The 281,019-nt window shown below is 40.3% G+C and overlaps 3 protein-coding genes across 6 annotated transcripts; 1 reads left to right on the top strand and 2 right to left on the bottom strand.

Annotated features, from left to right (window-relative positions):
• The first annotated feature begins 18,238 nt into the window (after nt 1–18,238).
• Nucleotides 18,239–31,359, top strand: CMAS (cytidine monophosphate N-acetylneuraminic acid synthetase). 2 transcript variants are annotated; one of them, XM_061353622.1, is made up of 8 exons: nt 18,239–18,455; nt 21,221–21,363; nt 21,583–21,738; nt 24,717–24,850; nt 26,110–26,204; nt 26,971–27,142; nt 28,971–29,121; nt 30,455–31,359. In XM_061353622.1, exons 1-8 carry the CDS (start codon nt 18,283–18,285, stop codon nt 30,682–30,684), a joined length of 1,254 nt encoding a protein of 417 aa, XP_061209606.1. In that variant the 5' UTR covers nt 18,239–18,282; the 3' UTR covers nt 30,685–31,359. The 2 variants fall into 2 exon arrangements, with proteins under 2 accessions (XP_061209606.1, XP_061209609.1); XM_061353625.1 differs by lacking the exon at nt 21,583–21,738.
• Nucleotides 31,360–37,866: 6,507 nt separating this feature from the next.
• Nucleotides 37,867–48,036, bottom strand: LOC133212350 (sulfotransferase 6B1-like). Its single transcript, XM_061353621.1, has 6 exons — nt 47,263–48,036; nt 46,317–46,501; nt 45,400–45,526; nt 43,017–43,111; nt 41,782–41,968; nt 37,867–39,703 (listed from the first exon to the last, which is right to left on the bottom strand). The coding sequence occupies exons 1-6, from the start codon at nt 47,405–47,407 to the stop codon at nt 39,585–39,587; spliced, it is 858 nt and encodes a 285-aa protein (XP_061209605.1). The 5' UTR covers nt 47,408–48,036; the 3' UTR covers nt 37,867–39,584.
• Nucleotides 48,037–153,419: 105,383 nt separating this feature from the next.
• ST8SIA1 (ST8 alpha-N-acetyl-neuraminide alpha-2,8-sialyltransferase 1) lies at nt 153,420–279,857 on the bottom strand. Of its 3 annotated transcripts, none has more exons than XM_061353729.1 (5): nt 279,499–279,857; nt 246,475–246,619; nt 212,169–212,278; nt 207,314–207,406; nt 153,420–160,994 (listed from the first exon to the last, which is right to left on the bottom strand). In XM_061353729.1, the coding sequence occupies exons 1-5, from the start codon at nt 279,735–279,737 to the stop codon at nt 160,508–160,510; spliced, it is 1,074 nt and encodes a 357-aa protein (XP_061209713.1). In that variant the 5' UTR covers nt 279,738–279,857; the 3' UTR covers nt 153,420–160,507. The 3 variants fall into 3 exon arrangements, with proteins under 3 accessions (XP_061209713.1, XP_061209714.1, XP_061209715.1); XM_061353730.1 differs by lacking the exon at nt 279,499–279,857 and adding an exon at nt 271,893–271,933; XM_061353731.1 differs by lacking the exon at nt 279,499–279,857 and adding an exon at nt 259,878–260,003.
• Nucleotides 279,858–281,019: the final 1,162 nt, after the last annotated feature.

Here is a 281,019-nt window from a genome sequence, read left to right as displayed (position 1 = left end):
TATTTACATGGGATAACTTTTTTTGGCTGCAAAACCAGCAGAGCTGTTCAGTCCTTAGGTACCAGAGCCGGAGGCCCTTGGGACAGAATTTGCTTAGAGCTTGCAGAATCCAGAGGTTGCAACTAGATCACTAGAGAGCAAATGGTTTCCAGTGGATTGAGGTCAAAGATGTTTTCATGCCACAGAAGTGATTACAGTGAGCTCTGAGCTGAGAATATAGCTGGATGGCTGAGGCCAAACACTGGCAAGACTCACCAAAATCTTGGCAAACCCAACTTGTTCCTTCTTCTCTGATGTTTCTTGCCTGATGACTGTAGGGATAAGAAATCAGAAACCTCAGATCTAGAGAAAACTAGTGCCTTTTGTTATCTCTCACTGACTTGAAACAACAGAGCACTACAGTAAGGCAGTCCTCAGCAGCCCTCCACAGAACTTGAAATCTTTTATTGCATTCACTTTCTTTTTCTTGTTTTTTACTTCCCTTTCATGTATTAAAATACAGTGCTTTAGAAAAAAGATTGTGGATTGAAAGCTTCTGAGCTCTACTATATGCTTCATTAGAGAAGATACAAAATAAAATCTTTAATCCTTATAATCATCATCTAAAATACCATTGTCACGTGGTATTTCTGAGAAATCACATAATTTCAGACAGCAGTGAGGAGCATTTATGGTCACAATTTTCTTTACCAAAATTTGTTTCAGTGTCATTCTGCTCTGTCATTTCTACCAAATCATGTAAAGAGGATGGAAAAACAAAAACAAAACCCCAAAACCAACCCCCCCCCCCCCCCAAGAAGGTAAACTGAGCTTGGAAGCAACCAGCATGTTTCATTTTGCTGTTTCTCCATGACATGCTTTCATTCCTCTACATAAGCTAAACTGTTTTCAAATGCATTTTCAAAAGGATTAAGAAAAACAAAAAGCTCAGTGTCAGAACACGTTCTGCTCTGACCTGAAATATTTTATTATTTTTTTTTTTAATCTGGCCTTTTCCATCTGCCAGAGAAAAAAAAAAACCAAACAAGCCAAACCAACAGCAAAACCAACCAAACCCCACAACAACAAATCAATAACGGGAATCCAGACTGTTACAGGGTACATTTGGACCTGTGAATGCATGTCAAAACCCACAAGCAGGGTTCCAGGTATGTACGACATGCCACCGCTTTTCCCACCGCTGAGCCTGCCAGGACCAGCGTTCTGCTACCGAACCCTCCTGTGGCTGGAGCTACCCCGGCGTGACGCTGCGGTGACAGCGGCGCGGAACCAAACCGGGCCCCGGCAGCGGCGGGGAATGCACCACCCCCCGCCCGCGCAGCCACCCGGCCCTGGCCCCGGCACTCACCGGCGGCGGCGGGGCGGGGAGTCCGTCCACCCGGGGATGGGGGAGCCTGCGAACGTGACCATGGCAGATGGGCAGCTTCAAGGCAGCAGTTGCTTTACATGATGGATTGGGGGGCGGCAGGCGGGGGGACACGACCGAGACGGATATGCAGCAAAATCTAAGCAGATCTTAACGAAACCTCTGAGTTTTGGTTCCTCGCTCCGAGGCAGGGGAGCCCACGTCCCAGCTAGCAGTGATTTCCATGCTGTGGTGAGCTTCCATGAGTGTGACCTGCTCAAACCCAAAGGGACCTAAGTGGTTCAGGAATAGCAGGAGTGGGAAAACGTTTTAATAAATGAGGACTCACCGATGTGAGGAAAATGACCCGAGCCATTGCAGGTGTAGGCTAATTTGCCATCGCTCCCAGCTGAGCACTCTCCACTTGAATTGTCTTCATTTATGTAACTCACTGAAGAGAAAGGGAAGGGTATCTGCACTGTGGACAGTGTTCACATAGCAAGCTATTCTGGTTTCAGCTGACAACAGCTCACTCTTGCTATTTTACATATTGCGGGCCATTCCATATATCTCCGTCTCCATGCACATTACAGCACACCAACACTAAGCAGTCAACTCACTGGACCATAACAAGCTACCACTTATTAGCCAAACTCAGGTAGTTGTATGCCGGCTCCAAGTTGCTCCCATTTCTTAGGTGAAGAGCTGAAATGACCATTATTTCACTCATGCATGCAGGTTATTTTGTTTGAACTATTGACACTGAAGTAGTTGTTTTGGAGAAAAATTCTCATGCATATTGTGATAAGCAGGGATAAATTCCATGACTTACTTTAAACCCACATATACCATTTATACCAGGGATTTATGCTGATACAGCAATATAAACAAATGTTTGGAGTAAATCATGTAATTTATGGTCTATCAAGACTTTATTTTACTTCTGCATTTGTCACAGTGACAGAATTCCCACAGTAGAGTGTCAGAACTCATTCCATCACATAAAAATATCAGATTGACACAGCTTCAAGTTTAATCTTATGTATGTTTACAACCCTATTTAAATAAAAAGGTTTGTTGTGTTTGTTTTAATTGCACATTGCACATTTTATTTAAAAAAAAAAATTAAATGGATCTACCAAGAAAATGTTAAAGAAGAGATAATGACTCCATTTTATTTTATTTTTATTTTTTGATGTAATGGAAAATGTAGCCTGGTCTTTGAATAACTTCTCTGTCCTTTTTAAATATTTATTGTGATTAAGCTTGGAGGGGGGGAAGCAGTAGAAGCTTAGTATTATTTGAAATATTTTCCACAGCTTTTTTGAAAGTTATTATTTCTGGTTTCTATGGAGAAAACTGTTGTGGAAAATATATACAGCAAAATTTCAACAGAGCAACCTAGTGTAGAGAAGGACCCTATATGGGGAACTACAAGAAAATCCCAGACCTCAGAGTTCATCACTATAAAAGGTGTATAAAGCCACAGGACTTGAACAGGGATTTACAAACCTTCTGATGTTTGATGGACAACTGCTTTTAAGTGGTGCAATGGTGGAGTCAGAGGCACCGAAATGTAATGCTACAATTTGTCTTGGTAGCTCTTGATCTTGGCTGAATCTGTGTACAAAGTTGCAGCTTAGATACTATACACAATATAACTGTTCAGATCTCCAGTTTTCTCTGTTTGGTAAAAATTGTTTAAAAAAAAAATAAAAATCAGTCACATTGTCAATCAAATACATATGGTTTGGATTACACTTTTTTTTTTTTGCTTCAAAAACCACATGAAACCTAAGAGCTATACTTTTAATATTGGACGGCTTTCTGAGGCTCTCAAGAGCAAAGTAAGATTTCCACATCTAAGTGTAGGGGAGTTTCATCTTAAATATCATAAACTAGACTGTTTGTACTACTATTTAAATTCTACCAAGCACATAGACACACTTGTATTATAAATTACAATTATACTGTGGATGTTGCATGTATGTCTGTGTGTGTGGAGCTGGAAAAAAGGGTTTTCTTTGGTTTTATCTCTGGTGTATTGAATTTGCACCCCTTAGGATGACAATTCAGACTATTCTTGTGTGTTCTTCACTTATTTCTAAGCCAGCAAACCTACCAGTTGCATTTTATCCTCTCTGCAAACAAAGCAGGAGTAAACTAGGAACAAGGCATGTACAGTTTTAGTCCCATTTACAAATTTTAGCTTTTAGATACATATTAGTCCGAAAAAAAAATATGTTTAGGTGTCTAGTTTCAGTATGGATGCCTGAAAGGGGAGTTATATACTAAACACAGAACTTGCCTCACCCAGGATTAGAAGGCAGATTGCTTATGTCTTTGCCCATTGCCTACACTCCCTATATGGCATTTGGAGAAAAAAAATACATTTTCAGATGGTAATTCTTTTCATCCTAAAACAGGTATAGAAGATACTGGGAACTCATTGCTCTCTGGGTATGACTATCTCACCCCATGGAGAAGTAGAGAGTCTATACAGAATCATAGAATCATAGAATAGTTAGGGTTGGAAAGGACCTTAAGATCATCAAGTTCCAACCCCCCTGCCATGGGCAGGGACACCTCACTCTAAACCGTATTACCCAAGGACTCATCCAACCTGGCCTTGAACACTGCCAGGGATGAAGCATTCACAACCTCCCTGGACAACCTATTCCAGTGCCTCACCACCCTAACAGGAAAGAATTTCAAATAGTTAGGGTTGGAAAGGACCTTAAGACCATCAAGTTACAACCCCCCTGCCATGGGTAGGGACATCTTGCATTAAACAATGTCACCCAAGGCTTCATCCAACCTGGCCTTGAACACTGCCAGGGATGGAGCATTCACAACCTCCCTGGGCAACCCATGCCAGTGCCTCACCACCCTTATAGTAAAGAACTTCTTCCTTATATCCAATTGAAACTTCCCCTGTTTAAGTTTTAGCCCGTTACCCCTTGTCCTGTCACTACAGTACCTAATGAATAGTCCGTCCCCAGCATCCCTATAGCCTCCCTTCAGGTACTGGAAGGCTGCTACGAGGTCTCCACGCTGCCTTCTCTTCTCCAGGCTGAACAGCCCCAGCTTTCTCAGCCTGTCTTCATATAGGAGGTGCTCCAGTCCCCTGATCATCCTCGTGGCCCTCCTCTGGACTTGTTCCAACAGTTCCATGTCCTTTCTATGTTGAGGACACCAGAACTGTACACAATACTCCAAGTGAGGTCTCAAGAGAGGAGAGTTGAGGAGCAGAATCACCTCCTTCGACCTGCTGGTTACGCTGGTAATTCTCACACATAGAGTTAGGGAAGTGGACTTCTGATGCTACACATGCTATGCTACATTTGGAAATGATCCTAAATCACTGGATCGTTTGTGAAAATTTTACCTTATATCTTTTTATTTTCTTCTATTTTGGGGTATGGAAATAAATTTTTAGCCTTAGGTAGTTTTGCATGCATCTACTTATGTTATTGCATACAGCAAGAGAATATGTTAAAAAGCTAATATTCATGACAAGTATCTCATAGAAGTCATCCTCACCAATTTTACTAGACCTAGTAGAACACACAGAGTCCTCCCACACCCCTTACCATCTCTGATTGTAATTCCAGAAGCTGTCATACTTGAGCACTGCTACGTCCTATGCTGGGATTAATGTATAGCTCAAGGAAAGATGAATCATCAGAACTGCAAGAAATCTTTTTTACAGGAAAAGATGAAATTCATTTGCTGATACTAACCTTGAAATCTGACATACGATGTATACAAAATACAGTTTGGGTGTTTTTATTTGCACTATATATAATGCATTTTTCAGAAAACCACTACCATAAGAGGGTTCATTCAATCCCTAAGAAGATCCTTGTCTTCTTTTTCAGGCAAGATATATAATGCAGTTCTGCTTTCCAACAGAACATTCAAATGCAAAGGATCCCACATCTGCTTTTATCTAAATCCTCATACTCCAGTCTCTGAAGTTGCATGTCTTAAAGATGAAGCTTTTTAGCAAAGTGTTCAGATTTCTGGGAACAAAAAAAACTTCTATCAAAATTCACTTTCATAAAAAAGGCAAACCACAAATATATTTAAAATGACTGTGGTCACAATTTATGTTGCACTTCAGTTAAAGTTACATGTCATTTGGATAATTTAACTGCTGCAGTATAAGTGTAGTAATTGGGGCTTTAATATGCATTGCCCTGTTCTTTGCATTATTAGCTTCCCCTGTATGTGGTGGGTACTAAATACTGATGTTATTCTGGACCTCAGCTCTTTTCTTATCTTCTTGCTGATGTCACCTGTGACTCTTTCTGGAAATGAGGAAATGGTAAGGTAAGCCTAAAGTCCATCCTATAGCACACAGAACTACAGAACTTTATTAAATCCCATGCTTACATAGTTTAAAACCTGGAATAAAAGTTTGTCAGTAGGATGTATCAATGGCAAAATAGTGGAAGACAATGTCTTAGCAGAAGACTTGAAAGTCCATTAATGAAAACAAAGAAAATACTGAAATTATCCAGAAATCAACACACTGCAGAAACATACCACAAGGAATGGTGCCCCCACATACTATTCTACTTTCTGAAGCTCTTTGGTAGGACATTTCTAAAGTACTCTTGTAAGTACTTCATCACAAGCCTGTGACAGCAGTCTGCTAGCATGGTCAAAGGGTTCATAGCAGTACAGAAAAAGTGGGCTAAATTGTTACAACACAATTTGGTGCAGTTCCAAGACAGCAACAATACTGTATGGTAATAGAAAATAAGTCAGTCTTTGGGATGAAAACAGTTCCTGTAGAACAGAAGTAGTAACACACCACCCTGAAGAGTATAATGCTTCAACGCAAACTCTTGGCAGACCATATAAGATTTGTTAATATGACTTAAGAGACATTTACATCATATTTGCTATAATAAAGCAAATGCTCTGAGAAATGTAAAAGGGAATTAAACAGACTTTCAATAGTGTTTATTCTCTGCTTTACATCTTGTCCTTGTAGCAGTCACGGGCTTGAGAGGGAGCACTATCTCATTTCAAGTGGACCAATGGATTTTTCTGTAACTTAGTATATGAAATGCTGACATGCTGAGGCAATCTGGAGATCATTGAACAAACATGACCAGAATCATTCTATTCAGATTTGCAGTCTGTGAACTGGTATGTCAATTGACCGCATGTGATCCTGCATTCAGCTGTTCTGATGAATTGATTTATCCTTCCAACTATCACAGAGATAGGAAGATCAAACTGGTATATGTGCATGGGTGTGTGTTATGTGTAAAGTAATGCGTTGCTTATCACTCTATCTGCAATTAAGAATTAACTCCATCTGCACAACGGATCCAAATCTGGTGTGTAGATGCATCATCATACAGCAGATGTTTCAAACTAAAGGCTGGTTTTTTATCTACAATGAAAAAGATTCTGTGAGCCAACTAGCAGCAGCTAACTGCTGGCGAATGCATGTCTGAAGGCAGTTGGGTATAATTTGGTTTAGATTTGAAACATAAGGCAACAGCCACTACTGATGAGAATCATATGGTCATGACATGTTACATCTGAACAGATTAAATGATATCTTCAAGAGGTCAAACTCCCGTTTCCCTCTTCAGAAAATCCTAGATGGAAATGTTAGTTCATGAAACCAGAATGTCATATGCCCAATACGCATTTCATACGTTGTATTATGTCCTCAGCAGCTGATGTGTATGCACACTCTTTTATTTAGACTGAAAAAACCCAAACTCACTATATCTGTTGCTATGGCAATATTATGTTGTTGGAAAAAGTAGCTAATGATATTCTGATTCATGTTGTTCCACAGAACAGAGAAAGAAACTGTGAGAAAAAATGAGGGGAAGAGAAAGGACAGATGCTTCAGGGCATACCTACAGGAACATTTGTGACTTTGAGGAATAATACAGCTGCACATCCTTCTTACCTTTATTAAGCAGACCCTCTTGTAAGACAAAGTGGCTTTGACTAGAGTAATGTTTGACTAAAATACCCCAGTGAGATCCAAAGAAAAAAGAAAGGAATCTGGTCATTTTCAGGATTGATGAAGACAAGCAGGTCTGATGTGGAGCAGCTGTGTTCTGAAGTTTCTGAGGTTCATATGATGCCTAATCCTTAATGCTCAGCCCGAGTAACAAGTGTTTAATTAAGCTAGTTCAATACAAGCTGATATGAAAACCATGACTAGCAGAGTTGGTTGGAATTTTGCTTTGAGAACCTTTTGTCTTACTCATAAAAAAGAATTCAAAGTATTTTTGTAATATTTTTACATTTTACTTATGAAAAATGTAGGCTCATTTTCTTATTTCTAACTTTTTTCTTTCTCATTTGTATATTTTCTACTATTTATATTATTTTCTACTCTTTTTTAGTAGAAAACTACAGAGAAGAAGTTGGAAAACCTTTTTTCTCACATCTTGAGAGTCCTTAGTATCTCATATTTGTTGAGATGAAAATTATGATAACATTGTGCAAAGTCTGACGCAGGAAAAAAACATCTTTCAGATTCCTATGACATTTGCTCTAGCATTTTCAAAATGCAAAACAGTAACTTTAGGCCCCATATTTTGAAAATATTAACTTCTTAACAACCAGTGCTAATACTGTTAAGCACATTTCCACTGAAGGTGGGAGGAGATGCAGATTCCTGATACCCCTGAGAACCAATTTTCTGCGGAAATCTCCAGAGCTGAGAAAAAAAGAGATATATATGAATTTAAGTTAAAGAGCATGGGGAATGTATGTGAAGATGCAGTTACTGAATGTAATAACACATTTTATTATGCATGGGTGAACGCAGGAAAATGGGATCCTGATAAATAAACCAAACTGAAATACTATTTTATAATACATAATATTCCTACTACATTTACCACAGTTTATGGACACACTTTGAATAGTAAACAAGATTCTTCTTCAGAAACCTTTCTCTCCTGCAAATATGCATTTCAGCTTTCACCATAAAAATTTACAATGCTTTTAACAATGACAGAATAGTTCCCTTATAAAATATTGTATTTCATTATCAGGTTTCACCAATAAAAGTGTTCAATACAACATCCATCATATCATGTAGATATCTATAACAATATTCTTGAAGAAAATATTGAGGTTGCTGGAATCTCAGAAGCTAAAACATGATGTTCATTCAATAAATAAAATGCAAAGACATTAACAGTCTCAGATTTATAATCTTTTTCTTTCACAGACAGAAGCTGATGAAGTCTCCCAAGGAAGGTGAGTTTGCTTACTAGCAAACAAGGAGAGTGATACAGGGGAAAGTTTCTCCTCTCTGTCAACCATGCTTGCTATCAGACCAAAAGGTCTTTGAACAATAAGACATGCATCAATGAAGGCAAAAGGTTCATGGCCTGAGTTAAGAGCACTTTATTAGGGAAAATGGGAAGAAAGAAGGAAAATCACCCTGCAATGATATTTTCATGAGCAATTGAGCCTGAAGACAAAAATGACTAAGAGAACAGTTGGATGCCTGTGGTCAGCATGGCCATGGTCAGCATCAGGAGAAGCTCTGGCTCCGGAATGTCATCTCCTTGCAGCTATCTCTGCACTTTCTGCCTAAGCACACTTAAGCCAGCCTAGGAAAAGTATCTGTTGAACAGATACTTTTAGGTAGCTTTCACAGTTAGTGACAGCTAAAGGAAATTTAATGCATTTCAAATACTCCAACAGGGAAGAGATCTAATTGGCACCATTAAAGGGACAGGTCCTTGCAAGTGCTGTGTTGTCAATCATTACTAATGTTTTCCAGGAGTTCTTTCCTTAGAGATAAGGCACAGGAGTGATGTCTGATTTGCCCTAGTCTTCCCAGGAAAGCTTGTTTGTGCTCTTGACAATCTCTTAAATTGTTTTAAGACATGATATACAACACATGGCATATAATAAAACCAAGTTGTAGCCTAAATAATTGAAAGCAGAGCACTGTGTGGTACTGGATGGTAGAATATTTAAAAGACTAGATCTGTACCAGGCTTGGACTGTGGTCTGAAAAATGATTTGACATGGTAGGACAGATTTACGTTTTAGTCCCACATTTCCAAAACCTTCTGAACTGTTTTCAGAGATTTTATTGAAAAGTGACAACAAACTTGCAGAGGGTAAGCATATCATAAGATGGAAGACAATAAAATGACTAGATAAAGTCTGTTTCCATAAAGTAGAGGTTTCTGTGTCCAATTCTTTTCCAAGATGCAGCAAGGAAAAAGTCTACAGTAAATGAATCACCTAATATCCCTTTAGACACCTCCTGACCATAATGGTCACCTCAGCTACCTGTTTCCCCTTGGGAGGCACTTCAACCAAAATTGTATGTATTAAGCTGTTTTTTTTAATATAAATATATAAAATATTCTATATTATTTTGAATGTTCTATGTCTTCACTAACAAAATAAAATAATTCTTTACTCCATGATCAGCATAGTGCTACTTTTGGGTAGTGTTAATGAAGAATTAAAATTATCTCAAATATCTATGACTGTGTCTACAAATGCATATTATAGAATCATAAAATCATTAGAATGGCTTGGGTTAAAAAGGACCTTATGATCACCTAGTTCCAACCCCCCCGCATGGGCAGGGACACCTCACACTAGACCATGGTGCACAAGGCTCTGTGCAGGCTGGCCTTGAACACTGCCAGGGATGGGGCATTTGCTATTTATTTGGGCAACCTCTTCCAGTGCCTCACCACCCTCACATAACTTCTTCTGTGAAAGAACTTCTTCCTTACATCTAGCCTGAACTTCCCCTGTTTTGGCTTATTACCCCTTGTTCTGTCACTACAGTCCCTGATGAAGAGTCCCTCTCTGGTATCCTTGTAAGCCTCCTTCACATACTGGTGAGTGAGGTGTGGCTCATATGCTTGTATGGGTAGTCCAAAATGGCCATTTCCTAAGTGATTAGCTAGAGTGTGAGAACAATTTCCAAAAATTTACATTGTAGTGATACAGGAAGATTGTACGTGCAGACCTGAGCTCTGTAATACTCTCTCAGCAGCTGCATTGAGGCAAGTGACGCTATGGAAATGTGACACAAAATATCTCTGGGTCTGAGAAGACAGTTAGCTAAACACAGGGGCATGAGAGCAACATGGACTTTCTGACATTGTGCAAGCAATGGGGAGTGGGAAGCAGATTTCCTAATAGTGTGAATTACAAAGGTAGCATCAGAAGACACTGATCTCTGCCTGATCTTTTATAGTCTCCATGACTCACATGCTCATAGAGAAATTATTAAAAGGACTATTTATCTGACCCCACAAAATTATGTTCAAGCTGCGCATGAGCTTTCTGTCCAGGGCTTGCTCCATGGGTCATCGGCCAGTGATGAGACTGGAAACAGGAACCGGTCCAAACAATAACACTTTACTGTACTTGTTTCCCATCCAGCTTGAGGCCAAGACAGAGGGAGGGTGTTTACATTGAAAGGAAGAGGAGCTACATGCGTGCACAAGGGATTAAATTCACTTAAAGGGAAAGTACCATTTGCTCGATACCTGTAAATTGTGCTCTATGCAGAATAGGAATTCCAATTCAGCATAACTGCAAAAGAAGCAAAAAATACAGTAATTAGAAACTGCAAGCAGTAATAGCATAACAGCATCTGCAGAAGCTATTTCATGTGCAATAATCATAGGTAACTGTCTTGGAAATCTACCTGCAGTAAAAGCAGCTGGTGATTTTATGGAGTTCTCCATGGACACATCTTGACATAATCATTAGAATAAGAAGGATAATTTAAGCAGAGTCCTTATTGCACCTCTGATGATTTTCTCAGTTGATTATTACTTGCTTCTGTACCACATAATATCAATGCTGCTATAATAATGGCACTAGATGGCACTGTTCCCACCAGCTGCCGAAATGGCATGGAGCCACTACTATGGATTGCTAATTTTAATTTATGTTACAGGAGCAGTTTCAGAAGACATGTCAGACTATGAGCTGTTTGAATCTATAACTAAATCTACTGTTTTAGAGAAAGGAAAGTATAAACTGCTTTAGACTAGGTACAACTAAAGCAGGCTCTGTTCTGATTGTGTATTTCTCTCTTACTGAGAAGCAATGTGCCAAAGCCTTGTGCTTGCAAATCAAAACCATTAGTAGCAGTCAGGGATGTTCAGTGTCAGGCAAAAAAGGAGGCACTATATACACATTCTTGTGCATCAAGTGAAAGAATTTGTTAATGTGCAAAATAAGCATGCATTTCATAGTTTTGACATATACAGTGGACAAATGGCAGCAGCAGATTGAGGATGTTTATGGACTCAGACAGATAAACTGTTTAATGACCCAGTGCACAGATAAAATGAGCAAGCTGGCTGCTAAAGTTGTAGAGATTTGTAACAAAAAAATATCAAGAGTTATGAACACAATATGAATGGAAACATATGTGTGTGAAAGCACCAGATGAGACAGTAGAACAAGGGGTAAAAGAATACCCTGTACTGATAATGAAGAACATCATTCCCTTGACACTGTTCCCAGAACATTGTTCTGAGCAGTAAAATTGAGTAATGTGGCGTTCAGGTCAAGCCCCAAAAGCCTGCACACTAAAGACTTCCCAGCAAAAGGTGCTGCATCCTCAGAACAGAAAGATAGCAACAAGGCTGCAGCATATGACATAAAGCATTTCTTTTCCCATTGGCCTGTTGAAAAAGCAGATGTACATTTCAAACAAACATGAAAAAATGGGCAAATCCAGCAATTTTGACTAAGATTTGTGGAGGCTGAAGGAAACAAAAACCCAAAGCAAAGGACAGCCCTATAACAACCATTTATTCCTAAAGGTTATCAAAGATTTGTCAAAAAGCAAGTTCAGTCTTATCAATCAAGAAGAATTCCAGAGAAGTGATGAACATAACAGACAATGTCCTTTGCTATTTATGTTGCACACGAGCAATCCTTGCCAGGGAGGCAGATGTAGGTGCTTGTAACTGTGATGTGGGACTGTCAGCAAGTGAAATATTTGACGGAATATTAGTGCATAACAGTAACTTACATAGAGATTTGTAAATAGAGTAAAAGTTACCTTTCTCTAAGATCTAGCACTGGGTTTTGTTATGATGAATTTAAACTTATATTCCCATGTCCCCTGACTTCACCTCTTTTAACTCCTCTCTGTTACAATGCTCTCTCAGACTTGTATTAATGAATTTGAGTTCCCTCTCTGTTTTCTACTTGAGAATGTCTTCTTTGCAAATCATAATATTATGAAATTAAACAGAAAGGGAGATGGAAGGGAGTCAAAGAGATTGTCTAGGTCACCCAATGCTGCCTAAACCTAATACCATGTCAGTGTCAGCTGTCAATGAGGAAGATGTCACATTCTCCCTAAGCAATGTAGGGGTAATCACCCTTCCAATTACCGTTTCTAATATCTGTCCTGAATATCCTGTGATTGAACTCAAGCTTGTAAGTTCTTGTCCTAAGCACACTCACATGTCAGAGAACGTTTTTTCTTTTTTTTTTTCCTTGCAGCAATCTTTTACTTCTGTGATTATTACTGCCATGGCCCCTCTCAGTTTCTCCTTTTGATCTAAGAGCTCCATTTCCCTCAATGTTTCTTCACTTTCAGCCTGAGAAGGAAAACCTGGCAGGAATTTTGGTGCTTTACCAGCTGGCAACAACTATCACATAGTTTTGGGATTCAGCTAGCCTCTCGTAGGCTACTTGGTGGAGGGAAGATGTAAGAACAGGAGGCTAGAAAAAACGATCACAAAATGCCGAACCATGAGGTTTCCTGACATTGTAAAAACACATGCAAGTTGGAATAAAAAAGGGTGAAAAGCCACCAACCACAGGAAGAAAATACCATTCTTATACTAAGTCCCTTAAGTAGAAGAGAACTTCTGAAGAAGGTTTTAGGGAGGATCACAACTAAATCATACTACAGAAGAAAAAAGAACCAACCAAGGTAACAGATCCTTTCTGCTTGCAGATCTTGCTAAAAGCACAATCTTATCCGTATTATCAGGACACACTAAACTGGCATCTGTAATAGAGTATTGTAGGATAGCTACCGCTGCTAAAACTAATATTCCAGCTGGGGCAAGCTGCTGATGTACCCTTTCTGAGGGCAATCCAAAGTTTAGGTGCCTTCAACTGTTCTCTAAAGGTACCTTCTGAAGGCTGCTTGAACTATATACTTTTTCTATACAAAATACCTGAGGTATTTAGGCTCAGTTTATTGCCTCATACACCTAGAGGTAAGTAGAATGAATCTTAGTCACATCAAAAATTACATACAAGTGTAAATGTCCACAATGCTGACTTGATTTACAAAGTTGTTTGGATTATTTTGGGTAAAAATTCAATATAAATCAATGTTGTTATAACAAGATTTAGTAATTATTTTACAGCCAGATAGGCAATATCAACACCATTTGTCAAATAATGCTATAGTTTTGATAATAATAATAAAGACTTCACTTCAGCGTTTGAAATGACTCTGAAATATACTATTTCTGCTCTTTATGATTTCTTCTGTGTACCTGAGATTGCCAGCAATCCATCCAGCAGGCACTGAATGAAACACTGCATTTCAGTATGCTGCAGCAGTTTGTTCCATTTAATTTCTACAGAATTTCTACAGTAATACACTAGGTCAAGTGTAAGCTCCAAGTAATCATATTTCTATCTATCTGCTTTTATGAAACCTGAGACCCTTGAAGACTTCCTTGGCCTTTTTTATAAGCATATGTTATCCTTTATTCCAGCTCTCATGTATAGGTACACTGCATTAGCCCAAGACTTGCATGAAGCTTCCAGCAACAGGAACAGGTGATTTTCTAGACTTGCCCAGGCCCATTCCTTATTTCCTTTACACTGGTTTGGAGCTATCCATGGTTCAGTGCCAGGAAAGAAGATATGAATCTCTGAGATTTCCTGTTGCTGCAGGGAGGCCTAGAAAGAGTAACTCCCAGTTTACCCAAAGGTAGCATATCCCTGAGGTTTCCACTACATGCTTCCACTGAGTCTTTCTTACCTGTTTCTGTAGTACTCGTTAAGTTATTACATCCTAGAAAAAGATAAGACCTTGCAACTGGACTCACTATATACTTACTTACGGAGCTCTACTCATGTAAAAGAAATTAGACCCATGCACACAAAATTAAATCCTAGCCCCACCTAGGTTATCAGCAGTTTTACCACTGCTTTTTTTAAGGTGTATGGCTTTGACCAGCACACCATAAGGCTCTTCTCATGAAGCTCCAATGTAAGTTTCAGAGAATCACTATTACATATTTTCCCTAAAGCTTGTGAAGAGTGTTGTGACCAGGGTGAATGTCAGAAAAAGCAGAGCAGAGCAGATCTCAAGACTGGCCATTCAGAAAATGAAAGGGCAGGGTAGATTTTGTGACTGGCAAAGCAGATGCCAGCTGTTGTTACTAGTGACATTTCCTTCATTAAATTAATAGCTTAAGTTCCATGATGTGCTCCCTGTTGGTAGATTATAACCTTTGAACAGTGATCACAGTAACACTCAAGCACAGACCTATTGGATGTCTTCAGTTTTGTTCATTTGCTTTTGCATACATGAATGAATGGACTTCTTTCTTGAAATTACAATACAATATTTTATAGCAGCTGAATAGTGGCCAGAAAGGAAATTCACAGATTTTATTATCCCCAGCGGAATCATATGGCATGGAACAGACTTTAAAAATAGATTTATTCCCACTAATTTTACTAGTATACCAGTATTTCCTTGAAATGAGCCAGTTTGGCCGTACTTGTTTAGGGACAGTGGGCATGTGATGTAGGATGTGGTGATGAGAAAGCTGAAATCCCTTCCTCCATGCTGGAAAAGCTGTGCCTGCAGGCCGCTTCATGATTACATAAAGCAGGGTACATGTTCCAAAGAAGCGGAAAGCATTAAATTCTTTGCTTTGTTCTCTACTGCTCTATTATTAGACTAGCAAATGTTCTTATCTCACTGAATACTGTTACCCACACAGTCCCATCAGGAGCAAGACGTCAATACAAATACAGAAGAAGCGAGTCAGAATGTATCTAGGTGAGTAATATGTACTCAAACTAGCTCAGAGCTGAGTTTCATCCTTGGATACTGAAGCAGCTGGCTAATGAAATTTCAGAGCCAGGCACAGCTACCAAGACTAGAAAGCATAAAATACCCACTGTGTTAAAAATGGGGAGAAAGAAAGAGCCTGGTTAAAATGCTTACTAGATGAACTATGAACCCTATCTAGATCTATGATGTAGGCCAGATCTTCTGATGTCATTTCTTTTCTCTGTAAATGAAAGTTGAATCCAGACTCAGCTCCCTGCTTGGGATATTCCTGGACTATGAGAAAGTACTGAAGTGAATTATGTAGCTGAAATACTATTGTTGAGAAATCATCTGATTTTCACAATGTGATGAAGCAACATACACATTTTTTAACCCACTGCTACTTAACAAGTATTTTGAATATTGTTACAATTATCTAAGAAACTCTGAAAGACATTTAATACATCATGTGATTTCTCATTCTTCAGTTATTAAAGCTTTGTATATTTACATTATAAAAGTGTCATCTCTGGCTGCTTTAAAGGAATTTCTCAGAGAACTGCCCAAAATAATATGATTTAGTGTAAAAGTCAGTCCAGAAATCTGACCTCAGAAGGACTTCTATCTTCTCAAAAACCAAAAAAGGGCCCTTGTTTGCAGCAGAAGTGCACCATGTAGCTGTTGTGTTTGTTCAGAAGTTTGATATTCTTTTTTCTTATACCTATGTCTAAAAGGGTTGACAGGTAGGATCTAGCAAACTAGTTGTGCCAGGTTAAAAAGTTAGCACTGGCAGACTCTCCTTAGATTCTAGCCTGTGCACCAGAATTGGCAGCTCTCAGCAAGACCATCAGACTTCACACTGGAGTTGACCTTGCCCAGGCACATGTTCCATTGCACTCAGTCTGCTGTGAGCACACAGGCCTCTAACAGAAAAGTAGTGCTAAGTAGGTAGGAATTTACAATGTGAGAAAGGCTTGAAACTCTAGAATTAAAAAAAATTCCAGATTATGTGCATGGAAAGTGGCCTGCAGGAAACACTGTACTCAGCAGCTTACAGCTATGAGTTTCAATCTCATCTAAAAAAAGAAAAAAGAACCCTGAAAGCTGCTGTCTTGATCTGCACAGCAGAAGAGCAAGCTGTCTCTGCTGTCTCTTTCTTTGAACAGATGTCTACTTCAGAAAGAAACAACAGAACACCCAACAGTTATTTTTCTCAAATGACTGCTTACCGCTCCACAAAACTTTGTCAGTGGTAGATGAGGTCCTTCTGCTCTGCAGCACATCTCAAATTAACCTGAAGAGTATTTCAGTGAGGGGCATGTGATACGTTTTCACTACAAACTGACACCAGAGTGTCCAGGAGTGACTTTATGATGCTGTCCAACAGCCTCAACTTTCCATTTTTCAAATTACATTAAGAAACAAATTCCTGTGCAGCCTTATATTGACTGTGGTATTACTTTATCTGTCCGGTTTCTACATGCAAATTCGCATAACTTAACGTCGCGGTTTTATGTTGTTTCTTTACGGTCTTATGCTTTAACACACTTTCCACGAGGTGGCGCAGTGAGGGAAGGTTTCCCTTCCATGCCGGCGGGTTCCAGTGTGACCACGCTGCCCTCTGCCGGGATGCATTAGGCGGTAAGGGCACGACACAGGAGACATCCCTGAAATGTGCGGATTTTCGCCAGTGGATGATGAAAAACCCACTGGATCCGGCCGTATGCAGCTCTCCGGACGTTGCGGACCACACGGACCCTCCGTCCCGCCTTGACAGTGTTACCCAAGAAGACACGGAGTCTTGCTTCCTGTGCAGGACAGGGCTTTGCATAACCCTCTGTGACAAATAGGGTGCCTTGTCTTCAGAACCAAGGGGGAGGCTGCCACTCTTCCCCTAAGTGAGGTACCCCTTGGTGCCAGACCCCTCCACCCAAGTATCAACCCTGCCCTATAACACAGAAAGGCCCTGCAGAGGGATCTGGACAGGCTGTGGCCAGTGGTATGAGGTTCAACAAGACAGAGTGCCGGGTCATGCATTTAGGCCACAGCAAACCCATGCAATGCTACAGGCTTGGCGAAGAGTGGCTGGAAAGCTGCTCGGTAGAAAAGGACCTGGCAGTGCTGATTGATGGCCACTGAACATTAGCCAGCTTGTGCCCAGGCAGCCAGGAAGCCCAATGGCAGCCTGGCTTGTATAAGAAATAGCACTGCCAGTAGGGCCAGGGCAGTGATCATCCCCCTGTACTCAGCACTGGTGAGGCCACACCTGGAATACTGGTTCAGCTGTAAGCCCCTCACTGCAAGAGGGATGTTGAGGTTCTGGATCATGTCCAGATAAGGGCAACAAAGCTGGTGAAGGGTCTGGAGAATATGTCTTAAGAGAAACGGCTGAGGAAATTGGGGTTGTTTAGTCTGAAGAAGGCTCAGAGGAGACCTTACTGCTCTCTACCGCTACCTGAAAGGAGGTTGTAGAGAGGTGGGTGTCAGTCTCTTATTCCAAGTAACAAGTGACAGGGCAGGAAGAAATGGCCTCAATCTGCACCAAGGTTCAGCTTGGATATTAAGAAAAATTTCTTCACCAACAGGCTGCTCAGTGCAGCAATGGAATCATCATCCCTGGAGGTGTTCAAAACCCACTTAGATGAGGGCCTTAGTGACACAGTTTATCGGTGGCCTCAGCACACCTTGGGGTCACAGTAGGACTTGATGACCTTAAAGGCCTTTTTCAACCCGGCTGACCCCGTGACTCCCGGACACCCACCACAGCGCCTTCCCCCACCCCGCGCTCCCAGCACGCACGCGCGGACAGGCCGGGCTGGGCCGTCCGTCCCCGGCGCAGGACTACACTTCCCAGCGTGCACAGGGGGCAGCGGGGCCGTGCTGGGCAATGGATTGTGGCGCGGCGGCAGGCCAGGGGCGGTCGTGCTCCCACCTGGCCGCGCTGGTGCTAGCGCGCGGCGGCAGTAAGGGCATCCCGCTGAAGAATATCAAGCTGCTGGCGGGGGTGCCGCTCGTGGGCTGGGTGCTGCGGGCCGCCGCCGACTCAGGCGTTTTCCACAGGTGCGCAGGCGCCGTCCCGCTCCCCGCTGTCCCGGGCTCATCAGGGGGTGGGTAGGTTTTGCCGGTTGGCGGATTCCGAGGGATTGCGGTGCTCCGAGGGGTCGGGGGAGCGGTCTCTGTCCGCAGCGGGCTTCTAGGGCAGCCTTCCCTTCCGTGCTGTCTTCTCTCTGACAGGCTTTGGAGCGCCTGTCGTGGGGCGGGTGGTCCCACACCGGGACGTCTTTAGGCTCGGTGAATGAGGCGGGTGTGTAGTAGGAGTCCCTCACTGAAGGCAGAGGTGGGCGGCTAACGCGGCCTTGCGTTAAGGATCGGGTAGGGCAAGGCAAGCAGGCTGCACCCTGACGGGAACTCTGCCATCCCTTCCTGGTTAGGGCGAGCTGCGAAGGAAGGAAGGAAGGAATTAGTCGTGCAGTGCAGTACTTTGAAATTAACGTTGTTCTGATTCGTGGTTGGGAGCCACTGATTGAGGATGTTTGTCAGTAAGTGTTGAACGGGGCTTTGAGCAACCTGGTCTAGTGAAAGGTGTCCCAGCCTGTGGCAGGGGGATTGGAACTAGGTGATCTTTAAGGTCCTTTTCCAACCCTAACCAGTCTATGATTTTATTATGGTTTTATTTCTTAAAGATGGCTGCATTAAACAAAACTGCCAGGCTGTAGGTAACATGATTCACTGGATTGCAGGCTGACTCCAGTGGCCCACTGTGCAAAGCTAGGCTCATTAAGATTGCTTGGGGCCACATGCAGCTCAGGTTGAGTATCTCCAAGACTCCGCAGCCATTCTGGGCACTGGTTCCATTGAGGGACAACCCATAATGGAACCAGTTAAACTGGTCCTTCTGTTCTTGCAGTATGTGTCTGTGTCTATTACTGTGCTCATCCAGGAGAAGTGTCTCTGTTTTCTTTCCACGTGCTCACCAGGTACTTGAAGATGGCAATAAAGTCACTCCCTCACTTTCATAAGTCTGAATCAAGACAGGTCTTTCAGCATCTCCTGGTATGCATGTGCTCTGAGGTCCCAGTCATCATGCTGGCTCTCTGCTCGGCTTGCTCCAGTTTTTTCTTGTTGTATCAAGAAGCCCACAGCTGTACACAGCACATTAGAGGCAATCTTTTAAATGTCAAATGGAAGGAAATAACCATGTGTGCCCATGTGACACAGAACAGAAGCTTAGTTTGTGGCAAAGTGCAGGAAATTTTGGTAGCAATGATTAGAGCTAGATAGATACAGTATTAGTGGTAACAATATGGGCATTAGAGATTTCTTTTTTCTGCTGGAACAAAACTGGAAGTCTTCTACCCACATACTAATAATTATGTGTGTGGTTAGGATGCACTTGGTATGTAGCATGCAAACCTACTCCATTACATCAAAGCAGGGACTTGATGTAGTCAAGTAGCAGTGTAGCCCAGCAAGATTCAGAGCTAGAAGCAAGCATGAGCCTTCTGTGTCCCATAACTGCTGTACCATTATCTATTCTGGAAAACCTTTAAAATTGTATCTCAAAAGTTGAGGAAGTTGAGTTGGTTTATTTTTAATAAAGCAGTCAAAACCATTTCTGACCTGGAATTTTTTAATAATTGGTAATTATTTAATGCTTGTGAATCTGTATTGCTTAATGACCTATGGTGGTTTGAGCAACCTTCTCATTTTCTATCTAGCACTTCAGTTTTCCCAACAGAAAGCCACTTAGGGTTGTGCAGCCTAACTCTTGAGGCATAACAAGTGCATTAGATGGAATATTAGGTTTTGCTAGTCACCTTTGAAACAGCTGTGTTGATGGGATACGTGTTACACAGCAAAACTGTTAGTTGACTGGGGAGTGTGTGTTTAAGCTAACCAGCCTGAAGAAGTTTATGGAGAATACCTCTTCCGCATTTGCTCAGCTGGGTGTGACTTCACATTGCTGTTACTGTCATACATATTTTTATTCTGATGATCCCATGATGTCTTTGCGTGAAAAATACTTAACTAAAGCACTATTTGCCATGTAGAATGCATTGAGAATGCCAGTGTTGCTGAGAGAAGGGCTATTTTTCTTTTTTTTTGTTTTTGTTTTTATATCTCACACGCTTTTTTGTCACAGTGATGGCAGTAATGGCTTCACAGTGCTCAGCCAGTGTTTATCATCACATAATATTCAGACTTGGCCCTTCCTTTTGTAAATGTTTATTAACCCTGAACGATCACAGTCTTGTTTTACCAGTACTGAAGGTTTTCTGTGCCAAAACATGTGGTTGTAACTTGAACAGCTCTTTCTCTGGGATTGTATTGAGCCTAATTAACACATTTTAAAACACTTGCAGGTAAGTTCATCTTCTGTCTGTGTGGCAGCTCTTGTCAGCCTTGTTTCTGAACTCTTAGATGATTTTGAATGCCTCATTCAATCCATTCACAATTCATTGATCTGTTAGCATGCCTAACAACTTGTGGTGTGCTGACACTGGATTTTTCTGGTAACACTTCTGAATTTTATATTGCTTAAGATTCCTACATGGAAGCTAGATCAAGCACCCTATAGTATTAAATTGAAATGCAGCCCAATCTTGAGATTTTTACAGTCTGGTGAATGTGAATCTGTATGTTTTATAATTATTGTTAAAAGTTGCTTTATAGTCTTACTAATGCAAATAAAAGAGCTAGTTCCTTTCATTGCAAGGTGTAGTGCATACATAAGCCAGAGTGTCATTCAGGTTAGATTATGGTGGGCAAGTCAACAGTGCTGGGATTTATTCTTTATATTCATTTCTGTCACTGTCTGCCAACAGTATATGGGTTTCTACGGACCATGATGAAATTGAGAAGGTTGCAAAGCAGTTTGGTGCTCAAGTTCATCGAAGAAGCCCTGAAGTTTCTCAAGACTCCTCAACTTCTCTAGAAGCTATCAGAGAGTTTCTTAATCATCATCATGGTAAATCAGTAATGAAATATGCTGACCTTTTATGTTGTATCCCCAGAGTGAAGATGCACTTACTGTTCAGAAACATAAGTAAAACTACTTATTACTTAGAAAAATAAGTAAAGCCTTTAGTAAATAAAAGCTAAAGATTCTCCTTGTGTGTGTGTGTGTGTGATCTACTCATACCAATTAAGAATGTTGTTTCATAAGCATTTTTTTCTCTTTCTTTAGAGGTTGATATTGTAGGAAATATTCAAGCAACATCTCCCTGTTTACATCCAAGTGATCTTATAAAAGTGGCGGATATGATCCAGAAGGAGGGGTTTGATTCTGTCTTCTCCGTTGTGAGACGACATCAGTTCAGATGGAGCGAGGTAAAAAAAGGAGGTAATACTTAGGTGTTTCTGATTGCACTTAATTTTTTTTTTTTTTTCAATTTTTTTTTTCATGCCAGTAATATTTACATTAGGAAGTGATATCCTTCCTAATATAAAAGGTGGGAGATATAGAATGGCTTAGAAATTCCTTCTAAGTAGTGCTGTTTGATATTACTGATCGTTGCTCAGCCTTTCTGTAACTGTTCTGTAGAATTGCTAAGGTATTGAAAATTAAAATGTTATTATCTTGCCTAGGCTCAAAATAGCTCCCAAAAACTTTACATGTAAACTTCTGCTTAGTGGGTACTCATGTGCTTGTAGACATGACACTGAGTTCCTGTCTTCACTAGGAGAGTGTTCTTACTCTGCAGTAGCTAACAAATGACAAATAATGTGGGGTAAAGTCTTAGGGAAGATGGGATGGCAGCCTCTTAGCCTGGAGACTTAGGGTGTGTTTCAGGCTGCTAATTTGGCTGTTGACATATGTAAAATTGCAGACTGCCTTTGAGTCATGAGGACAGAGCTCGTGTTAATTAGCTCATACAGAAGGATGTGACTGTTTTTCCCAGTGAAAATATGCCTCTCAGCTACAGCTGCCTAGATGACTAAAGGCTGAACTCTACTTGCAAATAAAGATTGTACCTTGTAGCTATAAAAGTACCTTTTGTCCTTATACAAAGAACTATTCTGCACATTATCTGTATCAGTTTTGTTGCTGTGAGTGAAGTAGAAATGTTTGCTGCTTTTTCAAAAATAGTTGATTCAGATACTGTCACATCGTTATTTTTTAAAAATGAATGTGTTACTTGGACATTAGAATTATTCTGTTGCAATACAAATTGCTTCAGATGAAATTTTTTTTGAGCTTACAAAGCATCATACAGTTTAGTATTGTACTCTTTTTTTATATTTATTTTTTAGTCTTTGTTCAGATGGCTTTAAAATACTGATTATGTTAAAAGAATTTTTTATCTTTTCCTGTGTCTTTCTGTTGTTCCTTCTGCATGAAGGTTTAATATTGATGCATTCTGAAAGAGAAAGGTGTCTCTCTGGAAGTGTTTTACTTCATTGAGCACACAGCTCTAGTGTATTTATGAAGGACAAGGTATGTGTATATATACTAAAGCCTCAGGATGTTTTGGGTGTTTGAGAATGCCCTCTTAACTTTTTTATAGTTCCTAGATCATGAGACCTGGTGAATTTCAGCTGCTTTGTGTGTGTGTGTGTGTGTGTGTGTGTGTGTGTGTGTGTGTCGTGGTTTAATCCAACCAAACAGCTTGTTAACTCACTCCCCCCTCTTCTTGCCCTCCCCCTACTCTCGGAGGGATGGAGAGGAGAATCAGAAAGAATGCAACTCCCACGGGTTGAGATAAGAACAGTTTAGTAACTAAGGTATAACACAAATCACTACTGCTACCACCAATAATAGTAATGATAAAGGAAGTAACAAGGGAAGAGAATACAACACCCCATCACCAGGCGACCGATAACTCGCCCCCCCAGCCCGACCAAGCACCGACCGATACCTCCTCCAACCCTGCAGTCCACCTAGCCCTTCCGGCTAACTCCCAGTTACATCCTGGGCATGACGTGCTGTGGTATGGAATACCTCTTTGGTCAGTTTGGGTCAGGTGTCCTGTCTCTGCTTTCTCCCGGCTCCCCTCCTCCCTGGCAGAGCATGAGGCCCACAAAGTCCTTGGCCAAACCAAAACACCATTGTTTTTCAGCTCTGTTCCCAGCTGAAAGTCCAAACACAGCACTGCACCAGCTACCAAGAAAGAGAAAAATGACTGCCACTGCTAAACCCAGGACAGTGTGTGTGTGTGTGTGAATTTGAGTGGCATAAGGGCAGAAGTCTGGTTCCTGGTTCAGTTTCTGCTGCGTGCACTACTGGCTTTGATAACAATATGGGATCTTACGGGATCATGTTTGTTCAAAGTCACTTGTTTATTCGTTGTGGGCACTGATTAAACCAGTTATGAGAAGTTAACATAATGTGTGTCCTTAAACAGGAAATATTTTTGGGAAGTGCTAAGATGTTTTCATAGGCAAAATTTCTTCTTGTATGCTTTTCAGGGTTTCAGGTTAGTCCCCTCAGCTCTTGGAGTTCATTCAGGGCATTCCTGGTTTTAGGCATAGGTAGTTGAATTGGGGTTTTTGACTCTTTAGAAGAGTGTTTCTGACAGTGGCCAGTTTTGGAGCTGGTGACCTCTCAGGGTTTTTTTGTGGTTGTTTTTTTGTTATTGTTTTCCTTTGTTGTTTTTAAAAGTTGGAATGAAAGATTTTTCTTTCCCCTCCTAGAACCGCAGGGTAGTCCTCTGGTTTGTTATCCACAGCTCCAAGAAAGAGAGGCAACTCAATGACCCTTTATAAAGCTAAACAATGAGAGGCCATAATGAAAGAAGTTGGTGATTGCATTGTGTCCTTCATTTTTCAATAGAAAACTATTTAAAGAAAGTTCATTGACGCTTGTTTTGGTTTGGCCAAGGACTTTGTGGGCCTCATGCTCTGCCAGGGAGGAGGGGAGCCGGGAGGAAGCAGAGACAGGACACCTGACCCAAACTGACCAAAGAGGTATTCCATACCACAGCACGTCATGCCCAGGATGTAACTGGGAGTTAGCCGGAAGGACTAGGTGGACGGCAGGGTTGGAGGAGGTATCGGTCGGTGCTTGGTCAGGCTGGGGGGGGCGAGTTATCGGTCGGCTGGTGATGAGGTGTTGTATTCTCTTCCCTTGTTATTTCCTTTATCATTACTATTATTGGTGGTAGCAGTAGTGATTTGTGTTATACCTTAGTTACTAAACTGTTCTTATCTCAACCCGTGGGAGTTGCATTTCTTTTTGATTCTCCTCTCCGTTCCCCCAGGAGTAGGGGGAGGGCAAGTAGGGGGGGAGTGGGTAACAAGCTGTCTGTCTGTGGGTTAAACCACGACAACGCTGAACAGAGATGCTAGAAAATTTATTTTGTAATTTTTCTTTGTTAACAGAAAACAAAATGACAGAACCACAGAACCTGAATCCAGCAAAACGATACCGAAGGCAAGATTGGCCCGGGGAACTGTATGAAAATGGTTCATTTTATTTTGCCAGGAGACAGTTGATTGAGAAGGGCTACTTGCAGGTTAGTGCTTCTGGTTTTCATGCTCTTTAGAATAATACACCTTTTACTGTTGTTGTAGGGGGTTCTAAATTCATGAATGTACTTCTGTTTCTGATGCAGTCAGTATGAAGTAACAGCACGTTAAGTTAAGGACAGTTTACTTATTATTTGAAACTTAACAGGGCTAGCTGCAGTTCCAGTAACAGCATCCTCCACAGGAATCGGATTTATACAAATAATACTGAGCAGTATATAGCTATAAGCTTAAACAGTACAGTACTGAGTTTCGCATCAGTTCACCAGGATGCAAGCACACATCTTGCAATTCATTTTAGTGTTACTAAGGGTGCGAAACTTCATGCTTCTATAGGCTTCTCATTTAATCTATAAACCTGTATTCTTGGCCAGTTTAGTCTTAGGCCATTTAACGCTGTAACTTAAACAGTCTTTTTCCCTTTCCTGATGTTTACATCCCAATGTAGTAATGCAGAACAAATGCATTTACTTCAGCTTTCACTATTTGTTTATTTGTCTACAAGTATAATCTCTTCATTTTCTCATGCAAGACAAGTTCTCCATCTTACAGGTCATTTCCAGTATTTGTTAGCAGAACTGCAAAAAAAGTCCAGTGTAAATATTTCTGTATTTCTAACAGGAATACCTTACTAGGTGTGTCGAGAATACCAGGTTCTTGCTTCACCCTTTTCCAGATATGTCACTAATGCAGAGATGCTAGCTTTAGGTCTGTAGTTTGTAAAGACCCATGCAGTACCAGCTAGCGCTGTGTAGACTTGCAAGCATTGATCTGGGTAGTACAATTGTGTTGAATTCTACATTTTATGCAGATTGCGCCACTAACTCTCAGAGGATTAGGGCTTTTGGTTCTTTTCATGTACATTGGGATGTGGTGGATATTTTTCCAATTGGCATTGTTTGTGTAGACAGCAAAGAAAAATAAACATACTCTTAAGTCCTAAAGGCATTTCTGTTTTATTGTAGTAAAAGACCTGGTAAAATCGGTGTGATGTAATGACTACAATGCATAACAGCTTTCTTGCACACTTTCTGTAGTGGTAAAATAAAAATAACCTGAAGTTCCTTCACATGCTTGGTTCTGTGCCACTGGCAAAAACATAATTATTGATGGTTCACATATACAAGCTGTTGTGACCAATGTTTAGCCAGATACTTAGCTTTCATTATATGGTGCTAAATTGTACGAGTTTCTTAATCTTGTATTAAGCCAAGCAGAACATTTTAAAGGGTTCTGTTTTATTTAGGGTGGCAAAATGGCCTACTATGAAATGCGTGCAGAGCACAGTGTGGATATTGATATAGACATTGATTGGCCTATTGCAGAGCAGAGAGTATTGAGGTAAAACTACTTTTTATTCCTTTATTTCTTTGGTATCTCTGATAGTTTCAGAGTGTGCTCATGTGAATTCATAATGTATGTAATATAGGTAATCAGAGATAATTGGACAACTTGCTTTCTATGCATTTTTTCTTATATCTGTTTAAATCATCTAAATTACCTTTGCTATATGTTTGGGTTTGGGTTTTGTTTGTTTGTTTGTTGGTTGTTTTTTTGAAAGCCCAGCCTGGGGGAAATTGTAAGCCTCACTGTACTATAGCACTGTGTTAGCATCATCTCTGGCCTTTCCAGCTGAGTTGTCCTAGGCTTCCATGGTCTGGAGCAAGTTTACTGATGCACGTGACTGAAGAGTATTTGCGTCTAAGGCATGAGCTGACTACATCTTGTCAGTTGCCTTTTGTTTGCAGCTACTCTGCACTTCTCTAAGGAGATAATTGGTGGGAAAGGAGTGTTTCTGTGCCTTTTTCATCCTTTGCTCCATTTTGGTTTTGCCCCACATAAATGCTACACAATATAAGAGGTTATGCTAAGGAAATAAATCTCATCCTAATTTTTAAATAGACACCATAACTGAGCTGTCTTTGGATTATTCTGTTTTTTTCTTTGAAGAGGGAGAATATAGTTGGAGAGGGACGATGGTAAGAAAAGACATTAGAAAAACAATGAATTTCAAAGTTGATTATCTGAAGATCACATTTGTATTTTAAATATTTGAGGTTTGGAGTGCGCAGAAACTTCCCTCCTAAAAAGCAACTTCTTTATCTAGCTTTGGATATTTTGGCAAAGAGCCATTAAAAGAGGTGAAGCTATTGGTTTGCAGTATTGATGGATGCCTGACAAATGGTCGCATTTATGTGACAGAAGATCGGAAGGAAATGGTCTGCTACGATTATAGAGACATTATTGGTATCGACCTATTAAAGAAAAGAGGAATCCAGGTATGTGGTGTTCTGAAGCGTGAGGCTTTATGCCTGTTGTAAACTGAACATTGAAAGATTCTAAAACCCTGCAGCACGTAAGTTGAAGTTTCTTCAAAGTAGTTGTGATCAAGCAGCATAGTACATTGGTTCAGGGTTGGGACAAATGTTGTTCTTGGATTCCATATTGGAAAATTAAAATGTTTTGACAAAGTTTTCAATCTCATTCACAGTAGCTATAGCATCTTTTTGTCCTGGAAGAATGTGTGAAGAAGTCTTTATAGTGTTTTGCTAGCACTGATCTTGTTGTTCTGTATAGTCTAGACACTCACTAATGAGAAGTCAGCTTTACTAAGCAGGGATATGTTGTTACCTCTTACTATAGAGAGGAAGAAATACCCAGACAAATCAATTGGTTCATCCTAGATCACCACGATTGTTGCAGAGAGGGGAAATCAAACCCCGAACACTTTCATCTTCATAGTTGTTTTAACCATAACTTACATTCTTTGAAATTGTAAGAATTCAGTGTGAATGAAAAATGGAAACAACCCAGATCGTAACATGCCTACTTTCACTATTTTTATAACTACTATTCAGTTCTACTGATCTAAATCTTTGCTTGGATTTATGTAGCCTCCTGCCTATTTTCTGTCTGTGCTGCTGCCTTTGGTACAGCTGGAAGAATTTTTGGGGGGTAAGAACTAAGTAAAGATTTAGGTTACCTTCAAAGAGCCTTAACCCAGTTCTCTTGCAGGTAAAGATAGGCATGGGATAAGATAATAACTTTACCCCAAGTAGACTTCTCCAGATACATTTTTGGAGTCTCCATTGTAGGATTCTTTCAGAACAGGTTAGATGAGACATTCATGACATACTTTGCAGCTGTTGCTGTGTTGGGGCAGTAAAATGGAGTAGATGATTTTTCAAAACTCCCTCAGCTTCATTTTCTGTGAGGCAAAAGGGGAAGGAAGCTTGTAATCATTGATTTGTTGCATCTAGGACCCATTTCCATACTTGCTGTGACTTGGAGTCTTTCCTTAAAAATCTCCTGGGTTTTGTGCCACACTTTATGTGTTTCTGGTATATGTTGCTGATCTACTGCTTTGTGTACCACTTCTGTTCATTCTGTACTTAAAAAGTCCAAGTATTTCTTAGTATTTAAAAGCAGTTGGGGAATTTAAGCTTGTCCACAGCTTAAACAGAAAACTTGGAGGGGTGCTGTCTGAATTTTTTAAAAATCTTGCAGCAAAAGTCTTCTGGGTTTAGCTTACCTTGTACATCATTTCCAAAACGTCAGATTTGGAATGAACTGCAGGAGATTTTATCTGCTGTGCTGCATCAGTTTGTTTGGTGTTCTGTTGATGTTCTGAAGTCCTGCGGTAAATAAAATTATGTTATTAGGTAAAGGAGTCATAGAAAATACTTTGTAATATTCTACTTCTGCAAGTATTACAGAAATCTTCCTTGGTAATTCTCATATTCCACACTGTAGCTTAACTAGATGCTATTGCACTAAATAGTCAGCATGCCACTCTACTGTGATACCCAGTATTTTATTCAGTACGTGTTGCATTTAAAAAGACAAGCAAATTTATATTTTTGAACCTCAGGGAAGCCTGCAGAATGGTGTTTCACTTTCCCAAAGTAACTTCAGGACTCTAGTGTTGGTTTTGAATGCTAATCACATCTGATAGGAGTTTTGATTTAAGAAACCAGTTATTCAGTGCTTTTCTGGTATCTGAGAGAGCTTTTATGAGAAAAAAACTTCTGTTTTCTTAATAAATAATCTTATATGTTTTATTTCTTTTTATATAGAGTTTATTCTAACTTGACTTTATTTTAATAGGTTCGACTTATCTCTGACAGAGATTGTTCAAAGACACTGTCAGCCATGCAGTTGGGGTGTATAGCAAAAGTTAGTGCAACAAATAAATTCGAAGTCCTAGAGGAATGGCAAAAAGACATGGGTTTAAGCTGGAAAGAAGTCTCTTACTTAGGTCAGTTCCTTTTTTTTGATAGTAAAATTTTATATGGTATACGGAAATAAAAACTTCACAGTGCTGCTCAGCTTCAGATTGCTTTGCTCTTTGTTAATATGCTGAACTTAATATGATTGACATGTAAATTATAGCACCCGATCACCAAAGGCAGTTATGTATTTTTAGGCTTGTTAGGGTACAATCTGATTATTAAAGGCATTGATGAGTCAGTGTCTAATTTGTTAAGGAGGTATTGGCTGTTCTTGTAGAATCATAGAATAGTTAGGGTTGGAAAGCACCTTAAGATCATCTGATTCCAACCCCCCTGCAATGGGCAGGGACACCTCATGCCAAACCATGTCACCCGAGGCTCTGTCCAACATGGTCTTGAACACTGCCAGGGATGGAGCATTCGCAACTTCCCTGGGCAATAACCATTCCAGCGCCTCACTACGCTCACAGTAAAGAACTTCTCCCTTATATCCTATCTAAACTTCCCCTGTTTAAATTTTAACCCGTTACCCCTTGTCCTGTCACTACAGTCCCTAATGAAGAGTTGCTCCCCAGCATCCCTATAGGCCCCCTTCAGACACTGGAAGGCTGCTACGAGGTCTCCACACTGCCTTCTCTTCTCCAGGCTGAACAGCCCCAACTTTCTCAGCCTATCTTCATACGGGAGGTGCTCCAGTCCCCTGATCATCCTCGTGGCCTCCTCTGGACTTGTTCCAACAGTTCCATGTCCTTTTTGTGTTGAAGACACCAGAACTGTACACAATACTCCAAGTGAGGTCTCAGGAGAGCAGAGTAGATGGGCAGGATCACTAAAAGGAGATTTATAATGAGATACAGGAAAGAGATGTATTTATTTTACAATGAGATTTAGGAAAGTTTTTGGTATTATACAAGCTTGCAGCTACTGCCCACAATTTTGAGCTGTAGTTCATTTCAGGTGGACGTTGTATAGATTATATTCTGAAATGGAAACGAATAGAATTAAAATTGAGAGCCATATGATTCTGTACAAAACTATATTTCAGTAACAGCTTAAGTGTACCATTTGCAAATGCTTATTCAGCTTCTCAGATAATTTTACTGCTCTTAAAAGTACCATTCTCTTACCTGAAGATTGTGTGAAGTGTGATCAGCATTGACATATGTCACCAAGATTTTCCAAGAACTCACATGTGCAAACCGCTGTTGAGCTGCTCAGATGAAAATTGTGTCATGAATACAAAGTTTGTTGGTTTTGTTTTTTGTTTTTTTTTTTTTTATATGTACACAATGAGATAGTGAGTTTGCTCAGCTTTTCCTCTCTGTGATATTTTACCTTGTCTGTCATCTTTCTCCATAGGAAATGAAGAGTCTGATGTGGAATGCCTGAAGAAAGCTGGCATGAGTGGTGTGCCTGCTGATGCTTGTGTAGTCGCTCAGAAAGCTGCTGGTTATATTTGTAAAAGCAATGGTGGCTGTGGAGCTGTCCGGGAGTTTGCAGAACACATATTCCTGTTGTTAGAAAAGGTGAACTCATCAAGGAAGCAAATGGAAGAAATGAGTTCAGCAGGAGAGAAAATGGGGAAATGAGAACAGCAGGAGAGGAAATAAGGAATGAATGAAAAAGGACTAACACAGTTGGTCAGTCCTGCCTTTCTTCTCTTCCCCTCTCATTAAGTCTGTATCCCAAAGGATGGCTTATCTTCAAGTTTTACATTGCCATGAGTTATAGAGATGTTTCCTTCTGATGTCTGACTTCAGTTAAGTGCTGATATGGGTGATTGTATGCTGATAATAATTATAATATTCAGGATTATTTTAGAAAGCCATTAAAGAAATGCTACAAAAAGTAGTGTTCCATAAATCTAATCTTAATCTTTACACCTGTCTTACAGGAATGATGTGTCTTTAGTTCATAATCCAGACATTTTTCAGGGATCAATGATTTTATGTGACTTGAAGATCTGTAATTCAGACTTTCAAAAACAAAAATCTGATAGTTTTTCTCATTTGGATTACATTTCCTTTATCAAATGTCAACATGGTATTGTAGTTGTGTGCTTGCTTTTTTTGCAGGATTCATCTCCATAAGGAAGAGTTTTAACATGCTGGAGAGATGAGGAGAAAAATAACTATCAAACTTCTTCCTGTATTTTTAAAAGAAAGCTCAGTTACTGTAACCCCAGTTAATATTAGTTAAGGAAAACACTTAAGTGTGTGTTAAATTTCAAGCTCATAAATAACTAAATGGCATTTGGAATTGTGTCTCTTTGAATCTGTTTATATTGGGGTTTATGGAAGTGCTTAAATTAACATACCTGAATGCTTTGTAAAATTTGGGGTTAAATTCCACACTAACATTAAACTCGGTTTCTATCTATGAAGGCCTTTATAATTGCTGAGTTAAAAGCTCTCTAGCGTTTAACGTGTATTGTCTGGAAAACTAGATGCTGTTTAAAAACAAAAGACAAAAACCAGAAAACAACCAAAACATAGTTGTTGATTGTGGGTTTATAAAAACTATATATATATACAGACTTTTTAGCAGGTTAATTTAAAGCTGGTGTATATGTATGCTTGTATTTATGGAAAATAAAATTTTTACTGTGTCTTGCTTTAAAGAGCTTGGTATCTGTAAAAATTCATAGAACTGACTCTAAAAATAAGCATCAGTTTTCAACCCTAGTATTTATCAGTGAATCAAGTTCTGCTTTGGGTTATGCTAAAAAATAAAAAATAGCTGAGGTACACAGGTAATTACTACTGAGTTGAATAATAATGGATTGTCATTTTATTTTGTTTCTCTGCTAAATAGACACTCCCACTATAATATCACCTGACAGATGGCCCTCTGCTTAACTGTGTGTTTGCTTCCTTTTACAAAGGAAAATTTTAAACTGAATTTCTTTTACTGCCTATCTACAGTAGGAAGAGTAACAGGTGAATAGTTTACTAATCAGCTCTAACTTATCATTTAAGTATTTCTTGTCAGTGAAGTTTTAGGGTTCTGTGCTGGATAAATCCTATGAACTTTGATAACAGGAGAGACACATTTTAGACCGAACTGTGGACTTTGGTACAGGGAGATGGATTATTCAGCTTTATAGACTTATGTGGTAAAGTGTCGGAAGTCCAGACTCAATGAACAATTCAGGTTTGATAATGTCATAGAATTGGCCAAGTTTTTCATTACTTCACCTTGTGTCATTATCCGTAACTTGCTGACTTAAATTTCAACAAGAGTTTGCTGTGAATAGATTGCTTTAAACAAGATGACTGTGATTCCCATTCGTTTTATGTTAGAGAAAGCAAAAATGAGTAAGTGCGATTGTAATAAAAATATGAGCTGGCAGTATTGTTTTTAGCCTACTGTTTGAATCAATAACTCTTCTGATGTTTCAGCTGCTTGCTGAATGTGCTGCGTATACATTGTGTCTCTACCCAAAATTTCTGCATGAATCAAAAATAAATGGAGAGATGTTTTTATATGAGTGTTGGTAACACTTTGGCACAAGCAGTGGTTAGCCCTTCGCCTACTTCTGGATCCATGAATTTATTTTTATCTGATATTTGTCCTATTCAGTGTATGCTTCTCTCCAGTTCTGTGCTGTTTCCTGTAGGGTAATCCAGCGTGTTCTGACCTTAGTTCATTTCAAATCAATATGAATTATATATCACTCAACCTTTTGAGGTTAAAGAGATTTTATAATACTTGGTGATTTAAACTGCTTAATACTTTTAAACCATGAGCACATATTAGTTAATCTTTTCCAGAGCCTATGTAAGATGGTTGTTCTGTTGGTTTTTGTTTGTTTTTTTTTTTTTTTTAATTATATTTTCTATTAGTATTCTCTTAAAACACTATTTCCTTTTTCCAGAAATAACTCCAAATGAGTCTGGTTTATATCCAGCAGGATTAATTATCCTAAATGTCAGCATTATAAGAGCAATAGTAAAGTATGTCCAGTGGAAGAAAACTACCATTCACCATTATGGAGAAACCTTTTGCATAGATGAGTTAGTTAGAAAAATCTTGTCATTAATGCACTTGTCTTAAAAATCCTTGGTTGGTACGTTTGTTTCTCTCTTTTTCTCACATAGGTTTGTCTATCCCCATTGCTGATCCTAGATGCATTTGTGTATGTGGCTCTGTTTTAGTAGAGCTTTTCCTACTGCTAGATACTGGAGGAAAGAGAAACAGTTGAGAGCAGCCCCATTCTATAGCTGTCTCCCACACCTCCATAGCATTACAGACCACTTCCCTAAAAGGGGTGCCATTATTTCTTTTTGCAGATGGAAGGACTTTTTCAGTTGCTTATAAAAAAAAAGCATTATAGGGAATGAGCAGTGAGCAATGTGGAGGCAATAATACCAAATCATTTAGGTTAGTAAAGAACAGCTAACACTTAAAAAGCAAACTGAATTTTAGTAATTAAGAACACAAAGATACAAAAGAACAAAAAGGATAAAAGTAATTATTCCACTGTATAAGTCAGTGATTTGCATGTATCTTGAACACTGTGTTTTGTTTCTTGCACGTTAAAGAGGTTGTAGTACTTGAACGGTTTGGGGGAGGATAAAGTGGATGACGAAGGAATTGGGTTCAGTGTGAGCAACAACCAGGTAAGAATTCTTCAGTTTGGAAGAAGGAGGGCTGCAGGGAGTTGTGTTAGATATCTAACGGGGAAAGACTGCTGAACAAACTAGCAGAGACCAAAAGCATACGCCTGAGTATGAATTTATTGTGTTGTATTAGGCAGTGCTTTCCAGTTTTCCTGTGGCCTCAAAACATTTGCAGCTCAGGAATTTCCATAGCTGGACATGGCTTATAGACATTTCATAAATGTCTGTAAGCATACTTAAAATGGCCTTTGGCCATGTGTTCCATGAATCTGACACTTGATAGGATTCCTCTGGTTCTGAGCCTTGGTTTCTTCCTTGTACAGGAAATACCCAAGTGCATTTTTAGCCTTATTTCAGAATATACATTCTAAAATGCTCATTCTAAAATGTCAATGTGTAGCTCTGACACAGCACAGAGCAGGACATAGCATTGCTATTACTGATAGGAATTAATCCTTTAATCCTCAAAGCTCATTGAAAATAAGGCAGAATTACACACAACTGTGTAGAAGTGCATGACATAAGCTGACTCAATATCTGTCGTTCATAGACACTAATGGTAAATTGCGCATGAAGTTCTTGGACAAAATGTAATTGGAGGTTGGGAGAATTATTCAGGAAAATATCACGTTTATCCTGTTTGCTCACCTACTCTTGCAGACAAGTTTCTGGGCTAAATTGATGTATATCTGAGCTAACACTGCCATTTTTGTCTTAAATGTGGATATAGTCTCTTCAGGGGTGTAACTTCTACCTAAGGCTGTAGTTGTACAATGTTTTATTACCTGTACAGTCCACATTAAGAGTGTGGCTGGTTTTGTTCTCCCACCATGCTTCATACCCTGCTAGGTTTTTACTAAACGACTTTGAGCACCTTGCAGCTCATAAGAGTGAATCTCCTCAAGTTTCTTACTTGTTTAGAGAAAGCACACATTCGATTTATAATGAAAACCAAGAGATTTCAGGGGTTTTCAGGATAAGGCTGCAGGCAGTGCATGGCAATGTCGAGAACAAGCTAACAGGATCTGTGCTTTGCAGTGCATCTGTACTGATGCCCCTGCTGAGAAGCAGGGGAACTAACATCTGGGCTGCTTCAGTTAAGGTACTGTCATTGGTGTCTGAGTTTGGCTAGCACAGAGATACATGAACTAGCACCTGCTGCATTTCATTCACCTGCTAATGGAGTCGCGCTGTACCTTTTCTTTTTAATTATTATAATGTAGGTAAATCCTTAATTTAGCCAGTAGGCAATGCTGTAAACTAATTAATTCCTACTCCTTCTTAAGTAGCTAGGCAACTAACCAGTTTTTGCAGCACAGTGATACCTGTCTGACTGTTGGGTTAGGTCTAAGTAGTTTACCAAGGTCACAAATGACAGAGTACAACAATCCACTTTTATCCTTTGTTTTAGTGAAAGGTCCTGCAGGCAGAAAAGGAAAATCTGATTTTATTTCTCCTCAGCATTTATATTTGTTTATATGGGAGTGCCATCATCTGCCCCATTGTCCTGTCTCTACTGTGGCTGCTGGTAGATTCTCAGTGGTGCGGATTGGTCATTCCTGGGTAAAGTCTTGCAGACACAGGCAGTCAGAAATGAGAGTTCATAAGCAGGCTGTGCATCAGGCCTGTCCCTAAGTACCCAGACACAGACTTGCTCCCCCCAGACCTGTGTCTGATTCCCTTTAGAGTGCTGTTTTTGAGCATCCTGCAAAAATGAATGCCTAATTCTTGTGCAGAGCTTTGTGGTTAAAACAATGCAGTCAACAGATGTCAGTGAAGAGCAAGTATTTCGGTTCCTTTCAGAGGCAACTCTGCTACCCTTCTACTGGCAGAAAGCCTGAATGGCTGCGAAGCCCGCACCGGAGTGGACATGTCCCTGGTGCCTTGGGATTGCGGCTGTTTCCAAGGCAGCTGCTTCCAAGGCAGCTGCTTCTCTTCTCTCAAAAGACCAGTTTGGAAAAAGGACAGAAGGAGGCACAGCGATGCAAGTTCTGACTTCATGTATTTATGTTGCTGGGATTTCCACTCGAGCAGCTGTAGGGAGCACCTGCTGGTTCCCTGCTGGGGCCATGAGGTGCCGCCGCTCCTCACTGCTTGGCCAAGGAGAAGACTCTTCTGTGGGAGCTCAGGAAGGGCAATGTCTCACCACACACATGCTATCTCTGCCCGTCCTTTAGTATATATAGTCTCTGTGGTATGCACGACGGGCAAACAGATTCAGGAAAAGGGGAGGACTGTCTCCTATCCAAGTTAGTAGAGAAGTTGCTGCAGAATTGTGTCTTATGGTTGCGGGTCCCTTGAAAGATGGTGGGTTGTCATCACCTGTGAAGCTGGAACTGGTAGAAGAGTGACACAGCCACTCAGTTCTTTTCCCCTTTCTGAACACAGATTGTCTTCGTCACCGTGCTCAGCCCTTTCTGCCAGGCTTGATTCCTTCTGCCCCATCCCCACTGGTCTTTGCAGCAGGAGCATCCTTGGCTCTTTGTCTGTAATCTGTGACTGTCTTTCATCAGCTGGTCATGAAGCAATCCCCGTGGAAATTCCTTCTGTTCCTCCACATTTACTTTTCCAGCTGACAGATGGTTACATGTAAACCCTTGCCTTGATCACTTGAGCATCTCTGTTTTACTTAGACCCAGTGTAGAAACCCACCAATTGATCTGCCCTGAGTTTTCTCTATTTTCCTATGACTTATGGTTTCAAAGATCACCAGATCTGACTCAGATTCCTTCCCCCACCTTCTTTCCCCCCCTCATTTCTCCAGACTCACTTGCATATTCTACAAGGCGCAAGAAGGTATTCAGAGGGATATTTTTTTTTCTTTACCAGTCATTGTTTTCCTCCAAGGAACTGCTTTAGGTATCAAACTTATTGTATTAGAACTGGTGTAACTTTAAGTCGGGTCACTAGGATGTTTATCTGAGCACCTTTTCTTCTTTGAGAGCCACTTCAGAAGCTAGTTGTGTGCTGTTTTCAGGAAAAAGACCCTTGAAGCAAGGCCTGAAAGTCACATGTTCCTTTCACAAGAGTTCTGGCTCCCCAGACAGTCTTGCTTGCTTTTTGATCTGACCTGAAGGCCAGGTAAGCCCGGATAGCAAGCAAAGCAGGCTAACTTCAACAAGAGGTGGCAGAAGCCTCTTATCTCAGCTCTGATGGCATAAATATTTAATGCTGTCTTCTCTAATTAAACCAGTCTTTAGAAGAGCCCTTAACCAGGAAAAAGGAATATATTACCCAAATAGTAAAGCAGTATTGTAACCATTTACATGTAATAGAGATTGCATAGGGCTTTGTTTATTCCAAACCTACTGTTGCTGTGGTCTAGGTACATTTTGGACCAATATTTTTATATTTTGTAGGATTGAAATATCCCTCTCTCCAGAACTTTTAACTGCCATAGAAAAAAGAAAAATGGAGAGGGGAAAAGTCATTTTTACAACATCTTACTGTGGAAGTTTTGAAATTTTTCACATCTCTGTGACCTGTCAAAATGACCTGTGGAGCAGGACTGACAATTCTTTGCAAAGTTCAGTTTGAATCCCTCCACTACAGTCATAGGAAGGGGAGGGGGAGTAGCAGCGCGGTGGGGAGAGCAAGAGAAAAGAGAATGAAAGAAATGGTAAGCGTGGCAACTGCTGGGAGACCCTGGTTGCCAGTAGCTAGCACCACATCCCTCCATCCTTCAGTAACAGTACCCAGCCTAGCTTTCTGGACCTCTGACATAGGCACATTTTGGTATGCTGTCCTCAGCTGCACTGGGCTGTGCCAGTGCCTAGCATGAACCTGCGACCCTGTAGTTGTACTAGCAGAAGCTGCTTTCTTTCTGTTATGCACTGCAAACAGTTGCTGTGCTCTACCTCAGGTGTGGCTGCATTGTGTAAAGCTGGAGGAAAGCTGTATTTGGAGATTAAAAGTACTGTAAGAGTATGAAGTATTACTGAGAGGAACTTTATTTTGAAAGTACATTTAACTCTGCAGTGCAGTGCTAGAAGTCCCAGAGCTGCAAAGCACTTGCTACTTTATATTCTAATGCTATCTCTTCAGCCAGCTCAGGACTATATGCTTTAACCCTTGATCCACATGGAATGTCCTCACCCTGTCCCTTCACACACGGTTTCATATGGTGAATATATGCACTGCTGCTGGTTTTCTTAATGCAGTTAATAAACTTGCTTGCAAACTTTGTTTGCCCAAGGATCCTTGGGCTTTTTTCCATACTGAAAGAGCTAGAATAAAGTCTTTAAGTAAAAAGCCCAAGCATGGTCATTAGCTGATCTCTTGCCACTTACTAATAGTGTTAGAATGACATCTGAAATGAAGGTAACGGTGGTCCATGGCATTTTAGTGAGAGAAAATGTGATTTTAGTGTCAGAATTGCATAGCACACAAACAAACTTCCAGTTTCCAAATGGGCATTTGCATAAAACAGTGCTCAGGGCAGCATCTTGCTTGGATTGTGTTGAATTGGTAATTGTCAAGGGACTGCAGTTGAACAGGCTTTTCTCTCACTGATTTCTTCAGCATGTAACTTCTATCTGATTTGTGCAGATGACACAAAATCAGTAGGTCAGCTTGCACAAGCAAGGTGTGAAATAAGAGGGCTGTGTGGCAAGTGTGAAATGTGTGGCTAGAGAAGGCTTTAGTGTTTCGCTGTAAATAAGGCCATACCTTAGCTTCTCAGAAACAGAGGACAAAGCTTGCTTTACTGATGTATACCTTCAGAGCACACAAGAGTCAGAGTAATCATGCATGTCTGCATGAGTTTCTTTTTAAATAGCATTTGCTATGTTTTTTCTATCTAATGATGCCTTGGCATTGCATGGTTGGGGAGATCTAGTTTGGGGAGAAGAGTCTTTAAAGCCAGCCAGCAAAGCGAATTGAAGGTGAGGACAGAAAATGTATCATGGAATAAACCAGAAGAAAAATCCTTTCCAGGTTCCTATAGAAGTCCCTCAAATATGAACACAGAGAGATGATTCTTGGAAAATCTGTCTTATCAGAGCAGGATAAATAAATAAGTCTTGTTCTGATTAAACTGTCTCTGAGTGCAGTCTGTTTACCGCAGTGGAACTGTTGACTTCTGTTGCACAAGGACTGTGAAGTAAAATGCTTCTCATCAAAACACTGGAAACAAGCATTTTGCAGGAAGAAAGTCAAATGGAAAAAAAAAACCACGTTTGTAGTTCCTCAGCATATGGTGCTGAAGTTTACATGGAGTTATATTAGTTGCATTTAAAACACAAACACTATACAGTACTTAACCCAGAAATGTTACATCAAAGAACTTCATGCTATATATATATATATATATAAGACATTTAAAAGACATTTTATAAACAAACTTCACTTCAGATTATCAAATGTAAAGCTGCAATTTTCAACTTCGGTATCAATAACAGTCTGATAAAATAGACACTTTCCAAATCATGATAGATCAAGAAGGGAACAGGGCTGGGGTTAAATCTTTGGTCATTTTCTTATGATGTAGGTTTAGACTTTTCATATATTCACATTCTTATAGGTTTGGTTTTACGTTTTTTTTCTTAACATCTTACATAAAATTCCTTAATTATATCTAAGACATCCATTCATATCTCTCTAGAGGAAAAAATAAATAAATTATAAGGTAGTTTTGGTTGTAGAAAAACAAATCTGGCTCCTGACTTCGTAAAATCTTATACATCTGCCCACTGAAAACTGAGTTCAACTCTGGCATAGTGTCAGAATTTTCCTGTCCCCAAAAATCTCTTGTTTACTATCCCGTGTGTTGGGAGGCTTATAAACTTAGTGGGAGCCCCCATTCAGAATTTGCCACCAACTGCTCTATCTGTGTTTGTCAATAACTGGATATTGTTCTTCACATGCAGTCAAAATTCATAGGTGAGACTTTTTGCCATTTTGCTGAGCTTCATTTTCTCATTAAATATCTCCTCAAACCTTTGATTCTGTTTTGGAGTGAAATGGTTCTTCCAATCACCAACAGTGCCTAGGAGAGCAGGAGCAGAAAAAGAGCAGTAAGGTTAGCAATATATAGTGCAGAAAATGATTTAAATGCAACCCAGTTTGGTTAATGTTGCTGTTGGCACAAATTGTTAATATATTATTAACCGTGGTCTCTGTGGTAGATCATGATCATAAGTCATTGTTTTATTGGCCTGGTGGGACTCTGAAGGAAGCAGCTGGTTTGTCATTCATAAAGGCTGTTAACTCTCAGTCCCATACTTGGCTAGTGCCAACAGCTGAGTGGTACATGAAGAGCAGCAGGTTTCCTAGATGGATTAGAGCTCTTGGTCATCTCAGCAGAGAGGCATCTTCTGCACCTGAGATGTATACAGTTAAAGGTCTGCTTTAGCTCTTTCACAGGCAGTAGAGGAAATGATTACTTCCTTTCTAAGCCCATCTCATCCTACTCAATGTTTAAAACTCATCAAATGAATGGTGCCCCAGTAGCAGCCATATGTCTCCATTGGCTAAAGAAGACTCCTAAAAAAGGAGCCCAGAATGACTTGATAGATGAATCCCACCCTCACACCCACTTGTAGCCCCTAAGGCTTTCTACAGAAGAGGTGTCCCACTACGTAAGAGGGCAGTTAGGTGCTTCTGGGTGACCATGCACACTCATGTTCAGTGAAGTGTTTCGACTGTTATCCAGTTTCAGCAAACAAGAAATTGTTTATTAAACTGACATATTTGCATGAGACAATGTGTACAGTGCATCCTCTAAAGACCCTGCATCCTGGGGAGATTCTGACTGGGCACTAAAGGAGATTTTTTCACCATGAGAACAATCAGCTATAGGAATAATTTCCTCAGGGAAGAGGTGGATTCTCCAAAGTTGGACACTTTCAAGACTCGGCTGAACAGGGTGCTGGGACACCTAGCCTAGGTCATGCTTTGCCAAGAAAGGTTGGACCAGATGATCCCTGAGGTCCCTTTCAACCTGGGATTCTATGACTCCATGATTCAATCCCAAAACAGCTAACTAAAATAGCATACTGGACAGCAGAGACAAGAAAAGAGAGTCTGAAGAATAATGTATATGTATAAGTCTTCTGTAAACTGCAACTACCTAAACCCCTGGGATTTACATAGAAACTACTTGGAAGTGAAACTGTTGGTGTTTTTCAAAATTTTCAACATGCTTCTGTTAAAGTTCACTGACTTAGAAAAGTGTATCTGAAGATTTTGTTTGTTTTTTGCTGAGAGATTGTATTTTGGCATTTCCTTTAGCTCGTTGCTAAAAACAGTCTGAATTAGGGAAATGTAAAAAAGCATTTCCCTATTTATTAATTGAAACAACTTTTGGTTTTAAACTATCAATTATTGTTCAAAAATTAACTAAGTAAAATTAATCAAAACCCAACTAAACATGATGGTTTGATCTACTTATTCAAATCTGAGGAAATGTTAGGAGCAAGAAAACAGCTCCTGCAGGTATTTTAAAGTCCCATCTGAGCTAAGCACTGTTCAAGATTTTACCACAGATTCCAGCTTGGCCAGGGTCTGAAGGCTACCTGTGAGGCCATCAAGTGATTGAGTCATTCCTTCTTTTGTTGTTGTCATTGTCAGCGTATTCCTTTTTCAATATGCTTTTTCCTAGACTTCAATAAGATAAGAGATAGTATGGAGGATAAAGGCTACAAGCAGTCTCCTTTGGAAGGAATGTGTCTAGCTCTTTCTAAAACAAAGTGACCTTTGCAGGTTATATCAGACAAGACAAGTTGTAAAAGACTGAAGTGGTCAACTTTTAGATAAAAAAAAACCCAAAAAACCAACAAACCAGAATAATGTTTTGTGAAGCTTTCCTTTTAGCATGAAAGCTCCAACCAAGCACTATTAGACTGTTTTTCAGACTCCCCCAGGCTTCCTTAGCATAAGTTTGCATTTGCAACCAGAGAATTTAGAAAGAAAGTGGTTTTTAAGATGGCTTCCAATTGCAGGATTCTGTCACTGCTTCCTGGGGCTGATTCAAAACATCACTACCATTCAGGAAAGATCTGGACTGCGGCCTGTGCCTGGATTCCCACTCCTTCTTCTGTGTTAAGCCCATCCAAAGGAACTCACCTTTTCTGAAAATTAGCTTCCTGTTGGATGTCAGTGTGCAAACAGTGTGATTGGGATTGCTGTTCTCCTTTTCTGTGTCTCTTTTCATCTCTGAGAAGGAGGACTTCTTGCAGATGTCTTGGATATCATCATCACTGATGTCTAAACCCAAGAACAAAATCATGTCCTTTACAACCTTAGGAAGATCCTAAGACACAAGAAAGATGAAGCTTTTATATTTCTGAGCTGATTGTCAGGCTTCTGGTTGATACAAAAGTGATTCTTTTTATTACCTACCAAGTTTATCACACATTTATTTGCTTTCAAGCAAAGTTAAAGATGTTATTGGACTGTGTAGATGATGAGTGCAGTAAACTTGATTCCCCTCTTACCCATACTCACAGAAATGAGTAAATGCTAAGTATGTGATATCAAACACAGTTAGTTACATTGTCAATTTTACTCCCAGTGCAGGTAAAGTGTCCTTCTGTCTCTCAGAATTATTTCATTGTGAGTAGAGAAATCGTTTAAGCTCAGCTTCTGTGTAAATTGCTTGTTTAATTGGAGGTGCTATATCTACAGATCCAACTGGTTTATTCATATACCTTAGTGGATTCCCTCCTTCTCCCCCCCGCCTTCCCAAAAAAGGAACAAAACTATTTCAATGGAAACGCCAGAAAGTGTTTTCTATACACCCAAAAATTGATTTTATGAAAGCTAAAGTTTGCTGGTATTTGTCTTTTTTAAAGAATAACAAAGCAGTTTCTGCATAATAATCTCCTTTCATCAAAATCTTCCTACCTCTTAAGCCTCTACTTTTCTTGTATGTAGGGAGCACAAGTCCCACTGACCATGAGTAGTTCTGTTGTCTTACATTACTTTATGAAAATTTCACCCAAACTGTCAGGTATAGCAGGTTAATGTGTGGCCCTAAACAGATGTCCTTGGTTGATCTTTCCATAGGAGCAAGAACAAGGAATTCGAAATGTTTTCTGTAGCTTGGGGAAAACACTGCAATATATGTCCCACTCCTACATCTATGAAATGCAGCTCTCATAAGGTTTGATATTTATATAACTTCTGCAGTCAGAATTAGTTCACTAATATAAAGTTCTGTGCAAACAGGAGATATGCCCAAAGACATACATTCACATTTTCCTTCTTTCTCTTTCTTCATTATAATATGCTCTTTGATATTTTAATGATGTTAATTTACAAGTAATGCATCTTGAAATAAGAGCAGAGAGCATATTTACCTTCTTCATGTCTTCATAGAATAAAAACAGGATGTTTTTGTCATTTTCATGTTCTTCCCAACTTAGGAAATGATCAAACCAGGATCCACAGACAACTGAAAAGAAAACCCATGTAGAAGAGTTTCATACAAATTTTATTCATAAATAACTCTGATAGTATCTCACAGATTTAGGGGAATGACCCCTTCATAATATATACCCTGTATTCCTTTAAAACAGATTGCATTCTTTTTGTGAAGTGACTCAAGCTTACCATTCTTGTTTGAATACTTTTTCATATTAAAGATGCAGATACTATTTCAAGATATGATTCTGTAGTGGGAACAGGCTCCAAATCTGAGAAAAGCCTAGCAATGAGGGGAAACGTATTAGCCTAATCAGATCTGAGCACCTCAGCAAATGTCTGTATGACTGTGGCCACAGCTAGAAATATGATCCCTTCACTAGGCAATGAAATAAAGAGTCTGTAAAATGGAGCACGCTTTCGTTAGCTGTTTTGTGTCAGAAGGGGAGAATCTGCATTATTTTTAAACATGAAAGAATTGCATAAAGAAGTTATGCGAATACATCATTCAGCTAATGTCATAGATACCTTACAGTTTTACAGCTGACTCATGGTACTTGTTTTGTCTGAATATTCCTTTTGCTAAGCCATAGGAGGACAGCTAAATTTCAGCTTTCTTTTAAAAAACAAAGTTCTGACCCTTCTACTTGAAAGAGAAGATGGACTGCATTGAAAGCTAATTTGAAAGCCTCTTGTAGGGTGATGAGAAGAGGCCTGGACAGAGCAATCACAGCTAGCCTTCTCGAGAACTGTGATTCTGCTTTATAACTACCACTAGAAAAACATAAAACTGTAAGGGACATTGGTTTGTTTGCAGACTGTGAGTTACAATTAAGTATTTTGCTGAATACTCCAGTGCGTAGACCTCTCCTGCACATAAAGTACTGTTTAATTGCAAATCACATGTGCTCCACAGTATGCAATTAAACCCTGCTCTCCTGGTCAACCACACTGTGGTCAACAATAGTGTAGAATAGTGCTCTTGGCTTCAGGAGTACAGCACACAGCCTCGGAGACTCCAGGGACAGCATCACAGTTGTCACTGTTTGTCCTCACCCTTGTTCTGAACTGAGATTAACATTGCAAGAGTACTACAGGATCTGAATGACCTTAATATGTTTCTATTAGGAGCAAAACCAACATCTCTGTATCACCTCTTACGTAAATTTCTGTTGTAACCAGCATAGTTATCTTTTTATGCCATATGTAAGGACACAGAAAATAGAAGGTGGCTACTAATTTACAGATAAATTACAGATTAATATAATCCTCTTTTATGTTTTTCACTATCATATGTTGAGAGTTGATACTAAACAAGCCAAGATACTGCACATCACTGAAGGATGTGCATTAGGGCTGCCCTGAATGAGGAACACAAGTATGTGAGCCAAGGTGTATACAGGGCAGTAGGCAGATTGACCTCTGGAGCTCTAATGTTGGTGACTGCAATGGCACTTTTGTTTCAAAGTTTTCAAGCCAATCTATCATTGTTGCTGTTATCTTCACTATGGTTGTATAGGAGGAACATGTCCTCAAAGAAGTCATAAAGCACTAAAAATGGGAGTGGATAAGTGCAATATGGTCCTGTTGTCAGTTTCCATGCCAGAATGGCCACTCATAAAAATCTTACTCTAGTCCTTGGTCTTTGGACCCTGCTACTAAGACACCACATCAAGCAGAGCATGTTCAGCTGGGCTTTATGAAAGCATCTAGACTCCCTTTGAAGGTGCAATAAAGGCTGTCTTCGAGACTGGAGAAGGCACTAGACCTGCAAGCATAGCTCTGAGTGCAGCCTGGGGACGGTCTCCCCATGTGCCCCATTGCCCACACTCTGGCATGGCAGAGGAGCTGTATACACACACCTCCTCTTTCACAGTTTAAACATGAACTCTGGATGGGAAGCAGCCTGTTAGTGTGGTTCACAAGACAAGGTTGAAAATGTTTTACCACAGGCGAATCGACATTAGAATCAGCAAATTGTCAGGGATTTCAGAGTGTCTGTGGGAAGAAATAAAACCAGTATCTTGTCTCCGTTTTTAAGCAGGTATGTCAGAGGACAGCAAAACCCTGCAAAGGGCAGTTGTGCTGAAATAATGCAGCCACTTATCAAAATGTCTCCTTGCAGGGCTGAGGATAATACCTACTATTTGTTCTTGTTTATTTTGGCATTAGAATTCATCCTGAAAAAGACCCAACAGCTAAAGATGTATGAAGAAAGAGTTCAATAAGGAGTTTTCACATAGTACACATTTCTTGATTCTTCCTGTGCATAATATGCTAATGTAAACTTCAAGGAGAAAATGTAACTTTTACCCTTACCATCTCCTTTTAAGAACAAATCAAGGAAAGCAGCCCAAGTGTCTATAGTGGGAAGGTTTGGGTTATCTCTGTAGTAATGGTACATGGAAACTGCAGTATCTTTTGGATTTCTGCTGATGTAGATCATCTGTAAATGAAGATGATATAGGTATTAATGATAATACCTGTGTTCATTTTACCTCATGAGTCAGTATGGTAGCTAACACATGAAACCAATATCTAATTAACATTCACAGGACTGATGCAAAACATAAATTTTGACCTTTCATTCAAACTAGCAGTGTCCCAAAAGTATGGATCTGAGTAATCCTGAAATTATGAACTTCTAATATAAAATCTGAGACCCAGAGCTTATTTTTTAAAGATTTCCCACATTAGCATGGGAGAAGCTCAGAACTGTGATCTGAATCTGCTTCCCACATTTCAGTTCTCTGTTTGCCCCATAGATCTTTACAAAAAAGTCTTCACAAAGCTTCAAGAGGAGGGGCAGAGTACCTTCACCCACAGAATGGCCCATAATTACCCAAGATAACTATTTTCTAAGCCAGTCCTCCAGTGAAACAGGGCCATGAGAGCACCCCTATCACCTCCCCCCTACCCTTAATAATATATTTCTGATTGAAAGAGGTTGATGTTCTGTTATTTTCATGGTGCCTGGTATACAAATCACCCCATGGGAGCAGTGAGGCAGGAGCCCAGAACACAGTCCCTAGCCCAGATCTCTGCTCATGGTGCCTTTGGCAGTTGATCAGCCGTGTCTCCAAAATTCACAGCAAACGACTTCAGGAAACTGTAAATAATTCAAAAATTTATAAGGATTGTCCTTGTTTCAGCTGAGATAGACTTAATTTTCTTCCAAAATAGATTCCTAATAGCCACTTAACATATCTTACTGCTTTTATGTCTTTTTGCCTTACCTTGCATTTTTTTTTCTTAAAATTTGCAGGTAACATGTTGTAGTCTAAGTGAGTTGGAATGATTCTCTTTGATGAGAGTTTATTCAGCTCTTCTAGTTTGGAAATGTCTCCAAATTCAATGGGAGATGTTAGTGTAACTTGAGTATTGTAAAGCTTTGTTATAACTCCTGCAAGCCAGTGAGTGCCTACAGAAAAGTAATTTTAAGGAAAAAACAAAGGAAAGAATATTTGTTACTGAGAAAAAATGTGGAACACGCATTGTGAAAGAGCTTCCTAGTGCACAAGTAATACTTCTAATCCCCTAGCTTCAAGAAAATTTACATAGCTGAATCATCCCATTGACTCCAAATGTAGAAATACTGGAAAAATTAGGGCTGTAGCTGAAGTACAGAGTAACTGTATGAGAAGTGTTCATGCTGGTACCAAACCAGTCTCATTAGAGAAATGCTTGTCAACTGGGATGTGGTTATTTTTGTTATTTATTTTACAATTATCTGGGTTTTATTTCCTTATCACGGTTGGAAAGTACCACTTGAGCTTCCTCTTTGGTATGTGCTTCTGTGTGCAATGAGATGGAGAGAGAGGGAATAAGAAATGAATACATCTATAGCCAAGATCCATACAAATACCTTAATATGACTCCTGACTTGCTCATAATTGTATGTAGAAAGTCCTTCAGAAAATCCTTCAAGTACAGATTTTGCTTGCAAGAAAGAAATATTTATTTGCTTTCCAACATGAAAACACCTGAGATTATTTTCAATTAAAGAATCAAATTTAGATAAATATCACTTTTTTTTGTACTTGAACACTTACAAACAGAAAAATATATTCATATGCTCAAACAGCCTTTCCTGTTTCATGAACACAGACATTTTCCAACTAGTTTAAGCAGAGAACAAATAATTGAGACTTTTTGCAATTAACATCTAAAAATAGAACTTACCAGACTTGGGATAGGAAACCAAGAGGACATCATCTTCTCTGGCGTCAAAAGTATCCAAGGATTTTAAAAGTTCAGGAGAAGACATGGTGGTAAAGGGAATCCCCTTAAACATGTGAATGAGTTCTGCCTCACTAGGGTTGGACATGTTTGCTTAAGTCTTGGATTCCTGCAAATCGGATAACAGTGAAATGAAGAGGATTTAAGAGTCACTTCTCAGTCAGATGGTCTGAAGTGACAAATTGAGACCAAGCAATAGAAACTTCATGCTTATATACTTTGCTATGTGCCATGAAGTCATATCAGGTATTGATTTTTTCCAGGTAGTTGTTAAAGGCAACTGAAGTATTCAAGTTAATTTGATAAATAACTGAAATGTTGTCATGGAAAAGTACGTCATTTGTTACATCTCCAGATAAAGTAATGAGGTGATAGTTAAAATGTATTAATTATAGTAAATTACTAGAATGAACATTATATGTTGCCTTAAAATATGTTTAATATGATTATTCTATAAGTTATATCTTGCTGGAAGCTGTTTTAGCTTCTGAGGAAAAAGCTGCATCTTAAAATACTTTTTATGAGTACAAAACCAATGTCTTATTTTATGTGAATGAATTTTTTTTTGCTTCATTTTACCAAATACGCCACAGATTGAATTATCAAAAGTAAAAATCAATTCCAAATGCCTGAATTCTGTGATGTTAAGGTACCAGATTTTTTAACATTTTAGAATTTCAGCCTGAGGCATCTTAAAAACAGAGGCACTTAGAGGCACAATCATTTTTTAAGTTGTCATGTGTGCCCATAACAGTAGTATAGACAACAAAAATCCCCAATTTAAAATAGATATTTAACATTGTCTCGAGTTCTGCATGTTTCATGACTAGAAGTGGCTGAAGATTTTTTAATCTTTCAACGGAATATCATCAGATATCCAAAATATTCATCAAAATAAGAATTGCTTGCAGGAAAGAGGCACTTCTCAATTAATTATGTGTTTTGAAATGTATTTTGAAAAGAAAGATAATATTTGAATCTGTGGAAACATATCATTGTTGGTTTTTGAAAGCTCCACTTCTGTCTAAAGTGATTTTAATGCACCACAGGGAAATAAATAACTCAGTTTTCAACCAAACCTTTTTTTTTTTTTTTTTTAATCCTTAACATTTTCAGTTTTCCTTTCAATGGCCACAAATTGATTTACTAATTTTTACATAGTTTTCCTCAAACATCCACTGTCTTAGCTGTTTGTATTGAAAACCTCCTACAATATTTTCAGCTGGAGCCTTTCAATATCATCAGTGCAAATCTTGGTTTGAAATAGATCAAATTGCCTTCAAGAATTTCCCAAGTTCACCAAGGTCCAAGACCTTTTTTTTTATCATAAATAATAACTTAGGTTTATCTAAGTACCTCCCATTACCAAAGGTACCTCTTACGATCCCTGGTAAGAAGTTAATGATTAGAGAAGCCCTTCCAAGGAACACCTGAGCAGTCAAAATTACAAGGAGTAAGAACAGGTACCAGCTTCTGTACTTGTCTTTTTCTAATTCAAGCTCCATAAACAAAAGCAATATAGTATTGTTTCTCCCTCCCCTTTCTTTTATTTGCTGTATTGCCAGCCTACTAGTCAAAAATAAGTGAATTCAGCAAAACCAGATCTCTGCATTTGTTGCTTATAAAGTTGCTCTGAAGCAGTCATTACCTGCAAAATATGCCCTGTGCCATCAGTAAACTATGAGCTCCAGCTACACAGGTCCAAGTGGGGATGAAAATCATAGAAAATATGATATGTTCCTTATCATTAGAGATGAGAAGAGACTGGGGATTCTTTCCAGGAGGTGATCAAGTGAGTCAGTGAAGGTACAAAAAATACAATGGGTATTGATGCTCAGGTAGGAGTTAGGCAATCTCTCAGTGGTGAGGAGCTCAATGTTTTTCCCTTGCTCATAGTCTGAAGACCTAAGCCATCACTTTCTGTCTTAAGGTGTAAATCCTTAAAAAGTTGTGCTCTTTGAAGAGATACCACTTTGGTTACTACAGGTCTACAAAGTATGCTTGGAGAGAGACACCTGTATCTTGTGTTATTCTGAACATCTGTATTAGTCTGAATACAGGGATTTCTAAGGTTAATTTTGTAGTCATCAGTCCAGCCATATGCATTTAATGTAAGCTAATGAACCTGTATTACCGTGACATAGCAAAAATAATCTTATTGCAAAACGTGTTGCATATTTACTTTGTTTTTTTCCATTACTTTGCCTTTTCTCATTCATTTCCTCCTGCATTCTTATTATTTTTGACTCAGCACATTTGCCTAATCTAATCACTTGGACCTTAATTAATCATTCACAAATGAAATGGCTAATGTGTAAAACAGAAGCAATACAGTAGCAAGGAAAATTCCCATTCTCTTAACTCATCTCAATTGTTTTTATACTATCTTATCTTTTCAGCATGCATGTTAATCCAGGGGAATCAAACTGAAATTGGTCTTCCTGAAATGCTGCTTGAAAGTAGGGTGCATCCCTGCAAGTATATGGTATCCTAAATTGCTGTGACTTAAGGAAAAGAAGGGTATTCATCAACTTGCAGGAAAAAGTCATTATAAAACTACACTAACATTAGCATAAAAAGTACATTATTATAGCTACATTATACAAAAAGAGCACAGGTTTAAAGATTTCCATGCCAAATCCTCCACCCAACTTTAATTTTCTCCTTTATTAGCATTACAACACAGAATGTTCCAGCTCCCTCGTGGGTCCAACCCAGTGAGTGGTGTAATCCTGAGGTAAGAGGCAACGCAGTTTGCATTTGAAGGAACTGACTGGAAACCTTGGGTTCATGGAAATGCCAGAGGGAAGCCAATCTTGGCCACTATGGGATGGAGGCCTCGAGGTCCCCAAGCTGCACATAGAGCTTGCAGAGACCCTGATAACACAACATGTCTCATTTGCCCATGTCCTCATGACAGCCAAGGGCCAGCTAACCCCAGATACAGCATAAATCTGGTGGGCAGGAGCACACACAACTTCTTTTTTTCTATCCCTCCAGCCAGCCAGCCCACTATGACAACTCTGCAAGTATCTCTCTTCTCCCAGAAGGAAGTAAATCCACAATCAACCAGTGCCAACCTCAGCATTACCTCTCCCTGACCTAAGGAGACTGACCCACGGTCTTTACTCAGATATGAATATAAGTTAGAAGTGCACCCTTGCAGTGATGAAACACATACTGGGCTGCACAGGAAAGAGCATAGCCAGCAGGCTAAAGAAAGTTATTATTCCCTCTGTGGAGCACTTCTGAGGCTACATGTGGAGTACTGTGTCCAGTTTTGGATCCCCTGGTACAAGGGAGGTATCGGCAAACTGGGATAAGTCCACCAAAGGATGACCAAACTGGCCAGGGCTGGAGCACATGATGCACAAAGAGAAGCTGGGAGAGCTGAGTCTGTTCAGCCTGAAGGTCAAGAAGAGACAGCAATGCTGCCTGCAACTACTTTGTGGGTGCTTGCAGAGAAGGTGGATCCAAACTCTTGTTAATAGGCACACAGCAACAGGAGGTGTGGCAGCAAACACAAGCTGTGATGAGGGAGATTACAGTAAATATTAAGAAAACTTTTTTACCGTTTCAAATTTTGACCTTTTGAAGTGGTCAAACATAGGAATAGGTTTGCCTGAGATGCTGTGACTTCTCCATCCTCAAAATGATTCACGACTAGAGTGTCCAAGGACCATGAGAAAACCAGTGTAAGAAAGGACGTTGGTTGATCTGAGCAGTGGTGGAAATAAATGTTCTCTTGAGTTTCTTTCCTACCTGGATTGTTCTGTGGTTCTGTATTTCAGAGCTGAGTGGTTGTGCCACTGTTGAAACACAATCCTTGTTTGTGTAAATCCAAAGAAGGTGGTATTTTCATCTGATGAATGTTGTCTTTATATATATAGTGTTCTGTGAACTGCAAGATAATGTAAATGTAAAACTTCAGTAAAATAAATAGAGTTAAAATATTGCTAGGATAACAGACAGTGCAAGAACATATCTTTCTGAGTTGGATCTTAAATGTGAAATTTCCATGTAAATAAGCAATAAAGGAACAGCCACCCCAATTCCAACTAATATTTTGGCCAGGTCAAGGCTTTTTTACTAGCTGCCACTTTATTCTGCAATTTATGAGAGTACCAGAAAATCTCCAAAGTTAACTTAAGCAGAGTGGAGATGTCTTCACCAACACCACTAATAAATGGTCATTTTCCGCCCTAAAAATGTTGGGTAAGGCCTCTAAAATCTTTCTAACTTGTAGAATATAATTGAGGAATTATATGTAGGCACACCACAAAACTGTGGTGTAATTTGGCTGGAATAATTATCCTTGTCTTATGCGATTAAAAAGTCAGAATCTGATCCAGATTAACCAGGCTGAAAACCTTTAAAGACTGCTGGGCCAAAATCCACATCAATTTTTAAAACCATGGACTCACATTAAGACCTCTTAAATGTCACCCAGCCCTCTAGGCTTAACACTTCATATTGCTTTTCTCTCTGTTTTCAGAGTTATCTTGTCATAAGGTATAGTAAAGTCTGTGATTAAGGTGTAATGTGGGATGATCTATTCTTTTTATTCTACTTGTTGTCTCGCGGAGTTCTGCACTTCATCAGGACTAGCCAGCTTCAGCAACTTCCATTCACAGTAGCAGCATCTCTGTTAACTGGTTTAGTGAATAATTTCTTCAGATGCATTTTAATGAGCAAACTTTCTCAACATTCTCTCCTGCTGTCAGCTTAGTAATAACTTCATGAGCTATTTTATTTTTCTCTGAAGAAAAGCAAATGCTTCTGAAGAATGACAGGTTAAACGTAAAACTAAGCAAATTAGTGCCAGCCTTACAGTTCCAGAATTCTAGCTGCTTTTCACAAAATTGCCCTCAATTTCCTGCATTTTCAGATCATTATTTCTTATACTTGTACCATCTTGTTATGATTATACAAAAAGGAGAAAAAGTAGCTGGCTGAGAGATACAAAGAAAAGTTAATGGAAGAGAAAGACTGCAGTTTATTTCTGTGCATTGGATTGTAGTTAAATTCATAAAATGATCCTTAAAATAAAATAAAATACAGATAGCAAATGCAAATATCCAAATACAGACTTGTATTTCTTCAATGTTCCAAGTGTATCCAGAATTTTCACTCAAATCCATACATTTAATTAAAAAATGTTTCTTTCTTTTTTGCCTGAATGTAACTCTAGGCTCAGTATATGTTTCGTATTCAAAATTAGGAAATAACTTGGAGTTTAGCGGGAGCAGAAAGTTTATGCCTGGGTGGCAGAATCTGGATTTTTCATTACCAGGTCTGACTGATGGGAGAAGATTTTTTTGGAGGATGGAAGTAAAAATATTAAATGTTCCCAGCTGCAAGATTGTTACTTTGCAACAGTTCTTGATTGCTGAATATAAAATGGAATAGTTATGTGCATGAATTCTTCAAATATGTATGCAGAACTCATACACATATGTTAGAGATATTACTTTAGAAATGAATATATGAATATATAAAATGAATATATGTAATTGTAATCCAGATTTTCTTTTATTCTTAATATTAAAGAGTTCTTCCAATGTATATTTATGATTTGTGCAAACATCTTAAACAGTTACTAGGTCTATGTCTTTTCTTTAAGCTTGTAAAGTGATTTATTCTGCAGACAGTGAAAGATGTAGCATCAGAGGTCTGTTCTCAATATCAGGCAGCACAATAAGCAGGGACTACATCACTGTCATTTGATGAAGACACATTAAAATCTTCAAGCTATTTTTCAATTACTTTTGTGGCTCTTTTGATGAAATGTGAAAGAGAAGTGCACCAGAAGAGCAGTACAGCCAGCAGTGTCATGCACCTTAATGAGGAATTAATACTTATTAATTTATGAGACATAAGTCTAGAATTGTACTTTTTATCCTGGGCATTGTGCCACTGTTTGGTTTTAAATTATTAGAGAACATTTTGATTGATTCGAATTAATTTTCAAATAGCCACCAAATAAGATTTATGCTATTTATTTATTCACTTACTGAACAGAGGCCAGTTCTACAATTAAGGTATATTTCTACTGACCAGTCACAAATAGTGTAATAGACAGTCCTTTTTTAATACACACATAAATTAAGATGTGGCAAATGTTAGGGATTGAATGCAGTACCTAATCTCTCAGTTTTGAGCTCTGGAATGTGAAGACCCTGGGTTTAGATAGTAATACAAACCCCAAAATAATATAAATACCAAATATAGTCAGTCTAAAGATCTTAAACGTGTGTTTGTCTTCTGAAGTTAAGCAAATTAATTTCTTCCTCTGGTGTGAAGGCTGACAACATTTATTATGATTACCTGATGCTGGTAGCTCTCTTATAGTATAGTACATTGGTAGATGAGCTTTGCATGTCAATCACAGTCTCAGGTGTGGAGCAGCAGAAGGAGCGCAAGCCACCTGTCACACACTGGATGGGAAATTGCAGGGCCTCTTCCCTCAGGTCTTGTCTGCTGTCAGGGAAAGAGGAGGATGGGTCTGTGCAAAGGGACTTGAGCTTTGCCATGAATGTGCTTCTGAATCAGATCTGCTCTGCGCTGGTGCAGGTTTCAGCCAGGACAAGCCAAACTCTGCCCGCATGTATCTGTACAGATACAGCCTTAGTCAATACTCCCAGATCTTGACATGCATTATCTGCAGGGAGCCTGGTAGCTCGCTGGCGGAGGCTGACAGTTATCTCTTGCTCTGCAATAATTTCCCTTCAGCATGTATGTCTCCTTCTCCTCCCCTTCCCAGCAATTCTTACACCACTCCCTCGCAGTTATGTGCTATTGAGCTATTAGCCAAGTAGTAATGACATAGAAAAAAAGCTGATCTTTGCTGACTGACACTTCTTGCTACTGTGTAGGCACATCACAGCCAGCAGGTTATTAGAGGACATCCAACCAGGCCCTTAATAGAGACTGCATCTCTCCTGCTGACTATTGCTCTCTCCCTTCACTCAACATCTCTGAAAGATAAAAGGCATACTTTTTCTCATATGAGGGAGGTAATGAGAGGTGTAAGACCCAAAGGCAAACAATTACAACTTGGCAGGTGGTCTTGGAGAGGTGTCCAAGACGCCAAGGCTAAGCCCCCCACCTGTTTATATATTAACATGTTCAGAGTAGGTGAAGGTCTCCCCGAGTCTGCAGGCCAATTTCCTGCACGCAGGCAGTGGGCTTCTACACATACCAGCACATGCGCTGTGGTAAGTGAAAGGGGATCAATCTGTCCAATTTCTAGTCAGGAGATCTTGAGATTTCTGGTCAGAAGAGAAAAGAAGAATGGTTTAGCCATGCCTTCACCTTGGAGAGATGCTTCCTGTTATTTTCTCATACCTGAGACCCTCCCTGCCAGCTCAGGATCCCCCTTTCAGATCCCCCAGTATCTTTCATCTCACTCTTGTACCCACATCAACCTCACCCATACCTCTTCTTTTCTACCTTCATCTCTTCTCATCCATACCTCTATTCTCTGTTTCTGGTTAGCTGCAGTCCTCATATCTCCAGTTCAGTTCAAAGAAAAAAAGTAAAGCTCAGATTTGATAACATGACCTGTCCCTTTGGACTATACAAACCACTCAAAAAACAGCCTTCTTGAAGCCACCTTTAAAAGTCTTCCTGCACATATGCAGGACAGTGTATTGGTATGTGAGCATTTTAATAGACATATACATACAGCTTCACTCTTTTTGAAGGTAACTATATTGGTACTGCCCCACACGTGTAGAGCTAACTATGCAGCAAATAAAAAATTATGAATATCTGAGATGTGGGAACCATTGTAAAAACACAGAAGAATAGGAAAAATTGACAAATACTTTGTTTCTTTTTTCAAAACAGCATGATTATACTGGAGAAACTCATGATTTAAATGACGCCATAGAGCTTTACAAGCCATTAATATGCAAGCAAATTTCAAGAGAACAAGGATTTAAAATACTTCAAACTTATGTTTAAATTGTCTTCTTGTCATTCACTGATAGTACAAATGATGATCCACCATGATACAGGATCATAGGCAGGATGATTTTGTGCTTGAAAAGAACAAGACACATTTAGGACCTGTTTCTCATACAGAACTTAAGTCCTGTGGATTTATGCTGAATATTTATAGTTTGCTACACTTTGGCATGTGCAGGAGGCAGTTCAGGCCAAATCACGTGAAAGTCTTAAATGCATCTGCAACCTGACAGATGATTTGCTACATTGGAAATGTTAATAAACCAAAACTGATGACAGTTGCATGATGAGACGTAACAAGATATTTTTAATAGTGATACTTCAGGAGTTACAGAAGCACTGACTCCACAACGTATTAGATTGTTTGCAGCATCTTTTTGGCATGAGACAACCAACCAGAACACTGTCAGGAAAATATTTGCAACATGGGATTGGAGGGAGCACAAAATACTCAAAATAGATGAGATTCTCTGAATGTCCAATCCATTCCAGCTCCTTCTGAATAGTATTACACCCGTTGGACCAAATTCTCCTCTCATGCCTGCTTCTACAACTGCATTGTCCGCTCTTGGCTCATTGTGTTAAACAAACCAAAGAAAAAATGGGAAGTAAAATGAGCATCTAAACAACATTATTTCTATGGATTTGCCACAGGTCTTATATTAAATTAGTTTCTGGAGGATGCTGCAGCTGCTACCTAGAAGATCAATCACTTGACTTTCATTAGATTTGACAGCTATAAATGCTTCTAGATGCAGAGTCTAGCAGGCTTATATTAGTCTCCTTACAAGTGAAACATCACATATCAGTGCAAGCTTTGGATAATTGCCCTGTCAGGATTTACAGGGGGCTAGAAGAAAAATGGTTTATGTTTGGGTAAGTGGATATATTTACAAAAGAACAAAGTAAAATATAAAAAAGTTAAATCTTGGAAAGTGAAATTACAAATACCTGGGTTACTACTTCTGCATAATAGAGCAAAAGGCACCAAAGTGAGATCAGGCTCAGAAATCCAGATTCCTTGCTCTGGAAAGTTATTCTGCTATTAATTTCTGTTTGTTTCTGTGTTTGTTGTTTATTTGTTTGTTTGTTTGTTTGCTTTCAGGGGGCTTTGTTTTCTTGCTTCTCTGACATACAATAGAACCTTCTTGAAAAGCCGATGGATTAACTGTACTAGGTAGATTTCCAAAGCAGATATATGTTTCAAAGCCTATTGAAATCTAAAGAAAGACCCTCATATATTCCTCTGGTCCAATATAAATATAGACCTGTTCTTCTTTTACTTGGAGACAATCCCATATAATTCGCTGGCTCAGGCAGTCCAGTCCCCTGGGTGCTCAGCCCAAATGGGCTTAGTTAGAATAACATATACTGTGTTGAAAACCATTAGAAAGAAAACTAAACAGCTCAGAACATGCAACTGAGCCAGCTTGAAAAATCTTTATTACACTTACACATCCCTTTCTTCAATCCTCCTCTTTGTAGAATTACCATTGAAATGCATGAGAGTGATGAAGGATTGAATGGTTTAGCTTAACAAGCATTAACTAAGAAGGATCCTATTTCCAGTAGAAATCTTTCAAAGCTTCTATCAATCAGCTGAATTCTGGGTAATAATAAGAGCTGCAGAGGAAACAAACTATTTAATGAAAAAAAAAAAAAGAGATAATTCTTACCCTGTTTTGGTTGTTGGTTTGTTTGTTTTTTCAATATCCTTTACAAAAAATGAACCATTACAAATTTTTCCCTACAAAAAAAAGCCAAACTCCAATCAGTCACTTGCCAACAGCTGGGTCAAGCATTATGTTCACATGAACATTAAATATAGTAAGCTCCCTTCTTCAGCTCCATAAAAAATGGTCCAGATCCTTACATTGTGTATAGCAGCTACCGTCTTACATTCTGCAAACATCTATACTGGAAAGTACATGTTTCTGTAGACTGCTTGGGTATTTATGGGGTGTCATTTTCTAGCAGGAATAATGTCTTCAATTCTCTAACAGGTTCCATTAACATCTCCGGCAGTTCTGTCTGATCACTTTACTTAACAACATCCCCAGCTGTGGCAGGTATGAACTTACACTACTTAGCACAGATGGTACTCACTCATGCACAAATGGTACTCAGTGCTTTGTAAACACTGAACTTGGTGAGAAATTAGGGTGTTTGGAATTTTGGCTGTTATCTAATCAATCTCTGCATAACCTTGTGGAAGATAGGTGCAGGTTTTTTTCCTGTTGTTGTTGGTGGTGGTGTTTATTTTGTGCTGTTTGAGCTGGACTCTGGTCCCAGAGAATTATGATGTTGTCTTTAATTCTCTGCATGGCTGTACAATCCCACTGATGCTATTTTATACAGACTAGAGGGATGGAATGCTGTCACAGGGTAGTTGAACTTGCTTAAATTAGATTAAGTAAGGTGTAGTGAGGTAATAGCAGAAAAAGTCACAGATAGGATTTACACAGTGGATTTCATGAAGAAACATTAAAAATGCATGGAGTCTAAATAGATTAGTGCCTAGGTGTCTTCTGTAAGTGAAGTCCCATAACAGCCATAGAGAAAAGAATGCATGTATTTAGACATTGACAGAAGAATGGAACTTCCTTTGTTATTAAGCTGCACTAGGTTTGAGCCAGTGATGGAGACGTGCAAATCCATTACTAATCCTCTGAGCTATTCAGTCCTTCTGTGTGCATTTTTATTTTGGTTTCCAGTCTGATTTGCTGCTTAAGAATTTAACATCTTACTTGGGTTTTTCTGATGTTTTTCTAGATCAAACCTCTACTGACTGTCAGAAGCCTGTTTCGCAGAGTTTAGCAGAAGAACTTCCATTGAGAAAAGAGATGCAATCTTTAAACAGGTCTGTATTTTAGTAGGGATTGTATCCCAAGAAAATGAAAAAAATAAAACCTATTAAAAATTCAGGTGTGACAGTCTCTGTTCCCCAGGTGCCAGGAGTTGCATTAGGGAAAGTTTTATGCAATTTATAAAAGTATTCTCCCTAGACCATAAATAAAATTTAGTCTGAGGATAGGGAAAGGGACTTCAGTACCCTTTCAGCAGCTTAGTTCCATCTATTTCAGTCTTCACCCTTTGCCCATCATAATGTTCCCACCACCTTCTCGAGTATACCCAAGGCAAAGCCAATGTGACAAATACAGAACGAAGGACTTTGGAATCACTCCATTACTCTTTAAAACACAGCATAATTATTAAATCCCGACTCAAACCTGTTTCTTAGTCTTAGTTTGCTGTCCCCAGTTGTCATCACTGTAGCTTTTTTTTCAGGCAAAAGAGAAGCCTACTGAGAGTATGTTTCTTACAGCCAGAAGAAAATTGACACAAACTCAAGTTCCCCAAAATGTGCTGGTGCTGAATTTCAGCAAGGAAAGGTCACCAGATTTTCCTAACCCCACTAGATGATGTTTTTTAAGGATACCATATGTATCTACCTATTAATCCTTAGGACTGAGCCATGATGAAGACTAGGAGGAGGGGCAGGATATTGACTGATAGAACTGAAGAAAGCATCATGATGTTAATGGAGATATTTAGGAAAGGTATAGAAAATAAAGAAAAAAGATGTTATAATAATAAGTGGATTTAAATGTTACTGGCAGAGAATGTGTACAGGGAGAAGAAAGAGCATGCAAACAGATACAACACACAAATATCTGGCAAAGGAAAATGACCTGAGGAATGACTTATGAGGAAGACCTATCTTAATCAGATAAATAGATTACATTAAAAACCAGCAAATCTGGATTTGCCATCAATCTTTGCCTCTCATGTAAGTGTTTCATCTACTTACATGGTACTTTTTGAATTTAGTATCTTTATTACATGTGTTATAGGTAACACTCTAGGATTCCAATTGCAATTGGAGCTGTGCAGCTGTGATATATAAATGGCATGGGATATGAAATATTTTAGGAGATATCTAAGAAAAAGGGAGAGCAGAGGTGGGCAAGAGGAATGTTTGTGGCAGGCGACATACTCAGCTTGCAAACTGCCATGAAAATAAAAATTTTGAGATCTGCTCAGCTCTAGCCATAGGAGAGTACAATGTCAGTGATATGAGGGGAGACAAATGTATGATTCCCATTAACATTACCAAAATACTTGCAGGTAAGTCCCCCAGTGAGAGCCCAAACAGCTGGATCTAAATAATCTACTTTGTTGTCTGGTTGACCTGCTAGAAATTCCTAATTGAAATATAATCTGTTTAACTAGGTGGAGCACTTGTGGGCACAAATGTCAGATGTGTTATTATTCATGCAAAATCACTGCTGGAGGTAAGTCATTGTAAGCAAAGGAATTACAGCAGAGAGGAATTAGCCCTGCAGTAGTTCGTACAGCTGTTTCAGGTAGATGCACATTATGTTAAATTTCTTACATAATGGTGCTGGTGACATCATAGTGAGGAATGAAAGGAACGATACAGGCAATTTAACTCTATCTATGGCCACAGCCATATTAGTTTCATTAACTGAAGTACAGTGGGACTTTTATTCCTTTCAAAAAGGAGTAAAGTCATACTTACAGAGGGATCATTTCCTGTTGTAGTTATCAAGCCAACTACTGTAAATAAAACACCACCAATACATGCTTTATGAAGACACAAGCATTTATTTTTCTGGCAAAAATTTAGCTAGGTCAGGGGAAATTTATATCACAGTAATAGCTTTGAGGAAAAGGATATTGATTCTGTAATCTGTCAATGTGAAAAGGGTCATCTTCAAATGACTAGAAAATAAAGTCTTTCTCTTCACCTTTACCTATCCACTGTCCAAGCAAAACCTACAGGCAAAATCTGAGTCATTTGCATTTGAGTCAAACAACCTCCCATTCAGCCCTCATGTGCAGCTGTTAAACTGGTAAGTTTACTAGTCATCTCAAAGGTTAACTGTTATGAAAAGCTGAATAAGTCTTTTTCCCTTTTGACCTAGTGTACACACCTCTGAAATGGAATAACTTTTTTTCTGAGGCACATCCTGAAAGAAGTACTGCAATGACAATGTGCACTGCTCAGCCTTATGAAGGGAATGGAAAGCAATTAGAGGTGCACTCCTCCTACAGAAATCCAGTATCTCAGCACTGAAGCATCCTGAAGGTACTTTGGTGGCTGGAAAAGAGACTCTTCCCTCCCTAGCTCTCACCTTGGAGAGGTTTTGGGGAGTGCAATGCCTTCTGGTGCCATCAGAGCAGCTAAATGGGCATCACAACTCCACCCCGTCTATGATAAAACTTGCACAGCTCGTCCCTGCTTTGCAGACACTAACTGAAACTAACTGCCCTAAGTTAATTGAGCTTGGGGACCCCTTTCAGGATACCATCAGTCTATAATGCCAGTTGTGAATTTCTAACCAAGACTACAGTCATATGGAGCAAAGCTCTGGAGGATTTGCTCAGATGAAGAAGTGTTTCATAGTGATCAGGTCATTTGCAAAAGCAAGTGAAATTAACACTGAGGTTTGTCAGAATAAAATGAAAAATTATATTCGGATAAGGAGCTTAATGTTCATCAAGACAATATGTTCAGGTTATAGTTTTCCTACAACTTTTGGAACTGTGAAAAATGTCACCCTCCAGCAACATCTTTTCAGCAGAAACACTGCATGGAAATAATTTAACAATTCTTGCCTTGTTGACTGTGGGTCTACAAGAGAAATACTATTTGTTTATTCAGGCTTATTACAAAATGAACTAAATGGAATCAAAACCCATTGATTCTTGAGCAGGAAACATTGGCAGCTTACCCACATCTCACTGCTACCTTCAGCTGCTCATTGTAACCTTTATTTTACCTTGTGCACAAACAAATATATAACTAGTGTGAGAGAGCACTGAATATGCCAGTCTTGAGAAACAAACACCTCCTTTACGTAGTCAGCAGCAAGGACACCACAGTCTCCAAACCAAGTCACTATTTTAGTAATCAGGGTGGTTGCTCAAAAGGGAAAGAAAATGGGGGGGGGGGGGGGGGGGGGAGGGGAGGAGAGGAAAAAGGTGTGATGTGGAAAATGGGAAGTGGGATAACATGTACAAAAATACGTAAGCAAAAGGAGGCCATCCAAAATAACTGACATGAAAGAATAGAAATGCAGAAACTTGAAGCCTGACCCAGCAGTTCTGCAAGTTCACTTCTCAGAAATGAGCCTGTGGACATACGCAGGAGAAACATTGAAACCAGAAAGCTGGCTAGAAGTTGCAGAAAAACAGGTGACAGGTTGGTAAGAGATTTCTATTTTTATCAGCCACTTTAGAAGAGTGGCTGTAAATTGCATGTTGTAAAGCAATTTTGATAACATGCTAGTGGGACTGCTGCAGGTACTAATAACAAACACTTAGCAAAGGATTATATACATTTACTAAGTGACCATTACCATATAGGCTGAACTATCAATGATCCTAAAATAAGAATGTGTAGAGTGAACTCTTATAAGAGGATAGGAGAGGTTTTGAGAATGCAGGCACAGGATGAAGTCAGCAGCCCCAGTGCTATAAATAGACATCTTGAGTGGCTGATTACTCATCACTAAAAGAGAGGGACAAGTTTTAGGGCCTAACAAAATAAATAAACCTATAAAAAAGAGATATGAATGGCTAGATGGTGTTAATGAAGCCATTAGTTATGTTATGAGGATGTTAAGACTTAAAGGTTGTGGAAGAACAGGAACCTCGTGGTGAATAATCGTGAAAACATCCTACAATTAAAACATATAAAACCATATACGCCACATATGCCTATAACTGATTATTTTGAACAAAACATCTTTTAAAGTGGGTAAAGACTAACAGAAACAGCTAGCTGAGCATGCATCGATGCTTGAGAATCAGGTATGCAGAAATGATCATTCGGGCAACCTGCAGCACTGTACGTGTAAGGATTACCTTCCTACTGCTGAAAAGAATTGTATCTCTAATGCTTCTGTTTGCTCTAGTAACCAAAGGTTTGGCTGTAATATGGATGTATCATTATGAACTGGTAACAAAGTGAATGAAGAAGAGGTCTTACAGCTAGAGGGGATGAGCCAGTTCCCTGTGGAGATTCATTTTTCTGATAAGGAAACAATCTGGGGGTGCAACCCTCCCTACATCTGAGCTGGACTGGGGGAGTTAGAAGCCTGGGGTTGGTGCCCTGACAGAGCCTTGAAATGAAGCTTGTCACTGCGCCTGTAACAGAGCTCTGACAGTGCATCTGCCTATTCGGATAAGCTAACGTTGACTTAGCTGGGCTGTGAATTTACTTATAAGCTCAGCTTATCCTTAGGTAGCTTCCAGGGTGATCTCTGAAGCTGTGCTCAAAGGCCTAGAGGTGTTTAGGGTGAAATTTAGGGACTTCTAGTAGAAAGGTAGAAAGTTGGAAAAATAACCCATGCAAAAAAGTTGGGAGAAGTTATTTCAAAATCAATATACTTTTGGTGGGTCTTATTTCTTAAACTTCTGTTATGTCAATATAATCACAACAGCCCCAGTTGCTGCAAAGTAATATAAAGACTACTCAAGCAATTTTTAATCAGGATCCCCAGAGGCATAAAAACTACATTCTTCCCAAAGCACAACAGAGCTCAATATTTTAATCTGAGGCAGCATTAAAATTTTTGAAGTGAACTGCAGAGGGAAAAAGCACATTTCAGCTTCATAGGACAACACCTACTGCCTGTTTTGAACAGAAGAGTTGAAATTCTTTCTTTACAGTTACCATTTTTTGATTCACGTGTTTGAGCAGTAGTACTAACATACCCTGGTTTGTGCTCTGTCTGCTATTTGAAAGAGGAAAAGGGGTTCTAGCAAACTGAAGTAAGCTACAGATTCCCTAATTTTGAGGGGTATTGATATTAAATTTCTCCTTGTAAAAACCATTTTGCTGCTGTTTGTTTAAACACAATTGTAAATCTAATGGTTATTTCATTATTTTTGTCAAAAGCCTGTTACTAACCTTGGTGCTGCTAACCTACTTAGCAGGTCTGCTCTGACCTGAGGAGAGTGGATCTGATTTCCCAAAACTTTTATTACTGAACAGTATCATCCCTCCATCCAGGGTAGGGCTATCTCTGCCCTCCAGAAAGAGGATAAATCCCCTTTTCATTGACAGCAGTTCATGGCATGTGCACTGCTCACCCCCAGGAACAGTCTCAGCACAGGACAGTGTGCTGGCTCCATGTCTGCAAGACTAGTCAATTTCTTAGCTGCCTCAACACTGCACTTAAATCATAGCACAGCTTCCCCGACATATATATAATGGCTTCCCTCCAACATGTATAGGCTTTCAGATTTATCACCTGGCTCACACTATAGCAGCACAGGGACCAGGATATGTCTATCTATGCACCAGAGTAACTGTGAGAGACAGCTGTGTAATGGATTAATGACATACCAAGAATTTTAGCATCAGATGAAATTATCATTAGAAGAAAACGTGTCTGTTATCTTGTATTATTTCTACCCGAATGTTTAATTTCAGCCCTGTAATTGTACAAAGCTTCCTTCTCAACTAACTTACATTGAACTAATGTCATTGTTTGATACCATTAAGAAATGAACCAAATAAGGGTCGGGCCAGTTGAATTATTCTATCTTGCATCAGAAGACATAAGCATACATATAACAGACTGCTGATTGTCCAACACTCTGCACAACATCATTGTTTCTCAAGCTACCTGTCTTTGAGAAGTGCCTTTTAGAAAGCAGGAGCTCAGCTAATAAGGTCAGGTGTGAATGACAATCAGTTCTCTCCCCCTTGAGCCCACCAGCAGAAATTGTGGAGGCTGAGCTTTTGCAAACACATTGTCTTGCAATTGCTACTCCCTACACTAAAGCTGATTGATTTTCTGGGATATCTATTTTACCTCTTAGAAACATTCCCTGGCTGCCCATACAGCAGATTTCTGCATCAACAGTGAACCTCATTGTTTGTGCTGTGAGGCATCCAGTGACTGTCAGAGAAGTTGAAGAGATTTCTATTTCATGTCTGTCTCCTGTAAAGAAAGAAGTGCTGCTTGGAGAGACAAAGATTTTACCAGAAAATTCACTGAGCATTTGAAGAATTCATTCTCCCTATGATCCCCAAGCAAAATGATAGCAAATTTCATATAGACAGTGTTTTGGCATTTTGCAGACAGTGGATTGTGTATTGGACTATTGTTCAGTTCTTGAATCAGCAATTGCTGGGTGGCCACAGCTATCCCTCTGTTTTCACAGCAGAGGTGAAGCAGGGATATTGGTACAGATCTCCTGTGCAATCCAGAGTCAAAAGCCATTACAGAAGGATAGGGTATTATTCTCTTCAAAGAAGTGGTTAATAGCAACGTGTTATATTTTTCATAGGCTGATAAAGTTGAATTTGGGAAGTTAATTTGGAAGGTGGAAGCTTGTTTTGATAACAGAGAGCTCTGCAGTCCTGCTCACTTCCTTTTTTCTCTTTCTGATAGATGACTGTGTAATTTAACTAGATGTTGTATTGATCTGGTAAGATGCAGAATAAAACCCTAACAAAATAGTCAAGTTGAGAGAAGGAAGGGAGGGGAAGAGAAGGAAAGGGAAAGGAAGCAAAGGGAAGGGAAGGGTGAACGGAAGGGAAAGGAAGGGAATGGGGGGGGGGGAAAAGGTAATCCTGTCCTATGTTCTCTTGCAATTTGTTTCAATGTCCAAAAAAGGATACATTTATTTGACATAAATCAGTTAACTACTCACTAAGGGCAAAAAGGATTTCTGAGTCATGTCTTTCACAAGTATTGTAATAGGAAGTTCTTGTGTTATGGAGCTTGAACAATACCTCACGCCACAAGAGTACCCCTAGTTATATAAATCCTGCAAACAACAGATTGCTCTGTAAACAGACACTGGTGCAAGTTCCTGGCCCAAAGAGGTCTTTCATGATGGCAGGTCACTAACTCATTAAGCATATGTAGTTCCAGCTTACTGCTAATGAGGATTTATAACTAACAAATGTTTTCTGTTTTTCTTTGAAACGATCAATTTGGCAAAGAAAGAGCTTAACTTGGGCTAAATTTCTTGTTTCGCTTGTTTCTCTGTACTTTATGGTAATGACTTATTATACAATAGACTCATTGATTATGAAACTGATTTGGCTTGTGTTCCCAGTGTGGTCATCACCTCTATACTTTGGGAGGTATATAATGGAAGGTTAGCAATAACACATTCTTTTTCCCCTCCTCAGGTGGTCAACCTGTGAAGGAGACATTCCCTTACCTTTCCAGCCCCCCTCCCCCCCCCAACCGTTTACAGCATCATTTGAGAGTTCTGAAGGTTTTGAATGGCCTTTGGGTACCCTTGAGACCTGCCTGGTGATTGTGATGGGGATCATCATGTTGGCACGCATACAGTGTGTTTTATCCACAACCATTCTGTCTGATCTTGAAAGTTAAGTAGAGTCAGGTTTGGGTCTTGTTTAGGGTTAGACAATGCTATAGGAGAACCAAGAGATTTTCCCCAAGGTTCGACAGTCATGAGTGACAGGGTGAGTGGGATAGTATGGGCAAGTATCTAGGCCAGTGCTTTTGAACTTCACCAGTGAACAAGTGCAGAATCCAGAAAAATTAGTAGAACACCTAAATGAGGTGTATTGTCATCCTGGTCATACCAGAGAGGAACAAATCATGGCAACGTGCTGGGGCTTGGCCTATGCTTACAGAGCCCTGTTCAACACTATCCAGCACCTTCAAAGCAAAAAAAAAGGTCTCTGGATCTGATGGCAAAGCAACAGACAATGAAGCTACTCCAGCTCCAAGCACAGCAGCTATACCAGCCCCAGCGACAAGTACAGCAGCTACTCAAACTGACTACAACAGACAATGCAGCTAATCCAATTCCAAGCACAGCAACTACGCCAAATCCTGCAACAAGTACAGCAGCTACCCGAACCCTGACAGCAACAGACAGTGCAGCTGCTGGTGTTACTCAACCCCCAAGCACAGCAGCTGCACCAACCCCGACAACAGATACTGCAGCCACTCCAACCAGAGTGATAATCACTGCAGCTAAACCAGAAGACAAATTCGTGCCAATACTGGCTTCCTCTGTAAACAAGGGGAAAAGAAAAAAGAGGCACAAAAAGCAACCCATAGAGTGAAGAAAGATGAAGAAACAATGCACTTACTACACGGGACAGCATCTGACCAAGAGTTATTATTATGTGAATCAGAGGAAGAAGAAGAGGTGGCTTCTTGACCTCTGACCTCAAGCGAGCTACAGAATATGTGAAAACATTTTACTTGTCAACAAGGGGAGCACATCATCACCTGGTTGCTCCAATGCTGGGACAATGGGGCTGATGGTCATGAACTAGAAGGTAGGGAAATGAAGCAGCTGGGATCACTTGCTAGGGAAGCGGGAATTGACACAGCAATTGCAAGAGGGAAAAATTCCCTCAGCCTTTGGAAGCAGCTCTTGGCAGCTGTGAAAGAAATTTTTCCATACAAGGATGATGTTGAGTCATTCTGCCAAGTGGACTATTCTAGAGGAAGGCATCCAGTCTCTGAGGGAATCAGCCACTGTAGAGATGATCTATCGCATGCCAGATGCCGGGAATGCACCCACAGATCCAGATGAAGTCGAATGTACATGACCCATCTGGTGGAAATTTACACAGAATGCACCTTCATCATATGCCCATTCATTGGCAACAGTAACCTGGCATGACATAGTACCACCAACAGTGGATAAAATGATTCATAAACTCTGAGAGTTCAAAGACAATCTCACCCCTTCCATCATTTCATCTGTGGACAAACTGTCTCAGAAGATCAAACAATTGAGAGACAACCTATCCGATCTATCCAGCTCCCCATGTGTACCAACACACGTCTCAGCTATTAACAAAAGGCATCCTACTGCTCGAGAGAGAAGATACAGAAGCTATACACCACGGGCCACCCTATGGTTTTACCCAAAGGATCACAGAGAAGATATGAGGAAGTGGGATAGAAAACCTACCTCAGCTCTGGAGGAACGATTGCATGAACTGAAGAGAACAATGGTCAAGGATGATCATCCCATGAAAGCTGTGGCTTCAGTCTCTGTTGAGCAGGAGGTTACCAGATGGAGTGGAAGAGCTGATTTTATTCCAGCTCCTGTGGTAAAGAAGATACTCCAGCTCCTGTGATAAAGACGACTAATCCCTGTCTACCAATGTAAGTGACCAAGATTGTGATCACTATGAGAGGGGTCCTGCCTCCAGCCAGGTGGAGGTAGGGAACAATCAAATTTACTGAACTGTGTGGATCAGATGGGCTGGCACATCAGTCCCACAGAAGTATAAGGCTCTAACAGATACCGATGCACAGTGTACCCTGATGCCATCAAGCTGTCAAGGGGTGAAACCCATTTATGTTTCTGGAGTGACAGGAGGATCCCAAGAGTTGACTGTACTGGAGGTTGAAATCATCCTGACTGGGAGGGAATGGCAAAAGCACCCTATTGCGACTGGTCCAGAGGCTCCATGCATCCTTGGCCTAGACTACCTCAGGAGAGGGTACTTCAAAGACCCCAAAGGGTACCAATGGGCTTTTGGTTTTGCTGCTTTGGAGACAGAGAAAATTGAGCAGCTGTCCACCTTGCCTGGTCTCTCAGAAGATCCTTCTGCTGTGGGGTTGCTGAAGGTCAAAGAGCAACAGGTGCCAATCGCAACCACAACAGTGCACCGGCGGCAATATCGCGCCAACCGAGACTCCCTGATTCCCATCCATAAGCTGATCCATAGACTGGAGAGCCAAGGAGTGATCAGTAGGACCCACTCACCCTTTAATAGCCCAATATGGCCAGTGCAAAAGTCTAATGGACAGTGGAGACTAGCAGTAGGTTATCATGGTCTAAATGAAGTCACACCACCATTGAGTGCTGCCATACCAGACATACTAGAACTTCAGTACAAACTGGAGTCAAAGACAGCCAAGTGGTATGCCACAACTGATATTGTCAATGCATTTTTCTCAATTCCTTTAGGAGCAGAGTGCAGGCCACAGTTTGCTTTTACTTGGAGGGGCATCCAGTACACTTAGAACTGACTGCCCCAGGGATAGAAACACAGCCCTACCATCTGCCATGGACTGTTCCAGACTGCACTGGAACAGGAGCAAGCTCCAAAGCACCTGCAATACATTGACGACATTATTGTGTGGGGTGATACAGCAGCAAAAGTCTTTGAGAAAGGGAGGAAAATAATCCAAATCCTGCTGAAAGCTGGTTTTGCTATAAACCAGAGTAAGGTCAAGGGACCTGCACAGGAGATTCAATTCTGGGGAATAAAATGGCAAGATGGACATTGCCAGATCCCCACAGATGTGATCAACAAGATAACAGCAATGTCTTCACCAACTAATAAGAAAGCAACAGAAGCTTTCTTGGGTGCAGTGGGGTTCTGGAGAATGCACATCCCAAATTACAGTTCGATTGTAAGCCCTCTCTATCATGTGACTCAGAAGAAAAATGATTTTAAATGGGGCCCTGAGCAACTGCAAGCCTTTGAGTAAATTGAACGCGAGATAGCTCATGCAGTAGCCCTTGGACCAGTCCGGACTGGGCCAGATGTCAAAAATGTACTGTACACCACAGCCAGGGAGAATGGTCCTACCTGGAGCCTCTGGCAGAAAGCTCCAGGGGAGACTTGAGGTCAACCCCTCACCTTTTGGAGTCGAGGATACAGAGGATCTGAGGCCAGCTATACCCCAACTAATAAAAGAGATACTGGCAGCCTATGAAGGGGTTCAAGCTGCTTTGGAAGTGATTGGCACTGAAGCACAGCTCCTGGCACCCTGGTTGCCTGTGCTGGGCTGGATGTTCAAAGCCAGGGCGTCCTCTACACATCATGCAACTGATGCTACATGGAGTAGATGGGCTGCACTAATTACACAACGAGCTCGAATAGGAAATCCCAGTTGTCCAGGAATTCTAGAAGTCATGGACTGGCCAGAGAGCAAAGATTTCAGAATGTCACCAGAGGAGGAGGTGATGCGTGCTGAAGAGACCCCACCATATAATCAACTGTCAGAAAGTGAAAAGCAGTATGCCTTGTTTACTGATGGGTCCTGCCGTATTGTGGGAAAGCATCGGAGATGGAAGGCAGCTGTATGGAGTCCCCGACAGCAGTTTCTTTCAGCAGAAACTGCTGAAGGAGAGTGTGAATTGAGTCAGTTTGCCAAAGTGAAAGCCATCCAGCTGGCCTTGGACTTTGCTGAATGAGAAAAGTGGCCAGTACTTTATCCTTATACTTACTCATGGATGGTGGCAAATGCCTTGTGGGGGTGGTTGCAGCAATGGAAGCAGAGCAACTCGCAACACAGAGGTAAACCCATCTGGGCTGCTGCACTGTGGAAAGATATTGCTGCTCGGGTGCCGAACCTGGTGGTGAAGGTACGCCATGGAGATGCTCATGTGCTCAAGAGTCGGGCCACTGAGGAACACCAGAACAACCAACAAGTGGATAAAGCTGCTAAGATTGAAGTGGCTCAGATGGACTTAGATCAGCAACATAAGGGTGAATTATTTTTGTCCCAGTGGGCCCATGACACTTCAGGCCATCAGGGCAGAGATGCAACATATAGATAGGTCTGTGATCGAGGGGTGGACTTAACAATGGATGGTAGTGCCCAGGTTATTCACAACTGTGAAACATGTTGCAGTTAAGCAAGCCAAGCAGTTAAAGCCTCTTTGGTATGGAGTACGATGGCTGAAGTACAAATACGGGAAGGCCTGGCAGATTCCTTATATCACACTCCCACCAACCCGCCAAGGTGTCATGTGCTTACCATGGTGGAAGCAACCACCGCATGGCTGCAAACATACGCTGTCCCCCACGCCATTGCCCAGAACACTGTCCTGGGCCTTGAGGAAACCATTTTGTGGCAACACGGCTCCCCAGAGAGAATTGAGTCAGACAATGGGACTCATTTCCAGAATAACCTTACAGACACTTGGGCCACAGAGCATGGCATTGAGTGGATATATCACGTCCCCCACCATGCACCAGCCTCTGGGAAAATCGAAAGGTACAATGGGCTGTTAAAAACTACACTGAGAGAAATGGGTGGGAGGAACTTTCAAACGTTGGGATACACACTTACCAAAGGCCACCTGTTTGGTCAACAACAGAGGATCTGCCAACAGGGTTGGCTCAGCCCAGTCAGAACTTTTACATATTGTAGAGGGGGACAAAGTTCCTGTGGTGCACATAAAGAATTTGCTAGGGAAGACAGTCTGGGTTATTTCTGCTTCAGGGACAGGCAAACCCACTCATAGGATTGCTTTTTCCCAGGGACTCAGATATACATGGTGGGTAATGCGGAAAGATAGGGAAGTCTGATGTGCACCTCAAGGGGATTTGATTTTAGGGGAGAACAGCCAATGAACTCAATTGTAGGCTGTTGCCTGCTATGTAGCACTTTTATAGCCCACCAACTAGATGTCTTCAGGTCACCAGCGACTGGCCCTGACTGCCCTCCGACCATTATCTCAGCAAAGAATGAACTTTGAAAAAAACAGATGAGCTCAGCAGTGGCCAGAGGAGTTCCATGGTGTCATCAGCAGGCAACAATCCAACACTACACACTCTCTCTCCTACTATGAAAGACTGTTACAAGAGATGGAGCTCGACATCATGGGCAGGATGAACTCAGCAGCTTTAGAGGGATTGGTCCATGCACTAAGTAATGATATCTCTCTCACTTCATGTGTGTGTAGATGTGTGTATATACATATATATATATAAAATATAAGTGATGGTATATTGGAAAATGTGGGATGTGAGCATGACTTGAATGATATGGAATAAAGGGTGCATGCTGTCCTGAGTTCAGCAGTAGCAGTCAGTTTTCCTCCTTCTTAGTAGCTGGTGCAGTGCTGTGTTTTTGACTTTCAGCCTGGGAACAGCACTGATAACACCAATGTTTTTAGTTGCTGCTCAGTAATGTTTAGTCTGACCAAGGACTTTCTGGGTCTCATGCTCTGCCAGGGAGGAGGGGAAGCCAGGAGGAAGCAGAGACAGGACACCTGACCCAAACTGTCCAAAGAGGTATTCCATACCACAGCACATCATGCCCACTATATAAACTGGGGGCAGTTACCCAGAAGGGCTAGAGCAGTGCTCGGGTTGGGCTTGGTATTGGTCAGCGGGTGGTGAGAGGTTGTATTCTCTTCCCCTGTTATTTCCCTTATCATTATTATGATTGGTGGTAGCAGCAGTGATTTGTGTTACACCTTAGTTACTGGACTGTTCTTATCTCAACGCGTGGGAGTTACATTCTTTCGATTTTCCTACCCATCCCTCTGGGAGCAGAGGGAGGAAAAGGAGGGGGGTGGAGTGAGTGAATGGCTCTGTGGTTCTGAGTTGTCGGCTGGGTTTAAACCACGACAGTCATTGAAGCACTACAGTAAAGACTCAGAGAAAAAAGGAATTATTACCGGAAATAGTAGTGGCAGTGGAGGAAGAGGAGCACACAATTCTGTAGGAAATCTGACTTCATTGGTTCTGTTGCTCTTTTGCACATTTGTTTTAATCTGCAGACTATCAAATGAAGGAGTGGTATCACTAGGGTCAAAGAGAATTAAATTCATTATGTTGTAGCACTGGCAGTGCTACTTCATCTGCACTCATTTCCTTTCACTGAAAATATATTCCTTGCAGAAAGCAGTAAAACACTTCCTAGAAGAGACTTTGTCTTAGCCACATTATTATAAAATAATCCCTAGATTAAGAATTTTTTCTTTTAGACTAGCCTAAAATCCCTGAAGAATTTTCCTTACTCTTATAGGGGTAGGAATAAGTAGTTAATGAAATTATTTTTACCTTATAGGAAAAAATAAGGATAGTCTTGTGGTTAGGGAATGATAAGACGAGCTTGTGCTTCCATCTTACTTTACTTCAGAGTTTGCAATGTCTGAGAAAAGAACGAACAGTATAGTGATACCAGTTAATTTTGTGTTCTTCTTTTGGTACAGTATCTGCATATTCAATTTCATATTGGAATAATGTGTCTGGATGTGTATGAAATTAAATTTTGTTTCTATTGTGAACTTATTTTTAAATGAGGTGTACAGAATGCACTGATGGGTTTTGATTGGTCAGAGTCTGTGCTCCAGGGCTAAAGGAACATAACTTTAGCTTTCAGGAGATCTCTTACATGATTGCTCATTGAAACTTTTAATTAGCTTCTTGCAAGTATATTGGTTTGAAAAGTCTGAGGCAAACTTATAATCCATAGCTGTACCTTAGTCTTCCACTTTCCCAAGTCAAAATAAGATATACCAGCACCTGAGCACCGGCTTAGCACCAATTCATAGCTTACATTGTCTTGTCTGATTACCTGGATGCAAGAGCTATGGAAATGTGATTCTACCACAGTATAACATAGGGGAAGAGGGGAAGAGTAGCAAATTACTGGCATATTCCTTCCACAAATATAGCCATGTTCTTTCAGAAGTTAGCTACTGTCTCAGATTAAAGATAACTCAAAGGAAATGCTTTCACAAAAGCAGGACCAGCTGCCATGGAAGCCACATTTAAGGCGTTCATGGGAGCAGCATTAAGTTCCCAAATCCTACAGTTGGCTATGTTTGGCATCCCATGTAGCCTCATGAAAGGTGCTACATTTTTAACCGAGTTAAAACAAGGGAGAATGAAGTATCCCAGATAGGAAAGCAATCCACTTATTAGGGAAAAAATGCTGAGAACATCACTTTCTCTAGGTGAAAACAAACACTGCCTGTGTCCATATCTTCACAGTACTTCTCCTGAGAAGCTGAAGAGTCTTGTAACAAGCTTGGTATTACCTGTTGTCCTGGGTTTAGCAGTAGCAGTCATTTTTTTCTCCTTCTTAGTAGTTGGGGCAGTGCTGTGTTGTTGACTTTCGGCCTGGGAACAGCGCTGATAACACCAATGTTTTTAGTTACTGCTCAAATGTTTGGTCTGGCAGAGGACTGTGTGAGTCTCATACACTGCCAGAGAGCAGAGGAAGCTGGGAGGAAGCAGAGACAGGACACCTGACCCAAACTGACCAAAGAGGTATTCCATACCACAGCACTTCATGACTGGGATGTAACTGGGAGTTACCCAGAAGGGCTAGTTCATGGATGGGTGGGGTGAGTTATCGGTCAGCGGGTGGTGAGGTGTTGTATTCTCTTCCTTTGTTATTTCCTTTATCATTATTATTATTGGTGGCAGCCATAGTGATTTGTGTTATACCTTAGTTACTGGACTGCTCTTATCTAACAACCCATGGAAATTACATTCTTTTGATTGTCCTCCCCATCCCTCCAGGAGTGGGGGGAGAAAGGTGGAGAGTGAGAGAGCGAGCTGCGTGGCTGGGTTTAAACCACAGCACCTGTTCTGCTTAAAGAAGTGAGAGGAGACACAGAGGGGAAAAATTAGCCAAGCACCTAATTGAATTGGAAAAAAGATTTTCTCAGGAATTGCTTTCTTGTTTCTTGACACAACATGATATCGCCATGTTGTTGTTGGCTGCTGGAGCAATTAGGAACACTGTTTGTATTAATTTGTACAGATTCTTAAAAGAAACAATATGCCTTTCCAGAAGTGAGGAAGTCATTAGGATATGAGGAAATGCTACATTAAATTTGCAGATTAAACATCAGTTAGTTCTGGATTAAATTAATGTATAGGCATAAATGAATGGTTTTAATCTTGAAATGAAAGCATGAAGCAAAGGATCACTGTCACTGCGTGAACAAAACTGGACTTAAAGTGTCCGGGAAGAAAACTATGTCAGTAGTAAGTAGTAAGACTCTAGAGTGGAATATCTGTGTAGATTTAGGTGAAGAAGTCCCATTTTAGGCACCAATGTGCCTCTAGTTCTTGGCACAGAAGTTTCACTCAGTATTTCCCAGGCATGTCTGTCTCTGCACATGCCTGACCATTCTTTCAGCAGGCTTTTGCATTCCTCACTCCATTTGCTCCACATGTTTAGTAAAGCAGGGCACATATCTCATCTGAAAGAGTCTCTATATTATCTGATTCCTCACCTGACAATGATAATATATAAGCAGATTTGTAATTTTAGGGACATTAGGCTTGTTGCACATGTTCTGCACATATTCTCAGGAGGAAATGCACTATCTATTGAGTCAGTCATGCTGTCTTTAAGTAGATAAGTAATTGTGGATTGGCAAAGTAGAAAGGAGAACTGCAGCAATTTATGAGAGGAGTAATCAGAAGAGACATGAAAGGATAGACTATCTCCACACACTGTGAGGTAGACATGTAGGATAAAAACCCAATAATGATTGCCTTGGAAATCCCACTACCTGTTTTTATTCTAGAACTGAAATAAATCAAGTAACAGGACATGTGGGAGATGACACACTGATGGGAAGAAAATAGACTTTTTTTTTTTTCCTGTCTTTACCACACTGCTGTTCCCGGGTAGAAAATCTTCTCAGTGTTGATGAAAACTTTAGATGTTTACAGTTCTATTCTTCACCACCACCACCCAAAATAATCCTCTGCTGTGGAAACCATCTGTCTTGCTAGGAGGATGGAAACACTGATCTGATTGAGTGGAGATTGAGACACTAAGTTTCTCTTCATGGATGCATTATTTTTCATGCAGTCAGAGGGAAGCACACAATAATTCTCTGAGATACCTGCTTTGTTAAGATAGGTTTTAAAACCATTAATGTAAGATTCAAATGGATGATTCCATAGAAGCAGGAATCATTCTTAAACTATTCACACTGGCATTTCATTTAATACATGTGTCTCAAACAGTCAAGCCAATTGTCTTCAGAAGAGCTGAATGTGTCCACTTTTTACAAAACACATTATCTTGGCTGGCACCATCCTGTTACAGTGCACTGACTGATTTAGCAGTGTAGGTTCTTCTCCAGTGAAAATACATTACAATTTTAGGTATACAACACAGGCAGGACTAAAATAGATAAACATATGTTTCTTTGAAGGCTGTTTGCTAACAGTAATTGCTTTTACTTACAAGAAATTTGTCGGGAACTCCTCTAGCATTTATCTAACAGAGCTATGTGGAAGTGAAAAACAACTTTCAAAGATAAGTCTTTCAAAACCAGCATGAAATTCATCAAGTAAATTGTTCAGTGGTTCATCCAATCTTAACTATTAGGTTCAAAGCTGGTGGCAAGGAAATCTTGCTGCAATTTATCACATTCTGAAGACAGGTAAGATGGGTCAGCATTAAAACAGAGAAGCCCCAGTCAAATCAAAGCTGATTTTAATAAACATTGTACTTTACTTCTGGATCTAAGTTTTGTAAGGCTCAGGCCTATCTTCAACACTGCATCTATGAAAGTTTACCTGAACAAAGCCACAGGCTCAAGTCTGAAGTACATGGTGTTTCTGACCTCTTTTTTTCTATTCCTCTTGCTTTAAATTCACAAAACTTGTATAGCCTGTGACAGCTTGTTCTCCGTTAATGCAAGAGTATCTTGCAAGAGTATCTTGCAGTGATACAAGAGTATCTTGCACTGAACGCTGCAAAGTGTATTGGAAATCCACAGGCATGAACATTACTTCCAACCTCTGGAAATCTGTGTCCATGACTTGGCTCTCTGAGGGCAGGCAGTAGGAGGCAGTCAAGCCTGGCTGGAGGACTGTGGGGCCTCCAAGCGTGCTAGTACCAACTGATTTCTAGCTCTGTCTCTCTGTCCTACACACTCACCTATGGTCTCACCAGCTAATACACGGGGATGGCTTAGTCTGCCAGAACAAGTGTCCTCAATCAACATCTGTGTGAACATGTACAGGGAACAGCTAATTTTAAAAGGTCCTTAGGGGAACACAAGTTGTAGGAATATATACTAGCTAAAAGCTACAATAAAAATGAGAAGTAGCAACTCTTTAGTACAGACACCAACTGAAAGAAAAATATTCATCCTCACTCAACCCTTAGATCATCATGTGATGGCTTTCTGAAAGATGCATTTTAATTTAACTGAAATTTACTGAAGCACAACAGGGTTCTTTTGACTAGGAGATAAGTTTCCATCTATAGGTAGAAATACAGGGGGAAAGTCTGCAGTTTATGCCATGCAAGAGGGACAGCTAGTTTAGGGGTTAAAAAACCTTAAACATTCCTTGTATCAGGTCACATGATGTGAGAAGCATGTGCCCAACTGTATGCCCCCAAGTAGGATTCCAGCCCCCTGCCTTCTGCTCTACTGCAGTAGTTGGAGAGGTAGGTTCCCAGAGCTTTGAGAAAGGGACAAAAGAGGAATCTATATCAATCTAAAATTATGGGAAAAGCTGGTGTCTGGTTTTAGATGATACAACAGTTCCAGACAAGGTTAGACTAGGAAGTTGCTAATTCTCTGTGTTTAGAAATCTCTGTAAGCAGTTTCCCTGAAGAAGCAAGGTCAGCTTACTGCTATCACCAAGTGGGACCTCGATCATTCTGCAGGAATCAGCCACATCACAACTCAGATAGGTAAGACAACACATTTCTGATCAATCCCTCCTGTTCAGAAGGCCCTTTACTTTTTGTGTTGTACATGATGTATAAAGGCAAAAGACAGTCCTACGTAAGGGTAGACTGCAGAAGCATCTAGTTGAATGAGGGACAGAACAAGCTAAAAGTTAATCTAATGCATCAATGTGGGACTCCTATAGTTGTTCCTCTGTATGTTTGTTTCTTAATTTCACTAAGTGTGTGGCCCTGCTTCAGGTATTAAGAATTATGAATTGCAATAGAATACGTGAAAGACACCATTGAAGCCTGTCGTGTGAGCTTGGGCACGTATAGTGTATTTTTCCCCCTGTGAAGACCAAGCCATGGCTATGTTTTCCCCTTTGTTTTGCAGAAAAAGGAGGTGAATATAAGGGTATCTGGAAGGATGACAAGAAATAGCCATAGCATGTTAGATGAAAAGAAATTAAATTATTGCTTTTTTTTTCTTTCTGAAGAACAGAAAGTTACCCCTGTGAATAAATTTCATGTTTCAGAATAGCATAGAAACTGAAACCCAAACAGAAAATATAGATTAGAATTCTAAAATCATCACATTTTCTTCAGGAAAAAAAAAAAAACCAACATACCACAACCCAAGATTTAAGGTTACAAGAGAGGCTTTATTTCCCGCTTTGCTAATAACACACAGGAAATCAGCATTCCCTGTGGGCTCAGTTCAGTCCATTTTCCCCTGTGGTTTCAGTTCATTCCATTCCACTTCTTCTTGCCTTCCTATAGTAAATTTTCCTGCAACACTGCAGATCACTGTTAACCAGATATTTTGCTCTGTCCTCTTGATGGGTGAGAAGATTACAGTGCTTTGCCTTTTTCCTACAAACAAAGTACTTTCCATGTCTGACTTGGTTAAAGGCTGCCTTCTCCTTTTTTATTTTTTTCAGCAGACTAAACCTTGGCTGTTCTATTTATGGGGTGGTTTTCCTCAGTAATGACTGAAGGACTCTTTCTCTTCATTGCACAAACAGTTGGGTATCTGGAGAAGACTAATTGAAAACCAGCCAGGAGGAACCCTGTATGGGAGAGCATTTGCTACCACAGGAAATTAGGAAGCTGGCAGGAGGGTGACTGACTTGTTTTCAGATGAAGACCTGTTTATATTCTGTAGTGCAGCTTGACCTAAGTGCTTGAAAGCTACAATTTTCTGCAAGGGAGAAACGTCAAGAAAAGAGCATTGCACCATCTCCAGGTTCAAAACTGGGTTTCTGTACATGGCTACTCTTGCTCAAGAAGTCAAAATCCAAACAAGAGAACTTCTTATTCAAAAACAGTGCCTACTGAATAATCAGAATCTGTCATAACTTTAGCTTTTTATTGCTTCAGTTAGTGAGTATTCACAAGAAAAAGTCTCATGTGTTGAAATAGCCTTTCAATCACAGTGTCCCATTTTTTTCTGCATAAGGTCCATGACTCTAAGAAAATGTAAACACATTATGCCTATTCATATGATTGTCCATATTTTTGCATTCATGATTACCCCATCTGACTAACAGTTAAGGAGACTCACTACAATTAATATCTGAATCCAATTAGTGTGTAAGGATGCAGCTGCTATAGGCAACAGATACATCTTCTATAAATAAGACAAGCAACCTGAACTTTCCCACTGGGGGGCTTCATCCACAATGTTTATCAATTTGTTACAGTATCTGCAATAATCCTTAGCAGCTGCAAGCACTGTGAAAACTGGAAATATACTGAATAAAACAAGAGCCTATTGCTGAGAAAACATGGGCATGCTTGCCTTGCAAAAGCCTCAAGACGGATGTTTCCTTGCTTTCTTCAAGACTGCATATTGGATGTGGACAGTTTTGGCCCTAAAATTGAAATAGGCTATGGGGAACCTGAACCTTTGCCTAACTGTTCCCTTTGATCTCCTTTACCTCCTGTAAATCTAAGGATATTCCCAACATCCCTTGAAACTCTCTTTCAGTTCTATCCACATAAGCTGTCAAGCGCCTCAGTCTCCCTATCATCTGCTTTTTGCCAGGCTTTTTCAGGTTCTGGACAGCTCAGAAAAAAACCTTAACAGGGAGTGTAGCTGCAGGGATACATTTGAAATTCAGAAGTCAAACATTTACACAAATTGAAACTGAAACTCACTGTGAAATATACTTGTGGTATGTCATCCAGTCATTTACTTTCATTGAGGGTGCTTATTTTGTCATCAGAAGTTTGTAGCTTTTATATCAGAGTACTGTACTTCAGCAATCTGTGACTAACCTCCTATGGTCAGGAAAAATCCACAAAGGAAACATCTTGAAGCATCTCCATTTCCCTAAAACTGCTGCCTGCATGAAGTCAATAGCTGTGCCATTTACCGTATGAAGTATTGAAGGGGAAAAGAAATGAGTAATGTCTTAATAGCTGCCATCGATGTGGGCTGTTATGAACCATTTTAGCTGCTTGATGGACTGCAGAAAGAGTAATTTTCTGTGAAGAAACCACAGGGTACAGAGGTCTGGGAAAAAGTGTTCAACCACTATAAGTGAAAATGTACCACAGCATCTCTACTGGACAGGATTTGTTGCACATGGAATCATTTTACAGGTGTGCTTGAGGGGATCTAGGAACTGTGAGTCAGTAAGCAGTTATTTCTTAATAGTTTTTGATTATAAGAGCAATTTTCTTGAATATTTGACTTCTGCCATTTGAAATCTGTCTGCCACCATAGCTGCTTGCCTGGTATTCATTTCCTCACCCTGATGACGGGTTTAGTTATATATATTTACAAGAGGGCTGACATGTTTATTTGCAGAAGCAACTGGATTTCAGGTTGTGAATGGAAGGGCACAGATAGGGTACTTTAGCTTCTGAAGGAGTCGTGCTCTTATCAACTACTTCCACCTCAGGCTGGGCTTTGTGCAGTCTCTTTCTTTGTAAGTGGTGTGGACAGTGCAGGGAAGGAATGGTAAAACCAGAGAAAAGCACAAGACATAAAAATTTGGAAGACAGCAACAAAAAAAAAAAAAAAGATGTTATGAAAGCCTAAACCAAGAAAGGCCTTTTTAATATATATTAAGCTAAAAAGTAGTTAAATTAGCAGTACGATGATGCTTTTAGTGCTTAGATATATACATCTATAAGCATCTGAGTATATATCTACCATTATCTTTTTTATTGCATGTTTCAATGTGAGAACAATGTAGTCTGGCAATTTGCTCCTGTGGGATGGTTACAATGACAAATGCACAGTGTCTAAATGTCTTCTGACAGTGGAGGGCCATAACAAACCTCTACCAGCAACAGTTTCTCCCACATCGGTAGAGGATGAAATTTTTTTGTTTTTTTCCTTTTCAAATGGATTAAATAAAGACTTACAATGTTTTAGAAAATGAAACTCAGTCTTTTTACCTGAAAACAGAAGCAGCATGCTTAAGGTATCGTGGGCAGCGAGACAAATATTCCTTCATTAAAAACAGAATAACAAAATGGTTAATCACAGACATTTATATGGACACAAGAATGAAGACACAGCTTGAACAAGCACATTTAATTTTTTAATTGGACCGAAAGTGCATACATCGCTACTTATGGGAGCTCAGATGGTTGATGAAGACCTGCTAAGCTACATGACTAAAAATAAATGTTAACTATGTATCAAATTTTATTTTTCTGCCAGTAAGAAATGTAATGAATAAAAACCTTATGCAGATCCTGCTGTTGAGGATTGAATATAACAGTGATATAGTTTAGCCTAGTGCTTATACATACAAGTCTTCCCAAATTAATCTTTTATATATCAAAACAAAATCCCTCTGCAACAGATTTTGCCATTAGTATGCCACAGAAGCACATTAAAACACTGTCAAATTGTATTCCACATCCACTATATTACACAGTGTTATCACCGTGATAGCAATGTAAATGCAGTATTGGGTCATTCTGATACTGGCAAACCTACAAACAATTGAATAAATAACCCTTCCCCTGCTATACAATGATACATAAGCCTGTCTATCCTCAGATAAGAATGAAAAATATATATGCAAGGAAGGCTGAAGTTTGACCTGGAAAGCCAATGCTTGCCCTGCTTTTGGCAAATTTGTTTTATGGTGTAGAAAGACCCACTACTTAAGTAACTCTCCTGAGGGAAAGATGGGGAAAGATTAAGTACTATTATATCTTAAAAAGTCAGGATGGGTTTTAAAGAATGTTGATGGAAAGCAATGATAATCACAAAGCTTCATATTTCAGACATAACTCATACTTTTAATGGTCTCTAATGCATTGGCTTTGTCATATAATAAAAGGATTGTAACTTTGTGGATTATGAAGTAAACTGAATAATTCATATGAATGTCACTGAGGCATTTTCCCCACTAATTGTGATGATCCAATTATTTTTTCTTCTGCTCTGTTATCAGGCATCAGCTAATGGATTAAAATACATGCAGCAGATTAAAATGGTGATATTATACACTGTTCTCTTAGATTAAAACAAAATGTCTGTAAGGTTATCAAGGAATTACAGAGAAGATTAATAACTGTGATGACAAGGAGGATAATTTATTAATACAAATACAGAGATCAGCCCTCACTCATGCATGACCAAGTCTATAATAGCATGGCAGCCTGAACTTGTAACAGATATGCCCAAATTTTATATTGAGGTGTGCTCCAAAACCACCTTTATAACCACACTTGACTTCTCAGACAGCAATCCGTGGTGTACAGGCACAGGGCAATGCTGGAAGGTGCCCTTCTGACCACTAAAGACCCTCCGTGCCCAGCCTTGCCACTGTACATAGTAAAACATATCACCTCGTGTGTGGAGGGAGGCAGGCCAAGAGACACTTCTGGAGGCTGCCCTTTCAAACTGGTGGAGGCTGAGATCCTCAGTGATATACTGGGACTGACACTCACTGCACAGGCATTGCATGTGTGGGTGTATAAGGTTTGGGAACAATATCTGTTTCTTGCAGCTAACAATAATGAAAGCCTATTGGCTGTGCTGGCCAAATTGTCTAAGTATCGATTAAAGAGATTTAGAACCCAATTAATCAGAGGTGAACTACCAAACTAGGGAATTCCTGAAGCTGCAGCAACTCAAGTGGAAAAGCTTTAATGTATTTTTGTAATACTCCTGTATCTAGTTCTCCCTCTTTATAACAAAAAGGACCAATAAATTTACTGAACATCATCACAGCTAGAAAGCCAATTTTCACCAGCCTTTTATCTTTTTTGGAACATAATTCTATATAACAAATTCTAAGAAAATCTCATATCTATCCCTTGGTGTGCCAGGCTTGCTGGTACCATCAGGACCATATTGTCCTTTCTGTTTGGTATTTTTACCAAGCAGCGTTATCATTTATTACTTTTTTATAAATTGCAAGTACACTACTCAGTTTGAGTGGAAAGCATACCCTGCCATGCAATAGGCTACTACTTAATAAAAAGGATTCCAAGGAGCTGTGCAATTGCAGGTACAGCTGTAACAGGAGATGGCATGGTTTGTTCACAAGCTTTCATATGGCGAAACAGGTTTATCTCTGCACTTGTTACTTAATCTGGCAGAAATGTACACACATACACACAAACAGACTATGTCTATCATTCCTTACATCCTGCCTGCTTAATTACTCTGAATCACAATTGTGCTGATGCAGAATGTTTCTGAAAGTAATTTTCTTCAAAGAAAAAAACAGACATTAATTGGGCTTAAAGGCCAGATGCAGACCAGAAGGGTAGCAGCATGAAAAACAGGCACTTGACATTAGTGCAGTGATTCCTATTACCTTCTTGTTTGGAATCAAATTTTACATCCTTCGGTATTTTTCACCAGTATCTCCTGTTCCCTGAGCTACAAGTCTCCCTCTGAACACAGCAGTCCCTCCTGCACACGGACAGCCACCACTGGAGAGCTGGCCCACAGCGCTGGCATTTAGATAACCAGGGAACAAAAGGTGGCATTAATTGATTTAAATGTTTCCAAAAATAGGTAGCCCCCATAAAGAAGATATTTTGTGCCTTTCCCTGTGTAAGAAATGTCTCCTGATTCCAACCACTGATCAGGGAGAGACACCTTGTTGGCTTCCTTGGGCAGGCTCGTATTCTTTGCCTAGCTACCCTGTAAGCAGCATCATCCTCACTTTGAATACGTGGGGAGAGGAAAGGAAGAAGAAATAAGATCTGATTATGACTGGGCAGAACAAATCATTGGACCTTCCATTTTCTGACTTTTCTGTTTCAGACACATGCTATCAGTCTAAATGTTCATAGCAGCACTTTATGTGCTGTACTGAACAAAGAGGCGAATGTTCAAAATGACTAAAGAAAGTGAGGTCATGGTCAGGAAAAACAAGGGGCAGCACCACTGAGATTTTCATACTTCCTCATTATCAGGTTGTCTTAATTTTAATGGTTGAATATTTTCAGTAGGCAACTTGATGTTTGGAAAAGCATCCATTACATACAATTCTATGCCAGTTAACCAACCTGACATTATTTTTAACAAGGAGAGAACTTTCATTTAGTTATTCACTGATCATTATTTGGGTGGCAAATTGCCTTCTCTCATTTGGTGCTTTTTCCCTTTCCTGACTGGCTGAAACATCTAAAACCAGAAAACAAGAACTAGGAAAAATGAGACTTTACACTGAATTTTCATATATAATCCTGGCTGTTACAATTTGGAATTTATACTCAGTTTCATAGCACATTATCCAGTATTCATAGATAATAAGAAATCAGCTATGAAGTTAGCTCATTTTAATGGCCAAGTCTGTTGTCTTGAAGGTGAAGACAAGTGGGAATATGCTTCAGATATGAGAGTGATCCATATTGTCTTTGTGAAGCATTCTCTTAAATACAGAAACTTAAGAAACTTTAAAAAGAAATTTAAAACGAAATTTGCAGAAACTTAAATACAGTTTTTTAATATAAAAACCCTGTCACAAATGTATAGATGCACATGCCCATGCATTACACAGAATTCTACCCTTACAGATGAGCTAGCAATGAACATATAGGAGTCTGTGCTCTGACTTTTCAGGTTTGCTGGACACCCGCATATGCAATCCTTTCAATTTTGCTACTGTGGTTAAAATTCAGCTCATTAGCAACTAGACTATATAAAGCTGCACTTCTTTTCATTAGCTTGCACTAGCGGCTGTCTTGCTTTTCTGGCACTGTGACAAGCAACTATAGTACTTGCTTTCATTTGTGTTATGTGACTGAATCAAAGGAATTGGCATAACATGTGACATTACCTCAGTATCAAATGCCGCAGAGAAACACTTAGTTTCTTCAACAGACCATGTTGTCTGCAGCCTTTAAAAGGAACATTTAAAAACAGGGCTTGCCAAAGCCTTTTTGGTCTCACTCCATGGTAGAATTTCATGTGTCATTTGTCTGAAAGGTTGACTGGGGGCAATGTTATCAGGAAGCTCAAGCTAAAACAGTGGAGAAAGGAAAAGCAAGTCAAAGCCTTAGTGTGCATAAAACAAGGTCCTGCCTTTGTCTTGAGATCTGGAAAATATGGTGAAGTAAGAGTGCTAAACTAGGGCTGACCCAGGCAGCTGGATCCATGGCCAGGGACCAGCCCTGAGGCTGCTTGGGGAGATGGTGGCAGACGCCCAGCCTTCCCTCTTACACAAGGATGGGGCTAAGGTTGTCCCTGCTCCACTACAGTGCCAGCACCACTGGATCACTCCATGCTTGCTCTGGGTACACCATGGAATTGATGTTCCCCTGAACATTTGCCAAGTTTTGAGACCTCCAGATAGCCAGAAGTGCCATAAGTGCTTCACTAGTGTACCCTTGACCCCCTGGTAAACCTGCTCCTGTTGCACAAAGGAGGAAAGCTCTCTGGTCTGTTTGAGGTTTAGCCACATAATCTGGTTGGATATGTGGTTTCAGTATTAATCTCTGTTTGCAAGGGACTTCCTTAATTATTTTGGGCTACATGCCTGGCTTATTTATAGAGCGAGTTTGTGTGTGTAGCCACTTGCCTGGTTAACACAGCACCTAATCAGCTCCCTTTCCCACCTTTTGTTACCTTTACATCAAAGGACAGTCTGTTTACTGAGGGAAAATCCTAACCCTCCATCCTAAAAAAGCATTGTGATTGGAAGTATATTAAATTTGTGAGGTCTATGGTGCAGTGCTCAGCTCTTTTCCACAGGAAGGGAAGCCATGCAAGTCCTAAGGAGCCATCACAGCACTGAGTAAAAGAAGCAGAGGCATTTTTCTCTTTTTCTACCTGATTATATGTAGGCCTCACTTACCTGCCTGGGAGGAGCACTGCTAAGGTGATGGTCACCCAACGATGGGTGCAAGGGCACATTCCCATCCCTGGCTCTGCCCAGCAGATTCTTATGGTTCCAGCAGGACAAGACCCTTTGTCAGATGTCCTCCCTCTGCCCAGCAAAATCTGACACCAAGGTGAGTAGATGGAATATTTTCTGTAACTGACCTTAGGGAAGACCCTTTCTTTACCCCAAGGCCTGACAGTTGGAAGTTAAAAGCTACTGGAGGAGAGCTTGACGACCACTCTCCAAGAAAGAAAGACAACTTTGTCAGGGAAAAGCCTTCAGATCAGCTTCACATGCCCTTTATCATGGTGACTTTAGTTATCAAGGTATGTCCTGGCTTCAGCCTTTTATCTCCATCTCAAAGGATGGTGTGTCATAACTTCCCATATAGTAACTTCTCTTTCCTGACAAATCTCACTGCATCCTGAGGGCAAACATCAAGACACTTGATTTTATTCCAGGTAGCTACACAAAGATCACTGCACAGCATAACAGAGCTCTAATATTATTTGCTGTGTTTTGTAGAATTTTCTATTTTTGCCCCCCACAGTTTATCTGAACTTCAGGTCCCTCAATCCTCACCTGATAAACAGGTTTAAATATGTGAATAGAGAAGTTGGTCCTAATAAAAGGGGACCTGAGGTCCTTCACTCCTCATGGCAAGGCTAGCATGACATGGCTATAACTCTGGGGGTGGCTTTGCTCTGTGTCAGCGTATCAGAACAGTAATGTTGCTCCAACAGAATCCCTGGCTGGAGGATCTTCCCACAGTGCCCTTCACACTCCTTTCCAGCACAGTGCTTTCCCATGGGCTTTCTGCAGGGTACTGAAAGACAGCAGATCCAAGTACCCTGAAATGATCCACTTGACAGTATCATACTTCAGAATGTAGTATTCCCCTGAGAAGTATTTTAGCACAGTTAATTAGTAGTGTTCATTAGTAACAAATGCAAAGCATAGAGATAATCCATGGCATACATGGGTAAGAGACATTTCATCCTCTGTAATTTCCCTAAAGAAAGCACATCTCTGTCATATCTGTTCACCAGTAGGAGTAACACACTGTTCTCCCCTTCAAGGAAGCTTTAATTATTTAGTGCCTGGGAAATTAAATAGATGGTCTTATTCATTCTGATATACTGTAGGCAGGTTTGATTTAGTAGGGAAGAGATATCTGATTATTCTGCTGAGAAATGAAAATAGCTAACAGCAAAATTAATTAACTAGTGTATTAATGAACAAGTGGCTCTAAAATTAATCTGAAATCTAAACTGAAGTGTATGTGGATGGGTGCTTGAATGAACATCAATTGTCAGGTTAAGTGTCAAGCAAGATCGGTGGTTATTTAATATTCTTGATCAGTGGAAAATTCCCTTTCTTTGCCTGATGGGAATTTAAGTCTCCTTCCTTTTGCACAAACCTAGTTCACTTGGTCAGGTCCTTACGTGAGGTGAATCAGTCTTTCTGTGCACAGCATCCAGATCCACACAAATCAGCAGAATTAACTTGTTAATACTCAAGGAAAACAGTAAATAAGAAGGCAATCTATTCCCATATCCAAAACAGGACCAAATATGCACAGTAGGTATGGATACCCATTCTATAAGTGTAATGCAAGCTTGAAAACTGAAGCACTCCCGTATTTGTCTCACATACTGATTGCCTTAGACAAAAAAGAAAAACCACCAAAAAAACCCCAAAACCAATCAAAAACCAGTTGGATCAGGACCAGATCCAGTCTTTGCCATATTGTTATATGGAGTAACACAGATTTATGCAAGTAAAGGATCCAGGCCAGTTCCTTAAGTTTTGGGAAAAGCTGTGCTTCAAATCTATCCAAGAAACACAAAGTTATAACAATACATAGCTACTGCAGATGAAGACAGAGTTTAAGGAGCAAGACATTCATATCAAGAGGCTTGAGAGTTATAAAATCTGCTATTTCCTCCTTTTGGTTACAAAGGTTGTATATCTGTCTTATTCTTTGCAATAATTGAAAATGACTAATTAAATCTTGTGCTGAAAGCATTGACTGGATTTTCCAGCAAGTTCCTGAGATTACAGGAGTTTTCTTTACCTCCCTGTAGGAGCTGCCTCCCACACAACCCTTATACATCGCAGAGAAAACTTTGTTGCAGAAATAATGACAGCTGTTCTTACAGATTAGTTGAATTTATAAAGGTCTTAATGGCCTTTTTTGAAGAGTTTACCACAGGGAAGCAGTAACAGGGCATATCTGGATTTCTGTGTTTGTTAATGGAGAGCTTGCATTCAAAAGTAAGCAATTGCAAGGTGTGTGGGAGAGGTTTTTTCACATGTAGGGATAAGGCTTTCTTAATAGACAAACTGGAGACAGATATGCAGCCTAAAGAACCCATCTGTAAGTGTTGCAGATTTATTTTTCTCTATGGAATATCCATGCTAGACTTTTAGTGATTGATTAGAGACCTGAATATTGAAGACTGGGGAACGTATCCACTTCAGGGGATAATAAAAGAGAGATAATTTGTTTCTGGTTTATACAGAGCCTATTGCGAATAGTAGCTGTCTGAGGTTTGTTTCAGGTTCCCTTGAGGCTATGTGAGCATTTCAAGTTGCACCCAGATGTGCTATACTGGCATGAAATCTTCTCCATGGAGATAAAGAGTGGGTATTTCTGTTATGCCTAGTATGCAGGACAGACAGAGGCGTGAATGCCTGTCAGTCACTGAAGTAGGAAATAAGAAGTAAGAGATTTTTCCAGTTTACAGTTATCTGTATTTCTTAGTGATTTTCATCTTCATATGTTTGTTTAGTCCTGTCATAATGTCATATCATAATGGCTCATATCTGTAAAAGCATACACCTGTCACTGTCTGATTTCACTCCTACAGAGTGACCACAAGAAGTCCAGGGATAGGTGGATTGGCAGGACAGACATGGGCAAACTTCTTAACTCAAAGCTAGGGTAAGCATCTTATGCCCTGCTTTCCAATTCTGTTTAGGAAACCCACCCAGACTGTACATGTTGCAACACCTAGTAAGGCACCATGGCCTGACTATGAATATTACTTACTTTGGTGTTAGTTACTAATATAGATCTTTTTTTTTCACTGCAGCTGCAGATCACAAACTCACTCGGACAGTTCCTGCAGAGTGCCCCATAAGTCACAATGCAGGGGAACCATCTGCATAATGGATGCTGCACATACAGTAAATGTGCTAAGGATAAGCAGAGCCCTTCCTTTGCAAGGATTGCAATAATGGGTTCCTTGCCAGGGCTGAATTCACAGGCAGTTCCTGAGAAGCAAGACCTGGTTGTTGTCTGTGCTCTGCTGAGAATTGCATGTTGTGACACTGAGTCATGTTGATACCCTCTTTGCAGCCCATGCAAGCCTAGGAGTCAAACTTCCTCTCAGTACAGAACTGGTGGGAAGGCTCACTTGAGTACATGGCTACAGGTCTGCCATGTCTTAGCAGGGATCATTTTCCATCCACCAAAGTTCCTGAAGGAGGTGCCATTATCACGTGCCTGCCTGCGAGGCTTACAGCAGCATCACTTGTATGGGAGAAAAGGAAAGGACAGCTAATGCTTCCCCATGCCAGCACAGCATACCCTAGAAACCTCTACAGAAGTCAGTGCTAATTTTCTCTCCAGCTATCTAACTGATCTCTATAAGAAAAAAGTGTGTAGCTTTTCAGAACACAGCCCTTCCTGATGGAGAAAGAAAGAAGGAGCATCTATTTTGGGAAGCTCTTTGGCAGTCATGTACATTTCATGTCCGGGCAGTCATTCCAGCAGGCAGGTATGTACTTATGGCCAGGAAGGAAACCAGTCATGGTGTGAGTGGCCTATTCCATTGCTGCATGTTTTAAAGAGCTGCTCTTGATGCATTAAGATAGAGGCATTTCTTCACAGAAGGGGCAGAAGAGGAGATACCCTGCTGGCATGCAGGGTATGGATGCTTATGGGTGCTCTGCTTATCTCTAGCACATTTAACTGTATATATATCCCTTATGCGGATGCTTCCCCTGCAGTGTGGCTTGTGGGACACTCCGCCAGGAGGCATCCAAGTGAGTTTGCGACCTGCAGCTTCAGTGAAAAAAGGATCAATATTAGTAACAAACACTAAAGGGCATACAGGAATGGATGAAAGCCTGCACTTTTATTCAGGTAACACTGCGAATCATTCAAATAAATCTAAGTAAATGGGTTTGAAAACCATCAGCATTAATCAGAGTATTGTCTCCTCTCACGGATTATTTCCATTACTCTCACTTTTCCATTATTTCCTTATTTATTTATTTATTCTTAATATTGGTTCTTAAAGCAAGCTGTACTGAACTTAGCAAGCTATGATTTCTCTTTTGCTTCAAGATGATCTGGTAAAGAGGCACTCATATGAAGTGGAGTCTTCTGACTAGGAGAACAAGTAGGCTTGGCCAAAGGAGAAAAAAGTGTTGTAAAAGCATCATAATGACACAAACTAAGCTTTACTGGAAAAAGGGAACCTTGTTTCTCCCCATGCTCTGCATCCAGAGTGGTCCAGTATAAGGGAACACCCCACAGGAAGCGAGCTGTGAGCTCTTGATTAATGGAGAAAAAGGTATTATCCAAATGATGACTGACCAAATTACTGCAGCACCTCAGAAGACAGATCCCAAAATCAGAGCATACCCATCTGTATCTGCCTGTACCAAGCCTCCTCCAAGTGTTTGGCATCAGCAGGCCCTTAGCAGCCCTGCAAATGCCCAGGGACTTACCATCAGCTGGTGTATCTGCCATAAACCCAATGAGGACAGGAAGGAGTTAAGAGGAAAAGGTGCTAGTTGTGTTGTCGGGATTCAGTATTTCCACACAAAGTGTGTCTGATAAGGGGCTTATTTTGATTTTCTTTCCTTTCGTTTTTCATTTGAAAAGTTAGGGGTCTTTTACTACTTTAATTAAGCATCTGGAGTCATGCATCAATGGATATTTGTATGTTTGAGCTTGGAATTTGTCTACATCCTAAATCTAATTTGTATGCATGAATAAATGTTGTATATACCCTAACATAAGTGTTAAGAGGCCTATTTAGCAACCTTTAAGAAAGATAAGCAAATAAAACCTAGCAGAAGACAAACTGTATGCCATTTTCAGATCATTATCTTTAGCAATATTTTATGTTGGAGGCAAAGAAAGTGCTGTGGAATCCTGCTGAAATGTGAAGCTGTCATGTAAAATGCCATATTATCTGTACACCTCATGTCTCCAAAACCTTGCGATTTTTACACCACGCAGAGTACAATTTAATTAAGAATCTTCATGCAGGGACTGTTGTCAAAGAATGTGCTTTTCTTGGCATGCAGTAGTTAATAGTAAAAAAAAGAAGTATAATCCAATAGCAAGTGGAAAATCTACAGCCAGGCTCCTGCAAAGCCTCTGAGATGCCAATTAAAAAAAGATTAAATAAACAGAATGTAATTTTGAGTTATTATTTCAGAAAGCACATCCATAAATTATAAAGTGCTGTTCCCGCTGGAAAGTTGCAGAAGCTGCGTATCTAATAGAAGCCCGTTAAGACACTGGTGATTTTACAAAGGACTGTCGAATAGGAGAAAAATATATTAAGCAAAACCACCACAATGATTTAAAAGCAGAGTAAACTAAGTTGAAGGATGTGTGTTGGTAGCGCTAACTACAGAAATGCTGTGTTGCCATATAGCACAGGACTGGTCCTGCCTCCCCATCCTGAATTCTGGCCATTTATCATTTGCCAGGATATGTTTGAGCCTGTCAAGCTTGCTAACAACTAGGATTTGTAGGGTTTGAAAAATCAGCCTTTCACATCCCCAAAATAGGTCTTGCACTTTGAAACTACTCAGCCATGCTGCTGAAAGAGAAACAGAAAACAGACAGGTAGACAGAAAGAACAAGACAGAGAGAGACATTTTCAGGACAAGCAAACTCAGTTCTTCGACACTGTGATTTCAAGTAAGGTAGCAAAATTAAAGTGGAAGACTTCCAGTACTTTTGGAGCGGAGAATTCCTGTCCACAAAACTCTAATTACTGATTTTTATCAACTTGATGTTGTAGCAAGTAGTACAATATCTATGTGAGGCATTTAAGCACTTTTATCTGATCCTAGGAAATCCCTGATACAACTGATTTTAAATATGTGACAATTTTATGTAAGGAAATTATATAATAATTTGGCCACTGCAGGACCTTCAGCGGGTATAATTTCAAATTACTGGAGCATTCAGGTAAGAAAATATTAATTTCAAGCCCATTTGCCATAATTCTTAAACATACTAAAAATAATTTTCCTGTAATGCATATAGTATTTCAGAGAAACTGCCTTAGCTCAGCATTCCCTTACTCAGTAATGCAGGTAGAACATCCTCACACTGACAAAACATAGGTGGCTGAGAGACCCTGAACTCTATTTATTTGTTGTGTGTTTACATTAATGTCAGTTCTTACCAAATACAAATAATAATTTGTAAAGCTGATAAATACTACCTCATCTAAAACCATTGCAGTGACAAATCTGTGCTTCCTTCAGCATCTGCTTAAGAATGAGCACATTAAGAACGCCAAAGTTCTTATTACACTGAATTCAGAGGTAAATTTTGATACACGATCACACAGAGGAGACTGCAGCATCTCAGCAGTAAGAATGTGCAATCCTTGATGACTGTATATTTAGATGTTGACATATACAGAGTTATCCAAATCGCCCAGAAATCTACATTACAAACATCTGTACAGTGAATATGCTTTTTTTCTGTTATGGCAAATTTATGGTGCTATATAAATGGTTAATAATGATTTTGCAAGCTACACAAATAAAACATACAATAACTGTACAACAAAGAATAGTCAAACTATAGATGACACAATTCAAAACAAAATCTAGAATCGGATTAGTGTGAGGTTATAGTTTTCAATGTTTGAATTTATGAAAGTGCATCCTTAGTTTACATGTTACCTGCTTGTACAGTGCCCTGAATGTCTCTGAGACATTTTTGTTTTATGCATCAGTGAGGAATCCTAAATTATAAACCAGAATACTTCACATCTAAAGATTTAGAGCCACCATTAATTTAATATTGGATCTCAAATACAGATCAAATAGCTCCTAAAAATGTACAGATCCCTTAACATCTAAAGAGGGTTTATAACCAATATGAATTTAATATTGAATTTCAAACTGACTGAGAAAAAATTAATTTGCAGCCCTGCTATAAAGATAAAGCAGTTGCAGAAATCCCAGGAGGCTTCAGACCAGATATTCAGCTGTTGTGAAGAGATGTAATTTTATATATGCAGTATGTTGTCCACTATGGAAATTTTTCTAAAACAAAGAATGATAGGGCTCAACTCACTGTGATATGAATAATTCAACACATAAATCTGAAGGAGCATCTGCTCTGAAGGAGAGGCAAATTAGGCTTGTGTTACTTTTTGCTTTTCTTATGAGTAATACTATTAGGAATGTAAATGTATGTATTTAAGATCTTGTCACTGTTTGAATACTCACTTCTGTGTCAGAAGAATAAGGAACCAGATTTTTGGCTTAAATTCATGCTGATCTGGTTTGATATTGTTATATCTGAATATAGCACCAACAACGGCATAACCCCCACATTTTGTTTAAATCAGGAGAAGGCAGGCCAAGTTTCAGCTCCTCCACAAATATCTGGCTGGTGCTGAGGCATATGAATTCTGTACATTGACTTTCCTATCCTCTGACTTGATGATGTTAATTCTTATTTACCCCATCCAATTATCCTGCCTCCTAGTAATATGCAGTGACATGTCCAGAGTATGTGAGTCTAGCCAAAGAACTGCATTTGCCTTTTTCCTTTTTGTATAGAACACAAGATGGCTCTTTGACAGTGGTGCAATGTGCAAGGTGCAGTGAGACACAGTAACTTGATGCTTAGAGGGTAATTGAAAACATGAAGATAAAGGTCCCAGATCATCAGTTCAATTGCAGTGGAGTAGGCTGCTAACATCATCTGACGATTCACTTCACAGATTTTAAAAGAGCAGTCTATTACACAGCTACCTCTTATAAAAGTATTTATCTTTCTGCTATTACAGTAATGCCTCTGTGTTTCTGGAGTTTAAAAACATATTTATCTTCATAAACTGGCAAAGCAAGAAAGTGCTCACCTTACAGGTAGAGACATAGTGTACATTTGACACCCACAGCATTGGAGTTTAGGCACCTGCAGTTTGGTAAAGTCAAAACCACAGCAGTGCACCAGCTACTAAGGAGAAAAATGACTGCTATAGCTGAATCCAGGACACCCCAGAACACCTGTGCCTAAATTCTAAGCAGAAGTCACACAGGAGACCTGGAGGGTGAGGGAGCAAGGGAGGACAGAGTAGTGGTCCTGGTTGTCCTGAGTTTCAGATTCCCATACCTCAATCATGTACCCATTCTGCTTCAGTTTCGGCTTTATTCCAGCAAGCAAAAATCCTAGGAATAACTCATCTCCTTTGCTAGGTCCAGTAAAGTGTCTTGATAGCCCACTAGCCCCTGTTTAACATGACAGGCATGTAAGGAAGGGTCCAGTCTAGTACTATATATTCCAAAATTCTGGCAGTTGGTCATTTAGGATCATGCTATGATTGTTTAATAGCTGATTGCAGAGCTTTCTTCTATGAGACTCTCTGGCTTATTTTTGAACTTCTTTAGACTTTTGGTCTCCCAGTATCCTGCAATAGTGAGATTGGCAGTTTAACTGCAAGCTCTGTCAAAAATATACCTTATGCGTTTTAAACTGGCAGCACCTAGGGTTCATTGGGTACATTCTGTTTCTTGTATAATGAGAAAAAAAAGTGGACAGCTGTTCACTGCCACTGCATTTTATTTTTTTTACCTTTCAGACTTGTCTAATGTTAATGACTTTTGGAAAATGTGAAAAAAATCAGCTGGCAGAGGCATTTTGGGTAGAAATATTTACAAAAATAATGGGATATACAGAAAGGGTGCAATTTACACAGTAGACTTTGATTATACAAAAAAAGCAAACTCTAAAACTAGACCTTTTCTGCTTTTTTTTTTTTTTTCTGACACAACAGGTCTTTTCAAGGCCAGGTTGGATGGGGCTTTGAGCAAGCTGGTCCGGTGGAAGGTGCCCCTGCCTTCAGGGGGTGTCAGGGTGTCAAGGGGTTGGAAATAGATGGTCTTTAAGGTCCCTTCCAACACAAACCATTCTATGATTCGTTAAATAAACCTTATGACACCTCCATAAGTTAAACAATATTTATATTTTGGAGACTTGTCAAGAAATCCTAAAACAAAACCCCATTAAATAAAGCATTTCTATTGGGAAAGTTATTGCACACATGGTTAATGACGTGAAAATGGCTACTGGTATGCAATTAAGGGGATTCTTGTTTCTTTCCTGAACTGGGGCCTTCCCACTGATACATCTACCACGAAGACTCTGTATTACAGTAGAGAAGCCCATTACCTCTTGCCAAGTTACTGGAGTTGGAATTTCAAAGGAACCTACTGGAATTTGACATCCAGGTACTACTGAATTTCAACATTCCATTCCTTTAGCAATGTTTCAAGCCCTTACCTTAAGCAATCAGTTGATGCTATGCTTTCACAAAATGGACTAAAGCTTGCTAACATGTTTTTCCTGCATAAAATGTCTCCTGGATAAAGCTTGATATAAGTCAAATGCCATAAACTGTACCTTTTGGTAGCTTCAGAAAATAAAGACATTAAATGGTAACGACTCTAGATACCAACAAATATCAGTGGTCTTGCTAGCCAATAATAAGGAAGATACTGTTCCATTGCATGGTGTGTACATCAATCATCACATCGGCTTCCAAATTACACAAATGTTTCAGAAGAGAGAGTTGGCAGCTATTACGCTCCCTCATCTGTGAGTCTCACACTGCATCCATCACACTAATAAAGCAGTCCACAAGTTGGAAAAAAAAATCCTACAAAAGAGCACCAAATATATACTATTGATCTGTCTAACTGAGATCTGGAAAATTTCTCAGACTCTGAAGGAAAGGGTGATCCGTTATGCTGTGCTGTGATCCCCAGTCCCTCTCTGTGTTGGCACCGCACCGTTTGAGCAGCCTGGATGTGAAACTGCAGGGATGTTATGTGCCTAATAACAGGTATACTGGAGCCAGGCTGCAGTTTAGACATATAGAACCTATTAGCTTTTAAATCTCCCCAAGAGACTGTCTGTATTTATGATGCCACAAAGAAAACCCATGTGCTTGGACAAACTGTGTGAAATAGAGACTATCAAATGTGTTTACACAATGGTGGGAGATAAGCAACTGAGAAAAAGGTTCAGTTAAAAGTTTATTGCTGTGACAACTCTCACCACATTTCTGTACAAAAATATCTAGTTTTTTGTTGTTATGATTAATACTTCTGCTTTTCATTGTAACCACAAGGATTAAGCAGAAGGCATTTATTTTTTATGGCATTTAAAAAAGATTCTGAGCAACACTGGAGGATGGATGGCCAGAACATTGCCCACTATAACTCTTTAATAGTTCAAAACTGAAAGTCCATAGCCTGAGGCACAGTGGCTGACTAATCTCCAATAATATGCCCTGTCATATTACAACGTGTGTCTTGCTATTACAGAGCAACACCGAGAGGGATCTGCTAAACACTTTTACTAATTCTGCCTTCCTCTTGACATGTATGAAAGGACCGGAGTGGAAACTTGTGCTGGGTAAGACCTGCACCCATACATGTTGACATTTCAGTTTTGTTTTCTCACTTGATAAAAGAGCTGCACTCAGCATATAATTGTGACACTTAAAATTCTCTTTGCAGCAATCTCATGCCATGCTGTAACATGTGGAAAAGCCTAGGGTATGGATAACCCCTCAAATAAGCTCTCTTTTAAGCCTTAGCTTTGATCTACACACATCGATTCTAAGCTACTCATGAATGCTCTTCTCTGCCTCAGCCTCGTGGTGGCAATAGCATAAGGCAACATTTCTGAATGTGTATCAAAGGCTTCATCTTCCTATGTTTTGTGGCAGGGAGGACTCCTCCCTGGCAGGCCTAGAAGAGGAGGCAGCTAAAAGTCTAACTCCTTGTGCTTTACACCAATGACATACTAATTTAGTCTTGTCAAACTTCTTCCAAATATATAAGCTCTGATGTCTGCAAAAAAATGAGATCTCGGGAAGGGAGGCGGAGGGAGAAGGGAGGGAAGAAAAGAAAAAAGATAAGTGGATCCTGATAAATTCTGAAGACTTGTTAATTACACAGTTGATTGACACCCTCTGGGCGGGTCCAAAGAAATGAAAGTTTTCTGTTTTGTTACTGGGCCCTCTTTCCTACTCCCTTCTTTTCCTACTATCTTCTGGCACCAGCACCATACATGCATACATGCTTTAACCATACATGCACCATTCTAAGGGAGTTTCTCTGAGTGTGCTTGAAGGAATTCCAGTTCCTTGCCCACACACCCTAGGCATCATGTCAGATGAGGAGCAGCATCCAAACCAGAGCAAGCAACCGTTTTGATTACTGATGGCAAGCCCTCAGCCCTTGTAGGAGAATTAACACTAGCATTAAATGCTAACACACAGCTGTGTTGACTGAGTATTCAGACACCAGAGTACACCCTTTAGTATTTTGGGACTGGATTGTTAGTTCCAATGACCTCTGTCTGAAAGACTGAAGAACAATTTAAGATGCTGCAGCCCTTCCTGAAGCTCATGTGTGTTATGAAGCAGCAACTACCTTCTCCCCTTTAATGATGGACGTTAACTATACCTAAAACTACAACAAGGTGCCTTGTCGGTCTAAGGGAACCAGATGCTCCCCCTAGCGTTACCAAAATATTCCGGTTGCCAGACCTGATCACTTCCCCCTGCTGTTCCTTGCAGCAATGGGTAGCACAAACTAAGCGTGGTGCATGAGGAGGGGCTGAGATATGCAACAGCAGGCCTGAGAAGGGCCTTTTATTTCACAGTATTTGTCTGAGAAATAATTTTAAAGCCCAGTCAGCCATGCAGCCACTTGCTCACTTCCCCACCCCTCCACTCCACCCCCCCCTCCCCCCGGAGGGATGGGGGGAAGTGAAAGAATGTAACTCCCACGGGTTGAGATAAGAACAGTCCAGTAACTAAAGTATAACACAAATCACTACTGCTGCCACCAATAATAGTAATGATAAGGGAAATAACACGGGAAGAGAATACAACCACTCACCACCCGCCAGCCAATACCCAGCCCAATCTGAGCATTGATCTGGCCCTTCCGGGTAACTGCCCCCAGTTTATATAGTGGGCATGATGTGCTGTGGTATTGAATACCCCTTTGGTCAGTTTGGGTCAGGTGTCCTGTCTCTGCTTCCTCTCGGCTTCCCCTCCTCCCTGGCAGAGCATGAGACTCAGAAAGTCCTTGGTCAGAGTAAACATTACTGAGCAGCAACTAAAAACATCTGTGTTATCAGCGCTGTTCCCAGGCTGAGTCAAAAACACAGCACTGCACCAGCTACTAAGAAGGAGAAAAATGACTGCTGATGCTGAACCCAGGACAGACAGTAAGAGTTTAAATCTGTTGCCAGTTACCTCATCTTCTGTATCATTCTGCTTGTGGTTCTACAGGTACATTCATGATTTTCTTTCCTGCACCTTGAAAGAAAATTGCATTTGTAGAAGGTAGCAACTTATGAACTTGAGCTCCTCACAGGGTTTTCCAGCCTGTTTCAGGTGTGACATTTACACTTAGTTGAAGCAGTGAATTGCTGTTGATCAGGAAGTGTTTTCAGCTTTCCCAAAGTGAAATGAACACTGTATCAGTACATATTACCTCTGTATTCTAGGGTATTACATACAGACATATAAATTGACTGCAAACTCTAAAAAGAAGCTTAACAGAAAAATATAAGCAGCATATTTTAATTTCTTTTCTAGCAAGACAGCAAGCTCACCAGTTGGTTAGGATTTTTATTGGCATTTCCCTACTGGCTTAGAATTTATTTCCATGTTATCTGACTAAAATACATGCAGGTAATACTTTGTGCTTAGTAAAAATAAAACAATATTTTAAACTTATGGTCTTTTATTCTTGTTTTGCTATATACAAAGTAGAATTTTTTTTTATTTCTGATTTCTTTTCACAGAAAGTGCTGAAAACCAATTTATTTCTGATTGTACTGACTTCTGCATGTGCATGAGGATACTGAAGTAAAGCTGAGTATTTTCAATTTAATATATTGACAAATTGGCACAGTTCTAATTAACATATTGCACGTGGAAGTCCAGGCATCCATAAAAACTTCCATAGCTTTATAATCAACCTTGAAATTATTTAACAAAATTGGCAATTAAATTCTTTGAAATTAATAGCCTTTTTCCCAACAGCTCAACCTTAACCATTCTATAATTCTATTTATTAGAAACATGGATTGTCACAGTCTTAAGGTGAATAGACAACCCTATTTCCCCCAAGATGAATCTTCCTTATGGGGGCGATGGGGATGTTTCCTTGTTACCATTTTCCAGCAAGGAATGGGTAGCAAAAGAAAGTCCAGTTTTAAGAGACTGGACTCATCAGTCAGTAGGAAAATGAGTTGTGATATTCTAAATAACAATTTACTTTCAAGTGACAGAGGCTTGGTAGGCCTCTTCCTCTTGGTGCATTGTGTCATTACTGACTTCAGTTCAACCGTACTAGGCACTAAAGATTAGGTTTCAACTCCTCATCTTTCAATCAGCTTTCAGGTGGCTGAGTTTGTTTTGTGTCATACCCAGATATGATCTGCAATGTGCTAAGAGCTTCTGGTTATTCATGCCACCTCTTAATATCAAAGTCAAGGGCACTAAAACCTTTCAGGATATGTTTTGACATAGAAGAAACCTAGTGCTACAGTATAAGTACTTGTCAGGATTCTTTGTTACTCCTCATGTGCGTCCTCCTTTATGGCCACTGATTATTTTTGGCCAGGTAAGAGTGTAATGGTCACAACCATATGTCACAAGCCAAGGCACCCTACCTAATAATTGCTATCCCAAGGTCAGTTTGAACAAGACCATATCTTTAAAAAAAGTACCTGATCTTAATTTAATGATGGCAAATGGTATAAAAACCCTGTTCCCCTTCCTTTGCAAGTTGCTCCAGTTCACAGTGACCTATACTGTTTTAAAACATATGTTGTGAGCAGAATTTTTCTCTGTCAGTTCTAGACACCTACGCCTGAGCTAGTCTCTTTTTATAGACAGTGGAAAAACATAGGCATTGCCAAAGCACAATTCAGCTGACCTATTTTAGAACAGCTGAAGAGTGACCTACACAAGACATTTCTTATTCTCTGACTAAAAGGAACTCTCCCTCAGGTATATATGCTATTCAGTGTATTTACTGGAGATACATTATCTCTATAACTGAACTCCAAGACATATAGCCTCAAGTATATTTCTGCACTGTAGAAATCTACATTTGGAAAGGTGAATCCCCCCTTACCTTTATCTGGACCATAATTTTATCTAAAGAAAAATATTTTTGTTTCAGACCACAACCAGCTTATGTCCTCATGCTCTCTCCAATGAGCTAAATCAAATTAATTTCTAAATATCCTAATATAATGAAGATTTCCAAGCCTTGAAGTCACTCTGTCATTGTTTTATGAAGTCCTCTCCAGATTTTCAGCATTCTGGCGGATGATGGACAGCTGTATGTGATGGTGCTTTGCAAGCAATCCCAGCCATGTTGTGTGTTTGAGTACCGAGGCACTAGGAATGGCCCTGGAGGGACATGCAGACACCTAACTGTGGTGCTGTGCTACAGCTAATTACTCAGGTGACCCAGCCACTTAGTTCACGAAAATAGTCTTACTGGTATCGCTATATTCATTCACAAGTGACTTTGTTTTCTCTGCGTTGCCTTGCATTGTACATCTATCTTAGACATGAGTACAGCTGGATGTAGAAAAATGTTATTCTGATTTGGATGTCTATCACTAAGAAGTAGGAATGAATTTAGCTTAATATACTAAGTGATGAAAAAAAGGCAAATGATGATAGGGAAAAAAAAATACCAAACATTTAATAAACCTTATAATGGATACAGTTCAATTTTGAGTGTTCCTTTAGTATCCAGCAGGGGAAGACACCTTACTAGCTATGGTCCAAATATTACCTGTAGTCGTATTACCTGGAATACATTTTATGTAGCAAAACTTCCAAATAACTAAACCTGCAAACCTACCAATATCAACATAATTGTTCACAACGACATGATCTGTATTTATGTGGCAGCTGGTATTTCAGCCGTGTACGATAATTACTTACTTGCCTGAGCAAAATGAATCACACACACAATTAAGGCTCACCAGAATGTTAAGTTTAATGTGTACTGTTTTGATGGGTATGTTTTATATATATATTGCTCTTAGCATCAGAAGAAGCAAATTCACATCCTGGTAAACTCGATGACCAGGGCATTTGCAGCTCTCCAAACAGTGTGCATGCCGCTAGCAGATTAAATTACAGGGCAGGTTTGCAGCTGCTGCTTAATTAATAGGATGGTAAATCTCAGGGGAATGCTTACACTCTGTATGATGAAACAGCAGAGGTGGTGTGATGGTGGTTGCAAAGGGAAGTTGGGCCATTCTGTTAGTAGTTAAATCACCACTGTCTTCGCCAACTCCCCCTAATGCTTCAATACTGATGCCTGATCTGGAGCCTTACAAAATGCACTGGAGAGCAGAGGGGAAAAAGGAAATAGCTGCTGTAGTTTGAAGCAGCTCTTTCTGAGAGCTGTTTCTAAAGGACTGGCAGAATTGGACTAGCAAGATTCTATTCTCTTCCCCTCCCCCCCCCACCCCCCCAGGCCAACACCAACATTCCTTTACATACTTACTTCATTGTGCAACTAAGAGAGAAATGAGTGCTACAGATCTCCTACCCGAATTAGCTCAAACTCAGTGAGTACTTAGATCTCATCCTCAAGGAGCCTGGCAGCTACAGAAAAGACAGAAAGGCTAAACAACCAGAAGTGTTTCACTGCAACATTTACACATGTCTACCAGTATTATTTCTTCTGATTCATACCTTGTGATGCATTAATCATATGGGGGTTTCCTTGCCTTATTTCTTTGGAATCTCTATTACCTACATGATCAGTTCCTCCCTTCGTTTTAACTTTTCCAGATCAGTCATTCAGTCATTTGACAGGATTTTCTTTCTGTCTCTGTAGAATGAATGCATTTCCTTGTGAAGAAAATTTGCCTCACTATAATGTGGATGTCCTTGTCAGCACAATTCATTCTTAATGAATACCTGAAACAAGAGGGTACAGAGAGACACAGCTGAACTTTGCAGCAGGCTGAAAGCCTAATAATTAGTGATCCCTGTATTCGGTCATTTCTCAGGAAACATTGCACAGTAACATCTTAGATGTCTGCATGGGAAGAAATAGCCTTACTGTTTGGATGAGTTTCAATTGAAAAAAACAATTTAGGGTAGGGCTTAAATGATTTCAGAGAGGACCTTAACTAGTATCTTAATTGTTTCATGCTTGATACATGGAATTCTTTAAGAAAACAAATTAAGTAGAATTTTTGTGTTTTGAGAAGTCACCAAGTCCATAAAATGGACTCTGCACCATAGAATTTTTTTTCCTATTATCTCTAATTGAATGTTTTCTCTTTTTGTTTTATGACCTCCAGCTTCTTCAAGGTCAAAGGTAGATAAATCTCAGTGTGGAATTAGTGCAAATGTGGCTGAAAGCTAGAGCTAACACCCATTCAATTACTTTTCTCAAAGATACAACACAATACAGGCTTATTCTTTTTTTCCATCCACCAGCAATAAAGAAATATGTTACACTGGCAGAAGCAATAGCTCATTTTTATATCTGCAGAACAGGGAGACAACATAATATATAGCAGCATACACATGTCCTCCTGCTGAGGATAAAGCTGGCTTGCTCCCGTGCAAATGGGATGTGAATGTTATGCTGATAGGGTAGCCCTTTTCAGAGATTAACTAATCTGGAAATGGAGGGAGAGCTGAGTGAGCAGTTTACAAGTCATAATTTATTTGACAAACAGCAACTCTCCATTCCTGGTACCCTACACCTCAGACGGGGGTAAGGGGCAACTTGTATCACAAATATGACATGGGGACAAGAGTCCCTCTATTGCTCTGCTTTCTCCACAGAAGAGGAAGGAAGGAGTAATACTAAATGAGCAAAACAAGAGGTCTGTTGCCAGCTCTTCTAATTACATAGCAAGTACATGGAGCCAAAGCTCCATGTCATTATTGCCATCAGATGATGGTATCATCAGCTTGACCCTGTATTTTGGCAACCCACAGAAAGCTCTAAGAGAAGTACCAATTTTCACTCATGCCTTTGCATTGGAATGTAAGCCAAACCACGTGCTTTAGCACATGGGGGCTGACTGGGAGATTGACTCAAATGCAAATGACTTAGATTTTTTGCCGTAGTCTTTGCTTGGGCAATGAACAGACAAAGGTGAGGAGAAGGACTTTATTTTCATGTCATTTGAAAATGGCCCTTTTCATATTAACAGATTAAAGAAACAATACCTTTTTCCTTAAAGCTGTGCAACACCCAAACCAGAATTTAAACCAGCATAGCAAGCTGGCCATAGCAGTCTTACTTGTCTTTAGTGGTGTCAATGGACATTTTGACTGTGAGCAAATGAAACTACCAACTTACGAATCACAAGTGATTTTTAAAACTCTTGTGTTGTTGATAAAACTGGTGTTTTCTTGACTCTAGGGCAACTGGGGGACGCCATGGAGCTGCTGATAGCTGCCACTTACTGAAAACGAGCGAATGACAAATCCATGAGACAAGCTGAGGTAATGCCAGGCAGCTGCAAGGGATCACTTCATGAATAATGTCATTTCATCCCTCTGCACACAGAGTTAAATGCTTCTAATTGTTACTGCACAGATGGGACCAAGATCCTCTGTGATTGGTTTGCTGCTCCCTGGAGAGGCAGAGCTCATTAGAGAGGGATGTAAGCCCAATAATAATAAAAAAAAAAGAAATCGATGGCCGTTAAAAGAAAATATGTTTTTTCCTTTCCTTATATTGTAATCTCCTGAATGATGGGTTTGGTAGCAAAAAATTAGGGTAATGAAGAAACATTTATCAAAAATGTGCGGCAGTATTTCTAAGGAAACAGCAGGTGCTGCTGAATTTTAATGTATTCCTTCTATTTTACTGCTAACATTGACAGCCATTAGCAACATAAATAACAGTAGATTCTCTTTTGTGGACCAATCTCTTGCTAGTGTTCGTTTTAAAAAGAGTAGAACAAAATATTCTCCATAGAAAGAAGGAATGCATATATTTTGTATTCAAATGTAAATACATAAACACGCCCTCATTCATACACAGTTGGTTGTGGGGTTCTTTTAGGGAATGATTTTACACTGTCAGAGAAAATCAGACTGGATACCTCTAACACCTCTTTGCCCTCTCTGACCTCTGATTTTAGACTGCATTTAAAAGACATATCTTCATATGTACCATCTCTTGAGGAAAAAGTATTGTGATACATATTGTACAGCACAGGTCGACATATTAAGCAAGTTTGTTGAAACAAAATTATTTAAGTTCTTTAGAGAAAATAAGTGCTTAAGATAGCTCTGTCAATACGTCAATTCCTATCAGTACAAATACAGTAACACAGAGTAGTTAAACCAGAAAATCAGCCAGTGAATATTAGGTTGTTTACTGAAGTCAAGAAAGCAATCTTGTTTGTTCCACTGGTCAATCATGGATATACTTCCTTCCAGTTAACAGAAGTCCATTATAAAAAAGAGGACTTTTGATTCCATGGTAGCATGCAGTGATGTACCTTTAAACAGTGGTTCTACTTGAAACCAAGGTCATTCCCATTGATTACTGCATGTTATTAGCATGCTAGTGGGTGCAAGAATTTACCCCAAAGCCTCCAAGGATATTTCAGCACAAGTTGGAATGGAGAAGTGCAAACACTGTTAGCCATGTGACATAAATGAGTGTTTGTAATGTGACTCTGATGGCTACAGACATAGAATCATAGAATCATAGAATAGTTAGGGTTGGAAAGGACCTTAAGATCATCAAGTTCCAACCCCCCTGCCATAGGCAGGGACACCTCGCTCTAAACCATATCACCCAAGGCCTCGTCTAACCTTGCCTTGAACACTGCCAGGAATGAAGCATTCACAACCTCCCTGGACAACCTATTCCAGTGCCTCACTACCCTAACAGGAAAGAATTTCCTCCTTATATCCAATCTAAACTTTCCCTGTTTAAGTTTGAACCCATTACCCCTTGTCCTATCACTACAGTCCCTAATGAAGAGTCCATCCCCAGCAACCCTATATGCCCCCTTCATTTTGAAGTCCTCATGGAGGTGATCCCAAGACTGAGATCTATTTTAGATCATTTTGTTCTGTCTGATTTCATATAGAAAGTGGAGTAGCTAGCACTGTGCAACAGTCATTCACTTGGCTAACCCAGACCATGTTTGATGGAGGTTCTGAACCTGGCAAATCTCCTCTGGGTTTCAAAATAAAAAGTTTTGGGCATCTCTACATGCAGTTGAAAGGGTAATGCTTCTTCATGTCACAGTCTTTACACCTGCCTTCTGGGTGCCACTTCAAAACCAGTATTTTCCTGTTGTCTGAGAACATGCTTGATGGAAAGCTGGAGTGCAAAGCTCCATGCCATTGGACTGTCTGAAGCCTGACAGGAGACTAACATTTCCTTCAAAGCAGCTACACTCTCCTGAACTGAAATCTAAGCTTCTGTAAATGTGCATTTAAGCATTTCATAAGCCCATAGTTACTCAATGGACCACAAGATAAGAAGCTGTCCAGGTCTAGCCTTTGACTATGAATATAAAAATTGATTAAACAGACCTGTCTCACATGGATCTTTGCTTAGGAAAAGGAATAACTGTTAACAATGACAGCTAAACCACAGTTAAGAGTCCTTTCTAACAAACTTATTTGTGATTTTCTGAAATCTTCAATTCAAAATGAGACTAGGATTCTCATGATAGTAGCAGTGTTGTGAATTTGGAGCAGTTCAGCTCCCTACCAGGCTAGCACCACCAGGACCTGTATTTGCCTCACTGTCCCTGCCCTAACAAGAAACACATGAAATGGCCTACAGAGCAGAGAAGAATAAAAGCTTTTAGCTCAGTTCAATAAATTTGATCTTTATCATACCCAAGTCTCCAGTATTTCTCAAAGCCCCCGGTTTTTACATCCACCAAAGGTGCTAGTTTGGCCTGTTATGGAAAAATAAACACCCAGAGCCAAATTCCAGTGTGAGCACTATCCGTGTGCAGGATCTCTCTCCTATGCAAGAACCATGGGTATGACACTTGTTTGCAGGGATCCAGTTAACAACTGCCTGATTAATTCTTTCTTATGAAAGGATTATTTCAAGAGAACTTGCCAGGGATGTTTGGCTGGTGTGATTAAGTAGTATCCCCTAGAATTACTTTCTGCTTTCTTCCAAGAGAAAGCACAACACAAAATGTTTGGTTTCAACTGAGAAAAAATGAGAGAGTTGAAATAAAACATATTTACACAAACCCCTTGGGAAGCCACCAGCTTTCATAAATTCATGGTGTCAATAAACTGCAGAAACAAAAGTATGCAGCACATTCTCTTACCTGTATTGGGAGAAATTTCTTATTTTCTTAAAAAGGCTGAGTATCCCTAAGTTACACATACCAAAGTCTCACAATAAATGCACCAGGATGTTTCAAACCAACTTGCAAAAGACTACGAGACAGAACACTGCAAGCCCTTGCACCACGAACTAGCTACCAGATGAGAACTCAAAAATCTACCAGGGAATGTTAGAAAAGAGAAAGGAAGCTACACACAGACCCAACTGAAATTATCAACTTTACAACATTCAGGGGAGAACACACTAAGGGGCTACAGATTAATGTTTTTTGTTCACATCAGCAGCACTGCAATATTAAACAGCAGCAGCACTAAAAAGGCTATTAATCAAACTTTGAAGGACATTCATGGTCCTCTGGTAATAATGCAGCCAAAGGAGTGCAAAGTTCTTCCAAAGCTATGTGCTACCATGTTTAAAATTATTTAAAATGCTCTTTGTTACAATGGTGGCTCATCACCCCCTCCAGCCTAAGGCAGAATGAAGAAATCAAGAAAGTAAGGAAAACATTTTAAAATTATTGGGTTTCCTTTATCAAGAAAATAATACAGTCCCAACTGGAGGAAGAGACTGGGGTGGAGGTAGGGGAGGGAGCGGCTGTATTTAGGCTCCATAAGCAAAGCAAAATCTCGGTTGTTCATGCTTCCTTATTCTCAGTGTTTGCATTTTAAGATACAAAATTCTAGGCTTGTGCCCTTCTTCTATGCACAGAATATTAACAGAGCCTTCAGATCTGCTCTTCTGAGTTTTAACTATACTGAGTTTTACCATCAGACATAATCCTAAAATTCATGGGCAGGGCTTTTTTCCCATTTTATAATCTCAAATGGAAACACACAACTGGAGAAGGGCAAGAAAAAAATAAAACAGCTGTGAAACACTGGTAGAGAAAGAGCCAGTACAGTCAAAACTCATCCAAGACACTGCCTCCAATTTATGTTTATCTCAATTATAATATTTTCTTCTATAACTGTTCTTCCTTGGGGATCTGGCTGTACTGCTGATTCATTTGAGCTCCAGGTTCACTGAGGATTAGACAGACCTGGATAATAAGAAGAAAGATAAATGGAGCCTAATGGTAAGTTGGAGATGATACATGTTGGAAAAGGCTGCTGCTGCCTCTGCCTACCTTATTGCAGCTTCCTTTTGGGAGGCACACCCCCCAGCCAAGGGTGTCATATATGAGACATAAAGATGTGACAGCGTAACAAATTCCCCTTTCATCAGAGCATGACTAGCAGTCCAGGATTAGCTCTGCCAAGGAAACCTGCTGCCACTTGCCCAAACTCCTCTGCCTTGTATTCCAGGCCATTAGCAAGGGCTTTTCTGCATTCAGTATTGATGAATTTATTCAGCTTGTGCTGCATATGACAAATGTTTCCTGAAGACAAGAAAAAGTGCAGAAACAAAAAGGCCTGCAGAGAGCTGTGTGACACTCGGCAGGGTATTACACAGCTGACACTGAAGTAGGAGGCATTGTAGGTTTATGAAAATCCCCAGTCTTGATCTCGTTTAAAGAGAGCCTTAGCAAAAGCCCAGTGAAGGAATCAGGAGGTTTTCTATTATCTTTAGTGTGCTGTATCAGTCTCTCCAGAGGGTTTAGATGAATGCAGGTGAAAGAGGCAGTTAAAAACATCCTTTCCTACATAATAGTAAAGTCAGTGCAAGCAAAGGCCATCACCCTGATCAAATGTACACAGCAAGGTAATGTAAAAAGGATGAACTGACTTGTCTTTGATCAGCAGCTGAAAGAGCATAACACTAATTTCAACTTCAACTTGTTTCTTTAATCATGTTTCCAGGTTAGGGATTGCCCATTAATAAAAGTGACAACAAAAAAATCTTTCCAGGCTTTGAAGAAAACAGAGTTATTTAACCTGAAGAATTTATTTCTCAAATCTACCTCTATCTTAGGGAGACAAAGTCTCCTGGCTTCCTCCACCTTAACAAGATCCTTTCTGGGGGCAATTCAAAACAATTAAAGCTCAGCTCTGATCTGTTGTTGACTGTAATGGGAATTCAGAAGGTCTGCTTTTGAAAATACCCACCTCAGACCTCATCTTGCTGGAATATTGAGTTGAATAGACTGAAATGGAAGGCATGAACAGAAAATTTTGCCTCATTAGGGTCCCAAACAAGTTCTCTTATTCTTAGTGAGGGGAAGGGGTGGGAGAAGAAATAAACCAGATTAAAAACTCACAGAATTGGAGGCATTATATGCAGTGCTTGCCTACTTACTTCAGGGGATTATCCTCTCCTTCAGAAGCAATAGGCTTTCAAATCAGCTGTAACCAGATTACTCTTCTTAAAGATTTGTATTACAGCTACACCTGGGGGCTCCATTTGTGATTATAAATGAAGTAGGCACTGTAAAATTAAAGCATAAATATACGTCGACAAAAAATAAAAAAGGTTTATTTTCTAAACAGACAAACCAGACAAAGAGAAAGAGAAGAAACAAAGACAAAGAGAGCAAGGTTGCACCACAGGCCAGTGAAGAGGAAAGTTCCCCAGTGCCAGCTCATTGCCTTGTCTGTAGTCTGTATACTGCCTCTCTCAATGAAGCACAGGATGAACAACTCTTGGCAAGAATGCTCCCAAGAAATTCTATATCATATAAATTACTACTATTTGTCCTAGAGCATTGTCATGAACGCTGAAGGGTATTGGAATTCAGGTTTGGGAGACAGAGTAAGGGTAATACAGAAGCCCTTCATCCACGTGACTCAGAAGATCAATTTCAAAGGATTGTACTTTCATAGTCAAGGAAGCTGGCCAAACAGTAGTCCAAATATGAAGTAGCCACACTGGGAAATAGGAAACAAAAAAGGAGGGAGGAGCAGAAGGTGCCAGAGAAGCTTTCAACCCCAGCTTCTTCCAAGTGTGATAGTACACAAACCTGCACGGCAGCAAGAGCTTTATTTTTCAAATCTTTTAATTTGCAAACCCTTGAGAAATAGCTAATTCTCAAAAGTATTCTTAACATCCCCCCTCCCTGTCCAAACAAAAATGAATGGGAACTAGGCTCCTAACTCAGCTTTAAAATTTTACCCAGATATGAACAGAGCCAGAAGGCTGATGCGTCATTCAGGTCAGTTGCAGAGAAAATTGGATGTCAGCAAGTCATAGTTTTCAATATACACTGGTTTAAATTAGGTATTAGTCTTAGAAACTGGAAAAACTCTTTCTGAATAAGCAATGGGCGTCACTGTATAAAAAGCCAAAGCCTTTTGAAGATGCATGAATGTGAATAGAGCAGCTAAGTGTAATTAACTTATGTCAAATCTGTAATGGCATTCTGATGAATATTAGCTTCAACCTTGCATCATTCAAACATTCACCCAGATAAGTCAGTTAATGGTTGACTTAGGGAAATAAAAATTTGAAGATGAGAGTAAGAGGACTAAAGGCAGCAGACATGAGAGGGCACATGAATGAAGGGAACACATTCATCCACAGGCGAGGAAGAAAAGCGTTGAATAAGGACACTTGGACAGCCAAGTAATACAAAGCAGGGAACAGATACAAGGCAAGGAAATTCAGGATAATAAGCCTAAGCCAAATATGTGTTACAAAGAAACAGAAAGCATTTGAGACATTCATGTAAAGGGGTGTGTCACAGTAATTGTCTATCATTATGTACAGTAATTTCTTCCCTGAAGAAAAGATTAAGTCAACACAGATAAAAAATAAGAATGTAGCAGCTGGCTCTGATAGCACCTGACAAAGAAGTGATTATAAAGTAAATTAAAATTACCTTACTAGTAAATTATATAGCCTTCTCAATTACATAGAGAAATAACAAATGTTAAGTAAGAGTCATCACAAAATGCGTTTTTCAAGTAGATGTACAATTTAGCATCAGTTTGTTTAAGAAAATACAGAGTTTGGGCAAGATAAACAGACAAATACTTAACTATGCTACAAAAAGGGAATCCATTGGGACAAGCTGTCACTTCAGCAGTGGTTAGGGATATAAAACATGTAAATCCCGTTATCATACAACTGTCCCCACCTTCACTGTTCAGCTTTTAAACTCTTTGTTGTCTGGCTTGCAACTACCACCCTCTCACACCTTGTTTATATCAAACTTACTGAGACCTGATGCCCTACTACCTTGCCGTGAGACAATACCTTCTTGCCAAATCAGACATCAAAGTAGCATGGTGCCTGGTTCCCAGAAGAAATAAGTATCCCTAAACCTTTTGGCTTTCCATAGGCGAAAGTGATGCTTTCCATGCACAGGTGAAAAGGTGCATTTCTTTCCACTGACACACCTGCCTGAACTATGTTGACACCATCCAGCTAATTGACAAACTCAAACTTGACCTCACAAACTATATAACATTGACTACATTATGAGAAAATTATTGCAAATAGGCAGTTCCCTGCTGAGGTATCCATGCTTAATAATACTGAAAACTCTTCATCTCTAATGGAGCAGCAAGAAAACAAGAGAAAACATACTAACACACACTACCAAATTCCAGCTGTCCACCAGCAGCACCAACATATGTAACTTGCACATGCAGATCTCTGCACTGTCACAGAGCCCAGAGCACTATGGAGTGTCCATCCATTCAGCAGCACAGAACTGTGACCCAAATGCTAAAAAATAATCTCAATCTTGATATAATGGGAGGCATTTAGATTTAATTAAAGCTGGTACACTTACTATGCCTAAAAATGGCAATCTGTACAAATAGCTTCAGAGTAGCTAATAAAATTTCATGCTAATAATAATATCACCAGAAAGAGGGTTCTGGCAACTATTAATCGATACTGATGTGATCAACAAGCCACTTTGCATTACCCATGCAGGAAGATCAGCTATTCTGTACAGCAGCAGCTGCAACAGGAGTCTAGACATTCATTCAGAAATATTGCTTTGTCTCAGAGCTAAAAGCCAATCAGAAAAAAATTGCAAATCTAAAATTACTGAAAATAAATAAATAGCAAACAATGGCACAGATTTATCCTATTCAGAGGTAGCTGAAAGGCAACTCAGATATTGAAGAACATCTACAGAAACAGGTGGTTTGAGAATCCTTCTCGTAGACAGTTAATGACAAAATGATAATCAAGAACCTGACATTTCTAATTGTACACACCCAGCATCCAGATATTCTTCTATTTAGCCTGTTTTCAAGTGATGTTTGCAATACCTTTTTCACTTGATCTAAGTAAATGACTACAATGGAAAAACTAACTGCAAGTGGTATGAGTTTGGTGCCAACTCTTAAGCTCACATTTACTCATCATCAGTTACAAATATTAGTACATTTATCATATAAAAAGAAATTCTTGGGCTTTATGACACATTCCAGTTAGCTCTCTATGAATATAAAATCAGTAGTTAGATGGCTCATCTCAAAAAGCAATAAAATCTATAGGTAGCAGTAGAAATACAGATGACAGACAATTTTTTACATGTGATAAGTTACTCGATGCGTACATCAAACACAAAATCTGTGCTATGTCGAATTTTTAAACCAGGCAGGAATTAGATCCTTTGCTGAAGAACATATTTTTCCAGGTCACCATTATCATTATTTATTAGAGCTACTGAAATCTCTGATGGCAGCTATAAAATATGATCATTATTCATCATTTCAGAAATGTTATATAAAGTATTAATATTATGTAACCATTTCAATGGTGCAATGCGATGTGAAAAAAACAGTTAGCTGGAAGACAGATAATGAGTATTTCATGTCTTAAATAATTAAGGAATCTCAGCAGTAGACAAATAAACAGCCTTTTGTTGCCAGTGCAAAACATCAAATATTTTGGTATTTTCAATAAATAAATAAATAAATCTGTGAGTAGCACACAGTCACCCACAAAAGATTTGTGTTACTAAAACAGATGTTTAAAACCCAGTTCCAAACCCAGATCAGGACTTTTTGAAAGCAAATCTGGAAATACAAGTCTAGCAAGTTGCTACACACCGTTCAGCCAAGGCTAAGGTACAGTTTTGGCTTCTGGCTGCCCTCTTGCCCACAGCTGCCTTTTGTAGCTCCCTCCTTAAGACTCCAGTTCTACATCTGTGTGTGGGACTCTGCCTGGGCTTCCCAGATCCCAGATCTCCTGTGAGCTGCACAGGTGCCACAACAATGCCCTGCTGGGACGCAAAGCTACATGCCAGCCCTCCTTCTCAGCCTCTCAGTGGCCTGCATGGGGGGTGCCGTTGCCTTGCAGCTCAGAGGATGAAGGGGAGGGGCTGAGCCTGTCTTGGGTAGGGAGCAGAGCCCAGGGTCAGCTGCCACAGGCCCCAAAACAGGGGTCACATCCTCACACTTCCCCACCAGAAATATGAAAGAGACCTTCACAACTCTTCTTCAAGTAAGAAATGTGATGCAGTTCATCAAAAGAACTGCCCTACACTTTTTTCTTCTCCCACCCTTCATCTCCAAGTGAAGCTTTACATACAAAAGATGACCCACAGTTGGCCAGTGGCAGTTCTGATAGCTTACGTATCTTACCCAGTTATTAAACTTTATTTCTTACATCATCAACTAAAAAGCACCCTTAGATTTTTGAACCATTCTTCCAGATCTATTTTTGCTGGCACATAAACACTATAATTGTTATCTCATTTTTTTCCTCTTTTGGTTTATACCAATATGGACCTCTTTAAATCAAGGGGATCATTCCTTCCTAAATACACAGTTGTCAATGTCACTTAAAATGGAGAAAAATGGAGACAGTAAGTGTCATATATTTAAAATTCTGAGAGGTAACCCCCCCCCCCCAAAAAAAACCAGCAAAAAAAAAAACCAAACCAAAACAGGAGTCTGTGGAAAGGAGGCATGTTAAAACATATGGGAAGGAAGGGCATTGGGAACTTCTTCAAAACTTAATGAGATCCTACTGGAAAATATTGCTGACTACTACACTAACTCACAGTGGTCCTAATACACAGTAGACAACTGTGCACCTCATACTCATTTTCGTTGCAACGTTCTCTACCATCCTAACGTTGCCCAAAATGACCCTCAGTTGCTCTACAGCTTTAAATTTAGAAAGTGAACACTACAGTGTTGTTGAAAATCACAGCTCTGCTACACTTCACAGGGACGTGTTTTTCACCTAGACTTCAAAGTATTTTACGTCATTGTTCTCCTGAAATACAAATATATCTACACATTCACTGCTAACATGGGCAATTTAATTAGCCCAAAAATTAACATTTGTTTCCATTGCTAGGTTTTCCCGTTTTCAGGCAGTGCTTACTTATTTCCAGATACCACTGGATGCCTTGGATGATTTACTTTCCAAGTGCGAGATCTGAAGAAAAGTATTGCAGAGTCAGTGATTTTGTATCTTGCCCGTCTGTTAAGACATATGACCTCTGAAAATGCAATGGAGTTGAGATGTTGTCTGCCACTCAGACACTCCCATAACACACAAGCAGGTGGGACTGAAGATATGACATGATCTCTTTTCCTCCATGTACTGCAATAACCTTGACATATAAAAGACATTTTGATGATGAACACATTTCCCCATGCAAGTATTATTCTCAGAAGGTAGACCAGACCTCTAATTCCAGTACCCTTTAAGTCTAAACAAGATGTGTCCTCAAGCGAAACTGCCCAAAATCTGTCCCCCTTGGGTGGATGTTATTCATTTTTTCCCAGAATTTCTGCATGCCATGGCCCACATCTGTTTCTGTCTTCTGTTAAAATCAGCACCACTGGGAAACAGAAAAGCAGTTTCTGCAGAGCTGGAGTGCTTTCTAAATGTACTTTGCAGGCATGCTTCATGAAAAGCTATCTAGAAGAAGCCACATAAGTAAATAAAAATAGTATTGGGTTTAAGTTAAGTTAATTATATCTATCTTTTTCATTGACTTTCCTTAAGAAAGATCAGACTCCTACTTGCAATTATCATACTGAATACAAGTGGTGTTTATCAGTTTTTAACTCCCTTTATTAGACACTGCTAAATGTCAATGAATAATTTCTGCAGTGTTTTCTCTCATCAGGTAACGTCACCATTAGTACAAAATCATACAATGCCAAACACACCCTATTCTTTTAGCCTGGTGGTTTTTAAGATCTTAGAAAATAGTCAGAACAGCAAGGCAGAATACATACAAGATGAATGCTTGTGTGAGTGGATTGAGATCACGTATTTCTCTTTTCTTTCTCACAATTCTGTCCAAATGGAACTTCATTCAGGAAGCTGGGTTTCAATTTTTGCTCACCCTGTTTTCTTGCATGTCAGAGCAGCATGCCACAAATGGTAACATACATTAGGGCACTCCCATGTGTCCCAGCCAAAATGCAGGAGAAGAGTTTTAGCAGGGGAGGACAGACCGGAGGAAGGTGCTCTGTGGGCTGTGACATACTCAGAACAGCAGTAGGTTGAATTTACCTGGAATGAGCTCTCTAAAAAAGATCAAAAGTATTTGAAATTCAAGCCAAACTTTCTTTAAGTGAAAACTAGAAACTTAAGTTTTAAAAGAGAAAAATTCAGAGCAAGCATGGAAGGCAGAGTAGTCTCACTTCCACGGCATGAGTCCATGCCCTTTTGAGAGGCTGTAATATACAGCACAAAGAGCATACAAATTAAGCCAATACCACTGGTCAAAGGTAAACTTCAAAACCTGTATTATGTTCTGGTATAGGTGTTTCCTGGCTTCAGATTTGTAGAGGAATCTCCACCCCTTTGTTTTCCAATCTGGAAGGGGCTTTGTTGCAACCTGTATACAAGTTATGGACATATTCATCTTTCTTAACCACTTCAAGTGTACTTTGTTGTTGTTCCTGTCCATCCAGCAGTGACATGGAAAAAATGGGGAGGGGGGGTGAAGGAGGGGGAGGAGCCAAAATAACTACCAAAAAAATCACAAAACCAACCAACCACCCCCCCACCCCCCCCACCCCCAACAGAAAAAAGACCCAACAAACAAAACCCACATTTTATTATCTGGCTTCAGGTACACCATTAGTTTCCACAGGCAACCTTGCTTATGTACTTCAAACCAGCTTCACAGGACTGTTTCTAGGAAAAGACACACTGCACGAATCTCATTTTTTCAGCTAAACTTTCCAGAGCAGTTTCTTCTTTTCCTTTTCACATTTTTATGAGACTGATCCTTGCTTACTAGTATCTGCTCTTGGGAAGATCCGTACAGCCAGGAAAAAAACACATTACCAAAATCATATGAGGGAACTTGGACTTCCGAGCACATTGCTTCTTGGTCAGGCAGCCACTCTGTCGGCAGCATTGCTTCCCAGATTTATACGGTACTGTCTGTGCCAAGAGGAAATCTCTTTCCCTGTGAACCTTAATTTGCATGCGTCTGCATGTCACAGCTGCAACCATATTCCCAAACTAATCACATATTCTAAGTAGAACAGGTAGGTGCAATTGCATAAAAAGGGCTAATACTTACTAAAGTCCAATTTTTCTACCTCTATTTAGCTGTTGCTAAAATGAGTAATACACTGGAATCTCATTTTAGCAGACCTGAATGGACACAGTAAGCTTTACTAAAGCCAAAAGATAAAATAACTGCAAATAGAGTGTAATTCCACTGTGCTGAGGAAAACAAATAATCATAATGCCTGCTAAACTTTAAATAGCAGTTATTATCTATAGAACACCAAAAGATCAATATCACAATCTTGATATCAGGTGTTACTTCATCAGAAGCCCATTACCAGATGCCAGTAGGAAGGGAATGCAGCTTGCTCAGTGCCCTGTGGTAGGTTATTAGCAGAGCTGCAAATAGAAGCAGATCTAAAGTGTCCTAGATGAAAACTATACACATTTGGCTGCCCAGCAGCCCATAGAGCTAGGATTCCTAATTCTGGTTTATCCTTTAATAAACAGAAGCTTTATGCCAGTATGATAGTAATTAAGACAGGGTTTCTTTAAAGGACAAATGTGAATTAGGCACCTGTTAGTTTGCAATACATGCTAAATGCCCAATTGCTCTCTTTGCTTTTTAAAATCTCTTCCAATCCCACAAGCAATAGGATTAATGGCATTATTTTCCAGATGGGAAACAGAGTATGAAGCAAAACATGCCCAAAGTCAGTGAAACTCTGACCTTTACCTGAAGAGGAATCGCAGGGCTGGGAACAGCACTGTCTGCTTTGCAGTTAGACAACACCTTGCTCCATTAATTTCAGGTACTTTTTCCAATTCATTAAGTAAAAGTGAGTCATTACCAAGAATGGAAAATAAATAACTTGCACTGCTATTTTACTGGTTCTAATAGCAGCCCTTTCCCAAAGGACAAACACGATGAGCGGAAAATTATATGAAGAGATAAGAAGCCAAGAGTCCGGGGCTGGGCAAAGTTATAAAGTGGGTATAGCACCATGGAAACTCTTAATAATTTATCATAATGCCACTTTTTAGTACCAGCTGCTATAAAACAGTAATCTGACAAGATGACAAATTCTGTTGAAATGAAGATACTATAAAAAGGACCTCTTAAGCAGCATGATTATGGAATCTAATGTGAACCTAATATATGTATGTGCACAAACAGGCATATACATTGTCCAAAATCTTCAGCTTGTGTAAGTATCTGAAGATAAAAGCTGAGCTATGCCAGATGGAAACATGGCCCACAGTGTGAATTTGCAAACCCATCACGTTCTCATCCTGCCTTGCTCTTCCCTAAAACAAAGCAAAGTTGTCCTAGCTCCAGGCTGATCTAGTAATGGTCTCTTGTATCTTAAAAGATGCAGTAACCATATAATCATATAATAGTTAGGGTTGAAAAGGACCATAATATCATCTATCTCTAACCCCCCTGCCATGGGCAGGAACGCCATTCCTGTCACCCAATGCTTTGCCCAACCTGGCCTTGAACACTGCCAGGGATGAGCATTTACCACTTCTTTGCACTGGCCAAACAAGTCTGCTCCTTCAGTTGCCTCTTGGCTTTGCCCAGATGCTCACCTCCTGTGTCTACCTACCTGCTCCCCAAAAAGCCCCACACCAGGAACCCAGGAAACTCCTGCAGCCAGACTGTGGGTCATCACAAGTTTCTTTGTTTACCATGAAGGAATGCTGAGGCTGGGTTCCTAAACCCACTCTGTAGCATCAACTCCCTCTTATTCAAGGGATTAAAGATAGCCTGATTTACATCCTCCAGCTCCGGAAAAAATCTCTGTTCTTTCAACCTCAGAAGTCTTAAATCAGTGAAACAAGAAAATGATATTTGTGATCTAAAACAGTCATATATTAAATACTTTCTGGTCAGCAGATGGCAAACCGTATCACAGTATGTTCTTATCCCAATGGATAGCTACAGGCAGGTTATCACTGTCATATGTGACACAACATCTCTGCTTTGCAGCCTGGAGGAGTAGTGCTTATAAAACAAGGGAGGAGATTTCTCTGCAGTACTGACCAGCTTTCAGTCAGGAGTACTGCACTTATATTCTGGGTGCTTTGCTTAAAGAGGGGCAAATTAAAGATTTCAAGTAGAGAAACAAAGTACCTGGAAAAGGCCCAGCAATATCAAAGGTTGATGATTTTCGCTGGCAGAGAGGAAGACTGAGAGGAGACGTTAACATTTTACTAATGGACAAGAAGATGCTTTAAAAACGACTGGGATAAAAAATTTTATCATTAGCACTGAAGATAGAGCAAGCAGTAATGAGCATTAACTGCAATTGAGAAAATTAAGGTTAAATAAGAGAAAAACGTTTACAACCATTAAAACAAGGAGCTAAGGGAGGTTATGAAACCAGGAGCCATGAAGGTACTTAAAGCTAAATAAATGCGCATATATTAGAGAGAATTTACTGCCACTCTGCTCAGATTCTACCACCCTGCAATACACTGGCAAAATAGGATTGAACCTCATTTATAAATTAACTGAGGCTTTCTTACATTAAAAAAAAAGTTTGGATTCTAGTTGCAATAGTTATTCCTGTGAATTTTCACAGAAGTAACAGAGATTTTAATTCGCACTGGTTTCACAGTGCACCTCCCAGAAAGAGGATACTGCTAGGAGCATTGATGGCAGTTTCAGAATCCAGATACCTAGTTTGCCTTCGGACTCATCCAGCACCCTCATCTTTCCAAGGTGGGCAGGAATCTGCAGCCCAGTGTCAGCAGCATCAGCAGAATAAACCAGGAACTGATGGGAAAGAGTTAGTGAATGTAAACACACACACAAAAAGATCACACCTTAAAAACAAAGAGTAAGGGGACCTATTACCAAAACACAGAGAACAGGAGATCCTGCTGCCTTTCACAACCATCGTCATTTCAAACTTTTGAGTACTGCTGGAGGTACTTAAATAGCACTTACTGTTTTTTAACACCTGGTTTAGCATTATATCACTGGGGGATTTTCCTACAGTGTCTAGTCTCTTCCAAAGCATACAAAGAACATACAAGATTTCATGGCGAATTTTGTAAATCAATGACATTAACAATGCAAGCCCACAGATCTATGGGTATTTGGTCACCATCAAAATTAGTGTAAAAAGGAATGACTCATAGCTGTGGGAATGCCACTGCATTTGGTTCCACTTTTCACAGCTCTTCCCAGCACTGTTTACTTCTTTATTCTTTTTTTTATAGTTTTGGTTTTGCAGACAATGGGTCATTTGGTGAAAAGTAAGAACGCTGAACCGAGCCTTGCCCAGGTCCAAACGTGTTTGAACACGGTATTGCTGGTTCTGCTTTTACGGAGGCTAGAGGTGTAGGGTCAGGCCTTTAGCATCCCTTTGTGCCACAACATATGATGGTCTGCCCTATCTGACTTCTCTGCATCTGCACATTAGCACCTTTCACCAGCAAGTGTCAGAAGCGTAGAGGTGGAGTGTGATATTTTCAAAACTGTAGCTAAAAGCAAGAGCTTCAGTCTTGCTGAGAGTCAATATAGAAATTGTCTTAGCACATATAGAAAGATTTTAACATCCCTTAGAGAATTCTGCAGGTGATGGAATACAACAGGCATCAAGGAGCGAATTCTCTGTCCAGCTCTGTAGGTTTTTAGGTTAATTTTTGTTGAACCCTGTTGTACACTACAAAATACTTGCTCAACATTTGCATTACTTTTGTGCTGAGAAACTTTTCCAGCTGGACAGTAGATAATTGAAACTCAGTGAGGATAACAGAGGCAAAGGTACATCTCAGTCATGACAATCTCACAGGGTTTGATCCCTGCCAACAAATGTACCTGAAAATGCAGCATTGTTCTAGGCAGAAAATGTGATTTTTTGGTCAAAGAAGAAACAGTTGAAAGGAGCTGCAATGACATTGTTCAAATACACAAAGTAACTGCAGCAAAAAAAAGGATGGTTGGTTCTTCAAGTGCAAAACTTGTCAGGGTTAAAAAGCAAGCAGTTTACATTACCATAAGGGAGACTTAGGATAGTGATTTTAAAAAATAACTTCCCAATCATAAAAACAGCAATCCACCAGAATAGACTTAGCAGAGTTGACTGTGGAGACAACAGACTTTCTAAAGCAAAATGAACTGATTATTTTTTTGTTTTATATAGTTCAGATCAGACTTCATCAGACCTTGGCAAAGGAGAAAGGAATAAATAGTCTCTTCAGTTCTTTTCCTAATATTAATCCATCTTTAAAAAAAAAAAACAACAAAAAAAAAAGCTTTTGGACTGAAATTCTTGCTCTCAAGCACAAAGAAGATGATTTATAACACTTGTGTATCTATGACCACAGCCAAAAAGAAACCAGTGAATGAACAACCAAGCCATGAACAAAACAAGGCAGTGTATCAGCAACACACACAAACAGAACAGCCCAGCTTGGCTAGAAGTATATGTGGAGAAAACCTACTGCTTACACTGACAAATGCTCCTTGAGTTATCTCAGGGATTAAGATATAACTGTATAAGCTGTTCTTTTTGTGCTGGGTTCAAATAAGCACAGAATTAGCAAGGCATCTAGCAATAATCAGTGAACTTATGCACCGTCATTCTCAGCCATGTGAGTGCATCTGTGATGGTTTGTTTCCTACCTTGCACTCCTTCCTTGCTCATCTACATTAGTGCAGTGCCTGATGGAAGGTCATTAAAATGTATTATTGTGCTGCATGCTTCAAAGTGATGCCAAACAGCTGTGCTGCCCTCCTTAAATGAGTAGCCTGTTTGCTACATCCATCTTCCCTGGAACGACTGCTACCCCAGCCAGGTTGGAAGCCCTTCTTCAAGGTGATAATAGAATTATTGCAACTTTTCAAGGGAAGGGAGAATCAAAGCTACTCCTAGCTTTGTCAGTCCCTAGACATCACATCCCTTTCCTCATGTCCTTCTTCCTCCCAGCTGCTGCTGGCATTGCCATCTTCCTTCATCCAGCTGTTAGTGCTCCTGACCCTCAGCAGGCATCCTTGTCAATCAGTATTAGGGGTGCACACTAAAAAGCCAGCAGGATAAAAGCCAATCATTAGGACTTAGGACCAAGTGTGGTAACTGAAGAGAAAGCTTTACTAGCTGGAGTATAGAAGTCAGTAAGATGGGACTGCAGGCAGTCTGAGGAAGGTGTTTTGGAGTTTTGCTTCTTTAATTGATGTTATACCTGCAATTCCTGGAAAAAATGATGGAAATGTGGGTGAATAAGCCTTGAAAGCAACACCAAGAAGGGAGTTATTGCTGGTATAGCCTTTAGGAATAGTGAATCTCCCCTGTATTAGCAGAGCCAAGATCTCCACTATAAGCATATGTGGTAGTGGTTTCCCTGGGGCTGCTCCTGGTCTTGGAAAGGAGCCTTGGCTAGGAGCATGATTGAGCTCCCTGGGGATCTGGAAAAGAGGTGAAGCACTATATGATGAATGTATGTAATGACAGTAAAAATGGAGACATGCTTTTACTGCTTAGCAATGCAAACTAAGGTACCCAAGTGCTTAAGAGCTGATTGATATGCATGTGAGGGTAGCATTAGGTATATTATGTGAGGGTAAATGGGACCAGCACAAGTTCAGTGCAGTGATTAAATCTGGTTTTGGATCTAGCCCAAAATCTGTATAGGACAAACCATCTTGAAGCACTCATTTGCCATTCAGCTGTTAAAAGAAATTTTTATCAGAGGGATGATATAGATGGAAGAAATGGGGATTTTCCCAGCATGCAATTCATTTTCTTTTAATTGTGATTCTCCATCAATTTTATATATATAAGCCCAATCTTATCTAATGGGAAATGGGAACCATATTCTTCTGGCTCTGCCCTTTTCTACAAAATCACTGTTCTTTCAGAGGTAATGTAATTGATAGAATTTTCCAACATTTCTATCTTCCTTTTTTTTTTTTTTTTTTTTTTTAAAGAACTTAAGATCCAGTTTCAGACCTGCCTACAGACTTTTATACATCATATTCCTGGTAAGCAAGTGGCTGGTTAGTACTATGAAAACAGATGGATCTTCTTTTTTGGCATTGCATCCATATATAATGAAATTAAATCTTGAACAACCAGTGAATTTGTTTAGAACTGAGTATTGGAAAAGGAGGGGAGTTTCTAGATATTGCCTTCATCTTTGACATTACCATACTTTATTTTTTAGTCAGAGTAAAAACTGATAGCTGGAAACAAAAGCCAGAAAACTTCAAATTAGAAAGAGGGCAAAATTTCACAAACATTTTCAGTAAAGTTTACTACCAATTAGAAAGAAATCACTGGAGAAAGTGACAAAATCGTTAAAACAAACAATTTCCAGACAGACCTGAATGCCTCTCTGGAAGGCAAAAGTTGCTAAACATATATTATTTAGCTCGACTACTAGGCAAAATTTTGCCCCATGTTACTCAGGAGATCAGATTAGGTGAAAAATATTGTAAGGTCAAAATATATTTTTATTGTCAATTACAAATTACAGCATTTTTTTTTTCTCATGTAAGAAAAAGGCAAATTCAGCAACCAGAAGCTTGATGTTGGGGCTGCATTGGAGTGTGTGGTGAAATGTGTGTAAGTCAGGCATATAGATTTCCTGTTTATATTATCTGTCCGTTTGACGGAAAATAAACTTCCTAAATACCTGCACACACATTTGCTGTTCCAGCTTATTCCATGTGACTTTATGCTTTCTCCAGCTTTCTTTGCTCTACTTCTGACAATATCTGTCATATCTAAATGAAATTCTTCTTCTGCTTATTGTTACAATTGTCATCTACTGAGACAGTTTCAGCAGCAGTGTGTCAAAAAACATGCCCCTTGGATATTCAATTATGTTGTCTTTCCTGTGGTCTTCAAATGCTATATAACGAGCTGTCCAGGAAATGCCAGTGTTCATAGGAGCTGCACTCCTTTTTTAATATGATTCTTTATAGACCTTGGATGAATAGTTTATGAACAAGAAGTAATAGGATTAGCACAAAGCTTCCTGTAATTGAACCAATAAGAATTATAGATCACTTTGTAATACAGCTACATTATCTTCTTCCCATACATTTAGAAAAAACTCTATTTACTACTTGTCTCTGGGCTTTAAGATCCTCTGCCTTCTACATTTCGACATGAAGAGGTAGATCCTTGTTGATACACTCTGCTAGTTTTCTTATTAATCATTCTAAAAGGATACCATTTCAGTATTGATTTCAACATTCTTTTAAACGGGACCAAAATTCATACTATGGGCCTAATCCTCTGAACTGTTAAGCTGTAAGAGACAAGGTAATGCTGAATGCTTTCCTTTCGTAGGCACAATTCTAAACTAGAGGAAATTTGGTTTTAAATGTGGGGTTGTTTTTCTTCTTTGGAAAAAGTGAAGGTTTTGTCAAAATCATTTAGTTTAGTGAAGGGTGGGGAGGAGGGGGTAATCAACAAGTGAAGACTACTTCAAGAAAAACAACTGAAATGACATTTTCTCAATTTCATTCTTTATTTCCTTATTTTGCTTTCATTCTCACTGTCTTAACTTTTAAAATTGAGTTATGTATGTAGTCATGCATCATCAGCTACTGATACATCAAAATGGTAATGGGATGTTCTTTAACCGATAGATATCTTGGACCTGTGAAGGCACAAAAGAGACCCATCTGCTTAAATATCAGAAACCCACAATGAAACATGTTGGTTTCTCTGCTCCCCTTTCAGAAACGTGGTTTAAGGGTTAGTGTTTGCCACGTATCAGTTCAATCACTCTATTACTGTATCTTGAAAATTGTGAAAGCTGCTAATTTGCACTGATTGTAGTTTATTTGCCTACAAGAAACCCCATTGTTTGTATCATAATTGAAATATTCTGTTCCTGTACAACACAATGTTTTTTAACCATGGATCAAGTACTTTTGATTACAAAATAAAGCAAACGTTTTGGTCTTCCGGGAATATAAAAGACTTTGTGCCCTGTGACATCCATAAGAACCTCACTCCTGTAACAAGTTCCATATGTACCACAGTCACCTTTAGTGGCTCTGATGTTGAGACCTACAGAAACAATCCTTTCTGAGCTATGAAATTACTTGTAACTTTATCAGATTTTTTTATTATCTGGCATAGTCATAATATTACATCTGTTATAAGTCTTACAAAAGTTGTAAAAATAAATTTCTCACACTTCTGTAGATTCCAATAGCTGTTGCTTAATAACTTGCATAAAACAGCATGGAAGACTCATTTTTTTAGTGAAAGAAAAATCATTTAAAGTAATGATAAAACAATAATTTTACTATAACATTAAAATTACTTTCATACACTGGGAAGTGTGCTCTGTTTGTACTATCACTCAGTTAGACCTGCTGCTTACAGCCATTTGCACTTGCAGTTGAGCTTCCAAATCAGTGCTGTTGAAAGCAAGATTTATATGCAGAATAATTAGATATCTCTCTCTCCCCTTGGTTTAGTAGAGTACTCATATTTTTGAGATAGATTAGTTGAATCATTACTTCTATTTTAGAAAAAGACGGTTCTTCTAAAGGAGCACACTGATCATGAGGGTAGTGCAGTATCTAGGGTTTCATTTTTACTCACTAATTCAACATCACAGTTTAGCTCTGGCTTTATACCAAGAACTCATTAGCAACACAGGGATCCCACCCACTGTTATTTCATCTGTACTTCATCATGAGTCATTCTTGCCTGTTTCTTCTCTTTTACACCTTGGGCACCAGGATCAAGCAAGATGCCGAAGCTATACTGAAAATGCACAAACTCTTTTGTTACAAATGAATTTATCACACAGGTCATACCTGTTCATACAATTCAGCCTCAGCTGTGCCAAGCAAATAATGACATTGCCAAAAGAAAGCAATGTGGGGATACAGGGACAATATGGAGCTGTTCCACCAGAAAAGCTTGCCAGGAAGAGTCTAAATGAGTTCCATACAGATAGGAATAGAAGATGAGGGGAAACCAAACATGGCATTCCTATATTTCTATCACAGTTAATTCCTTCCAGTTTCTAACAGAAAGAAGAAATCACCATCTGTTATATAATACTAAAATCATAGAATCATACAATAGAATCATAGAAACAGAGAGAGAAGCACAATTCCGCTATAATTGTCTTTCAGGGCCATAAAAAAGTCACAAACGGTGATACCAAAGAGCATCAAATATGTCTTTGGAAGGGGGTGGGAGTGAACTTCTCAGAAGTTTTTTCTGCAGTGAAGCACTAAGGAGGTGATGAAAAATTTCACCATGCAGAGAAAAGAGGACAAAATTGGGAAGTGGTAGCACAAAATATTTATTAAAAGAAGCCAGCACAATCACTCTATTATGATACTTTGACAGTACATCATCCTCCCAAGCCTTATTTTTGAACTAAGATTTATTTTTTTTTTCTCTTTATTATCACAGCCATCTCCAAGGAATATACCAGAAAACTCATGAATAAAAATGAGTCAGGAAAATAAGCAGTGCTCAGTACAAGTCACTTCAGGTTAAGGTTTTAATTGAGTTTCAGGACATATCTGGGTAGTAGAAAGCAGCACAGCCTCTGTAATTCTCTTTTAAAGCTGCAGGAAAATTAATACATTTAGTCATAAGTATGCATATGTACATTTTACCTTTCCAAAACATTCAGCTACCAGATATCTAAAGACTTCTGAGGGTCAACTTTAATTTCCCACTGACTACCAGATTTTTCACAGTATCACAGTATCACAGTATGTTAGAGATTGGAAGGGACCTCAAAAGATCATCTAGTCCAATCCCCCTGCCGGAGCAGGAACACCTAGATAAGGTTACACAGGAACGTGTCCAGGCGGGTTTTGAATGTCTCCAAAGAAGGAGATTCAACAACCTCCCTGGGCAGCCTGTTCCAGTGTTCCGTCACCCTCACTGAGAAGAAGTTTCTTCTCAGGTTTAAGTGGAACCTCTTGTGCTCCAATTTGTACCCATTACCCCTTGTCCTTTCATTGTTTGCCACTGAGAAGAGCCTGGCTCCATCCTCGTGACACTCCCCCTTTATATATTTATATACACTAATAAGGTCACCCCTCAATCTCCTCTTCTCCAAACTATAGAGACCCAGCTCCCTCAGTCTTTCCTCATAAGGGAGATGCTCCACTCCCTTAATCATCTTAGTTGCCCTGCGCTGGACTCTCTCCAGCAGGTCCCTGTCCTTTTTAAACTGAGGGGCCCAGAACTGGACACAATATTCCAGATGAGGTCTCACCAGGGCAGAGTAGAGGGGAAGGAGGACCTCTCTCGACCTACTAACCACCCCCCTTCTAATACACCCCAGGATGCCATTGGCCTTCTTGGCCACAAGGGCACAGTGTCGGCTCATGGTCACCGTGTCGTCCACCAGGACCCCCAGGTCCCTCTCCCCTACACTGCTCTCTAACAGGTCGTTTCCCAGCCTATACTGGAACCTGCGTTTGGTTTTAATTGTGAAATCCCTAGTGGTTAATCTTTATGAATTTATCTAAGCTTGTCCATGAAACAAAGACAGATTGGCTTTGTTTTCAGGAGTTTGTCTCCTGAACCAGCAGAAGTGCTGCACAGCTCTAATCATCTGAACCAAGAATTCAGCATTTCTTCAGTCCTGTATGTGTTCCCCTGACTTGTAAATTCATGTAAATGGTGGTGCTATACTCTCACTAAAGGAGACCTTTCATAAAGACCTTTCTAATTTGGAAAATTACCTTCTCCAATTAGAATTTCTGCCACAAAGATTAGATCCCATGCTTGCAACCATGATTAACAAGAAAAGGAAGTTGGAAGCCTTATCATCCTACTGCCTGCTGTCATCTGGGGGCAGGGGATCAAAGCATGTTATTGTGGCTCGGGGTGGAAGCTGGAGGTTTCAGCATCTGATTAGCTTTCCTTCTTTTGCAGGTCTGTTAAATGACCAGCTAATCAGAACATAAAACAATGAAAAAGCTATTGTCTGAGAGAAGGCAGAAAGATAATAACAGGATGACGAAAACATAGCAACAATATTATATTGGGCATATGCAGTAGGAATAACATCAACATAAGGGATTTCATGTTTTGTTGGGTGGTGTTAGTTAAATGTTTGATATGGTTCCCAAATACGTTTTTCACTTGAAATAACGATTGATTTGTGACCATTGTTCCCATCTCCAAGTGTCTCCTTTTCACAGCAGCAAGCCATCTGCATTGTTCTAGGCCAAACTAATATGAATTACCAAAAGAATTGTAATTTACCAATTTAGACAATTGCCATCAACTGTGTGACAGTTGAAAAAGTTTTCTATTTTTGATTATCCATCCCCATGGTCAGTCTTGCACAGTTGACTGATTGTTCCATAAATGGTGTGTTTTACGTGAAGGCTCACACTGCATGGAAAAGAGAGATCATTCAAGAGAACTTGGTTAGCTAAAAGTAATAACCAAATGCCCATCACATGAGTCAAATCAAAACATGTCTTTTTGCTGGCTGCATCTACATAAGTATACCATGACTGACATATATTATTGGACAGAATGTCCCATACATAGTAGAAGAGTATAAAACCGCTTGTGAAGTACAGGCTACTTTCCAACCTATATTTGTCTATATCAATGCATATGCTGTAGCTGCACAGCACAAACTGAAAAAGAAACCTGCTCAGAGTAACTGTCTACCTTTTTACTTAGTATCTTAATCAGGTTTTGAAATCTAGGCATAGTGTGTGGAACAATGCTGCACTCTAAACATACCTATTTCAGCTGATATGTCATATGAAATCTATAACAATATTAGACTATCATTGTATTAAAAAATGTAATAAGCCATATGAAGAAGGAAGGAAATAAAAACTTCTTCATGAATTGATGTAATTAAGATGTCACCTTCTGTTAGGATAAAATCCAGACAATGATGGTTCATTCTCTATTAAATCTACATTTAGTACAAATGCTTTTGGAATTCTATAAGCTGCTTTTTGCTCACATTTGAAGAAAGCTTTGGAAAAAGTAGAAGGCTGAGGAAAGCAACCTGGGAGTTGTTGAAGTATTACAACACGTTCTGCAGTCAGTCTTGGGGAGCTCGCATTTAGGTTTTAGTGAGGCATCAGGGACATGATGATCATAGGTCTGCAGGTATTTCTGTGGAGGTAAATAAGTGCAAATATAGCTTTCTTCAATCTAGCACGCAGGCGCAAGAAGATCCAGTGAGCTTACCATGAAGTCAGATGACTTTAGAGTAGAAATGAGCTGAAAACACTTATCAGTGAAGTTATGTCATCACTGGAACTATTTCCAAAAAATTACTGTGGCTTTCATTGACTCACTGTCTTAAAACCTCCTCCTTATCAATACTCCTGTGCGATCACATATACCAGTTGCCTGCTTTGGTTCCCTTCCAGCTTATGAAAGTTTCCCTCTGTAACCATCTCTCACTGGATCACTTCTGCTCAGACAGATGCAAAGGGATTTTGCAAGGTGGGTACACCTAAGTTCTGAGAGTGGAGAGCAATGTCTTTTTGGCTGACACTCCCAGCAGATAGCGAGGACTATGTGCTGCTAAGGTAAATGTAACTCACCTGCTGGCCAGGTACCAATCAGCTGGACAAGTGTAGACGTCTGTGATCTCTTGGGAAAGGCTGATCATTGAGTTGCTTCTGGTTCTGCTTTGATTTTTCCTTAGGATTTAGTATCATTTCATGTCAGTAACCATCTTTTGAATCCCATAGTTGCAAGTATCACTGATGCAACAGCTTTGCTCCACCATTTCACTTTTCTCATCTTGCATGGCTTTAGCCCATGTACTTTCTCACAAATCAAAAACAGTTTTCCAAATAAATGTGACAACAGCCACACAGCTCTGCTGAGCCATACTGGGCCTTGGCTCACTACCAGCTAGACCTCTAGGGGAGGTGTTATGGTTCTGCTGGGAAAACATCATATTCTAGGTGGCTCCAGGGCGGTGGGGGAAAAGCTCCATGTGCTGAAGACTATTACAGACAATGTTTAAGCAAAAGCAGGACCATTCAGTGTTCATTATAAGAGTTTTCTCTGTAGAGGTCTCAGATATTCCCAGGACCTTGGATAGGAGTCCTGGAGAGGCAGGGAACCTTCCACTGTGGGGTGCTGAGAACATCAAGAGGATTAACATGCAGGTGTTAGTGCTGAAGAAGCCTTAAACTCAGTTATATTATTAGGGTTAGGGTTAGGGTTAGGGTTAGAGGGGGTTAGGGTTTGGATTAAGGTTAGGGGTTAGGGTTAGGGTTAGAGACGGTTAGGTTTAGGGTTAGGTTTAGGGGATAGGGTTAGGGTTAGGGTTAGAGAGGGTTTAGTTTAGGTTTATGGTTAGCGTTAGACTTAGGTTTAGGTGTAGGGTGAGGGTTAGTGAGGGTTAGTGAGGTTTGGTGTTAGGGGTTATGGGTTAGGTGTAGGGTGAGGGTTAGTGAGTTTTATTGAGTGTTAGGGTTAGGGGTTAGGGGTTAGGGTTAGACGTTTAGGTTAGGGAGTGGGTTAGTGTTAAGGTTTGGGTTAGGGAAATGTTGCAGTTCGATTTAGGGGTTAGGGTTAGGGTTTTGTGTTAGTGTTAGCATTAGGGTTAGGTGTTAGGTTTATAGTTAGGTACAAGTGTAGGGTTGTGGTTATTTTTAGGTTTAGGTTTAGGTTTGTGGTTAGGTTTAGGTTTAGTTGTTAGGTGGCAGGGTTAGGGTTAGCGGTTGGGGTTAGGTTTAGGTTTAGGTTTAGGGATTAGGGTTTAGGTTTAGTGTTATGATTAGTTGTTAGCATTAGGTTTAGGTTGAGGGTTAGGGTTAGGTGTTAGGCTTAGGTTTAGTGTTATGATTAGTTGTTAGCATTAGGTTTAGGTTGAGGGTTAGGGTTAGGTGTTAGGCTTAGGTTTAGTGTTAGGGTTTAGGTTTAGGGTTGTATTAGGTTTTTTGGTTAGATTTAGTGTGAGGTTTAGGGTTAGTGTTAGGTTTAGGGTTAGGTTTCTGGTTCTGTTCCTAACATTTTAGGCTTATGAGCAATATCTGGGCATTCGAACATACGCTGCTGATTAGTCAGTCATCTGAGAGTGGTGTGCAGTGAGGCTTTACACAGATGGAGTTTTACACAGATGTTGTTTTAGGTGTGTCTTCCCGCAAAGGGACATCTTGTGTAGCCACACAGGAGCATGTAGGCTGGCAGGAAAATTTTTTTGCACCAATGCTGGAAAAGGAGGAAATCTTACCTCCCTGCAGAATAAATTCTGAGGCTTGAAAAAGAAACTTCACCTGTTTGCAGTAACTATTTTGTTGTGAATGGCTGTAAGGAGTAAAAAGGGAATCCATACACGATATACGCCAGCAAAAGAGGGAGTACTAGAGGTAGTCTAGGTCTACTGGTGAAAATCCTCTATGCCAACACCTGTAGTTCAGGATGCGAGCCAGCGAACTTTGTTACTTTACTTCAGACCTCTTTCCAAACAATACACAATTAACCATAAGTGATCTAAGAATCAGTGTGGGAGACTACCCTGGTATACTTGATTAAATGTATGTGTCATCTTATTCTGGAAAGGAAACCTGCAAAATCTCTTCTTCATCTTAGGTAGGTCTTGAAACATAAAAAAAAAAAAAGGAGCAATGAGTGGGAAGGGAGGAAAAAAAAAAAAAAAGTGAAAGGGAAGACTCCTGAGAGCTGTGAGAATTTATTCTGTTGAAAGTTGTCTCTCTGCTACAGAATAGAGCATGTGATTGCATGGGATCTAGCCTGCAATATGTATCACTGTTTGGCAGAAACTGAGAACCAGGCACTTCTCTCATCCTACCAGCAATGCCTTGAAAACAATAATGGCTTTCATTTCTAGTTTCTACTGCCTCAAAGTACTCTGCAGCCCCCAAAATACATTATAGATGGAGTCCCACTCAGCCACCGTGTTTTCTGGAAGCAGCACTTTCTCCCACAGAAGTGCTGGTATGTATAAGGTCATGGTTTTTCTGGGCAGGGGATGTCTGCAGGAGAGGAGCTCAGAGAGCACTTTCGGGGAAGTTCAGGTAGCTGCCTTCACTGGCAAAGCCTTGTGCACAGGCACCCACAGCAAGCAGCAGAAGTTGAAGTGGTGGGGGTTCAGGCTGCCCTCCACACCTGTGTGGATGTTCAGTTTTACCTAATCCACCCTAGCTTGCTGCAAATCGTCATCAATTTTGTGGTTGGCACCGTCACCTTGCCTTGACCAAACCAAATGCCCCCAGGCCCAGCACTGGGATGGAAGGGGAGCAGTTAATGGTGCTGGGATTTGGGTAGGATCTAGACTACCCCTATACCTCCATTCTCAGTAAGAACAACCCCTCTTTGCCTGCTTTTCTATGCTTACCATACATGTGCAACACGACATTGGCTCTGAACATCTTCAGGCTTACAGAAAGACAGCAAAACAGCCCCGGGATCCCTAATTGCCACTTCCTTCATAAAGCTGCTCTATATCTGCTTTCACATTTCAGAACCACCTTTTAGAGGGCAGAATAGAATAAATGTTGCAGAAAGCCATTGCTGTGTCGATTCTCTTCCGCTGCTCCCACAAGAGAGGTAAGGTTTCAGTCTCAGAAGAATAACCTTGCAATAGCCTGCAGTAACTGAACACAATTTGGATCTGAGGTAGCTTTGATTTCACTAGACTGTACTGAGGTTACACCTAAATAACTCTTTTGCTATAGTTTTCTCCACTTCTGCCAGCTCAACACAACCAAGAAAGAAAACACAAAGGCTTAGCTGCCCTTTTAAAGAATGAATCCCTGCCACTCACATGACTACAATAAGGACTCTTTCAGAGCAGAGGCAGCTTGCTCCAATTCACCACTTTTGGCTTCTGCCACAGTCCCACATAAGGTGCTGCTTGCTGGCAGAAGATGCTAGTGTTGGCAAATGCTCCCCAGAAAGCTGTATTCTCACTGACAAAGATCACCACCACTCTGTGTGGGAACAGGGCTCTGGCAAAGATACGGACAGCTGGCACGTGATGAGAGTCACAGCGGGGATCGCCAGCTTTGAACAACATCCAGGCAGTTTTCACCAAGTCAACGTCTGTGCTCCAAACAGCTGGAAAGCAAATGACCTGGCTGAGCACAACTGCTGAGTTTGGATTCAGACCAGCAAAATACATCCAATCTACAACGTCGGAGGGCAGTGTTTCCTTGGGAGCATCGCGGTGAGGAGAGCAGACTCAAACTGCGGATAACCCAGAGGTTAGTAGATGTGGAGATATTTTATGTTTGTGCTAAGAAACATTTGACATTATTAAAGTTGGCAGCTAATTTAGGAACTGGAAGAAGGCAAACTGCAGTTCTGGTCACAAAATATATCATTCCAGCACTACTCACAGCTGAATAGTCATGACATGCTGCAAATGGATGTTAAGAACAGAACAGGCTTAATGTAGATTAGGACACGTAAAGCATAAATATGAACGATCAAAAAAAATATAATCCATAGGCAAGTAGAATAAAACTGGAGAAGTAATTAAGTATGGGAAAATGGAACAAAAATCAGCAATAGTAAAAAGAAAGCATTCTAAAAGAGAAGTGAGAGCAACAATTGTACCAGATGCATTGGAACAGGTGTAGTTTCAGAAATACCCATGAATCTGCAAATGAGACTTGGTGGAAACAATTGCAGAAGGCACCCTGTTAGTGTCAGAAAGCATAAGATCTACTGATTTTAGAGCAAACCTGGATTGTGCTCATACATTAATGGATTCCTGAGCATCTGTGTACCTGTGTACTTTCACAGCTCCAGCTGCACATGGACATTGAGACTGACTGCAGTGGCAACCTGCAAGATGGTTCTAACCAAAAGCAACTGCTACCAGATGGGGTTTCTGGAGAGCTGCTATAAACTGAACTGGGGGTTCCAGCATGGTTCCCAGCAAGCAGCTGTCCACCCTGCTAAACATCATGGGAGAGGCTGCCAACAGCACAAGTTTGCACTCTTGGCATCAGAGCCAAGGACTGGCTGTGGTCCTGCCAAGATAGTCAGGTTGTCAGCACAGCGTACAGCCTGGGCTTTCCTGCTGCCTTTGGACCAGTGCTCCAGGGCTTTTTTTGTTTTTTACAGAAGAGAAAGGAAAAATTGTTTCAAAATATAAGCCACGCCTGAAGTGGATTGAAAAAAAAAAAAAAAAGGCAGAAAATAGCAAACCAAAAATGAAAGAGACCATAGCTACATAAGAAAAAAACTGCAGTGTCCAACTAAACCAAAGATCAAGATATATCATCTTAGTTCCTCAGGAGCATGAGAAGACAAGCACAGGGAGTTTTTCAGCTCCTCCATCACCTCCTTCAAAGTTAGTTAAAATCAAGCAAAAAGAAATTCACAAACACTAATTTTCCCCTGAGCTCCTCCTCATGAGAACAGAACTTTCTGCTACACATTTTACCCTGTTTTGCAAAAAGTATTTCAGAAGCACTGAAATTTTTGTATTGTCTCCAACAGTTCAACCTCACCAGGCCAGTCATAAGGAAACAGTCTCCGTCACAAATGGATATCTCCCTTTGAGCCAGCTGGAAGCTGCAGATACTGACCAAAATTTAGAGGCTGATCTGGAAACCCAGCTAGCCAGAGACGGGGGGGGGAGTGGTAAAACACTAAGGGTGGGTCCCTGTTATATTGCTTTGTCCCAGCTAGGATACCTTTGAATTTTTGCCTGAAGGCTTACCCTTCTGAGATATAGATATATATTTTATAAATTATATAAGTATTATAGATATTACATATTATATATAGAATTATATAAATATTATATATTTTTATATTTTACCCTTCTGTTTTTCATTAAAAGAATAATCTCACTAATTAGCCAAAACCACATCTTTACTCCAAATCAAGACAGCACACTTGTCCATTGCTCTTACTTCATAAATGTCACTAATGCTCTTCCTCCCTATAGTCTAGTGTTTATCTGCCCCAGACAGAATGGTGTTTTAGACTTAGACTTTTAACCATGTCCTTTCTCAGAACATCTCTAAGTATAATTTCCATGTCTGCAAATACATGGATTATAGGAGTGACTTCCTGGATGCTACTGTGTGAACAGCACGACTGCTCTAGGAAACCCACAAATCCCACTACATTGAAACAGACTACCATTTGTACTCACAACTGCACACTGCAAAAGATTACCTTCATCTATCAGGAGCAGCATTAGGATTAGCATTAGATGATCGTCTATGCAACCCTTGCACATCTTCTTGCTCTGCAGAGGTCATTTTAATTGCTGCAGAGTTTCTCTCGTGTGACGGTTACTTTTTTAATGACTTGCTTACACACTGGAGTCAGTGACCAGTGTGTACTTTTGCAAATAGCTTTGTGTCCTGTGCTCTGCCCTGAAACTCTCTTGGCAGAGTGGAGCAGGAAATTTAAAAGCTGCTAAAATCTCTTGTTTGCTGACACAGGCAATGCAGAGGGACATGGATATGGTCTGTACCGACCCAGTCCAAACTAGGCAAATAGGGTGTTGTCCTTCATGCCTCATCTCATCCCAACATCTGTCTGAGGGAGAAATGCAGGAAGCAATTCCACTCTGCACTGGTGGATCTCACCACCTTGTCTCTAACCTAACTCCCCTAGTGCTACCAACAGGCTCATGCAGAAGGGCATGCAAAAGGGCTGTGGCTCCTTCAGTGCACCCAGGACTAAGGAAGGCACCTTTCTGCATTTTGTCAGCTGGTTTTGAGGTCCCTGCCAACATACACCATAGACCACAGTAATAACAGGTTTTTAATTTGAGATGATTCAGTTAATCATCTAGTTAGACACAGACTGCACAACCTAATCTGCTCTCAAACTCCCAGAGCTATTTTTACTGTGCCTTAGATCCATAAATAGAAAGACCATGAGCCCCGAGAACGCTCTGCTTTGGAGGCTGGATTTCAGACCTGTGCAAATACCAAGTCAGCATCAGTGGCTGATACTGTGGTGCTCCACATCATATCATGGGAATTTCAAAAGTCAGGCTTGGGAACTGAAAACAAGAAACACCCCAAGCAATTTACTGCTCTTTCCTCCCACACAGATCCCAAACTACTTCACCTCATTTTATAAATGACTCCATTCCCAAATCCAGATCCACAAGAGTATGAAAGCTTTGCAGATGATGTTGGTTCACTTTTTTCTACCATAACTACTGGCAACAATTTTCTTCACATGTGCAGAGCAGAAACTAAAGGTATTATCCAATTCCAAAACCTTCTTTCAACAGATGGACCTAGAGACTACATCTATACCAATAAATTATGCCCAGTGATTTCCTTGGGCCCTGTGTCAGTCTTGCTCATATCCATAATTAATAAACTCCTGCCCAAAACAAGAGACTGGCATACAGTGTTTTTGGGAATGGTCCCTGGATTGTCCTAACTCCTGAACTGTGCCTGGCAAACATTTGGGACACCCCTGGCTGGCAAAGGTGCAGGATCATGCTGACAGTCTACTTACTAGTATAAATGTGTTCCTGTGCCTGAGAGCCAGCCCTGGCACCGCAGACTTTACTATATAACCACAAAGTCTCGGCAATGACAGCTAGCAGATTGTAACTCATCCTCATTTCTCCAGCATGGGGATCCACTGAGGACAAACCAAAACACCAAGAGCTACCCTGTTACGCTATATATAGACCCATCTCCCGCTACTGAAATGAATGCCCTCACTCTGGCATTTACTGCTACAATCAAGTCATTATTCAGCCACCAAGTAGTCTAGCATGTGTTTAGACAAAAAGCTTTTTGCATGGACCTCTAAGTGCTGTACAAATTACCCCCGGCTTCCAAATGTCAACCACTGTCAGTACCTGTGGATAATGGTTACATTAATCAGTTACATGGGATTTGCCCTCCTAGACCCCTGCTTTTGCCAATATACCTATCTCTTGCAGAATGATAGGAAAGCTCTACAAAGGACATTTACTTCTTTCAGGAAAACAAAAGAGTAAATTGTCCTCCCAGCCAGCTGTATTTTTAGTGATTTTGGAAGGATCAATTTTTGTACATTTAAGTGAAAGAGCCTGTCCAAGAGCAACACTGTTATTAGAAAGAGTAAAGCAGATGGCTGCTGAGAACCAGGTCCCAACAATACCCCAGCCTGAATTTGGGAACTGTCCAGAGTTTAGCTAAACTGGATCCTTTGGAAGATTCAGACATTAATCTTTTGTTGTCATAACAAAAAGTTAAGATTAGGTATTTACATTCATATTAGCATGTCTGAAAAAGGATATGTCAAAAGAGTATCAATAACTTGCAACTCTCAACACTGCTAATGGTTTCTATTTCATATGTGCATCTCCAGTGAGGCTCAGACAGCACTTGAGTGCAGTTTAATCTTCCTCTAGAAATCTGTCTTTCAATGGGTGAATGTATACTAATCTTTTACAAACAATAATCTTCTTAGCCTGACAGCAATTTTTAAAGGCTTACAAGGGTGTTTCTGATTCCCAACAATTTTAACAGAAACATAAATTACTGTCAAGGTTTTTCAAGATGTAATTCTGGACAGTTTCATTTCTGCTCTTTCCAAATCAAACTGAGTTTATAGTTCTTTTGCCTTCAGATTTCTGGTGAACTGAGTTTGAACTCAGCTTACATTTTTATTAATCCTGCGTAATTTTTCCAGAAATCCTGATACCTTTCTCTCTAAATCCAAACCATCTGTCCACAAATTTTAACACAGTAGTGAACTTTTCCCTTTACACATCAGATTTCTATGGTTCACAGTCAATCTGAAATCAGAAAAGCCTGGTTCATACTCTGTTTCATTAATTGCATGACAAAATATTATGAACTATTGGAAATGGATTAAAATATGAACACATTCCTCCTAATTACATTATGTCTTGAGACAGACTTCAGCAATTATATTTCTTAATGAGCAGAAGGGAAAGAAAAAACATTGCTCTGGCACATTATGAAATAGTAAATGCCCTTATGTCTATGCAAGCTGCAAAAAGAAATCCACCTATTCCTCCATATAAGGAACATTTCCACCTTTTTCTCCAGAAGTTTTGTTTGCTGAAACATTTATCTTTAATTTGATTAAAACTCAGCATTTTCAAGGTAGAGACACATCTGGGAATGCACACAAAAGGCATCCTGGACATAGGAGACATTTGAGAGCCTTGAAAACCCAGTCCCTTCAGCACAGAAGTAAGACTGAGGCAGAATGTGGTTGCTCTTGTATTAGTGCATTAATAAGGTTAAATGCATGTGCACACCCACACATAGAAAAGAAACAAAGACCTAAAGATCTTTCCTGACTTTTTTCCATACTGCCAGAGCCTTGCTGATGCAGTGTCAACACAAGGCTCCTGCTGTGTGGAGAGGGCCGGTAATAGGAAACTGCCCAAACAATTGTCATCAGTTGCTGGTTACTCAGTATTTCAACAGGTGAAAGAGAAATTATTATCTAGTTTGAACTTGAACCAAGCAAAGAGTGTTTTTGTCCAGAAAATCAGCTAGTTGAGACAAACAACAGATACAGCTTTAGTTACTGGACTTGCAGAATTCCTTTTATTTACATACTCTCTGATTTAACTCTTTGCATTGCAGATATCTTCCCAAACTTTGCCTGCTAATCAAATCTATTCCTCCACCAATTTTTGCTGGAGATGACTGTTTATTTAACATCCTCCATAAACTTCATCTTCATTAGGCTCCAGATACTCTCTTGCTGGCTCCAGAGTCTATGAATTATTTCTGCTTCTTGGAATCTACAGTGTGATCAGACTATGACCTTCTACCAAAGGGCTTTGCAGCTCACTTAGCTGGATGGTGATCAGAATTATGAGGCTTTTCTTGTGGTACACAAGAGGAAAGGAAGAGATCTGACCTATTTCTTTTCACATGCCCAGACTGTATCACTGCCCACTGAAGCTTTCCAAGTATGTTATGTCATACATGATTCTTATGTGTACATACAGGGCACTCCTGTGGCGAAGGAAGTCTCATTTCCTGTGGTATTTTCCTTTTTCTTGCCCCTTTCCTGCCCTTAGGGACCTGCAGTCTCTTTGCTGGAGCAGTAGAAGTAGCACCAGTGAGAGTCAATAACAACGTCCAATACCAGACACAAAAACAGAGATCAATCTTTTGAAGGCTAACAACATTATAAAACTATTACTGGTTCAACAGAGCTGGACTTAAAAACACACATTAAGACTGCTGGGTCTTACCCAAGGTTGCTTTCTAAACTATCCTTGTGTATATTAGTATTGACTTGAAATGCTAAGAGCTCTGGCCTTGAAATGAGAAGAACAGCAAAGAAAGATCTCTGGCTTGGTGAAGGCAGCAGTGTAATTCTTATGCATACGACCTGCTATTAAAGCAATTTGCACTGATACTTCCAGGCTTCATATACAACACTTGTCCCATGTTGTGCATAGCCTGATCCTATCACAGCCTGCATAACCGCATGGGTCCCACCATGTACTTGACCTTCCATCCCTTCCTGGGGCTATGGCGAAGCATTTGCACAGCTATGTTGTAAGCAAAGCTCAGGGCTGGGATATACCCTTGCTTTTCTCTACACAGTTTATGGCACTCTTCCCTCTTCCCTGCTAAGTCCAGAGAAGAAAACCTCCCTACTCATAAAGGAAATTTTAATATCCTCTCTGAATTACGTTACTGCTGTGCCTTGTACTACAGCACAGAGGGGCACACTAATAGGATCTGTAAACTACTCCGCACTGTAAACCTACTGTACTGTACTTACTACTGTACTTACCACTTTGTTGTGGTTCCTAGGGTAGCTGGGTTAAAAAAGCTGGTTAGGAAAAAATGCAGCTGTGCCAGTGATGATGCCCTTAAGGATGCCCTAGTAGAGGACATGCACCAATTCACAGACATCACTTGTGATACCAAATAATAATTTTTATTTACAAGGCTTCCTTCTGCCACTTTGCATACAGTATTTTAGATGAGCTATCCCACCCTGTTCAATGGGTCTGTGTTGCTCTCAGTAGCTACTGGAGGTAGCCAATCTGTGCTAGGCATTTGTTGAAAAGGTTAAGTAATGCTTGTTTCTACTTTCTAAATACAACTGTTCCAAGCCCTGCCTGGTGCCAGGAGGGTTTGCAGAATTAAGCCCAGGGGATCTGTGAACTCAGAATTGCACATGATTTTAGAAATATGAAATTTCATAACAGGCTTATGCAGTAGATAATACCCATCTGGATTATGGATGGATACCAGTTCTTGTCGAAGTGTGACATTAGCATAATCCACTAAAGCGCCCTTCTAACAGCACTGGGTTTCTGTATTCCTTTCTTTCTCCCCACTGCACAGTATACAGGTGTACATGAGTTATCTACCTGATTTATTATGATCTACCAATATTCAAAGTTACAGAGGGCTAGGATGAAGTGGAGCAATGCACAGTGTAGCACAGACATAGGACAGTGCTAAATCAGAAATCTTATTACTGTTGGGAAAAGCGATAGAGGTTGTTATCAACAGTGGGGAAGTCCCTAGAATAGTGACAGAATTATGTTAGAAAAGATACTATCTTAGAAACATAACAAAACCCAAATCAAGAAGATGAAGCTGAGGTGTGATCCTCAACCAAATGAACCTTAGTACACGTGTGGAGGTGCAGACACCAGAATAGTTCACACACATATGCTCTCCTTTGCTCTCACAGCAACATCCATGGACACTCAGGGAGCTCCATCAGAAATTTCCAGACCCCCTGTGAAGTACAGCATGCCAACAAGATAAATGGAGATAGCACCCTTATGTGACTTGCCATCCTAGAGCTTGATAGCTTCAAGCAGTCTGCTGTAATGAGTGTGATCAGTAACACAACCCGACGTATTAGTCAGTTCAACCCAGGGTTGGCTATCTGCTAACTTTACATTGGAGGTTGCATCACAACAGCTAGTGGTGACACTTCATGATATTTCATTTCACATATTTCGTTTCTACTGATTGAGAGACTTATAGCAGGATTGCAAAAGTCAACTGGAGTGCTCCTGGTCCCAGTTATGTGCTATTAAGAAGCACCTAAATGTCAAGTGCCTGTGAAAAAGTTTAACTAAATTGTGTTTCTAAGCTCAGGATATATAGTGTCAGCCATTCTTACAGGATAAAATTGAGAGCAATATATTCTGAAACATACAACATATGGGTTCGGTTTCTTTTGGTGGTTAGGTTTTATTTGGAGGGAGAAGAGAGCCAATTGTCTCCCAAAATGTCTTACTCAATTTCTGCAGTTTTTGCCAATTCCAGTGATGCTTTTCATTGGATGAGCACTCATTTTCAATCATATGAATATGAATCAAGTGTTAGAAAATAAGGCACTACTCTGTGTGCAATGGGAGCACTCTAAATGTTGATTTTGCTGCACTATACAATGTAAAAATTATTTCTGTACTTGGAATGGATAAAGCGTTTTAAGAAGCAGCAAAATGTGGAATGAGGAAAATCACAGGGACAAGATCACCCATTATGTTATATCATGATTATGTTTTGTTTGTATTATTACACAATATTGTTTGTACTGTGGTTTCATCTAAAGACTCTGGATGAAGTTGTTACACTATCAAGCTAAACCTAAGGGAAGGTGAAGAATTTAACAAGTAGGAAACAGGGACAGAAAGGGACCTCTTCAGCACTAGAGGTAGGAATTCAACATCGACCTTATGAAGCTCAAAGAGGTCACCTGATAATAAACAAGGAATAAGCACTTCAAGGGCATGGATCATCTGATCTAGTTTAGGACATTTGCCACACCCAAGAGATTCCTGTTTCTCCTCACTGACTCCAACTAGGCAATCTTGGGGCCACAAGAGGATGAGGCTGCTCCAAGCCTGGGAGAACTCACAGTGCAGCATGAGAGTCAAAATTTGTCTTGTCTTCATTTCCTTAGCATCCCCATATGCTTGTGAATGCCTGCAAAGTTTGCTCTCCTTCTTATATCTGAAGACTTTAGTACAGACTGTGAGAGCAGAGCACACCCTAACAAAATGCTCCTAAGCTTTGATATTAATGCTTAGATTAGATTCAGGGCCTGCTTACAGTTGGGTACTTGAAGTACCTGTGAAAGTTTGTCTAGATATAGTCAGTGGACTACATCACACTAAGGTTTACACCATCTTTGTAGTTATTTTTTCTCCATCACCAACAGATATTTGAAATTATTAACATAAATGCCTTAAGAAATATACAGAAAATTATATCCAAAATAACTACATTCAAAGCACAGTAAATGATGAGGCTAAGCACTTCAGAATTAGAAAACAGAAGAATTAAGTTTGTCTGTGCAACATTCAGCTCCCAGCAGCTTCCACTTTCCCTACGCTTTAAGTTAGACACTTCTTAATTTAATTTTTTTCCAAACAGGAATCTGTTCTTTGTAAACTGAATAATAATTATTTATACTTCTTTTTCATTCAGTGCAGTTGCCCTGAGCTTCCTAGAATTCACACCATCAAAGTATGCACTGTTGAAAAAGTATTTGCTCCCTCCAGGCTACCTTTGTGGCATTTTCTCCTGCAGCATCTGCCTCAGTCTGTCAATTATCTTTGATTCAGAGCGGCAGTTTTAGCAATGACTTAGGGATCTGAGTGGAAACAAGCGGGAGCTGAGAGGACATGAAGCCTATGGCCAGAGCAGGGGGAGCAGGCAGGGAGCAACACAAACAGCAGGGCCCAGAAAGGAGGTAGGAGGTTGGAGACCAGAAAGAACTGGGAAGGTGCAAGAGGTAGCAGATGAAATGGAGGAAAAGAAGGTGAAATGTGGCACACACAAAAGATTGGGAAAGATGAAAGGCTTGAGAAGTGTTGGCCAGAGCAGATGGGAGCACGAAGGGATCTGGAAGGTAAAGGGGAAACCATCTGTCACCCATTGGGGCCCAAACCCTATGAAACCTGAAGGGAGATGCTCCGTGTCCCTGTGCCCAGCAACCCTGGCACTGTCCCGATAGCCTGCACTATCTGCTGCCCACAGAGGAGACACAAACCTGTACACCATCTGGTTGTCCTCCATGTCAGGCTTGAGCAAAAGACAATTTGGACTTGCAAAAAAGAACAGTGAGGTCCCTTAGGCTGTTGAATGGCTCCATTGAAGAAATAGCAGCAGACTCATCATGTAATTTGTTTCCAAGTAGGTTGGCCAACAGTATCAAAAGAATTGCTCTTATACAAGTCTATCTGGAAAGGAAAAGAGATTCAGAAGGACATTCTGCTCCCTTTTCTAATTATACTAGTATGATGCAATTGCTCTAGCCTCCTGCATTTCACAGGAAAGGAAATCCAAGCCTTTCTTTTGGCAGTCCTATGACACAGGGGTAAAGGAACATACCTTCCTATCTTGCAGTCGCTTCGTACATCCAGACAAGTTTTAGGATTGACCCTTTGTGACCCACTTTGTCACACAGCAATACTATTGATGTCACTACTACTCAGCATAATTCAGGTTGGCAGGGATGTCTAGAGCTCAGACCTAACTACAAGGTTCACACAGGCTTCTTGGGCCTTGTCCAGTATCATTCTGGGTGGAGGTCTCCAAGGCTGAAGATCCCACAGCCTGCCTGTATGCTTGGTCTAATGTCTGATGACCCTACATCAATTTTTTTTCTTTATATCTAACAAGACATTCCCTTTCTGCAGTGTATGGCTGTTGCCTCTCCCCCTTTCACTGTTTATGCTTGAGAGGAGCATGGCTCTGCTGTCTCTCACCCTCCTATCAGAAAGCTGAAGGACACAATTACCTGCCTCTGCAGACTACTTTTGTTCAAGCTGGAACAATGGGGCAGCTGGCCCATTCTCTTCAGATGACCTGTGCTCCCACCCCATGGCCATGCCACTTTTCTGTGGAGTCACTCCATTTTTTCAGTATCTATCATACCAGGGCATCCTACATCAGCTGTAGTACCTCAACCTCCTCGCTACGCTAAGCGATTGCTGGTTATCTTCGCAACCACATGCTGTTGACTAAAAGTTCATCTTGCTCTCCACTGGAGCCCAGGCCCTCTTGCTACAGAGACTGTGCCCTAGTCTGATGGAGTCTGTCCCACATGAAAAACTTTGCTCTTGTCTTCTTCTGTCAGCCATGAATGTTGCTGACGGCTGATATCTCTAACAAGTATTCATCTAGACAGTTTATAATTCCAAAAGCCAAACCACAGTTGACAGACCACATGCAATATAAGCCGAAAGTGCCATGTCCCTCAATGAACCTAAGGCCATACTGCTGTCACTCATGATTTCCTTTCATTGTCATGTTTCTGTGACTCTTTCCCAGTCCCCAGACATGTCTGGGATGTCGCCAAAGGTGGTTTTCCTCATTGAGCATTCATCAGTAGCCAGCAAGTGTTCACAATGGCAATGAATGGTAGATTTGGAGATGAGGAGTGTGAGGAAAGCAAGTGGTTAACACTGAAGGGCAAAGCACTTGATCTATCATAGATGAGTCACTAGGTTTCTTAATTTGCTTTTGCTAATAGTAAATGTGCAAACCTTCAAATAAAATCTTGATTTTAATAACTTGATGAAACAATTTTTTAGATATCTAGATTCTAAAAGGGACTCCGAAGAACACATTAACCCAAGATGAAAATGCTCAGTTTTATAATATAGGATTATAAAAGAGAATGTGATAGAACTATTTTGAAGTTTGTGTTGTCTGTCCCATGCATATTTTCAGACTCATCTCCTTACTGGGAAATGTTACAGTCACTTGATTTTCAAGTAATTTGTTTTATTTTAAAATATTTCTTTTGAAATTTAAACACCGCACACAGTCTGATGATGATTTGGCATACACTGTTGTATTTTATTTTTAATATCATGACAGATAATTTCTGAAGCAGGGATTCTGAATAGCTACTCCTCCTCATCTACAATGTTTTTCTTGTAGTAAGCCTGCATAATACAGTAAAGATCACTTTCTTGGGAAAGTACTCTATGTCTTCTCAAATATTTCTCTATAATAATATGGGTATAGATTGATTTTAACAAGTACATCTGTATCTATCATCAGTTTTAATTCTAAATAGTGAATACAAAGTTTCAAGAAATCCAAATATATATATCCTTCCTGAAATTTATCTGGAATTCTTTTTGCAGTACTGAGTTTTTCTTTGGCAGTATATACATGTGCTTAACTATTTTTTAACCATTTTGCAAGTTGTCTACATTGCTGGTACTGATTAAGAAAACCCTAGATTTTCATTCATTTATGGGTACATAATAAAGGAAAAGTACAAAGTAGATGAACTGACAGATCAAAATATTAGAAATACTACAGTAATCTTTTTGAGAACTGGATCAAATTGAGTCAACAGGGACACAAAGACCAAAATGTTATAATTCTAAGTTCCAGTTTCAGTTGCTAACCCCGCCAGACTTGCAGATCTTGAGGCTGTCAGGCAAGAGGCTAAAAGCTGGAGATGAGTAAGGTCTGATTTGAAAACCCCTGAAAATAGAGAAAAGAAGCTTCATAATTAAATATCCATAGGATTCTAAACTATCTATCTCAAAAAAGAAAGAAATAGGACCAGGAAAATTGTGGGGAAGAGCAACAGGGACAATCACAGTTACTGAATGGCTTTCATTAAAAACAATAACCAAATAGGCTAGGGAGTCTTAGTCTGCAGGACAGAAGATTCAAGGTCTTTGGCTTGATAGATGAAGAAAAAGCTGTACTACATGATAAGTTAATTACCACACTGGATGGGCAATACAAGAATACACTTTAAGAAGTATCAGTTTAATCAAGATGGTTATAATGCATCCTCTCATGCTTGTGGTACACTTAAAATATTCTCTAACCAGCTATGGCAAAGCAAAAAGTCATGGTTACCTGTGACTAGCATTCAACTGGATGAACTTCTATAGGCAGGGCAGCTCACTTCTTTCAAGACTCAAATTAGCTCTGCTAGTGTTTTTTAAAATATATGAAAAATATTTTACCTTAACATCTATGAGAATGGGAGGAATTAATCCTTGTTCACAGGTAGCAGCAATTTGACGTATCATGGTTAATCAGTCTGAGGAGGTAAGTAGGCAATCTGTAGCAGAAATCACAAGTCAACCCCTTTCCTATTGAATCCTATGTGTCTTCTCTTGAAAAGCTCTACTTTAAGTTGTTACTCATGTTACACATAAACCACTTACATGACCACTAGGAAGGCAGCACATGCTGTACATCATCTGCTACCTGATGACAGCTAAAAACGTCTTTGTTGCTGAACAGGCCCAAGCGAACAGGCCCAAGCAAACTGGCCACAACCAACTGCTAGATCCCCGTGCAGAAGTCTGATGCAACAACTTCATAAATCTTCTGAACAGAGTTAGGCACAACTGCACCAAGTAGGAACCCCTTTAAACCATGCTCATTAATGCCACAATACTTACACTGCAGTTTTCACTGACAGCCTTTTCATTTAGAGGTGTATCTTCTACCAGGCATCCAGATCCAGCAGTAGAAGATGTGTAACACTTCTTCTAAAATACCATGAAGAGGTGAACTGGAGAAGTACATAAAAAAGATACCCAGAAATTGAAGCTCTTAAATAACACACTCACTGAGCTGTCTGAGCTGGGTATGTGACAGTGAGCTGAAAATCTGCGTAGAAGAGGATTTCAAGTGAGATACCAAGAGAATTTTCCTGCATTGGGTAAGTTTCTCTTGTCCCAGGAATGACCTTCCCTATGACATTCAAGTATTTCCTGTCAAAGCCAAATGGACAGCCTGAGGCACTGATACTGTTGACATTTTGCTTTTCCACAGAACATTTTCATACAAGGAATGAATATTAGCTTCTCAAGGTTAAAGGGCTAGGAAGAAGAGGCACAGTACTAAAATACCTGAGGTCAGTTGCATAGCTAAAGTACAATTGCCTTCTGGAGAGAAAAACCTAACAGAAGGTGCAAGACATAGCTTTCAAGTAGCACTACACCAGCTGAAAGGGAAATGTTGCCTCTAGGACTTGGAGTTTTGACCTTGATTTCCCACCATCCATGGCAGTATTGACAACGTGCACTTATACAGGCAAGCACACAACAGAGACCCTGCACAGAAGCTTCCATCCATTGACAGCTAACCTAGCAAAAGCCCTTGGAGGCAGGGAGTCCTCATTTTGTCCCATTGGGCATTTGTCCCTCCTTGCAACAGGAGGGAATTTACGGAATGAACCAGGTGGAGATGGTATGTTATAAGAAATATTAAATGAGAAGAACAAGGAAGTCTCATTTACTCACTGGCTAGGAAAATGCATTCAGGGAAAGGAAACAAGCATGCTAGAGAAACCAATGAAAGTTAAGACATCATCTGAGGATTTGTAGCATAAACATGATCACTGAGACTAACTTAACTGGCTTCAGCAATTTATATCTGCCCACACCTGGCTAAACTGGAGGTTAAATGGTCTTCTCACCTTTAGCTGCCAGGTTTTATGAAAAGAACAATTATGGCTAAAGGAAAGGGAGCTTGTGTCTTCCCCTCTTCCCTTAGCAGTGATCATTTTTGCCATAAATACAGTTAAGATGGACAGAGATGCTTGCTTTTTTTTGTATCTATTAGGCTAAGGAACCCTGCTCCAACTGTCTCTGGAATGGCCAGGACCATTTCATCCTATATCATCCATTGGTTTTAAAGAGGCATGGTCTGGGGAGGCTTAAAGCAAGAAAGGATGTTTTTATAATGTCAAAAGGAACTTGGTATCAAATTCCATATATCTTGAAGAGGCTTGTGATCAGAAAATCTGCACTCGAAACTCTAGCTTGAAAATCTAAAGACATCTAAGCTAGGTCAATCAGATATTCAGATACTAGAACCATCATTTGCTTTAGACTATGTACTCAAGGCCACTTATGTGGGTATTAGACTGAGCACTGGAACATCCAGTCCAAGCTAGTGGGATTCAGTTACACTGATTTCGTGAGAATTGGAACCTCTATGATAAAATGCCTGTGTTTCCTTGGGATTTCTACGTGCACCCAAAATTTCTCGGTTGTTTTGGGAAGGCAAAAATGCATATGTTGAGCCCAAGGTTAATTCTCAGACTAACACTGTAGATGAAATTGTCTCACAGGCTAAGCTACAAAGAAAAGAAATTGAGTAAGCAGAATAACCAGAAATATCAGATGAGAATGACAGATGTAAATCTTGACATGACAATAGGCTATACAAGTCGACATAAAGAGGAAATTACCTTGATTGTTTAGACATATTCAGAGAATGGGGGAAAGAGAAGAAGCCCCACAAATACTATTTTCATTTCTTAAAATGGAGATATTTATTTGTTAAGATAATTAAATCCAAATTATAAATAACATAACAGTACCTTTGAAAAATTCCATCAAAATTAAACAAAACAATGAGCCTGTCCCTTCTGATCGTGCTCATTGAGACCCTGCAGCTATGAAAAAAGGCATGGGCTACTATAAAATTGCGATTTGTTTCTGTCTACTTGCACGAATATTATAAATAAGAGTTTCCTTATAAAAATCACATGAGATGTTTGTGGCATATTTTGTAAATTGCAACTAGAAAAAGACAACAAGATACCATTAATAAATAATACATTCAGTAACAAGCAATTTTTGCTATTGAGAGACATCTAGCTATTTGGGGGTACAGTCACCATGAAACCACCTGAAAAAGAGACATTCTTTAAAGGAGCACTGCACACTACTTGAAAATGAATTCTATTGACATAATAGAAAATACATTATTGCCGGGCAAAGAAAGATAAACCCTTAGTCCTCGTAAAAGTGTCAGCTGACAGCAAACATTTGCTACATTGGGGAGAATTAGATAAAAGCCCTAATCACAAGACTCTAAACAACAACACACTTTTGATGTTTAACACAATCCACACAAGCACCTTTGCCCCTGAACGTGCCAAAATGATGGTGATTCAAGATGTTTACCCAAGTGCTCACGTCATTTTGACACAACATCCAGCCTGTACAGCTTACACACATCATAAATGATACAATAAATATAACATGCCTATCACAGAAGGTAAAACAAATCCATGGAATTATGCAACCTCAGAGGCATAAAGGTTTGCTTATCTACTTTAAAACCATCTCAAGACATTGAACTACCACATTACCATCACATTTTTCAATAAATCGGGCAAGATAAGGAATGCAAATCAAAGTACTAGAATTATGCAAGGGCAAAATTCACCAGCAAACACTGATGTGGTCCCACATCACATTACTCCTTTGGAAATACTGTGTGAGAGTAAAAATAGCAATTACGCCCAGTCCCTAAAGAGACAGGAGACACCTTGTATCTGTCCTGCGTGGGCTGTTGTATACCAGCATTACTATAAACCACAACCTGATCCCAAGTCAGCTTGTTTTAGGCAAACACTGAGCTCCTTCCAAACATGGGTATGGTTTGGTATATTTCACGATTGATTGAAGCATCACTTAAGGAGGAAGGCTTGACCTTTCTCATAGCCAGCATTGCAGATAGGTTCAGCTACAAAGCAGGAGATCTGAGATGTGCAGATGGTATGACAGAGAAGGTTAGACCAGGGACCTGCTATAGGTGGAAGCAAGCAGAAGCCACTCATGATCCTTCAAGCAGTGCTTCCCAGGCTCCTTGCCTTCAAAAAGCAAAACAACAGGGAACTCATGTCTTCTTTCCAGTGAAGAGGCAGCTGCGGGTTCCCTCATCCCCTGTGGCTGGGCAAGTATTTCAGGGTCATTGTAACTTGGGGATAAGGGAAGAAATGCCCCTCCTGAAATCACTGACTTCTCATGAATACCTCAGTCAGGTAAATGCAAAATTAATACTTCTGAAAAACCTTTGTCTAGCCTATTTCTATTCCAGTCAACCTCAAAGCTCCTTATCTTTCCATCCAGTGCAGCCCTATGAGGCCACACCTGGGAAGAAGTCTGATTTGCTGGAAATTCAGATAGATTGTCCCTTACAATGCTGTAAAGAAGTCTATTTAACTTTAGAAAGAGAGCAGTTTGTTTATTACCATCCTTACAGTAAAGTTTACTTTGCCAGAATCTGAGTATGGTCCTGAAAAGGGAAAGAGATGAAAGAGAACATGGTTCGCTGCAAAAACTACTAGAAATATCTTCTTCCCATTTCAGTTCTCTTTTCAGTATTTTTACACTACAGAGCTCATACTAATAATCCAGCTCATGGACATGACATTCAAATAAAAACACATGCAATCTTTTATATTCATCATCATCCACATGCTACATTTCACATTTCATTATCAAAGCAACATACCACTCTATAAAAATATCACAGCGAGGCACTCTTAACTTCCTTCATATCTTTGTTTGTTTGCTTTTCTCTTAAGCTTTCAGAAATAGCTAGATGGACCCATCATGGACACAGGTTAAAACGAGGTGCCCAAAATGCATAAGAAATAGAAAGGTTTAGAAGTCCCTAAGGGACTTGTACCACAAAGGCAGGATTGATGTGTCACCTTGAACTGCTAAAGCTGGAGAAGATGAAAATGGCTCTACAAGATTTCAGTTGCTAACTTAAATACTCACAACTGTCCTTAAATACATCTAAAAAAAACAAAAACAAAAACAAAACAAAAAACCACACACACAAAAAAATCTAGTTTTGCAAATAGAAATAGGAGACATTTCTATCCTATGCTTCAGGTGAAAAATCAGAATTTAGAGTGAATTGTTTGCACATTCAGACTTCTTGCTCTTGACCCATAAGTGACTGATGTATGGCATGAAAACACTTTGCACTGTCTTCCCTCCCACAGCAAAGGAAAAAGAGCTACAATCAGATATTTGATTGTTATAGCTGTCGCACTTGAAGATTCTTCAGATTTCAAGAGGGTATAGACACCTGCTGGCTCATCCCTCAGCAGATGTCTCGGCTCCACTGTGGCACTAGGAGACTGCAGTGCGGAGCCACTCACCCAAGGGGAGCTCCCGGCACCTAAGTGCTGATGAGCTTCTGAGGAACATGAAAAGTAGGGCAGGGGATGACATACCCATGCTTCATGAGTTTCCAGCTGGGAGACTGCTTCTCAGACTCAAAACTGTTCTTCCCAGCAGGGTCTAGGCACCCCATGCCATATCCCAGGGAGGGAACTCACAGCAGGAAGCAGATGGCAGTGGCTCTTGCTGAGCCCCCACCAAGCAAAGGCTAGGACCATGCTGCACATTTCATCCCAGGGCTCATATCACCTTTCATTGCCTCCTGGCTCTCCTCTTGCCTGGCTGTATTGAGAGCATCCAGGAGCTCCAGGACCTTGAACCCGTATGCCAACCTAAACCTACTGCTCAGCACAAGCAAGAGACCACGCAGCAACCCGTACTATCTCCCAAAGCCCCAAGAGGTTCAGGAGACAGGGTTTGTCCTCCACTGCCAGCACAGGTATTCAGCAGTATCCAGTCAGTGTTTTTTAATGCCTTGTTTCCTCACTCAAACAGTTCACCCTCCATAAAAGGATTAAACCCCCCTTAATTTAAAATGTAGACTACTAGTAAACTCTTCAGCAATTGCTGTACACTGCATATAGCGATTTAGGTGTTGGATGAGAATCTGAGAGATTTTCATGACGTACGAACAAAAGAAAAGATGAAAAATAGCAAGGTCAATTGAAAAAGTACATGTACCAAAACCAAAAGGACAACTAGATTTACTATAAGTGCACTAAGATTTTGCAGAGCCAAGGTTGGTATTGCGTGCAACTTAGGCTGAAACCCAAAGACACTTAGAGCCAGCCTGGGTTTTATGAAAGCCAGAAGACTTTTTGGACTTTTGATGGTTAAGAGGAAGATAATTTGTGTGCACTGACTTCATTGTTGATCATCATACATAGTGTTATGAAAAGAAAATATTGTGCACAACACAAGAAAAAAAAAGTAAGACCAACATTTTTAAGACAACCAGCATCTTAGAATAGAATCAAGCCTTAGATATAAATTGTCATCAAAAAGGAAAGAAAAAAAAGATAATAAGGAAAGATTTCTTCCTTGCAAAAACTATCAGAAAAGAAAAAATGCGGTCAAGTGGCAGGGGGAAAGATCATGTCATTACATCAATAAAGTCTAACAAAATTATTTGACAATGAATGGAAGTACTAGCAGGCATTACATCCATCATGGACAATAAATTACTTAAAATATCTAATTCCCAGATACAGCCAGTCAATTGTGAGGCTGCACACCATAGAAAAATCCCTTTTTCATTTTCACTTGGCTCATACAATATATTTGACAGATAGAGCAGCACATGGATCACTTCTATGCAACTTACTGAAATAAGGACACAACTTAGATCATTATTTGATTTCAGACTGTGACACCCTAGTGCAGCAGATGTTTGAAATGCAGTAGGATATCTGCCTTACAAAAACAACGAATAGCATAAACAACTCATGATCTACACTTGCAGGGAAAAAAAAATAAATCAGTAGCTTACAGAACAGGTAGAAAAATTGAGCGTTGCTTTTAAGTATCTTCATTCAAAATTTTCATTGGATGACTTCCCTCAGGTTTGAGAGCAGACAGCTGGTTAGAATCTAGGCAATTCTATTGATTTAACGGGAGTCAGTATGGTAAAAGAGCAGAGAGTTTGGCTTATAAATTGAAGGGCAGGGCAGAGAGAAGGAAACCTAATGAATACATGGCTTTTCACTTTCCTACAGTCTGTGTGTCATCTGAAGGCAACGTCCTTATGGTACTTACTAACAATGTGTGTGGATTTTAACACAGAAGCATAAATCCAGTCAGATAAACGGGTTTGTTCATTCGTTGTTTTCAGTGTGCAAACCAGATAAACCTTTAAATTTTATAACTGGTTTGGGACTTTTTTTCACTTTACCTCCCAAGCACAAATTAACTAACTCTCAAAAAGTCTAGGCTAAATTTGGTCTCCATCCAGCTGTCAGAGAAATCACCACAGGAAGAAACATTTCAAACATTCTGAGGTAAGCGCTGAAATAAGAAACCTGAATTTTAATTACGAGTTAATACAGTCATTAGTACTAGCAAGATGTGAAATACTGCCTACAAGCTTGCTTGCACCGAACCTGAAGTGTTTTATGCCTCTCTGTTATGCTTTTAGGTTTAGAGCCCAGAGGAAAGTTCACTGTAATGCAGAGTTGATTTTAAGCTTGTAAACACAGCAGATTTCACCCCAGGACAACAAGAACCAAGGGAAGGAGAAGCAAAAGAATAAAGACCTAACATCTGTTACTAACTTTAGGTCCCAATTTAGCCAAGCATCTAAATGCATGCTTGCACCACTTTATGTTTATGCCAAAGACTGTCATCTTGCATATTTTTCTCCTTTCTGATCTTTATCTAGTTCTTAGAAACCACAACTAAACGGTAGTACATAAACAGTAAGACTTCAAAAGATATGAACCTCTGACCAAAGTCTATCTTTCTTTTTTTGACCACATTTGGAGTATAACATTTAATCTTTATATCTAAAGACACCACACAGAGTAGTCTAAAACTGGAAGCTTTGCAGACATATGGACTTGAATACAAATCTAGAAGGGCAGAATAACTTAAAAAAAAACAGGGGAAACACATATCACTAACATAGAGTTTGTTGAATTACTGTGTTTTAGGAGAATAAAAATGGGATCTTTTTTCACATGTAAAATGTGTGTAATTTTTTTTTCACTAAATGATTTTAAAGTAATTCTACAAGATACTAATCAGTGTTTGAGCAATAAACTTCGTGGTATCCGCTATTTTGTTTATATTTATATAACTGTGTGCCTATATATTATTTAGATAGTCTACAGAGACCTCTAAAAAGGGTACATAAGAGTTCTAATTGACAGTTCATTCCATTTTCAGTGCAAGGTAACAAGCACAAACAAAAGAAAAATAACCTACTGTTTCTGCCTCTGCATAGAACAATTCTTGTAAATGCTTATGGGGCAAGAGTTTCAAGAGCACTCACTGCTAACCTATCCCATTATTGCTTCAATGGGGATTTCATTTTTGGTATAAATAAAACCACAGTGTTTTCTGGAAGTCCTTGCCCTGTGCAGCATGAGGCATTCACCTTTCAGTGACCTCCTTGTATATACAGTCCTTATACTCAGATAAAATGGCTTTCAGCTATGGACAGGTCTATTTTATAACAGATATGCAGCATGACCAACTGATACACTAAAGGACTTATTTCCAGTCATTTCAATGCTCATTTCAGTTTTTAATACATTCAAAGTCCAGTCCTTTAAAATTCTTTAATACGTGATCTTCAGCATCAAAGTCCATTCTTGAAGAGCCCTTGCACAACTAAGAAATGCCAGCACATGAGAGACTTCAACCAGGCAGAGCTGCAGCTAAAATCATAGAATCATAGACTCATAGAATGGTTAGGGTTGGAAAGGACCTTAAAATCATCAAGTTCCAATCCCCCTGCCATGGGCAGGGACACCTCGCTCTAAACCATATCACCCAAGGCCTCGTCCAACCTGGCCTTGAACACTGCCAGGGATGGAGCATTCACAACCTCCTTGGGCAACTTATTCCAGTGCCTCACTACCCTAACAGGAAAGAATTTCCTCCTTATATCTAATCTAAACTTCCCCTGTTTAAGTTTTAACCCATTACCCCTTGTCCTATCACTACAGTCCCTAATGAAGAGTCCATCCCCAGCATCCCTATATGCCCTGTTCAGATACTGGAAGGCTGCTATGAGGTCTCCACTCAGCCTTCTCTTCTCCAGGCTGAACAGCCCCAACTTTCTCAGCCTATGTTCATATGGGAGGTGCTCCAGTCCCCTGATCATTCTCGTGGCCTCCTCTGGACTTGTTCCAACAGATCCATGTCCTTTTTATGTTGAGGACACCAGAACTGCACACAATACTCCAAGTGAGGTGTCAGGAGAGCAGAGTAGAGGGGCAGGATCACCTACTTCAACCTGCTGGTCACGCTCCTTTTGATGCAGCCCAGGATACAGTTGGCTTTCTGGGCTGCAAGCGCACACTGAAGCTGGCTCATGTTCATTTTCTCATCGACCAGCACCCCCAGGTCCTTCTCTGCAGGACTGCTCTGAATCTCTTCTTTGCCCACCCTGTAGCTGTGCCTGGGATTGCTCCGACCCAGGTGTAGGACCTTGCACTTGGCTTGGTTGAATTTCATGAGGTTGGCATCAGGCCACCTCACAAGCGTGTCAAGGTCCCTCTGGATGGCATTCCTTCCCTCCAGCATATCAACCAAACCACACAGCTTGGTGTCATCGGCAAACTTGTTGAGGGTGCACTCAATCCCACTGTCCATGTCAGCAACGAAGATGTTGAACAAGACCGGTCCCAACACGGATCCCAGAGGGACACCACTCATTACTGGTCTCCAGCTGGACATTGAGCCATTGACCACAACTCTTTGTGTGCGGCCATTAGGCAGTTCTTTATCCACCAAGTGGTCCATTCATCAAATTGATGTCTCTCAAATTTAGAGACAAGGATGTCATGTGGGACAGTGTCGAACACTTTACACAATTGGCAGTGCAGCACACTCTGTATCATCTGCTGAAACTCTACAGCTCAGGAGGCAGCAATCAACTCGCATGTTTGCAGAAGCCCTGCCAGACTACTCTGAAACAGTGTTCTCCTGAAAACCAGTCATCTTCTGTCAGCTCTCCTCTGCATACCAAAAGCTATGGGTACCCAAAAAGAAAACTTGTGCTCCTGAAGAAAAGGAATGCTTATTTTCAGCACATGTAGGGATTACAAAAAAGCATTCAAGCATTTCCTATGAAAATTATTACATGCGGAGAAGTAAAAGAAGTTGCTATTATGGCACTCTCCAGCACACTGAGATCCTGGTTGAAGACATCCAAGCAGGGACTTGCACATAGGTCTCAGTATTACAGATTATGCTGTTCTAATCAAAATCTATTTTCTGCTGTGCATCTATTTTCAGTGAAAATGTTTCCTTTATTACCACAAAAAAGCTTCTTGCAGAATATGTAGATTCCTTAACTTCTTGGTAAGAATTCAACTTAATATATGTTATGTATCTGTAATTGCTCCCTCCAATAAGCACAAAATAATGCAACTCGCCTTTGCTATATGCCCCATCTGAGCAAAACAATTCATTGAATATACAATTAGAAATCAACAGGAACTATTAAAAAGGTACTTCAGTGTTTCATTGAACACCAGCTTATTCATAAACTCAGAGAAAAATTACTTGTGGTGTTGCTTTTTTATATGAACGTTGGACTCGTTCACAGTAGTTAAATGCAGTCTAAAACAATAAAAGATTTAACATGGAAGGTAAAGGACCCAAATAACAGAGTAAATTCCATGTAGTCTGAGTGCCAAATACTCATTTGCTTTAGAGAGATCCAAACAGGATAATCACTCAGCCCAAAAGAAAACTGACTAACTCAATAGCAGCAGGGACTACTCAGATGATTTTAAAATGTCGGTTTAATAAGCTCTTCTGAAAATTGCCAGGGGTCTAAAGTGTTCCAGGGCAAGCAGCAGACAAGTCTCCAGAGGGATGAACTGCCATCAAGAGGCCCAACACCCTTAACTGTGAAGCAGGAAAAGCCAACCCTGCCATGGGCTATTATCTAGGACCTGTTCTGCAACCAAGGAGCAGCATCGTCCACCCCGCACAAAGCCTGAACACTGGTTAGGGCAGCATCAGTGGGTGCCTCACAAAGCCACAGCTGTATGCTCACAAGCAAACTATACACCACTAGGGAAAAAAAGATTAAGCTTTTACTCTGCTCTGCACAGCTTAGCCTTACAGACACAGCTGGAGCATTTTCAGAGTCCTGAGGAGGCCTCTGAATGCAGCCCATATTCAGTAAAAGCATGAGTCACCATCTGGAGGTGCTGTCTCTCCTGATTGTCAAGAGAGCCCACACAACCATTTTCAATTAACAGCACTTCTTTCTTCCAGCTGAAAAGATAGAGTAAGATTCATTTTTAAGTATATGCATTAAGAGGCTGAATACACTAGAACGCAACCTGTTGTATCAAAAACTGAAGAAAATGAATAATCAGGGAGAAATAACTAGCTATTTAAGTTCTCACTGCTGCCAAAGAAACATCAGCTAAGGAGGATTGGTTAAGCCTCCTGTTTGGTGTTTGTGTTACACTTTCGAAAGTGAGTTTGCTAATATTTAACAAAAAGGTATGAACGTCTTTTATTAATTGTTCTGTTCAAAAACTACCAAAAAGTCAAACATCTGATAGATTCCAAGTGATAAAATCTGGAAATTCAAGGAAACAGAAGTAATTTTGCAACAACTGCTTTGAAAAATGCAGCTTCTTCCATCCTCTTTCTCTTCTCCAGTGATAGAATTACCAACACCTAACTGAAGTGATATTATTGATTTGAAGCTAACTCTTGCTGGATTTATCAAAACTTAAAAGATGGTTCAAAATGACAGAGTATATTAGCTACCTTATCACTGATTTTTTAAATCACACTTCTAACCACAAGGTGGATGGTCATCAGGAAGTATAAAACAGAGATCCTTTAAGGACAATATCTTGAGACGCGAATGTAAGTCTAGCTGATCCCAGATGAAGATCTGATGGAACTACATGACATCAAAGAGGTCCCATTAGAGAGGCCACAGCCCAAAGAGTATCCCCCAAAGAGCCATGGACCCCCAAAGAGCATAGGCATTTCTGGACAAGGTCTGATGAATATTGTTTACTAGAAAGTTATCAGCTAATAGAAATCCCAAGTTATGATTTCATGAAGGAGATGGCAACTCAGGGTAATAGCTAGTCAGTCCATTTTAAATATGTGTTTTGGGGAGAGTGGCAGAAGAAAAGGGAAAGAAAGACTTCAGCATCATTCTTTGTTCATCTGCATTTTCCTTTCTGTTTAATCAGTTTCACCTCCTCATAGAATTTTGCTTTGATGCCATCTTGCAGAAAACCATCAGTAGGTCATAGGTAGTCCATTTTTTGCAGTCACTACCAGATGAAAATGTCTTACAGTTGCTTTGAATTTTATAAAGAATCTTTAGGAATCTTTATAAAGAATTGCTACACTCCAATTTGTTACACCACTGATTTGATCTTCCTTTTTTTTCCAGCATCATCCAGCTCTTCAAGAACTGCCTGTCCTTCATATAACCTGCACTTCTTCCAATGCTTACTAATCTACTGAGCTGAAGAAAAGAACCAGAGCAGGCAGCAAATGGTGACATAACATTCACCTCCTTCATTATCCTCCGTTTTAGATCAGAAGTTTCCTCACTCCTGTTCTCCTCACAGGCGAGTGTGAGCCAGGTAATAAACCGGTTTCCATGAAGAAGTATGGAGGAAGAGTTTTACATTAACTACCATTGTTCAGACATTCACTTTAAAAAAGAAAATGCTTTCCTTAGTTTCAGCTCCCACAGAGGTGCAAACTCAACAGTGTATGTTATGACACCTTTTTTATTAAGGTGACAAAAAAGTGAAAGTAGTCATGTCAACAAAATTGCCAATATTTCTATATTCTACACAGGTTAAACTGTAAGAGCCTTGTACCTTTGACTTCTGTAGCTGGTTCATCCCAAGCTTGGTATCTTGATTTCAACAAAAATATGAGAATACAACATTCATGAACGACAGTCCTTAGTCTTCTAGCAAGGTCTGTGCCAAAATTATAAATGCTTTTATTCTCATGAGCATGCACACTTCTCTATGATTCTAGTTTGGTGGCTTCTGTTTTTGCTTGTCTGCTTTAGAATGCACTCCAAAGACTTCATAATCAACAGGAAGAAGAAGTTTTACATAGTTTTGGTGCAAGTTCAAAAATTGGTCTTGATTTAGTCAAAAGCATATGCACCCCCAAAAATAGGATATCTAGAGTAGTAGTTAGTATGGAATATCTTCCATGCACAGCTTTTCTTCTACTTACAAACATGGGGCATATCTTTCTTCCTATGCAGAGCAATGACTCCAGTGCTTCTGTAACTTCTGTACCTTGCCATCTCTGTGACAAAACTAATAACTAGAAACATTAAGAAATAATTTGGCCAGTTTCAATCAGTTTTTATTGAAGATTAATTACCGTAGCTTTCAAACTGGCAAACACTTGTGCAGCTATAGCCATACTATCAGACAAATTCGGGGACTGGCACTGGAAATAGACACTCTAGTGTCTAGAATTTCACTAACAAAATAAACATTATGGTTTAAATTCACTTTAAGGAAAATGTAGCAACATGAGCAACGAAATTTGACTAAGGTCACTGCAATTAATGGACTGGAATCAATCAGCAAGTAAATGCTGGATAGATACAACCATTCCGAACAAAGTTTTCCGTGACTGCAAGATGCTGATTTCTCATGATTAACAATTAAGATTTAGCCTCCTGGATTTGCATGTGCCTGTTTTTAAGCAGAAGTAAGATCCTATTCCCTGGTGTGACTTCCCTCCTGAAGAAGAATACAGCTTCAGACCCTTGCATGCAATGCACTCTTTCACATCGATGATCCTTCACATGGGCACCCCTCCTTCCCCTAGATTTAGACAAGGCAAGCCACATGCTGAGCAGCAGCACAGACACAGCATATTTACTCCAACACTTTTGTCAGGTAGCTGCCACTCTCATGTTCCCAGCTGTTTTGCCATTTTTTTTGGTGACTGCTCTTGCCACAAAACACTTACATTGCTCTCTCCTACATCCCTTTGTACTCACTGGGCAAAAGGCTAATTGCTGGCCACTGTTTGCATTGACTGACAAGTCAGCCAGCTAAACCAGATTTTGCTCTCTCAAAAGAGGCCTTTATTTTGTTTTCTATTTTTTCCTTGGCTGCCAGCTTTCTGGAAGCTCTAGAAAATTGCATCTTGAAACTTTTACTTCCCCATTAAATGTGTCTGTCTTTGTAAGATGCAGTTACATTCACTAAACATAAATGTGAACTGAACCAGAATTATTAATTTCTCCAACATCAGTCACACATCACATATCCTGGGTCTCTCCTACCTCCATGATTTTTTTGGAAGCTATCTCCTTGCAGATGTCAGGACTGCAGATATCAGAATGGACAAAGACTCCAGGCTACAGATTCAGTCTGCCTCAGTCTTACAGAGGTGGGGAATACATCTTCAAATACCCAGGGCACCAGCTGAAGATGAACAAGCCAGATGCTATGAAACACTGCACAGAGTTTTCCTACAAAAATACATGTTTTTCTCTTGTTCTTCTAATCCAATTATTTCCCAAGACATGTCAAAAAAAGCCAAGTATTGGTAAAAATACAAAAAAATGTCCAGCAAAGAGGCAGTTCCCCCTTACTCTCCTCATTCCCTCCCACCCCAAGGAAATGCTGGCATCCTACTGAAGTAATATTTTAGCACATCATATTTCAACTGTTGTTCTCACAGATAATATAACTTCTAAAGCACTAAAAAATACAAAACTCGATGCATAAGATAAAAACCATACAGGCACCTCCTCTTCTCTAAGAAAGGCAGCTCAGTAAAATTCTACCATGGCAAGCAGCACAGAAAATATTTTACTTTCAAATCCTTCCTCATCTAGGACCAACAAAATAGATAAAACATAACAAAGGGAACGAATTAACAAGTGACATTCCATCAGCATGTTGACTGTACTTTTAAATAAAATAACAAAGATAAATAGGTTATAGAAGCACATTTGGATTTTATGAGAACAATATCTAGAATGCTATTTAGTCCAAATCTCCATGTTATAGCTTAGCCCTATAAGCCTATGGAACAGTGCCCATTTCATGCTTGGAATATCCATATTTAGTAAGAAGATTTTTATTATGAAAAATAGGTTTAAAAAGCAAAACATTATATTTTTCCCCCCAGTGTCCTAGATAGATAGTTGAATTATTCATATTCAAAGAAGAGCTACGGATTTTGCCTTTTTTTTTTCTTTTTTTTTTTTTAATTATATCTATATAACTTGCAGCTGGTAGTCTACAAAGAGTTGTCAACATATGATGGGACACACAGCCCAAAATACTAGCACTTTGGAGCTAAAACAGCACAGGAAGTTGTTGTGGAAACCTGATGACAGTCTTGTTGTTTCAACACTTTGACTAGAATTTCAGCTACTAATGATGGAAGGATAAGAAAGAGAAAATTGATCTGGATTTTTAAAGTTAATGGTAACATTCTGCAGCTGAAATTGCACTGTGGACAGAGCTGTGATTCTCTTCTTGTCCTACAGTGCTAAACCAAAGCAAACAAACAAAAATATTTCTCACTTACATGACGATAGGACCATCTGCTGCCTAAGTAATAACCCAGAATAAAACAGTCCTTCAGGCACTGCACTAGCTGGAGCAGTGTGCGTGCAACACACACACTGACATAATTCACCTGCTGCGAGGAGAGAGGCTGCCTTATGTAAGGGCCTGTCATTTCCCTTTTTAATTGCTGGCTATGCAGCTTTTCAGTGCTCCCAAAGGCTGTTTCATTTCTCAGACTACCTTTAACCAGAGACAGTCTTGAGAGAAAAGTACAAGTCTTTAAGGCTAACGTTACAATCCAAGCAGAAGAGCTAGTCACACAAAGAGAAAGGGTTTTCAAAGCTTCAACTCATTTAAAATGACATTCATTTCTGCAGTTTTTCTGCATATAAGCAAGTGAAGAACCTCATTCTGCATTCTACTGAACACCTCAAATACCCTTGACAGTCAATGAACATCTGGAATCCAAATGAATACAGAATTAATTCCTAAGGCTGTACAGCAAAACAGGTCAGGAACCACCCCTACTACCAAAGTCACTGTGGAAATCTTTGAAATCTTGCAGCAGATCAACTGAAACCAGGTTGAACTTCACTACTGGTTTTTTAACACACTTTTAATTTTCAGACCAATTTGCCTTAACCAGCGCTTACCCACAATATAGCATTATCATAAGTGCAACGACCTAAACTACCCTGATAAAAACTATAATAGGTAGGTCTATCCATACTCAGTAGCAGGGTATTCCTAGGACATTCTTCTAACCAGATTCTTAGCACCGTTGACTCTCCCAAGAGTCTTCAGAGGAGCTGATGGTACTTGGCTCCTGAGTCTTTCAAGCCTTTCATTTTTCTTCCACTGGGGGGGGGGAAGGAAAGGAGTGGGGGGGAATAGAAAAGGAAAGGATCAAACAAAGTCAACAACACACACATGCTCTCCTACACACAAACACACCCAAACAGAGGGAAAGGAAAAAAAAGGAAAAAGTTGTATGAGGTGCCAATCTGGAATGAAATGGATTTTTGAACACACAGTCATATTTGGCACTGCCAGTAAAAGCTTGTGGGTGGCCCTGTGTCTCTCCGAGCCTTAATGCCCTTTTTACATTGGTCATTTAAAAACATCCCCCAGAAAGTTCAGCTGTGCTTCTTCTGACATTATTTTCACAATGCTGCTGAATGGACTCGGTGGAGAGATCCTCTTCCCCCCCACCCCAGTTCCATAAAGCTATACATTAAGGATGTATTCCATTTGGCCTTCAAGTAACATTTTTATGGTCCATGCAGATGCACAATTATTTTCCCTTTAAAAAGAAACAACAGAAAACAGAACACTCTGTTGTAGAGAGTTGAAATTAAAAACTATTGGATCTCCCAGACACACTCTACAATCGTCAGACAGAAGACTGGAATAAAGGGTCCTCACATGGTTCTAGCTGCATTCTCAGTACACCACTTTTATGAAGAAACCAGAGCTGTAGAAATTCCTCTGGCATGGCATGGAATCCAGAATCAGGCAGGACATTGTCATAGTAATGATGGCTAATAAACTTCCCATGCAGGTCCACCGAGAATGGCCAGAAGCCATAAATTGTTACTTCTTCACACAGACCAAGGGCGGCACTGACTAGGAAAAGTCCCGTGGAAAGACGTTTGGCATGGATACCTTTGCTCTTCCAGAACTTGCCAATGTCCCGCAGGAAATTGGGGTTGGCGAAAAGGACCGCCTGCTTGGCACCAAAGTCCTTCAGGGTGTAATAGACACGTAGGGAGGGTCCCGTCCCTGTCTTCATTGAGAACGCTGGCATGTAGATGTAGCTGTGATTATACACCTTCACACTATCCACAAATGCTTTTCGAGACCACAGCAGATTCTGAAACCTGTAAAACAAGAGAAAAATAATTTGGTCACACAGAAGTTTTCCCAGTCATTGCAAAAAGCTGCTCTCCACAGCCATATTTAGAGTTAACAACACACGTTTTCCAAGCCCAGAGGAAAGCCAGATAAACTTCTGACTGACACTGCCCTTCTTCTCAGACAATAAACTTTAATAGACAGTTAAAAACTACCCAGTACCCTGATAACTCCAAACCCTAAAAATTTCTGATTTAATACTTTTTAAAAACCCTGACTGACCACAGAAAACGTTCCTCAAAATCAATCCTGTTTAGCGACATTTTTCCTTTGTTCAAAAACCAACTTATATCTTTCAGGCACGGGAACCTTGAAAAGGAATTTTAAAGTCCACCCTGTTCTTCCTTCTTAAAAGCATAATAAAAGAAAATAATCCAAGTTACATGCTGAACAAGCAATACCAAGAAATATTTAAATAGAAACTTTGGACTTATAAAACTTGTAACACTTGTAGGAATTGTTTCTGTTATGTCTGTATAGTGACTTAGGTTGCACTACCATAGTAGTTAATCCTCATTCTGGAACTGAGAGAACTCTCAAAGAACCTACTTTGTTACAAACAATAAGACAGAAATTGATTAATTGTTCAGGATAAGTGGCACCACAAAGAAAAGTGCAACAGCCACCAGACAATATTCTGTGGTGTTTAAGATGTCACAGTTTACACACTGAGTAGGTTTAGAAGCAGCTGGTATTTGTAGCATGCAAATTAAAGGGGAAACTAGTTGGCAGCTATGAGAAGGGCAACACCTTTGTACAGGTTATTTCTCTAATATGATAGTTTCCTCATTGTTTGATATAAAAACCATATCAGGTTACATTTTTTTAAATTGCCAATAACAACTTGCTGATATCTATTTTATCCTGGGGGGGATATATCCTGATGGGGATATAGACTTACAGACTTTTATTCTATTACAAAACCAGTATCCTGTCAAGATACCTTTGCTTGCCATATGCTTCTGGATATGCCGAGATGAACGAGGTACCTGGCAGGAAATCCTAGGTCATTCACACACCCCAAACCCTTCACTGACATTTGACCTGTCCTGACTTCTGACACTAAACAAATCACTTTTCAGTAAAATATTGAAGTATCCCAAATATGTATCATTGGATGTAACTGATACGGAGATCAACCAGAGTCATAATAAAATACAGTATCTAAAACACAAACTTGCTAAGTGACAGGAACCCTTACTGTTGACTGCATTGGAGGGTACCTTTGCATGAGTAAGTCACTATGATTTACCCTGGACAATCTGCTTGCTTTCCAGAGTCCACACAATCTTCAGAGCACAGTAAGCCCTCCCCACCTCTAACACATGACAGCATCTATAGCCTGCAGCATGCAGGCAAAGTTTACTGCATTAAAAGTTACTTCTGCACAAGCCTCACAGTCTTTTCACTGCAGCTGGGTTGCTCTCCTGCCTGTGTTCCCTAATTTTTTTCTAAGCTCCCAAATGCCTGTCTTGCCCTTGTTATTACCTTTTCTCTGTTTTCTGCAGCTGAGGCAAATGTGTCACAATGGATTTCATAGCCAGGCAGCAGAAAGGAGGTGCAGGCAGAGAGATACGTATAAGAATACCTTTTTTTAAATGGTTATGAAGGGATCAATTTTATAGAGCTCTTTGAAACAATAGTAAGAATCACACACACAACAACATACGCAGGTTCAAGTAGAATGCCAGATGACCCCAAGAAGCACCATCTAAACTTTCAGCTTAAACAACTGTCAGCAAAAAAATACACAGCTTCAACAGCCTTGAAATGTCTCACAAATATGTGCCTCGTTCTTTGAAGTCTTTGTTTTAGCAGAGAACTCAAAATATTCCTAATAAGTTTAAAGATTTTGTTGACATTTTCAACATGCAATATTTGCTCTCCTGATTTCTTATAAATTTCTTTCAAAAATTCCTTCACATGGAATTAGAATACAGCTGTTCCACAGCAAAACCCATGAAATCTGCCTGAGTCTTCATTACTGTTTTGCTCTGATGATCTGCTTTGTCTACATGATGCTATTTGCTAATGTAGACAAAGCCACTGCCTTCCAAGCAAGAAATCAATTCAACCTAAACACAGAAAACAAAGCAATAAAAATAATTTCATAACTTACAGCATTTGGCATTCTTTTCTGTAGAAGTAGCCAAGACACAGATGAAAATAGAAGGCCAGCCAAGACCAAGGTGCCCTGGCAGAAATTCATTGTCTGGCTGTACCTTCTCATATGGGCCCTGCCAATCCATTACTATCAGACTTTTAACTAACTATTCCAAAAAACGGGATTTAACATCCTCTCGTTCAAAGGAGGAAGCAGGACAACTTGCTAGATACTCAGGTACAGGAGTTGGGTCCGTCCTATCAAGCATATTTCAATTCCATCAGAACATAGTCACTGAGAATAAAAGGGAAAAAAACCCTGGCTTAATACTTCAAATATTCACCCAGGTGCTCAGACCCTCAGCATCCAAACCCTGTTCTAATAACCCTGATTTCTTTTAAAAGGTAGAATAAGATCTACATCAGGCTTTTGGACTACCGCCCTCCCCATAATCTGGAGCATCCACTGAAAGGTGGGTGATGCAGTTTCAGACTTCTCTGCACAATAAAAGGAATTCAAGCACACAGCTTGATGTGATGGGGTCTTCACACCTCGGCTGAGGGGAAGGCAGAGATGGGTCCTCTTGTCACTCTTGGAAGCCGGTTGTACCATGTCCTTTCCCACTTAGAACTAAACAAATTTAACTTCAGAATGCAAATGGATGTGGTTATTCTAAAACTGCATTTTTCAACAAATATACCGTTCACAGAAAAACACTGCGCATCTCTAAGCCTAATACATCAAAATTGATCAGATGCCTTCACAGAGGGCCTGGGTCTGAATACTCATGTGCTATCATAGCCACAATACATTTACATTTTTTCTAGATTAATTTTCCCAAGTGCCTTGAAGTAATGAGAAGTGAATGGTACTGCCACAGGAGCAGTGCATGAGAAGGACTTCATACAGAAGGGACAGCATTTGTCATGCTGCTGCAAACTGTCCTTCAGGACCATCACCTCCTGTAAATCCATGCCTTATTCCAATGATCTAGACTGCAGTGTTGGTAGGCATCACTCCCAGTTCAACAGATGGACATTATACAGGTGGCTAGGAGCCCATGTAGAAACATAAAACATGCTGATTATGGCTGGTCTGGTGGTCTAACACAGCCAAAAAGCTGCTGCCCATCTTCCACTCCTCGTGCAAGGAGATATTAGAAGCAAATGATTTTTTCTCTTCCCCATTTGTAAAAATAGGAGCCCCAGCCAGCTTCCTGACATTTCACAGACTGGTTAGAGGCTGAGAAACCTGAGGACAAATGCTGTGCATCAGCAGGTTTCTAGAAATGGCACTAGAAGCTCAGATATGTTTTCCTTTAACTCCCAAGTCAGACAGGGAGTCCTCCAGGCAACCCATTCCAGGTGGCTTTGAGGGCAGCATACTGCATCTCTTCTAGCAGACAGCAAGGAGCCTACCCCATGCCTGACAGACTAGGAGAGGTTTTTCTCTACAGTTGACCAGTTCCATAGAGCATGCTAAGCAAGACAATGTGTTTTTTTCCTGCTTGTCCTGGCATGGACACTGCCAGCCTGGTGCAGTCCTTGCATCCAGATAGAATCATAGAATCAGCTAGGTTGGAAAAGACCTTTAAGATCATGAAGCCCAACCATTAACCTAGCACTGCCAAGTCCTCCACTAAACCATGTCACTAAGGGCCTCATCTGCGTGGTTTTTAACAGTTTCAGGAATGGTGATTTCACCATTTCCCTGGGCAGCCTGTTCCAATGTCTGATCACCCTTTCAATGAAGAATTTTTTCCTAATATCCAGTCTCAATGTCCCCTGGTGCAGCTTGAGGCCATCACCTCTTATCCTGTCATTTGTTTCTTGGAAGAAGAGACCAAACCCCACCTCCCTTCATCCTCCTTTTAGGTAACTGTAGAGACCGATAAGGTCCTTCCTGAGCCTTCTCTTCTCCAAACTAAATACCCTCAGGTCCTTCAGCTGTTCCTCATCAGACTTGTGCTCCAGATCTTTCACCAGCTTTGTTGCCCTTCTGTGGACCCACTTCAGCACTTCAATATTTCTCTTGTAGTGAGAGGCCCAGAGCTGAACACAGCGTTCAGGGTACAGCCTCACCATGTGCACAAACACCTTCCCTCATGCCGATCCTCTCCCAGCCTCCTTTAAATGAGGAGCCGCTAGTTCCCAATTAGTGCCTGCGTCTACCCAACATGCTTTGAGCATGGGGTACTCTCAGCAGCACAGCCCAGAAGCTGTGCAGCTCATCCCCACACACCAGACTTCAAAAGAAATGCATCAAATAATCCAATCTCTCATGCAAGAATGCCTCTTGGGTGACATTATCTTACTAGTTCAACTCTAAGCAAGAAACAGCTGAACTGCTTTCAGGGTCATCCTCTCACCTTCTTCAATCAAGCTCACACAGATTCGTGGTGGGTTGCCAGCATCTAGGTAAGACTGGATTTGGAATCTCCTGAACAGCACCTGAAGACGACACGAGTAATCTGCAGTAAATGCATCCAGGCAGCTTGACAGCAGCCCAGAGAAGCACTGATGACCGTGGACACTCGTGAAAGCTTATCACAGCACGTTCAGCCCAGGCGCTTCACTTAAACTGCACTCATTAATGGACAGTGAGCAAATAAACTCTCATCAGCAACACGTTTTTGCCATCAGGTCCGTATGACAGATCAACTTAAAAAGCACAACTTTCAACAGGCACATGTAGGCACAGCTGCACAGATATTAAGGGAAATAATTTCTCTGATATCAGTTGTACAGTTCCCTACTTTTCCAGAGGAAGATGCATCCAAGAGGAAACTGCCACAACACATTGTCATGACAGTACAATGAAAGACTTAAGAGCATTAAATGTTTTGGGTTTCATTTTTAATTGGTTTTTAATGTTCTTATTGATGCTCTTTAACAGATATTCAGGGCCAGGGCTGCTCTCTGGTACAAAGCGATGACTTGCTGTAACCACAAAGAATTTGCTGCAGTGACATTGAGCTAATCCACTTGCAGATAATAATGGCAGCAGTTTCTTATATCTTGGTTTCCTTTTGATCTCCCTGGAGAGTTATTATCTCATGCCTGTGATGATATCCCAGTCACTTCGTGTGTTGGCATCCACAAAGTACAAGTTCAGCATTCTGGATTAATTGCAAGTTGACTTACTGGGGAAAAAAATATTATTGAGTATGAGGGGAACAGCTCAGATGGCAAAGAAATAGAGTATTATTTTAAAATTAAGACAAATAGAGCTCAAGGGAATACAGCAGAAGGCACATAAAGACTTATGTATTTGTCCCTATGGCAAAGGATAACCTTACAAAGATAATTTAGGTAATTTGATGTCAGCATTAGCCAAGAATGATTAAGTAATTTGATGCAGCTGTTGGAATACGCTTACAGCTGGGGTCACAGGAAGTTAGCTTGCAACCACACATCTGAGCCTCCACCGCTGTGACAGAAGAGTTTTACCTCACTCATTTCTCAGAGTGCTTTATAAGCTTTCACATAGCGACACCCTCCTTAATGCCTTACGCTCTCATTCATATCATGTGCATCTTGATTATCTGCCTCTTTGGGACTGTGTAGCCAATCTTACTAAGGCACAGACTGTGTTTCAATTAACACTGTACTAGTTTCCATATGCTCATTCTCCTTATAGGCACTTTTAGCATGTTAGATGCAAGTTATGCCACTCTACTGGTCGACACAAGAAGCCAAAAATGAGCACTTAAGGTGCTATAAATTGACCCACTTTCTTGTTTTATCCTAGCTTCCCCAACTACAGAAGCCACTGTTTACTTATCCTAAGGATAGCTACCTGACTTAAGATTCAATTATAATCCCATTAATCTCAATGGCAAAGCCAACTCTGACCTCACTGAAAGTGTGCTCAGAGCCTGAGGGAAAAAAAAAAAAAATAAAAATCAGGGTTACAATAAACTTCAGAGTGATTTGAAAAGGTATGAAGTAACACTATCAGTCACAAAGGCTGACCATTAAACCAATAAAATTACAGATGCCAAACATTCTCCATTACTGCAGGATGATTTTATTCCTGTGGTAGATTCCCAGCTCTGTCTAATCTCAGTCATACAGCTTCAGCACAAACCCCTGTTCTCACTGCAGGTCCTTCCACAGGCACTATGGTCGCCCAGTCAAAAGCTCATGGCACAGGTCGGGTGATGCTATTCCCATCTTTTCCTTTGCCCTCTTCCCTTCCCACCCGACTGCCCCTTATGGACCCAAAGACAGCAAATCTTCCTCTCAGGTATGCCTGTCTCCCAAACTCACTTCAGCTCATCCTGCAGCATGCTGAAACCCCACACTGCCCTCTCTGTCTTATGGATGGGGGATTCCAGCCCTGGAGAGCCTGTGCTTTCCTGTCATCTCTGGTCTCTAAGATAAAAGATAAATTAGCCTCATTCTCTTTTTTACATACCTCTTCAATGGCATTTTCCAGGTCAAGAATTCTCCCACCATCAACTCCCAACAACCCAAAAGCAAGTAAATACACTCTTTCCACAGTGAGTGCAGACTACATCTTCCTCCTTCAGCATGTTTCTTAATGACATTCTGTCCTTAGCACATGACCTTCAGTATAATGTGATGCACTCAGTATGTCAGTTAGACATAGCAGAGTAGGCTCTAATCTCAAAGAAGAAGTATGCTCCCTTTATGACTTAATTCAGTATTAATTAGGGTGGATTTTTCTAAACCTCCACCCGTTGCTGCTCCTGCAGTGTCACCCTGGGAATACTATACATAGTGCCAAGGGAAAGCTGACTCTGTTTTTCAGTAGAACACACAGCTATCCTATACACCAAAGCAATGAAACATTAAAATCAATGTTCACTGGTATTTTGGGAATGTGTGTGATCCTTATTCTGCCAACTCAAATTAGAATGTGCTTTTAATAGCTACTCTTTCCTAAACAAGCAGAGCTGAACATCAATCCTTTCTGTTATCTGACAGCCTGAATCTTAGCTTTCAAAAGATGAGCTGTTCATCTTAGTTTGGCTCTTTGAAGATTGTGGCTGCTTAAGTCCCACACAAGGGGAAATAATATAAAAGGATAGGCAGAACAGCATGGCTGTATACTTCTTGTATTGTCAAAATGAAATTACTGCCTAGTATTTCTAAATCTTCTCCATACTTCACAGCCCTTACAGCTGAAAGTCTGGAAGATGAGAAAATAGAGAACTGATGAAATCAGCTAGGAAAAAAAAAAAAAAAAAAAAGACAAAAAATCAGCACAGAACTAAGTCTGGTATCTTTAACATTGAACTTCACTGCATTGCAAGCCAGTGCAAGCCTGTGAGAAGAAATATAACCAGATCACACATTTTCTTAGGTTTGAATATGAACTGCAACAAAGCCCAGATAGTCTTTATCTTACTTTCGATTAACATGGGTTCCCTAAGATAGTCTGGTGTGTCTTCAGGACAGCAACGAAACAGGAACAGAGCAGTGTGGTGTTTCCTGCAGGTCTAGGTCTTTTACTCAGCTGCTGTTCTGACACAGGTCTCTAGACCACTGCCCACAACAGCACGGCAGCAAACACAAAGCTAGTAACATTAACTGTCTATTTATGGCTGGTCTTACATGCTTTATAACCCAAATAAGTAACATACAGCCATCAAAGACCTATTCATAGCTGAGAACACTTTTGCTAAGTCTGTTGAGTTTTCTCTTTAACATAATGACATCCTTCTTGTATGAATAATTTGCAAATATAAGTGAAGGTGATGTTCAACCTCTTAGAGCTCTTTCCAAACAGAAATGGACAGAGAGAAAACAAAAACATTTTCATTGAATGTGTTTTCTTTTTAAAGATGCCCTGGGCTATGAAAAGTGTAGGCCTAAAAGAAACTATTTAAAACAGTAGGTGATTTGACATGCATTATGGCAACAACTGCAGCTAGGATAGGCCCTTTTTTAAGTATCTGAGCACCTTTTTTATAGTACATATACTGTGATATCTGACATATACCACATGGCCTGCATCTGGAGTGCAGATCCCTATTAAACAACACTATCAATTAAAAGCTTGATAATGAAACAGTTGTTCAGAGCCCACAGGAATATGTGATGATTCTACAACATTTTTAAGGGGGTAAGATTAATTCACACAGCTCTAAAATATGCAAAATGATATCTCCCTATTTCCTCTATTAGTCACTCCTTATGGGCAACCTCACCAGCTTTCCATCCCTAGGGCAACGAGCACTGCAATCGAGCAATTAACTGAGTATAAACAGAAGAGCTGATAAATTGTTCTTGAGCAGTTAGATTAGTGAAGCCGAACAGAAGGTTGAAATGATAGAAAAAGAGAGAAAGAAACAGCAGTTTGACGGACAAGGAAGTCTATCCCAGTCCTTGGTCCAAGAGCTCATGCCATTAGTAAAATTCCTGGAAATGAGCCAGGAGAGTTCAAGCCATCCCAAAGGCTGCACCTTGAAGTCACTACCTTGAGTGATCTTTCAGATTGGCCCCTCTGAAGCAAAAGGTTCTACTTTCATCTAACATCAATTTACAGCAATATTTTTCATCTATTCTGCTGTTGTTCAGTTGTGCCTAGAAGTGTTAGTAGATGCTTCTCAAGGCTTCCAACAGTGTCTGAGATGTGTTGATTTGCTGCATGCTTGATCTTTGAAGGACCCCACCCTTTACTCTGCAACTCCTATGCAGACACCTAGAGAAGAGTATGGAACACAACCAGTATATTTTAAACTACACATCCAAGTATTTTCAGCTCAGAAGACTTTCTGATATTCGTGCAGTTTCTCAATGAAGTAATCCCAGTGAATCTTACTTCCAAATATTTGCCTAATCTCTTATTCTCCACATCTTTCTAACTAATTATTCTTCCAATACCTTCCTGCTTACGTCACAACTGCCTTGATCCCTTTGTCAAAAGGCTTTTACAAATTCAAACAGACTTCATCTACTGCATAGAGATTACCTTTATCCACATGCATCTATTTGAAAAACTTCAGAAGTTTTACAAAGTAAAGTTTCCTTAGGGCTCAACAGTGCTGAATCTTCACAAAAGCACATACATTTAGCCAAGTGTTCACTAATATTATCTTATAATATGGTCTACAAATTCAGATGGTAGAGATGTCAGGCTTACAGATCTACTTGAAGCATTTTTAAACACTGATCCCATTTTTAACACTTTCCAGACTTGAAGTACCAAAGCAGTTTGAGGCGAGGAAATATACACTACTGTTCTTCAGGTATTTTGGACCTAACAAACAGGCTAAAGGGTGTTTTGGAGTGAGGAGGAAGGCATAGTCTGGGGTCCACAGCACAACTCAGAAACAGGGAAACAGAGTATCTTACAGGCATCCATTTGATAAGGCTAAGGTGTTTTTCAGATAAGGCCAAACTGTAGGTTTGAAAGTAGCTGTAAATGTCAAGTCTGTCAGCAGCTCTTAAGAACCTGAGGTTAGCCAAGAAACACACAGGACAAAAACCAGCCACAACCATAAACTCACCCTTGAGGAAGTAGTTACACCCTCAGAAGGTTTCCAAATACCAGGAGGATCGTTCAGTGATTGGCTGCTTTGCCTGACAGACCTTTACATCCCTAGCAGCTCAGTATGCATATTTGCAAAGCAGCTAATCAAACAGCACAAGTGGCAAAATTCGACTTCTTGTTTTACAAACAGGGGCCAGAAAAGTTTGTACAGTGACATGCAACACTCGAGCTATTGCTGAGGTTTTTATCCAGAGACTTTATGCAGGTAATGATTTGGAAAAGGAATATACTTTTTAACAAGCAAAATATTTTTATCTGAATTCACCTCGAGGCCAAAATTTCCGCTCCTTAATCTGCTACTCTAGTATACCACAGTGCAGTGCTGCTTTGCTTTACCAAGCTACAGTCAGGAGCCTTATGTACACCAGCAAATCTAGCATTTTGCTAGTAATACCAAATCCTCTTCAGACTGGTCCTGCTTGTTATAAAAATTAGACCATTTCTTCTACTCCCCCCCCCCCGCATCCGTATTTTTTATGTTAAAAAGAACAACCTAAGGAATGTTGCATTTTAAAAGATTCATCTGCTTTGAATATGCCTTGAAATGGAGTAGAAATACAGTCATTAGGGTCCTGTCTTGATGCTTTAAATTGACACAATTTCCCCAATACCAACAGATTTAAGCTAACTTTCATCAAATGAATATATAGGTCAGTCTTCATGATATCATATGGCAGATACTTACAGTTTCAGAAACCACCAGTGCAGTGCATTATTCAAGCAGCATACTATGAATATACAGTTAAAGACAATATTATCTGGATGCACAAGGCTATGGAGATGATTCATTTAGCATAATCATTTGCATTCCTGAACCTTGGATGTTTAATGTACCAGGAGAAATGAGGGATGGCAGCAACTATGCTGGAGCATGAAGTGAATAAAAATACTAAGCCCACTGCAGAATTTTTCTGGCAGAAAAGTCCCATGTGTTCTGTTCCAGCAACAGTTCTGAGTTTCATTTCCAGCTTAATGGACCTAGGAGCATGAAGTCAAAAGCATAAACAATTTGCACGAGGGCATACTAGTATGCCTCATGAATTTTTTTCAGAAAGCCAGTTGGCACAAACAGTTCAGTCAACACACACCAACCAATTCTCTGGTTGATTTTTCTCAACACCATCCTCCACAGTCGTAAGTGCTGGAGTACTAGTCATACACAGGGCAGATGCATGACCTAGTTCAGCTACGGTATACCAACCATGAGGTCTCTTGGGATAGCCCAACAGTGCTATGTTTTTCAGCACAATCTAACCCCAATTATTCGTGAATAATTCATTTGCATGTAGCAACAGGTACAAATTTCCCCAACAGATAGAGGAACAAAGGTGCAGGAACAAAGGACCGAAGGGATCACCTGGGTTTGCTGTTTCTGCTGTGGCTGGCTTAGGCACATGCTGCAGGCATTCTGCAAGAGCTGAGATGCCAGAAGGCAACCCAAGAAGGAACAGAGAAGATGCAGAGCAAAGAGCCTGTGGGAAATCCTGCAGTGTCAGCACTGTAAGAGATGCTAAGAATTTGGGAGGCTCTTTAGGAGCTTCCAACAGCCCTGAAATCCTTCATAATGTCATGTAACTAACACAAAACCTGTGATAAAGAATCAAACACTACAGCTGTCAGATGCTGGGTTAAAAAAAAATTTAACTAAAACACAAGGAGGGGAGAGGGGTCCAGAAGAAAACAGGGACATCGTCAGGGTCCTCTTGTTTCTCACCTATGATGACAGTTGCTGTAAAAAAAAAGCTCACTGATGGTCTTAAAGAGGCATCTGTGGCTTATACTGCAAAATCTACAAGCAGACCCACAGTGCACACTAGTGACACGGAGAAAAGTCTGTCTGTGCAGCCCAGAAGCAGAGATCAGTTTTCTCCAAATACTTTCTTTAAACAATTTCTCCTTTCCAGCTCAGGACACTGAAGCACCAGCTCCCAAACCCCACCTAACATGGCTCCAAACTCAGCCATCTCAGTTTTTAAGACTGGATGCTTCAAACCTAAGCAAATTAATACATACAAAGTCAAATGTACAGGCAACTGAGTGCAGCCACTTCACTGTCTTAAGCTTTGTTCTACAAAGTCTTCTACCCAAAAGGACAGTAAGAACTTGTGCAAGCATCCATTTTCAGGATAGCAGTTTTGTACAGCCATACCTTATAACTGCTGGAGACACAGTGATGTAATAATGCTGCAAAATTTATTGTCCGCATTAAATTTTAAAGGGCCTCAAAGCCAGCAGAAGTGCTGGATTCCTGATTGCTCACGTAGCTTAACGATGTTAGCTCACCCTTTGGCTCTGTTCCAGGTGCTCCAGCTACTTCTCTCCAAGACAAATAGACTACAGGGACTAAATCAACATCCTTGTAATCCAGTGTGTGCTGCTTGGCATCAGAGCCATGGATTGGTCCCTATCACTATTTACCAGTAGCTACATCTCCACTGCACATCAGATAAGGCAAATGCACGAGTGCAGTGCAAGAGAGGTGAGAAATAGCTCATTTTGCCATTGTCACGAGTCATCCCTGGGACTACAACTGGGATCCTAGGCATCACAAGTAGACGGCCGGTGGACCTGTCTTTAGGCTGTGTAGCTTTACTAGCCAAGAGCATCTAACATGGGTCTTTCTTCGTGATGCCTATACAAGCCAGTCAGGGATTTTACAGGGGAGTTGAAAGCAAAGCTGTGAACACTTTGCTGCTGTGAGTCCCCATGTGGGTAGAAGGTTTGCAATCACGCATGGCAACAGCTCGCACACACAGAGGCTTCCTGAGCTGAGCCCACCAAGGGCAGTGATTTGCTTTCCTTCCAAGTTCACATCTGAAACTGGGAGTAAACTTCATTCTTCAGATATTGCCTGCAGGAAATAAAACCAAGGCAAAGGCATCAAAGGCTGGGGAAGGGACAGAGCACTGGTCTCGCTCAGGCTCACACTAATGTATTCTCCACTCCCTCAGGAGGGCACAGAGGATTGTATAATACCCTTTACAGCACAATCAGTGCACTGTCAACAGTTTTTTATTTTATTTTTACATTTATGCTGAGTACGGTGCTATATGCTTTCACATGCTTTCAACTTCCGTATGCATACAATCTTCTACTTAAAATATCCTGCTTGTCATCTTCCCGAATTTCATTTCCTTTTGTAAAGTTCCTGCAAGATTCAAGTAGCCACATTCTGATTTGCTGTCTTTAATCATGAAAGAAACCCTCAACTTTCTTGCACAACTGTATCCTGAAACTTCACAGCATCATATATTTTCTGATATAAAGATAATTGACTAACAGCCCACACCCCCCACATAAAACCTCATTAAAAAAAGAATTATCTTTGTCATGTTTGAACACTAATGATGATTAAAAAAAAAACTATAGGATCACAGTACTCAAACTCACTGTTTTCAGAGTTACCAGTTTTACACGTCTAAATATACAACTGTATTTTAAATAAAGCTTCCAAATGACTTAAAAACCTGGTATTTTTTATTAGAAAGCTCCCTATTTACATTTTTCTAAGATTAGCCTTGAGCATTCACAGATAAACCATAACTTACCAAGGAATCTAGTACATAAGAAAAGCTTATTATAACCATAATGGAAGAAGTTACTTTCTTATTTTCCTTCCACAAATCCTCATATTTCAGTGGCAAAAAAACTTTTAGCCATCTGCAGTGCTATTTGTGTACTTGAAAGATTAGTAACTGTCGTTAGTGAAATACACCTTAGCTAAGAAATCAGTTAAAGCTAAAGAGAGAATTTTGTTATGGGTTTTACAGGTAGTATACTAGGAAAATTCTCCCTGTGACCCACATGCCAGGAATTGGTTACAGAGGCAAATAAAACCTGTTCAATCTGTTTTTTTCACCTCACTCTGTTCTCAGAGTCACTTGAGACTATTATTTTTAATTGTTCTTAAAATAAAGAATGTAGATTCAAATTCTACTTTTAATTCATTTGGGTGCAATTTTTCCTCCCAGGAAAAGTATTGTTCTCTGCCCTGTTAAATTGCACTATACATACTGACAGCTTGATTTTCTCCATCCTGCTTTATTTTTCACAAGTATCACTTGGTTCTCTCTCAGCACAATGACAGCTTTTGGCAGGTTTCCATTTCCTCTTCCAACAAACCAGCTATTGTGCAAAAACGATAAAACCAAGATGAAAAATTCCAGTGGTCAGCTTTAACCTACCAAAGTACTTCTTGTATCTTGAAAATCAATCGCTGTGGTTTTACTACTTACTCTTTCAGATCAGGAATTACGAAAGCATTACAGCTCTTGAAAAAAAGAGAAAGTAAGCAAGGAGACGAAATTAAGTATTAGAGTGGCACATCTCCCATTCAACTAATTCTGTAGATGTTCCTGCCTGTAATACATTCCAGACCAGATGGCAGAAAGCTGCCATGAAAAACAGATTAAAACAAACTTCCTCAAAAAGAGAGTGACTGAACTTAGTATCAAAGCAGTCTGTGCCATTTTCTGTTATCCAAACCCAGTAGTCAGAGCTAATTTCAATCATTTTTCCCCCAAAACTATGCATGATCTAGAAACTCAGTCTTTAAGTCTGAATGTGCCTAACTTAGCTGGGGACATTCATATGGGAAAGAATACATTTCCTTTCCTTTTATGGGCAACTGTGTTTGCCCGTATAAAAATCAAAAGACAACATTCCAGAGAGGAATTATTGGCTGAAAAATAAAAGTTTTATGAAAAAAAAATCATGTACAGAAATCGTAATGTACTATTTTTGTAACTGTAGCTATTCTAAGGAAAACTGCTTTTTCTTCCTGTCAGTTTTGAGAAGCCAAGAAAGCCAGGGAGTAAGGTGACTTTTCTTATGTCTTGCACATCATCAGCTCGGTTTCTTAGTAAGGATTGAGCCCACCACCCATTTGACTATTTCTGGGCAATGGACCTGAGCTTCCATTATGCTTCTTGCAGAGTACCAGAAAAGGATAAAACCAAGACTGCCAACATTTTTAAATCACTCTGCATGTGCTGAAGATTGCAGGATGCTTCCCTTAAAGGATCTTTCAATTTCCTAATGATGAAGAAGTGAAAGAATCTAATGGTCAAAGACAGGAGACATGATCTGAAAGACAGATCTTATTATTATGATGACCTTATTAGTGTATATAAATAAATAAAGGGGGAGTGTCACGAGGATGGAGCCAGGCTCTTCTCAGTGGCAAACAATGAAAGGACAAGGGGTAATGGGTACAAATTGGAGCACAAGAGGTTCCACTTAAACCTGAGAAGAAACTTCTTCTCAGTGAGGGTGACGGAACACTGGAACAGGCTGCCCAGGGAGGTTGTGGAATCTCCTTCTTTGGAGACATTCAAAACCCGCCTGGACACGTTCCTGTGTAACCTTATCTAGGTGTTCCTGCTCCGGCAGGGGGATTGGACTAGATGATCTTTTGAGGTCCCTTCCAATCTCTAACATACTGACAGGATTAAGGGCATATGAAAGCCACCTGCATTTGGTACTAAATCTGGAAGGGTACATCAAAGCAGACTGAAAAATGAGAATCCTGGAGGCTAGTTTGAGTGGCAAACACAAAAGAGACAATTAATCATGAACTTTGTGTTTACAGGTACAAAAGGGTATTTTTGTTCTTGGTAGAAAGCACCATTTCCGGCACATATTTCCTCTATCATTCTTCCCCCTTGTGTTAGTCTTTAGGATGTTTCTGGCAGAACCTTTGGTTATCTTAGTCAGCATAAAATGTTATTTCCTCTTTCTACTCCAATCTACTCTTTTCAGCTGCTACCTGGTTTTTTTCCCTGGTGTTACTAGAACAATTGCATAAATCTTTCTTACTGTGCCTGTGTTCCTCTCCCTTAACATACATCCATATGGTTCTTATATCTTCCTTCACTAAATACTTGAACAACCAATTTTATAAAAGCTTTATCTTCTTTAAAGTTTATATAAAGAAAGATACTACAGGGTTTTATTTTTTTTTTAATTGCTTTTGACTTCCTAGACAAATCAGTGGGAAAATAGGAAATATAAGAGGAAGGAGACTGTCTGCTTCTTAAGATACCTGGTCAAGGGCCTCTTCAATAAATAAAAAATAATAATAATTAAAAACAAAGCAAAGAAAGGGAAAGCAGCAGCCACATCTCTTCAGACTGGGCAGAGACCCCTGAGCACCGGGCTGGGCTCCAGTGCTAAAGCAGGGTGATCCTAGACAAGGCTGTGGGAGAAGGCAGCTGCTCATAGCATCCTTTAACAGGAAAAATATTTTTTCTTGCCTTGGAAATAATAAAATGAAAGATTTTATTCTTTTATTTTTACCCAAGCCAATAGAAAATGCTCTCTTTCCATTTGTTACCATGCATGTCATTTTTATCTACAGATTCATCTTCAATACATCCCAGAGAGGGATCTTACCACATTCTGCAATAGAAAAATCATTTCTTCACCTGGTATATCCTGACTGCCATCCTTTTTGTGTTTATACTTGAACCTTTTCTTTTTGTTCAATTTTGTACTTCTGGTTAACTTTATTGCAGATCATTTAGAAAAATGTCAAAATGAACTAGGTTTCTTTATTGAATAAATTACTACTGTCTTGAGAAGAACTTGTAAACTGCTTTGGAAGATGAAAAAATGTATTAAATTGTATTTTTAAATGAAGAAATTATTCTTGTGGAAAATGTACCTCAGAGCTATCCAGAAGTTGCAGCACCAACATCAAGGCATGGGAGCTGTTTATAATTAAAAAAAAAAAAAAAGTTATGGATCCCAACCCTACTTCCTATACTGTGAAGGGCAATAATAGTACAGGTTCTGGAAATCCTTTCAAAAAGCTACATTCAAAATGATGCTTGTGCTATGTTAATGCTTTATAATCACAAGCATTGGAAAGACATAGATTCTCCTAATCGATTAATACAGCTTCAGAGGGCAGAGAAAACAAATCAAACCTTCATTTCTTGTCCTTGCCCACCCACCCTCACCAAACCACAAACATATTAAGACACAAAGGAAAAAATATGTGTCTTAAACTCCAAGGACACTGGGCATGGATAACCTCAGAAGAGCACTGGACTGAGAAAAATCAGAGCAAGAAAGAGCCAATATTGGTCAGTGATTAGGACTCAGCTGCCCTACTCTATGCATAGACACGCCAGGAGGAAAGCACACTCCAAAACAAAACACTGCTGCCCTATATGACAGATGCTGTGATAGCCAGGGCAAGCCTCTCAGCATGCACACGGGGGGTGTTGGTGAAGTAAGCTAATGAGCAGGAAGGCCAGCAAGGCATGCTGAGATACTTGAGAGGCAAAAGGCTTTCCCACAGGCTCTTGCAATTCCCTGTGAACCAGAAGCAGAAATTGTGTGCAAACTTAAAACACCTTTAAAAGCAGATTTTGCTGGATTAAGAATATTGTTGATAGAAGTCATGTGCACATCTGTGATGAACAGAATATAAACATGGAATGTTAGTGACCAATCCTCGTAACCCTGGAATTGCTGATTCCAGATACAAGCTCACCCATGCTGGCTGTATGGCAGGGAGCAGACATCCTAAGTGTCTTGTATCTTCAATGTGACTGAGAGAAAAACCACTGCATAAACCACATTTTTCATCAGTTCAATAGCAGACAGAGAAAGCTATAATGAGACTAAGGGAAAAGTGCCAGAAGGAGACATTAAAATGCATGTAGAAACAAACAGCTCAGAGATGGTGAAACACAGAAAACCCCAATATGCTCTAGAAACATATGCCATCAAAGAAAAAAGACAACTTTTTTCAAACGAAAGGGTTTGATCCCACTCCCAGAGAGCCTGAGAATAAATTCCTGTTGCCTTCAGCATATGGGAACACACAGCATAACTCAAATGCGGTAAGAATTGTCTGGGAAGTGTAGCCGTCATCACTTGATGAAAGGAAACTTAACATCCAGCTGCATCATTGTCACACTAAGAAATTCACTGAGATAAAGTTATCTAAAGCCAATAACGATTAATTCAATTTCACCCTGATTTATATCCCAGGTGAATGTACTTTTGAGATGACATATATCATCTTAGCTTGAGAGACTGCATTTATCCTTGTGAATTTCGCAGGTGATGGATCGGTACACTATGTACCAACAGTGCACCCTGAACATCTTATGACAAGAAATCTGCTTGGCAGCAAAGAATAATGCCTTATCTAATGCGGGATCTTACATCAAACATGCTGGTTAGACAAGAGATTTCATGAAAATGACTAAAAGCCTGCCCGCACAAACACTGACCATATCCAAATCCCCATGCTGTGCCTAAAGTGCTGAGGCTGCACCTCCTACTGAAAGATATCACGCATTTGACATTGCTACACCACCCTAATTCGAGACTAGGGAAGTATGCTGTGGGACAGGAACAATGACCCAAACATTTACTGCGTGAGCAATGCTGCTACGCTCTCGTGAGACCTCACTTGGAGTATTGTGTACAGTTCTGGTGTCCTCAACATAAAAAGGACATGGATCTGTTGGAACAAGTCCAGAGGAGGGCCACGAGAATGATCAGGGGACTGGAGCACCTCCTGTATGAAGATCGGCTGAGAAAGTTGGGGCTGTTCAGCCTGGAGAAGAGAAGGCTGTGGGGAGACCTCGTAGCAGCCTTCCAGTATCTGAAGGGGGCATATAGGGATGCTGGGGATGGACTCTTCATTAGGGACTGTAGTGGTAGGACAAGGGGTAATGGGTTAAAACTTAAACAGGGGAAGTTTAGATTGGATATAAGGAGGAAATTCTTTCCTGTTAGGGTAGTGAGGCACTGGAATAGGTTGTCCAGGGAGGTTGTGAATGCTTCATTCCTGGCAGTGTTCAAGGCCAGGTTAGACGATGCCTTGGGTAATACGGTTTAGAGCAAGGTGTCCCTGCCCATGGCAGGGGGACTGGAACTTGATGATCTTAAGGTCCTTTCCAACCCTAACTATTCTATGATTCTATGATTCTGTGTCTGACTTTGGTGGAGTTACTCCAGGATTTTTCCCGATTAGGACACAATTAGTCCACCAACAGCATTTTGAAATGTACACGCATGTCAGGGGAGGAAGTAAAGGAAGAGAACAATCTCTGGGGTCTTCTCCAAGCCTTTTGGAGTCAACAACAGTCCATCAGCCTCACTAGACCCTGTGCAAGAAATGAACCCGTTAAGCGTGACCAGTTAAAAAACCTCCTTTGCCTTTAACTACTTGGACACATAAATAAATCTTGAAAGGACTTATGTGGAGATGCCTATCACGCAGAAAGCAACAAGAATGATGAAAACAATTTCATCACCAGCACAGTGAAAACACTGCAGCTGCAATCATGAATAAAAACAAAGCCCCATCAGCACAGCCTGAAAGCCTGCTTGTATAGCACAAGCGCAGGTGGTCAAAGATCAGGTATTAAATAGCGTCATACCAGTTTTTAACTTTGCAAGGCAATGTCCTACCCAGCAGATGTGCTATCCTCTTGCTTCTTCATTTTTAAGATGTTGGGTGGTCTGTTTTACACACTGTCCTCACTCTGGAAAAAAAACTACACTGTGCAAAATTATCTGTACCTCAGACCACTTTATGGAGTGATGTAGCTACATGGACTAACATCAGCTAGCAGATGCAGACTGCTTAAATGGCTAATCGTGCCTTGGTTGCAAAGCTGGGATTATCATATAATGAGACAAGCAAAAAGGTACAGGCAAAAAAGATGCAAAGGTTACATGGATCACCTAGGAAAGGGTTGAGGTCAGAGCCACAGAAATAATGCTTTGAGAGATGCAGCATAAAAGCAGAGCGAGCAAATTTCCAATAAAGCATCAAAAAGCAATGATGTGGAAGTAGACTTTTAAAACCAGCAAAAACCTCAAGAAAGTCACAGATTGAGTTCGATTTATGAAAAGGTGAGAAAGAGAAAGGTGACCTTAAATGACACGGACTTATACATAAGTATAAACACCTCTCAGAAATCTTTGCATTGCCTTCACCAGGCAATGCCCAAAGGCTCCAAACATGACAGTTTTTTTTCTGAACCTTTTCATGTTTTAATAACATCTGTTAGCAAAATCTTTTCTTTCTCTCCTAGCCTCAATGAACTTTATTCTAGACCCTGGAGGTCACCACTGCCCCTACAAGCTACCTACCGCTGCCTGACCACTGAACAGTTAGCTCCACCATCCAGCTGCCTCCTATTTCATCAAGCATAATCATAAGGCCAGACAGTTGATAGCCTAGTTAAGAAAAGGATGTGCTGGTGCCTATAACTTTATAAACATTGCTCAGGGTGAACTACAATATTTTCCTCTCTTTGTTTCCAGTTTTATCACCATTATCACACTCAGTAAGTGATGTCTGAAATTATTAGTGTAGTATGTCCCCCAACATAAGCTCTGCAACACAAAGGTTACAGTTCAGGAAGGAAAATGAAGCAGGCTTACAGACCCTGTCAAAACACCAAATAATATAGAAGAAATATATCTCACACTGCTATAACTAAAGCCTCACAGAATACAGGCATGTCAGGTATTTTTATACACTTTTACTGACCCAGGAAAAACAAAAGCCAAAGCAGCGGCTACACAAAGGAATTAAACCCTCATAAATACTGCAACTAGAGACACTTGTGAAAAAAATTATTCTTAGGAGACAGCAAAGGGCTGTTGGAGCAGTTTCTCCAACAGTTCAAGTGTGTAGCATGACAGTCTTACCCCAGCTGTGGGTCTGCTGTTTTTGCGTGCATATGTCTGCCTATGTGCTGTGATAATGTGGCTTAATGATTACAAATGGGGATCTGGCCCAGACTGTGTTGTTACACATTCTCTATACCCATTAATCTTTTTGAAATTGCTGGGGGGAAGGCAGGCAAGAGAAAAGACAGACAAAGAGGAAGGAAACATACTGCACACAGGAGGATGTGCTCAGCTCCTCAGAGGAGGGGCTCATGCAAGGAAGAAAAGCCAGAAGGAATAAACACAGGGAACAAAGCCTCTCAAGGAAGGACAGTGTATTTTAAACACTGCACAATAGGTGGAGAAGGAAAAGGGTAACCAGGCAAATTCCTCAGGCAAACTACTTAAAAATAGGAGGTAATGAGTAATTGACATTTTGTCATCACCAAATACAAGGATAAGGCCAGTGGAATGGCAAACCAAAGGAGAAGCAGAGCTGGCAGTCGTTGCGCTGTTTTTAAATACTGATGTGAAGGGCAGAAACAAGGAAAAAAAAATAAAATTAAAAAAAAAAACAAAACCCAGACTGCATCCAACTGCTTCTGATGTGAAATGAATGGGACCCACCTGCTATTTTTAATTCATACTGTCACCCAAGGAGAGCTGCTGCTCAGTGGAACCAGATGGTTCCTGCTAACAGCAGTGTTCATCAAGGAGTAAAATGTCCATTGGAGCTGCTTTGAGGATCCTGGAAGTCCCTTCTCCCATGTCTATGTGAGAAGCCACAGCTGCAAGTGCAGAGGTTGGTCATCCTGATCTGCTTCTCTCATGCCAGAAGAAAACCAAGCAAACAAAAAAAGAGAAAGAGAGAGAACCTGCCTCCTCATCAATACTGTGGAGCTCTTCTGAGCATGGTTTTAACTGCATAGTAACAATTAATCACCTCTTTAATCTAGCCATTATTTCTCTATACCCCAAAATCTCTCAATACCTTTATTATGACTGTGAGGGCTTTTCCACATCAAAGGTCTGTCAGTGCAAGGACATCCTCTATCATTAGGCTGATGAGGAGACATCTTTTCAAGTGAGTTTGTAGCTGAGCTGATGAGGACAGACTGGCTTTTGGTGGTTTGTTAGAGGTTTCAGGTTTTAATGAGAAAACAACAGTAAATCTGCTAGGGCTGCTCCCGTTTCCCATTTCAAACCTAGGAACAACTTCATTCAACATTTCAGCTTAACCAGTGGGTTCATATCATGTGTGGTGCTGAAGCTCCCACCTGCACCCATTTTCAGGAAAGAGATAGGTTCGTAGAGGTTTAAGATTCTGGAATAACCATTTTTAACCACTGCAGAGGAGAGTTTGGGGAAGAAAAAGCAAAACCCTACCTCAAATGTTTGATTCTGCAGCACTTGGAGTTATAAATACATAAATAAATACTCTGATTTTACCTTTCATTTTATTCTGTTGGAAACGGGAGTTGGCAATTGTGACAGCAAAAGCATTTGTTTTGCTTCTTGGAACAGTAGCAAAGTCATAATTAAACTGAGACAGTTCAGTAACATGCTTCCTGACCCACAGACCTCTCCAGAGCACTCTTGTCAATTGACTTATAGCACAAAGTAAAATCTCCTAATGTTTCCTGGTAAATTACTTTGTGGCAAGTACCTACACTGCACAATATTTCTCACCACCTTGCTCTCTCTTTCTCCGCTATACCTGCCTTTCCTCCTGATCTCCCCGCAGCATCTCATGAACTCTCAAATGTCACCGCAAGCCCTTTTCCCTGCACTTTCCCTCTTCCTATCACTGTTCTCCATTTATCTTTTTACATCCTCCACAGTACAGTAATACACAAATGGCTGCTACCACAAAAAGTTATACAGAGCAACATACACAGTGTTTTTATCAACTGATTGCACTGACTGCCTTGAAAGAAGGCCTCCAATAACAACAAGCAACTGTCTTATTAGCTATGGACCCAAGGGTATTTTTGACTTTGCTTCCCAGGAAGTGATGTTCTACAGGAACCAAAGCTTAATGCTATAATTGAGTCACAGATCAGTGAGGAAATAAGCTTTAATCATTTTGGGGATTTCAAACAACAGCTTTCACCCTCAGATCTCTTGAGCACACATTTACAGAACTTCTTTCATTTAATTTGTACTGAGATAAAGGAGAAGTGGGTGAAGAACGACATGTAAAGGCCAAGTAGCTTTACCGCTTTCACTGTCATCATTGAACCATTGCTCAGAATACTTATTTCCTGGGGTTAGACCTACTGTCAGAAGCAAGGCAGACACACTGTCCCTTTCTTCATGACTCTGCTAAATGTGCCAGGCATATTACACTGGCCTAGGGCTGGGGGGAAAAAGGGCTCCTTGAGGCACAGAAAAAGGGGCTCCTTGTAACAGAGAAGGATATAATCAAGAACCTCTACTCTTCCAGTCCTGAAACACTGAATCATGTGTTTGGCTCAGCTTATTGGTGCAACAACAACAAACTTTCATTTTTTTAAAAGAGCATTTTTGGTTATCTGGGAAGGAACCCCTTGATATTGGAAACAACTGCTTCTGATTTGTTTTTAGTTTGCATGGCTGGTGTGCAATTCAGGGATCAACTTCCCACTTTCGCTGACGTAAAAAGCTTTACTGTAATCTCCTTTCTCATTCTACAACAGGTAACACCTAGTAAGAGCACCTAAGCTTTTGCAGTGCTAAGGCAAACAGCACTGAACAGAAGCTTAATGTCTCGGAGATGTATATGACTGTCACCCACAGAAGAGTAACTCGTAGATTTGATGTCTTATAGCAAGGACAAGAAAAAAGATGCCTATTTAAAAAGGGCAGAAAGTTGAAAACTAAACAGAAACAGTTGGATAGATTTGCAGAATTTCTTAAGGCTTTGACTCACATTTATTGTGATGATTTAAAATGTAATGACTTGTTCTCCCAACTGTTTGTTTCTGCCTCCTGCTAGGGATTACTGCCTCCAAGGAAAGGCAGTAAAATGAAACTTGTGAGGGCTGCTTCAATGCAAAGCTCTGCAGCTTTGCTAACACCACATTCAGAGGTGCATTTTGCTACAGCCACAAAACCACAAATTCTGCCTCAAATCAGTTGCAAGCAGTTAGGAATGGGGCACAGTTAACACTTAAATCCACCTCCACTGCTGGCTACATAAACGCACACCTAAAGCATAAGGTGCCTGTGTCTACGCCTCTGAGTCTATGGAAAGAGGCCAGAAATTTAAAGCTTACCTGAAGAATAACCACTTGGAGCAATTTCATGAACTGGAGTAAAGATGCTTTTATCTGAGGGAATGATTCATCACCCATAAATTGGTTGATTATCTTTTAAATAGGCATTATTTTGAAACATCAAGAGTTAAAGATGTAACAATTTACACTGATTAGCTTAATTTTAATTCATTACAATGGTAAGTAAACAGGGAAAACCTGATTTTCTTAGTTCACAGCAAAACTCAATAACCAGCTGGTCACATTAGGATCAGCTCATCTCCTAGGAGAAGGATACAAATTTATGTTTCACTTCTGTTAACAGGGCTTCACAAGTGTGCTCAGTCTAAGCCTATGATTGCCAGGTGCCACGTTCAGTTCTCCATGCTCAGTAAAAGATCTGTATCTTTTCTCCCACTTCCTAACCAGTTAAACTGTTCTAACTGCCAGTGAAGCTCTGAAACTGTACCCACCATGGTCATTTAAATACATAGGAAGCTAAAGGAACTTTTCTTCATGCTCAAGGTGCTCAAAGCATTCCCTGGCAAAAGCAAAATTGAGCAAGAGTAGTGTGCAAAAATGCATAAAAACTGGTCATGGATCCGAGTTCCAGCAAGATGCAGAATAGATGGTGCCTGTATCTACACCAGAGGCTGGCTTTGAAGGTGACAAAAATATCTGCAATTAACTCCAGCTACAGGAGAAATTCATAAACCATAACAGGCAACACCAATTATATTGTCACTAGGCAGTCACAGGGCTGCTTCTCTGTTTTACTGGTCCAATATTGTAACTACTGCATTTATTACACTTAAAATATACTAGCCCAAAATAGTATGCACTCTTCTTTCTGCAAGACTGCAAAGTTGTACCTAAAAATGAAGACTACTTTACTAGAGTCTATCTCTTTAGTCATAGCATTAACCTGTTAGAAGAGTGTACATGGTGACTTAAAGCTTTTGTGAGAGTCTGTACAGGCGTTACAGTAAATTTAAAATGGGATAACATAACCTTTTTTAATAAATAATATACTACTACTGCCATGCGTATTACAGGCTGGCTGATTCCTAAAGAAAAATGAATGTTAGCATGCCAGTGGCCAAAAGCAGACTGCTGTTTTATGGGTAATCATCAAAATATCATGGTTCAAAATATTAGACAGCCTTCCCTGCTATATACAGTAAAAATATCCAATTGCGCTTTCTAAAGAAATCACATTAATTTAAAGGTGTAGGTACCAGAAATTATATAGGAACCGAGTGTGACAGCCTTTTGGAAACACTAAGAATTCTATTAACACTAATCATGGCTAGAAGGGCTCTCTTCATCACCTTGTAGTTCAACACTGCATAATAACAACATGAAATTGCAATTTTAGCTAATCATCAATAGCTTCTGGTTCTTAATAACTTTAGGTTTCCTGCAAAACAAAGCCAAATTCTGCTTTTAATCACGTAATTGCATATCCAGTGTAACTGATTTGGCAGATAAAATGCTACTACAAGAATAAAAGGCTACTAAGAGTTTGATTCAGAGTTTTTCTGCTTCCTGACCTTAACTGATGAGACTTAGGCAACGTTTTTGATGGAGTCTTCTATCCAAAATGCTTAAATGTAAATCACCTCACAGTAAGAGCTGGAGGGGGAAATTATCAGCACATTTCAGTAGATTGTAAACAAAACAGTCAGGTCTTGCTTTAGATTGTGTCTCAGGTTTCTTTTTTGGTTTTTTTTTTTTTTGTGTGTGTGTGTTTGTTGGGGTTTTTTTAAATACAAATATTTTTAGTGCTTCAAAACAAAATTAAGTACTTCAGTCTCATCCCTCAAAAACGTTTCCTACAACTCAAAATAATTACTTTCTTTGGACCTTCCAGCTAACAAAATAAATAGCTATTTGCATAGCTCTGATATTAGACTGTCAGAAGTAAATCTTTATATTTAATATATATATGCATACACACATGTATGTACATTTGTGAGAGAGGGAGAAAGAGCTGGGTATATGTTATTGTTTCCTCATATGGAACGTGCAGCCCGTTTCAGTTTCTTTATGTGGTGAAAGCAAACAGGTAACGATAGCCATGTCAAGTCTACTGCACAACTGTAACAAAATGTTGCATGGAACAAACCTAAATTGAAAGGTGCTGCTAGTTAACTCTTTGAAGTGCAACCCAGCAGCTGCAAATGTTGCTCACCAGGTAAAGCAGCTGCTTCTCTCTGAGAGACCAAAGAGGTTTGGTTTTGGAGGAGGACTAAGACACATTTCAATCTAAGCAGGTCATTTTAACTACCCCTGTCACCAGCTCAGAGCAATAAGGACCTTCAAAGGGCAGTTCACCTTCACAAGGAGCATCTCTTCCTCTCCCTCTCTCTGCCTCCATTAACCCCAGAAGCCTAGAGGAAACCCTGAATTGTAACACCCTCAGTTAGGTGAGAGGATTTGCAGCGTGGCTGGATCTGAAGCTCTACAGCTGTCCCAAGTGAACAACTGCACTTAACAATAGTTTTCTATTTGTTTGTGTTCTGGACATCTAGAGAGCAGATACGCATGTGTAAACAATAAAATGGTAAAGGAGATAGGGAATCTGTCTCTGATTAATTAAAGGTTACAGTATTAAATGGTCTTATGAATTGCTAATTTAAATAACCTTAGTTCAATGCTATCTTCATTACCAGTGAAAAGTGCAGTAAAAAGCACAAGTACCTTACAAGTAACCTAGATCTGGTCCTCTAAAAGTGCTGCATACACCTCAATTTCAAGGAAAGGCAAAAGCAGCCCCCAGCATTAACACACAGTCATTCACAAGAGAACCTGTTGTTTATAGGGCACTCTGCACTATGCAAACACAAGAGAGATCATTAAATTCTTTTGGAGAAGCACAAAGGCACAAACATAAGTTTTGGCAGCTGAGAGGAAAGCAAATTCAGGAAGCATAACTGTTCAGATAGTGAGAACTAGTGTAGTTCTGTTGGCTTCACTAGAATTATACAGATATAATACAGCAGCTGAGGATGTTACCCATTATCTGTAACTGCAGACGTGTGTGCATTGGCAATCCAGCCAGATCTTTGAGTCAAAACTTATATGGCATGAAGAAGACTGTTTAATATAATTTAAATACCAAGAAGAGATTCATAGATAATTTCTGCTTCAACTAGCCATGACTCAGAACTCAGTGAATATAGCAGAGCAAACAAACCGACACCAGTTTTTGAGAGGGCTACTAAACAAGCGAGTGGTCCATGCACACACAAAAAGTCACTGAAAGTTATTTGTTCAAATTATTTGTGTTGTGAAATTTGTAAGCAGTTTGTTATGAGCACTCAACACTACATAATCAAGATGTTCTCACCCAACATAAAGTCCAAAGCTGCTGCAAGATGGGAGATAGCCAATGGGTCCCTACTTACAAACAGTTTTCTATTAAAATTCTTTATTTAACCACACTTTTTTCACCTCCCCTTACTATCCTACAGAATTCAATACAAGTTTACATCTTCAGCAAAAATTCTAAGAAGAAATGTGCTTACCTGTTGTGAGCAAAAAGGGAAGAAAAATCTAGCTCTGAACAAATTTTTTCAGCAAATTAAAGGATATGCACAGAAAAATGGTGACAACATATGCCTGGCTCTATTAGTGAGCCACCACCCTGAAAGCAGTCAGCCAGATCATCACATACTAGAATGTCCTCTTTCTTTAGGCTGCTGCTGTCAGAGCTGCCTGAACAGCTTGCACTTCATGATTGCAGTCTATGCAAGCAACCGCTTAGTCTCTTTGCACGACTGAAAACTTCTGGCAATCTGCGTAAAAGGAAGCTGCAAAGAACCTTCTGAGCAATTCACAGAGGAGTTCTTGCCAGGCACCCACTGAAGGACACTCATGACTAGTCAGTAGGCTGACTTTAGTGCTTTCACAGGGGCATATGTTGCCTCTACATCAGTCAGGTACATTATCATTGCGAACTCCCCTATGGCGCTGACACAGTTTTTGTTTCCAGCCACACACATTGCAATTTTAGTGCGTTACGTGTTTAATGAGGAAAGGGGAAAACATAATGCAATAAGGATGAGAAGCAGATCTAGGGCTTAGATCTTTTTATTTACCAACCATCTACAAACCAAGCTCTTCCTCCACCTTGTCTATAACACATTGTAGCTGCCAGTCCTCCTGTACCTCCCTACTTTCAGGAGCAGCAGCAATTTTCACACTCAGGCTGTGAGGGGGCTCTGAAGGACTGGTCAGACTGTCTGCTGCTTTACCAGCTATTTCCCATCTCCTGCACAGAAAGCGAGATAGACTGGACAGAAGCTTTCCAAAGGCTAGATTCAGACACACACACAGAGTTCGACAATGCTGCTTTACATATAAAGCCAGACTGAAGAGGAGAATAAAGCATAAAATAGAAAATGGGAATATGATTACCCAATATCCCACTTAAGAACTTCACCCTGCTACAAAGGTAAAAGCAGTTCCACTCCAGTTTTAAGCAGAGGATGTTATTGGCATTCTAACCAAGGTCACCAGGAACTCAAAAAACGTCTACTCTAAAAATCAACCCTTCCTTTGGCAATGACTTTCATTATAGCCAACTTTCCAAACAAGCGATCTGAAGCAAAAATGATCTTTCCTGACGACAGAAAGCTAGCACACAACAGAAATCTTTCTTCCTGTTTCTAGCCCTGACCACTACAATATCCCTATCACCATGAACAACAAGCATCCTTCAGGAAATGAGAAGCCTTTCTGAAAAGTGCAAAACAAAATCCATACTGGAAATCTTGTCTTCAGCTGCCACACCTCTGTGGTCTAACATACCCATCAGATCCTTACTAGAGCCACCTGAAGACAACAAAAACCAATTTTAAGGTCATCATGCATGCATGCCTTTCTCCATGTGAAGATGGAGACAGTTCACCCTGTAGGACAGAATTATCCTTTAGCAAGCACACAAGGGGGAAGAGGGGGATTAATAGCTCATTCCCACTTCATTTCAAGTAAGTAAATAACATTCACTAGCACCACTGATGGCTTTTTTATATTTTTTCCTTGGGGTTTCCATGACTGTTGCTAATGGTGGTTATTTAAGGCTTCATTTCACAGGAACACATTTTTAGGCAAGGTTGAAAACAGCAAAATGAGAGGAAGGGTAAATAGCACTCCAGAACTGAGATGACCCAGCAACATCCAGGAACACTAACAAAAAAGGAGTATGTTGCCCTGAGTTCAGCAGTAGCAGTCATTTTTTCTCCTTCTCAGTAGCTGGTGCAGTGCTGTGTTTTTGACTTTCAGCCTGGGAACAGCACTGATAACACCGATGCTTTTAGTTGGTGCTCAGTAATGTTTACTCTGACCAAGCACTTTCTGAGTCTCATGCTCTGCCAGGGCGGAGGGGAAGCCAGGAGGAAGCAGAGACAGGACATCTGACCCAAACTGACCAAAGAGGTATTCCATACCACAGCACATCATGCCCACTATATAAACAGTTACCCAGAAGGGCTAGATCAGTGCTCGGTTGGGCTGGGTATCTGTCAGTGAGTGGTGAGCGGTTGCATTCTCTCCCCTTGTTATTTCCTTTATCATTATTATTACTGGGGGTAGCAGCAGTGGTTTGTGTTATACCTTAGTTACTGGACTGTTCTTATCTGAACCCATGGGAGTTACATTATTTCGATTCTCCTCCCCATCCCTCTGGGAATGGTGGGGGAGGAAAGGGGGGGAGTGAGCAAATGGCTGTGTGGTACTGAGTTACCAGCTGGGCTTACACCATGACAGATGTTCAAGGTCTTTCTGTGCTGTGCCTGCTCAGTGACTGTGGAAACTAATAGGAAGGGACACACCCCTGAGCAACTGCTGCATATCATCCACTCTAGAGGCAAGGGGATGCTCAAAGTCCTGTCAGTCTGTGCCAGAGGAAAATTCCTTGTACAGTAAGTTTATCACTTGATTTACACTTCTGTGTTTGAGGAAAAAGTAGCAAAGATGAGAACCAAACCCTACGATATTCTGACAATGTGTGAACAGCAATTAGCAACTGTGTGGACAGAAACAGGTTCTCTGGCAAGTTCCATTAATCTCTTTATGCAGGTTCAATACTCAGGAAAGACATTGTGTAAGCAGCCAGGAATATACGTCTGTTCTTCACACTGGCTACCTCAACAAACACCTGTGACTAAAAACTGGGCAAAGAGCCAGAAATACACTGCTCTGGACTTCAGTCTGACTCAGTGTTGGTCTGGGACAGCTCCCTCCTGTTTCTATCTTATCTGAAAATGAGGGAGAATGATATTTCGTCTACCTTGCTAAATGCTTCAGTTACTCAACACTGCAACAGCAGCTTGACTTCAGCTTACTGCAACTTATTCCACTTGCATAAAAACTTCCCACCTTGTGAAGTGAAATAGAGATTAAATCAAGGCTTTTGGTTGCTGCTTTCTATTACAGTTCATGATCAACAGTCAGAAACCTTAATTAAAGGCCAACTGTAAACCTTGCAGCTGGCTGTCAAGCATGCTTTAGTACCACCTACACTCTGCAGCTTTTCTGAAGGCTTCTTCCTGCCCAATACAGAAAAACAAAACTAGCATAAGTCATCATTCTCTGGGAGACCAACTGGGACAAGGCATGAGTGGACTCTAGCCAACAGACAACCTGCGGAGGAACTACAGTTCTGAACTGCCTCCTGTTTTACTTGTTAGTGGTATCCAGACATCTCTATGCCAATATGAACATGATTTTTTATTTCTCTTCTACCTCCTTGCAGCTTGTACTCAGTAACCCAAGCCTGTTCTGCACTCAGATTAATTTCTACTGACCTAGACCAGAGGACAGTGAAAAGCAGCATGACCAAAAGACATGTGTCTGGACAGAGTGTGGCGCATGATCTGAGGACAGAGCATGACTAGGACTCCTGTGGTATCCATCTGTTTGGCACAACCCTACTAAAGCCCCAGCAGGGTCACCCCAGAGTAAACTGGACTTACCTGACCATTCTAGGGCTGATGGGAAGAGTGTGAGCAGATGATGAGATGACCATCTCCTATAATGAATCATCCTACAATGAATCTCTGTGCCTGGCAGAATCTTGGAGCAGATTCTCCTGGAAGGCATGATAAGGCACATAAAAAACAACAAGGTGCTTGGTGAAAGCGAGCACGGCTGCACTAAGGGGAAATCCTGCCTGACCAATTTGGAGGCTTTCTATGATGGGGCTACAGAACTGATGGACAGGGGTAGTAGAGCAGTTGACGTCATCTACCTGGACTTGTGCAAAGCATTCAACACTGTCCCGCATGACATCTTTGTCTCTGAACTGGAAAGACATCAATTTGACAGGTGGACCACTCAGTGGATAAAGAACTGGCTGGATGGCTGCATGCAAAGAGTTGTGATCAATGGCTCAGTTCCCGGCTGGAGATCAGTAATGAGTGGTGTCCCTCTGGGATTGGTGTTGGGACCAATCCTGTTCAACATCTTTGTCAGTCACATGGACAGTGCGGTTGAGTGCGCCTTCAGCATGTTTGCCGATGACACCAAGCTGTGTGGTTCGGTTGATATGCTGGAGGGAAGGAATGCCATCCAGAGGGACCTTGACACACTTGTGAGGTGGGCTGATGCCAACCTCATGAAGTTTAACCATGCCAAGTGCAAGGTCCTACACCTGGGTCGGAGCAATCCCAGGCACAGCTACAGGCTGGGCAAAGAAGAGATTCAGAGCAGCCCTGTGGAGAAGGACTTGGGGGTGCTGGTCGATGAGAAAATGAACATGAGCCAGCTTCAGTGTGCGCTTGCAGCCCAGAAAGCCAACCGTATCCTGGGCTGCATCAATAGCAGCGTGACCAGCAGGTTGAAGGAGGTGATCCTGCCCCTCTACTCTGCTCTCCTGAGACCTCACTTGGAGTACTGTGTGCAGTTCTGGTGTCCTCAACATAAAAAGGACATGGATCTGTTGGAACAAGTCCATAGGAGGCCACAAGGATGATCAGGGGACTGGAGCACCTCCCATATGAAGAGAGGCTGAGAAAGTTGGGGCTGTTCAGCCTGGAGAAGAGAAGGCTGCGTGGAGACCTCATAGCAGCCTTCCAGTATCTGAAGGGAGCCTATAAGGATGCTGGGGATGGACTCCTCATTAGGAACTGTAGTGATAGGACAAGGGGTAACAGGTTAAAACTTAAATAGGGAAAGTTTAGATTGGATGTAAGGAAGAAGTTCTTTACAGTGAGAGAGGTGAAGCACCAGAATGGGTTGCCCAGGGAAGTTATGAATAGTCCATCCCTGGCAGTGTTCAAGGCCAGGTTGGACAGAGCCTTGGGTGGCATGGTTTAGTGTGAGGTGTCCCTGCCCATGGCAGGGGGATTGGAACTAGATGATCTTAAGGTCCTTTCCAACACCAACCATTCTATGATTCTATGTAGAGAGCAATGAGCATTCCTGCCTCACACAGCTGTGCTTTACACCCATGAAAAGGCCTGGATCTGTGCATTCAGCATGATAATTTTCTGATCAGTAGAAAAATTCAGCATTACTCTGCCTTAGCCCCTAACCTGATTCAGACGTACAAGGCTACCACTACTTCTATTCATCCTTCCTGTCTTCCACAAATAACGGGAGCCTACAACAAACTTGGCACTGATGCAAGGTCTTCACTGTGTTTTAGTTAACAACCTCTAATGTGTATATCTGACTAAATTTGTCTATTCTGTTTTAAGGCACAGCTCTTACAAAATTGAACACTGCAGCTCCTATTTGAAGAATTTTGCATTTGGTCGTGTTGGGTTTTATTTCAATTTGGTTTGGTTTGCTTTTTCTTCTTTATAACTCACTTGCTTTCTTAAAAAATTAAGTCTTCACCCTACCTGCTGTCTTGCCCTGACTACTGCCTAAGCAGTTTGCTGCCAGGATACAAATCTAGCTACTTCTTTGAGTGCGGCTTCCCCCGGAGTTTAGTCTCCATGAACATAATGGAAGACAGGACGTAAACTGGACAAAAGTATCTGAAAAGCAACTCTTCACCTTATCAAGAGCAAGCCAAATAGTTTAATTTGCCTAATAAATCTAAGAAACACCCCCTTTTACCTTGTATAGTGTAAGTAGATCGCCCAGTTACTGAAATTACCTTTATAAAAAGGAAAAATTACTGTCATATTTCATCCTTTTATCCCGCTTATTACATTCTGTCATTCATTTTGGCAGTTTTTATTTCTAGTTGGTTTCGATCTACCTCCAGTTATGACACAGCAGAGAAGTGCCACTCAACTCACTGCTCTATGGGCCAGCTAGCTCATCTCAGTCTTTAATATTGACTTTGGGAGTGAGCAGAAGAAGCTCTATGAGTATTTCTACCTGCATTAGACTAGATTTCAATTTATAAATAAATAAATAAGTAAAAATCTCTAAAAGAGTACATGACCTAAGGTACCCATGACAAGGAGAATGACATCTTTATGTATGTTGTCATGCAAAACTGAAGAGCAAGTACAATGAAAGAGCTACTAGATAGGAATAGATCGCATCCTCAGCTATGCACATCTAAGCAGATCTATCAAACCAGACACCTCAAGTGATACAGGCACCTGGTGTGTGAAACCAGGAAATTCTGTTTAAACACAGGGAAAAGCTTTTTTTGTCAAGTTGCTCAAACTCTGGAACAGGTGGCCTGGAGAGGTGATTGTGTCTCCATTCCTGGAGATACTCAATACCCAACTGGACATGGTGCTGAGCCACCAGCTCTAGGTGGCCCAGCTTGACCAGCAGCTTGGAACAGATGACCTCCAGGGGTCCCTTGCAACATCAACCATTCTGTGAATTCTGATTAAGCTTAGCTGTAATAAAGATTTCAACTCAATCCTACCAAAATCGTGACTTTGCAGCATTGCAAAGACGTGGACAAGTAACATTCATTCGCTATGAAAATCTGCATCCATTCAGTCTCTCAAGAAAGTAAGCAGAATTTTGCAAATTACATTCTTAAATTTGGGTATGTAAAAATCTACCTACAAGATTTAACCAAATATCTGTCTGTGGTGGGTTTGGAAAAGGTAACATTAGATTGTTACCTCTGTTAGCTGCATAATACAATCATCTGGTATAAGGCTACATTACTAGATTGTACAAGATAGCAGAGACTGAAGCTGATAGAGCTTTACTAGAATCAGGAGGGAAATTCTGGTTTAAGTTATAAATGAACAACAATCTTTTAAGGCACAGGATAAACTTTTACCATAGAAACTATGACAGACTCAGCTCTCTGTTCTACGCTGTTCTTCATATCAGCATTACTCACCAATGCCAACCTGCTGGCATGGCACTGAAAAATTGAACCAAGACTTTTTCTGTGAACAGTCTATGTTCCCCACTGCTATCGATTTGAAACATTGCTCTGGGCACAAACCCAGGCAGAAATGCTGTCTTATTTATAAAGTAAACCCTGCCAACAATAGCAGAAGTAATAATTATTATACAAGAATCAACGGCCTCCTGGCAGATAATGAAATAAATGAAATAGAAATTCAAGAGCATGTGTATTTTGCACATTGTTTGCTATCCATCTAGACAGAGGAAAGCAAAACAGGTAGGAAAGTCACAGTGGAAAATCTAGTCTGAAAAATGCTGTTCCTTTTAATGCACAAAGAATCCATATGCTTATAGCCAAGCAAATTTAAAGGGCTGGCACAGATGAAGTTTAAAAGAATTGTAAGATTTCATGTACCAAAAGTTCATAATTGTAAGATATCATGCACAGAAAGTTCATAAAATAACTAAAATATCTTATTCTATGACACTTGAGAAATCCTGTGTACTGTTTAAAAAACTCATGTAAAATGAGCACTTAATTTTAGTATGCAATTTGGCTCAGAGTCAGAACCTTAAAGGTCCTATTTTAGCAGCCTGCCTGCCTCAATAAGAAGTACACAAGTTATTCAAATGCACAAACAGCATGCCAAAAACACCAATGCCAAATCTTACAATTGCATATTCACATACTCAAGGGAGAGTGTTAAAATTACTCTACTGGAGTTCTTTTATATTTGTATTTTACAGCTCTGTCTTTTATTAGCTGTCGATAACTCAGTTCAACATTACAAACTGCCTACACACCCTGATCTAGCTTTCTATTCTAATTGATCAAAGTTGAACTCATGCAAGCCTGAACTTTTCTTATGATTAGTCCCCAGATATTCAAACCCCTATTTTTACTGTGATGTCGCAGACTTTTCTTTGGAACTCTCAGTGTAGCTGGGTTTTTGCTATTTAATTGCAAACTCAAAAGTGAATGCTGTGTTCAGACCAGTCAGATTGCAAGAAACCAGGATATCTATGGACTCTGGAGAAAGTTGCTCTGAAGCACTCAAGATAAGGCTTCTGTTAATGTAAATGTAAGGTTTTTGCTTTAGAAATGGCATAAAATTCAAAAAGGCCACTCTTAATTCTTTCCTTCTGTCCAAAAAGTAACAGGATTTGTTCATAAGAACAGCATAGTGAAAGGTAAGAAACTGAATCCAGGCTATGCATTGGCTAAGTGGCTTTGTTAGGAAAAAAAAATAAAAATGGAGCACTCAGGCAATGCAAAGGCTGCTGCTAGTCATGCCAAACTGTATGGCTTTGTTGAACTCACCCATGTTTTTGTATCTTTATTCTTTGTCCTTCACTTCCACCACAAGTTCTTTGTGCTGCTCTGCTCCATCATTTTGTCTTTTGTTTTGACATCTAGCACTGTGGGGTAAGGATGCCAATTAATCCAAGTAAGTGTGCTGAAAACTTTCAGTCTTACAAGGATAACAAAACTGATAGGAGGCAAAGCTCGAATTGCTGCACTATCCCTTGGTATGTCCTGTGTGCTGATGCAAAACCAGGGGAAAGCTTAGCTCACCACCACATGGGGAAAGGACAAGAAGGCAGATGGAGCACATAAGAGTAATCCCTGCCCAGTCAGATGGCTGATGCCACATGTTCAGAGCTTTTCCCAACTTACACTGCAACCTTTGGTCCTAATCACCTTCTTGCTCTCTTCTAGCCCTATTTTTCCTACTGGTCTGAAATAAATGCAACTCCCGTTCACCTTGAGCCGAAGCAAAGAAGCAGTAGATATATTCTCTTTGTAAGGTATTTCTGGTTTAGTGAGAAAACAAAACCATAAATTGGTAAATCAGACTTCCATGTTTACAAATAACCATGACTCATGAAGTATTTTTTATAAGCAAAACCTGAGCTGATGGAAAGGACAATCCCAGAGCAACACCTGCAAGGCAATATTCTGGTAGCAATGAGGAAACTATCATTTGAGAGACTGTAATATGCTAACAGAAAGAGGAAGATGTAGGCTACAGCAAGACAAATACATGATAATGGAGGAGTCAATACAGTGAAGATACACACAGAGTCTTAACAAAGGGCTTAGAACAGACATAAGAATGGAGAACAAACAGGCTAAGGGATTTTTAGGTAAATCAGAAATTAAAGGGATCTGGAGATATTTTTGCAGGAGCTTACAGATAAGTAGGTAGAGCAGTATCAGAACCATTAAGGAATGATCATGGTTTTTTGAAGATACCAGACCTGCTCCTAGACCAACAAAGGAAGAAAAGATCTTTCTAGGCATGATAAATACCTACTATATTCCCTTGTCCATACTGTTCCTCCTGGAAGGTTTCTAAAGAGTTTTCCAGGAATACTCCATGACTTGGTCATATACTGAATCCTTCAGTTTTGAGTTTGTGTTTCTTCACAAATTTAACTAACTCGTGAGACAACTTGTCATAAGACAAATACAAAGACTGGACCACTCTGGTAAAAAGAACATCTATCTCTTTAACCCTGGTACGCCATTTTGTAATGCTGGCTTCCATAAATATTCTACCCATTTTGCATATACACAGGTACCTAACTGTTCATTCTGTCAGCCTGTGTACAACTGAAACACAGACATCTCCTACAATATAACCAGAACATTTCTTCCAAAGGCCTTCTAATGAAGTGTAATGAGTTTGTGGGTAGAGCTTGATGCATTCTTCTCCTTCTCCCCCCCCTGTCTCCAAGATTAAAAACACATTTCAGAGTGGGCAGAATTAAGCTATTTACAATTTTCAAGACTTCTTATGGAACATAGATCAATCACTATCAGAAGAAGCTCACAACTTTGAGACACACTTGAAAAATTTACTTTCATACCTTGCACACCTTGGCTTTGAAAACAGACTTTAATCCCTGATGATACTTTTTCCCTCAATGATGATGCCATTTAACTTATTTGTTGCCTCCTGTGAAAGGCTTTCTGAATGTCTAAATACTTCCTTCAGTGTTTAATAATTTGTACTCTTCTTCCGTGTGCTAAATAAAGTCAGAATAACTAATTCCTTCTGTCCTTCACCTTTTCCCACTCCTCTGTTTCTACCATTCATTAAGAACATGAAAAAGTAGTCCTGAAGATCCTTCCTTAGTGGCTCTGGTAGTGCTCTAGCGGTTTACTCATAAACACCTGAAAAAATAAATAAATAAAAATTCTCCAGATCCCTTTAATTTCTGGTTTACCTAAAAACCCCTTAACCTGTTTGTTCTCCATTCTTACATCTATTCTGAACCCTCTGTTAAGACTTGGTATGCATCTTCACTGTATTGATTCCTTCACTACCATGTATTAAGCCTTGTTCTAGCCTACATCCTCTTTCTTTCAGCATATTACAGTCTCTCAGATTATGTTTTCCTCATTTTTATCAGAGTATTGCCTTGCAGGTGTTGTTCTGACTCAACCAATTGTGCTTTCAATCAGCTCAAGTTTTGCTTATAAAAAACATTTCATGAGTCACAACCTCAAGGTTCTAGACTTTTAAACTGTACACCCAGCTTCAGGGGAGCATAATAGTTTGAAAAACAACATATATCAACAAATCTTTATATTTCCCAGGGATGTAAAAGGATTCATCAGCTTCTGCCTTGCCTCTACTAGCAGCCTCTTAGTACTGATGCTTTCCAACAAATCGACTTCCCTACATGCACTTCTCAAAGGACAGGCTGTACTTCCAGCACTGATGGGAAGAGAAGGCTCCCTGGACTCCAGAGCAGACTGGGAAAAAAAGATTGTCTCACCCTCTGGGATTTTTTGGGTTGGAAAGCAAGTCCAGGCAAAGGCTACCTGAATGCAAGAGCCAAACCTCTCTAAAAATAAAAAAATCCAAGTCAGGTTTTTGGTGAGTTTAAAGTACTACAATGGGAGCTACAGCTATTTATATCAGGAAAGAATCTGTTTCCCTAAAGAACTCCACACTGGCATTTCTTTCTCCATTCGTCCTTTTGTTCAGTGTCTATTCTAAGTCCTACCAATTTACTCTTATCATTGAAATTCACATTGAAATAGTGTACTGAGATTTTTGTTGAGAAAAACATTGCTTTTGATAATGAGCAAGCAAATCTTTCCAGACATTATATGAATGGAAATACTGTTTGTGAAAACCAAAATGTCATAAAAGCAGAAAAACATTTCAAATACTTTTGCATTCATTATAACATATTCTGTCTGAAAACTGTTGGCCAGATTTTGTCCTCCCCAGATGAAAGTGCAAAAATAAAACCAGGAGGAGGCTTCTAAGGCATAAGCTTTTGATGACCAGCCTACCAACTGTTTCCCCAGCCTACCTTGCTGCCCAGACTGAAGACTGACAACTGACCTACCATACAGCTCATTAGCTGCTCTGCCTGAGATCAGCAGCACTGGGATCTCACAGGTCTGCACAAATCAGCAAAGATTAGCAGAAGAATAAAATCTACCATTCTGTTCAGTTAGATTATCTCATTCCCAGCAATCACCTCCACTGTTTAATGAGAAAACAGGTACTAATTAACCTCTCTGCCTCTTTGACATACATGCTTAATCTAAAGCTTTTGTTCTGTGCCTAACCTCATAAGGATAATTCTTATACTCCTGTGACTGTCTCCTGAATTTGGAGGCTTTCTTTGAAATTTATGGGATCACATGGTTGCAGATGCTGCTAAGGGTAAAAGTTATGTTTTTAGAGAAAGAACAAAACAAAAAGTGGTATGTCACAATCTGACAGACTGCAGAGAAGTTGTATTTTTCTGTGTTCTCATTATCTGCAGTCTTTCAGACTGTAGGGTGGCTTGTACCTTCATTTTAAAAAAAGAAGGGAAAAATATATCTATTTGCTTTCCAATCAATATCTGAAAAAAAAAACAAGCAATGGGATAGTCATAGAAAAATCTAGGTTTCTTTGCAGTCAAAGACTGCAAAGTCAAAGACTGCAAAGAAAGATTAATTACTTAAACATGGATTAGGTGCTAAAAATCTTTGGATATGATACTCTGAAAAAAGATGCGTCTCTCATAAGACACTAAACTGCTTGATCCAGCAAAATACATATGAGTTATTTCACTCACTTTGAAGATTTTACTCACATACTTAAACATGAGGTACTTGGGTATGTTATTCCACATATTGGCAGCAGGATTTAGAAGCCCTCCTATCAAGTCCTACTACAGCAATGTAAGGATAAAAAATCCCCAGCACCTTAATTAAAAACGTTATTTGCTCAAGGACATATATAGCTTTCCCATTTCACAAACCTAAGAATGGAAAATCAGACAGCTGGTTGTCTTTCTATTTGGTACTGCTGGAAGACTCTTCAAGACAGTGGTTTGAAAAAGACACCAGCAGGGCGGGGGGGGGAAGAGAAACTAAAGCAAAAAGCAAGTCTTCCTGCAATGGCTTGCCAAGAAAATTAAAAAGTGTGAGACAATGTGTTAATGAATATCAGCCCATATGGGCAAGCACTGGTGATTTTGGTAAGGCAACGATTTGCAATTAAAATGCCATTCAAAATAGAGGTAACTATGATTATCATCAAAATCCCACTTTAAGGCAGGAGACATACAAATGTGCGTGTAAGATAATGCATCCTAGCCCTCTCCAATTCTACAATAAATACACATTACAACTGAAAATAGAGGACATTTCAGCCAGAAATCCAAATGGAGTATTTTAATCTTGGTAACTTTTATCTTTGCTTTATGATAATTACTAATGAAATATTTAATTTTATTTAAATGAAAGCATCAAGTTATGACTTAACGATATTTAATTTATAATTTTCCATTTCATTCCCTTATTAATTAGCCCTTTAAATTACTGTAACATGGCGATTTTTATAGAAGTTCTCTGTAAAGTTCTTCCTAATATCTAGCAATTGCTTTTATTGATGAGGTATTGCCCTCACCCCCATCACCTTAGGTAACTGTACACCCAGGAAACTGTTGCAGCTCTCCTCACAGTCTTTCCTTCCCCCTTCTTCTCTCCTACCAGATTAAATAACTTTCTCTCTCATTCTCATTTATGTAACCCACAATTTCAGCCCATTTTTTCTCATCTCATCAACCGTCACTTACATGTCTCTTTGAAGCCACCAGTACATTTTGAGACACTAGATTCAACAGTCCATTCCTTGGGGCTTAGGCTTCATAGATCCTTCCTGCTCTTCAATGAACTTTGCAATTGACCCTCCAGGGTTGGGATGTGAGGACTTTTCTGAACACATGGGGCTAAAACAGAGTACCCAAGCTGAGGCTGTAGCTGAGCTTAAATATATCTCTTCATGTATTACACTTATTTAGATAACCCAACAGAGCATTTCCTACTATCTGAATAGTAGGGCATTGCTATCCATGATGAGTTACTGACCTAACACCACATCATCGTTTCAGCACAAATGCCACCTAACCAGCAATTCCCACAGTTTTTCACATATCCTTCCCCACTTGGAGGACTCTACATTTGATTTCTGGGTAGCATTCTGTTTAGTTTAGATTTTGATTATACCTGTGAATGTATGACTTTGCAGCCAAACTCAGCAACTTTTCAAAGAAAAAAATCATCTAAATCTCATCTATAAAAAGCAGAGGAAAATACAAAATAGATTAGCATTTCTTTAAAGTCTTCTATATACTTTTCTTACTCTAAAATAGATTATAAACCTGTCCACACTGGAAATAAAGAGAGAAGAGGTGGATAAGAGAAAAAAAGCCATCAAATTAAATGGGGTCAAATCACGGCTATAAAAGCATCAAACTGTCCTAATCAATCACAAGAGACCATTACAATTCCCCAATTCTGTTCATCAGCTAATAAATCACAAGAGCTGATAAGAAAGTCTGAATCTTTTTTTTTTGTGGCTTTGTCTTTACCCTGGTAGTACCACTGACAAGTGTTCCCCATCACTGCACTTTCACTTCCTTTTATATTCAAGGGAGGACAAAAAAAGATGCTCCTCACAGAAAGAAACCGAGGCTTCAGTTGTTAATAAATTTAAGACTTTTAAAATAACTTTGTATTAGACAAGACAAAATAATGATTATCAACAAATGGGGCTTCATGCAACCTCCGTATACATTGCCCCTAAGGAAGTGCTTCCCAGTAATTTTATCCCTTTCCTGTTGGCATGAATGCTCACAGGCTTTTGCAAAGAAACAGAAAAGGACAGTTTTGCAATGTGAATGGAAACAATTGTTCTTATCATTTTGGAGTACTTCTCAATGAAATAATCTGAGAGATATTCAGATAGCAAGAATGAAATAAGAACCTCTGTGAAATATGTAAAATCTGATGATTAAATGACTTAACAATAAAAGATATTCTCATCATCTGACTCTTAAAGAAAGCACAAGATGAGCAAGCAGTGTTTTCCTTCAATAACTTACTCTATGGGTGAGTTGGTTTTGGTTTTCGGGTTTTGGGAGTTTTTTCTTTCTTTCTTTTTCTATCTTTTGTACCAAATTAAAATGGAACTACCTAGGAATTGACTTTTTACTTGGAGATATAATCATAAGGAAATCTTGTGTACCACTCATTTTCATGAGTGTCAGCAACCAGCTTAATATTGCATATTTGTTTAAAGATTAAGGAAGCTTTTATCAGATTAAATAATTGCCTCAGTTCCATCTTTTTATTCTTAACAGCTTAAATCAACTGGATTCAAAGATTTCTTCAGGACTGAATCCAGGAAAGATTATTAACTGCCTCCAAGATGCAAGAAGAACTGGAAAGCAAATTTAATCCCACTCAAATTTTGTGGGAACCTGATAAACAGCAGCAATATTTAACTGACATTTCAAAGCTCGGAAGCAGAATCATTGAATTTGTTAGCCTTTAGATTTATTCCTTCATTTTGCTTTAGTGCAGGAAATGTGGTGCAGCAAAAACTAGTCAAATATTGCAGAAATCAAAAAAGCAAACTAATATACTGAAAAAAAAAGGTTCACATTCACTGGTGCAAGTTCATGCTGAGCTGCAAAGTGTAATGACTGATTCTACATCTGGTTATTTAAGTTCCAGTCATGCTATTTCCATTGGCAATGTTATACAACAGTTGAGAGACTCTACTATAAAAAAACTGAATAAAAATATCCACATCTCCACATCCACCTCAGCTAACCCTTTGCTTATTTCTATATTCAAAGCAACAGGGCATGCTCTAGTAGAAATCCCAGGGTAGCAAAAATATGGATCAACCCCCACCCTGTCCATAACAGCACAGGTATGTCACAGAAATGTTCATAATTAATCTAATTAAAGTAACTTCCAAAGCCCTAAACACATACACGGATGACCTGGCCTTCATCCAAGTGAATTTATGCTCTCCCCAAAGTACATGTCTTCCTTCCAGCACCATCAGTGCTGAGAAAATACAGCACCCTGAAAGGAGAAGTGGGAAAAGCTTCATGCAACTCAAGCAATTATCAGATTACATCTCAAGACAGTGTTGGGAAGTGCGTGTTACAGACCTTAGGGGCTTCTATCAGTAATACTGATGCTGAATTATGGGGAATAAGGAAAACTACCACAGGCATCATGCCATTTTCTAATAACATTACTTCTACACCAGTCAGAAACACCTACACAACTACTGAAATAGAATATCAACAGACATCAGTCAATTGGAAACTTGATGAATGCTGGAAAACCAACTATTTGGACTATTATATCTACATTAATGGTGATATATATGTGCATGGATTAGACTGAGTAAGCAGAAATGGCAACTGGAAAGGAAGATTGCTGCAAACGGCATTTACTTACAGATTTAATTAAAAGTTTAGAGAAAAGAGTATTATCATATGACATTTGCAAAAGCTGCTGAAGATAGTAAGAAATTGCTAGAATTTGCTTCTCTGAAACAGCCGAGAGCCAGTGACTTCAGAAACACATAATATCTGCATCCCAAACAGTAACTCTTTAAATTTCTTAGTCAAAAACCTTATGCCATTGGTCAAAAATAACCACTACCTAATTATTGGTATATTCATGTGCGATCCACTGACTAGTCCCTCTCCATAGCTATAGACATATTCAGAATATAGAAACAATCACTGAAAATGGCATAACCTGGCTGATTTTTCCCAGAGCCTAAGAACGGCTGTAGGTACATCACGAAGAAAATAAAACCCAGAACAAATAGAGAATAACCTTCTGCCTACAAAGTGGTTCCATACAGATAAGGCCAAGCTGACTAGGGTGGTAGGGGGATGAAACAGAAACATCAAAGATAGGAAGCTTTTTGCAATCCCTCAACAGTGTTGAAGGGTAGAGGGTGGGAGAGGTCACAGCAGCCCAAAGAATAACTTTATGTAGCATTTCAATCCCAACTGCAATCTCAAACCAGGGATTGACAGAGAAGTAAGCTTTGAATGCAAAGTGAAAAAATGAGTTTTACACCGGCTCAGAGGACTGAGTGAGTTCCAACAGCAACTGATGGGAGATGTCCATGAAATATTTCAGACAAAAACAAATACAAAATGAAAAACAACTGGGGCAGTCATCATGCATCCTCCTGATCAGCTGCGGAAATTTCTATCATAACACATAAATTTTCAGTATTCCTGTATTATAAGAAGCAAAGTTATGGTAGGAAATTCCTCCTTATTTTTCAAATCCAAATGACAACTAAGCACAGTATTTTACAAGTGAAAGCTGTACTACCTGCAGTGTCACATTTCCTGCTTAAAACAAAGTAAGAACTTGATCTCTATGTTTTCCAAAAAACAGTGTTTAGAAACTATCTCTAAAGTCAATGTACTCCCAGATGAAAATCTTGAGTCTCCCATCCTAAGGCTAAGCCTAGAGGGAAATGGTGGTAGCTCAGGTAATCACTCTGTAGTAATTACCACCAACAATTTTGTTTTCTAAAGGCAATAATTCTGGGTTTAGAACAACACAGAAAATTGTCTTTACATCCCTGGTATGAAAACTTTGTCTTATCCAATATGCCTCACCATCAATTATCTGGTAAGGATAAATCTTTTAGAAGCCATGAATGGTGTTGCAGAACCAATTCACTAAATCTGCCTTAACACACTTGAGAGATAATTGAGATGTCAAGCCTCATCAATATCAATCTACTCAAAGTAAGGACAAAGGGAGAAGGGAAGAATGATAATGAATAATAACATTATGTGAAGCTAGTTAACTTATAGCATAGAAAGAGATAAATATCAGTCACCAATCTAAATGTCCTTGAATTACATGGAAGTCTGGGCTTACAAGCAAGCTTAATTCCTTAAAAAGCTTCTTTCCATAGAAATTGATTATTTGTTTACAGAGTAGCAGTCTTTTTTTCTATTTTAACTTCCAAGATTTAACTTTTTTTTTTCCAACTCTAACTTAACGCACAGGAAGTAAAATAATGAGTTTGGACAGCATACAGGAAACATCAGTAAAATATTATTAAAAAAAAAAAAAAAACACTAAAATGCTTCCTGACAAGGCAGAGGAAGCAAAGTGCCAGATCTCTCAAGAGCTCCAAGCCTCAGAAGAGGCTTCTGCCAATTTTCAGCAGTATGAATGTTTCTCTGTGCCTTTCTCAGTCACTGGCTGCAGATCTCCTCCTAATCAATTCACAGGCATATACACCCCACCTTACTTTCTCAATGGTCTTGCATCCCATTTATCGTCCACTCACTTTGAAAACTGACATTGCCCACAATCGCGTTCCCTTCACCTATCCCTTCCTACCTATCTCTTTTTCCATTTCCCTCCGCCCCCCCCACCCCCCAACTCCTCCTTGTGATATCCCCTTCTCACAAAATAGCATCTCACTCTCTCCATCTGCTTCTTCAACCATCTGTTCACTCCTTCCCTTCCTTCTTGCTGGATAACTCCACAGTCTCTCTAGCGTAACTTCTCAGTCTCCCTGTAATATCCCTAAAAACTCTTTTCCTCTTCTGTTCAAAAATAGTAAGTACAGTGAGCGTTCCATGCTAGGCCTTGTTGGGGGGTGTGTGCAAAATAGATATCCATGAGTTTAACAACCCTTTGCCTTGTTGGGGGGTGTGTGCAAAATAGATATCCATGAGTTTAACAACCCTTTGCCTTGACAGCTGCAAAGTACTTTGGAAGCTTCATGTTTCACACTGCTCCGTTTTATTAAAAATGCCATGGCCAAACTAATCTGCTTTCCTTGATGGGGTATTCTGGCCAACAAATAACACTTTTTAAATCAACCTCATTAGCCATCTACAATCCCACAGTGTTTTCAGATTCCCCATCTTCAGGTCCACTGCCCTGAGCAGCTCTTTCTTGCCTGGCACCTGGTGTCATCCTCTCCTAATTCTGCTTGATTGTCTTCAATCTCATCCCACAAGCACTTCTCTGCCTTCTCCTATTCAGACACTCTCTGCCTGGAATCAGCTCTTGAAGCTGATTACTACTCCATTTCGCTCTTGATCACCCTCTCTTTTCTACTCTGCCAAAGACTGTCATCTTTATCACACACAGAACTAGAGAACCCTTCAATTTGTGATAGAGAGGAAAAATATTACATTTAAATACCATCAAACATCCATTTCCAAGTCTGTGCCTTTCTTCTTTTTAAAACACCTGGCTTTCTATTACCCATTTTATTTCCCTGCTTTGCTTCTTTTCACAATCCTTCACCTCCCAGTAGCTGCATTGTACATTCCTTTATGCCTAATCATTTTCTGTTCATCCCCTCGGTTTATGCCTTTTTTCCCTCTGTGCTTTTCAGTGAACATGGCAGGTTACTACCAGATCTTGTTCTGACTGAGAACAGCCTACGTCAGTCTGGGTGATACACAAATAACATAGCAATTAAAATTCAAGAAGTCAAAATCAGAGAGATAGCATTGACTCCCCTTCCATTTTCTTATCAGCTACTGACATTTGGAAAATTCCAACCAACTCAAACAACAAGATTTTGTCCCAGTTTCTCAGGAAAGTAAGGCTTGTAAGATAACAACCTGCTGATCGGTTCCACCCTAGACACTTCTGTACCCATAAGTCAGTATCAAACAATACAAAGACAGCAAGGACCCTGAAGTTATCAGTGGTGAAGCAAAGAGAAACCCAAATTAATATCTTCATTTGCTGTGAGATGCAGCAGCCAACTGACCTGATCTGCAGAGTAGTTTGGGCCACTCACCAATACATGCCTGGCTTGGAAGCAGCCAAAGCACCTCTGGCACATGCCCAGCGCCCAGTAAATGGAGGGAGCTGGAAGGACTGAGGGGAGCCTGATAATCAAAATAACTCTGTAAAAGCCAGCTTCCCTAAGTTTCCCTGCAAACAGTAAAAGGTTCAGGGGTTAGTCTCGTATATTTCACCCAATGCCAAACTACTGCCTATGCCATAGTTTCTAGATCATTTTCCAGGTCCAGAAGATCATTAAGAACACAACTCTGATGCACTAACACCCATAACACAGATGAAGCATTTTTCTTTTTGTTTCCCCGACCAGAGAAGGAACAACGTGCTCTCTACCTTTTCTGAATTATACTGGGATTTGCAGTCACCAGCTGTGTTTTCAATCCAACATCCTTGCTGTATTCACTGGATAGAGGAGGAAGGTTGCACCTGTGCACAGAAAGACAGTCAAGATTTTAAATGGCATTCAGGATTGACAGGCTTCAGCCTCAGTCTTTTTTAATCTGCAAGTTTGCAGGTGTGGGGTTTGTTGTTTTTTATTAAAGAAAGCAGGCTGTCAGAAAACATGAAGGTGCTGTATAAATATGAGACTACACTACAGGTGCTCCCTACTGTTTCACAACTATAAGCACAATAGGTCAGTTTTGTAGTAGATTGTTAGAAAATGCAGAAATAATACCTTTTGCAGAGACAACCTTATGTAACTACCAAGTAAAGACACAAACTTGGCATTTCTGACGGGCCGAAAGGCTGTGGAAGAAGCCATCATTATCTACAGAAAAGACTTTTTTTTATCAAAAAATGATTTTAAAGTCCTGTTTTTCACTCTATTCTGTGTTATTTACCAGTATCAGGCTCCAGACTATTACCACTCTGTTATTTTAAGATTACACATCTTGCAAAAAACAGGCAACTGTCTTTTTTAATATTAGACTGTGGGGTATCTTCAGCATACAGAATTTACCAAGAAAACACAGAGAAAACAATTAAGTGGCTATTTAAATATGTGCATCTCACAGTCTTGCTCTGGTGGGCAGGGTGATAATGTAATAAAGCAAAAGTGACTGAGCAAATTTACTTTGGAAAGTAGAGCCAAGACTCAAAAAAATGAAGTCCTAAATGTACTGTAGTAAAGGCCTAGGAAAAGGAGGAAGCTGCAGCAGATAAAGATGAAAATGCATTCAAACAGTACTCAAGCCTATGCACTGCTCCGTAAATTACAGTCAGGAGAAATCTACTCAACAATCGAGGGTGCAAAGTCTTGGCTGCAATTTCATGTGTTTTGGTTTTGTGCAGCATCCAAGGGAGAGGGCACTAGTGTGCACACAGACTACTCTCTGCTATTTTTGTTAATGCAAAACATCCAGACTCCCTAAAGAAAAAACCACTGTCATGCTACATCTGCATGTATTTGCATACAAATACCAGCTCTCAAAACCATATTCTTAAATTCTCATCATCAGGAAATGCCAAGAAGGACAACAAAGCCCCATCTATATGGAACATAGATGTATTCAAACATATTCAACAAGAAAAAAATTAACATTTCCAGGAATATTATCTTCTTCACATGACTACATTGGTTAAGATGTGCACAATGCGTTGAGATTTCAGTTGGGAAGCAGCTTCTAGCTTGATTTACCACAGCTTAAGAGAAGCTAGATAACTTAAAAAGAAGCCAGAAAACAGGAATCCAAATAATAGGTCTCAGAAAATGCAAACTCTGATAAGGGGGAATAAAAAGGGGGGCAAGAAAGGCTAGAACCACAAGGGAAATTTAATTCCTAGACAAAAAGAATGATAAAACCTTAAAAATCAAGAAAGGTTTGAATAAAATAAAATATAATAAAATAAAAGCAATAAGTTGCTACCTGCACTGGGTAGCATACAAATTAATTTAAGGCAATTAATACTATTTGAAGAGGTTGTAGAAACTCTCAGCAGCAGTTTTCAATGGCAAGTCAAACAAATATTTGTGAAGCAAGATATATAGGTGTTATGCATCAGAGAACAAAGATGGTATAAATGACCTCTGGCAGATTACAGTATAATGCCTTCGGATTTGAATAAACACAAACTCATAGGCAAGCTTGTAAGAAGCCAATTCTAGTTGAAGTGTATTTGAAAACACTGTGAAGGACCAAGAATTCTCCCTAGTTCTTATTACCCTAACATCTCAATAATTAAATTTCTTTCACAGGCCAGTCTCAGATGCATTATTTAAACACATCTAATTCCTAAGTCTCATTCCCACCTTGTCTGCATGAAACATTAACAAATGGCCTGAGTATCCAGAGGAAACTGCAAGAAATCAGACGGTTGACAGAAACTTCTTCAATCTTCAGACTGTTTTCCTGAACAGGTCAGCAGAGTGCCAAGTGTTGTGCAGGTGAGGAACACACCAAGAAACAAAAGACTCATCCTAAGAAATTTCTTTTTTGTTATCTTACTCTTGCATCTGGTACTCAGGAGTAAGCATGTGAACATACAGAAAAGAAGGAAGCATCAGGCATTTCAGGACAGCATTTTTAACACGAGCCTAAACAGAAGACTGGAACATATTGGTCTGCCATATAGAAGAACAATATGACTTAGACACAGCCTTCAAGTGGGGAAAAAAAAGTCATCCAGAGGCAGAGTGGCCCTGTCTTTTTCACATCTGAGACCTTCCAACTCATAGGTAGGAACAGCTGCAACAGTAAAATGAAAGATACCCTTCGACCCCCACCAGGCAGAAATGGCTCTTCTGGGTTTGGTCCAGACAGAAGCCCATTTCCCCGCAGGTGCAGAGAATCTAGGCAACTTGGCTGATGCATGTGAGCTTGGTAGGTGCTGTGTGACTATTTTTGAATATTATCATATACTAAACACTAGGGACTAATACAAATTTAATATGTAATTGCAAACACTCATTTTATTTTCCTTTGTGACACCTTGGCCAATGTCAAGACAGTAACTGCATAAGGCAGCTGAAAGCCATGTTTACTTCTCTACAAACCCCAAAGTGCCTTCTCTCCACCTCTTTGGGAGACAAGCAAACAGCAGCAGAGCCATGGAAAGTGGTTGGAGGAAAGGGAGAACTGTGAGATGTAGAAATAGTTCTTCAAAATCTAATGACAAGAAAAATGTGGCTCTTCTGTCAAAATACAGACAAAAACATTGCTTAGGGTTTAGTACCCAACATTTCTCCCTCAAAATAATCATTAGCATAAAGGGAGGGGAAAAATAAATTTATTTTCTTAGAAATAAAGTTTACTAACTTGAAAACTATCCAGATATCAGAATTAAAACTAGCCAGATATCAGCCTATTATAACTACGCTACCTAAACACATAGAATCATAGACCAAATGCTATGCGTCTTTTTCATTGCATATGCAGTGTGCTATGCCTTAGGGCCTGAAAACTGCTGCTCTTTTGATCTCTATGTTAGTACAACTGTATTTGTAGAAAAGTCTCAGCAACAAGATGAGTTTAAACTCATTAATTAATCCTGGTGACGACAACAGATCAAAGACGATGGCTGCAGTCATATGACAAAGGTCATGGAAGCACACTCAAGTGAAGTCATAAAACCAAGTCCTTCCTTGAACTGAAGGAAAGAACAAGGGCAATACCTGGCATGACATTTTGCACTGCAGAAATATTTTCAAGATGTTACACAATTTTAAATTTTTTTTGTGAAATATGTTATGCAAGTGACTGCTGTGCTCCTTCTCTCTCAGCTCTCAGATTATCAAAATCAGCTTTAGAAAAGATCAACCAAATCCTGTCTTCCACCTGTTATAAAAATATATTCTCCCAGTAGTGCCTTAGTTGTGACCGAAAAGAACTGAAACTTTTTCCATAAATATGACTGCACATCACTGATACAATACAGCCTGCAGGCAGCTACTGGGATTTTTGCAGGATTCTCCCTATCACTTATTTCCAGTTCAAAAAAAGTTCTGCACTTATGGTAATGGTTGCTCTACCCTGCCTGGAAAGAAAAGGATTTTTCTGATCAGGCTGCAACAACTGATGGGTTTGTTTAGGTTTTTCTAAATAAAAAAGTTTCTATTGTTTTTGTAACTGATTGCTCCTGCAGCATTCCAATTTTCCATTGCATCTAGATAATATTGCCATGGTATATACCCTGCAGTTTCTTATATTTAGTCTGTGGAACACCCAAGGAGTTTTGCAGTAATGGCAATCAACACACTGCCTCTCTCCCCCTGTGCCTTACATCTTCTCTTCTGTAAATGCTCCAAGTATACATTTCCTTTTGCCTTTAGTTTGTTGTATTCCTTTGCTTTAACACTGAAGGCATTTTGTGTCTTTGAGTTGCAAACCTGAAATCACAATAACACTGATTAGTTTGCAGAAAACTTTTATGGCTTTATAATAAGCCATTGGGATCTCACAAGGAGACCCACTAAAGTGGGTGTTCATTATGTAACCCTCTCAAACCCTAAAGAAACCCCATTTCACAATCTCTTTGGGAGCACTCCTCCAGTTTCTCCCTTGTTCATGTTTAACAGGAAAGAACTAATTTCTGCCTTTCTTCCTTACAGAATGCAGACATAGAAGGTGTCAAATTCAATCACGAAAGCAGCAGCTGCTTCAGCATCCATCCTGACAGGTTCTTATAAATTCAGGAAGGCTGGAGGGAAAGGCAATGTGAGGAATTCCAAAAATTCTGCATCAAGGAAAGGAGGAAAGGTTTGGCCTTTCCTCAATCAGCCATCCAGAAGTCAATCTTGAGGGAAGAAAACATAAGAGCTTGCTCCAGCTCATGTCGTTAAGCTTTTCCCTGTAATTCAGTACCTACTGATGCCTATGGTGGCATTTAGAGTTGCAGAAGACAGAGCACAGGATGAGTGGCAGGATGAGACCGTGCCTAATGCTGCATAATTAAAAGAGAATAGCATCTACTCAGTATCTGTTTATCACACTGCACAACCTGCCAAAACCTGAACCCACACATATGCAGACAGTCCCCTCACTCTACACACCCATTTACAGAAGCCAGTCAAAACTCTTTTTTGCCTCTCCTCACACTTTGACCCAAATCACTTGCGTAAAGCATCCTGCAAAGGGGGCAGGAAAACAAAGCAAATTATAACTGATTAATCACAACTGAATAGCTTTGAAAAGTCCAAGATTTAACAGGGGGAAAGGGAGACAATGTGTCATTCAGGTTTCTGTCTTACCGCATCACAAAATCTGCTTGATCTATTTGTTTTCCGCAGCCGCTCTTTTTCAGGATCCCACCATTTCCCACCACAGAGCATTTCTTCAGTGGCAGCTGGAAGGGAGTAGCCTAGCAACACAAAACAAGGACCAGTTTGACAGAGAACACACACATCTTTGTAGCAGCTGCTCCTGGAGAAGCCGGGGAGCTGGCAGGGCTCAAAGTGAGGAAAGAAAAGGGAGAATTAGGAGCTAGGGAAAAAACAAAGTACAGAAATTAGCTGGTAAGTAGATGTAGGACAGGTCTTATCCCCACTCCCTAAAGCAGGACACAACAGACGTGATACAGAAAATAACATTTCTGCTAAACCAAAACTGCCTAAGGTCATGAGATAGATACTGACCAAGCCACGCAGAGTGAGCCTGCTAGCCAAGCTGCAAGGACACAGGGGAAATAAGACAACAGGAAAAAAGAAAAAAGGAAAAAAAAAAGGAATTTAAAAAAAAAAGTTCCATGAAAATGACCTTCCTGAGCTGATACACAAAAAGCACTGGGAAAGGAAGGAAGGAAGGAAGGAACAGGGAATGAGGTGTTGACAGAAGGGCACTGGGAATCCGGAGTCACCCTGGCTATCTCTGTGGTTGTTTTGCTGGGATAGGTCACTGTGAAGCCTTAGGCAAAGATATTTAGAGCTTGACAGCAACTCCTTAAACGCTCAGCTGCCCAGACACAGGATAAATTAAAATTAGAAAGAGACCATTTTAACTAAGGAACTCTTGTAGCTGCTTAGCAGGGCATAAAAGAACAAGGTCAAATTGTCACGCTAGCCTATGCAGTAATAAATTAGATCTGTGTAGTTGTCTTCATTCCAGAGGATCCCAAAATTACAGGTGGGACATGTTCCTGTTAGCCCCAAGTCATTCACTTTTAGTGATATCAGGACAGTCATTTAAACAGCACATAATGCAGCCCAACATCTAAAAAACAAAAAGATGGTGAAAATACACATGAATTTAAAGCAGTGCAATTTAGCTACAGAATGGATTTTTTTTACAATATAAGAGTTAATATTCTCTTAATGTAAAAAATTGTATAGGATTTTTTTATGTATCAACCCTGTCAAAACCTGACTTTGCAGTAGAGACAGAATTTACTACACAGGTCTCCAAGAATGCAGATGCCACAGCAACAGGATGCACCACCACAAAAGAATTATCCTCTCCAGGAGGAGAAGGTAGAATGATGGCATCACTTGTCCTCACTTGCATGTACAGAACAATGTCTGACATTGCATCATGTATGCATCAAGCACTGTAATAGTGTACATGGTCCAGAAACAGATCCCGCATTATAGCATAAATTGTATTTGTTAGGAATTATCTCTACTGTCTTACTTCTTTAGATTTATTTATCTTCTTTTCTCAGCAAACTAAGTTCCATTCAGCCAGTATAAAGCCACAACCTCCTTTCTAATGAAAAATATTAAAGCATTTTTCTAACTCTGGATTAAGATATGCAGAAAAACAAATTTTAGTTTCCTGAAGCCCAGCCACCGTTAGGAGCCCAGTAAGTGACAACATGGCAGTGCAATACTAAGTATGCAGCTGCACTCTTGTTCTGCATCTGCCTTCTCAAGAACAGTTTTTAATTTACACAGTTATTGAACTAGGAGCATATCTTGAGGTTTAAAGGACATCTCATCTCTGGGGTGACCCTGACCAAATGAGAGCTCAGATACTCAGTAAAGGATGGGGAAGGGAGGGATGGGAATCAGAGGAAGTGTAGAAGAGATACATCTTATAAATAACAGTACCTTTCTTATTCAAGTTATATCAAAGCTCCATCTAAGGGAGCTAGTTATATAAAGGCAAGACTGTGACAAATCACAGACAAAGGCAGCAGTTATTAAGCCTCACTTTTAAGAGTTGTGGACACTGTCCCATAAAGTCTGTAGCTTTAGTACATCTTGAGTGGCTTTAGATGTCCCCAAATAAACATTTAGGAGCTACTAAATGCTTCAAAATTCTCTGACTTGCAAGCAGCCTTTGAGATTGTTTGACATGACCTGCTGTCCTTCAACGGAGGCTTATATCCTGTTATGTTCAAAGATAATATTATTAGTTGTCATTTGCGTACATACTTTTGTTTCTGTCGTGGTGTGATGTGAAGCTTTGAAACTCCTCCAGAGAGTCCAAGAAACAAAAGAACAAGATCAGGGCTGCCAGGGTGATTTGGGGGAGCCAAAGGGAAGTAAAAGAGGCAGATAAAATCAACACAGTAGTGCCCCTCTGTCTAACCTGCAAAGAAATCCACTCACTCTGTGGACATAGGAGGAAAATGAGGCTGAAAGCAGTTTTCTGTAAAAAGCCAGCATATCCACAAGAGGCCACAGACACTTACGCCTCACTCAGAAAAGCCCTGTAAAGTTCACAACATGGTACAGACATCAGACAGAATCTACACGCCACCATTTACCTTTAAATGTTCAATGGATACATTTTCCAGAAGACCATACTTACAGACTTTCTACAGACATTTTTAGGCAAATGACCTGGTCCCAGCACCATAATGAGGCCGGGGGGGTAGGGGGGGTGAGGGGGTGGAGGGGGGTGTCATAGAGGCCTAAGGATTAAGTGCTGCTGCTGCTTGGTGGGATTTCAGCTCCTTTGAGCTTAATGGAGAGCAATTGCTTAGGATGACCTGGGAGAAACCTGCATTTGTTATCTTGCACATGATTTTTCTTCAAACATTTAAATCACAGATCTATATTATTGCTGGGACTGCAGGGGTATTTAATGAACTCTGCCCTGAGTCTCTTCATCCAAAAAAACTGCCTGGTCATACACAAATCACACAAGTGAAACTCAACTGCTGTCCACAAGCAACTACAAAACGTATTGCTCCTTTTTCTCCCTACGAAAGTCATTTATCTTTTCCCTCTTTGGTGCAGGATGTTCCTGCGATGGCACACTTCCCTCCTCTCCCCCATCCAAAGGATGCTAATGGGACAGACAGCACAGATAAAGGCACTTAGAGGCTCTTCAAAGCTAAAATGCTGCTGGCTTCATTCTGTGACTTCCTCCCATAGGCATTCAGCTCATTCCTTTCTTTGGGCTGCCAGAATTGGAGGTGCAAAAAAAACAAAATCGCAACACAGTTTACCTAAAGGTAGCTCCAGTCCTAAAATGCAGCAGAATTACTCAGCTTCTTACTGGTTTTTCACATCACTCCTGGGCCTTTAAGGTGTTTCCCTGCATCCTCTAGCTGTTCCCACAGCTGGCTTGTCATCATATGCACTGTGGATTTAAGGTTGAATTTAATATTTAACTTATTATCAAAACCTAGAGTTATTTTACCCTTGTAAGGGTAAAAAAGCATCAAAGATGGGCTCCAATAATGATTTGTTTCCTCATACCAAGTGATCTTATGCTATCTTCATAGTGTGGGTGATCTGCCTTCAGATTTTTTGAATGTTATGTTGGGGTTGAAGGATTAGAAGAATGTTACAACTTCCTCCAGAACTAAACTGGTTGCACTTATTTGTAAAACAGACTTGGGCATTCCTTGTAATTTCAGTAAGGCAATTTTCAATTGAAAGTGCTAGACTTCTAAGATGATGATGCTATTTAGAGATAATACTATATAGTAAACCCAAGTTTGCTTCTAGGTTTCTATTACCAGCAAAATATGTTTCACAGGACTTACAAAAACCTCATGCTTTCCTTTTTTACCTCCCACAGTGTAACTCTTTGCTAGGCAAACTGTCAGTTCATAGCTAACCGCATATAAGTTCTCACATTGTGGGGACCCAGCTGTCATCTATGCTAAATGCTCACAAAAAAGCTCAGTTGTTTTTCTCCTTAGAATTATAAGGTGGGCTAACAAATGCTGCCTTTGGGCTATGAAGTTGTAGCAAACACATTTCCATTAATATTAGCTTCCTGAAACTCTTATTTTCGTCAACACATTTGTTCTTTTCTTCATTCATAAAATTTTAACAAGCAGCTGGAGTCTTGTGGGTGGCCTAGAAAAAAAAAAAAAAAGCAGGCCAGCAGTTTACCTAGTGGAACAGAGAAAAAGTAAAAATAAAGACCAACTCATCCCCGTTTTTTTAAGCAATCATTACCCCAGAATACACAAGTACTATTAACTAAAACCACCTTGCACACTGGGAATAAGCAGGGTAAATTCCCGTAAAAAGTAATTATCAAATAATTTCAAAAACGATTTAATAAGGGGGTTTTTAAAAGGCATCTCCAAACAAAAACAAAGATGGAAAGGCCCCATTGTTTCATTTTCCCTGGTTTAAAACAATGAAAATCTACTGATAATCAATGAAGATGTTCCAGTTCATATTCATGTAAAGAAAGGAACCTTCACACACCCCTGCAAATTTAATGACAAGTAAGCACACAAAGCAATTAAGACTCTCAGTTGAATATGGGACTAATTTAACAAAGCATCTATCCAGCAATTCACTGATTAATTTCATCATTCATCTCAGCAGAAATAAATCATTGTCATCAGTTAAAAGAACATTACATAGTACTAACAAAATACAATTTATTTTAGATAATGCTACTCTAATTTGCTTTGATTTTATTGTTACATTGCTAATGCATTAATTTTTGCCCACTCTCTGCCAAAGACATTAATCAGCAGCCAAGTTCTTACTGGGAAAAATTACAATATTCTGCCTGATTTAATGCTGAAGATGTCAAAAACATTGAAAACACTGAGAACATAAATTAGAATAGATTTATTTTTTTTTAATAACCATCCTGAATTTGCAAGAAATGCTGTGGTTTTACTGTCCCTTTTGAGAAGGCAGAATCCTGATGAGAAGGGCGTTGTTCAACTGATTTTCTTAAGGAGCCAGCAAAACCCTGAGAGTTAATGAGAAGCCAGATTCTGGTCTTAACAAAATATTTTCTTGCACCTTTAGGATGCAGCTGATACGTTAAAGGTTAGCTCTCTATGTGTAGGATGCAGCTGATAGGTTAAAGGTTAGCTCTCTATGTGTCAACCATAGGCAACTGGCCTCAGCTTTTTACGCTGTCAGACATGGCAGGGTAGAGAACACTCCTTCTTCATTGTTTACAAACCATCACCGGTCTGATGGGCCTTTTGTTCCTCCTACAGAGCTGTCAAGACATGACAGCTTGACAGCAACTGGCTCCAAAAAACATCACTGTCGGGGACAGGGTATTCTCTATAGGGGAATGTGGAGGGTGGCTGTGAGTCCTTGTACGGGAGCCAGAGCAAGAATTAACTTGACAGCAGCGAACATCAGAGAGGACGGGAGGAGCTGCTCCTACTGAAAGAGAGGGCTTTTCAGCCCGTCTCCTACACTACACCACCACAGGGAGACAAATGACAATCTTAATTCTATCCTTTAGAAGTAATTGTTATTTTATCAGAAGAATACCTGCTTTCACTTAAAAAGAAAAAAATGCTTAGGTTTAGCGTTTTTCTTCTGTAAAAACTTTTTTAATAAAAGATGGACTTTTTCAGGAGCATTTCCTTTAAAATTGGGTGCACTGTTATCTAATAGGTCTCACATGTGCGAACTTTTCATACATTTTATATATAAACCTATTTATTTTCAACCTGGCCTTTCTGTTCGTAGCTACCAATTAAAATAACTGTACAGAGTTTGAAATGCATCTAAAATATTAACAATAATTTAGAATTTACTTTTGTATACAGAAACAGAAGAAACGTGGATGAGAATGAAAGTGTCTTGAGGGCTGGAAAGGGAGAAAATCTTTTCTGTATCATAAATCTTGAGCAAATGTTGTGGGCTGGAACATACATGAATTTGAGCATACCAAGAAACCATATTGATACTTTACTGGCAGATTTACCAAATTCCATGTAATTCCTAAATTGTTTAGTGTCCTTACAAACCTGCATTACAAAAGCACATTAGTGAAGCTGTGGAAAGTTATAGGTTCAATGTGCAAAATCTCTCAGAACCAGAATGTATGTTCCACTGAGAGTTGCTAAATGTGTGTGCTAGCTATAACTTGTATATAATTCTCTATAGTTTACTAATATATGAAATAATGTGTGATATTTTAAGCAAGAAGCAAGCCAAAAACCTTGCCTGTATGGTAATGCTTTCACAAAACAGAGGGATAGATATAAGCATACTTACAGTCCTTTTGTGGAACAGTTCAGAATTAAGCCCTTTCCAGGCTGATCCCAGGCATGTAGCACCCTGGCACATGCTGCAGCATGTGTACAATAATTATGATCATGTGTATGATAATTATGAATATTAATAAATAAGCCAGGTATGATTTTTCACATTCTCATACTACCAAACCTCAATATTTGATTACAAAGCAATTGCCACAAGAATAAACTCTGATGGTTACTATGAAATCCCTCTAGGAGACAAGAAAGAGATCCTACCATGGACCTCCAGCTACCTTATTTTCTGTATTTATTATTTTTACTAGTTTCTTTGCTGCCCAGATGCACTGCCAACTAAGAAATACTGAAATCTGAAGCTCATTTCTTATACAAAAGTGGTCCAAGTGGGGCAAGCTTCTCTGTAAGACCATACAAGGATGTCTCAGTCACGACAGCTGTGTCTTTATCAAGGATTGAAGTGGAATTAAACATACAAGCTCATGTAAACTTTGTGCTCCTCACAAATATGTATTTCAGGCAGTATTACTTTTTCTTGAGATTAATATCTCATGAAATATTTCTATGCGGACACAGGAATGTAGAAGAACACTTAGGAGAGTGAGCACGTTCCTCTGCTGCTGCAGGAAAAAATCTTGTACCCAAAAGAATACATGGGTTATTAACTTCAGAGCGACCACACACCGAAGAGGGAACACTTTGCAACATACCTGCATATTCACAAAAGACACAGAGTACCACTAACTAGCTGGCAGTCACTTTTAGCTCAGGCTGTACTTTTAAGTAGGAACTTCAAAACGGTGTGATCTCTAATAGCTTTCCACCCAGCATGAAGTCACTGTAAGTATTTGCCATGAATTAAAAGAACATTTCAAATCGCTATTATGGCATTTAATTCAGTGGAATCAGCCAGCTCAGTGTGGGGATTATAAGGAAAATTTTAAAAAAGTAAAAAAAAAAAACAAACAAACCAACAAACAAACCACCAAAAAAGAAAAAAAACGACACACCAAAACCCAAACATCCAAACCCCCCTCAAAGCTAAACCATGCATATTTGAAGATTGTAATGGTTTATTTTAAAAAACAGACTATTGATGGTGTATCATAAACAACATTTTAAGCAATGAATGCTCCAGGAATGTGAAAAGAATTCTCCCTTATGAGACAAAAGAGACATTAATGGGTGGGAAAATGCAAAGTTTTGGGAAATTTCTGGATCCAAAGTTTATGACTTACAATGCACTGGGACCCCAAACGTCGGAGTAAAAATGATAAAAAAAGAAATATTGCTTCATGATTAACTAAAAAAAGGAACTCAGCCTATTGGGTGCGGAGAGGGTGTCTCTTATTCTGAAAGACATTATAGCTTTCAACCTTTACATGGCTTCAGCTGCATTTAGTTGTTCCATGAAGAAACCCAGTTCCCTGTAAGCTCTACAAAATGAAAAGAAATAATTGTACTAATTCCTCAAGAAACAGCTTGACCAGAATTTTTAAATAGCTGCCTCCGCTGGCTTCCCTAACTGCGTGCTCATACACTTAACAACACACTTGATTTTTTTCTTTTTCAGTTCTGTGTGGTAAGACGGATAAACTTTGATTCATAGGTCAAACCAAACTCTGCCAACAGCCATTCGCTGAAAAATGCTCAGCAAAACCTTCTTGTCACCTGACCTCCTGGCACCACCAGATGCCACGATGAGCTTGGAGGGAAACACCATTCATTGTGTGGGGTTCTCAGCCTTGCCAGCACCCTCGAAGGTAGGTACACAATACCCTCCTGCTTAGACTGCAGTTGACTTGGGTTCAAATACTCACATTGTGAAGCACTTATACACTAGGCAGCAATTCACCCCCCCCACACCCCCCCCAATTCTCTTGCACTCAATGGTAGAAAAACATGTGGACATACCAGGTATTCCAGTGGTTTTTTGATACTGCATTCTGCTGAATGCTTAGCAGCAACCCCTAAACAATCTTTGGGGCTTAGACAGCAAACTTTCAGATGCTGGTTTTAAATAGTTTGTCCATCCTCCACTCTTTCCTTGTTCCTTTCTTAATCTGCTCCAAGTCTGAGCAGAAAAAGCTATGCCCATCTAAATGTATACACCAGGGTTGCACTGACACAATGCTCTCAGCTTAAGTCAAAAAAAAGTGCATCAAAGCATTTTTGAGTTTTGACCAGGCATTTCACGGAAAGAAGGGTAAGCACAAATCATCACTTCACGGGAATGGTGTGGTTTAAGCCCAGCCAGCAACCCAGAACCATGCAGCCACTCGCTCACTCCACCCCCTTCCTCCCCCAGCTCCCAGAGGGATGGGGAGGAGAATCGAAGAATGCAACTCCCACAGGTTGAGATAAGAACAGTCCAGTAGCAAAGGTATAATACAAACCGATGCTGCTGCCACCAATAATAATGGTAAGGGAAATAACAAGGGAAGAGAATACAACCCACTGACAGATACCCAGCCCAACCTGAGCAGTGATCTAGCCCTCCCAGGTGACTGCCCCCAGTTTATATACTGGGTATGACATGCTGTGGTATGGAATACCTCTTTGGTTAGTTTGGGTCAGGTGTCCTATCTCTGGTTTCTCCCAGCTTCCCCTCCTCCCTGGCAGAGCATGAGACTCAGAAAGTCCTTGGTCAGAGAAAACATTACCGAGCAGCAACTAAAACCATTGGTGTTATCAGCGCTGTTCCATTCTGAAAGTCAAAACCACAGCACTGCACCAGCTACTAAGAAGGAGAAAAATAACTGGTACTGCTGAACCCAGGACAGGGGAAAAATACTTTTTTAATGTCCTGCATGTCTATTAAACAACAAGAGTAGTTACTATTTTACAAGAATTTAATGAGTTATTCTGCATGCCTGCAAAAATGTAGGATATACTTTAAACTAATATCCTCCATTGCAGCATACGATGTCCTAGCTGTGGAAGTTACTGTGTGCAGGGGCACATTTTTACTTTTATACACAGAAGATTTTGTTACAGTAACTACCTATTATATTTCAGTTAGAGAAATGTAGATAGAAAACAAATAATATGACTGCTCAGTGACAAAGTCCTCCAAACCTGATGTATTTTCTCCCTCAGCAATTTCAGGATGGAAGAAAAGGAACAAACCAAAACAGATTAGGGAAAATTGCAGGGTACCTACTTATTTATACCTGGTGTAGTAAAAAGTAGACAATGTACTCTCATGATGAATTATTCTCTAGTAAGAGTGTGGGACAACACACAGCCAGCAAAGATAAGAAAATGTTTGGAAATTTTGCAAGACCAGTTATTGTGCAGTAAGTGGTACTACTCACTTATTTACCAGGATTTACAAAGGATTTCTCATGGCAGTTTCATATACATACAAGGGTATTGCTAGAATCAATCCACAATGAAACGCACAGCTACTAAACATTTCAAGAGCAACCCTAACCCTGTAGAACCGATGTAAGATGAATGTTTCTACAATCTCATGAGCAGAATATAAATGCTTGTGAAACGCAACAACAGCCTGCATTGAACGTGGGTGGGGGTAGGAAAGACAGCATGCAGGAGGACTCGGAAGAAGGTGTCAGGAGACTCATCTGCATATATGTGGTTGATTTATTAAAAAGCTCATCCATCTATAGAAACAAAGTTCTCTAAAATGTTATTAGTAGCACACAGTATATGCAATAAATAAGGTTAGTTTCAGCTCATAAAAAATATACAGGGCTTCCAATTCTACTTCTGTAAAAGACTGTAACACTCAAACAATGGAATGGCTCTCTGAATTTCTGAAGGCCCTCTGATTCCACTGATATGAATAAGGAGCTGCAGCAAAGGAAATCAATCAGCTTATACAGGCACCAAAATAGGGATTTAGCTATCATGTGACAGACACCTAAATTTAAAGCTCTGGCTTTTACTTTTCAGACTATCTTAAAAGCACTTCCATTTAGCTGGTATATTAAACAATGAGCTTCTACAAGGAAAAGCTCCACTAATCAAAAAACATTCTTGCCTTTGCTTTACCTTTAAATAGTTCAAATGAATCAAAGACATCTATTGAGTTTCACTAGTTAAAAAGACATCAAAGACAACTAGCAAGGACTGATCTTTCTGGGAAAATTGCAATTAGAGTTTGAGCAGAGTTTAAACACTGAGATTGGTTTCTGGCAGCATGGAAGAACTGCTGACTTTCTTTAATGCTTGCAGACACTTTTTTTGTTTTCTTCTCTATTAATGAGAAAAATTGAGCCTCTTAAGAAAGCTTTATCTACAGATATGGAGGAAATTCCTAACTACTTTAAGACAAATTTCACAATACAGATGAAAGTATAGCTAGGATATATTTTAGGGGTTCTGGTATCTCAAGCTGTTTGGAATAGTTTATGGGTAGTGATTCGATAAAAAAGCCTTATGATATTGGGTTGCCCAGAAACATTTGAAAAAATCCAACATGCAGTATCATCTTACAGAGTGAGTGTGTTCATTTAAATGCAGTACTGAATTGATTGAAACAATAGCATGAATTCAAAGAAGTGAGCTATGACATTTTTTTTTCTCCCCATAGCACACAGTCAAACCAAATATATAAAATGCACTAAGAATTAAAAATCTGCTTGAGGAATCAGTAAATGTACCCAGCTCCAAAGAGCCATTATATTTGTGTCAGGTCAGAAGGCTGCATTAGTCTTTATCTTACATCTTTAGCTTGTCTTTTATCCACAACACTAGATGGCATGTGAGCTGGCTCATGTGACAAACAACAAAAAAAGAAGTTGACCTATAAGAGCTGAAAAACAAATAAACATAGGCAAGGAAAACAACAGAAAGAATTTTAAGGACTGCACATGAAACAAGGGCATAGGTCTTCATTTAGAGCAGTATCTCTGTTTAGAGAAGTCTTTCTGAAGAAATGTAGAGCCAAGGTTAAAAGACCTTGCTAAAAAGTAAAGAAAGTGGTTAGTAGCATAACTGGATTACAGTGACTACCAAACTGTTTAACAAGGAATGTTTATCAAACAAGGAAGCAATTAGCCAAAAGTGCAATGACATGCAATGTCATGTCTAAAGGTTATGAAAACAGAAGCTTAGAAGTCCAGGGAGGCAGAGAGAAAAAGCTGCTACAATTACAGAATCAGTGAAATTTCCATAAACTATTTTTTCCAGTAATGAAAACAAAACTCTTCAATTTTTTTTTCACCTAGAGGCATGAAAGTAATTCATGACCTTGTCTGAATAACTTATCATAATCTGATTTGAATAAACAACATTTCTGTATCAATAATAAACCACTTAGTAATATAAAATTAAAATGGGGAAAAGTGTCATCTCATTATATAAGGGTGTAGGTTTCCAAAAATGCAAATAGAAGGTGTCATTTGTTGCAAACCTACACAAAACTCCATTTGGGGCCAGCTCCCCTGATGGGAGCACAGCAAAACAGAGGGACTAGCCTTCAGGGACCAAACCCAACCTAAGATTGAGGTCTCTGTGGTGTAGTTCTTACACCAGACTCTGACAATTAGAAGTCAAGTTAAACTGAGCACACTGAGGCAACTGCAAACTTACTGAAAGGCAATACAGAACAAAATTATTTCACACAAAGACATGCCTTTTTCCACTGACCTGGTGCTTCCCTCAATTTTAGTATCATATAATTCAGGTAATCTAGTCCAACCTCCTTCTCCAGTTTGAAAACTGGTCAATTTATTGTGCTTCTTACGTGCTTCAGTGTCTCTGCATCAGTCAGGTAAGTCTTTAACTGTCATCTGCTGTGTTGTTTCGCTGACCACACCCTGCAGCGAAACATCCCGGGTCAGCACCCTGGCCAGCTCAGAGCTGCAGCCGCTGTTCCCCCGGTTGATTTCTCCGTTCCATCGCCTGTCCAGTCCGGTCCCATCCCCGACCCCACCGCTGGCGGCTGACAATCTGCAAGGATGGTCCAAGTACTCGCCAAGATTATTCCAGTTTACATAATGGGAAGCGCGTTAGCTTTTCAAGCTAACAAACTTTTCAAGTAGTAACAAACTGCATAGCTCTCTGAGGCAGCTACTAATACTTTTTTTGCATCTTGATTATCCTGAGCAAATACAACCCCTGTATTCTTGATAGCACATTTTTGGCACATCCTGCTCATGTCATTCATGTTCTACTTTCCATTCCATTTGTCAGTGAAAAAAAAAAAAAAACCAAACAAAAAACAAACACAAACAAACAAACACAAAACCCCACAAAACCCAGACTCTTAAGGGCATAATTACATTCACTGAGAGAAGAGCTTTTAAAAAAATGATGTGTTATCCTCTGTTCGAGGTTGCAATTTGGAGACAACAGTGTCAAAAGTTTTAATGAACTGCAACTTTCTTCTGCCAGTTGAACAAAACACTGGAAATCAGAGTAGCCACAAAAAGAACATATTGTTCTTTGGTGTGTTTTTTGTTTTTTTTTTTTTTAAGTTATTGTTAGACTCAGCAAATAGTTTTTCATCTTTCTATTAAACTAAAACTAACTTTATTTTTCATTAAAAGGTATTCCCACAGCACAAGCAAATCTAGGGCAATCTATTGAATGTCAAGATGACTCACTCTGCAGGAAGCTATTAGCATAATAAGAATGTGCTGGATTGATTACTGCTGAGCACAACAGACCAGGAAGATACTTGAGGTCTCTAGAGGGTTTTCTCTCCTCTTAGTTTTGGGGCCTGCTTCAGCCATTTTCAAACACTAGGCTGGGGAGAGAAGTTTCCTAACAGTAAACATCTGGGTCTTGTAACTTGGAAGAGGAGAGTGGTGAAAGAGCAAAGGACTTGGAGCTTATCAGTGGAGAAGGTCTCCAACTGGGATGACAGGTCATTAATTAGTCTCATGCTGACCCCAGTCTCAGTACTTGCTAGCACATAACACTAACATTCAAACATGACAGACATAAACATCTTCTCAGACTTCTTTCCTTGGCTAAGAAGACCACCCCACTCTGCCTGTTACACTCATTGTACTGCTTTAGTTTTCATCCTTTTACAGAGAAGTCATAGAATACATGTCATGATCTTCCACCCTTTGAAAACTGACTTGACTAATTTTGATACTCCCCAACTTAATCTTCTAACTTTTCCTTTAGCTTCATTTACTCACATGAGGAATCTCATGGGAAAAGACAGCACAGGCTTGTGGTTGGCTTTTGATCAGACATGTAACTGTGTCCTCTAGTTTAATCTTCTCACAGTATCTCTATTTTTAGAGCTCTCTCAGTCAATTAAAGAGACATTCAAGTCATGTTGCTCTCCACTCATGTCTGAATAGTCTTTAAAGGGCAGAGTTACAATGACATTGTGAATGTTTACATTATATTTCTTCTCAATTGTATCCAGCTGAAAATTGTCCCACAAAAAAAAGAAGAGATGCTTTTTCCCCTAGGGACATAATCTCTCATTATCTCTCAAAATATGACCTGAGATTAGAAAATCAGATTAAGTTTTTTTCTCTTTTTGTATTTTTACCATCACTAGTAAAGATTCTGCAAAAGTGGACCTCTTAAATCTTCCATTTTTGTGCTGGTCTCCTGACAATGCCATTCATGATACCCAGAAACAAGATTATTAGACCATTCTTAGTGCAACAACCAAGTTAACAACAATACTGTGCTTTCTTTTCCAGTAAATAAGAGTGTAATGACTTCAGAATATGCAGAAGACGTGTAGATTAAATAGATTCTTTTTTTCCCCTCTTCTAATCACATTTTCATGCCATTCAACATACTCTTTTCACCAGGAACAAATGTTACTCTGTCTTGGATTGCTATATCCTATATTTTCTCATCTCTTTGACTCAGCTCCTCCATTGCTTTAGCAAGACATGGCATGTTTGGGTATTCAACTTCATTATTTCTACCACCAACACAGATAAGTTATATAAAACACCCATAATAAAACTTTTCTGTCTGGTGCATCTCCAAGATACATAGTCAAAAGCTATGGCTGGTTTAACTGCACTGGGAGTCCTTGGGAGTCCTTTGCATGCTCACCTGAAAAAGGAAGCTATTTGCCAAAACAAAAGCCAAGGCAGAAGAGTACCTGGGCACAGCAGCATACTGCATACGGGGTGGCACTAGCATCCTGCAACCACATATGGGATAGTGTCATGGTCATAATCCAGTCCACAAACCAAAACTGGAAGCCATATTTCTGACCTGTTCTGTGCTGTCACACTGAGAAGAGTGCTTTCTGAGAAGCAGCTTTACCAAAGACAAACTGCACTTGTTTTGAAGGCAGGAGGCTAAAAGCAAGCAAAAGAGGAGGCAAAGAGCAGGTGTCTGCTCTATGTCCTGGAAAAAACATTGCTGATGTCACAAAACTTCACCTCTGTTACAAACTGTGCTAGTCCCCTGGATTTACACCACATGTTTGGTGTCAAATAAGATCAGTTGGGCCATCCGCTTTGTTCAAGGCTTAGGGTAGAGATAGCATGGATGCCCATAATACGTTCACCAAATCCAAGGCCTCTGGAGGGGAGGATAGTAAAAATCTAGGAAAGGTGATCCTTCTTGAGCTGAAGTGGAAGACCTGTGGATTTTGATGACTGAAAAGTCAACCTGGAAATAAAGATAAGGTCCAGCACAAGGTTGGTACTCCCTCAGCCCCTTGGATGTCTAGCAGAATAACAGTACTACATAAAACTGCCTGAAGAGTCTGATAATAGGGATCAGTCTTACTGTACAGAAGTTCACACGTTAATATCTTCCTTTCTTTCCCTTCAAAATCACAATTTTTCATTTCAGAGTTAAATTCCAAAACAAAACAATACCAAACCTACTGAGTTTCATTGAGTTTTTGTGTTCAAATCTTGGAAGCCTGTGAAATTTGCAATTTCCCTTTTATAAATTAAATCAAGATTCAGCTGAAAAGTTCATGGATATTAATGAATTAGTGGCCTGCATTTTTTGTTCACAATGAAGTCTAGCTGCAAAGCTTCCATTTAAGCAGTTAAAAATTTTACCAAGGTTTAAGCCAGAAGAGGATACTTGTAGAAAGAACTGACTGGCAGATACTGCACTCCAAATACTGCAGTGAAGTGAGGAGGAAGTTGTTTTAAAACACCATGCTAAAGATAAATTAGCAATTCTACATCAGAATTAAAAACGGGCAAGCCTTTCACATTGAGTTTGACAAAGCAGTGGGTCACAGGCTACAGTATTTTGTTTTAATCACTTCTCCCACTCCTTAAAATTCAGACATCCAAATTCACATCAAAGGAATGCTACAACTCCTTTGAACTTGAAGTAAGTCATACATAGAGGCACTCAACACAGAGCTACAAGCTTGCTGCATTACCAGAGATCTTACAGAACAAAACCCATGTGCCTCAGGATAGGAGCCATACTCTGTCAAGTCATCCAGGGGTTGAGATTAAACTTCCTTGGACCTCTCAGGCTTCAGATGTTATGAATGAGACACCCCCTGTATCATATTCCCCCACTACAGTGCCATTACTATACAAGTTGGTCACTCTCTCCTGCTTTAGGACTCTTTATCCCAAGTACACTGCCTGACAAGCACTCAAGTTGTTAAAAAGAGAGAGAAGCTGAAGTGTGACTCTTGCCACATTCTTGTGCCCAGAAAAACCCCATGAAATGACATTTCACCTGGGGCTGAAGCCTTGCCTCCCAGAAATATCTCACAAATGTCACAAGCAGTCGCCCCCACTATCTCGCAGCACGGTTAACTTCTGCACAAACACCTCTCTGACTCTTTTCACTGTGAGGCCTAGGGAATAGCTTCATGGAGTTTCCATATTCAGTGTACAAAAGCTGAGAAGATACTCTTTCCAAGAGCATCACAAGATGCAAGAGTTCAGGCAGCATCTCTCCCTTTGCTGTCATGGACAAGAAAGCATTCCAAAATGAAGACACACAGGCAGGCAGACAGACAGAAAGGTTTTAGCTGAGACCTGTAGATCTGTCTGGTATGAAGGACAGACCTCTGATGCAAAAGCTCACAACTCAGTCAGATAAAATAATCCTGTAATTCTAACCAGAAGCACAACTATATGTGAAAAAATATTAACCTGTAACACACCAAGTTTTCAACAGAGATTTCATTACTGGCAGTAACCTCCAAAGTGCTGAATGATGTAATTTTATATTCATATATATCACATCCATATACCTAGCATAATGACAAAAATGCAATTGCAGGCTGTAATGGCTTGGAATAAGCATTAAATAGGGAAAATTATAATGAATCAATTTAAAAAAAAAAAAAAGCTCCATAAATGAATGAAAAGAATATTGCAATGATTTTGCAATAAACATAACAGAAGTGCAAATTCTCATTGTTGACCCAGCAGATGAGGTAATATCCTACACAGCTGATTGGACACACAAGAGATCCTGACTTTCATTGTCTCTAAACACTGATGTAATTTATATCTGCTTGCACACCCAGAGCAGTGCCTTAAAGAACCTAAAAAAATAAAATAAACCTCAATTATTCAATTAACAGCCCAATCAGCCATGAGGATAGAAATTAATTTTTTTTTCCATTAAAAATCTGTATTTTCTAGAGTGAATTTTAAATTTAGTATAATGGTTAGTATTCGTCAGTATTCTGACTGCAATCAGGATGTGTGTTGCATTTAATTTCTGTTTTGATTGTTCAGACATTCCAATGATTTGGTAGGGTAATATATGTCATTTGTCTGCATTGTAGACCTAGGTAGAAAGTGTTCTGAAAATCAGTATCTTAAGCTATAGTGATGTATTTAGGTATTGCAGTTTGACAGGCAAAGTTGGCAGTTCTATTCCCACATTTATACTTCTGGAGATGGTGGAAATAAGATATATTTTGGATGCAACACTGAGTTACTGGAACTCATTAGTGGAGTATGATATATGCTCCAGCATAAGGAGTCCTTTGTATCCAGAAGCAGTAACTGTGCTGTAGCAGGGTAACTTCAGCCTTGTAACACTAACATGCTGTAGTTGAAGCACCATGACTGTGAAATCACCAGATGCAACCATACAGCTTGAGGTTGGGTCCAGTCATAAGGGTTCCCACTACCTTTAAGCCTCCTGCACTGGAGATAATGACACAGAGCACTTTTCATCTGCAGGTGTCAAAATATCTGAGGAAAGATGTTAAGTAAGTGTATCAGATAGAATAATAATCATCATCATACATATGCTTGGGATCTGATCTGCAAGCAGCCTTTCCATGGCACTCCAAGCACAGGCAATGGGGATTCCAAACTCCAGAGAGCCTATAGGCTGCAATAAAGCCTCCATTGTAACTGATTTATTTTCCTTCCCTCAAAATTCCTTATCCCCATTCAAATGAAACTGTCACAAATGATTCCTGACAAGTCCCAAAGGAGTGGGAAGAATATCAATGCACAGTGTAAATTGATCTTAACATGCCACCAAAGTAAATAAATCTTTTTTCCTGAGCTCATCATTTTTGCAGAGACAGCTTTTTTCTCTCTTGACTAAGTAGCTAGACATCTGTTGAAAGCAAAACATGAAGATATGGCAATCAAAATACAATTTTTAAAGTACTAAACCATGGGGTTTAAATTTACTCCTTGTGACACAAATTTGGAGTGCACTGCCAGTAAATGGTATTTAGGTGTATGTTAATGAAATGAAAAAGACCCTGAAAGCATAATTTCAGAGAAAATGCTTTTTGAAAGAAAAAAGTCCATGAATTTTGGCAGAAAGGCTACTCATCAAAGCCACACACATACCCGTCATGTTTTTGCAAGTCGTAATGTATTTAGCTTCCCTGAAAGTACAACAGTAAATGGAATGTTGCCCTATTTGCCGGAAGATGGGAGAAACTTCTTCAATTTACAGCTAGGTAAAAGGGCTGTTAAGTGACTGATTTGGATTGCTGTCAAATTAGGAATGCGGCACATCTTTGATTTCCAGTATGTATTCAAGTTTTAAGATTAAAAAGTTTAAAAGTTTAAAAAATAAGCCATAACTGGCCTGGCAACATGATACTTAACAAAATAGTTTGATATGGTTTCAAAAAAATCTGTAGCACATTAAAATAATAATTCACTTTAAAATGCCACAAATGTCATCACAACATGTTAATTGAGAATGGAATCAGGGTCTTTTTGTGATCTAAAATGATTTTTTTTTTTAATCACATAGAAACAGAGAGAATAAAGAAAGGAATTAATAAGGTGCCTATACTCTTAAATAATGGGTTGGAGAGACAGCTAACAAGAGGGGATACTGCTCGTTCATAGAATAGAATAGAATAGAATAGAATAGAATAGAATAGAATAGAATGGAGTAGTTAGGGTTGCGAAGGACCTTCAGATCATCAAGTTCCAACCCCCCTGTCATGGGCAGGGACACCTCGCTCTAAACCATATCACCCAAGGCCTCGTCCAACCTGGCCTTGAACACTGCCAGGGATGGAGCATTCACAACCTCCTTGGGCAACCTATTCCAGTGCCTCACCACCCTAACAGGAAAGAATTTCTTTCTTATATCCAATCTAAACTTCCCCTGTTTAAGTTTTAACCCGTTACCCCTTGTCCTATCACTACAGTTCCTAATGAAGAGCCCCTCCCCAGCATCCCTATAGGCTCCCTTCATATACTGGAAGGCTGCTACGAGGTCTCCATGCAGCCTTCTCTTCTCCAGGCTGAACAGCCCCAACTTTCTCAGCCTATTCAGACGTTCAGACATGCAAGACATTCAGACGTTCAGCCTATTCAGCATGTTCAGACGTGCAAGAAAAACACCATTAGAAAAACAGTGCAATGCCATAAAGAAGAATTTCCCACTGCAGGAAAATTCAGAAAGTAAGTATGAGCAACAAGATTCTAATTGTGGAGGATTAAAGAAAAGCAAGACGCAGCTGAAGTTAGATAAACCCCAACTAATCAAAACTCCTGACTGCATGTGTAGTCCTGCAGAATCATCATTTCAGCTTATATTTTCTGTGATTAATAAGTGCCCTGTCTGTTTTGACTTTACATTGCCGGATGAAATTTAGCAACTAGCCAGTTACATTTCAGAAGTTAGTGCATCAAGCACTGGATATGAGCTTAAAATCCACCAATCTGAAAGAAAAAAAAAAAAAGAAAAACCAGACCTTTTCAGGCCAATGAACCTTCTCTAATCCTCTTTCACCACTGAGTTTTACTGAACAAGACTGGAAGCTCAGTGGCTTAGATCAGGCAAATACAGAATGTACCAAAACCTCATACAAACATTCAAAACCTTTAAGAATTGTGCACTCTTTCCTCTGGACATAGCAAACCAATCATATAGCATACATTATATATTCATATATGTTCATCAGACTGAGTTCTGCTCTAGGTTCTGCTAATAACCTCATCACTTTAGGTAACTGCTTGTTTCCTCATTCATAAAACAGAGAGCAGTAAAACCTGTATTGTGGAATTTGCAGTGAAAAAGTGCCTTAACAAGATCTAAGCTTAAGTTGTTTTAGATAAAAAATATTACCTCTCCTCACAAAGTTTGCTTTATCTGTGTTCTTATACCTTCAAAGCCACAGCAAAGCTATCAGAATAATAGGAGAACATTATTACACAGTATTACTATGGGAGAAACGGAGACATCTAGACAACAAAGAAACAGGCAACAGAAAAGCAACTGCAACTCCTACCTGAGACAACTCATCAACAAATCATTTTACAGTTGAAAAATTGTGATGAAAACCTGTAATTCATTTCTGGAACACTTTGAATTTCACTCCAGGTGTGCCAACTACCTCAGTATCAGACTAATGGAGTAGCACTTACGTGGAAGGGGGTTGTCTCATCTTTATGCAGGATTCAAATCCCCACAGCAGGATAAAGCAGAGAGGCCATAGGAGTTACACTGCTGTGAAACAGATGCAAAATGAGATTCATGCTCCTCATCTTTATCGCTGCAACAACTCTCTGTCTCTAGAGTCTCTTATTAAGACCCATGAACTCCACTCAGCATGACAGCAGCCCAGAAAGTGTTAACTGGAGAGTCAATTGACCCCCTAACTATTATTAAAAGACCAACTAGAAAGAGACACCAGGAAAGACTGAATAATAACAGCAGCAGGTGAGGAGGGCTGGAGACTACCTAGGGGAAATCTAAGAGTCACAAAAACATGGTGAGGAAAGCATGATAAAGAATTTAAATGGCAGACTGGGGAGCTGTCAGGAATAGCTCAGTACAGGGTGAATGGGCTAGAACCCAGGAGAAAAACAGGCTGAGTCACTCAGATGTTAAGAAATAATGAACTGGGCTCCCTCTGAACACTCAAACCTAAGGCTCAGCTTCTTGTGCCTGGGTTAACTTTCCTTGTGCCATGGAGCAGGAAAGACAATAAAGGTCATCTCCATCATAGAGAAGGACATTGGGACGCTGTACACAGTGGATGCCTTAGACAAAAAGCAACACAAAAAGTACACTGGAATGAGCGAGTTTTGAAAAGTATTTATTCTCACCCTCTTACCTGTAATAGGATTATCCACAAATGCATCTATAGTATAGTGCACGTACTAGTTCACCTCACTTTTGTATTATCAAAATCAGAGATCTCTGATTTTGATAATACAGAAGGTAAATATATCTATCAGACAAAAGGTATATTTACTCTGTTTTTACTTTTTTTCTCCCCTCTCGGTCAGACACCAGCTCAAATTTCAGCTTTGACATGGAAAGATCCTGTGTCAAAAGACAAGCTAGAGTTTTGCTCTTACAGACGTAAAGAGCAAGTGCCTATTATGAAAATATGTAATTTCTGAAATCAAGAGCCTGTTAGGTCTCTTACATCAGGTTTGACTCTGATCTGACTTGTACACTGTCAGCTCCATGGAGGAACAAGGGTAACAGAGCCATGTAAAACTTTAGCACTAGACAAATGTATGCTAAAACCCCTATTAAGCTGGCAAGGCCAGTTAGGAGCAAGGCAACAACCTATAATCTCATATGCTTTTCTGTAGTTGAATGCACTCTGAAGGAATGACAGGAATAAAAACTTGCTTTTGTCAGTGAGAAGATAAACCTTGGAGATATGAAAGAAAGGGACAGCTTTGTTGAATAAAAAGGTGCCACTTTTACAAGCTCACATTTCTGTAAGTATGTGTGAGTTAAATGACTTGACAGAGCTACACTCATGGACAGCCTATTACACTAAATCCCCTTCACTCCAGCTCCCTTCAGCACTTCAGTGGAACCATCAAACCTGAGTCAGTAACACCCATGATTCAGGACCCCTTCCAGGTCAAGCTGGGCTCGCAGGTTACCTTACCGTATACAGATATTACCCTCAACTAAAGGTGGCAAAGAGAACAAAGTGCAAAGTTCTATAAAGTACATACTCAGCAGTACTCACAAGTAGGCAACTGAAAAGAGGAAGGACAATAGGGATGTCTTTATTAACATGCATTTTACAAAGTAAATCAGTGTGAAAGTTAAGTTTACATGGTCAACAAGAGTAATACTGAATGAAGGCAACCGGCGTATCAGACTTCAGAGTACTTGGAAAAATTAAAAGAAGGGGCAAAGGCTTATATATATAAAAAAATAAAATCAGATATTATCTCTTGCATACCTAATTACTGGGGGTGAGGACTTCTACAGCTATCTTCTTTGCAGAATAAAAATGCTAGCAATGAAGCTAACAGGAAGAATATAATTTACATGGGAGTAGAACCACACCAAACACTTTCTAACTTGGCCACTACATTTTTCATCTCCAATAAAAGAAGACCCTTTAAAAACACAAAAAAGCAAGTTTCTAAACTTGACTGGAAAAGTTATTTGTTTTGTAGGCTTCACACAACAGCAGGTTTCAGAAAAGTATTCAGCCTTACAAGAGCCTAATGGGACTAGGTAAAAAGAAACCACCATTGCTAATTATCACTACACAGGTTTTCTCTACAACTTCCTCATCTCTCAAACAGTCTATTCTCAAATATGTATCTCAAGTAACCAGATACTCAATTTGAAAGTCACAAAACACAGGGGCTATCTAGGCATCCTGATGCCAATTTGTGGTAAATTTGTACCTGAGGAGAACAGCACCTGATCCTCTCCCAAGAAAAGCTGCAGAAATTAAGATTCCCACTACTGCACCAGGAAATGAAGACACCAGTGATCTAGTTTCTTTCACTGGGTCTCATGCCAAGGAACTCTGTACCACTCAAAAACTAAATGAAAAATAAAGCCAACAAAATTATGGATGACTCCACTTATTATGATGATGAGCTGAAATGAGCTAGTCCTGCTTTTCAAAGGCCTTGTTTGATACCTTAGGCTAAAGAAGAGCTCCTGGCTTTTCATATATTGCCCAGGATATTACAAGGGTTCCCTAGATTTCTTCCAACTTTTTGTCTCTGAAGCAAAAGGAATAGTAGATTCAGTATCTCTATCTGGTTTTGCAGTATTTCTTCCCTACACACTCCCCATACAGAAAACCTCATTTTAATTGTCTCCAGAGATTTATATGCATAGATTTAGCTGTGCAGTAACACAGTAACACTGAATTTGATTGACTGTAAAGTGCTTGACGGAGTTGTCACAAAGAGCATCGTAATCATACCAAGGATTCCTCATTTCTTCTTCTGGCACAATAATGGACCACAGAACAGGTCTGTCTGTGTAGCTTTTGCATGTAGTCTCCTTTCACCTAAACTGTCTCCTATTAAGCCTAGGCCCATCACTTACCTTTGCAGTATTGCTCCTGAATAACAAGCTACACTATGCATTCATCAAACCCTGCTGCAAGAGAAGGGAAGTGAGGCAAGCCGTGGGTTTTAGATTGAGGAAAAGGCTGGAGATGGTCCAGATGGAGAAATGTCTATTAATGAATTAGCTTAAAAATAGGATAGCCAACCTAAAAAACAGAATATGCTACACATTCTCATTCTACATTTGTATCATGCTCACAACCTCATTAAAATCAACAGAGAGAAAGCACTGCATGGTATTATTTTATGCCCTGCAGACAGGTCTAATTCAGCTTGGCTCTATACACTGACATACAATAGTAACGCCGTGCAATCTTCACTGTGACTCCCGGAGAGGGGACTCACAGCTGGCAACTGTCCCTCTGTCTCTCTCCAGCTATATAAGTACTTTCAGTCTACTGAGGCAGACAGTTGGGAGAAATTAGCTGAAGCATACTACAGCACACAAGAGACCTCACCCCGGAAAGAAGATCCCTGAGCTCTGTCTCTGGGCAGTCCTCATTACCAGAGAAAGGAGATGAGCATGTATGTTGGGACACTAAGTTTACCTCATTAGTAGCGACATCCAATTGTTACTGGATCCTGGCTACAAGAATAATCAGCAACACTAAATACAAGGTTGTTCAAGCAGAAAAGTGCCATTAAGCTCTGCCTTTCAGAGGATATGCATTGATGGTTTGTATCATCTCCAAAGAGAAAGTCTGAGGATATATTTCTGAGGGCACCACATGGTTGTCACATATCTTCCTTGCAGACTGTTAGAAAAACAAAAACATTCAGAGGTTTGGAAATGTTATCTGATTAAGAGTTGTGGTTGCTTAGCCTAGAGAAAAAATACTGTGAAAAGACTTTATATCAGTCATATGTGGAAAAGATAAGAAAAAAACCCTCTTGCATGATAGCCAAGAGGGAATTTTAAGTTAGACATCAGGAAATAGCCTACACATAAGGATAGCAAAGTACTTGAATAGGCTGTCTAGTGGGCTGTAGAACGTCTATTACTGAAAGCTGTAAAAAATGATTAAATATGTTGGATACATCCCAGGTAGAGCTGTCTGCCACGGGGCAAAGGCAAGAGGGCAGCGGCCTCCAAGTATATCCCCTCCAGAAAATGACTTTGCCCGGGTTTCACTGTCTCATCAGAATGAGCTGACAGTGCCCCTGTATTTTGGTGCAGCACTGCATAGTGGATCCCCGTATGAAGGTACAAAGCTTTTCCCCTTAAAAGCCTGGGTTTGTAAAAGTAAAATCAGAAACAGTGCTGTACTTCTGAATTATGCGGTGTGATTGAATACATTTCTTTGTGAGAAGGGAACTCTGTGAAAATAGGTGTTGGTTTTGATTCAGTGTTGTTCAATTGAGTGGCTAGAACTGAAACCCTTGTTCTCTTGTAACTTACCAGTACCACTTGGGTACTTACCCAAGTGCAGCAAGCAGAGGATGGAGCTAACAAGCATATTTCAAATCCCTGCATGTAGCTCTCAGGCATCCCCCAGCATACATTTGCAGCTAGCTTTGACATGTTGCAACTTTTGTTGCAACTAGCTGCAACAAAATCAGTGAGATGATATAGTAAAGGTAAGCGAGGAGGGTAACTCTGAGGGAGCTGCCTGCCCATGCATACCACCAAAGGTTGAAGCAATGTTAGCATTACCACTGTCACCTTCACTGCACTGACTTCTTCCCTTTGGTCCCAGCAGGAAAGCCTTATTACCATGGGACTTAATAGCTTGCAAACACTTTGGTCACAACCCATAAAGCCATAAGTAAGGAGATGTTATACAGACAAATTGGTCATTAGTTAGTACATTTATCCCTATCTGACTGAATAGCTCACTAGATAGACCCATCAGCACCAGACAGCAACACACTCGCATTTCAATGCAATACACCTGTGCTTAAGCTGTTCTGTGAATCTAGACCTTGTCTTAAAACAAAATTCAAAGCACATATTTCAAGCACAGGATGTGAGAAATTACACTCTTCATTCATTCACATTTAGCCATAGGCTCTATGCTAGGAAGACTAGTTAGGGCAGCAGCAGGTGGACAAGGTGCTATGTTTAGTATTAAGATATTTGACTTCCAAGAGCTGCTTCACATCAGGCTGCTGAGAGCACAACCATTACCCCTTTACACAATGACGGATAATTTACTCATACAGAAAACTTCTCTGTCCCCTTCCTAATAGAGGCATATTCTCTGGGCAAAAGGAAAAGCCACCCCCTACCATCACATATGGATTTTATTCTTCGCCTATCATGCAATTCCAACACCAGAGAATGAAGGTAACTCAATGAATCTGCATGACTTGGGAGTTCCTAGAAAACATCTCAGGTTTCACAGAATTAGTATTTAGGATACAACTCGGGTCATTTCCTCCTGCTATAATGATCACCCAGTGTCTTTCATGTGAACCTTCTGAAATTGGAGACCATTAGTCCAGTGCATTTTACACTGAGAAAAACACTAACCCTGATCACAGATTTTATAACTGACTTTCAGCTTATAGATCCAGGGCTCACCTAGGAATTTGTGCAGAATCATGCTAGCAATAACGTACTCTACACGAAATTACCCTGCAAATGTCTACAGCAGTCTTTCTGGTATTCCTGGACTGGATGAAGGCCAGTGAATTTAAGCCATGGTCTTGGGCTTATGTATTCCTCCTTCAAATCACCTGCAAAGGCAGGTATGCATATATATGCAAGTTGTTCTTCTCTACAACATACCTAGACTAGCACTGCCAAATGTCACCAGCCCCAAATGCCCATCATTCACGGAAGTGTCTAAAAGTATCTTTAAAAAGTAAATTTAAAAAGTAGAAGATACCATAACCACAACAGAAAGAACTATTCCTTTCTGCATTTGGGATTCACAGTTACATTACACAAGGCTCTTACATGTCATATCCTGACTCATTTCATCTGGAGACACCAGTGCTTTCACTTGTCTTGCTTTTGCCTGCCACTACAGACTACCATTTTAGCCACCACACACAAAATACTCACCTCAGATTGGTAGCTACTGGCCAGCAGAAAATCTGCAGCACAGATTTGTCAAATTCATCCTCAAAGACTTTGAAAAAGCATAGGCTTTGTTGATCAAGAAGGAAAAAAGAGCCTGGATTCTTGATCTGAGGAACAGCGAGTTAGATGTTACTTCACCTACACATCCAGCCTCACAGGATTTATCTGGTACATCCTGATATAAGAAAACCACACTACTGTGTTATTTTCTCAGTGTCCAAAACGCCATTCGAAAGCCAATGGCTGCCTCACAGGAGCCATTCAGCTGTTCTAGAAAAGAACCACAGCCCTTCCCCTCCATACCATATCAGACTATAAGGACTCTAAATCAACCATGCCTGGCTACATAAGTCAACTCCTGAACTGTAATACAGCAGATTTCTCATTAAGTGTAAAGCTGGGCTTAGACTCCCCCTTAAGCAAGAAGACATAAAAGATCTCTTGAAAGTCACTATATAATCCTCCTACAAGATTTGCAACCCTAATACCTCTTCTTAATAGCTTCTGCAGCGGTATAACCTTCCCTGACTTTCTTTGGTGCTGCAGACTGTGCTAAGCCATACTTCTACGTATATTTAGGAATACCTGGGACAAGGGGGAGGACTACATCTTTGCTGCAGGTGAAATGCTTTCTGAACATAATCTGATATCCTGCCGCACTCCAGTAAAATTTACCAAACCAAACAACTGTAAGTAGTATTTCATCAATTCCTAGTCATTGTTCCACCAGGCGGTAAGTGCTAGGCGTGAAATGGAACCAAACTTCAGACTCAAATAAGCCAATACTAGTATTAAGCCTACTTTAGAAGTATATCACAAAAAAAGCTAACTACTGAATACAGCAGTATAATGCAACCTGTTCACTGAATATATAGTTACATATACAGTAAAAAGTCAATGAACTTGAACAAGATTACCTTTAATAATAAAATTAATAAATAATAAGAAAGGCTAATAATTGTAAACTAAGATATAAATGATAAAAGGTTACTCAAGATTTAGACACTGACTTCCAAAGAAGCAAAGGTCTCATTGCACCTGTAGGTGGAAGTCTTGGTATATAAGCGAGATCACTGCCAGAAAAAAACCCTGCCTGGAGAAAGAACCTCCTTTTAGCATCTTACCAGCTATATAAAGCTACAATAAAACTAACAAAAAAACCCTAATTGTGTTGCCTTTGGGCAGAGTAGAACCCACTCTTACTTCTATTTTTATACCCTCAGCCAGGCTGCTTATACGCCCTGTAGCTACTTGTAGCCATCAGAAGTTTGCTGTTCCTGTAGTTTCCCATCTGTGACCACTTCCTTTAATTATTCTTCTGCTTACAACACATCTTGCTTCTAAAGCAGCAATTTTATGTCACAGTGAAGTAGATGAACATTGACTAAAAAGCCCATAAAATTCCCAGGGCAGTAGCACAGCCTCTCTGGCCATCTTTGACCACACTGCCCACTTCCTCTTCAGGTTCAGCTTTTATGCTCTGTACTTTACAATCCCACAGCATAACATTTGTAGTTGTGACTTCTAGGTACCATCAAAAGCATTATTTGAGGTAAAGAATTTCAGCTGCCCTATGGCCTATTCACGCGCAGCAGCTGCTTTATGCACAGGCTTGCATTTTACCAGTCAGTAACGGTACAATCCTGGGTACCAACAGAAATGGATAAATACACTCTTTGAAGAGCTTTCCAAATACAAAAATCATGCCAAGTTCCAACAGCCTCATGGCTAAATTATCCTCTTGAAATCCCACAGGGTTTTGTACTTCTTTTAGTACTGCTCAGTATGCAGAGCAACACAGGAGCTAGACCGTATTTGTTGTTCGACACCCTCTTATCCCCAAAATCCTAAATAAAGATGGAATTGATCTGTGGGGTTTTTTTGAAGGTCCAAGGGCATAAATATCTATCTGGCAAAGGCACTTGTGTGTGCTTGGAGCAGCTCTTGTGTTACCTAGGAAAGAGGGTGATTGGTGTTCAGTCACTTCAGATTTGAAATAGAAAGGTTGAGTTCAGGCAGCCATTCCTCCTTCCCAGCCTGAAGGCCAAACTGACACTTTGCAGCCAGATCTAGTCCTTCTGTTCATCTCTATTACATTTGGAAAGGTCAACATCTATTTATGTATTTGCACTGACTGAGAAAAAGCCTACTTGGCATGTCCGTTATTGCAGATAAACTCCAGAAAATCAGGCTCACCATAGACAGCCCGGCTAAGCAGCTTGGTTGCAGACATTTTAGGAAGCCCAGAGACACAAAAATCACACATTCAATGATCAATAGGGACAGTAAGCCACTCTTTGATCTGCTTTAACTTAATTCAAACAGAGCATGTTGCCCATTCTTTACTTTACTTGAAACTATACACATGGCATCTCAGCCTTTTTAATATAAATTTGATTTTCACCATCAGGAATGTTTTCCTCTTGCCTATATGGAGTAGCTTCAGACGGACTGTGGCTTTTGCTTAACTGACCAGATAGAACAAATGATGCCCTATTCCAGCTTTGTTTAATTAGTGAGCATGGAATCAAAGTGAGGGTAAGGGTAAACTTAACTAAATATTGAGCCAGATTCTTTATCGCAATCACCCTGATGCCAATGGCTAGAGATTGCCTAGGACTGAAGGGAAGACTCATGGTCCAAAAGAGCACAATTTTTCACGTCTCTATAGACAGTATTTCATATTACTGTATTTCAAATCAGGACACATGTAACAGCCAATATTTCAATCTACATCTCCAAGCAACTATTAATTATAGAGCTTTACTGAGAATAGAGTACTTTGGTAAGTTAGATTGGTAGCAAAAATTAACAGAGCACTTCCAAAATCAACAGCCAAGGCAGTAATTCATGCCTTCTGGCAGCACTGCAGTCCATCAAATCCTAACCCTCTTCAGACAGTTTCTCATTTTATACACAATTTTTTGATCACCTGAGGCTAAAATCAGTCCAAGAACACACAGCATTTGCTCTAAGCAACCTAACACTGTCGTCTTAACAGGGTTCACGTTCCTTACATAGTGCAGCTTTACATTCCACCCTACATCGGTCACTCTTCCACCTATCCCTTCCCAGTACTTGCTGCTCCTAGACCTCATTCCTATATGAATCAAACTGTCATTTTCTTCCTCTGGAAGAGTATGTTTTTCCTGTGATCCTTGTCATGCAAAAAGGGGAAAAGCCTGCAGATGCTACACTGAACTCCCTTTCCAAACCTGAATTATTTCCCTGAAATAATACAAATTCTTCTACTAACTGTGGGCTATAGATGTAAGACTAGGGAATTTGCTTTGACACAGCACAAATACCAGCATCAGAGGAGGACATGATAAAATCTCTGGCCAAATGAGGAATACTATAAGCAACCAAGAAAAATTAAACAAGTGCCCAGAATCTAACAGGTACCCTGAATAAAAATCACAAAATCATTCACTGTTACTCAATACAACATTCCCCTTGGTACCCAGAGAACATCATACACTTAAAGTTGGAGAGATGAACTTTTTCCCTGCTTTCATATAAGGACAAGAATTGAAACTCTAATGAATAACTTGAAAAATATTGCCTTCTTCCTGGTCACAAGGTATCCATAAAGAGCTGCCAGCTTTCCCAGATGTATCTGTGGCTTGAAGGTATTTCCATTGGATTTATCAAACACTACTTGAGATGACTGCTCATGAGAAGCCATTCTGCCATTCTTCTAGCTGACAGCATTTTGCAAGTGAAACATTAGAAGGGACTTGAGCAGCTGGGGAGCCACGTTTTAATAATTTCAGATAATTTACTGGTACCAAATTTGTCCAACTCTTCCTCGTGAAATATAATAAAACCAGAAATTTTTCAATTATTTTGTCAAATTAAAAAGTTGAAGCTTAACATTGGAAATGTCTTTTGAAATGTATTCACTCTTCTACCCTCCAAAATAATACTTTACATGGCAGAGTGAAAAATTCCATTTGATTTTGCTATTTCTTTAACCTTTTGGGGAAGGGGAAAGGAGGCCTCAGAAATTCACCTCAGTTCTTCCTTGCTACCAGCTTTTGACAACAAGCAACAGAAATCAATTATTTGCATAAACAGCCAAATCCTGGGGTGAGGTGGTTCTTGGTTTGGTTTATTTTTTTCCTTTAATAGTAAGGATAGTCTGAAGCTTGCTTTTGAGACTGTGGAAGAAAAAGACAGGAAAGAGTGCAAAATTGTTCTAGAAAATGTTTGAAACTGAGGCTTGGATTTTTGCCCTAACTCAAAAGCTGAGGAGTGCTAGTTCACATTTCTCTCACATGGTCTTGAGTTACATCCCTGCTGTTCTTGTGGTTACATCATGTTTACCCATAGCATCTAAAAATTACTGTAGGAATATATAGAAGCCTGATTTCTTCCATTCTAGTCAGGATCGTTAGTCATTTTCCATCTAAAGGATGGAAGATGCTAATCATGCCTTAATACAGTGCAACAGGACCAGAGCTGCACAGCTAAACCTCCAAGCTGAAGAGCAAGGAAGGTGTATATCTCTGTCCTGTCAGGGACAGGACTCCTGAACATTCACCAACACATGGATCCATTTTCTGTCTGACAGTTGGACAACAAGGGAAAGGAAATACATTTGTAAGTTACCCATGGCCTTTAGTGGTCAACCTAAGACATGGCAGCCTGGCTATTCAGAGGTTTATCCGACCATGCTGCTGAACTCAACTGTAGTAGGTTCACCTGCATCTCTGTCAGTGTCCCCAGACACCTATCAAAATTACTGGTTAGTATTGAAATTTCATGTCTACATGAAATGCTTTAGAAAAGTGGTAGGTACACAGTAGGAATAATATCTCATTATTAGTATTAAACTACACCTACGGTTACATGCAGACTCTATACTTTTTGTCTCCTAAGAGTGTAATGCTGTAGATCACATCAAGTAATAAAACAAAGCTGCTGTCAAGAAATGTCTGACTTTAATTGAAATTAAATTCCATTATCCAACAGCTCCAGGCAATGACATTGTAGGGAGATGATGCAGGCAGGATGCCCACCCTCACTGCATGCTAGGCCATTTTCTGTGATGATCCGTGTCCTGCACCAGACTTCTCCTGACCATTAGGTATTGACACTGAGCCACTAGCAGTTTCTCTCCAGGATGGGAAAGATAGTGCAGTCTGTGTAATATTTCATTTCTGTCTCAAAAAAAAAAAACAACAACCCACATTCTAGAAATCAGGGAGGAAATGACACGGAGAGGGGGAGAGTAAGAGGACCCACTTAGAGTTTTGAGCAACCTGGACTAATGTTAGATGTTCCTGGCCATGGCAGAGGGTTTGGAACTAGATGTGTTCTAAGGTCCTTTCCAGCCATGCTGTGATTCAGTAGCTGGAATTGTTCGTTCATAAAAAACTCTGCAACTTCAAATTTTGCTCTCATAAACTGAAATGAAACATTGGATTACTGTTTCCATAATAAAGCTCTTTTCTTCTGCAAATTTATCCCTTGGCCAACCAAAAACTTAAACAAAAAACAAAAGGAGGAAGAATATAATCAAGCAAAGTCTGAGGGGAAAAAAAAAAAGGTAGCAATGGAGCTGATAAAAAAAAACATCCACACGGATGAAATACTACATTCAAAAAATGGTAAAATTAAATGCCATAACACTATCAAAACCTTTTAGCCTTTTCACTTCAAAGAAAAACTGAAAAAAACAATGAGCTGATACTAAATTTATATTTAGACAAAATAGCATTTTTATAGAAAAAGCACTCCATCAGAAAATGTTGAACCAGCTGCAAGAGCTGATAGATTACTGAGAGAGCTACAGATTACTGAGAAGAAAAAATATTCTATTTTGCACTGTTCAGATTCAAAAATAAATGGCATTTTACATATTAACTTCTGGCATACTTAGATTACTTCTGTATAAGTCTCTCTTCATGCACAGCCAGCTTATTCTCTGCCATAAAATATAGCAACTTTGCTATGTAATTCAGTTACTTTATCCTGTAAGTTAATAAACGGTTCAGGACTGAGAAATCTTCTGCAAGCACAAAATGGCTTAAGTCCAGCAGATTGATGTGGATAGAGCCCTTTTTATTTATTCCGGAGGAAATATTTTCACGATTATATCAACATAGCTGCAGCCCTTTACATTCCTGTTACTTCCCCTGAGCATTTCAGGGTATTACCCATATTTTATGAGTGGTTTTAAGCTTCTGGATACTTTTGAAAGGAATATTCATCTTCACAAAAATCACTTTCCGGTTGCTAGCGAGCTAATAGACACCATTCTTCAAAGTAGAAGACTGAAAAATTTAGGCATTTTTCTTGAAACAAAGAGAGAGGTAGAAAAATACTTCGTTTAAGAATTTACTGCAAATAAATCTTTCTGAGGTTTTAAGCCTAGAAGGTTTAATCTGTGAAAGGTCTACAAAATTCCTCTGGGCAAAATACATAGGAATAACACATCAAGTTAGGAGCAGTGGTACTTGCAAGAAAAGAGGGAATAGTAGCAAGTACCATTTGTCAGAAATTAACTGCCTGTCAATTCATTAAAGGAATAGTGTTTCTGGCACCAGTCCTCGAGCTGCTTTCTAGCATTTTTCTAAGCTTGGAACATTATGAAATCACCTTTTCCACCACCACCCCTACAACTGCACCTACCCATCCATCCTCTTTGCAGCCTGCTTGGCAAGCCTAAGGAACACTGAAGTCCCAAATCCTTACCTCAGGTTGTCTCTCAGCAGTTTGCCTTCCCCAGGCTTTCCAGATCCTCACTCTCAATCCAATCAACTGATAAACTTTGGGAGCCTGGGAACCACTGGAGTTCCACAGAACATGATTCCTCTCTAACCTCTCTGAAAGCCCATCCAATACTTTGCTCTTCCCTGTGAGAGGAAGTAGGACACCAGTGTGGCAAAGAAAGCCAAATCTGAAATCCCAAATCCAACACAAAATAGTGACCTCACTGTGCCATCCCACATGAGGCTTTTCTGAAACGTTGGGAAGGATGTACACATTTTGAGCAGTCACTGCCAATATCTTTGTTTAGTACAAAGTTCACAGCTCTGCCAAAGTTTTCCATTTTCTCCAATAAACAGTGCAATATTGTATCAACAAATCCTACTAATCATCACAAAAAGGATTTACAGCTGCCTCTCTCTGACACACCACAAACTTTCTACCAGTCTCAAACGCAGGGACTGAAATTCACTCCAGACAGGCAGCCCCCTTTCAGCTGTACAGCAGGAAAAAAAACACTCGCCATGCACATTTCAGCATCTACTTGTTTGCTGAGCTTGCATGGACACAGCAGCTGGGGAGCAGCTTGGAGAAGGTAGAGGTCCATTAACCAGTTCATTGCAACAGGCAGAGCCACGTGACAAGACAGCAGGCTGGCAGCCTAAATGAGACACAGCTCTAAAACCCCTCTTCCTGATGACGTTTTAACATAGAAAGCGGCTGCTCCCATGTCCTCTTTCCCACTCTGCATTTTCTTCTCATTCTATCTCCACTAAAACAAACATTTGAAGTTGTTACTCTGCTGGCCTTTCTTTTAATTACCTTTTGGATGTTTTATTTGCAGGATGAGTTTAACAAGAACTCTGCTACATGTTTATCTGAAACAACAACAAATGAGAAAAGCCCAGTGTGAATGACTCAACACTGACTGGGAGGCTTAATAAATACCTATGCTTTTAATTTGATAAATTAGAATAAACATAAATTAATACATTCAGATGTTTGTCTTTCTATAAATGTGTAGCCACATAAAACATCTCCCCTTCCACGAGCAAAACTGAATAAAATAAACTCATTTTTTAACATCAGTTCATGTATTAATTAAAAATACAAGAAGCTTAGGCCAGTATTGCAAATTCCCAGCACTCAAAAACTCTGCCCTTTGCTGGAGTTTTGAGGGTTAACCCAAAACACCTTTGCTGAACAACCACAAACCAATCTTAATACTCAAAACACAGCAGGAATCAACAAAGTCAAGTTGCTGGCTTCTGATACTGAGCTCACGTTGCATGCCATCAATAAACTTCATTCACTTGGAACTGACTTCACACACCTTCCCACAAAGCAATGTCACACCTTAGCTAAATAAATCTGAAGCAATCCGAGGTGAGGGACCATGCTCCCAGGGAGCACGATCACTGACTGAAGTGTAGAAATCACCTTCCTAAAATAGACAAAGCTTAGCATTTTAAACATCAAAACTGGTAGCCCAATCTCACCCTTTGTGTATATCTGCACACTTGAAAAGTAGTCATGGAAGTATTAACATGCATACAAACATTTTATGATTTTCACAACAAAGAAGTAAGAAAGCAGAAGAGGCTGTTTTGTATTGAGACATGAAGATACAATTTCTTGATGAACATTTAGCCTACTCACTTGTACCATGTTACTATTTAGTATATTATTACTTAAAGTGAGAAGAAAAAAAGATTACTAACCTGTGGGAAGAGGGAGTAAGTCACGTTGTCAATAGTAACAGAATATAAAAATTCCCCATCAAACCAGAGGTTCTTTCCCATTGGGGAATTCCGCTTTGTCATAGCAAAGAGTTGTGCAGGGTCACAGCATTCTTCCAGCAGTTTCCTAGTGAAAGCAACCAAAAGAGAAAGGACTGTATCAATTAGAGCCTTGGCACACCTTCTCTAATGACCACCCATCACACCTGAGATCCTGCTGCTCTCAGATGGTCCAAGGCAAGCCATTCATCTTACCAGCCAACAGATGCACCGGGAGTGACTCTATTTTACTTACAGAAGGGACAGAAAGCCTGATTTTATTTCAGAAAACCTTAGAAACAGTGAAAAATTTAAACCTCCATTCACTTTTGGGTGGCATAAGAACGGAATGAAGATTCAGCAAAGGAAAATTCCTCCTTTACAACCTCTTCTAAGGAATAACGTACTGATCGCCAACACATACAGAAATCAGAGAACTCTGTCAAAAATCAATTTTGAGCTATATGAAAATTCAGCACCAAACCTTAACCATGAAAAGCAGGCCTCCTAAAACCCAACAGTTACCTAACTTCTGCATGGAAAATTTTGGCATCTCTTTCCAGTTACTAAATACCCTTGTGCTACATTTACAGCAGTATTAGAGCCTCCCTTCTAGCTGAAGTCCGACTTGAGTCATTCCAGTATGACATATATATATATATATAGTGAATATTATACTTCTCATTTCCCCAGTTACACAGCATATCCTCTTACACATTCGTTTCCCCAGAATACTTATTACTCAGCTCACCTAGAAATTTCAGAGCTGGTAAGGTTGTTAAAAGTTGTATTAAGCAAAAATTCTGTATCACAGCAAACTCAGCAACTAACATCCTAGACAAAAAGCACTAGACATCTACTGGACAGGAACATCCTATCTTTCCAAACCCCACATGGAATTAGCTCTCTAAAGAAAAAGCAACACTCACATGAGTTTTTATACATAGTAGATGTATGTAAAATACATGTTGCAGAATGATCTCATTACAGCATAATAATATATACATTTTTCATTTATTTTAATGAGAAGCCTAAAGAGACTGATGCCATTTCTAGTGGCTGCATAAGAGTTGCAAATGGAAGGCAGAAAAACATCAGTTATTAGTAACTACTAAAATGCTCGATATAGGTGTTCTCTGTGAAAGGGGAGATTTTATTTAAACCCATGAAATCATTCACAGAAGTGCTTACATTTTTTAGCTTTTTTAAAAAGTTTTCACTGTAATCTTAGCAGAAGAGGAAACAACTCGGAAAAAAAACAAACTAGGGTTGTCAGTGCTATTTGCTAGCTTTCCTCACTAGGGAAGGCCAGTGATTTGCTATGGTTCAGCTCTAGGTAGCTGACAGTCTAAGAGGCAAGTGATTTTCGTGAAGACTTTTATATATCAGAAGCTTATGACAGAATGCTTCATGGCTCAAAATGTCAATATTTTGTCCATTTGACCCTGCTGCACTGCACTGCAGAGCATCATGCTCCACCACATATCCAGACTTTACATTGTGAGGGTTCAGGGCTTGTAACTGCATAGCATGCTGCTACTCAGACAGCAAAGAGGATGGAGGGTCTCTCTTCACATGGAGCTACATGGAGAAGACAAGGGGCAATGGGTACATGTTGCACTGTGAGAGGTTTCATCCTGGTATAAAAAAAATTATAGTGAGAACAGTCATTCCCTGAAACAAGTTCCCCAAGGATGTGGTGGAGTCCATGTTTTTGAGATGGAGGTGGAGGTTTCTGAGATGCAATTGGACAAGGAAATAGATAATCTTATCTAGACTCCATTTCCCAATGAAAGGTTGGACCATGTAATCTTTCAAGGGCCCTTCCCATTTTGATGGTTCTGTGATTCTAGAACTGTTTTTCCCTTATACTGCATGTTACAGAGCTGGTTTGCCTCCCTCTGAGCACAGAAATATGTTAGCCAGAGCAGCAATTTCCATTCCTAGAAACACCAATGGGTCTACCTATACCCCCACAGAAAGGCTTCACGTCATCCTCCTGCTGATGCCCAAATAAAGCCTTCATCACAGAACTGTGAAAATCAACCCAGAGGAAACTTGAAATCTCTTGCCAAATAACCTTTGCAAAACAGCTTAATATGGGCGTGGAATATTGTTCTAAATAAAAGATTTGAGAGTGGAGATTTTTCTGGTTGTCCACAAGCTCCAGTTCACAGCCTTTGGAAAATTATTTCAGCTCTGTCAAGTGGAAAGAAAATTTTTGTCTTTCTCCTCCTTTTCTTTCTATCCCCACAGCAACGTTTTCAAGAAAGCATAAGGTAATCCAAGATCAGCTGGAGCCTCAATTCTTCATATAGTTGTTTGTTATACAACTGTATAACAAAATCAAAATTTCCAAGTGAAAACCTGCAACTCATACCTTCCCTGGAAGTCTGGTCTGAGAAAGAAGCACAAAAATAATATATAACTCAGTGGAAAAGCATGTAGGGAATGGCTTAAATTAATGAATCCTCCTTAGCCAGCATAAACTAATGAGCTAAGGACAGCTCTCTGTACAATTAGACTAGATATATATACCTACTCTTTCCTTTCTCCAAAAGTGCATTCTGGCTCCCGTTCATCAATAAACTTGTTATGAAAAGGAGCAGGTGCCTCCTGGAAGGTCCACTAGTTCAAGTATGTATCTGTATGTATTAGCACAAAAATATAGTGCACTCACTTGTGCTTTCTGTCAGAAAAGAAAAATTATTAAAAGTCTCACATTATTCAGTCTCTCTTTCTGATCAAAATCCCAACTTCATAAAGTGGGAAAAGCTCCATAGGAAAACGTGCATTTAACAGCAGGACTAATTCAAAGGCAAACCTAAAGCAGGATACTTTGCAGGATAAGGGAGTCTGAACTGATTTTGCTGAGCTTGAGTAAAATATATAGCTGAAATGTTATGATAGAATTTGCAAAACTATAACAGCTTTTAGCAAAGGGTTCCAATTCACTACAAGCATTCCCTCACTCAAGGACATAAATGATATATATTTGACTCAAAGCTATCTCCAACTCAGCAGAGACCTGCGTATGAGAGGAGTTAGCAACCTGAATGTCAGCATTGAGAACACACTAGGGGCTCCCAAATCTGACAGCACTTAAAGGGTAAATCCTTACTTGTAAGAGAAGCAGGAGTAAAGTTACTTTGACAATCCCACTTCAGATCTTTAAGATTTCAGCAGGAACTGGGCACCAAGCAGGTCATTAAGTACAAGGCAGCACTAGCACTGAAGTGGTTGTGCACAGCAACTGAAGCGGCTCTGCACAGCAACTGAAGCAGCAACCTATGCACAAGACAGGAGCTGGGCAGCAGTTCTGAGATGTTAGCCATATCCCCTGTGGCACACATCACTAAGGTTATCCCAGCAGACATTGCACACTGAAAGAAGCAGAGTGAAATAGTTGGTGCCAAGTATCCTAGATCCGTATTACCTCATTTTCATGGGATTTACTGCTGACTGACTCTGGTCTGATTTCACAAAAAGCCTGTGAGCAGCTGTAGCACACAGAGTGCATTACTGAAGTGCAGTAACTAGGGATAATTAGGAGCTTTGCCTCAGAAGACCACTCCCAACCAAAAGGGTGATACAGATGCACCCTCCTCCATCTGAAAACAGACAGAAAGCCAGACCTCCTTGCAAAGCCTAAACTTAAATTCGTACTTAAAGTCAGTGAAAGAGCTTACATAAAAATCCCAAACTACTTATCCTTAATCTTAAATTAATCAAGCTTTCAGATACAAAATTACCTGTTATTATTCATATGCCCCAAGTCCAGGGCCAAAGCACATTTAACTGATTTAACTATTAATCCCTCTTTCACTGCCAATAATTCCCAGGAAGGAGTCATTCATTTGTAACTGCAACCTGCACACTGGTTTGCTAAATGGGTCTATTGAAAAATGGGAAGCTTAGCAGGAAACCCAGGCTGCTGTATCTCCTGCGCCTGTCCCCTGGATCAGTTGCTGTCCTGCTCCTTTTCTCATCTGCAAAATTTATCAGTAATATTTTAATGTTGTCTTGCAGATCACTGATTAAAAGAAATGCAGAGGATCAAGAATTAATTTGAGCAGGTTCACACCCGCAGACATCCTGAACTCATCCATCTGATGACCCCATCCAAGAACAGAAAACATATTTAGCCCCATAAGTCACCTCCAACAGTTACAACTATAAAAGAGTCCTCTCATACAGCCACATAATGGTTATGCTTGTAGCCACGTTTTTCTCCAACCTGGAAACCTGAGAATTTTACAGCTCTATAGAAGCCACTCAATAACAGTAAAATCAGTGACTCAATTGCAATCAGCGTGGTTGTACAATCTTGAAGCTACAGTTGGCATTTGGGCTCTCAATATTCAGTGAAAACACCATTAGTTGGGTTTGGTCACACACATTTAATTCCTCTTTCCAAAAGCGCTCAATATAATACTTGCAATTGGGCATTAGTCTGAAGAAGTCAGAGGCTTTTACGTTTTCATGGTGTTTAAGTTCCTTACTATTCCAGAGGTTCAAGGCATGCTAGACTGTGCCTTAGGCAGGGCAGAACACAGCAAGTATAAGGGAACACAGTGGAATGTAGCGTTCTCTTATCAGAGTAGATAGCACACACATCAGACTCTTACTTCATACACCTAACTTCCCCTGTACCAAAGCTGTGGTTAGAACACAAGTAACCACTATGAATTTACTAGGCAGATGAAGGTAAGAGGCTGGTGTCTTTCTGCTTTCACCAGATGCCAAGGGACACACTGAATGAGCTGCAAATCACAACACAGAGCCACGTGCTCTTCTTCAAAACCGAAGCTGGCTGCAGCCTTGTCTAGTCTTTTGGCATCACTCTTCTCCATAACAGACTCCACCCCACCTCAGATGAAATTTAAAACTACCCTCAGCACAACTATTCGGGAATATGAACTCAACATTGCCCTCCTAAGAACATCATGGACAACTACCAAAAGAATAAGAGAAAGCCAATGCAAATGTTCTTGATATTCACAAAAGCATATCAATTTTTTTTTGGGGGGGGGGGAAATCCATACTAGTTTAAATTCTATCTAAAATTAAGACCTTTGCTAAAACCAGCATCGAAATGAAGACATTGCTCTGCTCAAGTTCATTTCTAAAAACCCCCAGTTAGCTAAGCTTGAAGAATAGGTCTAAAGACAATGAAAAAGAAATATGAAAAACAGCGGACACTGCAGAGCAGGACAGAAAAATAATTTGATCTATTTCCCAGTCGACCTTTCTGCAAGATGATAAGATTTGATGAAGACTAAAGTTGTGACAGTTTTTCTCCTTACATTTATTATGTTGCTGTTTCTGTTTATTAAACTTTTAGCATATTTCCATGCCTCCTGCAGCAATTCCTGGTGTCTGGACTTTGCAAGGATCATGTGATATTTACCCTATCTCCCTCAAGGTAGGAAAGAAATCAGGACAATAAAAGGTCATAGGCAGAAGCAAATCATGTGCTGAATTGCCTGGTGCTGCAATGTCCATGAACAGAAACGGATTGCAGAGACCACAGATACTTCTCAGAGTAAGAAAAGCATGAAAAGTATGAAAAGTAAGAAAAGTAAAAAAAGTATGAAAAAAGTATAAAAAGTATAAAAGTATGAAAGTGTAAAAGTATGAAAAAAAGTGAAAAAAAGTATGAAAAGTGAGAAAAGTATGAAAACCACCTTCCTTGGCTTAGGAGCACAGCTGTATCTGACTTTTTAAAGTAAGAAATTTTAACTGTAAACTGCTGGATAATTTGCTATAAATTGCCAAATAGTTTGTGGTGGAAATTCTGAAATCAAGCACTGACATCTTTTCTGCATCATTGGTATCTTTTCTTTAGAACCTTCTTCCAGGTCTTTTTGAAGTGCCCAAAAGGGAAATGAAGTCTTTTACTTAATTGGAGAACACTGTATCTTTGGGTTTTCACTATTTATTTTAAAATCACTGACAAAAAATTTGGTGCTATCCATGTGGTATGGTTAGCAGTTCTGTTTTCCAGACTGCAAAAGAAATACAAAACTGTCTTTTTTCTCCTGTTTATTAGGCAACCCTATCCTTGCTTCGCTGGCCCAGTATAAATAAACCCTGCTGCCTTGCAGTAGGCAAAATCTGAGCTGCCAGTCCTTATAGCTGTAATGGCTGTTACATCAGTGTAACATCCTAACTTGTGACTGGAGACCTCATAGCAGCCTTCCAGTATCTGAAGGGGGCCTATAGGGATGCTGGGGATGGACTCTTCATTAGGGACTATAGTGACAGGACAAGGAGTAATGGGTTAAAACTTAAAGAGGGGAAGTTTAGATCGGATATAAGGAGGAAATTCTTTCCTGTTAGGGTGGTGAGGCACTGGCATGGGTTGCCCAGGGAGGTTGTGAATGCTCCATCCCTGGCAGTGTTCAAGGCCAGGTTGGACAAGGCCTTGGGTGATATGGTTTAGTGCGAGGTGTCCCTGCCCATGGCAGGGGGGTTGGAACTTGATGATCTTAAGGTCCTTTCCAACCCTAACTATTCTATGATTCTATGATTTTGCCCAGCTCTTTGGAAAATGTTTTCATTTTTTTCCTCTAACCTCCTTCCAAACAAACATCAACATAGTGCTTAAAATTTCAAGGATCTTAAATCTTTCATCATTTTCAGAAGACAGCAGTAGCAATAGTACCAAATGGCACACTTTGTAATTTCCCAAACTTGCTTAAATTCTGTTTTCTTGAAATTGAACTGTGGCTCAGATCAACCTCTGAATCTTCAGATTATTTCAATTATTGAATCTCTATTAGACTCTCCTTTGAATTTAAACTCAAATTTCAGATAGCTTGATAAAGATACACAGTTACTTCAGTTGATTATGCATCCTCTCTTTGATCAAAAACCTGTATTTTAAGAAAATTAATAAATATACTTTTATACCACTGTAAACAGAAATGGATTCTTTTAATAGTATCACATCAATTTATTCCATACCTTTGTTAATATTTTAAGTACAAAGGAGCACTAAACTGTGCAACATTTAAATTGTAGAAGCATTGATGAGGCCAAATTTGACAGGGAGTATCTTTCCTATTCAACAATGTTTATGAACTAGAAAAAAAAGGGCATTTCTCAGTGAATAGCACCTGACTGACAAGCCTTAAGTTTACCTGTCCTCCTGCCAATTCTTTCACTTACAAACTGAGCAGATTTGACCTGGAAAGCTATTGGAACACATATTTTTAGCCTCTTTTCAGACAAAATACATTCTGGTTTATGCAAACTGCTTCAAACTGCTATACACAAAACCTTATAAACTTTGAAACACAAATTATAATGTATGAATTATAATTTATGAAATAGAGTATGAATTCTAGTATTCAGTCAGATGATGTTTTTCTAAGACTCTCATACCAGATGTATAAAGAGCGATATATAAGGAAACCACCACAAGTTGTGACTTGCAGTAGCAAAACCAGCACTGTAGCACTGCTTTATTACTCATGCAGTAAAATATACTGGAATGCAGGATGCCTCCGAGTTGTCTACATTGTTCCGAATGAAACCCTTACATCAAGGAGAGATGGTAGCAGTGACTTGTCATCTCACCTAGAAACTGCAATGAACAGCCACATTCCCTTGAGAAGTGATGAATTTCAGCATGAGCTGATGGCTTCCGGGCAGCAGCCAGCAGCTCGAGAGAAATGACCTCACATGATGTTGGAATTCACTGGCACCACACCAGACTGCAACTTTGTTTTGCCAATGCCACCACCACCAATCCCTAAATACAACTGTTTGAGGGCCCATCTGAGGGAAGGCACACGGTACATCACACTTCATTTACAGTATCTGAAATGTAAACACTTCCATCCAAGTCACTCTGAGGCTGTTTTGTAGCAGAGAGCACTTGAGGGTGTGATTCAGCTCAAACTCGACAGGCACCTATTTTCTCCCCAGTGACCATAAAAAGACAAGCTAGCTTAGATGGAATCATTTACATTTGGTAGTTTAATTCAGATCCATGAAGCCCAACCTAGAAAGCCTACTGAGGCTTCTGCAGTTAACATGTGCTGCGACGGAGGGACTATAGGCCTTCTGCTTGTCTACAGCATCTCACAGAAGGATGCTATTTGCCAGCAGCCGCACCTGATGATCTTCCAGCTCTGTTCATACAGCCCTCACAGCCAGCTGTCAGAAAGATGAGATGGCACAACTGCATGAACTGGTAGCTCTGTCAGAGAGAACTCAGAGGCAAAGGGGAGCAGGGCAGTGGGAACAGATTAATTGGTTCATGTGCTATTCTTCTGGTTTTTCAGTCTTATAAACCTGGCAGGAGGAGAGCAGCTTTCACAGAGATGAGGTGAAATTAGTGAAGCACTGTCTTGCAAAACAGCAGAACCATCAGCTAAGAGAGAAAGTTACAGTACATGACAGTGCTGCTAGAGGTGGGGGGAGAAATAAGCTGGTCTCACCACTTCCCTTGTTCCTTTCAGCAAAATTGCTGCTTGCTTTGCACCACTACAAAGAAATACTTGGCTTCACAGGGTGGCTGTATTCTTCCAGGAGAAGATTCACTAAAAATAAATCAAGCAGCTCTAATCTTACATTTGAGATTGTAATATCTAGAGTCATCATACATGCCACCTAGATCCAAGCAGTCACTACAGTGACTTCCCCACCTGCTGCTGCAACTCAGTTAAAAGCCCTGTAAGCATAATATAATGCTCCTCACAAAAGTGCCCCCATGCTCCAATCCAAGAAAATCCATAGGGAGCCCTTTACTACTTTGATCAGTTAAAGTCATGCCCCTCCGTAGAAGGTGAACTGCCACAAGTAGTAGTAGTACTAGTAATAATAATAATAATAATTGCTTCATAACACATTTAAACATCCTGAAATGCCTAAAATCTGAGAACACAGAAATGAAAAGGAGGGGAATAATCTTCCACTCATCAGTCTGAGAGCTTTTAGATGTAAAAGTTGTGGGTAATCAGGCAGCCAATGCCTATACATGCGACAGAGACAAGATAATATGTAAAAGCATCACATGAAAAAGCATGAAAGAGCCATATATTTTCAAAGGCATACGAACCTGCACATTTTGGGGGAAGCTTTAATCCATCAAGGACATATGAATAGATCTACAACTGAAGGAAGCTCTATTTTGAAGAGAAACTTGTTCCCCTCACTTTTCAGAACCTGTATTCCACATCTCAAAACTATCAGTTGTGTAGGAGACAGAGTGAGTTTTGCCTGAAGCATCCACCTGATGCCGTGCCTGCAGGACAAGCCAACTGGCCAAAGAGGAGGCCAAAGAAAATCAGAAACCTCAGTTTTGATCTCTCTCTTCTATCCAGCCACTGTTTTTCATGAAACCTGTAAGAACTGACTACCTTTAAGACTTCTATTATTCTGTCTAATTGAGATGAAATTAGCCAGAAAGGCAAATTTCATAAAGGGGGTGGTTTACTGAGATTCCAGTCATATATATCACATTTCCTATGCCTGGGGAGGGAATCCAATAACTGCCAAATAATGCCTTGCTTCAGCTTTCTTGAAGAGGACATTAACAAAACTATGCTCTTTGTTGCCCCTGTATACCCAAAATTATACACCAGTTAAGCTGTAATAGCCCAATTTTAGATGAAAGTTATGATTCAATGCACTGTCAAGCACTGACACCAGTCTTCACCTTCAGCCCGAGTTGATGCAACTATCAACTCCACTTTTGAAAACAGCTGATGATGAGTTGATCACATATCCAAGAGATATTTCTGAACTGAGTTCAGGGATCCTTCGGTGTGTTGGCAGATGGGTTCTAACAGATGAAAATGAATAGTAAAACTATCACAGATTACAAGATAGCTTAAACTTGCATTTCTGATGTTTATGGTTATAAGTTTCATTTCCAAAGCAGTTTTGTTAACACATTGTACAACTTGCCTGAGCACTAGGTGCTAGAAAGTAAGTTTCACTGTTGCAAATACTTTGCAATATGGAGTAAGTGGAATAAAATAAAGGAAAGGCACATCCAATTGGGAACATCTTTTCATTAGAAGCTCCAATTCCAAGTCTTTTCAAGATTCTCTTCCTCTGGTGAAGCCACAGAAAAAAGTTACATGACAATCACCTTGCACTCATCTTTATCTCCATCACATTTGAGTTCAGACTATTGCCAGACTTCCTGAAATCAGAAAGGATCTCGTCAGCTCTGAGTTGAAAAGAGTCTGTTCTTACAGGGAAGGTCAGCTGAGATGCTTTCACAAGTCATCTCCAAATACCTGTCCCAGAAACAAGAGGTAATGTATCTTCTCTGTCTTCACAGCTTTCTCTCCTGCAGGCCCAGCAAAAAACTTAAAAATGAAAAAAAAAAAAAATAAAATAAAATAAATTAAAAACTCAAGCTTAGCAATGATCAACTGGGTACATTGCAGAACTTGTATGATTAAGCAAAAACAGACACAAATGTTAAGTTGCTGGATCACAGGATTTTTTCTTGCAGCTCTCCTACTTCCATCATCAGTGGCTGAGTGACAGCTATGTGTTGTAATAACTGATTCACGATGCAGGAGCTCTTAGTGGTTGAAGCCCAATCTTGCACTCATGTAAAAGGGCTTCAAGTCTCAATGCTCTTCCTATGACACTCATATCCCCAAAGCCCAGCCACCACAGTTAGGCATCTATTTTATGTTGCTCATCTAGACTTTCCAGTCAACAGAAGGACATTTACCCTGCCCTAATACAGGTACCTAAGGCAGAAGAGAACCATCAGTATCTGCAAGTACCTCTGCCTGTTCATTACTTATAGCAGGAGGAAACTGCAGCAGGAGTACTAACAGAGAAATTTAACTTTTAGATAGTTAAAGTAAGTGTGATGAACCTCAATCTGCTATATCCATAGGTGACTATACATCGCTAAAATCTGTTGCTTACCTCCTGGCCTAGACAATAGGAACACATTCACAGGAAAGTGATGGGTTTTCTTTTTCTTTCTAAACATATCTCAGCAACAAAAACTGTCATATACCTTACTCCCTCTAGCACCTCATTAGAAAGGATAAAATGCTGACGCTGAAGTACTTTTGCCATTTGCTCTCAAGAGTGATGCCAATGTACTGACAGCTATGTAAAACATCTCTTGCAATTACTTAAAATGTGCTCAGACCTCCACTCTAACCAATCCTCACCGCAAAGTAACCTAGCTACTAACAGGAGATGTCAAAGAGTCCAAAAGACATTTTCTCACTTTCTACCCACATCATCTTATTTCTGAGTCATGCCCCTCTTTTACTAGCAACCTAACTTGAGCCAAGTCCCTTTGGCTATAGTCACAGCACCAATTCACTGTTCACCACCACAACTATACAATCTGATTCCAGGATGTATAAAACATCTGGAATTTCATGGGTCAAACAAGTAGCCAGAACCTAAGCACTCTGTTTCCTCTAAATATGTACTCTGCCTTTCTATTAGTCAAATTCTGCTTTCGAAGGACATTGAGAGGCTTATCATCTGAGCTATTCCAGACCACAAGAGATGCTGACAGGATTCCCCTGAACACTTCCCCTGATCAGCTAGAAAGAATTTGCAAGTGTAATCAGGGAACATAAAGCTGTCCTTTCAGGACAAATATTCACATGGCGCTGAAAGCACAGTTTCCAAAACTCACATTTCCAAAGTTCCCAGAATTTCACAAGGCACTCTGTCTTGTCAGGGCTCTGAAACACTCCAATAATCCAAACTGGTTCAACCATCAAGGTCATCACATATTTACAACTCCAGCTTCCAAATCACTGCATGCTATTTTGCCATTACCATTAAACAACTGGTATTTGGCAGCACCACTAATACAAAGGTTTTACAACAAACCCTATGTTTAGTGGTTTGGATTTAATTTGGAGGACCTAGGGGCAGGAAGGTTGCCTAAACAGGCATAGAAGCAGCAGCAGAAGTAGAAACTACACAGTTGCTTGGCAGTAAAAAAGTGAGGAGGAGACAGAAGTCATGTGTGAGTCGATCCTAATTTAACTAGCTTCCTGCACTATACTCTGTCCTGCTGGAAATAAGTCAGTAATGCACAAACCCCATTACCCAGAGCAACTAAACAGCTTCCTTGGGGATAAACATGATTTATGTACTAAGCTGTTATAGGCGTGAAGTCCTGGCAAAGAAAGCAATGTATCCAACTTCACCCCTGCGTCTAATCTGGTGGCCTTTAACAGGTTAACACTAAATGCAAGAGAAGAATTCTTGAAAGCCTGTCAAACATAAAAGTACAGATTGCCACATACTATGACTCCTACCTAACTTTGCCAAGATCTTTATTTCCCATCTACCTCTCCTGCCTGTGCCATCTGCTGGAACTGCCCCCAGCTCTGCATTCACACCTCCTCTGCACAGGCACGCGCGCTAAGAGGGCGTTTTTGGGAAACCCTAGGATTCCAGTGCTGCAAAACAGCCTCCCTACAGCTACAGGAAAAGTTCGTGTCAGAATTCAAGCCTGGGGTTTTACTTTCCCTCCTGCTTCTGCTTCACTGGTTTAAAGCTTTCCACCCTTCTTAAAATTCTTTAGTCCCAAAAATCTAGTTACAGGATTCATTAGCGTTAAGGTAGTAGATAGGTAAACTGGTATACAACATATATAAATATATTAAAAAATATATATCTATAATTACATAAATAGATGTCTGGCATACAACAGCAATAGAAAGCATGCTACCTTGTAATGCCTCCAATAATTACATACAGTGCAACATTATGAACTTCTAAATGAATGTGAAACCTGAAGCATTTGACATCTATAGCCACACACATCACAGATGATCCTTGACGGACTGTTGAAATCCTACATTTAATTAGCTGGTACGCTCCAGTTCTCAGAGAGTACCCATAATCCAAAGAAATCTAAATATTGAAAAATACTGGAAATAGATCCTGAAAAGAGCCAAAAAGGGAATTTCTAAACCAGGCATTACAAACAAACATAAAACTCACAGCCATGCTAGCATGTCCAAGTGATGTGACTGAACAGGGAAGAGGAGCTATACTGCTCCTACAGAATTATGCAAACTCTGCACAACTGGAGCTCCAACAACCAGGGCCCTTCTCCACAGCAAACAGGCAGAAAGCTGGTATCTGCTTAGACCTTCTACTCTCACACTAGCTCATCACCATGGGAAAAAAACTGCTTCAAGATAGCAGACATGCTTTAACCATTGTCAAGTATCGCTCTTCAGCCCAAGGGAGGAACCATCTTCCTGTTTCCCTTCTGCCTCTCATGTTCTACTGCTTCACCTTCAGCTGCAGGTGGTCTTGAGCCACTCCCCATCTCTCCTGCAAAGAGATCAGTAACCTGAGTTTACTGTTACCCAGACATCCAGTTCCAGAAGAGTGAGTTCCAGTTCCGGTGTGTTGTCAGTTCCAGAAGGGTGAGGCATAGTGTTAGTAACAGAAATCTCCTTCCAACAACTCAAGGAAGTCTCTAGATCACAGTCTCTGGGTCCAGTAGGAGACTCACAATGCCCTGTAAACTATAGGAAGGGCAACACAGAGTGATGCGAGCAACCTGGGAGATTTCTTGAGTGTGTCAGGGATAATTTTTGATACAGGTATTGATGGGTCAACTTACACTGGATCTACTATCAGTAACAAGGAAGCACTGTTTGGGGATGTGATAACAGAAATCTTGGCTTATGAAAGAGTGGCATTCAAGATCCTGAGGGGAGTAAGGAAGGAGAGTAGCAAATTCTGTAATTGATTGATTGATCTTGAACTCGTCAGTTTGGACTGGAAGTGGCTCACTTTATGAGTATTGTGGATACTACATGTCAAAAAGAAGGGTCCCAGAGTAGAGACATAGAGCAGAGACAGCTGCTGGCCCAAAGAGACAGTCACCCAGGATGCTCTCTCTGACCCCGTTTTCCCCAGCTTGCCAGGGCGGCACCAGTCTGATTTCACCACGAACCAACAATAGACTCTGATACAGTTGCTGGGTTTGTGGTTTTTCTTCCTGCTACTGAGTGAACATGAGAAATGTTTCCTGTCAGGCAGATAAATGTTTGTCTTGACCAGCATGAGAAGACTTTCCTGCTCACCCCTACAGGATATGACCTGCACAAAATTAACCCAATATTTGCTTTCTAGGGACACTTCTGACTGATTCTTTCATCACATTCAGAGCTCCCAGGCCTGAAACTAGCTGGAAAACACCCAGCAAATGGGCAGTCCTACTGCTAGCTTTTTAGGTGTCAAACTCCTCTTGAAAATTCACCTTGCAGCTCAAGAATGCATGACAAGTGACAGAGCTATCAGAGGAATGTCCTTCAGTTGGTCTATGTTAGTCATCTCGATAAATTCAAGCAGCTAGTTATTTAGAAAGAAGAATCACGTTTCAGAAGTGATAACTGAACAGACTTAAAGAGCAATAATTCAATTTCCACTGAAGAGTAATTAAACTGTTTACTACAGGGCTGAAGATGAGCTATTTACTTTTCAACAGCACGATGACATTTTGTTTTCTGGTACAATGTTACAATCTAAAAATAAACCAGATAAATAAGAAAATTAGTACAAAAAGAGTATACCAGATGAAGAGAAAATATATTTTTTAAAGTGATTAAGCAGCAATCCAAAAATAAAGCATATATATTTAAGAACTAACCATTCTGAGAACACCTGCATTTCCTAAGTTAAGCATAATGAAGATTAGAAAGGGATTGATTGTTTATGTGCACACCCAGAATATGAAAGGCTGTTATAATTACCAATAATTTTGAAGGAAGTATTAAACTAAGTTAATAGAATCATAGAATCATAGAATAGTTAGGGTTGGAAAGGACCTTAAGCTCATGTAGTTCCAACCCCCCTGCCATGGGCAGGGACACCTCCCACTAAATCATGTCACCCAAGGCTCTGTCCAAAGTTAATAAAGGGTAGGCCTTGTAACTCTAAGAATGTGAGTTACTGATTTATTTGGGAGAGTATGCTACATATCCTTGTCTACTGCATGAGTCTGCAACCTTTGGTGCCAGCCCTTGTGAAAGACTGAAAGAGTTAATGCATGTTGATGTCTCAAACACTGTAGCAAAACAACTTGTGGGGTTTGCATAGCAACCATAAACCACAAGGAAGAAGCTTAAGGTTGGATATGGAGGGCATGTTCTGTGTTCCAATAGGCCTACCATGACAACGCACCACATACATAACACCAGAAGTCATACAGAGTTTATTTGAGGAAGGGGCTCACAGTCACCCAAAACACCCTTTGAGACCACCCCCACAATAGCACCAATAGAAGATGATGAATTATTAGATTAGTTCTCAAGGGGCACAACTGGCATGATGAACATGAGCCAGCAGTGTGTGCCTGCAGTCCAGAAAGCCAACTGTATTCTGGGCTGCATCAAAAGGAATGTGACCAGCAGGTCGAAGGAGGTGATCCTGCCCCTCTGCTCTGCTCTCCTGAGACTTCACTTGGAGTATTGTGTGCAGTTCTGGTGTCCTCAACATAAAAAGGATATGGAACTGTTGGAACAAGTCCAGAGGAGGGCCATGAGGATGATCAGGGTACTGGAACACCTCCTGTATGAAGATAGGCTGAGGAAGTTGAGGCTGTTCAGCCTGGAGAAGAGAAGGCTGAGTGGAGACCTCATAGCAGCCTGCCAGTATCTGAAGGGGGCCTATAGGGATGCTGGGGATGGACTTTTCATTAGGGACTGTAGTGACAGGACAAGGGGTAACGGGTTAAAGCTTAAACAGGGGAAGTTTAGATTGGATATAAGGAAGAAATTCTTTACTGTAAGGGTGGTGAGGCACTGGCATGGGTTGCCCAGGGAAGTTGTGAATGCACCATCCCTGACGGTGTTCAAGGCCAGGCTGGACAGAGCCCTGGGTGGCATGGTTTAGTGTGAGGTGTCCCTGCACATGGCAGGGGGGTTGGAACTAGATGATCTTAAGGTCCTTTCCAACCCTAACTATTCTATGATTCTATGATGGGGAGATGGGGACTAGACCATAAAAGGCACAACTCCAAGGAGCAACGTATGTGCCCATCACCGTATCTCTCTCGTGCACTCTCTCTTATAAACATCTCAATAGAACCCAGGCTGCCTACCATTACATTTCGCAAGTTCAGGTTGCATCTACCATAAATTTAAAACATTTAATCGATTGTTTAGTTTTGTTGCACCTCATTTTAGCCCAAGGGAATCAAGAAACCACTACGATCCCTTGAGTTAGCCAGTCTGAGTTGTAACAGCCCTTGACAGAGATAGGAAACTAAATGGACTTCATCTAGTAATCTGTCCTACTAAAGACATTTCTGTGTTCTTATGCACTGCAATAAAAGTCCATTATCAATTGATTTATGCAGCTCACTTCTCACAAATCTGCCCTGCAGATCCCCAAAGGATGTATATTCACAAGCAGTATATTTGGGGCAGAAGCTAGGAGATGAAAATCAGAGCAAGAGAACACCTGAGACACAGAATTTGAACCGCTTTCCATTCTGCCTCCTCCCCAGTGATATCAGTTTGGAGAAGGTGCTGGCATTTGACAGTGAAAGGTATAAAAGCTCCGTGTCAGCCCACACAAATCCTTCACCTTCCCAGAGCTGTTTGGAACCAAAACTAGCCAAGTGCGGGTGGCCAAGGAATTCTGGAGTACCTGAATATCCTCAGCACAGAGTCTTTGTTTCTAAATACACATTATCTATGCTCCAATTTAATGCCAACCATGTGTACAACCCAGCAAGAGGTCATCTCAACAGAAATGTTACAAGTGGCATCCAGACAGAACAAAGAGAGCCTTTGTTTTAAAGTCTCACCCCAAAACCATAATAACCAACCCCAAGTTTAGATATGAGAAATCAAATAATTGCTCACTGCAATTCATCCTCCCTAAGCATGAGTTGCTTATGTCCCAGAGGGCAGTCTAAACCTCAGCAAGCAAAGTTCACTACATGCCAACTCTGTGGATTGTCTAGTTGGCAACATGTAATCACAGAATGAAAAAAACAGAGCAACAAATGTTGTTTTCCTGTCTTATTGCTAACCATATGGACATTTTCCCTACCACAGCTCTTAAGTAGGACAGGTACCAGAGATAGCTCTAGTGAGTGGGCTATACTCTACATATTTCATCACTCTACTTCAAAATCTCACCACTTTAACAGTTCTCTCTAGAACAAAATGATTCCTATTCCTCCTCTCTTGTGGTATGAAAATGCCCTCTCCCATTAGTTTCACAGCCTCTTAGACCTCACATAGGCCATTGAAACTGGACCCCCAATTTAGTCAAGTGATCTGTTTCCATCTGATACTTGATCTTCTTAACTGAGATTATAATTTAACCCATGCTGTTTTAATTAATTGTGACCTCTTGAGGTTATCTTGCCTAGCTGAACTGTTCTTAAATTGTCCACTTCACTGAATGGTTCATTCTTAACTGATTGCCCTTCTGATTGCCGTATGTTTATTCTCAAATTTCCTACAGTGTTCCTTACTCTGCTATACTTCTTCACATAAATGTTTCTTCACTTTATTCTCTGCTTTCAATGTTTCTTCTTCAGTGCCCTTGCTATTACAAACTACTTACCTTTACTGTGTTAAAACCCTACTAATCTTACATCTGCTTCCCACTCTCCCAAGATCACTCCATCTCATCACTTTACCATCATCCTCCTCGCACCCTACCCTCCAAGCACATATATTTTCTCTGGAGTACCCCTCTCCACAATCCCTTCTCTCATCTGACAAGAGGGTTCTGACACATTTCCCAATACAAAACTCTGGTTTTAAGTAAGAATAAGAATACTTGAGGAAGACATCTGGCCCCTAACCCAGCAACCAGGTCAAGACTGGCACAGGGAGGGGAGAAGGAACACTGTACATAGTTTGTCGCAGGCAGGAAACAGCACACTCTTGCCCTTGAGAATAAGTGAATTTGTCTGCTCCCACTTTGACAGCTCGCTGTGGTTTACATGGTTTGGCTGGGGCTGGGCTCCCAGCAGGGGAGGCCTGCTAGGAGGAGGACAGAGGTCTGGCTGCCTGCCCTTAGCCACAAAGAGGAGGTTGTTTCCCACCGAGAAGGAGCTGGCCCATCCCAGAAAGGCTGAGAAAGACAGAGAAGCAGGGCTCTGGCAGTCAGCAAGCAAGTCTGAGGGCACCTGGCACACAAGGATGTATTTTAAATACAAAGATTAAGTGAGGGCTCTGGCTGACATACCTACCCTGTCCACCTCACAAACTTCTGAATTTGCTGGTTAAACTCAGCAACATTTGAAGAGGGAAGAGGGAAAGTACCAACTCTAATAAAGATCCCACAGGTTTTGTGAAAACTTGGGTGGAAGGAAGACCCAAATTTAGGAGCCCCATGACAGCAGAGCTGTGCACCCTTCCTGAGCACAGCCAGTTGCTCCATCAGCACCCACTGCCTCTCACTCCATGGACATTTCACAGAGGACAAAAGAAATTGAGGGAACTGGGACAAAATGAAGCCTAACTAACATTTCTATTTATAGAACAACATACTCTTTAAAGTGGGAAGAGATGCTGGTGACAGCTGAGGTAGTTCTGGAGTTGATCCAAAGCATTAAGGTAATCCGCTTCAGAAACACCAGGACACAAGTTATTCTTGGGCTGGCATGCCTGCAATGTCACCTGGTGAGTAAGCTCTCATGGGACAACATTCACAGCTGCCACCTGGCCTCTATGCAGAGAGGGATCATAGAGTCATAGGATGGTTTGGGTTGGAAAGGATCTTAAAGATCATCTGGTTCCACCTCTTCTGTCATGCGCAGGGACACCTTCACTAGACCAGGTTGCCCAAAGCCCCATCCACCACGACCTTGAACTCTTTCAGGGATGGGGCATCCACAACTGGGAGAGCATGATGAGGAAAAGGAAGTAAGAAACCCTAAAAGGTACTTCCCCACCAGCACACTTCGAATCATAGAATCATAGAATAGTTAAGGTTGGAAAGGACCTTAAGATCATCAAGTTCCAGCCCTCCTGCCATGGGCAAGGACACCTCGCTCTAAACCATATCACCCAAGGCCTCGTCCAACCTGGCCTTGAACACTGCCAGGGATGGAGCATTCACAACCTCCCTGGGCAACCCATGCCAGTGCCTCACCACCCTAACAGGAAAGAATTTCCTCCTTATATCCAATCTAAACTTCCCCTGTTTAAGTTTTAACCCATTACCCCTTGTCCTGTCACTACAGTCCCTAATGAAGAGTCCATCAACAGCATCCCTATAGGCCCCCTTCAGATACTGGAAGGCTGCTATGAGGTCTCCACTCAGCCTTCTCCTCTCCAGACTGAACACCCCCAACTTTCTCAGCCTATCTTCATATGGGAGGTGCTCCAGTCCCCTGATCATCCTCATGGCCCTCCTCTGGACTTGTTCCAACAGTTCCATGTCCTTTTTATGTTGAGGACACCAGAACTGCACACAATACTCCAGGTGAGGTCTCAGGAGAGCAGAGTAGAGGGGCAGGATCACCTCCTTCGACCTGCTGGTCACATTCCTTTTGATGCAGCCCAGGATACGGTTGGCTTTCTGGGCTGCATGCACACACTGAAGCCGGCTCATGTTCATTTTCTCATCTACTAGCACCCCCAAGTTCTTCTCCACAGCGCTGCTCTGAATCTCTTCTCTGCCCAACCTTTAGCTGTGCCTGAGATTGCTCTGACCCAGGTGTAGGACCTTGCACTTGGCATGGCTAAACTTCATGAGGTTGGCATCAGCCCACCTCACAAGCATGTCAAGGTCCCTCTGGATGGCATTCCTTCCCTCCAGCATATCAACCAAACCACACAGCTTGGTGTCATCAGCAAACTTGCTGAGGGTGCACTCAATCCCACTGTCCATGTCAGCGACAAAGACATTAAAAAAGACCGGTCCCAACACGGATCCCTGAGGGACACCACTCATTACTGGTCTCCAGCTGGACACTGAGCCATTGACCACAACTCTGTGTGCGGCCATCCAGCCAGTTCTTTAGCCACTGAGTGGTCCATCCATCAAATTACCTTACCAGTACTGGGAGGGTCCAGATATTAAGGCATAGGACAGCAAGGGATCCCTCCAGCAAAGAGCTACTAAAACAGCAATACCAGTGTTCAGAAGGGGATCTGGTAAGCAGAGAGGACATTACAGCAATGATGGCTGTAGAAAGTAACTTTGAGTCTTCATGAACTGCTTCAGTTTAAAGTAAATAGATGAATGGATCAGCGCACGTCTGCTATAGAGACACTCAATAACTTTGATAAACAAAGAAGAAAGTGTTAGTTAGCACTGATTTGAGAGTGTACCAGCTTCCTCACAGGGGAAGGATGAGCCCAGAGTACTCAAAGTACTTTTAATTGTGAATCAACTTTCATAAGTCTTATGGTCTTTTACAACACTTAAAAGATGGTGATAAAGACAGTAAGCAAAAGCACTTGAAGCAATTAAGACAAGAAATCCGCTAAGTATGAGAATTTACGTAAAAAATCATTAAATATATCATTCAACCTACTCAGTCCTTCAAGTATGCATCTTAAGATAGGAATATTGCCAGAAAGATGGTTTAAAAATACTTTTAAATCACATCTATGTGGTCAATGCCTAGTCCAGAGCCAGTGTATTTTGGGAGATTTTCCCTCTCAATATATTAAACTTATTTACTTTAGACCCAAAAGGTGTTAATGAAATTACAAAGCCTAGCTATTTATTCATTAAACTTGCTGAAAGCTAATCTGGTTTTAGCAGTTACCAAACTGTTTAAGAATTACCTATAGACTGGGTGTATTTCAGGAGTGGAAATGACTTGCTTCTCAGGACTCTTAGGGTTTCTTCTTAATTTCTCTAAGGCAAAATAAGGTATCACTCTTTAAATGGAAACGACCAAGAGTTTGGAGGAAGAGTCTCACAAGACAGACTGCACAGCCATGCAAGACACCATCCAAAACCAAATGAGTAAGTCAAATCTGGGAAATAACTTATTAAGCTCTATAGTCCTGAGCAAGCCCATACTCAACTTAGGTTTACCTATAATTCCAAGTGAAAGCACACTACACACATGTTCCTGGTGATCCTACAGAGAAAAGAGCCCACACTCCACTGGGCTCACCCACACCCACCAGCCCATTGCCCCCCATGCCAGCAGAGGTTAATTTGCTTTTCTCTGTGATGCAGACCTGCTGTTCTACAGAGACAGAATTTGCACTAAACTTACACAACCGACAGAATAACCACGCAGGCCAACAGATATATTTTCCCACAGATTACATGGGGAAGAACAACAATCTCAACCCTCTTAGTACAAGACTGTCACTAGCAATGGCCCATTTGACAAGTGAGGCATAAACCAGGCTTTTTTTAAAACAAAATGAGAAAAAACACTATGTTCACTCATCAAAGACCCAAGGCAAAAATAAACATGTTATCACATGCTGGCCCCATCAGCATTTACTGAACTACACTAGATAAGTGTTTTCACTTGTTCTGTTGTCTAAACAGAACTATCAAAACACATGATTTCTCTAATGATAGGTTTACTTTTCTGTTGTTGCTATCCTTTTTGGATCAGCTAGCTCAAGTTCCACACTCTGCTGTTTCCTTCTGGGTGTGCCTAAGCATTAAAATGCAATGACTGGAGTGGGACAGAAAGAATAAATATCTCACGTGCATTTTTAATGCTTTGTCCAACTGGGCATACTAAACCCTGGAGACATTCAGCAGTTGTCCATAAGGCTCAGCAAGTGTGTTTGCGCTAGATGCTTGCTGGGTGCCAAGAAAAAATGTTCAATTAATACTATGACCTAAAAAGGAATGCCCAGATCGGTTTAGTTTCTCCTATTCCCTTCACTGTTGCAGTTTCCTTAGTTAAAAAAATAAAAGCACCTAATTATAGGCTGATATGCAATTCTCACTACAGCAATCCCTAGCATTTAAAAATCATGAGTCAGGCCCCCAAAATTATGATTAAGGCTCAAAAATTAGGCATCTGAAAAACAACAACCCACAGTGGATTTTCATTTGCCTTTTGGGGTACAAGCAGCCATTCATGTTTTCAAGCCCTTCACTTTACCTATGAGGACTAGAAAACACCTTCTTCACTTTTATTCCATGAAATTAAAACTATCACACGTTCACTTGATTGCAGGAGCTGGCACAACTAGGAGAAGGGTGGGCAATAGCAGACTTCATAGCATCCCCCAAGTCATCTTAACTGCCCCTAACCAGAAGTATACATAGCCCAGCATCTGTTCCTGCTTTGCTCTAGGAGAGGAGCAACCATCACCAACTCAGGTGAAATTTCACTGATGGGTATGCCCTGCACTGCTGAGTCTCACATCTCCAGAGCCTGGCCCTTTGCAAGAGGTCTCCCAATACTCTTGAATTAAGCGCCTCACAGCGATAAATTTTAAACTCCACATAACTAAGGTACATATTTCTTTCAAAGATATTTTTCACTCAACCTGGGTTGCAATCAACTGCTCTGGCATGGCCCAGAATCTTCCTGTGCACTTCACAGATCCTTCTGTGTTGTTTTTTTTTTTTCCCCTCCTTGCTAGAAAGGCATTTTTACCCCTCTTTTTCCTGCTCAAGACACAACTTAGTTTAGTGGAAGATGCTCCCTCCTTGTTCACTTCCCTTTCAAAACTTTCTTTGTTCTGACTCTTTTGGAAATCCTGCTGCTCTGCATCTGGATCACACTGACACATACAGTTGTCCACTGATGCAAGCTCTCCAGTTATAAATTTACCTGCACTGGCTTATTCAAGCACTGGCATGAACTCCAACCTTGATAGTTCACTCTCATACTCCAGAAACAGCTGTCCTCATCAGATCCATCAAACACACATACACATACTAACCTGGACTTCCCATGTGCAGCAATCATTTGGGAAAAAATGTCTTAACCCATGCCACACAGTAGCACTCATTGCGAAGAATCCTACGTAATGTAACACAGAAGCATTCTCTGTGCTTCAGAACTGCACCACTTCACTGATCTCACAGCTCTGCTCTTACCCATTCATGTGCTTAAAAGATGGGGAAAGAAACAAGCCAACACTTTCCCCACTTCACAACCCTTTGTGTCTGCTTCCTGTTTGCATGTCTTCGTGGTTAACAATTGTACAAGTTGCTCTGTTATTATGTGCCGCCTAGAGCAGCAATTAGAGGGAGGCCAGGAGAGGCAAGGAGCCCTGCACATGTTTGTGTGTGCATGGTTACAATTGATCTTTAAGCAAGCTGTAGTAAGAGACTTCTCCCCGTCATTCCCATTCTCGTCTGACCCAACAGCAGTCGCCTGCTATTGCCTCATGAATACTGCATCTCGTTTTCATCCCATATTATGGCCATACCATATATGGCTTTATTCTCATGCTTTTTACAGTGTCATTAACTACAAATGGCACAATGCAAGAGTCTGCACCTCACTCGGACAAATAAGAACCTCATCTTGCCTGAGTGGATGGCAGTAAATCATCCATAAACAAGCAACTCAAAGATTACAGCCTAAACGTTACGCTTCCAAGTACCTAGGGACGTCTAATGAAGCACTCACTGCAACAATCTAGTAATAGAGCAAACAGATCTTGCAGCTCCCACCTTTCCTGGGGCTTCCAGCTTTTTTGCTCCCACCAAGCTTTTCCATGACCTGGAGGCTGAACACAGTAAGTCGACGACTCCCACAGGCCAGGTTCACCATAAGAGAACATGAAGACCAGCTGAAAAGATGTTTCAAGGAGAAAGAATAACAAATACTTATGTTCATCTCCCCAACTAGCCCGATACCTCCTTTTTCTTCTTTACTTTTCTTCAGATCTTAATTTCCTCCCATCCCACAAATGCAGCTCTCACTGTGCTCTGAGTTGCTACTCACCAAATACCATTTCCCCCTCTGACTCCCATGACTACAGCAGAAGTCTTCAGGAGCACCTGAGAATTACATGGCAGTGCTGCCATGGGGCCACTGTGTATGGGACCGAAAGATCCCTGTGCTGTGGGGCCAGTGGGTCACAGGCACAGGGCAATGCTGTAGGGACCAAAGCGCAACACCATGTGAGGGATCATATGAGGCATTAGGGAGCACTGCTGCTTGGAGGCCACCAGTGAATGCAATGTAAAGCTGAGGCGTGCACTTCTGACCAGCAGCATTACTTTGCAGGTGAGAGGTGACAGAGATCAAACTCTAGACTGATCTGGGTGAGATAGGAAAATGCATGCACCAGGCCGTTGAGTCAGGCTACGGCAGCAAACAGTATACAAGCTCTACGATGGATGTTTTCTTGCTCCCCAGATGGGACTTAGGGAACAAAGAACAGTAGATAAAGGAAAAGGAAAAGGGATACAGCAAACAGTCACTTAGCCTGAGGAATAAAAGTATGATCAAAAGTAGACAATGTGAATTTCATCGGCAGCTGAAGATTCATTCTTTGGTTCTGGTTAATCCTTGCGTATGCTTTTCCCTGCGAAGGCACATGCCTGATTCCACATGCATGCTTTTAAATACTGAGCCAGACAGCATACAACCTATTACAAATGGTAATATACCATTGTTTAAATACTGGGGAGGATCTGTGACAAATGTAAGAGCACAAAATGTCATGAAATTATTTACCCATTGGTAATTAAAAGTTTATCAATATTTAGAAAAAGGACCAGAATGTCAGAGTTGCTAACATTGCAACTTATTAGGGAAAACAAAACTGCAAGTTTCCATTCAGGAACAGGGGCTCATTTCTCAGATGAATACCACATATGGAATAAAGAGATATTCTATTATCTTTTAAACAGATCAGTGCTTCAGAGGAAACCACAGAAAGAAGACAAAAAACTACACAAAAGCATTAAGCACTTTACAAGTAGAAACTTGGTACCTCCAGGCACCAGTAGCAAGAAGGACCAGTACCCACCAAACCCTCAGCACAAGTATTTGGATCATTCTTTTAGAGAACATTCAGGCAGCCTGTTGCTAGCAAACAGCCCACCTTCTTCACATTAAAAATTGTAGTAACAGAGGGAAAACCCACTCCATTAACCAAAATTCCTAATCTGCATAGCTGGCATAAATTCACTACACACATTCATGGACTGAAAATCCTTCAGGGCACGGAATAGCTCTCTGCAAGCTTAAGGCACCGTATCAGTGATAATTTATGTACAGACTGGCAAATATTCACAGAATTCCACAGTAATTTCAATGATGACCAAGACCCAAAGTTCAGTTACAAGAGATAACTAGGTCATGGAGACACAATTTCCCTAACTTCCCTTACAAGTCTTTTCCCTTAGCTGTATAAAAGTCTCCCCTAACAGTCAAAAGATTCAAACATTGCTAACTAACTAGACAGTCTTCATCCCATTTGCCATTCAGGCTGTCTTACCAACTTTTACTGTGAGAGGCAGGCATCAACGAACCTTGGATTCAGCATCACCTCCTCATTGCCTATTTGAGTGCTTTTTAGCCTGGTTCTCTCAATTCTTGTGGTACTTCTGAGCATCCGCTGTAGCAGCAGATACTTAATCGCCCTGTGCTGGGACATAGCGCACCGCAGGACCAACAGCACAAGTAGAACACTGTACACAATCAAGTCTCCAAGCACTAAGGCAGGCGAAACAGAATTACCAGAGCTGAGATCTGGTCAAGACAGAGGACTCAGAAAAACATAAATCTTTTCACTGGGAAAAAAATTTAAATATATATATTTTGTTTATTTGTTTTTCATCATTGACAGGAAATACAAAGCCGTTGCTCTTCTATTACATCAATGGTCACTTCAGGCATTCCAGAAATAGGCAGAGCAAGTTTTTTCCCACAAGAAAGCAAGCAAAATAGCTGAACTGTTTTCCTAGCACTCCCTAAAACATTGGCAAGCTAAGTAGCACCTTTTAAATTAAAGCTGACTGTGCATCCTCAGAGCAGAGGCAACCTGGTAAGTAGAGACTTTACCTTGCTACTACATCAAGGTAAAGTTCATGGTTTACCTGGAAAGCCTCATAGCCAACAATAGGCACATCAAGGATAGAAAACGACAGATGCCCTGAGCATCAGTGGGAGCTGCAGGGCTCTGAAGTAGGTGACTGACAACTCAGCAGGGGAGGGAGATAAAGGAGTAAATAGGAGATAAAGGAGTAAATAATTTCACACATGTTCTTTATATCACTGCTGTGAATGCTGACTGGATAATTAGAAAAGGCACCATCCAAAGAGTCTGGGGCTCTCCTGAAAGCTGAGGACAACAAGCAGCTTGAGAACGGGAATTGACTGAGAAGAGCTGGAGAGAGGAAAAAGAGAAATTTAAAAAAAAAAAAAAAAAGAAAGAAAGAAAAAGAAATGAAATGGTTGGTCTGGAAATGAGATGATGCTCACAGCAAACGTGGAAGACAAAAATGTCAGCCATTTCTATTCAGCTGTTCCCAGCAGCTTTGAAAGCCTCAGTGTAGCTACAGCTCCACTTGAAAAGATAATCTGTAAACCAAGACATTCAGGAGGGCATTTTCCAGGCAGATGGAACAGAAGTCAAAATTGTTTATTGTTTATTTAATACAACCACCACTCTGCTGGCCCTAAAACGTTTTATAACAATCTAATTTCACACCCTTCACCTTGTTCCTGAACATAGCAGTGGGAAAATGACCTCCAGAATCCTGGTTAAAGACAGGATGTTGTTCTCTACAGTGTAATTCGCCTTGTTAAAAATTTCAGATACCACTAAGGTCAAGGCAACAAGCTGATTCTTCATGAAGGTCAGAGCTTCTGTAATAATTACTTGACAAAGACTTTGTTAGGGTTAAGGGACTTGTCAGTGCCATGTGCCACCCCACCCCCTCTTTATCTATTGGTTTAGATTCCAAGACCTGGGAGAAGAATTGTCTCTGGTCTTGTATATGTGAAAATCATGACATGACAAAACCTGAACCTCCACTGAGGCATGCAAATACTTCATAATATGGATTAATGTGCTTCAGTATGAATTTACATGCATGAAGCTATGTTAAAATGATTTAACATTAGGAGCACTTTTCTTGTATTTTGGAAAATATATGCAGAAAAAGCTTTATATACAAAGAATAAAAATTAAGTACTTTTTGGTGCTTAGAAAACTGGAACAGAAGACTGCAGTCCAAACACCCTCCTCAGATCGGTGAGGTTTAACCTCACTGTGTGAGGATAAATTCTGAGGGGGGGAAAGACAATTCATTTTCCATGCATTTAGTAGGAACTAGGCTCAAAAATAGGTCTTTTTATATGTGTCATTGAACACAAATCAAATTGGAGCAATATTCTTGGCTGCTCTGAAGATGAAAATTGCAAGTAGAGGAATAAACCATCAATTACTATATTGCATGTATGCTTCAGGGCCCATTCCACCCACTATAAGGCACAAAAAGGGAAAGCACAGATGTGAAAACACATACATCCAGTGGTGTCTCTGTATGTACATACCAGACTTTTGGGGCCCTAGTCGGGTAACCTAAATTCCAGGAAAGTTTCTGTTCCTCCTGTTCCCCAGTGCCTGGCCCTGGGGCTTCACATGCTCCCAGCTAACAGAAGAAGAGCCTTAGGGAGTTAGCTTCACCCTCCCACAAATGCTGCAGCACTGGAGATTTTACACGTTCGAAGTAAAGCAGCAATCCAAAACTTTGCAAGAGCAGGTACTAGAAACAGGGATCTCAACTGTTTGTTTTGTGAAGGCAGAACCAAAGTCTGTAGGAAAACACTACTTAGGGACAATGAAGGAAGATATCATGAGCTGGATCCCCAGAATTTAATTCAATTCCTATCTTGTCACCACAGCCCTCATCTGCAAAGATGTCACTAGCTAACTCAGATAACTAATTCTTATTTTTCTCATGTAATTTAGGTATCCAAAGACATCAAAAGACCTTGAAGATATGGAGCCAGATCTCTCTACAGCTTGCTTTCTTCATCACAGCCTGCAAATGATAAAATGGAATAAGAACATTTCTTTCCTTTCACCTTTAACCTGCTTTTCAATTGTACCTCTTCACCAAAACGGCTTCCCATCTCAACTGGAAATGCCAAGAAACTACAAATTACAAATACCAAGTTGTCCCTAATGCAGCAAAACCAACCAAAGAAAATTCATTCAAAACATTAACAATCGAGTTAAATGCACAGCCAGGCAGTAGTGACATCTACTCAGGAGGGCAAATGAGCTGGATTTGGCCACTGCCAGCGAACAACATCTGAGCATACCCAGTGGTTTCAGGATAGGGCTTCATGGGCCACAGAGGTAGAACTAATCTAATATAGCATATCCCAGCTCTAATCCTGACTCCACACTTCACGTCTCAGTAAAAGAAGCAGGGATACTTGAGTATCTGATAAAATTGTCCAAGCAGGGCAAAACTCTTATCTAGCCAACCTGAGTAATGTGAAGTTTCATCTCAGATTTGCCTTGAAATACTGCAGTAGGGATTCTAATTTGCAATGCTCACATCAAAAGAGAAAGAAATAAAAGCCATTTGAACTGAAGAAAGTCTTGCTGAGTTGGCAAGAGCATTTGTCTTAACAGACAGGGAAGTGACTTGGAATTCTAGTTCTGCGTTAATACAATGTAGAAAGAAGAATTATTTGCACAGGGGGGTGTTCTTTGGCGCCTGTTGTGATTGCACTCTAGCTACAGACATTAACAGCTGGCAGAGAGCAGCTGGCAGAGACAGTTACAGTAGGAAGACCCCCTCCAGCATGGCACATAGCAATGACAGAACCTTATTCTTGAAAGGCACATGAAAGCTGGCAGTAGAAGAGGCTTCATGCAGTGTGTCCACATCCACACTGCAAGCACCACAGTCCAGCACATCTAGATACTCTGTCCAGTTCAGTCACTGACACTATTGAGCAATTTCAGGCAAGTAGCTTCTCCTCTCTGTCCCTGGAAAATGGACAAGAAATCAAACCTGACAAAGAAAGTGGAGAAGCCACCTGCCAAGGTAAGTATGGCTGGTTCGACACTAGGGACAGAGGAGACAGCAGATGGGAAGCAGAGCTCAGTTGTAGCAGATGTTCCGGACTGGAGGCAGGTCACAAACAGTGTGTTGACAGGAGATACCTGCCATCATTTCAATCAAGCCACTCCCAGAAGAAGCCCTGGCTGGCCTTTCAGTATCACACAAAAATGCTGCAGCAGAAGCACAAACACAGCCTGAATTTCAAAGATAGCCTTTCTGTTGCCTTGCTGACAAGATTGTCCCATCTATTCCTGAAGAACCTCTAAGCCAAGTCACTAGTCACCTTCAAACCCTTTCAGTGGGAGTCCTGAGAGTCAAAAGCCCACTGCCCCACACAAGCATACTCACTCCCTAAAGGAGGTCTACCTGGGGCAATAAATGAAGCAGAAGTGTCGGATAAACGTATGGCATTTGGGATTTGCAGTTGTGTGGAGTTTTTAAGGCAGATGAAAAGATCCACCTCTGCCCTACTACTTCACTAACAACAAACAACAACAACATTTTTGCCTAAATAATTTAAGCAGCTCTACACCCTTTAAAAAAAAAAAAAAGCAATCTGTAAAACAATTAGGGTGCAATAACATTAACCACCTCAGAGAATGACAAGCCATTGTATCATAGGTAAATTAGACACGTTAGCCATTAGTGATTCTAATGACGATCTCATTTCTATTCCAACCACTTTGTAGCTCAAGATCCACCAGTTTACCATCTGACTGACGGACTAGCTTTGTCAGACAGGAGAGCACAGAGTTTGACTACCCTCAGCCACTAACGACGTGAAATTTGAAGGACACTAATAGAAATAGCTTGCTGGTAAACTGTGCTCATCTCCAAATGCCCAGAATTTGAGGACTTTAAAGGTAGCTATGCTCAACTAAAGAAACGACTTGGAGCAAGAGCTCTTTTGATAACGTCAGTTGTATTGTCAGGTTTTCCAGGTTCTACCCTTCCATCTAAGAACCAAGACAGCTCTTGCACAAACAGTCACTGCTCCACTGGCAGTGGGACTCTGCGTACACATCATGCCACGGTTACTCATGGAAGCTGCATAGGCAGAGTCAAGGCTGTGAGCACACTTTTAACACAGGCTCACACTGGAGTCAAAGGCTTAATCCTGGTCATTTTGTTACTCCCACAGCTGCAGTAAGGCAAAACAGGTCTCAAAGGCAGCAATCTGTGACTATTTACAGAGGTATTTATTTTTGAAAACCAATCCTACAAATCCATATCCAAAGACAAAACCCTCATGTGAGGGTGCACAAGCACCAGGACAGTCGGGGTTCTTGCATAAGCAAGAGTTTACATGGGTCAGATCTTTACACAAGGTTTCTGGCTGCAGAAGAGAAGGAAAAAGCAGTGGAGATGGAGGAGTTCCTGGCTCTCAGCTGAACCCAAATTACCTTCAGACATGTTTACTGGCCTCACCAAGTTACTTCGTGAAGTCGTCTTTGATCCCAGTACAGAAGGCAAATGGGGAATGGCACTCCTGAGATCTGAAAAGTGTGTTTTGATCAAGTTAATTACTTGGGGACAATAATCTACTTCATCAATAGGAGTCCAGCAAATTTATAGGAGGTGAAAAACATGTCAAAATCATTTGACATGACTGTCAAATGCTTTCTGTGCCTAGCAAAAACCTGGCTATTCAAACCCCTGTACAGTACTACAAATGCCATCATATTACACAAAGCAGTAATGTGAAAGTTTGCACTTTCTCATATAGATTTTTAACACAAGACAAATTGAAATTTATTCTTCAAAACTGGGGAAAACCAAAATTGCTTGGCAACCAGAATGTGGCAAAAGAGCAAGCAGGAATGGCAATTAATGCCAATCTAAAATAATAATATATTCATAATACATTAGATCCCATTTAATATTAGGCTTTTATGGAAAGCCATATTACTGTGAAGTCCGCACACAGGATTTCTCTGAAGCTCTATACCTCCTTCCCAGATAAAACAGACTCACATTCATAGGCAGCTTCCAGTAGAAACTGAAACTTGGAGGTTTTACAGTGCTCTTGCACAGAGACAGCAGGACCACAGCAAAGAGCAGGAGACTGTTTCTGTTAATCACCCAACAATGTAGAGCCACCAACCTGAACTTCAATTTCATAACCTCCTACCAATACAAAGAGAAGCAAAAGTTCTATGTCACAGTTATTTGAAAACTATGGCATACTCACTACATCTCTCCCATGTACATTTCCTCTTCATAGCTTTATTTTTTTTAAGCAGATTGATTTAAAGCTCATTGTATTTAGCGCTGCACCAACTCATCAAGAGACACATACAAGAAACAATAGCTCCTTTTGTTGCAAGAGACTCTCTTCAGCAGCATCTCTGAGCTAATCACTCTGCTTAGGGAGTGGAAAAACATATGGGCAAGTGGAATAGCTGACAAGCCATGCAGAGTTTTTGTTACCAACCATGTGTTGGAAATGGTCTAAAAACTGTTTTTTAAACTGAAGCCACAGCAGCATTGTCAATATTCAAACATCATTTGGTATACAAACATTAAAAATACTACATCAAACTCTCTCCTACATCACCTATCACAGTTAGTTTTTTAAAAACCTAGATCTATCTACCCCCAAAAAAGGAATCTGTGGCACAATGGGATTAACATGAATTAGTAACTGAGAAGATCAACCTAGTTTCTAGTGTTATTGCTTCAGGAAAAGGACCATGCATCTGTACTTTATTGCTAGCTCTGTATTAAAGAGGGAACTTCCACCAGGCCTATCTAATGAGACATTATTAACACATGCCTGCTTATCACCTCTCATTGCTTATATTTCCTGCAAGCTTCAGAGCTAAAGAAGGAATGTGCTTTTGAAGAAACGTGAAGTTTCTGTTATCCCTGCAGATGAGATATTAAACAACCACGGTCTGGCACCAGTTCACGACAAAAGCAAGTTGAGTTGCATACAAAAAATATTGAAGAAAATCAAATAAAGCTGTACATCACCTAAAAAAAAAAAAAAGAATAAAATAAGAAAAAAATAAGAAAAAAAACCAAACTAAGTCCCTTGGAGAATTATTCGTTTTGGCATTTATTAAAGAAAGAGGCGTTTTTGCAGGCAATTTGGTTACAAGTCACTCTGATCTTTCATTTGCTACTTAGAGGACCGAGAGAAAGCCCAGCTTCCCTCCGCGAAAGTGAGGGAAATCGACTTCTCTTCCAGTCGTGTGCATTTTACCCAGGCACACTGAGAAACCTTCGAGGGGATGCAAACCTCCTTCCACAGCACACGCTCTTCAGCCACGGTCATTCAAACAACCCTCCCCGCTGCAGGGACCCAGGTCTCCACCGCTACCAGCTGTGGCACCCTGACTGCGACGTTCCTTCTCTCCCGTGCGGCTGGGGAAGGTGAAAAGGGCTCCCAGGATTATCGCCATTTCGCAGCCACACCAAAAGAAAAGAGGAGGAAAAAAAACCCCAGAAGAGCCTTTTCACGTGGTTTCTATAATAAACCGCAGAGTCAAGGACCAGCGCGGAGCTTCCAAAGTGTTCCGCGGCGCGAGGATGTCGGCAGGGATGCATATCCACGCAAAACTTCCCCCGCGGGTCCCCGGGAGCTGCAGGAGCTCCCCCCGTCAGTCACGGCCCGCAAACGAAGCAGGCTCCGAGACCCCGCTCCGGTAGTGGCCAGAGGGGCTGCCGGTGCAGCCTTTCTCCAGAAAGCTATTGTGCAGGCAACCCTGCAAGCCTCCGAAACCTCATCCCTCCTGGCAAAGGCATCCAAGGTGGGTTTATTTCCCTGTGAGGAGACACAAGCATCCATCCCTGGAGCTGAGACCCTTGTCCCCGCCGCAAGCAGAGCCACCCAAAAAGTTTTGCTGGGCAAGAGGGGCCCTGACTGCCCCTCTCCTGATGGGAAAACAACAAAGACTTGGGTGGGAAAATACAAAGTTTGGGGCTCGGCGGGGTGGGGAGGGCTCTCGCCGCCCGCCCGCCCGCCCGCTCCTCCGTCCCCGGCTGCCCTTGGGCCGCGCACAGCGCTACCTGAACAGGGCGACCGCAGTGTGATTCCTCCTCCACGCCTTGCCCTGCTGCAGCAGCACCCCCTGCACGATCTCCTTCTCGTCGGGCAGCCGATAGACGGGAAAGATGTAGAGCCAGCAAAGCACGAAGACGCCCAGGGCGCTGGCCCCCACGGGCAGGCGGGTGCGTGGCCACTTCCACGCCAGCCCCGCCATCCTCCTCCCGCAGCGCCGCCGCGGCGCCGGGCCGCGCTCCGGCATCAGGCCCGCGCCATGCGGGGCTGGGGGAACCCGGCCCGGCTCAGCCCCTCCGCCGCCCGCGCCCTAAGCCCGGCGGCCCTCCCGCCGCTTGCCGCCCGCCGCCATCGCCGCCCAGCCGGCTAGGGGCCAGCCGCGCCCCCGCGGGCCTCGGGACTCCTGCCGGGGATGCTGCCGCTGCTGCGCCGCGGCTGGGTCCTCTGTCGGCGGTGGCGGCTGCCGCCCTTCCTCACAATCATTTGGTCCCTCGCTTTCCGCGCCAGACGATGCTCCGCCGCTCCCCGCCCTCCCTCCCTTGCCTCCGCCTCCCGCAGAGCCCTCTCTCTCGCTCAATCGCTCTCCGACGCGCTGCGGGCAGCCCCGGTAAATTTCCACCCCTCCCCGACCGCGGGGTATCCCGTCCCCCGCCGCCGGGGAAGGGAGGGACGGACGCAGGGAGCGAGGGAACGGCGGCCGGAGAGCAGGCTGCTGCGGGGACGCGCTCCGCTCCCCTCTGGCTGTGCGGCCCCCGCCCGCCTTCCCCCTGCTTCTCCCGCTTGATTCGCGGGCACCGGCCGGGAGGAGAGAAGGGAAGGGGGGATGTCCCACTCCGGGCTCGCCGCTGCGGGCAGCGCCCCAGCACCCACTCTCCCTCCCGGCACCGCGCTTCCCCTCCGCAGCTGCCAGCCCCGGCAACTCCGCTCTCCAGCGCTCCCTGCCGGACACCGCCCGCGCCGGGGTAGCGACCCAGGCCCCTTCGTCAGTCTCCCCTCCCTGCCTCCTTACTCCAAGCCTCTGTTCCGGGGTGCGACAGCGCTTTACGCCTGTTGGATCCCTCATAATAACCCCAGGTCCAAGTCAGGAACCGGGGTCAGGGGTCACCCTGCCCATCTGGGTAAAGTACAGCTTTTAAAGGTGTTTTCTGGTTAATTTAGCAAATGCTGTCGAGGCCCCTGAATGTGGAGGTGGATGTGTCCTGTTCTCTTTGACACCTTCATAAATCTCGATGCAAAACTCTTAATTATTTATTTTTTTTTCTTCTTCCACGAAGTGGAGTGACTCATACACACATGTCCCATCCCTGGAAGTGTTCCAGGTCAGGTTGGACAGAGCTTTGAGCAATCTGATCTTCTGGAAGGTGTCCCTGCCCATGGCAGGAGGGTTACAACTGGACGATCTTTAAAGTCCCTTCTAACTCAAACCATTCTCTGATTCTGTGAAACCTAAACTAAAGCATGTTCCAGCCAGGAGCACCATTACCGAAGCAGCAGCTCTGTGTCAGCATGTGCCAACTGGAGTGGCTTGG

This window comes from Neopsephotus bourkii, unplaced genomic scaffold, assembly GCF_033783945.1.
Source record: "Neopsephotus bourkii isolate Nb327-2 ecotype Australia unplaced genomic scaffold, CSIRO-AGI_Nbou_v1 NB_690, whole genome shotgun sequence".
In the NCBI taxonomy this organism is placed as follows: Eukaryota; Metazoa; Chordata; class Aves; order Psittaciformes; family Psittacidae; genus Neopsephotus; species Neopsephotus bourkii.
This window is presented reverse-complemented; position numbering and strand designations above follow the sequence as displayed.

Bases quoted from the DNA above. Each gene is read 5' to 3' on its own strand.
- CMAS (XM_061353622.1), top strand. From the start codon at position 18,283: ATGGATTGTGGCGCGGCGGCAGGCCAGGGGCGGTCGTGCTCCCACCTG. The intron at 18,456-21,220 runs GTGCGCAGGCGC...GTCTGCCAACAG, and splicing joins GACTCAGGCGTTTTCCACAG to TATATGGGTTTCTACGGACC. The intron at 24,851-26,109 runs GTTAGTGCTTCT...TGTTTTATTTAG, and splicing joins TTGAGAAGGGCTACTTGCAG to GGTGGCAAAATGGCCTACTA.
- LOC133212350 (XM_061353621.1), bottom strand. From the start codon at position 47,407: ATGTCCAACCCTAGTGAGGCAGAACTCATTCACATGTTTAAGGGGATT. The intron at 46,502-47,262 runs GTAAGTTCTATT...ACTTTTCTGTAG, and splicing joins GGTTTCCTATCCCAAGTCTG to GCACTCACTGGCTTGCAGGA. The intron at 39,704-41,781 runs GTGAGTTCCTTT...CTGCTCTCCTAG, and splicing joins GAAGCTAATTTTCAGAAAAG to GCACTGTTGGTGATTGGAAG.
- ST8SIA1 (XM_061353729.1), bottom strand. From the start codon at position 279,737: ATGCCGGAGCGCGGCCCGGCGCCGCGGCGGCGCTGCGGGAGGAGGATG. The intron at 246,620-279,498 runs GTAGCGCTGTGC...TGCTTTCACTAG, and splicing joins ACTGCGGTCGCCCTGTTCAG to GAAACTGCTGGAAGAATGCT. The intron at 207,407-212,168 runs GTAAGACAGAAA...TTCTGTGCACAG, and splicing joins CAAGCAGATTTTGTGATGCG to GTGCAACCTTCCTCCTCTAT.